Source organism: Crotalus tigris, unplaced genomic scaffold (genome assembly GCF_016545835.1).
Source record: "Crotalus tigris isolate CLP2741 ecotype Arizona unplaced genomic scaffold, ASM1654583v1 scf7180000017550.10884619, whole genome shotgun sequence".
Taxonomy (NCBI): Eukaryota; Metazoa; Chordata; class Lepidosauria; order Squamata; family Viperidae; genus Crotalus; species Crotalus tigris.
Genome location: NW_024096468.1, coordinates 3,770,782 through 3,978,826, shown reverse-complemented (window position 1 = coordinate 3,978,826; position 208,045 = coordinate 3,770,782). Strand labels below are relative to the sequence as shown.

The 208,045-nt window shown below is 37.7% G+C and overlaps 1 protein-coding gene and 1 long non-coding RNA gene across 13 annotated transcripts; one reads left to right on the top strand and one right to left on the bottom strand.

The window, feature by feature from the left end:
* The first annotated feature begins 20,221 nt into the window (after positions 1 to 20,221).
* PLEKHA6 (pleckstrin homology domain containing A6) lies at positions 20,222 to 202,255 on the top strand. 12 transcript variants are annotated; one of them, XM_039340845.1, is made up of 26 exons: positions 20,222 to 20,551; positions 141,394 to 141,474; positions 141,796 to 141,910; positions 142,452 to 142,559; positions 146,902 to 146,974; positions 149,990 to 150,090; positions 153,745 to 153,920; positions 154,295 to 154,789; positions 155,766 to 156,276; positions 157,322 to 157,408; positions 167,188 to 167,268; positions 171,153 to 171,305; positions 171,637 to 171,717; positions 174,429 to 174,578; positions 175,544 to 175,639; positions 178,175 to 178,286; positions 182,207 to 182,346; positions 185,083 to 185,232; positions 186,653 to 186,782; positions 188,458 to 188,555; positions 190,682 to 190,867; positions 191,651 to 191,815; positions 192,317 to 192,450; positions 192,992 to 193,134; positions 197,044 to 197,164; positions 199,949 to 202,255. In XM_039340845.1, exons 3-25 carry the CDS (start codon positions 141,809 to 141,811, stop codon positions 197,154 to 197,156), a joined length of 3,585 nt encoding a protein of 1,194 aa, XP_039196779.1. In that variant the 5' UTR covers positions 20,222 to 20,551; positions 141,394 to 141,474; positions 141,796 to 141,808; the 3' UTR covers positions 197,157 to 197,164; positions 199,949 to 202,255. The 12 variants fall into 12 exon arrangements, with proteins under 12 accessions (XP_039196779.1, XP_039196796.1, XP_039196770.1 ...); XM_039340836.1 differs by lacking the exon at positions 20,222 to 20,551 and adding an exon at positions 69,847 to 69,981; XM_039340768.1 differs by lacking the exon at positions 20,222 to 20,551 and adding an exon at positions 131,285 to 131,456.
* On the bottom strand, positions 69,848 to 80,423 carry LOC120306870. Its single transcript, XR_005556407.1, has 3 exons — positions 75,825 to 80,423; positions 75,431 to 75,519; positions 69,848 to 69,975 (listed from the first exon to the last, which is right to left on the bottom strand). It is a non-coding gene; the product is annotated as an uncharacterized LOC120306870 (long non-coding RNA).
* Positions 202,256 to 208,045: the final 5,790 nt, after the last annotated feature.

The window sequence follows — 208,045 nt, the reverse complement described above, 5'->3', positions numbered from 1 at the left end:
CTAGCCGACAAGGAAAGAAGTCTCCCTGTGCGACTAGTGACGCCACGAACAGGAACCAGAAGCGGCTTTGGTTTTTTCTTGAAGACAATTTCCCTTCTCATCCAAGAAGCTTCTTCAGTTCTGACAGAATGGTGGAGAATGGAAGAACATTCTCATCTTATTATGAGAAATAAAGGCCACACTCCCAAATGGCTGTATCACAGATATTCAAGTGAGATTACAGATCAGTCTAGCCTGGGTGGGACCAGCTTCTAGATATTTCTTAGTTTTCTTCTTACTGATCTTCTGTGCCAAATACTTCTTCCACTATTAAAAAGTTATCTTTCTCTATACAAGCTAGATTACTGAAAGTATAGCAATTTTATTTAGCAATCAATTACTTGGCATTTTAAAATAAAGCTCAACACTCTATATCATTGCAGTCTTACATTTCATTAGTAGCACTTATTTTTGCACAGAAAACATTGAGAGGTTAAGTAACAGTGGTGACTATTCTAAAACAAAATGTTCCTTTTACAATATGGCAATAGCACAATTTTATGAGTTTCATTAGAAAATGGGAAGGTTGTATATTTTGTTTTAAAATGGTTGCTTTTATTTGGAATCCACCTATCTGGCTGGAAAAAATGAAAGAAAAAACACTGAAATGATAAATAGCATTATGAATGCTCTACCTCCTTTTTCAGTAACTTGTGTGGCAATTGACAAAGAAGTAGATGGCAGAATTCCACCCCTTCCAATAAGATAAATCAGTCTTTATGATTAGTATACCCAGATAGGTTCACCCAAGTTGTTATGCCATAAGGAGGTTTGATTTTGCCTAGTCCAGTGGTTCTCAACCTTTTTAATGCTGTGACCTCCCAACTGGTCATAAGTCAAGGACTACCCAACCGGTCGTAAGTTGAGGATTACCCAACCGGTCATAAGTCGAGGACTTTCCCTGCCTGGGAGCTCTGCGCATGTGTGGTGCCGCCCCCTGCGCCGGCCGAGGTGTAGCTGGCAAGGGGCAGCGACGGCGCAGGGCGACCACTGGCTGGGCCACTAGCTGGCCCAGCCCAAGGGAGGTAAAGCACCTGCCGCGCCCCACGCATGCCAGCAATCCTCCCTGCGGCCACCAGCCTCCCACCTCCCATCCCTGGCCCTCTTTTACTTACATTTTTAGTAGTTGCTCAGCAGAGAGGGGTGGAAGCTTCCAGACAGCTCGCCTTCGCTGCAGACAACTTTCAGCACCGTTTGCAGAATGGGACTTTTGGCGGGCTCAGAAGGGCAGAGACAGCCTGGACAATTCCTATTGGCTTTTGAAAGCCAATAGAATTAGACTCTATTCAAGCCAATAGAATAAAAGGGAGTAGCACAGCTAAGGAAAAGGGGGGAAAATGGCAGACTGGGTTGTTTGGTGACTCCCGTGAAATGGTCGTTCAACCCCAAATGGGGTCACGACCCACAGGTTGAGAACTGCTGGCCTAGTCTGTGAAATTTGCAATTGTGATTGGTAAACTACAGTATCTGTGGTTTCAGGACAGCTCATTAAGCCTTTCTTTTGTAATCCAAACTTTAGGATGCACATGATTTGTTAAGGAACAGTGAATCACAGTTTGAAATATCTAGAAAACAGTGGCTGGATAGTAATGAATTTGTTTTTTTCTTAGTGCATTATGCATTCATCATGTCCTTCCTTGTTTTTTCTTAGTGGTTTATGAAGCCAGCATTATGGTTTGTAAATAATGGTTTATGATAGATTGCTATGCAAATCTAGTTTAATAAAACATAAATAAATGCCTAGTTGAATCTTGATCCTTTCTTCTTATACTCCACTCTTCTAAGCTTTCCAGAAAACTTAGCCCTTTTTGATGCTCGGATGTGACCCAAGAGCTTCAAGATATGTCTTCTGACGTAGTTATTTCTTTCTTGGTTGGTATATGGTCCCCACTTGTTTTATATTGAAATTCACATTACCTTTATTGTTAGTTATTTACTAAACAAAAATCTCTTCTTATAAGAGTTTTGAACCAGCTGAGGCAAGAAAACCTCAAATTAATGACTAGTTCTGAATGAGCAGTTCACTAGAGAAAATGTAAAATGAAATTCAACATAAAACATAATACTCAAAAAAGGTACCAGAAATTCAATTCAGCAATTTCTTTTCAGGCAAAAGACAATGAACAAAGAAAAGTACACACTTTAGTTTAAAATAATCTTTACAGATTTGTCCCTCAGCTGAGAAAAAGCTTCTAATAAAGAGTTATTTGGGCTTCAGTTTGTTTTGTCTTCAGGCCACCCTGTCTTCAGATGCTTTACCCTCTCTACTTAATCTCCCATCGCTTGCCAAGGAAAAAAATTAACTCCTTAATGGCTGAAGGTTCCCATTATGAAGCTAAATATTGTATACTGTGTGATCCCAGTTTCAATGCCCAGCTACATTAAGCCTCAATTTCTGGTCTCTGCTTTCGGCATTTCTATCTCTGGATCGTCATAAGCTTCCTGAAGAAACAAGACCCCATTCCTAATTTTCTGAAAATAGTCCAGCAACTTTGGAGATGGCAATGTGGCACATCAATGTTTCATGCAATATTGCTACTATAATTTTCACTGTAATTGTTTCAAGCTGATATATTTAAATCTGTTGTTTTTCAGTACTCACAAGTTTCTAGCAGGAAACAAACTTAACGCAAGTCCATTACTGTATGTTTTAGTAAAAACATCCCATTCAGATTTTGCACGATAAGCTGATATTTATTTACAGTCAGCTGCAGTAGGCCTCAATCGGGGCTGAGATAAAGATCTAAAGCTAGAACCTAGTCTACAGTAATGTACTTGAAGAGTGCTCCCTCATTATTCAAACAACAGGAATTCATATAGTTGTGCACCTTTCAATGTAGTATAGTATTCCCAGTGACTTATACATGAGAAATATCATGAGTTGGAGGAAGGAAGGAATGGGGAAGAAGGAAGAGGAAAGGAAGGAGAAGGAAGGAAAAGGAAGGAAGGAAGGAAGGAAGGAAGGAAGGAAGGAAGGAAGGAAGGAAGGAAGGAAGGAAGGAAGGAAGGAAGGAAGGAAGGACCTAAATTAGAATCAACAACAACCAAAGCCAACAACTAAATAAATCATATGAAATAAAATGATCTGTGAGCCTGTTCTGAAGCATGGAAAGTAATTTGATATGATTTATAGCAGAAAAAAAAAGAATTGAGAAGTGTGGAAAAGTCACATGGAAGCATCCTTCATTTAATGTTGTTCTGCTTATTGTACTGCATTTCTTGCTTAAATAATGAATACGGTTGATAATGAAATTATTTCCACAACAAAGTCTGGAGCAGTTGATAATGCCTCAGCTATGATCTGTCATTAGGTTCAAATTAAAACCCTAATCAAAGCTCATTCTTCATCTCATGTATCTTACTGGACACAACTTAATAGCCAATAGTTTGCCCAATTAAAATAGAATATTTGAGAATTTGGGGGAATTCTTAATTAAAGGGAACTGAACTCTGGTTTGGTCATCTTTGCTTTTTGGGGCAGAGGCTGCTTTTCCTGAATTAAATATGACAAGCTATCTTTTGCCCTTTTGCCCTTCACCAAGAATCGTGAAAAGCTATCATTGATGATGAACAAGCCTTTATGACCTTCTGCATAGACTGAGGAATATGCCTTAAACCCCACCTTTCCTAGTGAATAAGCAGTAATTAAAGACTAGAGTGAGCATGAAAGTGAAATACCTCCTTTCCTCAAGGTGAGAAATGTAGACACCGGGAAGTAGTTAATAAGGAGAAAGAAGTCCAGACAAAACTGCCTTTCTTCTCCCCCAGTTAAGTTGTGGCAATTAGACTGAATGGTAGGCAGCAGAGGAAGTAAATTGCATTCTGGAGACTCCTGCAGAATTTTTTTTTTTCCTCTTTAGCAGCCAGAAGGGATTCTCTGTCTGCCAGCTTTTAAATGAAAGGTCGGCCACCAGGCTTCAAAAGGGTTAACCAGGTGCTGTGTTTTTTTTTTTTTTTCCCCTTCCTCCTGGGCTATTTGCAGTGAAACAGTTTCTGAGGAAAGGCTGACCTACCTGCATTCTGGTAGGACTGGCTCAAGTGGATTTAGTTTTATCTCTGTGCTCCCTTTCTGCCTAAAGCAAGAAGGGGGGAGAGGCGGGTGAAGATCAGTTGAGGAGAGAGATAGTTGTGGCCTCTCCCTCTCCTTTTTGGTGGCATTTGCAGTGGAAGGGACTGATGGCCACTGAGGATATTGACTGGCTTGATCTGCCTGGCAAGTGGACCTATGGAGTTTGCAGGGATGGGAGAATCTTCTTTATCAAGTAGGTTTGGTTTGTGCTTTGTTGCTGCTGTTTTTCTGTAGTTCTTCAGGCTGTGAGGATGATTGTCTGAGCTGGATATTGCTCAACAAACTCTCATATGTTATTTCTTTCAGTCCCTATGCTCTTAGGTTGCTGATAATGAGATATATGTAAAAATATTCTCTAAAAATCCAGGATCTCTTTCCAAAACAGAAGAACTAGATTTAAATCTACCGTGAGGCATGAAGCATTTAGGGAATTTTTATATATGACTTACTTGGAACTAAATTTAATGAACTTGTTTGTATGTGTCCTTAGAGAGACAACCTAAAAGTAGATTTTGTTTTTGTTTATATAATCTGAAATAAAATTTTAATGATAATGGTTCTCCTGTTTTTCTATCCTGCCTTGTTATATTTCTAAGCAACCCTCCCCCACTTTTTTAAAAGTAGTATAAGATTTGTTGTGAAAAGTTCCTTATCTGGTTTGCTGAACCTGCTGTTTCTTATCTACCAAGCTAGTGTCAAATAGTCCTAAACAATGCTATCCAACACATGGCTGAGTAGAAGTAAATTCCACTGATTTCCGTGGGGCTTTGTCCCTGATTGGCTGTAGGAACATAACCTAAGAAACTCAGTTGTGAATCAGGAAATTGCCATTTCAAATCTTGCTTCTGACTCATGAAATGGCTTTATCACTCCCCCCCCCCCCAGCTTCTATTCCTCACATCAGACTTAGAGGGCTTCAACCCTGCTGAATTTTCAAGGGCTATTAAACTTTGCATTTCAAACAGTCTTGGAAATACCTATATTGAATAATGTTCCCTCTTGTAGTGTGGTTTTGATTTATATAGAGTTCTGTATTATTCCTCAATGGAGAAATGCAATTTGATGTTTGATATATATGTATATTTTTAATCTGATCTACAGAATAGGGTATATACAAGCCACCCAGAGTGGAGTGATGGGAAAGATGTACAGGTCAGATAAAAAAACCTTGTTAATTTCCTTAATCATAAGAATATCATGAGCATTTTAAAGTATTGTATAATGACAAAATTATAAATGCTTTCAATAAAGGTTGGTAAGGTAAAGTTTTCCAGTTTCTAATTTTGGCACTTATGTCTTCCTCCCCCCCCCCCCAATACTCCATTTGACTTTCTCTTCCAATTTTCTGTGCCCTAAGAGATAGCTCAACTATCACTGTTTGGATGTCTTTTTCCCCCTTAAAGATACTGTTGGCAGCTCTTCAAACTTTGGGCACTGTTATGTATAGATGGTGCTGTTTTTACTACATAAAGATGCAATTTGGAGAATGAGGTCTCTCTCTCTGTCTCTCTCTCTCTCTCTCTCTCTCTCTCTGTATATCTTCTCTTGATACAAGTACAGGTCTATGATGTAAGTTTCTGGGGAAAGTAGCAAGATTTAAAAGGGGATTATGATATATAGTTGGTATAACCTTTGTTCTGACATCACAATTAGCCATAAGCATACTGGGCTAAGATGGAAGACAATTGTTCTTGATCTTTGAAATTGAAAATGATGTTCCATACATTTTAATATTTTGTTTGGACTTGTTTATAGTGATGAAACAAAATCTACTTGCTGGACACATCCAGGCAGTGGCTATCCTATCCAGAGTGGGCACTTTTCCTGGCCAGGTAAGAAAAAAACCCCTAGTCCCTATAATGCATTCATTATAATAATAGCTGACATTTGCTATTGTGCAGTTTTCCTCACTTGTTGTTCATAATAAAACATTTTTTGACTTGTTTCACTCTGGTGTCATACAGATGTGTTGCTCTTCCGATTCCTTTTCCCCAGCCATCCATGGGTGATTGGAGGACTAAGATGAAGCTCCAGCTTGAGAACAACTGCTGTTGGCTAATGCTCTGGATGAGAACGGCATTCAAAATAATTTCCAAAACTCATGTGTGAATGTCAAGCTGGATTGACCAATATTATTTTGGTGGATACTGGGATGTAATTCTATGTAACAGGGATCTATAATGTTTTCTCTGTTGATGTTCATCCTCCTTCAAATATTATCTCTGGCAGGCCTCATCAGTTACCAGTGAATAGTGAAGAACACCAAGTGATGGGCAAGACCATCTATTCTGTCTGTTTCTGATATCTTTTTTTTTCTTTCCCCTCCATATTTTCCTCACTTCTTTTCCTTGCTTCCTCATCACAAGCCACCAAGGAAACAGATTTCTTTTGTTCAGAAGTCTGAAGTGATTACTAGAACAAAGCTTTTGAAATTGGACTAGGACAAAAGTAACCCTAGTGCTCCAACGTTTATACTATTATCCATAAACTGTTTTTATGTGGTTGTGTTTATATTTATGGGACTTCTGAGATCTATCTAGTGTCCTGGGGAAATTTAATACAACATTCTTTTAGAATATTTGCATAATATTCAGGTTTTTGTTTTGGATGAGGAATATGTACAGATAGTCCTTGACTTAGGGACCATATTTGAGCCCAAAATTCATGTTGCTAAGTGAGATGGCTGTTAAGTGAATTTTGCCTCATATTAGAACCTTTCTTGCTACAGTTGTTAAGTGAATCATTGCAGTTGTGTTGTAACGTGGTTGTTAAGTGAATCTGGCTTCCCCATTGATTTTGCTCATCAGAAAGTCTCAAGAAGGCGATCCTATGACCCCCACGACACTGCACCTGTCATAAATGTGAGTCAGTTGCCAAGCATCTAAATTTTGGTTATGTGACCATGGCGATGTTGCAATGGTCATAAGTGTGAAAAATGGTCATAAGTCACTTTTTCAGTTTCATAGTAACTTTGAACAGTCACTGAATGAACTGTTGTGAGTTGAGGACTACCTGTATGAGGTTTATAGAACCAAGTAGAATTTCTTTCATGATGGTATTTGAAGCGATACTTAAATTATTAAGTTATATTTTGCAAAGAAGTCATCTAGATGTTTAGCCATTTGAAGGCATGTCCATTTTGTCCCAGTTAACCAGCTCCTGCAATCTGCATTCCAGTCAGGGAGTTGAACTGGGGGACTGCAATTGCCACCTCTCAGATGAATACTAAACCTAGAATTTTGTAGATGTTAAATATTTAATAATATAATACCAGAACATTGTGACTAAAAAAAGAATGAACACAGACTAGCAAAAGAGACTATAACAGTACGAAGACAAGTAACCAAAATCATTGTCTTGTTATCCCTTTTAAATAAAAGTTTGATTAAGCACGCTTTTTAGTCTGAGCAGCAGGATATTGCAACTTACTACTCCAGAGTATCACAACATTTTTAAAAAAGTTTAAACTATCAATATTGGATAGTGTCTCACACTTTGAACTTTGCCAGACATTTTATACTATATTTATAAGAATCTGGGATTATAGCAGGCTACACAATAAGGCTGCTCAGCATTTCAGATTAGAATGCAGAAAGATGCTTTGAAAAGGTAGAATACACCTATACCATCCACCTATAGCTCCTTGATTTAGTAGCAGCATGGTCTGACAAAAATATGTTTGGGATTTTAGAGGAGAAATCTAAACTAAATTTTGTTTGCAAGATTGTTCAGTTTTTTTCAGAAATGTATTGGGCAATATCAGCTTTAGTTTTTTTTTAGCATTGAGTGTACTAAGGAAACCTAGATAGCATGTTTAAAATGCACATTCCTTTCACAAATGGAAACAAATGTTTCCATGACCTTTGATATACCTTGCAATGACAAACATTTTAAAGTCGTCTTCAGTGTCTGGAACTAAGTATATTGAGTTCAAGTTATAGGAGCAGATAGATATGAAACAAAGCTGATTGCAAATAAATATTTCTAGTCTCTGTGACGATTCTGAGTGCACAACTTGCAAGTATGGATATGAAGATGAATTCTGCATTCAGTTTTACCACCCTGCTGAAGGAAAGACAAATTGTAAATATAAATTGGAAAACATAATGTTACCATGTGGCCCCCTTTCTCCCTGTGTAACTAATGTTAACTCAATGCTTCTTTTGATTAACTGTCCTTCTTGCATTGGCATCTTCCAGATAAAAACTGGAAATATCTTGAGCTTTCTGGAATTTGCAGTCCCTTAACATTTGGAGTGTAATGGTAGTGGGAATGACAGAAGGAAGACCTGCAGCTTAGCCAGTGTCTGAAGGAGGGGTGGCAGGTAGAGAAAGCATCTCAGAAGGGACCATTCCTAGTTTTCAATAGAATAAATGGGAAGGGAGAGATACTTGTATAATCGCAAAATACTGTTACTGTAACCTTCCAATAAAGTAGTGTTAGTACTCATGCTTGGTGCTTCTTGTCTAGACTATTTTGAAAGGTTGACATAGAGCCAGTTTGCTATCCCAAAAATCAAAATATAGTAAGGAAAAAATAGGGATCTTGCTGTGTAATTCTGAAAGTCAAGCTGTATATATGCTGGAAGGGAAAAAGATGAAGAAGATGAATTTGCTTCAGGTACAATTTCCTGAGAGACGACATTCCAAATAGCAGAAAATCAAGTTTATAATTAGGAAGTTGGAGAGTTGTTAGGAAGGCCTCTTTCATCAAGGAACTCACTTTCCTACCAGGATTCACTCATGGATCTCCAGGCTTGTTCTTGATTGCAGCCCAAAATTTGGTGAGATAGATTAACCTGATTCAGGCAAAGTATATTTACCCATTTTGGATTTCAATTGGCAAATTGTGTGAAAATCGGGGTGGAGTGAAAAACAGATATTGCAGAATCCAAATTCTGCCTGTAGATTACATTTAAAGTGCAGAGATTATAGTTATTCTTACTACTTTTAAAAAAATATTACATTATTTTATTGTTTCATCTATCAAGCTACATTTATAAACTTCTCAAACCAGGAAACAGCTAACCTCCATATTTTCAGAAATAGAAATTTTTTTTCAGAAAGTCTATGTCTCTAGGATGCATGGTAAATTTTAATATATGAAAAACCAGAGAACTGCTTATTTATTTTCATGGTAAACTCCGTATATTCAGCTTAAATTGCAAATATCATAGCTACAATATTTTGATCTAATTTTTGAACGTGTGATTTATTTCCTCATTCTGCTTTCATCTTGCTGAAAGCTTTTGAAGGACTCAGAAGCTTGCAAAGTCCTTTGTCCGTTCCATTTGGTTTGAATAAGCTATTGTCCTTGTATGGGTTTTGCTTCTTTCTTATGTCAAAATCAAAAGGTATTCTTTTTAGAAATAAAACCGAATAATCAGAGTCCTCATGGTGCATCTGAGGTTCCTTCATCTGTGATTGGAGCAGTTTATATGATACACACTGAGCAATCTTTTCTCTCCTCTTTTTTTGTATGTTACAATTGGTGATAAATAAAATGCTTCTTGGTATCAGGTAAGGAAAGGGGGCAGACAATAATATACAGAGGACAAATCAGGCTAGGGGGTGTATTTTCTTGGCATTGTCAAAATGATAAATGATTGTGAATTTGATTAGACTAGTATCTCTAATAAGGTGGGATATTGAACTTGACCAGGCAGCTTTCAAAGCCCCAAGAGATGGGAGATCCTTGAAAGCTAATATTTTCTCTAAAGGATTGATGCACAGAAAAGGCTTGATTTCTTATTTTAAGAAAACCTCTACTGGTGTACTGGGAAAAGGAAATCAAATTCATGTACATCTGCAGGTAGCAACTAAGACTAAACTAGAGCTGCAATTGCATTATTATCTGCCAAAAATACTTGTGCTCTTGGCCTTATGACTAAAATCAATATATATTGCCAATTCTTTTGCCTGAATAATACTTCTTTTGTTAATGTTCTACATACTGTGGATGTTGCCTAGATTTGTTTGTGATGTATTTAGATAAAGTTATCCTCAAACTAATTAAATTGATTATATGTACACTCTTGTAAACAATGTCTGACTCCGATTTAACACACACACACACACACACACACACACATGCACGCACACACCCCTAGGATTTTCTGGTGGTTGTACATCCATATATGAGCCAGGTCTTATCTTGATTAACTGTTCTTTTTCATTGCTTCCTATACAATTTGCAGTTTAGCTCTTACTTTGTAACTGTTGTATAATAATTCATTTTGCGCTCATTGTAATATGCAATTTATTCTGGGAGAATTCTCTTTAAATTTTGTTGTCCATTTTGACTACTTAGCATAAACAGAAAGATATAGTAAAAACATAATTTTCTATAAAACCCATAGAAAAATATTGTTCCTAAAATTTTTGTTTCTAAAATTTTGTTCGTAACAGCTTGGAACAGAAATTTTTCTATTGCTAATAGGTTAATGGTGTCATTGTTTCTTCAGATATGCCCAAAGGCTGGGAAATGGACACCACCTCAATGGGAACTACTTTTTTCATCAAGTAAGTTGCTAATATTTAGAATAAACCAAAATGATAATCGTCTTTATCCAATTATGGGTGAGTTGTTCCTGGGAGTGGGAATTAGGGGAAGTTGTTGCTTGGGAAGGGATTGCACTCAACCTAAAGAAATCAATAACCCAACATTGTAGTTGAAAGCCACAGGGCTTGCTATTGATACGTACATCTATTACTGAGTCATGGGCATATTAGCAAATGTTTTAAATATATTGTAGTTTCAAAATACTACCTTACATACTAAGTATTGTCTAAGCCAGAATCCCCATATATCTCTGTTTCCCCATGGATACTACACTCTTTGCAGATCTAACTTTTTATGGCTCTCAACCAGTATTTCTCAACCTTGGCAAATTGAAGATGTGTGGAATTCAACTTGAATGGTTGAGAAACATTGTTTTTTTAAATGGAAAGCTGGCATTCTGTAAAACTACTCTCCTCCAGTATGATCTGTTTTCCAAAAAAAAAAAAAAAAAAAGTGTTAAAAGTCCAGATGTCTATAACAGCAAAACTAGCTGGAAGCACCTGTTGTGAAGGTATTCTCTATTAAGTAAGAAATTAAAAGAAGCACTTTTAAATATATATGGTAACATTTCTAAAAAGAAATTACAAGACATATCCACATTTAGAAAGTAATGTTTTCTTCTATCCTACCTGAACTATTCAGTAATGTTTATGGATTACATATATAGTTAGCATCAATGTAATTTCATCCTATAATGAAGCTCTATCCCAAAACTACACAAAACAGATTCATACTGTATACATATAACATGTATGGGGACCCTTTATCAAATTGTGGGACGTTTTTAGGATAAAATATTAACCAACATTTCCTTCTTGAAACAATTGAGTATTGAGTCTTGGAACAGGACATACGGTTGTTGAAACTGTATTTGATTTTTATTTTTTTGTTGCCATTAAAACAGTTTGCAGTATTGCACTGAGTGTTGCTTTTTGTTTTTTTATTTTATGTATAAGTGATATTGTACAAGTATTTTTACTGTATACTAAAATTAGTATAGCTAATTTTCATAGCTATAGTTAACATTGGTGTTAAGCACACACAGGATTTCTCAACAGTACATCTATCAGTGATTCATTGTGAAAGACATGTTGCTATATAGACCCCTGATCTAACCTTCTGATACTTAAGATACATCTATAGAAGAGCACCTAACGTTCTGATGCTTGATTATTCTTCTGTGAATGGGTGGTATAGAAAATGAATATTTTGCAGTGGTAAAGTATCGGTATACTGTGTGCTATTGTAACAAGTCTTTTGCTACAAACTGAGATCAGCCTGTAATCTCAAAGCCCAAATCAGGTGACATTTTGTATTAAATAAACGGTAGATGCAATGAACAAAATAGTTTTAATTGTGTTGGATGGAATTGTATCTCTGAATCAAAGCCATACAGCCATTACTGATATGCAGTTATGCTCATGTCGTTCAAGTAGACTATTAACCATTCTATTCCGGAGCACAGATCAAATTACCGATGCTTATGCTTAAGTCCTGTTGGTTTGGTTTGTTCTTTCTCTCTTCCCCCTCTCCTCCCCCTCCCCCCATTACACATCTATGCTCAGGATTCTTAAAGTCTATAATCATCAGAATGAGAAATAAGAATCCACATATAAAGTTGTATTACTATAGACAGCCTGGGAGGAAAGGAAGAAACTCCTCTATTCTATATCTTTTCTTATTAGAACGTTAATTATCACCAATTATATAGCAGTGCAGATCTCAATGGAATCAAAATAATATGAACTTGGATATTTGTTTTTCTCTTCACCATCCCCAATTTGAATTGAAATTAATCATGCAATAGCATGCTTTGGAAGCATACTGTGCCTGTCTCTGTCTCTCTAGATTAATTAGAATTTATATCCATGTCTGCAATCAAGGTCAGACTCTGCCTATAAAAACAAGTTGGTGTAATAAAGGTTGTAGAAGCAGTTGCAACTAAGTTGAATGTCTGTGCCTCTTCCCATAATCCATTTAAATTCTGAACATGCAAACTACATTGTTATCAACCTTATGGCTCCTCAGACTCTGTTTTGTGTGACTTTTTGTCTAATTAAATTATCTTGAAAATCTGAACCCTCAATATTTTTATAATTGTTACCCTAATATCTGTATTGTGGTAACTGAAGTGTGGGTATGCATTGATTTTAATGTAAAGAGTCAACACCAGTTTTGTTGGCCTTTCTATATATTTTCAAAAACCGGTTGATTACAGCTGGTTAGCCAATTTTAATTTAAAATTAAAGTAACCAGATTTTGTTTTTAGCTTTTCATACTTTTAAGTGAAGTCTGCCACTATCTGATACATTATTACTTATTATCTGTTTTCTTCACATACTTAACTATATGACCAGTACTATAAGATTGGAAAATAAAAGGTTGGCTTCCCTTTCCTTGAATTACTCAAATGCTAATTATATCACAATAAGCCATCATTTCTTAAATAAACCATAATGATTGGGTTTGCTCCACTACCTTACAAAGTATGGTTTAAAGCAATAATGACTTATGTTTGTGTAACAAACAAACATCAAGGTGTATTATGTTTCAGTACAACTGTTATATTTTAGTGCATACGAAGTGAAAAAGTCATATCATAGTATGACAATATTGCAATCAGCACTTCTTCTAACCAAATATTGTAGCTTCCAAATTTTAGTTTCCATACATCTCCAATAGCAACTACAGTATTTCAAATTTGAATAACAATATAAACCTAGTATTTTGGTTAAAGAACTATCTAAAACAGATGTAAAGTATGTGTGCTGGCTTGTGGTTTGTATACAGTATTTATATTGTTTTTATAAACCACCTATAAGCAGTGCTGAAGGGAGGTTGAATGCATTTTATAAATATCAATAATCTAAAATATTTATATCCAATTATCTAGCAACTTTCAAACAGTACCAATATTGAAAACTAAATCAAACATAAAAGAAAATGATACATTAGGAATGTGAATTGGTTTTCTCTGAGGTGGTTTTGGGGAGTGGATTGGTCTGTTTATTTAAATTGATTCCAAGAGCAGTTGAGTCTCTTTCTAGCAAACCTATTCATGGTAATATCATGGTATTTAAGCTTGACCTTCACAATTGAATGAGATGCTTAATAGCTAAACTTCCTTCTGCCTTGTTTCCCTCAGCATTGGTGAATGTGTATTAAATTGCAGCAACTTAGGAAATAATTGGCCTTTCACCATCTACTACTTAAGGCTGGCCAAAGATTCAAAATGTCCCATGGAGAGCAAATGCAGTGGCAGGGGATAATATCATATGTTTATACAGTAACTAACATTTGAAATGCTGATCCTTGATTGTGGATTTTGGAAGTAGTTGCAACATACATAAACGCAAAAGTAGGGTTATTGGTATTCATAAGCGAGCTGAGAATATTGTGGGTATTTGGGTAGTATTTCAAACAGCTTATTTAAAGGCTGCACATTTTAAATTGCTGACTAATGGAAACTAACAGGTCAATGTCTAATCTAGTAGTTACCTCTATTAAGCAACCACATCTAAACCTGGAAAAGTGTGCTGCTTAAAAACTGTGAGAAGGAGCAATGTGATTAAGGGCTGTGGACCAAGTTAAAAGTAAATCTGTCTGAATCTTGCAGTCTTCAAAGGAAATTTGAAATTCATTTGATGATGACTTGAGAGAGGCCTTTTTCAGTTGCTATGTCCTTTTTTTAGAAAAACATTCTACAGTAATGAGATCTGCTAAGACACATATTAGATATCCTTCCATTACACACACATGCAACTCTCTCTCTCTCTCTCTCTGTGTGTGTGTGTGTGTGTATATTCAAATTTTTTGTGGCTGACAAAGAGTTAGTGGGACTAGCTGATGAGAGCTAAAGGGCTTGAAATAGATATACTAGTCTCCCACTAACTCTTTGTCAGACACAAAAGTTTTGAATTTACAGTGTTCACAGTATGTGACATCTGCCTGCAAAACATGCTCCTAGATTGGAGTGAAACACAAAACAGACTGATTTATCCTATACTTGGTAGACTGGGTGCTGCGCGCGCGCACACTCACACACACACACACACACACATATATATATTTGTTTTCTGAGGTTTTTGCGGGTGTTTGTATGTAGGTCTTTGGTTATTCAGGTTTTCTCCCACGTCAAATTGGAAGTGTCTTGGCGACGTTTTGACGAAGTCTCATTCATCATCTTCAGGCTGGTGTTTTCGGCTTCGTGTTCCTAGAAGCACGAAGCCAAAAACACCAGCCTGAAGATGACGAATGAGACTTCATCGAAACGTCACCAAGACACTTCCAATTTGACGCAGGAGCTAACCCGAATAACCAAAGACATATATATATACATACATACATACATACATACATACATACATACATATATCCTTAATGACTGTAAAAATCCGAATCCCGGGCATATCTATTTAATAATATACAATCTTCGAACTCTGGGAGGAATATAAATCAGCTGTTTATTGTTAAAAAATTTAAAACAATAAAAGCAACTATTTACAATACTAAAACAAACTTAGCTTTCATTGATCTCTCCACCCCCAACACTTCACTCTGAACATGCTGACAGGGGAATCAGCGAAAGCTAAGTTTGTTTTAGTATTGTAAACAGTTGCTTTTATTGTTTTAAATTTTTTAACAATAAACAGCTGATTTATATTCCTCCCGGAGTTCAAAGATTGTAAATTTTATATATATATATATATATATATATATATATATATATATATATATATATATATAAATATGTAGGTCTTTGGTTGTTCGGGTTCTCTTCCGCGTAAAATTGGAAGTGTCTTGGCGACGTTTCGACGAAGTCCCATTTGTCATCTTCAGGCTAGTGTTTTCAGCTTCGTGCTTCAAGGAACACGAAGCTGAAAACACCAGCCTGAAGATGACGAATGGGACTTCGTCGAAATGTCGCCAAGACACTTCCAATTTTACGCTGGAGAGAACCCGAACAACCAAAGACCTACATACAAACACCCGCGAAAACCTCAGAAAACAAATATATATATAATATAATATAATATAATATAATATAATATAATATAATATAATATATATGGATGCCACTTCCAGAAGTCCATTCTGGGCCTGGACAACAAAAAATTAGTTACCGGTTCTGTCAAACTGATGCAAACTGGCTGAATCCCACCATTGTATACAAACACACACACACAGAGAGAGAGAGAGAGAGAGAGAGAGCAAGACTCTTTCTCTTGTCACGAAAGCATACTTTTTTTACAAAATATCTTGTTCATATTAAACATAACCATTATTTAGAACTGTAATGCTGACTATATATATATATATATATATATATATATATATATATATATACACACCTTTTTACTTTTGATTATTTTAAATTGTATTTCTGCTGACCTTACATTCCTTGAATACTATCTGTTGAACTGCATATGTTAACAAATACATTCCTTTTTGAAAAAAAGATTTGGCCAACCTGCAGTCAGTATTATTTTTCCAAAGTAAGCCCTTTTGTAGCTTTTTGGAATGTTGCTCTCTCAGATTTAAGAGCATGAATTCATAAATTGACCAGGGCAGTTTATAAACACCACATTTGGATCCTATTATCATGGCCTCATGCTCTTGATCTCAAAAACTGATCTCATTTTTTAATTTTGTAATATATACCACATATAATGTTATTTGCCACAAGATGGTGCCAAAGTTCACAACAATTGCAAAATAATTTAGTGGGACTAAATTATTATTTTCTCTGAAATCATTTGGCAAGACAAGTGTTCTTTTAAACAAGTCAGGGTAGCAAAGGCAGTCATACTTTCTTCATAATCAGGGCGTAGTGTTTAGCAATCCTGGAGGAGAAGCCCTATACATCTGTCCATATATCAGATGAGGATGGGCTTAATTCACTTTAGCTTTATTTAATGGCCAGCTTCACTGCAGGAAAGTTAATTCTGATCCTCAGCTTATCTGTTGCCTGGGAAGGGCTTGGCAATGTGGGACACCAGTGAAAGCATTAGGAACAAATTATAAGAGGATTACAGGCTGTTCTACTTTCTGGAGACCCCTCCCAACCCCAAGCCATCTGTAGCATCAGCACTACCCATTCATAAGGAGTAGTCTTAGGGCAAGTAATAAGACCCCAAAGTTTTCTGTAAAGGGAACTGCAGCAGTCCTATATTTTACAGCTTCCGTAAATTAGCATGTTTTGGGAGGTTCCAGGCCAGAAAAGAGACTGCTGCTGAATTTACCCCTAGAGTTGAGCTGAGGGTACATAAGTGAAAGGAATAAAAGACACTTTTAAAAAAAATTTGGAGGGAAAAAGGCAAGATGGATGCCTTGATTAAACTTAGAAAATAGTTAGGGCATATAGTTTACATCTAAAACTTCTGAATCTATCTCCCAAGAGTGTCCCCAAGCATGATTCCCAGCAAGATATTGGAAACCTTCATGAAGCACTTGACCTATTTGAATTTGTGGTTTGACTGCAGTCTAAGATAGTGAACAAATCCAGACACTGTGCCTTATTTATGCTTTGAATATAACCATCAGTTATTTATTCAATTAGCCATGGTTAAGCAAACCATATCATGGTTTGTTATATGAACCTGAGTCTATATATTAGTCTTTTGCAAACTATGGTCTCCTGATACATTGCATTTCAGCTCCCCAGAGTTACGGCAAGTAACTAGCTATGCTAGTGAGAATTCTGAGAATTAATTGTCCAACAAATCTGAATAAAGAGTTGGAGAAGCTGTCTATAATGATTCCACTTAAACTATTTCCCAAAATCCTCATGAATGCAGTGATACCATCAGTAAAAAGAATGTCAAACCTTACCTTACTATTTTCTTCCAAGACTAGAAACCAAAATGACTCTTATTGAAAGGATTAAAATGAACACAGAATCCACAGACTTGTCAGAGCACTGAACAAAGCCTCTGCTATTTTCCTCAACCTTCCTCAGCAATGAGGTACATTACTCTACAGGTATTATGACCTAAATAAATTAAATAACCACATTATTCCTTTGCAGCACAGCCAATTTATAATCATGCTAGCTTGCATCACAACCACAGGTCCAGAGAAAGGAATATTATGTATACCCACAATTCAGTATTATGGATAGATATGGCTTCAAAGGCATACTTCATGTAGCAATTCCTCCTCTCTCTGGGCCCCTAGAAAGAATCTAGCCATGTTGCTATGCTCTACTTCTGAGGCCTTGTTCAGTTCTTCTGATAAGCTCCTTCACATTCAATTTTCCGATGCTTTGTTCTCCCTAGTGAGGATGTTAGACCTACTAGGGAAGATTTCGTGCTCTCTGAGGTAACATCACACTTCTTCATGCATGTTGGTTGCACATTTATCTGAAAATAGCTAATGGGAACCCTTTCCATTCTGGGTTGGGCATAAGATCTTTTATTGACTGTGGCTGTTTCTAAGGGAGCAGCTGTATTCTCAGTTATTTATTTCTACAAAGGGAGTTTGCACTGAAAGAGCATCATAATATGATTGGTAGTGCAGTTAGGTGATTTTGGACTTAAGTGGAAGCAGTAAGAGCTACTGTTTAAATGGAAATGTGTTTTGTGTTGGTTGTTTGAAAATGTATGGTTTTTTTAAGTTGCTGTTAAACTGCAAGAGCTCTACATTTCTAACTGAGAAAAGAATTTGCTGTTATCACTGTGTACAATACCCCTACGTTTCCCTCTCGGTTCAGTCATGGAATAGCTGGTCAGAAGCACCTGATGAACCATGGTAAGTTGCAGTTATGCTAGCCTTAATAATCTGAGATCTATATCTCCATACAGCCACCAGATGTTATTCAGTGATAGCTCTCATTTTGCCTACTTAATATGGTCTATAGAGAAAAATGGTGGGTAATAAACTTCAACAATACCCTTGCTCAGTGGTGTAACAGAAAATGTTTAAGATCATGTGCCATCTCAGTTACTACCACTACATCAAGCTGCTAACTGCCAAACAGCTGTTCAGCATGCTGGGAATTGTCATTCCATTCTCAACTGGATCACAAAATTCCTGAAAATTTAACTGTTACCCTTTGTAAGCTGGCATGACTTGACTTCAACATATCACTGTCCTTGCTTTATTTCATAAAAGGAATTCTGCTTTCTGAATTAACTTTGAGTTCCATATTGCTGTATGTATATTGAGAATACATAGGAATTACTTTTGAATAATCATATAAGGAATGCACGTTAATAATATGGGGAAGCTGGTCTGTGAATCACAATGGATGGGGCTTTGATACAAAACAAGTGACATCACCATAGGAGGTCAGGATTAGTTTTGGTTGTTTTGATTTTTAAATGTGTGTTTGTCTGTGACATATATTGCAATTTTCATGAGTTTCTCACTTTAATGTAGCAGAAAATTATGCTATCATTTTTGAAGAGTGTTACAAAAAGGAAATTGGGGTGACATGTACCCAAAAAACAGTGCTGTGAGATTTCCAATTTATTCTTGACATTAATGGCCTTTTAAAATCCTTTCCAAATTTGTGTCAGAAAATTCAACTAGATGATGTCTTCAGAAAAAGAACATCTCCAATAAAAAAACCAAAAAAAAAAAAAAAAACAAAAACTACTTAACCCTGTGAGGAGTTCTCTGATCATGTCTGTCTTGGATTTTCTAGAATTGGCAGCATTGTAGGAAGAGACACATGCTTGTTTAGGGTAGGCAAAAAATCAGAAAGATTTTGGTACATACTTTTGTGAATGGCAAGCTTATATCTTTAAAAAAAAATGATTAGTCTTAAAAGGTACTACCAGCCTCTTTCAGTTATTTGGAATCACTGGGTAGCTAGTAAGACTGCAGACTATAGTAGAGTATTCTCTACTATATGCAGTAAGCCTGCAGAGTATAGTAGAGAATTCACAGTAGAAAATATTGTCCAGGGAAAGACTAGATATTAACATGCATTCCTTGGTCTCACTCTAATAAACACAAAAACACACACTCCATTCCTAATAATTTCCTTTCAACATATTTCTCTTTTGGGGGTGGGAATAATGAGATCTGTAGTCCAATGTATCTTAGCCTTTGTTAAGAAAGGCTGATCTATGCAGAAAACTTGTTTTGTAGGTGCCCATGAATGCAGCTCATTGCTGCAACCATCTTTATTGGTAGTGTGCAATTAAAGTGTGACTTTTTAATCGAGTGATTCTGCATGTGAACAAATGTAAGAGGAAAAAAGCTTAGCCTCCCCCTCCAAAAAGGGGGAAGAAAAATAGATCCTTGATTAGCCAGATATTGGTAGCCCCAAAGTTCAAAGTAGCATTTATAAGATGTTTGAGTACATAGAGGGAAGGTACATTTGCAATCATATTTGACCCATATCTAAGAAGTGTAGCACACACCAGTCATCTGAACCTGAGAAAGCTCCTGAAGATAGGGTGGGTGATGCTGACAAAGCATCTTTTCCATTTGGGTCAGGAAGAGTTAATTCCACCCTGGTACTATTTACTCCTTGCGCTAAATGTCAGAACGGGCATCACGTGATTTTTAAATCTCCTGAGAGCGCATGGAGCATGCCCAGCTCTGGCTCTTGATGCAGGATGCCAGATTCAGTAGCAGCATAGCATCTTCCCCTTGTCCTACTGAGCTCTGACGATAAATTGGGGAGGGGGAGAACACGGCAATGATTGACTAGCATTGAAGGAGAGGAGCGGACGAGTGAGAAAGAAAGGGAGGGGGAAGAGGGACGGCTGCCATTCTACCAGAGGGAGAGGTGGCGGCGGCGGCGGCAGCAGCAGCAGCAGCAGGAGGAAAAAAAAAAGGCTCTTGGTGGAGTGAGCAGAGGCAGGGGAGGTCATCGCCATGGCTTGGAATCTGCCCACTTGGAGATGAGCCACACAAAGCCACTGCACAGTGAGTGTCTCTGTATCTCCAAGGCATCGAATAGCTGGATGCTTATATTTGTAGAGGCAGCTAGCCAGCCATTGACAGGTGCATTGCTTGAGCTTTTTATGGAGGATGTTGGTGAGAGCCAGGGCAGTGACAAAGAATCTTCAAACGAAAAGCTACTTCTTCCTGCAAAACAGAAGAGGAAGCCTCTAAATGTGGAGGAAGAGATCTGCTTGCATTGTATCCCATCCTTTTTGCTTGCACAGGGTTCTTACTGTGCTGGGCTCTAAATGATGCTGAGCTTGAGTGGCACTGTCACTGGGTAAACGTGCCAGAAAGCATGTGCTGCTCTGAACATGCAGGTAGCTCAGCAGCCTTCATGGCCCAGGGATGTACATGTGCATGTATTTGTGAAAGAGAGAAAATGCTTAGATGTAGCATCATATTCCTGATATTGTAAATTTGTCTCCCGCCCTAATTGGCGGGTAATTAGGGATGGAGATTTGATTTGGTTAAGCAAGTCAGGGATCTCAGCAGTTACCAAAAGAGTTTGCTCACACAAGCAGTCCGGTTGGATTGTCTAGGCTTGTTGCCTAAAGATATCTGTCTACCAAGAGAGAAAGACTAGAAGTGGGAGAGACAAAACAATCCTTCACAAGATATGTGTAGCAGATAGAGGAAGTCAAGCCGCATTGTGTAAAGGTTACAATTGCAATGCTCTGCATGCTGTTCTGTGAATAAGCCCCATTGAATATCATGGGTTTTACTTGTCACTTTTTGGATTGTGTTATAAAGCTTGATTTACGAAACTTTAAAGTTTTCTATTGCTCTAGGTATCTGTTGTGTGCATGTATGCTGTGATATATATGTCTGCATTGGAAGGACTGTCTGATCTTATATGACAAAGGAACAGGAAAGTTGTTGAGTCTTGTGATAACAGAAATCTAGGTAGAATTCAGATCTATTCAGCCATCAAATATGTTCTCAAAAATTAATCCAATAGTCAGTTTTAATTTAGGGGATTATTGAGCACTGCTCAAAATGTGGGTGCGCATATGGTTGTGTATGTATCTACACTATTAGGCATGCATAGGCATCAGCATGAATCTACACTGGTTATAGGCTGTGTTGTGTTGTGTTGCAGAGCAATTGTCCATGCTAGCACAGGCCATCACAGCAATGTGTCTCAATGGAATGTGTCTGGTTTCTTTAATGCTCTCACTAGTCTTTCAGATTAAGATATGGTGGACAAAATGTCAGCACATATTTATGTTATCAGTGTCATTCCATGAGGTTTGTTCATTGCACATTTATGCCTGGTTACAAGGGGACATAGCGTAGTTCTCACATAAAGCAGTGAAACAGGATTTAGAAATGTTTAAATGCTGACTTAATTTGAGTTTAGCTTTCTGGAAAGTATTACTTTTGACCTGATCATTTTTCTTAAGCAGACTGCACTATTAACTATCAGTGCTGCAAGAATCAACAGGAACAGTTGTCACCCAGTAAATTAAGCTGCCGTGAAAACAGGAGTTTCCTTAGCTCCAATTGGCAGCAGTCTGTTTGTGATGCAGAATCCTAGCTCTGGGCTCACTGTCATGAGATCTTAATAACTGGCTCTGCATCTATCTGTAGGAAACAAGAGTTTCTTCTGACCTCTCCAGTGGAGATTGAATAAATCAGTTCAGGCTTCAAAATCTGCAGCTTAAACATAGTACTGTCTGGGTCTAGTGTGAGGTTGAGGCTGAGATCCTTTCCTATAGCTGCTTCTCCCTCTTTTTCTTGCCATTGGCAGGAAAATAAAAACCTGGATTTCCTCTTCACAGAAAGAGCAGAAAACAGATTCAGTTTATGTGTTATTAGAAATCCTGTGCAAAACGAGAACTGGTTGGATGTAGTAGTTAAGGCATCAGGTAGAAACTGGGAGACTGTGAGTTCTAGTCCTATCTTGGACACCAAGCCAGCTGGGTGACCTTGGGCCAGTCACTTTTATCTCAGTCCTAGGAAGTAAGCAATGACAAACCACTTATGAAATCTTGCCAGAAAATTGCAGGAACCAATTCCAAGCATTGGATACAATTGAAGGAAGGGGGGGGGGACAAGGTTACAAAGCCTAATCAACAAGCACATTAAATAGGGATACTGATAAGATGATTTAGCTCTTATGTATTTTTCAACACCCCACTCCTAAAACCATTATATAGAAATCATGTTAATGAATCTTGTATGTATATGTTTATGTAATGGGTTTGGTCACGATGAGGCCATATATGATTGTGTTTGAATTGCGGCTTGTTGAACCACATTTTTGACAGACTGAAAATTTCAACTGTAATAATGCAGTACATAGGTTGGAAAAGTCAAATTGAATCCCCTTATTTTGAACCCACAATAAATTATTTATGCAGTAAAACCCCAAAAATGTGCTCTGATTCATGTGCTTTATCTATAAACATAATTAAGTATTTGACTTTTTCTTTTTTTTACAAAATTTGAGTAAATTTTAATGCTGTTGGTTTGATAGCTCCGGATCTGCAAATATTTTTACGTCTTTGCTAGGTATATTATACATTCCCTATGCATGAATTATAATGTATAATCTAAGCCAGGATCTGTGTGATTGAGATAAATAAAATCAGCTCTCGGGTAACTAGGCAGGAAACCTTTTCTAAGTTAAAAAATAATATTTTTCCAGGGTGACCTAATACAATATAATTTGAGTACGCAGTCTTTTTTTCTTTATAAATCTGTTACATTTGCAGACCTATTTGTAACCATTCGTCTTCTACATTAAAAAATAATCTTTCTCACCCATTGTATAAAATTTCAGAATAGTCTCTTGTAGCTGAGCTTTTTTATGGCTACTAAACTGTAGCAAGCCTTTTCCTCCCCCTCCCCTCCCCCCCTTTTTTTAGTCAAGATGTTGTTCAGCCAGTTGCTTCATTTTGCTGTATCCCAAAAGTCAGCGTTTGGACCTTTGGGGAGTTATATTTTCTGACTGAGCCTTTGGTGATCTTGGGTTAAGATTATATATGTTTTAAGTATACTTAAAATTTCATACTTGAGTTATTTCGGTTCTTTAGGAATTAATTGTCCTATTCCTGTCCATTATTAAGAATATTTTCTCTTTGCTTAAGCCATATTTATTCTTTTCATTAATATTTCAAAAAAGTTTATAATGTAAAAAAAGAAAACCTTAAAGGATAAAAGTTCATGCAAAACTCGCATAGACAAAGTGTATGGCAACATTTCACATAATAAAATCTTTCCTGGGTAAAATGTTCAAATATCTTTTAAATAGGAAGAAAGGAAAACTACTGGAGTTTCTTAAGGAAACAAAATTCACAATTATGGTCCCACACTTGAGAATACAGGAGTGCAGTGGGGACATCTGACATTTTAGAAAGCATGTGGTGGATGCTATCATAAAATGTCTACCATAATCACCTCACAAAAAATCATTTCCACAGAGATCAGTCTGGTAAATTATTACTCACTATCTATTCACCCGCACTAATATCTAGTCTCTTTTTCCTGGCCAGGAGACACATTTCTAAAATAAGTAATACTAAGCTTCACCTAGCCATCATTTACATTATTAAGGAATGCTGGTAAGGCTACTGCAGGTCCAGAAATTTTCTTCAAAATAAAAAATGCCTGGACTAGCGAGGAAATGTCACCAAGCACATTCATATTCTGGGGAAAACATAAGGTTGTAGAGAAGGGCCACTGAAGGTCTGAGGAGAAAAAAAACCAGAAAAGAATCTAGAAATTTTTACTGAATGGGCCTTTTACCCATCCCACAAAAGAATTCACATCTGTAACATTAAGACTCAGTCTTTCTATTTAACTGGCAGGGCAACTTAGTTGCAAACAGCAGGACACAATTTCTGGAGACTCATAAAATTTTTACTATTATGTATGGAAAGAAACTGTTCTGGATTTTTTGTAAAACATATAAAATCATTTCTTTGAAGTAAGCGCAGAAAACTTAACTATGAGTTTTCTTCCAGATACATTTTTTTTGCACAATAAAACAACTCGACTATCATTCTTTATAATTCAGGCATTCTTTTATTAAATTGTATTTCTTGCTTTTTCAGATATGGAAACCATTATTTTTTATCCTCTAAGTTTCCTCATTAGCTAACTTCTTATCTGTGGATTAGTTGCAAAGCTTCTTGCTCATTGCAAAGCATTTGATGGAAGGCTCTTTATAAACTTTCTTTCTACTTTGGGCACTGGCCTGGACTGTTAGTAATGCCTGCTACTGTTCGCTGGTGTGTGTTACTGTGGACACAGATGCTGTTATATAAGAGAAGTCTGACCACCATCACTAATCTATTGAAGAGTTTGACAAACTTCCAAAGAATTTTGTATTTCCAGAACATGTTTTGAAACTACTTTGGCAGAGTATGGTCTTTCCAAACTGTGGCTGTCTAATTCTATTAGGACTGACAGTTCCCAGGACTCTCAGCTAGCTGAAAGTCTTGCCAGTTGGAAATTTGGCCAGTTCCAGTAATCAGAGAGCCATAATTTCTAAATATTGCATGACAATAGTTGAACACAATCATCTGAAAGCACACTGCCCCTTGACTCAGAAAACCTTAAGCTTGTAACTTATCTCTCAGATTTCTGCTATAATTGATACATACCCTCTGTTGGATGGTAGCAAATGCATCTAGAAGTTCATAAAAATAAGCAGAAGCATGTTTTGGTTGAGATTCTTCAAAAGAACCATATAAATAAGATTATACACACAATCTTGAAGTTTTGAAAAGTTGATACAGTAGTAATGCTGATTATTGCATATTGATCTTGATGTTTTATTTCTTTTCTGAAGCAATGCCAATATATATATTGGAAAGGTGAACTGTTTTTTATTCTGATGCACATTTACACAACACATTCACATTTACACACACACACACACACACACAATATTTACATCCTGTATCCCCACAAGCCTTAGATCTGTCAAAACTAATTTTCCCATCTGGAATTTTTCAATGCAAGATATCATTGAAAGGGAAAAATATTGTTTGCCACCAGGTTGCCACCAAGGACTATGGTATATGAATGTTGCTTGTTCCATCCCTCTGAGAACTCTGCCATGCTGGTTTTTTATTTTATTTTTCTCCATTTTATTATACGTTATAGCAAGATTACAAAAGAAAAAAAGAATAGAATAGAATAGACTGCAACAAAGGTAAACAGTGAAACAAACAAAGAAACCCTAAATACATTAACAAACTAAAAAGAATCCTAAAATCCTTTCCTGGTCTCCTAGTCAGGAAAAATCCTAAATAACATAGAAGAAAGGATAACAAAAAAAATAGTAGAAAAATATTAAATAAAAATACTAAGCATCTACAAAATATATTAAATATATAGAAACTAGAGTTACTGCTGTAACTCCTAGAAATCCTCTCTTCTACCTAAGAAAAGTGAATAAGGACAGAGAAAGCTGTGTGACAAATGGCTTTCAAGCAATTGCTGTCCTTATAGAAGAATGCCCGCCAAACTATTTAAGCCCAGTACTGTAATCATACAGTTCAACAAATAAGGTATTTGGGAAAATAGCAGCATTTTGCTAGATGACATGTTCACATGTTTAAGTTCCATATTTCAACTCAAGGATTGTTCCAATATATTCTTGTTCCAAAACTGTCTCCTCATTGGGCTGTAGACCAAACCTATTCTTCTCAGAAACCTTAAAGAAGTCATATGTTGATGGATAGCTCTCTTCTCACAAATATACTTATTTTTAGTGACATATTTTCTACTCAGTTTGTAGAATTTGCACAATGCAATTCTACAAGACTATAATATCCTCCCTTCTTTTTAATGTTTATACGAAGCTGCTGGGGAGCTGGAGAGGTTAATTGAGATATTGAAGTGAGATCATCTGAGCAGTATTTCTGTGTGTCATTTAAGTCAGATAGGACTGATCAGTCAAAATGAATATTCGGAAACAAGCTAGAAAAAGACAAAAAAAAGTTGAAATCAAATGTTAATACAGGACATGCCTGCAGTTGCTTCCTGTAACTACAGCAGGTGCAAATGACATTGTACCAGGCAATCAGTGCATCTGTAGACACTTGTCTTGATGCTTGCTACATTCTCAGAGTTCAACATGACCTGCTGGCAAAGCACAAGCCTCTAACATCATTTTTATTTCTAAGAATATCACAACTCCTTTCATTCTCAGCACGAATAGTTAAGAGAAAGAATAGTTACCCCATATCATATAATTAAGTGTCTATGTATCTACCGGTATATAGGGAATACAGAAGCTGTATGATTAAATAATTGCACAAGGTATACTATCAATTTGTGGCTGATGTAGTTTACCAAAATGGCATCTTCTATTTCTCCTCAGTTAAGTATATTCATGATTTATTTGTTTGAGAGACAAAAGAATAGTTGCCTTGTGTTATTCACACATTGATGTGTTTTATGTAATAAAAGATGCATCTTTTAAATGTTTGAGGACAGTACATAATGGTTTAATGAAATCATTGCTTCTGATTAAGAAAACAAGAACCTATTACAAACTTTTTAAAATCTTTGAAAAGGATCCTGCTTGTGAATTCAGAACAGAATCTGTTGGATATCACTGAGATACCGTAGTTCTGTATTTCTTCTTATTTTGAAACACTGAACATTGAGGTATACATTTTTAAAAATTATGAAACTCAATTTTATTGTTTTGTTTTGTGTACCAATTGCACCTGTTCCTGAACTGGAAGACACTGTGCCAGTTCATTATGTGTTGTTTACCTTATATGTGGTTTACTGCAATGTGATGTATGTGGAACTGCCTTTGAAGACCACTTGAAAGCTTTACCTGTTCTAGAACGCAGCATCTTCAGCAATTATGAGTATGCCATGTAAGTAGTTCTGCTTTGGGAAGTGTCCTGGTTATTGGTAGGCTTCTAAATAAAAATTAAGGTGTTTTCACCTAAAAAGTCCTATATGGCATAGGACCTAGTTATTTGAGGGACTATCTCTCCATTGTTTCTGCCCATCCGGTAATATCAAACATAGTCGTCTTACTATCCTATAATATCAGATATAATTATCTTACTATGGTTCCCATCCATTCAACTAATATCATCTGGTGGGATTAAGGAATCATGACATATATTGTTGTACCTGCCCTCTAGAGCAGGGCTTTTCAACCTTTTCACCCATTGTACCAGTTTTAGGATATGGCAACATCTGAGTAAACCACCAGTCGCCTAGCAAGATGTCAAAAACTTGATGACCAAAAAAAAGGAAAAAAGTGATAAAGTACAGGTAATCCTCGACTTACAACAGTTCACTTAGTGACTCTTAGAAGTTACAATGGCACTGAAAAAAGTGCCCCCCAAGCCACAGCCTAGCAAGATACCTGCCTGCCCGCCCAGCGGCACTCTTCCTCCTGTCCAAAATTTTCATTGTTGTGAGCATTTCTGTTGAAGATTGGCAGCAGGGGTCGGGTGGGGGGTGTTTGGTTTTTATTCCCCCATCTGCTGGGTGGTTGCAGCAGGTTTTGGTCACTTCACATGACCCTGGGACATGGTGACCATGATAAATAAATATGAATCAGTTGCCAAGCATCTGAATGTAAATCACAAGACCCTGGAGATGCTGCAACATTCCAGCTGATCGGCGTTTCTTCTGGGCTCAGCAGAAGCGTCAGGATCAGTGCTGCTTTCCAGCTGATTGGTGCTTCTTAAGAGCTCAGCAGAAGCACCAGGATCAGCGCCAAGCTCCAGGTGAGCCTGGCACTGATCCTGGTGTTTCCACTGAGCTCTGACAGCCCTGCAGCTCCAGCCATCTCTCACTCAGGCTTGTGTGGTGCTGCCTGAGTGAGAGATGGCTGGAGCTCATCCCCCCCCTGCTACCACTTTTCTAGGATGGTTGTGTACCACCTGCCAGGTGCCAATGTACCACAGGTGGTACCTGTACCACTGGTTGAAAAGCCCTGCTCTAGAGCAGCATCCCTCCCAAGAGATTCCAATGGCCCCAATTCTACTTTTTTGTTTGCTTGAGCCTGGTTTTTTTTCCCTAGGCTTTGGGTTAGGGTAGGTTATGAGCAACTTTGGTGAAGTGTCTTAATGTCTTTTCCACCAGTGCAATCATCTTCCTTTTTGGTTTCCTGTTGTTCTATTTCTTTGATTTTCAATTTGTACACCACTTGGATTCACCAAGAAATTGAGTAGTTTTAAAATATGAAAAACATTTAAGGTTATTCAGTTGTAACTATGTAGTAAGGGGCAAGATGATGACACTTTTATGTATTTTTCACTGTTGTATAAGAGAGGGAGAAAATTTCTCTAACATAAAGACAACTGAAAACTTGCTATTTGGGGAGAATGAAATAAAGGCCAGTTAGTGAGATTCCTAAGACTTAAATTTCATAAAAGATTCATTCTGTGGTCCAAATGATGGTGATACAAACAAGAGAGAGAGATATTTCCTAACAGCAAGTTTGATAATAACAAAAGTCCTTTTCAATTTTATTGAGCGAACTGTTTTTTTTTTAATGTATTAGTATCATTTGGTTTATGTGATGTTTTTCACGTTAGGATGATATGTTCATATCATATTTTAGTTTTTACAAGTAGTCCTCTCTTAGTGACTGCCAAGACAGAAGTCATTCATGGTTATAAACAGTAAGGAAAAAATAACTTTACAACCAGTCCTTGCATGTATGATTTTTGCAGTCTATAAAACAAAAGAAAGCTTATGGGAAGATCATAAGCAAGTCACAGTTTCACTTAACAACCAAGCCGATGATCCCAATTGTTTTTATTAAATGAGAAGTACCTGTATATGCAAGCAAACACTTGGTCACAACTGATAGTCTACATGTGATGTACTGTGTAAATAGAGACAGTAATTCTTCTTAAGGTCATAGTTATTTGAATGGAGGTATATCTCCCATGTGCATTGCTGCCCTACATTTCCTACTTTCCTGTTATCAGGGTAAAGTGTTCTGTGCCTTCTAATCACCAAGTTCAGAATTAGATGATGTAGGTGCTGGGCTTTTATCTCCAGACCTGCGCATTCTGCAGCTCAGATCTGATGTCAAGCAACAAGTAATTCTGGCAAACACTTGCCAAATATTATACCTTATGAATTAATCTTCCCTTGTGACTGAGCGATGGTTGTAATCCTTGAATGTTACTGAAAACACATGTCTGTGCAGATTCAAATACACTTTCTCTCATACAGGCACACATGCACATTTGGCTGTCAAAACGGAGTGTATTTCATTTTTTAGATGAGGCAGTTCAGACAGTTGAACTGGGTGATTATTTTTTCGCACATTAGGATCAGAGATAAATTAGATTGCTTCCCATAGTCTACTCTATAACATAGAATAGATAAGACTCTGCGGTTGTTATATTTTAGAAAACCGTATGTTCCTGCATATAGTGTAAACAGAAGATTTACGTACATGTTGGACCTATCTACATTCTGATAACTTATTCAAAGAAATACATGTCATAAAGAGTTGATAAAAAAACAACAAAATAACAAATCTTCCCTGAATGAAGCCCAAAAGAAGAATTTCTACATTTTTCTTTGGAAGATCATTGCCATTAGTTTTTTTTCAAGTGCACAATTTCAATATTGAGATTTCTCACAGTTGTCCATGACCTTTACTTGTTGCTCTCAGATCTATATTAGGTCCCGTTGAACTGTTGTCTATAGAGACTTCAACTTTGTCCCACATCTCTCTAAAGGATAATATAGTTGGTTTTGTTTTCATTGAACAGTTTGCCTAAATTCAGTGCTTGTGATTTGTAAACTATGACATGGCTTATAGTTGTACATGAATCCAGGCAATTGTGACTTATAGGATAAACTTTGATGTAATATTTATGAACTCATTCTTAAAATAGTGAATGCTCTAAGCCAGGGGTGTCAAACTGCCAACCCACGGGCCAGATGTGTCGTGCTGAAATCGCAGCCACCTATTTCCAGCAATGGGAAAAAAGTCACAATACATGATGTGACGTTGTGAGTTTGACACCCCAGCTCTGAGCTAATGTTGCTAAAATATGAAATAAAGGATTTGGGAGCAAGTGACAAGAAATATTATAGCCAGAGGGCTTTGTCATTACAAAAATACAAACCCTACTTGGCTCTGTTGTTAAACAGACTATTTAGTGGACATATATAGAACTTTTAAGCAGTTTCCTAGATGGCCTATTTCTTTCTCCCCTACCCAATATTTAATTCCTTATGCCAACTGTTGTTTGGTTTATTATGCACTTTTCTAAAGGATAATTGGGAGGACCATCTAATCCATAGATGAGAACTGAATTTCCATAGAAACATGTTTTCTATTTCATCCAAATTATGAAAATATATGTTGGGACAGAATCTTTAAAAAAGAACATGGGTTTAAGTCTGCTGGCCTCCTCTGTTCCCCAAGGAATTAATAAAGCAAACATAGCTCTGTATCCTCTAAATAACCCCCCATTCCTCAATTTACTGTGGTTTCTTCTAAAATAGCTTGGCTTACAATTGTTTGGTATGCAGCCCAGGTCCATGCATTTTAGTCAGAGAGTCTGATTGGGATAGTGTTTGCATGTATTGAATGCAGTTCATCACCATGCATGAAGCAGGAGCTTTTGGAGACAGACTTCTGCAGAAGGGTGACCTCAATGTTTTGGGGAAAAAAGTGGATGTATTATTCAGGATAATGCACCAAGGAGGAGCCAGATGAAACTTGTGTGAAATGACTCTGTGCAAGTATTTGCTTTTTAATATGTTCCCATTTTACTGTGGTGGTGATATAGTGATTGAGATTTAGATTGCCTCTAGATTAGAATATCAAAAAGAACTGATCTTTGAATAAAAGACAAGAGTATAACTCTAAGAAAAAAAAAGATCTATATGTCATATGAAAAATACTTTAAATAGCAGTGTTATTATTTGACAGCTTTTCCAAAAGCCCAGCATGTTGAGAAAATGCAAGTGAAAGACATTTAAGTTGGAGTAATTAAAGTTGATGTTCCATTGTGATAAGGTCTGTGATAAAACACTGAAATGTCAGAAAACCAGGACTATCTGAAAGTAATGCTGTATTGAATTATTCAGGTCATACATATAGAATTCTTACAGCAAACTAAAATGGGGCTGAACTGTTTGTGGTTCAGTGTATTATAGAAAACCTAGCCATTATCTTAGCCTGTTGTGTGAATCGGAATCTGTATTAAAGCACAATATGGTATGCTTTTTGGGACACAAAATGTTGTGTGGTAACAATAATTGTCTTTTGTGTAGTTGGAATTAGTAAGTGCATTGTTTTGCTTAGTCAAATTTGCTGTCAAATGTTTGCTTACCCCATTGCCAATCTATTATCTCTGCTCTGAATGACTAAACATAAGTAAGGTAAGCTTTGAAAAAACAATCAGCTGCTAAATCAAGGTAAAGCTTGTCTTAGTATATGGGATTCTCACTGACCCTCCCCCACGGGAGATTATTAGTAACTGAGTCTGATAGTCATTTAAAAGTAAAATGAATCCCTGCTTTGGCCTGAAGCTGTAGGACTACCTACAGAATTTGGAAGGTTGGCATTTTTTGGACACAAATTTAGAAATAACATAATAATATCATGTTTTTATCAAGAAGAAAGGAACAGGAATATTTGGATTGGGGTCAATGAGCCCACGCAGAGATGTATAAAAGAAGTAATTTCAGTGTATGATTTAATAAATTCAGGGACTTTAACAATTCAGCTGAGTCCCTCATCCTTAAGGGAGTAGTAAAATAAGTGATTTTATTGGTTAAAGAAATGAATTTGAATTAATGTGGTTAGAATTTTGGATGGAACTCTGTTTGTCAGGGTAAATGTCTGGGTATTTGATTTTTACCTTATTTATCTACTAGGATGTGACTACAGTTCCCTGTTCAGGCTTAAAGCTGGCTTTGTGATTGGAATGCTGGCACAACCTCTCAGCCCCACTTACTTCATAAGGTTGGTGTGAGGATAAAATGGGAAAAATCTAAACTCTACCTTGAGCTCTTTTGCAGGAAACTTTGGAATTTTAAATAATCAAACAAGTAGGTATGAAATATTTAATGAAATATAAGCAACACTAGGCACTGGAGGGGAAAAAGCAGGGAAGACTTGTATATACTAGCTTGTGACCAGATGTGGAAATAAAAAGAAAGCTTTTCACAGGTTCATGACAAATGGAAGCTCTTTACATATTAGAAAGTTCTAATCTGCAAACCTTTGCAAATGTCAGTATAGGTTAAAATCAAAGATAACTATCACTGGTCCATGAAAGAGGAAGGCAGGGGGGGGGAAATTCACATATTGACAAACTTTTCATTGGAATCTCCAACATGCCAAATGAAAGTGTGCCAGAATTTGCATTAATTTAATCTTGTGGATGGATTTCAGGCAGCTGCTTTTGTTTCATCCCTTTAAGCTCTAGGAAAGCTTTGTGCCTTGACCTCTGGCCTGTCTTCATCCCATCCCCACTCACTCAGCCATCCCTCTCCCCCTGCCTTTCAGTTCCCTGATGGACTCTAATGAGTCTACAGCCCCACCAACAGCCACTTAGAAGGGCATTAATTGTAAGCGCTGGGAAAGCAATAATTAAGAGATAATGAGGAAGCCTTTGTATGAGTCTGAGCATCCTGTGCCCATGTCAGCAAACAAGCTGCGTGGGTGCTGAACACCCAGTTACTCCTCTTTACCGGCTTAGCTTGTTGGCCTCAAATGGAGCTGATGCAATCAGCCAAAACACCCTGGAAGCTTGTCAATGCTCAACAACTAGTTTTGCTATTAGAAGAGTTAAGGGAAGAATTTCTAAGGGTGTGATATTTTTTGTACAGTTTTAGGATATGACCATATTCCCCGAAGCCAATGGTATATGCTTGTTTTCTGACCGACTTCTTTATGCTTATTCTTTTCATCCCACCCTTGCACAACACATTGTGAAAGCAGTTTGAGAAAATAAATGTCAATAAATAAAGAATAAAAAAACTGACTTTACACATTATCTAAATATGTGGCTTGTTTGCGCTGGCTTAGCATGGCTTGTGAATCATGGTTTATGGCTTAGTGTTATATATGAATAGATCACTTTGTACTTTTGTTCAAGACAACATGGTTAAAATAAGGCATGTCGTAGCACAGTATTTGATTCCAACTGCAAAAGTTGATAGATAAGTTCTATTAATGGCACTGAAATAAGTTCAGGAAAGAGGGTGAAGCAACTTTTCATCAATTGTCACCAATAGTTTGCATTTATCATGGTCTCTAATATTTCTTAATCTATCTATCTAGCAGATGTATGTTCTGCCTTTCTGAATTAATAGATTTAATTCTAAATTGTCGTGAGATGGGCAGCTATTTAAATTCAATCAATCAATCAATAGGAAGATCAATTTGCAAAATATACTTCAGATTAGCAGCCACCTTGTTGTTTTTTTAAGGCAAGAGTCTTGGGTTATTTGAAATACTGATAAATAAATTAGGATATAAGATTTAACAGACTCAAGTCGCTTCAAAAGAAGAAGGTATTTTTAAGTGCTTTAAATCCTTTGCATGTGCAGTGCAACAAACTAATAGAATAGCTGACACACTGATGATGAAGTTGATCCTTGTGTGTGAACATGGGATGTCATCAAATAAAAGCCTGTATACGTGCAAGGCAATGTGTGAATAGAAATGATTGGGTAAGCTTTACTCCGCAGAAATGCATGATGGGCTGATTCGCGTTCACCTTCCACTTGGTTAAACCAGGACAGCAAATACAAACCCAGCCACCTTCTCTTCAGCAAAACATTTCTTAACTTATCACATGCCTTTCCACACATTTACAGGCTTTTGCCTTTGCCCTAAAATTCTTGTGCTTAAATTCACAGGGTCTGACTTCTAAAGGAAAGATATTATTAAAAGTGACCTGATGTGTTTATAAGTCTTTTTTTTTTAGTTTCTATTTCTGGTTTCTTAATATGAGAATGGAGTATGTGCTTGGGCTTCTACTAGCAGTTTACAATTATTTTTATCAAGAAATGTACACTCCTACTCTGACATCCACAACTGCTTATAAGTATAAGCACAAAAATATAAAATATGCAAAGCAGGTGGGGAAACAATACACTGTAAAAATAGGGCTTGCAAATAAAAGATTACATTGTGGATGTTCTTAATTCCAGGGAATCAACCAGGGATGCCATCATGTAGAATATTCTATCCTATTTACTTCTTGTCTGGTTTTATATTTATACAAAGAGAGTTATCTACATTTCATAATTACCAAGTACTTTTATGGGACTGTATTGCCATTTTGCTTTCTTTAAGATTCTACTTTCCCTAGTCGACTCTCATTTTGTATACTTCTGTGAACTTGGAAACTTCAACCATGGAGTCCCTCCATGCCTGCTTATACTTATGAGTAGCATATTGGTTCAGTCAGCAACTCATAAGGGATCACACTTTGCTATCACAGTGACGGGGTAATTTGTTTGGTAGTGCTAACTGGTTTCTATACAAGGTCAGCAATTTACAAAATAACAACAGAATAACAGAATTGGAAGGGATCTTGGAGGTCTTCTAGTCCAACCCCCTGCTCAGGCAGGAAACCCTATACCATTTCAGACAAATGGTTATCCAGTCACTTCTTAAAAACTTCCAGTGTTGGAGCATTCACCAGCTTCTGGAGGCACTGATAATAATCCACTGATTAATTGTTCTAACAGTCAGGAAATTTCTCCTTAGTTCTAGGTTGCTTCTCTCCTTGATTAGTTTCCATCCATTGCTTCTTGTCTTGCCTTTAGGTGCTTTGGAGAATAGCTTGACTCCCTCTTCTTTGAGGTATTGGAAGACTGCTATCAGATCACCCCTAGTCCTTCTTTTTATTAAATTTAATCTTTGTCTACTGAAAAGCAACCCCATGACGCAGAATGAGGTTTTGGGAAAGAGATAATACCACCTGGGTTTTTTTTCCCAACAATGCCAATGGTCCTTCAGCCATTTAGCATATGAGAGCTTCAAACTGAATAAAGAAAGGAGCACACATATTGGCCTCACTGCATTCTCTTTCAGATTTCCAGGTATAGGTAGTCCTTGACTTATGGCCATAATTGAGTCCAAAATTTCTATTGCTAAACAAGACAGATACTGAATTTTGCCCCATTTACGATCTTTCTTGCCCACAGTTTTAAGTTAGTAATAGGTTGTTAAGTGAATCTAGCTTTCCCATTGGCTTTACTTGTCAGAAGTTTGCAAAAGATGGTCACATGGCTCTGGAACACTGCAACTGTCATAAATACATGCCAGTTGCCAAGTGTCTGAATTTTGATCATGTGATTATGGGGATGATGCAACAGTTGTGTTAAAACTTAACTTATTTTTTTCTTCATAGTTTTCTATCTGAAATAAGTTTTCTTTATCTGTTGGGCAACATGTAAATATGCAATACTCACCCGCAGCCTAAAACAATATACGGAAGTCCAAAAGAAAAGTATGAACAAGTCATCTAAAAGGACTCAGGTTGTAATATTATCACCTAACTAAGGAATATTGAGATAAGTGTATATCGCATGGCTGAGCATTGATTTGTTGTTTTTTACTTTTAGCAGGAACATCAGAAGCATTTTAGTTAACATGCTCTGTTTATCTAAAGATTTTGATTATGAAGTTATGTGAATGAATATAATATTGACATAAGTTTGAAATCAGGAAGCTTCCTCCTCAGTATCCCTGCAATCTGACGAGATGATAAATCTTGCTCAACATCACCATTTCTTGGTTCCTAACAATGCCCTTGTAATGAATTCAGTGCACAATCCTCCCAACATAATTAAAAGGGATGAGAGAATCTTGTTGGATTGAAGTGAAATCCATTTAGTCTAGAGTGTTTTCTAAGAGGACTGCTGCTGCTTCCCTATTGTTTGTCCCTGGCATCCTGATTATGAAGTGGTAATTCCATTTAACCTATAATGGCTAATAGCTGTGGATCCAATCTCCCCTGAATGTGCCTGTTTTTTTTATAAAACCATCTAAAAGCCATTTTCAGTCCATCTAAAAGCTCTTTGCAAGAGCTTTTAACAAACGTTCTCCTGAGAACCAAACCTTTTATTCAGCCCCACCTTCCTCACTTGCTTTGCTCTCTTATGGGTTATTCCTTGCTCAGACATTCACTAAGTAGCATCAGTACTGTCCAGAGAGGGGACCTCTTGTGGCCGCTTGCATAGGAGACCGTGTAACCTGCTACACCGTGCCACCACCATGAGGCAAGGCAGGTGGGGGAGGAGGGTGGAGCTGCCCCAAGTGCCCCTAGGTGCCCAGAGGGAGACTGGAAGCTTCGTCTGCTTGCAAATTGGACAGTTGGAAACCAAGTGATTCACTCCATTTCCAACTGTCCCATTTAGAAGTAGACAAAACTTCCAGTCTCCATCATTTCTCTGTCCGGGCGAAAAGCTGGACTTACTTGCACTGCTCCAAGGGGCCAGCGGGCTGCGGCTGCTGCAGGACACCATTGGCCCCTGTATACTCACCACCACTTGTGCTGGCCACACCAATCCCTGGGCTTATATTTGGGGCAGGGCTTATATTAGGCCTACCCCCCAAAAAGTCAGGCTAGGGCTTATTTTGGGGAAAACACAGTAATTAGTTATGTGCTGTTTGTAGACATAAAATAAACTTTCAGGTGTTATCAGGGCTCCTTCTGAGGAGTACTGCCTCCTAAGTACAGATAGTCCTCCACTTATGACACAATTGAGCCCCAAATTTCTGTTGAGTGAGACAGCTGTTAAGTGAGTTTTGCCCCATTTTACAACATTTGTAAAAACAGTTGTTGACTGAATCACTGAAGTTGTTAATAACACATTTGTTAAGTGAATTTGGCTTTCCATTATCTTTGCTTATCAGAAGATATCAAAAGGTGATCAAATGACCCCGGGGCACTGCAACATAAATATTAGTCAATTGCCAAGCATCTGAATTTTGATCACATGACCAGGGGGTTGCTGCAATGGTCTTAAGTGTGAAAAATGATCATAAGTCACTTTTTTCAATGCCATTGTAACTTCAAACAATCACTAAATGAACTGTTGTAAATCAAGGACTACCTTAATTTGTCTTAGCTAATAAAAGCTGCCAGAGGGCAACATGTTGAGAGCTCCTAATTTTCCCTGTAATAGAGTGAAGATTCCTCTTGCCTAGCAATTCTTGTTATATTAACTGTAATAAAAAACAAAGCAAGAGGCTAGCAGTGAAATCTTTTAGTAGGACAGCCAGAATGACCAATCTATATATCTTGAAAATTGGACTGCTTTTGGAGTAATCAGTCAAAGCTTGCTTGTAGAAGTTGGAAAAGTTAGAGGGAAATGTAAGTGGGCCACCCATTTGCTTTCTTTCTGAACCTCCCTTTTTTTTCTGGCAATCCTTTTTCTGGGAACTTCATTACAGCTAATAGCATCATATCCAAACCTTTCAAAAGCATTTTTGTGCTGCCCTACAGGTATTTTCACCACTGTTGTGCTTGTAGTGCCATGGATTGCCCACAACCTGATCAGTTTCCTGTCCAGCTTATCATGGGGAGTGCAAAAGTTGGTGGGCAACAGGTCTGCCTCCTGTTTATTATGAGGAAATGAGGAAAAAAGAAATCATGGTTGTACAATTTAAGGAAGTATGGTGAAAATACAGCCAAGCGTGACTTTAGCAGGGAAGAAGAGAGCTGAGGAGCTGAGAAGTGGGATGAGGTAAGAGGTTTTGCCAATGGTTCATCACTCTAACTTGAAGCCAGAAGTTAATCAAGTCAACCACAACCAATCAGTTACCCAAGCCCAGTGGCATCATCGGAGGAATGCAGTACTGCAAAATCAATCTAGATTAGCATAAGTACTACTTATGGAAGGCTCATGGAGGGTCTATTTCCATAATCATGCAGCATAATACATTGTGCTTTCTAGCAGCATGAATTGATTAGTTAAAGAAGACTTTTAAAATTAGTCCAAAGTGCATGAAATGAGGCTGAATCTTCTTACAGTTCCACAGCTACTGGATGCCATATCCTCCACACCGGATGTTTCTAGACGCAATCCTCCTCCTCCTCCTCCTCTGCAATCTTTTGAACAATGCTTTGTTAATAAATACAATCTTATATAAATTCAGTGACAACTTTTCAGATGTTGGCATTCCCATGTGATATCTCATGACATGTCAGAGATTTTAAGAGGTATTTCATGGAGACAGTGATGCCATTTGAGGATCTGGTGCCCCTCATGCACCATGCAGCCCCCACTTATTTTGTTCTAGCATCCAAAGCTTCCTTAGAGATGCTTTGCTGAAGGGCAATTAAAATTAACATCTATGTAATATAAATATCCAAAGTCAGTAGGAAGTGGGTAGCTCTGGAATTTGGTGCACAAATGCTGGAATATTACCAAAATTTATCTTTTGATGCTGCAATGTACAAGTCAAGGAGTGTATCTGGTTATGGCAAACATCTGAAAAATAATAGGAAGATAGTGGAGCAAGTGTTACCTCTCATTGTTCTGGGATATGATTTTTTTTAAAGTATGCTAGCTCTCTCTTGTTGAACTATTCACACTTATGCACAACATAAATTGGTTCTGGTGCCTCTGGTGTCTCACCAATTAATCCAGCTGTCTGGGGATCTGGACCACAGTAGCTCATAGTTTCCTGAATAGTCTGTCATTGCATTTCAGTTCCCTCTGTGATTTTTATTTTTATTTTTCAGCAAGGCAGAGAGCCATCTAGCCTCCTCCTGTAGTATATAATTCTCCTTGATTTATGAATGCTTTGCATTTTTGGTGTGGGTGGAATTCTGGTCTTATCTTGAAAAACAGTAAGATTCCTCTGGTGCCTGGCCTGTAGGGGCTAAATGTTTTTTTTGTTTTTTTTTGAATACTCATATTTTAGTCAGATCACGTGTGATGCTCAAATGCTAAGCACAATTGCATTTATATGCCAACACAGTCATTTTAGATTTGCTGTTATAGTAAAGGGCAGATCTTAGAGCAAAATTCTTTCAGGATTTTCTAGGGTTTATTTAAGCCAATGTGTTGAACTCACACAGAGAAGACCAAGAAGGGCAATCTTTTTCTTTTTATCTCCAACACTTTACTTTCTGATATAATCTTTTTCTTTTCTCCCAAACAAAACATAATACGGAAGGAATTCATAGCTCTTATTAGTGATCTGATCTTGCAGATGTCTTCTGAAATTAAGTTAAGGGTTTTATGAAATAGCTCAGGAGCCACAAATTGACTATGTCTGTGATGACATCTTATTTTGAGAAAAAAACAACAACCCAGACAGCTATCCCTGATGGCTTCACAGATGGTTTGAGAATCAGGTAAGAAGCAATTATTAGCTTCAATAAAAAAAGAATGAGGAGGTGGGGGAGAGAGGAATGATAGTAATATATTCCATTTGTAAATTTCCTGTGATTTCCTTCATTTGTTCCTTTTTGCCATTAAAAAGTAGCAATAGCAGCAACCACAACAAAAACCCCTGTTAAGGTGAAAAAAAGTCTGCATCTTATCTTTTCGTGGATAAATGTATCAACATTTTATCTGATATAACTTTGTCTCCTTAGTCTGTCTTTCATTGAAGTTTAGTATTTTAAGAGCAAATTTTAAAAATAAAATAAAGATAGAGATGGCCCAATAATTCATCCATTTTAGTAAAAGGGGGTGGAGCTCAGTGGAAGGGCATAAGCTTCAGTCATTGGTATTTTGAAGTAGGAAAGATCAACACTGAAAGACAGAAACTAGAAGACGTCTGAAAAAAAAATCCCTTGGATCTTCTTTGTAATCGGGACAAACTCTATCATGACAAATCATAGCTTTTGGACTGGGTTCTTCTATCAAGGCAATTCCAAAATGCCAACTGTTTAAATATGTTTATCTTATGAAGCCTGGTCTGTCTTTTATTACGGTTATTGGTTTTTCTTTTTGGATGGTAAAACTGACACCTTTGGATTAACTAAGATCTAGCATAATTTTATCTGTTTCCTCTTCCTGCTAAACTCCTCAATTCAGTGTCAAAGAAGAAAATAGAAATATATTGTATCTGTTTTTACCTTTATATCTGCACTTGGATAAACTAATCTTGGCTTGAACTCTGATTTTCTATATTGCTAGTAAACTTTAAACCTTATTTCTATAAATTGTAGTTAAAAATAACTAGTTTGGGTTTGGTAGAAAATTGTAGTTAATTGAAAATGGAAATAAGTCAATATTTTGTCCTAACAGCCATGCCATGAGTGGGTTAGGAAAGAGGAAGGAAGTAAAACTATGACTAGATAATCCATTGTTTATTATTACAATTGAATGTCAAATAGGTTTGTGAAATTCTTAACTTTTTGAACTCCAATCTTTTTGTCTGAATACCCGTTGTACATCATTCTTTTCTATCATTTAGTATTGCTCTTAATTATTAACCATGGGAGAGCAGCATTATTAAAATTTGTTAAACTTTTATGGGCTGCAATTTATGGGCATTGTTTATTGTTCAAAATAATTTGGTGACCTTTAATTGCATGTAACTGAAGTTACAAAATACATATTCTGTACTTGTTTCTATCTCAGGGGCGATTGCTAGAACAGCTTGCACATTAAAAGACCTCTGGTCCCCTTGCTTAGAGAAAAGGAATCTTATTTTGCTATCGATTTCAGTCTGTTGCCTCCTTGTTGTAACTGAGCTCTGGTATCAGACATGCTCTTATATCAGCTCTAAGAAGGTAGTTTTGTTAAAGGCTTCTAATGTTTTAATCTTGGGCAAGTTTTCAACTCTTAATTATATTGATTATACGTTTTGTAATCCATCACAAAGCTTCTGATTACCCACCATGTTATTGACATGATTTAGTGACAATGGGGATCAACTGGGCCATCCTTAGTAATGCATGGCACTGAATCTTACATTTGACTGAAAACATCCCCAAGACAAATTTTCTTATGAAATTTTCAAATCCTATCTTGATTGTGATGTTTTCTGTATAACATTGGCTCACTCGTGATCTCTCTGTACCTGAGCAGGTTCAAAAGATATCACAGAGAAAGATTAAATAATGATGTAGCCTACACAGGGAAAAGGCAGCCTATATATACATTTTTTTAAAGGGGCAAATTTGAAGTGTCCTTTTTATGCATCATTTCATTCTAGTGAAGATGTGGATTAAAGTTTCATGGAAAAGCTTGAGCTTGACCAAATGTTTTTTAGAAATGTGCTGAAATGCTGAATAAAATCTTGTTTCTAAACCTATTGATTTTGTTGGGTAGCTTGTTCTTCACTAATCTGCATGGCTCAGATTGAATTTATAGCATGTGTGATGTGACCTTTTCTGTATTGTAGCTTGCATTATTAAAATAGGTTGCAATGCTACATACTTGATGATCAAACAAATCTCTTTGGTTTTGATGAACTGTCAGAAAGCAATCCTGAACAACTGTCCTAGCATCTTTGTCAAGTTTTCATCAAATGTGGTATACGCCTTGTTTTCTTTCTTTATTGAGAACTTTACTTGTACACATAAACATACTTAATAATGTTTATTGGTCTAAATAATACAAAAAATACAAATGCGTGAACTACATTTAAAGCCTAGAACTAGAAAACACCCATTTGATAATGAGTAAGTACTGTACACACAGATACAGATGCCCTTCTCAAATAATAATATTGAAAAGATAGTACAGGATTATAATCCAGAAGGATTTAGGTTTTTCTAGCAGGGTCATCTTCTTTAGAACTGTATGCCTACCTCTCCCTTTATCTTTACTTTTTTTTTCCTATCCAACTGATTGTGTGAATTTGACATTGTGATGGATTAGGTTCACTTTGAAATGTCCTTGATAATGATTGAAGCAGGCATCAGGCTAGCCAAGAGGGGGCAGGGGAGGTGAAGGCTTGCTTTGTCTCAACCCACCAATTAGTTCAATGGAAGTGGAAACTGCAAGAATCATCTGTGATGAAATGAGGGCTCCTGGCCATTATCCCTGCTGACAGCCTGTCCTATTTGATCCATCATTTGGCCTGCTGCTCCTTGAAAGTGAACTGCCAATGTTTTATCTATTTATAGAGACACCTTCATGCTATACAAGGTGTTTCATTTGACTCTAAATTTGGGCATGAAATTTAGCAACAGTCCTGTCAAAGCACAGACTTTGATTAAGCAAACCTGCTAATCTTTTACTGGTTCAGAGATATTTTAGCACATGGTCAGTAAGAAGAGAAATTTGCTGTTGGGATGCTTATTAAGCAGCACCCCTGGGAGCATTAGGTGGTCATCTAAGGCGCAAAATTAAGAAGGGCATCAATTTTTAAGGAAAAAAAAACTAAAAAAAACCCCTTTTGGTACATTTATTAATAAACACTGAAGTGCTAATTTTTTCGTTTGAAGTAAAAGGAAATAATGTTCTTGGCCAGAGCTCAACTCCTTTATTGGTCTGGGCCCTCCTTATCTAGGAGACAGAGGAGATAGCTCAGAAAAATGTTAATATGTCAAAACTATGCTGTATAAGGATGGATGATGTTGAGGTGCCTCTAAGTTCTTCTGTGAGTTATAGTGTCTTGGCTTTAAGAGAGAATCTTACTATGTTGGAGGAAGAAATGTCTTTAAGCCATATTCCTGCATATTTATAGCCTTGCTTTTATCAACACTGTATCTTCTTTGATGGCAACAATGGATCAGGAGTGAGAGGTGTTGGGGGGGGAGAGGGGGGATTAGTTATTTGCTTTGTTTAATGCAGTACTTATGTAAACAAGTGAGTGCTAGCAGAAAGATTTGAAAGAGATTTATAAGTCTATAAATGAAGTGACATTTGGACATATTTGACACATTATAGTATTTGGAAATGGTTCTAGGATCATGCATTGATAGTTAGTTGCATAATTTAGGAGATTAAAGCTATCAAAATATAGGATGTGAAATACTTTTTGGACAATTCAGAACCTGAGGACAAATGGCCAATCATCACTCTTAACAATTTAGTGGGGGGGGGGAAATCCTTAGCATTAGTTGGACTATTCAAGGGATACCAGTTTGTGCAGAAGCATGCTTAGGGAAGCCATATGAGAAAGCCAATGGGATGAAACAGATATCAGAGATTTCATCTGGGTTCAACTTCCTATCAAATTACTAAACTAGTAACCTAAGCTAATTACTGTTTTTCACACTAACCTATTTCTTAGCTCCTCTATCAGAAACTTATGGGACAATCAGGTATAGTAGGACATTCCACCATGTGATAGATGCATATGTTGGTTACATTACTTTATTCACAATTATAAAATATATCTGAGTAGTCAAAATCCCTGTATTTATTAGAAGGTCAAACTTTGACATTTACTTCTCTGGTATTTTATGTGTGAATGTATAAGTGTATGGGAGAGAGAGAGAATTGACTCCTTTACTGAAGAGGATAGCAGAAAAAGATATGTCAAGGACAAAGCAAGAAACAAACAAACGAACAAACAAATCCCACCACGATAAAATAAAGGATTTCTCTTATATTTCTCCCTTAGCACATTTTTTTCATCCATTTGTTATTGTTTGATTTTGCATTCCATTGTTATTTTAGAAAAGATACTTTAAACAAGTACTGTGATGACACACAAAACTCTTGGTGTCCATGGTGAACATTTGTACCTGTTTTGTATACAGAAATTTCATCTATCAAACATTTAAAAGCAATGTTCCGCAACTTATTGAACTGCTGTCCAAAAGTGTTAGACTTTAATTTCATAATGCCCAGTCTTACTCAATTGGTGTAGAAGTTCCAATAAAAGAGAAGATATGTAGTTCAGGATTGTGCTGTGGAGCCCCTAATGTTCTGAGCTTGGTTGTTTGTTTTTAGATGTTTCACTACCCAACTAAGTAACATAATCAATGCAAATAAGGAGTGGTTTAATCTCTGCTTATATACAGTCCCAAGCATTGATAAGTATGTGGCTTTCTCCTTGATATTACTTGATAAAGGTTTTGTTTTCTGCTTGTTTGATTGTTTATCTGGGTGTTGGCTTCTGGAGAGGAAATGTCTGGTCCTTATTTTTCCTTCTTAGCTTTTTTAATTGTCTCTTTTGAATGGTGTGTAAATATGATTTATTTCTATGTGTCTATTGGTGACTTATTTGTCTGAATGTCAAGCTTCTGGAAATTCTCTAGCATTTTTAAATTTAACTTGGTCTAGTATGCTTACAGTTTCCCAGTTGACTATGGTTAGGTTTGCCCATATGTTATGAGCTAAAGGAGTTTTCATTGTAAGTTGTGACTGCTAGTTGCTACATGCATTCTGCTAGTCTTCTGCCTACATAGTGGCTTTTATAGTCCTTAAACCATATGTTGTTTCTGACTACAACTATTGTAGACCTACCATATCTGGGCTGCAGGACTTGGCCTGACCACAGGATGGCAGCAGGATTAGAGCTTGAAGTTTTTATTTGCTATTTTATAGAGAGGTCTTCCTTCCAGGTTTTTATAACTGAGGTCTGGTAACATCAGATTGAGAGAGGCTGTTTAAAGGTACCCTCATGATAAAAAGAGGATGAGAGAGTATATTGTTTCACAAGTGTATCAGTATTCCTTAATAAACTTCCTGGGCTTTCCTTGAATCACAGGTAAAATGAAATGGGCAGGACTTAATTAAGGTAAAATGAAATAGGCAGGGCTCAATCAAATTTAGCAATGAACTTTGGAAATAAAAATGAGACAGCTGGACACAATTAGAAAATCACCCAAAAGCTATCCAGAAGGATGGAATAGTAATGAGAGCCTAGAGATAAAAGTATCAATGATAGTCTGCTTTTGGAAAAGTATTGAAAAGGAAGTTGTGCAAAATGCAGTGGGGTATACCAATGTATTTTTCTCACTAGCACATCGAAACCATCTCACTTCTTTTCATAAACAAAATTCCAAACATTTAACAATTGTGTCTTGCAAGTTTCAGCACCTATACAATAAAGAAAAGAAATTTATAAAGAAGAGACTTCTAATCTTCATTGCAACAAATAGAATAAGTCTTCACCCCCTATAAGGTTACAAACAAATATCTTTTCATCCCAAATCCCATCCTTTATCTATAAGCAAATCCATAAAATATTCATTTTTCAATCCTAGTGTCAGCAGAAAGTCCATAAAGGATTGCTATAACATTGCAAAAAAAGAGAGTCTTATTTAACCTTGATGAAATAAACTAATTTTATATTCCTTTCTTTTATTTCTAACACTTTTAATCTTTAATTCAGTTGGATAATGTTGTAGGATTTGATTTCCCATTCTGAAGGTTGTTGGCTTTGCTTTCAAATAGTTGTTTTCAATTCAACATACCTCTCCCAGAAATCCCTATTCTATTCTTTTTCTAAAAACTTGCTAACTTTTCTCTCCCCCCCCCCTTGTAAACAGACTGGCTCTGTGAATAGGAGAGGTAGGAGTTAAATCTGATTCATATTAGTAGGTCAAACATTTTTTGTAGTTTTATGCTTGAATACAGTACCCTCTTATTTGGGGGTGATACAAAAAATATTATGTGATGAAATGTATGTGTCATCACTTGAAAGTTGTCAAGCTGCACATTAATCAGCCTTTCCAAAAAGGCAGCTAAGGGAATAAAATTATTCCAACCTTTTGGAATAAGGTTTTTAAGAGATGTGAAAAAATGTGACACAGCAGCCTCAACAAGACAATTGTTGGAGTGTCTTGTGGAGACAGAGATTTTTTAAGAGATGTGAAAAAATGTGACATAGCAGTCTCAACAAGACAATTGTTGGGGTGTCTTGTGGAGACAAAGAGTTCTACTTTAATGCTTCCATCAGTTTAATCTGTCATTTCACTATCTTTGTGAAAAGCTACTTTTCGCAAAAATAATGTTTTGAGTGCTCTGCTGTTTTAATATCAAAATTTCTCTGAATTTCAAGAGGCTTTCAAAACAAAGCACCTCACTGAATCTTTGTGCATCTATACGTGTGATAACAGAAGTTGCTGTGTTGACACTCATACTCTCTTGTTGGTGACATCAGTGATGTCATAGTATCTACCCTATGCCTACTGCAATCTCATTAGTAGTCTTTTAACTATCTTGTCATCCAACATTAAGTTATTTCCCTTGTTAGTTTCCTCTTTCTGACATCATTCATTATGGATTTCTATTGCTGGTTCTAATGTGTTTAATGACATTTCCTGAAAATGCTTCTCTACTGTTTTTGTTTCAGTTGTGTCCCTTATTTTCTTATGCTTCTTTTGTGAATTTTGTTTCTTTTTATTTTCTCATTGGTGAAAGATTAGTGTAATATTAGCCAGCTAACAAGGATTACTCAATGTAAAGATTCTATGTCATTAAAATCTACAGGCTGGTAAACTACTACTAAAGGTCTTATAGAATTCTGTACAATGTGTGCCTTTTGGTTTCATCTGGCCAAGTCTTGTGGTTTAAAGACACAATCCCTGTTTTTGTGTCTTAATATAATGCAGCCTGAAATAAAATTATAGTAATCAAGAATTATATTATAGTAAAATATTATAGACTGGATTCTGCTTTACTTTGCAATGGCCAAAATATCTTATATTTTAGAAACCATTGGCTTAGTATTTGGCACATTGTTCTTAAAATTAATACTTATTAATTTTAGATACTAATATAACAAAATGAGTCTAAATCAAAGTAGCCTAGGTTTAGCAGATTTGCTAATCCAGGAATGGATTGAAGGTGTGTCTGCACAATGCCTAACTGGTATATTTACATAGCATTGGTTTTCTCCACTTCCTTTACACATCTATTTGAGAATTGCTTTTGAATGTATACATGACTGCTGAGCTTAGCATGATTGTAGGATTACTTCTTCCAAAAAATGTGGCAAACATTTGCTGTTCAAATTACAGATGTTATACAAGTTGGTAAGAATCAGAGTTTCTACTCAGATCTTGACATTGGATGGTCTATTAAGCAAGCAATATTTGTTTTATTCAGTAATCAATAATTTGTAGCAGACTTTGAGTTCTCCACTGTTGCTCATCAGTAAGGCATGCTTTTTCCTCTCAGTCTCAAGAAATATAGGCATTGGAAATTTATTTATTTATTTAAAATGTTTATGTAGCCATTCATCTTATACCAAACTCTGGGCAGCTCCCATTCGAGAAATGAGACAACAACTAACTGGGCTGTAATCCTTCAGTCCTATTATCATCTACAGCCTAGTAGTTAGTTTACAGCAAAGCAACAGTTCATGTTGTCAGTCTGCAGCAATGGCATGGCAATTCCATTTTTACATCTCTCACTGACTAGAATTTGGAGGCTAAGAACTATTGATAACACTGAAGACTGGGATCATTACCTTATGAAGTGGTGGAGGTTAGATCAGTGTTTCTCAACCTTAGCAACTTTAAGATGTATGGACTTCAACTCCCCAAATTCTCTAGCCAGCTGTGCTGAGTTGGGAATTCTGGGAGTTGAAGTCTTCATGTCTTAAAAGTTGCAAAAGTTGAGAAAACCAAGTTAGATTGATGGATTTGTGGTTATGTACCAATGTCTAGGCCAACCTATATTTGTGGTAAAATGTTTTTAGTTATATAAGATATTGGAGAGGCAGTGGTGTCATTTTAATATTATTTCAGATGTTGTGGCAATTTTTTTTTTGTCCCTGGGTAGGAGGGCTGGGACAAGGAGACACAGAGAGAGAGTTAGGTAAATATCCCTGTAGGGATTTCCTAAAGCAGATCTATTTTTTAGCCCCTTAGCTATGCTAAGTCAGATACATGTGGGAAGATGAAACTGGTTTTGAAACTGCCATACTGCAAACATGTTGGGTTATGTTTACTAGAGATAGAAAGGCATGTTAGCATGATATTTGAGGCTTGGAAAAACTCATTGCACTAAGATTAGCCAAGGAGATAATTTAATTTTAGAACTGTTTCCAACACTAGCTTTAAAAAAAAATCTTATTTACATAGACTATTAAAAGTTATGAAAGACAGTTTTGTGTAATGATTACAGGCACCAGGCTAGAAACTGGGAGACTTATGAGTTCTTAGGCGTGAAGCCAACTGGGTGACTTTCAGTCAGTCAATTTCTCTCAGCAATAAGAAGAAAGTGATGGTAAACTACTTCCAAAAATGCAGCCAAGATTTTCCAGGTATCAAAACTAACTCAAAGCTACCAAAATAGATATTATATTCTTTGAATATTTTAAATTCTACATTTATACATATACACTTAATCAACAATTTAGAGTTAAGCCATTTGATTACATTTAAATGTTATTTTGTCTTCTGAATTTTTAGTTCAGTCAGTTGTGTTCACCATTCTAATGAAACTGCAGTGAATACATTTTTCAGATAAATATTATATTATCTTCACAGTTACATTTCAAATTCGTCATTTGAGATTATCAAGTATGATTTTGCTGCATGCATTAAGAACTGCGGAATGCCAGCAGGAGATTGGCTTTTTTTAATTATAGAAATGGTGTTGTTTTCCCTGAAGTAATATTTAATATTGTTCTCATTATTATTGATTTTCTCTTGTTTTTAAAAGGGATTCATTATTTTGTTGTACATCCCCTAGAGTTGCTTTGGGAATAATGGCAACTTATGCTTTGTATAAAACTGGTGGTTTGGGGAATGTAAGGAATGTAGTACATACTGACATATAGATATACCCATCATACTATTCTCTTTTGGAGCGAGCACTCTTAATACAAATGCAAAACATGAGCAAGGAGTAAAGAATAGTAAACAAAGAAAAGTATAATGTAAAAAGAAAGAAAAAACAATATGTAGCTAAATTTAATTTACACAAGTACCAATCACTACATCTCTTCATACCTTTGTATCTTGCTTGCCTAAGTGCACCATTTCATTGACTGCTTTTTGTTCTTTAAACTTCTCACCTATTTTCTTTTTGAGGATCTCATCAGTTCCATCCAAGACTTCCTCTTGATCCACTCACTCTTCTTTCATATATTTGCTTTGCAGCTCAAATGTTATTCCTTCCCGTTATATGGCTAAACTATTTCTATGTAGTTGTATTGATTACTCACTCTGAAGTTCAGTTCATGTTCATTCAGCATGCATATATTCTTGAACTTATCTCTTCTTATTTTACCATGCATATTTAAGTACCCCATTGCCACTTAGGTTCATACTTCTAGTATACCTTGTTCTCAGTTCTAAGGTGACCAACCGTCCTCCTTTTGGAAGGACAGTCCTCCTTTTTTGAGTTCTGTCCTCCCTTGAAAAGTGTCCTCCTAAATGTCCTCCTTTTCCATATACCGTCCTCCTTTTGGGAGGACAGTCCTCCTTTTGGGAGTTCTGTCCTCTCTCAAAAATGTCCTCCTAAATGTCCTCTTTTTGACGACTAATCTGCAGGGCTTTTGTTTCCTCATAGAATGCTCAGAAGGCGTTCCGGGACCTTTTTTTTAATTTTTTTTCAACTTTTGCATCTACTACCCCTATTGGCTTTCGAAAGCCAATAGGAATTGCTGCTGAGCGCGCCAAAACACCCGGGCGGCAAACTTTGCATGTGCAAGTTGCAGGAACTTGCACCCCTCACTGTTACCCAACTACACGATCTTCTACTTCTTAGTTCCAAAGATAGCTGGAGGAGACTGGAGCAGTAAGTTTCACTTGATCTTCCCTGTTCGGTTCTACGCGGGGATACACAGGGTAGGCGGTGGTGCTGGGGGACGGCTGGGGGGGGTGGCTGCAGGACCAGAGCCGGCGCAGCTGGTGCTTTGCAAGCCGCGGGGCCGGCTCTACGGGGATGGGCAGGGGGGGGCGGTGGTGCTGGGGGTGACTGGGGGGGCGGTGGTGCTGGGGGGCAGCTGGGGGGGCAGCTGCAGGGCTGGAGCTGGTGCGGCTGGTACTTTGCAAGCCACGGGGCCAGCTCTACGGGGATGCGCAGGGTGGATGGTGGTGCTGGGGCAGCACCACCGTCCACCCTGCGTATCCCGGTAGAGCCGGCTCCGTGGCGGGGATGGGCAGGGGCAGCGGTGGTGCTGGGGGGGCAGCTGCAGGGCCGGAGCTGGCGTGGCTGGCGCTTTGCTAGCCGTAGGGCCGGCTCTCCACGGCAGGGCAGCAGTGCTGGCGGGGCGGCTGTGGGCGGGGGCGCGGCGGGCAGTTGACCTTCCATGGGCTGCGCCAGCTGGTGGTCTACGCAGTGCTGACCTGTGCTGCCACCACCTCACCCTGCGCATCTACATGGCCATCCTGGAGCGCCTGGCTCACAACACCTGCCTCCGCCGCCCACCCCTGCGCAGTCCAGCCATGTAGATTTTTGGACAAGTGAGAAATCGAGATTGAATATTGATACTCTAGCTGCAGCAGTTGCCGTAAAATTCAATATGAAGGATATTTCTTGTTCAGATATTTCCAATATATTGTTAGAAGATGATACATTGACAAAAAAAATTCATTCAATTGAAAAGTACTCATTTAAATAATTAATAGGCATGTAAGCATAATTACAATATAAAATGTTATTGTTACAAATGTTTTTTATTATGCATTTATCATATTATAGTGTATTCTGTATTATTGTTGCAATAAATACAATGTTTCTTTTATTTATGATATTTTTTTCTTAAATTTATTCGTGTCCTCCTTTTTGTTGTAAAAAAGTTGGTCACCTTATCAGTTCAGTATATCAAACTGGGCAAAAACATGCTTTGTAATATATAGTCATTTTCATTAAATCAACAGTCACCCTTTGCAACAAATGACTTAATGCCCATTACCTTTTTGTCAGTAGTTGCATGTTTTACAACTTCTCCATACATTTTTAGTAAACATTCCGCCTACATAGTACAGATTAATTTACTTCCTCTATTTTTTGCTGCTTATTTATAACTTGCCTACATTTGTTCAGTTTTTCCTATCAAAAATAATAGCTTGGGTTTTGATAAATTAAGTTTCAGAGCTACAGTCCTTGTTGCCCCATACAGTCTATGTAACATTTACCGCAAAATTATTTGTATATTAATTTAATGTGATATATATGGTTAACGCTAACCCATAGTGTTTCTGGGCAACTTTTGCTTTATGTTAATTGCGAAGTCGTGTCCGACCCATCGCGACCCCATGGACAACGTTCCTCCAGGTCTTCCTGTCCTCTACCATCTTCTTTTGCTTTATGCTTGATTGTAAATGATTCAGAGACTTTTGGATATGGGGTGGTATAAAAATGTTAACAAATAAATAATGAAATATTCATGAACTAGCCACCAGGGTTTGTTTAAGAAACTATGGTTTGGAAGAGCTAGTTTAACATAGTATACAAACCCTGCTTGTATTTTATGAAGAAAAGATTGCATTAATTAATTTCTTGCTGCGTTAAATTGATGCTTCTTCAATACCATGAAGATATCAGTATTAGATAGATGTTTTTTTAGTTGCTATTGTTAAGATAGCATTTGGTCTACAGCAATTGCCACTTTTTTACCACTCCCTTGCCAAATCATGAAGATAGCTGCCATTTGAGATTACTTCTTTGATTACTTTTTACTCATTTCGGTATTGATGAAGCTGTGTCTTTTCTAGTTGGTATTATACATTCTCCACAGAGAAATGGCCTCTTCTTCAAATCTAATTTAGGTCTATTAATTAGATAGACTGAGATTGTATGAAGCTAGAAGTTGTTAATTTATTCAGTACTTGATGCTACATGCACTTGATTTAACATTAATCAAGTGTTCTATTATTTCTTTGTTTGTTTTGCAGGGGATAAAAAAGGCTTATGAAGCTGCACAGAGATATTCACTAAACAGGATTAGGAGAGAATAGTTAATACAGAAGTGCTATTTTTATGAACACATGTCATTTCAAGAATAGTCCTTTGCTTTGCAAAGATTGATTTGTGAATTATCTTAAGTTTATACCTATATCAGGATGTTTTAAGTGTGCATCTGAACAAGGTGATATTCAGTAAGGAGCTAGGATCCTCTAGAATATTCATAAGAACATATAACAACATAAAGTCCACCTTAATCTAGCACTTTGTTTCTCATGATGGCCAAACAGAAGTCTCTGGAATGACCACAAGCAGGAGGTACAGTCATATTCTTCTCTCAGTACTATCTCCTGTAACCAGTGGTAGGATTCAAATATGTGAACAACTGGTTCTCTTGTGGATGCCACTTCTGGATGTCCATTCTGGGACTGGGCAACAAAAAATTAGCTACTGATTCTGCCGAACTGGTGCGAACTGGCTGAATCCCACCACTGCCTGTAACTATTATTTGGAGCCCCACTAGTCTTAACCTAGAAGTAATGTTGAGACCAGTAGCCATTGACTATTCATTATTTATCCAGATTTCTTTTAAAGCCACCCAAGTTAGCATATGTGTTATATGCTATGTTATTATGAATACTTTGGAATGCTAAAATAGATCCATTTGAAGTGTACAGTAACTGTAATTCTGCATATTAGTTCCTAAAATGTTTGTACTAAATTAAAAATGCACTGATACTATTCAAACACACAGAACATGCACAAGTGGTAGCAATCCTTGAATTTATATACATATCCTCTTTTCCTGAGTCAACCGTAAGAAGCATGTTGGAAATTTGTAATCTATTTATATTATTCAATTTGGTTTTAAGTAAGCCAGGGTCAAATGTCACCGTATGAAGAGGAAGAGCACAGATGTCTGAAGATTACTCATACTCGTGCTTTAGTGTCAATTGTAGTTGGGTTTCATCTGAACCAAGCCTACGATGTTGATGCTATCTGTTCAATCATGTCCAATTCTCAGCAATTTTGTGGATAGGCGATCTCACATTTTCTGATCTTTGTATGGCTCTGTCAGCTTTGATGTGTCCATATTTTTGGTGGCCTCATTTCCTTTTATTGCTGACCATTCCGAGTATAAGTGCCTTTTCCAGTGAGTTTGATTGCATGGCATGGCCGAAATAAGTAAGGTGGAATTTTATGATTTTGCCTTCCAGTGCTTTTATACGCTCCACTATTTGCTTGTCATCTTTGCTGTCCAAGGAATGCGCAGATTTAAATGTACTGACAAAGTAGGATTTGTCATTATGTGCAGAAGATAAGGCAAACTTACACTTCTGAATTATTTCTCTTTTCTCTTCTGAACATATGCAAGTAATCTCTCTCTATAACTACTGTTTTGTATGTTGATTGAATATGAAAAGCTGGTATGAATCAAGCTAGCAAATCAATGTCTTAAAATCTGATAAAATGTTTTCTATGATATTGATAAATTATCAATGGCAAAGAGACAAGGGGAGACTATATAAAGTGTTTTAAGTACTAGAAATGCTGAATTATTTCATTTGTCCTTTTAAAACTAGCTGTAAACACTGGTTTAGGCTGGGAAAGATGCCAGTCTTTTCTTGTCAATACTTTCTTTCACTCCCTGCTGGCAGTGACTTTTTTGGGCCCCATTAAGTTTCCTATTCTCACATGTTTTACTTCCTGCCAAGAACATATCCTGTGTTTAGGAGCTATCCAACTCTCAATACCCAAAGCCATGTCCGGTCAGGGATTGGGTGCTCTTGGGGGTGGCTGTGAAGGAAATTTCTTTCTGAATATTCTAAATGTCACTGTAGGCCATTTAAGAGCTGCTCTGCCCAACATATAAATGTTCTGGTAGAATCCAAGCTCTTTAAATGCCATGGGATGTTAAGCTAGTTGTTGAATTTGCTGGAATTTGGCCCAATTTCCATTATCTTGTGCCGATAATTCTGTATGTTTGCAAGTTACATCTAATTAGAAGTTTGCCTGAGGAAGAAGGAAACAATATTGTTTTTGAAAGCTACTTTTCCTTATAGATGGTTTATTTCTTTTTGTTTTGCTTTTTATGGTCTTCTAATATTTGAATGGTGCTTATTCTTATAAAGGCATTTGCCAAAAAACCTATTTTTACACATGAGAACCCTGCTAAATGATAGACAGATTTTATTTCATATTCTCTTTTTACCATCCATTTTAATGCAAATGCTATTGATTATTTTAAAATTATTTATTAATGTTTAAAGGCTTGATTTTAGCAGGGAGAATCAGCAGGTAAATGTTTTTAATAGTGAAATAAATATACTGTCCTTGAGAAATAATTGCACGTGTTCAGAAATAAAGGAGAATTGCTAGGATGGGATTCCCTACCTTTTGCCACCCATAGATATGATGCCATCTGAGTGCTGTAGAAATATGACATTGTTACACAAGCTTTGCTCCTTTTAGATGAAAATATCTTTGCATTAAAAAAGAACAACTAAATATTGAGCACTAATTGCGCTAAATTAGAAAGTCTTTGTAAACACAATTGCAAAATATGGATTTATATCTTTTTCTTCTGCTAGGTATCCATTAATTATGTTTATGGAATGTTAATGACTGCAAGGAAGTTGAACATCAGATAAAGGGAAATTAAATGTTTATAATTGACCCTGCTCTACATAATGAATCCAGGAAAACAGGAGGAGAGAAGGCCAGATCTGCAGGTAAAATTGCATCTGCTTAGTGCTAATAATTATATAGCCTCAAAAGGATGCAAAACATTTTCAGCATCACCATCATCTTTCTCCTCCTCCCCCACAGCAATTGCAGTCATCTAATTTGATGACTGAACATGAAAAAGCAACAATAGAGAAGAAAAAAGTAGAAGAAAGACTAATTAAGATAGAATAGGCTCTGTAATAGTACATATAGTATAGAAGAGATAGTATAGAGATAATTGTAATAGTGATAGTAATAGTATAGATGTAATAGCAATAAAATATAGTATAGAGGCATATAAGAATATAGAAGAAATAGTAATGCAGTGTAGAATATAAGTAATAGGAATATTTACACAGATATTTTTATGCATTGCACCTTACCATTTATAAAAGAAAAACCCTTTGTTTTACAAAATTAAAAGTCTCTCTACTTAGAGGAAGAAATAAATAAACCACTTGGTCCAGTATCCAATGCATTTTTCTCTCTCTTGAATCTGAGTCTAATTGGATAATGGTTTTAAAAAGGATCTTGTGACACCCATTACTTCCAGAATCTTTTGAAACTATTGTTCATTTTGCCAACAGCAGTCATCTTAAGGGATCTCTGGAAATATTTCCAATATTGAATATACCCTTTAAAAAAGCCAGGATTTCTCATTAACTCTCACAGGCAAACTCCTCGCTATGTAGCAATCATATTGGCATTCTTCCTTTGCTTCCCCCAATAAGTTTTATATACATTTCATGGAGCTTTCCAATTCAGATTTTTCTAGTCTCGATGCCCAGCAGAAGTATGGACCAACTCCCTGATGTTGCAGCAGTGGTCAGCCAGTCTGATTGGGAATTCTGTAGGCTGAATTTGCAGGAACTGTCCATCTTTATCATTAAAGGTTTATCAATCAAAATATTCTTATTGAATGTCAACACCACATTCTTGTAACAGGAGATGTGGTGTACACTTAGACTTGAACTAGAGTTCTCATAGTGTTAGAAGTGAACCATACCAATATTTTATTTTCACAAATGTCTTTAAGCAGTACTATATTTATTTCAGTAAAATCAGCTTTGCCCAGTTAGGTATCCTTGAGATATGTTAGAAAATAATGAATTACAACTACAGGAAGACTGTAGTTGACCAAGGGGTAAATCTGGGACTAAACATTATTATACTAATTATAAGAAATGTAAAATCTCTTGTAGCAAAGATAGTAATATTTTCCACATTGGAGCCACAGTGGTTTGCATAAGACTTTCTAGTAATGTGATACCTTTACTGAGGGGAGGGAGCATTTATTTGGGCTTTGGGATTTTTCTGGTGAAGTTTAAGGGTAGGAATCAAAGCATTTTATTGCTTGTGTGACTTGTCAGTCCATTCCTCCTCTTATTATCTTTTTCCTGAAAATTGTACCAATGAATTTCTGCAGCACAGACTCAGCATCTTTGAGGCACAAGTGGGGTACCTGAGAGCTTAGGCAGTCCATTTCTGCTTTATAATACAGGATGTGGAAAATTGAGAATAGCTGTAAATATGAAAACTGAAGAAGAAAAAGACTGAGCATTCAGTAGTTCAGTTTTCTTGTATTTGGCTTATGAGTAGCACATTGTGTTGCAGTTCATCTAAACTGCAATGAATAGCCATGCTGCTTTTTCAACCTAACTCAGCCCTCCCCCTCAGCTTCATTTCTTCTGTCTTCCAGTTTTTTGAGTTCACTAGGAATCTTCTGCCAGTTCTTTATGAGGCAAATTGTTTACTTGGGTATTTTCTTCTTTGGAGTGGTTGGATTGGGAGCACAATGAATTATGTAGAGCTCATGAGCAGAAGGGACTAAGAATGTGGGCAGGAAGCAGCAAGAACTCTGCGGAAGACTAGATGATTGACTAGAAGTCGCTCACAACTCTTGTTTCATTCTTGTCTAGCTGCAAGCTCCCCTTACTTGCTGAGTCATGCCAATGAATTTCAGATAGAACAGATTCCACCTTTTCATCAATCTAAATTGGACCTTCCTTTATGAACTCTGTAGAATTAAAGAATGTGCTAGTGATAAAAATATGCAATGAAGACACACAGGAATGGAAATGTGCAACTTCCCTCAACTTCTCAGAAGAAGGAGTCATTGTGAAATCTCATGTCTCTCTCTCTGACTCAGGACCAATTCACACAGTGCATTAATGGATAGATATAGAAACATTCAACACCTACTGGCTGATTTTATCTATCTAGCAGGTAGAATATATGTTTCCAGGGGAAGATTCAGAGTATAGATGTGTTATTTATTCAGAAGACCACTTTTTAAAATTTCAAACTTGAGGTTAAAAATAGTGTGTAAATTGAAATACTGCAAAACTTCTCAGGATTTATGTGGCTATCTGATTTTCTGAAGACCATGAGCACCAATGAAAGATTACAAATTGAATGTGCTTGGTTCCAGATAAGTGTTTGGGTACAATAAAGCTTGACCAGACTGTAAGGAGAAAAACTGTTCAATTGAAATTACTTCTTCCTCACAGAAATTGCTATCCTACCAACATATTTTACCAGCTCCTTATTCAATAGCTATGCAGTATGTGCTAAAAACCAGCTTCAAATTATTCAAAGGTTAGCAGGAGATGTTTGAAGGTAAGAATTGTCCATGTTCAGAAGCTGTTTTTCCTGAAGGCAAATGTTCTTCAGATCAATAAATTCTTTTTTCAGACAGGCATTTCCATATGTGAACAAAAATAAGTGATGAGAACAAAAATAAATTAAGCAGTGTCTTTATTAGTTTTGAAATCTAAGGTCAGGAAGGTGAGACCTTGCATGCCAATCTGTAACCTTGGCTGAGGGTTTGCAGACAGCTTGCTAAAATCCTTTCTGGCTGAGAGATAAGAGCTGTAAGTCTACTCATTCCAGCTAAAATATTGGCCATGTTTGCAAGAGGCTGGTGGAGACAGACAGCCTTGAGTTCACTTTCAGGCCAATATGTTTTATTTGTTTTCTAAGAATGTCTTAATGAAGTTACCCTCTGTGCTGAGGATAAATAGCTGCCAAGCCTGTGTTCTCACATCACATATTGTTCCAGACCAAAACAATGTTTTTGTACAGCAAATATGAATCAATTATTTATTTGTCATATTTAAATTACCATGCTAATGTAGTATACTAATAATAGATGGAGGTGTCTTTAGTAAGATTTAAACACTGCAATAAAACATGGTTTATTTTGGCAGGAATATGCTACCAGGTTCCTCGGGCTCTTCTCTTCCAGCAAAGGCATAGGAGAAATTTGAGAAATGTTTCTCAAATGTTTTGATTTTTTTATTAGCCAAGCTTGCATTTACCAAGCCAGGATTAAATCTATTATAACATGCATTATGAAAATGACTTGTTATATAAAATGGTTGTATTTATAGCCTATTTTATCTTCAGCAACAAAAGATTCCTTCCTTCCTTCCTTCCTTCCTTCCTTCCTTCCTTCCTTCCTTCCTTCCTTCCTTCCTTCCTTCCGGGCCATGATTGGTTTATAAGAAACATAGTCTTTTTTTTAAAGATAGTCTTAAATAAAATAAACAGGAGGAGCTTTCTGGGCTTCTAGAAATAAACAGTGTGAGAGCCAACCAAACATCTCTTAAAGAGAGATATCACTGGAACACTATTGCACCATTGCTGAGATAAAGCCACTAATTCACAAATATGAATTAGAGAGAAGGGTGAAAAAAAATTCTTAAATATCAGAGTCTCATATAGTGGTTAAGGTATTAGACTGAGACTGGGAAGACTCAGGTTCAAGTCTACTCTCAACCATGGAAACTCTTTGGGTGACTTTAGGACAATCTCACACTCTCAGCCCAGCTTCTCACATTGTTGTTTATGTAGAAAAAAATCAGAAGGGACTGCTTTGAATGCCACTATGAGCTCCTGGAAAAAGATATATGAATCAAATAAATAATCGATAATACATGTGTAAAAAATTAAGACAGAGGTAGGCTTGGGAATGACCCATATCCCTCCTGCTAGACCTGAGATATTTAAGGCTTCAGACTGAAAGACAAAAATATTTTGGAGTGGGCATGCAAGGCACACCTGTCACCATCTCTTGAAAGAAGCTGCACCTTTTCCTAAGTTTGCATTGTAACCACACAGACTCAGGAAGATACCCATCTGGGCCAAGGAGATGCTGTCAGTGTATGGGCCTCCTCTAAAGCATCTTGGCACATCCTGTCTGTCTCCTCAACTCAAATGGGTATTTCTTGGAATCATGCATCTCTTAGGCAAGCCTAGGAAAACTACTTCTTTTTTTTTTTTCAAAAGAAAAAAATAGGTGCAGTATGTCTAAGAAGAGGATCATTTTGTCTTCTGATCTGAAGTGCTACATATCCCTAACCCAGAGTATGGGTGTATACATACATACATACATACATACATACATACATACATATGCAGTGGTACTTCAGTACTCATCATTAATTAGTTCTGGGAAGTGCAATGAGTACCAAAAACGATGAGTACCAAGCAAATATTTTCCATAAGGAATAATATAGTGAGTCAATGAGTTTCAAAGCAGTTGAGTACCAAGGTACCATTCTCTCCCCCCCTCTCTCTTTCTCTTTCTCTGTGGGTGTGGGTGGGTGTGGGTGGGTTGGTGGGTGTGGTGCATGCTTATCAAGTTACTACATTATTCTTTATGGGAAAAATTGTTTGATACTCATCATTTTTGGTACTCATTGGAAAGAGATAGAAAGATAGACAGACAGACAGACAGACAGACAGACAGACAGAGTGATGGGATTCAAATATGTGAACAACCGGTTCTTTGTGTGGATGCTACTTCTGGAAGTCCATTCTGGGCCTGGGTAACAAAAAATTAGCTACCAGTTCTGCCGAAGTGGTGCAAATGGCTGAATCCCACCACTGGATGGATATATAGATAGATAGATAAATAGAGATAGAAATAGAGATATACATAGACACACACACAGACACATATATGGAATATCTTCCACTTTTATCCCCCCCCCCTTAGTATTTTTTCCTGCCATAGAAAATCCAATATAAAAAAGCAGAATAGCTGGCTTTGCATTTTGTACTAAATTATGGTTTACTGAATAAGCCATCATTTGCTGGATACAGAAGCTGAGTGTGGATTTAAAGGATTGGCTCACCAATATGCAGATGGAACTTGCTGTACTTGTCGCTGGCATTAAGGTGAATTGTGACATGTTGAACAGATGTGTAGATGTGATAATGGAAGAGAGCCATAAACAGAGGGTGAGATAAAAGCAGTATGACTTGGCAGTTCATGGATTCTGGAACTGGGCAAGACCTTACCTCTGTATGGACCCCTCTTTTTTCTGTAACCTTGTAAGAGGAGCTATCAACTGAAGCTGAAGTGTAGCTATAACTGATTCACTGCTACAATATCTCCTAGACATACAGTACGTTTCATGGCCCCAATAAGTACGTTCTGGCAACCTCCTGGTGAGATTGTTGCAATGAATCTCATGCAACTGGTACAAAATAGCAAGACTGACAGGCATATAAGTCCATCAACTGCTTGCATGCCAGCAATCGGGCTGCACACACAAGCAAAGCTCCATTCTCTGGATGCAGGCAGTATTCAAAACCACACCCCCTCCAGTTCGCTGAAAAACCTTTCTCCATGGCACCGGTCTCTGGTGCCCAAAAGGTTGGGGACCTGTGCTCTATGCTGCTGGTAGGATCTCAGTGCGGTGCAACTGGGAGAGGTATGATGCCTTCTACCCATGAGCCAAAGTCTTCTCTGATTTGTAGCATACTGACTTTGAAATGCCTTTCCCCAGAGCTTTGTTTTTTCATTCTCTGATGAAGATCAGACCTTTTACTTAGCATTTGGATCTTAACAGGCTAGCTGTGATCTATTGTTGCTTATGAAAATGTGTCCTTTTCTAGTATTGTCACTTATTTCATTCATTGAAACTATGACTTAATTTTATTACTCTTGTATTTTTTTATGTTCTTGATAAATTGTCATTAATCCTGAGATCCTTAGTGTGGGCTATGAATATTTAACAATTGAATAATAGCTGTGTTCTCCCAATACCTTAGCAATAGAGTAGCTATTGATACCTTGTGTGTATCTTACTGAATATACGTGTTTTATTTCTGGTTGCTTTTTGACCAATTGAAACAGGCAGATGTAATCATAAAATATTGGGCTTTGTGGAAGCAAATTGTCAAAAGGGATCCTAGATTCTAAACAGGCTGGTCAGGCCAGGCAAATTGATGGTTTTATTTTTCATTCCAATTCGGAAGTGGCCTCCACCTCTGAAAAAGAATTAAATACACTTTCCAATTAATGTGAACCACATTTTTCTATATATGAAAATGATTATTATAATAACCTGTTTCACAGACAAGATATGCAATAAAACACTTTACTTGCCTACAGAAAAAGCAATTTAATAATTACTGCTTTCTTTCATCTGGGATTCTGAGATTCATCACACTTGTTTCTGGGTGTCAAAATAGCAAAGCAAACGCTCTTATACATCTTTTGTAACTAGGAAGTTCAAAAAGGAATATGGGTATCCAAATCTCAAAATCAGCAAAAAGCACATATTGAGAGTTAATGTGGGGCAGATGGTTTGGAACAATATTGCTACTTTTTTCATTTTGTATATTCACACAAATCTGTAAGGAAGCAGTGGCAATGCACTGTTTAAGAGTAAATCACAAGTGTGACCTTTGCCTAAAAGTAGTTCCTATAAACTATCCACTCATACTGCCTTGCCTATTTTAAATAGATATAAAGTGGACTCTACAAGCAAATGTGGTGCCAAGTCAATTTGTTGCTTGGCACTATAGTTTGTATCTGTTCTCGGACCTTTGAAACCTGGCATTGGCTGATGTAAATTTGTCTATATTGCAGTTTGTTGTCATTCCAGATTTGGGGAGCAGATAAGCTACACACTTAAAAAAACAAACAAACAAACAAAAAACCGCAGGGAAGATTCTGCCAAATGTGTTTAGCTTTTGTACTATGCCAAATACTTGATAGGTTGAGCCAAGCTCTGTACTGTATAAAATATCAAGTCTTCCCCTCAGTGGGAACATTTTGGTTTAGCTGAAACATTTTTCTCTTAGAGGAAGTAAGAGTGAATCCTCCTTACATTGGCAGAAAGAAATGTTGGAGGTGTCCTTGGCTGCTTCCTCAGCCCACATTCCAATCTGGAAATATTTTTGTTTACTTAACCCACAACTACTGTAATTCTGTCAACAGTGGCCAAACAGGTGTGGCGATCATGCTGCAATTATTACAGTAAGATACAAATTCAGTATAAGATGACAGAAACTCTGTAGGAAGCCAATAATGGTCTCATGTTGTGAAAACATTAATTTAATCCCACTACCTCAAATTGGTTTGATTTTAAATTCCAAACTGTGTTGCGTGTATTGCACTATGGAATAATTTATTTAACAATAGCTCAATCAGTAGACAACAATTGCTGGTTCACAGAGTTCATTAATCAGCAGACCATATTATGGAATAACATGATACATGAGCCTAGTGCCAGTCTAGCCTGATCACATAGCTAGTTAGTAGGTCACACTTCACACTAAAGCAAAAGTGCTTTGTTTTAGTATCTTACATAAAGCAGGCCTAGGAATGTAATCAGATTGTTAGGAACTAATTTTCCTCAAATTCAGTGGATCTTTTCTCAATGAATTTTCTTAGGGTGACACTTCAAATACTCATGGATTGTGTTTGTACTGTAGGCTTAATTGAGTTGTGGCAGAGTTAGCATATGGACTTTGTAATTTAACCAGCACTGAGATTAAAAGAGGGTAGCTTTACCACAAATAAATTGGGATTGTAAGGACTGAATTAACTTCATTCTTGATTTCTAAGTATGGCTTTTTCATTGTCTCTTTTGAATGGTATGTTTATGTTGTTTATCTCTGTTTGAGCCATGGTGGTGCAGTGGTTAGAATGCAGTACTGCAGGCTACTTCTGCTGACTGCCGGCTGCCAGCAGTTCAGCAGTTCGAGTCTCTCCGGCTCAAGGTTGACTCAGCCTTCCATCCTTCTGAGGTTAGTAAAATGAAGACCCAGATTGTTCAGGCCAACATACTGAATCTGTAAACCGCTTAGTGAGGGCTGTAAAGCATTGTGGTATAAAAGGATAAGTGCTAATGCTATATGACAGTTGAAGGTTCATTTGTTTTGAGTGCCAGGCTTCCAGGAATTCTCTAGCGTTTTTGGACTTGGCTTGGCCTAGGATACTTATAGTTTCCCAATTAAAACTATGATTAAGTCTGTTCATGTGTTATGAAATTAAGAAGTTTTTCATAAACACCAATTAGCAATCGGAAGACATGATGAATATCATTCAAAAGAGACAATCAAAAAGCCAAAAAGAAAACAAAAATACCAAAATACCACTTCACCAGAAATCAACACCCAGATGAGCAGAGATTAACACCAAGATTAACATCAGACCAACAATCATGAAGCAAATAATACGCCAGTCAAGGAACAACCAGTGCAGACAAACAAGCTAATAGTAAACCACAGCCCAATCAAGGAACCACCAAGACTACTTCCATCAACACTGACAGGGCAAGCCACTAATGTATAAAATGGAGTTCTAATGTGTAAAATGAATTCCACTGCCTATTAGCACTGATATGTTACCTAGTTTTCTGCAAGAAAACAACCAATCTCAGAGAGCACCAAGGACCCCAATCCTGAGCTACAAATATTCTCTTCTATAAATCTTTTAAAGCTATAACAAGATTAGATTTTGTCAGGTTATTGCATTGTGATAAGCTTTAATGTAGTTTGTTAGCCATTGCAGTTTGTTCAAGTAATGATTAAAATAGTAACTTAGCACAATATGCTAAAATGTAACATAGCCTACACCTGCTAGATTTTCTACACAGCTAACAATAACAAAAGCTTTGATAATCCACCGCCCTGAATGTAAGCTTTCCTGCACAATTACAAGCTACCCATATATAAAAAAAAGATATGATGAGGTTTGGGATTGCTTATGTCAACTCTTCAGGAATCCGAACTCTGTATGACAATCACATTTCATATATTTTACTGTACAGTTTGCAGTTCACTGATGTCCAGACTATGCCTGATCCTGATCCTGCCACTGAATTAGCACAAATCAAGTGGTCTATGATAAAAAAAAAAATCCCCACTGTTTCTGACAAAAAATGTATCAAGATTTTTACTCCATAAAATTAAACTCTGGAGATTTCTTTCCAGGTTATCTACTTTAATTTCCATTTCACCATGGAAGACTTGCAGCTTGCAGCAAGAACACATCCAAAAAGTTTTCAGATGAATTAATTTGCCTTTTAGAATAGTGTGATTATGACTGTGATTTCAGACCCATGAAGGAAACAAATTTATTGTTTGTCTGAAAATAAATGTCAAAATAACTTTAACAACATGTGCTTTGAAAACCAACCCTATTTCAAATGATACCAGGGTTTCTCCAGCTGAATAGCTTATAAACAACCATCCAGAATAACAGGAGCAGTGATGATTGACTATTACCAGGCTCCATTTCACATGCTGTGCATAGGGTGCATGATTTTCACCTTACAGAATAGGGAGAGAATATATAGTCAAGAGCCCGTTTGATGCAGTTGCTAAGGCATCAGCTTAGAAACTGGAAACCATGAGTTTTAGCCCTTTGGCATAAAGTTAACTGGGTGACCTTCAGCCAGTCAGCTTTCCTCAGCCTTAGGAAGGAGTCAATGGTAAACCATTTCTGAAAAACCTTGCCCAAAAAAACCTGCAGGGACTTGTTCACACACTCTCCAAAAACTGGGCACGACTGAACAAAAGTAGAAAAAAAAAAACCCAGGGAGAGGTAATATATTGTACCACTTCTGTGTTGGGTAATAATTAGGAAACCTGAGATAAGAAAACTGGATTCAGATTCTGGTCATCCAGGATGCTTATTTGAATAAATCCTCATTTAGACTTAAAACTCAGATTGCACATTTATCTTGTGTGTTTGGGGGGGGGAGGGGGTGCAATGCCTCAGCGGTTAAAGATGTTAAGTTTGTCAGCTAGAAAGCTGACAGCCCAGGTCCAACAACTTACCCAGCGTCGTGCAACTGGGTAAAGTCCTGTTACTTGCCCCAGCTCCTGCCCACTTAGCAGTTCAAAAGTATGCAAATGTGGGTAAATAAATAGGTACCACTTTGGTGGGAAGGTAACAGCGTCCCAGGCACCTTGGCATATAGTCATGCTGGCTACATGACCACAGAAAAAGTCTTCAGATAATGCTGGCTCCTCGGCTAAGAAATGGAGAGGGGCACTGCCCCCTAAAGTTGGAGATGACTGAACAGAGGAAACCTTTACCTTTAGTGTCCCTAGAAATGTATATTTACTACCTTCAACACCTTATTTTAATAAATTACATTAGAGGGAAATGCACGTCTATAGAAAGAGGAATCCTAAGTATGTCTAACTGAACACAAACAGAATTTTTGATGCCAGTGGATAAACAGGAAAATGCCTCCTTCAGACTTTGTCACTCAATCTAGATGGGCTGGAAATTATATGGAAGGACTAGTATGCAGGAACAATTTGATCACTAGAATTAAAATAATTTAGAGATGTCATGAAACTGTGGCTCACGTAAAATAAACATCAGACATTTTTAATTGAATGATGAATTAGATGAAGAAATTGATACAAAATATAAAGTTCTCTTTAAATTTCATGTTCTCACTATTATAGCTGCATGGTTTTAGTAGATGTATATGGCATTCATTTGCCAAAGGGATATCAGTGTCTGATGCTACTGGATCAGTTATCGTACTAGATGATGTGAATTTTCTCACAAATAGAAATTGATGTCATGGAATACAAATATCAGTAATATTTTTTACTGAAACAAACAAAACCTCAAGGGATAAATCTCTCCGCTGTAATTTTGGCACCCAAAATGCAATACAAATACTTGTGCTATAGCATTACACTGAATATATGTAGGAAAGAGGTATATTTCTACATGTATCACAAAGAACCTGCTATTATGAATTGCACTGGCTCTGCTGACTCACTGCCAGGCTTATGTTTGCATAGGATTTTCTTTTAAGTCCCAAGAGAAACATGTGTAAAGGCCTAGCCCACACAGTGCGATCAGCACAGAGGATACAAGCATGTCAGAGGAAACTGTTCAACACTTCATATAAATTTGACTATTATTGCCCCTTCTAGATAATATACTATATTCCAAAACCGAGTGATGAAATATTGCACTTCTGGATTGACATAAATGATTCATAGCTAGGATAAATATTTTCAAAACTGGATATGAAGACCTTAATTACAAGTGGACTTTAAGAAATTCTACCTTGCCTTTGAAAATGTATGTTTACCAGCAACTGTAACTTATGAAATTGAGCATTTTCAACAACACTGCAAACTCTAGTTTTATTTGCTGTCCAAAGCATAGTATAAAGTAGAGCTGGTTAAAATGTCCACAAAACACATACACAGACGTATAGTATATACATTCTATACCTGAAGGTAGATCTAGAGATTAATACATTTCCAAATAAATACTCCAGATTTGTTGGTGCTGGTAGACATACTGTAGTATGAAGTGGATGTAGTAGGAACAGCAGAATACATTTTTACCAATGCAGCATTCTGGGAATAGGAATGTGGAATCAATTCAGAATTGCCCCGTGCACCCAGAGTTTAGATGAGGGGTAGGCAACCTTGGCTCTTTTATGACCCGTGGACTTCAACTCCCAGAATGAGCTATGCTGGCTCAGGAATTCTGGGAGTTGAAGTCCATGAGTCATAAAAGAGCCAAGGTTGCCTACCCCTGGTTTAGACCCTTCCCTACCACTAGCTTGGATCAAAAACCTTTTCTTTGATTAATTCCAGTGAGATATTGTAGATGGAGAGAGGTGTAGTCAAAAATGAGGAGTTCAGTAGCACCTTTTCCATCTAACATATTTTGTTAGAAAACATAAGCTTTTGTGAGCCAAACCTGATACCATCAGACGAGTCTTATGCCTTTTAATAAAATGTATTAGTTAAAAAGGTGCTACAAGACTTCTTTTGTTTTTTGACTTTCAATTAGATGGAAAGTCTGGCAAATCAATGTCTATCACTCCCTGTGCACAATCTTCCTACCAGGTATGATATATCAGGAACTTACTGTTTCCAGAAACTAGAAAGGTTTAGATGATGATGACAATATACTAAATGGTGTGTTTTTATCATATGTGGATTGTATCTTAATCATGCAGAGGTATGTTACATATAGTCCTCAGTTTACAAACCATTCATTTAATGATAGTTCAAAGTTACAGGGGCCTTAGAAAAAATGATTTACTATGTGTACTTACGACAATTGCACCATTCCTGCATTCACATGTGCTTGACAACTGGCTTGCATTTATGAGCAGTTGCAGCATCCTGCAATCACATGATACAATTTGTGACTATTTTTGCCAATTTCTGAGGGGGAAAAAACACCCATTGGAGGAGATAGATTCACTTAATAACCTCATGATTCACTTGATGACTGTGTAATTTCCTTAACAATCTCTCTACAAATTGTCATAAAATTGGATCCAATTTGATTTAGAACTGTAACTTGCAAAATAAATTCCAGCCCCAATTATGGTCATAAGTCAAAGACTACCTGGATTCAGAATATCACGTTGCAGTAACTTTTGCTTTAAAAATTCTGTTACATCCTTTTGAATAAATTTTGGGGTTAATTAATAGAACATTCATGACAAAAAGACATTAGTGCCTCCCAATTCCTTTCTCTGGATCTCAGGCAGTTATATCCTCCACAAAGTCATAAAATCAGGGCTACTTGAGTAACAATATTTTCTGAATTAATTTAATACATTGATTATGTGGCATCAAATTAGAGTCAACTCTTAGCAGCCATATAGATAGATTTTCTCCATGATGCTTTCTCCGTAACCGGTCTTTCAGGTCTTCCAATACTGTACTCATCACCATTGTAACTTAGTCCACCCTCTTCCTATGCTGCCTTTTCATAGTTTAAAGTGTCAGAGGTAATATCATTGCTTGCGCTGTTCTGATCTTTGTATGGCATCTAAATATGTTTTCTTTCATGGCTGCTCTACCAAGTGCTGGTCTGTAGTATATTTCTTGAACTGCTTGTTCTTTTACAATTAATGGTTGATCCTAAAAGGCAGAAGTTATCAACCACTTCAATATCTTTATTGTGAATTCTAAAGATGATTGTTTACCTGTCGTCATTAGCGTGGTTGTCTTAATTTTAATTTTAGCCCCACTGTTTCATGGTGCTCCTTGACTTTTCTTACCATAGCTTACAGATCTTTTGCATGTTTGGCTATCATGGTAGTATCATCAGTTTAGCTCAGGTTATTAATGTTTCTTCCTCCAGTTTTAAAATTATGCTTACCTTTCAACCCAACTTTTTAAAAGATATGTTTAACATAAATGTTAAATAAATAAGAGGAGAATATGCAGCCTTGGCTCACTCAATTTAGCACGTGCCATTTTCTTAATAATTAAGGAAGCAATTCAGTGGTCCAAGGCTAACATCCATGAACAGAAAAAAATGCATCTGATTTTCCTCTCTAAGGCTGGTGAACACAGATGGGTTCTTGAATCCTCTTCCCCATATCTCTTGGTTCACCTGATGGGAAAAGTCAGAAAAGGGAATGGGATATGATTTGAATGGATGGAGGATGAAAGTTTATGTTCCAAGTCTTCTATGATACTTCTGATGAGAAGGATTGCTCCTTCCCACATTTCCACCCTGCAGTTTATTACAAATAGGATGATGGACTTCCTTGGGTGCTGCTGTTAGTACAATCCGGTAGAACAAACGTATTAATTATTCTATCGCATGTTATTAGTTGTGTAAAAAGGCATCTGTTTGACACTGTTGATTGTTTAAGCTCATAGTAAAGTAATCCAATTACTGTTTATCAAATATGTAATTACAGCTGCAGCACTTATTTGGGAGTGACGTTCATTAAATACAGTAAGACTTGCTTCAGACATTATCACCATGAAAAGAGTTTCACAATAAAGCTCCAATCCTCTACATATAGCAGAAAAGCACAGTGAACAACAGGGCTTATTTCTCAAAAGACATGTTGTAGGGTTGCAGCGAGTTGACATGATCAACCTTTTCCTTAAAAAAACCGCTCACATTTTTTAAAGTATACCGCTGAACTAGATTGAAGGTATTTTGCATATCCTCAAAGTTGAAAACTGTTTTTGAAATTAAAAACTAAATTAAAAATGTGTTAAAAAACTTAATCTTATTCATACATGAGATATCTTTCACTTGCTTGTTCCCCACCTCCTGAATCCTCAATCAATTGATTTAAAATCAGTGAATGAAAATCTTCTCCTTTGTACTTCTCCCACACCTTATTTATACAGTCTCTAGAATCACTTTCTGACATATTTTGAAATTCTTCAAATATGTTAAAATATATTACTTAATGTTAGATTTCTGCCCTTTGCCTGAGCATTTAATCAGCTTTCATCATATGGTTTCTATGAATAAGATAGAAATACAGGTTTGTATTTGACGGAGTTCATTATTTACTCTTTGTGAATACTACAGAGCGTTCTTAGTTTGCAGTAGCACAGCTAGAGGGCTGCCTCCTATTATAGTACTAAGGAAACACAGAGGGGTGGTGAGAGAGAGGCGAGTAAATGGGTGTGTGTGTATTTATATATAACTGACCCAACCTGCAGTTTCAGATTTCAGATCTAGCTTATCACCCTGCCAGTTCCTTCCAGCCTTTGGATATTCCTCTGCCTTTTTGCTGACGGATCTGTTAGGGTGAAGAAAGGAGCTGTTACCGCTTCTTTTTTCTCTTTTCCTCTTTCTTTTTTCCTTTAAGTTCTTCGGTGAAAGTTCCCAACTGTCTTTTTCCAGTTTCCACCTTTAAGTCGTCAGTCTTGATAGCAGGAATTTAACAACGAGATCTTGTACTCAAACTACGGAGGGATGCTGCTCACTTTACCTGAAGGTAAAAATATATGTTTCAATGGAGTACTTATGCTAACCTTCTTTCTAGTTTTACAAACATTGTGATAGTCATTTCTCTGGGTTGAGATACAGGACTGGCAGTTTTAATGTGCTTCTAATTAATATTTAAAACAGACCTATCCCCATTGGTATAAAGTCTAGGAATTATGGAGAGCATGGGAAGGGAGGAAGATGACTTCAAATACTTTTGTGTAAGATTATGAGAAATTAAATTACAGATGTGTTAAATTTATGATACATGTGCTTAGGTATGAATCTTAATACACACACACACCCATTTTGTCCAGAACCTTCAATGTTATCTAGGGATAATATTGTTCCAAAATGGAATTTATGCTCAAGTTAGAAGTTAGTATCTGATTTCAAAGCTACAATTCCGTTTTATTCACTGTATAAATGCTATGTACCTTGCATGATATAAATGCCAGGTTGATGCAAATTATAAGATTATATATCTTGGTTTTGCAACACCAGGAACTAATTCCATGTATTGCTTGTACAGTAGCTTGACAATACCTATGCAACCCTTAGTTTGAAAGGGAGTGCCCTGTGATAGAACTAAACCATCAGATGAAAGAAAGAAAGAAAGAAGAGAGAGAGAGAGAGAGAGAGAGAGAGAGAGAGAGAAAGAAAGAAAGAAAGAAAGAAAGAAAGAAAGAAAGAAAGAAAGAAAGAAAGAAAGAGAAAGGAAATGATGTGGTTATTTTAAAGGAATGTATGTGCTGTTGGTTACAGGTGGTCCTCTGGTTACAATAGCAACTGAGACCAGAATTTCTGTTGCCAAGCAATGTGGCTATGTAGTTCAATGTCATACCCTCAGGACAATGTAGGCTTTAAAGAGGGAAGAGATGGGAGTCCCAAGAAAGTGAGAGCCATCATTGAGAGCTGCAGGCAGAGGGGCAAGGGATATTGCAGGCAGGCACTTTAGAATGCAGGTAGGTGCGTGAGGGCCAGAGGGGCTGCTGGAAGATGCTCCAGAGTGTGGGCAGATATGCAAGTGCTGCAGGGGGCTAGGGGGATTCTGTGAACTATGCTCCTAAGCACAGGAGGGCATTGCTGGGGGGGGGAGCACCACGGGCTCTGGAGTGCAAGTGGGCAAAAACACAGCAGAAACTGGAGCAAATTCCAACTTCCTGCTGGCTTCCCCACTAATTTTGCTTGAAGGAAGCCAGCAAGGAACATTTGAAATTGTAATCCTGTGATTGTGGGGGTGTTGTGATGGCTGGAACTCCAAGGCTGTAAGTTCCCCTTGTTCAGTGCCGTTGTAATTTTGAATGGTTGCTGAGGACTTCTTGTTATGTATGAATATATATTTGTCTAAGGACCCTGCTGCCTTCGGGAACATAAAGAATTTTAATTTCAATCAACTCCAAGTCAGAGGTGATGGAAACTGCATAGCATTTTGAGGTGTGGGACACAAATTCTTAATCACTATCTAGTGAGAATCAGAATGAATTTTGGAAGAAACTTTCTGGGGAAAAAAGTTACTCTTAAATGTCATATCACTACTGGTACGATTAGATTGCAATGGGGTTAGATTAAATTAAACTATGATAGTTCACCTGCCTGCTCAAGATTACAGTTATCATGATATCTCATATTTCTCTCTCTCAGCATGTAGAACTTGATAGAATACCAGGGTCTATCTGCATTTCTGTCCATCTGACTGGCATAGGGCCAGGCTGATCAGGAAATAGGTCTCAAAGTTTGTTGCTATGTTCTATAGGTAACTTCTAGTATTTGGAGACAATCTGTTTAATGGTCATATATTGTAGCCGTGTTGATACACAAATTTACACTTTAATCTGAATATACTGTTTGTCAGCTTTAGGAAAAAATGTTAATGATTGGGTTATTTGATAATAAATCTCCAGGCCAAAGTTCAGTGAAAATGGTTCATTTATATGGCATCCTTTTAATCACTTGATTATCTATTATCTATCACATTAAAAAATAATATGGTCAGCTGTGGTGTAGCAGAATATTGGTCTTGAATCTAAACTGACACTCAGCTATGGAATTTAATCGGATTATTGCATCATTCTAGGCCAAATGTGGTTTGTTTGCCTTTGACTTGGTGAATTGTGGAAACACAGACACTGTGGCTTGTAAATGCTAGTTTATAGCTTAGCATATTGAACTAGTAATCAGCATACTTAAATAAATCATGGCTCAGTGCAGTATGTGAGCTCAGTACGGTCAGAGTATTATTTTTGCTGGGGTAAAATTGAAGGTGATGTATTACATATGATCTAAGGAAAAATGGAGAATAAACCTAATACATAAAATATAAAGACAGTTTATAGATTCTGTGTTTGATGCCTCCCAGAATTGATTTGATTCTCAGTTGTCTTGTTCAACTTCTTGTGTCTTACAATGCTTGCAATTCAATTGAAGATATATCCATTAAAAATAAAATTTACAATTAGTGATCCAGTTTCAGGTTTTCATTCTCTGAGAGTGTGGCCTCTCCTGCCCTTGTGGGACTTTATATTTTGTGGAAACAAATAGATGCAATCTTACAAAATGTAAAAACAAGGATCACTTTATACCTGTTCCTATCACCTGCTTATAAGGAAAAACAAGTATAATAACTTGAAGGAGCTAGCACTTCAATATTTCAAAAAATACTAAAATTCTATAAAAATACTAAAATTCTATAAAAATGAATTATTTTTCTATAAGGAAAGTCTTCAAACATTGCCATTTAGTAAGTATTAGTGTAAAAGATTTATGCAATCTAATCAGCTTTTTGGTGTATATTTTGTGATCAATAGTTGTGATTTTTCAAATAATCACATTTGGTCCCTGAATTTGGTCATGCATTATATTTAAGACAGTATTTCAGATTTCAGTGATTCACAATCAGATCTACATCAAAGTTCAGAAAACATTTTACAGTGCATAAGAATGATTGTATCTTTGAATTTCATACTTAAATTCAGAAAAAGTTCTCTCCCTCAAGTTTCAGTTTTCATATTGCATAAGATGCTTGAATATGTGCATGCCAATTCTGCTCAGAAATTTCTATACAATTTGGGGGGTTCTAAATTAATGTACCTGGAATTCATTTTAATAAATATACTGTCTATCTATAAAGACAGCAAATTTGATCCATGAGAAAAAGATCTAAAATCCTCAGATGGATAAAATATTGAAAACAATCCAATGCAAGAGCCCACAACACTGGACAATCTTTTGAGTTTTCTTCAACATAATCCGAAGATAGAAATGATCCTGAGAAAAGTATGTGCTTTGTCATAATAACCACATTGTACCTTTCCATACCACTTGATTGAAGCCTGTTGCATTTGTTGTTCCCATATGAATGCAGAACTACTTTATAATGAGAATACTATGTGAATTGACAGTTGCTGAGAGCTTCTTAGAAGATATAGCTGCAGTGAGAGTAAAGGACATTTACACCAGATTGTACTCCTGATTCTGTGGACTTAATACTTCAAGTAATCTAAGTTTTATTTTTTTTATATTTTTGATAACACCAAACAGGTTGGAATAATAAAAAAAAATGAAAATGTCATAAAAGCATGTTCTTTGCTGTTGTTACTTCATAGGGGGTATTTTGCTATTTCTGTTTTCTAGTTTATTAATAAACCTACATGAAATCAGATATGTCTTTGCAGCCAAGATTTCCAGACTGCTTTTTATAATTTGAACTGAGTATGTCAACAATCCAGGAATACTTCTGTTTTCCCATTTTAAATAAAAGCTAAAACTTTGTTAATTGAGTTAAAAAAAAAAACTGAATAACTCTTAGTTCCTCAGCAGCAGGAACCAATAAATATAGTCTTCCAGGTTTGGAAGTTTTGGCATCTTTCCTTTTTTTTAGATTCACCATGTGTTCAGAAGATGAAGATATTGAGTGAAAATAGTAGTTATCTCACAGATCAACATGTGCCTATTCTTATTTTTAAATAACTATTTTTTTAAAAAAACTTAGAATCACCAGTTACCTTGATATTTGAAAAACTGAAAAGCTATGTCTCTTCTACAGGGCTTTGATTGATATTAATTTATCCAAGCCAAGCAATCCCTCTCATCTTATTTTAAATAAGTCTGGTTCAATTGCAATCACTTCTTTTGCTTTAATTGAGCTTGCAATTACATCTAATTTCCTTTCTGGAAAATGTTTCGTTCCCTGATATGATTACTGATTTTGTAAGCTTCATTAAGCTCCAGCAGTGCCTTACACTGAATATTGAAGAATAAAGGTATTTCAAAAAGAACCTGAATGTTTCACTGCTTGCCTGTCCTGACTGGATAATCAGTATTCTGTTAAAAAGTATCAAAATTCTAGAAGCTGAAAACAATTTCTACAATACCGGCTTCAGAAATTGCATTTTTGTAGGGCGTGCCTATAATATAAACTACAGGGCTTGGCACCTCTCTAAACTGTTTTTTTTATTGACAAAGAGTGGCCGGATATGATACTCTTATTCTGTAAAATCTGACTAATCCTTTATGGCTATTTGTAAACTGCAACTTTGATCGTAGTGGTGATAGTCAACAGAAGCCATTTATTATGGTTACCTAGTTTTTATATTTTATTACTTGGACTAAAGTTGCTGGCATTCACTGGAGGAAAGATGCCCATGACTTTTACCCAATTTCTTTTACCTGATGAATTGCTTGGCTTTTTCCTTCTATAGGAGCATCTTAATAGGGAAGATACATTTCAGGATGTTAAAAGTGGAACTACTGTTCCTTTGCGAACTTCAGTTCAATTTATGCTATGATTGATTCTAACCACAAAATGACACTATGCCCCAGAACTCTTTAGGCCAGCCTTTTCTAACCTGCATCTTTCAAAGGAGTGGATTTAAATTCCCAGACTTCCCCAGGTAGCATAGCCATTGCTGACAAATCTAGAAGCAGAAATTCTCAAATCAGTCGGTTGTCGAATCTGAGAAGGCTACCCTAAGCATGTTTGCAACTTCTTATGGTTTATTATAGATAGTTATATAGCTGTCCAATTGACATGGGAGATAACAATAAAATAAAAACAATTATCATAAAAAACTCATGAAGCAAAATCCAAATAAGCAAACCTTAATCATACTAAGGCTCACCCAATACCCAAGCCCACTGCTTGGGAGAAGAGACTAACAGAAATTTGGTAAAGTTTGGTCATCTGAATCTTAAATATACCATTCCAGAGATGATCAAGGCAATGAATAATAGTGAGCAGGGCCTTCTGGAATAGGAATGGGCATAACTGGCAGACAAGATGAAGCTGTGCAAAGGCTCTTCTACCCATGACTGTCACCTGATTCTTGAGAATTTAGGAGGACCCCCAAATTGCACATCAGTTCTATGTGGAGGAGCTCTGCTCCAATCAGAGCCAAAGATGGTAAGTGCCTACACATAGTGTTTATGTATATGGAGAACCAAAATCAGCTTGGTTTTACCTTGAGCTTGACCTGGATTGGTTCTGCTTCATTCAGACCCTTGCAACCAGACAGTGAGTGAAAAAGTCCTTGCTTTATGTTCATCTGTCCTGCAAAAAAAAATAAAAAAACGTGGGTTAAATTAGCAAAACTCTTCAGTTAACCTAAGTCTCTCTTCTCTTCTTTCTACTTAATGCAGCTTTCAGGATTTCGGTGCCTGAAACAGAAAAAGAAAGGAGAGGAGAGGAAACCTAGAATCTGCCACCAGCTTTTGTTTTTTATTTTGTCTAATCTTAAGGCCAGCTTAAATAATATTGAGCTTCAGGTGACACTGTAGCTCAAATCACTGCAAAAGCAATTCTCATGAGTTTTCCAGTGTGAATAAGAATTAAATTCCTCCCTGTAGAGAACATACTTTATCCCAGAGCAATGAAGAGAGAACTGCAATCAGTGTTGTCTGGCGCCTGCAAAGGCAGTAAAACTTCCTTTGGGAAGGTGGCCTCCACATTGAGCCAGAACAAACAGTGCATCAGGCCTTTATCTCAAGTTGCTCTCAAGATAAGGAAACAGAGTAGCAGTCACTTGCCTCACCCAGCTGCATGTGGGTGTTTTGAGCCCACCCTTTGGCAGCAAGCTATGTGACTTGACTGGCTTGGTTTTGAATCATCACAACACCAATTAAAGGAACAGCAAAGACACAGTTTTGAATTTTTAAAAAAATCACAGGAGAGTTGTTGCTGCTGGTGCCTCCTCCTCTAGCTTCCTTCCTCCTCCAGCTCTGTTGTCATCCAGTGCCTATTGCTAAGAAGCAAATTTACTAACACTCCTTGGGCAGCCAAGCAGGTTGGCTGCTTGCTGAACGCCCTCTTCCTGACTCCAGCCACTTGACATGCCCGCCCTCCTTCGTGTAGCTTTTGATAATGATAATCAGCTAAGGAATGCAGTGCCAGACAGGGAGAGGAATCTGATTGTTTTGCTTGCTTTGGCCACATCTGACCACGAGGATGTGTTTGAAGAGAAAGGTGCTGTAGGGATATCCAAGAGCCAGTAATGAAAACTGACGATTACAGTTATTCATCTTAACAATGACAAGAGTCTCCAGAGGAGGTGACACAATAGCTACCAGGTGGTGTCAGAAGCACCTGTTTTATTTGCACTCAAGAAAGTTTCTCATTTCTCTTTATCCCAATGACTTTTTGAGGTCCACCAGTCAAGTTAATTAATTCATGAGAGCCATTAACCTGTCACTTCTACATTTTAGTCTAGGCAGGTCTTAGTATCAAAATGTTTATCCATATCTAGTAACTATCCCATTACTAGGTGAGAGATTGTTGTGAAAATTACTGCTCAGTAGGCATGTTACTTTCATTTAAGTTTATTGTAAGATAGACACCATTTGTAGCTCCACACCATGATATACCTACAACACCCTTATGGTGTAGGTTAACCTGAACAAAGTTATTGGTTTAGGCTTATCTGATGAAGTTCATGGCTCAGTAGGTTTTGCACCTTGGACTTTGTACCCTAGACTACCAGGCTCACTGCTGCATATTAACTTACCTATAGCTTCTTGGATTAGGCTGTCTTCTCAAACCTGATGCCCTTCAGATTGCCTTGACTACAACTCCATTGTCTACAGTTGGCAGGACTGTGAATTATGTGGGTTGGTATCTGATAAAGAATTCAGGAAGCTTAGTTTTGGGATAATTGCCCTATCAAGTGCAAACACTTCCTTGGCAATCCTTTTTTTTTTTAAGAACCATGCCTCTAGATATAGAATATGCAGTCTGAGTTATGTAGCAGACTTCTGGCACACTGTTAAAAGCCTGCAATAATATAGTTCTGCTTCAGAAGATTGCATTACCTACTATCCTAGTTTTCACTGGAGAAGACGCTACTAATAGAGAAAGCACTACTGGATACATTCTAGAACAGTGATGGCGAACCTTTTAGAGACCGACTGCCCAAACTGTAACCCAAACCCACTTATGTATCATTAGGTGCCAAGTGGGTGTGACCCATTAGGTGGGTGTGGCCCATTTGGTGGGAGTGGCTGCAGGGATCACGGCAGACTGGGTGGGCATGGCTGGGGTGGGCATGGCCACCTCAATGTTGCTCGTGGGGAGAGATGCCTGTGGGGACCAGGCAGGTTTGGGGGAGATCCAGGGGGTCTCTGACGGGTGGTACAGTGGGCAGGAGCTCATCTTGCGGGTGAGGTGAGGCAAGGCAGGGAGCAGGGCAGAGGTGCCATTGCCACAGGACAAAGCAAGGCGAGGCAGGGGCTGAGGCAGCTGCTGCCTGACACCTCGGCCTCCGCACACAGCGAGCGCATGGGGGCCGACTGTGTCCATCAGCAACCACATCCTGCTGGCCCCTTGGTTTTGCCGTGACATGGCTGTTTGCCGCCTCGCGCATTGTACCCAATGCGGCTGCCATGAGGCTGCGGAACAAGCTGGGCAGAGATAAGGAACTGGTGTTGGGCAGGTTTCGGCATGATGCAGCTGTTTGCTGCTTGTGTATTGCGCCCAATGCTGCTGCAATGTGGCTCTGCCAAAAGCAGCCATGGAACAAGTGGGGCAGTTCTGCCTAGAGAGCCACCAAAGCAGCAGGTAGAATGCTGGAGGCTCGGGGAGGGAGGACACTGAAGTGGGAGATCGGGCCATTGGCAAGAGCAATGCGTCTGAGTGGAAAGTTGCCTTGGAACAAGTGGGGCAGGTAAGGAAAAAAATCCTCACTCACCCCAGAAATTGCCTTTCTTTCCTTACCTGAGTTCCAGCCCCGTGCCATTGCTCCTATGCAATCCACTGCCGCCTCGTGCAAGAAAACAAAGGAAGTTTTTTTTGGGGGAGAGGGGAAGGTCAATCAATCAATTCCAACTTTGTGATCTTTCATGAAAGAGTTTTTAGAAAACATAAAGTTGAGATTAAGATTTCAGATATTCAAGGTTTACCATTTGGATGAATATAAAATTTATCACAGATTAATAAATAAATTCCCTGAACTTGCAAGAAAATAGGCTCTATTGAATACAACAGCACCTTTCCAATCAAATATGCATACAATCTTATAATATTTTATCTTATAACTCTAATGCATATTTGGATAGAAATAAACCACACTGAATTTACACCGATTTTGTCTTGATGATATAATATGCATTCTCCTGTATTGGTAAAAAGCATCTATTAATGACAATAATAAAGTAAAGCTAATAAACAGCCTTAGTAATCTTGAGGTGGCTTCTCTATGCCAAGATGAGAAGAAAATTGCTGAGCTATACCTAAGTAATTGGCCATCTCAAGATTACATGTAAATCTAGCTGGGGAATTCTCAGAATTGAAGTCCACACATCATAGAGTTGCTGAGGCTGAGAAACACTGATCTAAATAATAGGCTTGGGTCCGAGCACTTCAAAAGTCCTTGGAGGCATAAAAAGATGTTTAAAGACAAGTTGGAGAAAGATGTTTAAAGACAAGTTGGAAAAAGATGTGGCTCATTATATCAGGATCTTCTAAGGGTTGTGACATGATGATGATAGTTCTGCATGTTCTTACTACACCTGTTTTTCTCCTACATACAGAAATTAAAGGGAACAGGCACAATTAAACCTGGGCTTGGGATGGAGACATTCTGGCTGTGGCCTGTCAGGGGCTACCATCTTTGATGGTAATGTCAGCATCCAGCTTTAGCTGTTGCTGCAAAGCTGTGTTTCTGTTTATGTGTATTGGAGGGTTACATATATGAAAAGTGCTGTCTTTGGTTTGTGGGGAATGTTTGTGTATGCAGTACTGTTAATTCCCAATTTTGCAAATAGATTTAAACTTGGCACTGTATTTATTTTACATTTAATAAAGTCATGTGCATTGTTTTTATCTTTTTAATTTAGGCTTTTCAGTAAACAGTTCAAATTATCCCTGTGCTAGATATAATGAAAAATGCTGCTTCCTAGGTTGATTAAGAAAAAAGTATATAGCCATCCTTCTTACTAAACTGACTGTATCACATAGAGGGTTAAAAACCATTAAAGTGAATAATACAGTTTATCAGAAACAATAAGAAGCAGTGTCAAAAATTACACTTCTAGTTAATAATATCGTAACTAAACAAGCTTTCCAGCCCAAATGCCTACAGGAATATCCAAGTCTTTAAATCCCTGAGGGTGGCTAACAAGGAAAATAATAGCTTCAGAAAGTTCTCTGAATACAAAATTAATACACAAACAAAAATAACTAAACATTTAACATAAAGAAAAGATTTCTTGCAGAAAAAAATTGGCTGTCAGGGATCAATTGTAATTATCAAAATGATTGCATTACCCAAGATGAAGTATCTATTTCAAATGACCCTAATTTCAGAAAAAGACCTTACATGAACAACAAGAAACTATTAGCGAATATATAGAGAGTGGGGAAAAACCTAGAGACAAATTTAAAATTTAACACCACTCCAAAGAAAGAGGTTGCTTTGTCCTTCCAGTTTTCAAACTGTGTTACAGACAAGCTCTTTGTCGTGTTCCACAGAGTAGATAAAATCTCCAAACAGCAAAATATCAGTACAGTATTGGAAGGAATTGATCTAGCTAATGGGCTTCATACATACTTATGTCACAGGGACCTAAAAGAGAATAAAAACCTAAAAGGACACATTATAAGACAAAGCTTAATAAAAGTATGGAACACCATGTGGAAAATAATAAACCCAACCATTTCCCCATTAGGCTCTCTCCTAAATGCTTTTCATGTTGGAGACAATTATGGTAAGGAAAATGTAATTACATATGCAAACATGGTCCGCCCAGACCTTATGAATAGATTACACATACAATAAGGATCAGCAAAGGCTGGAATATATCATGGGTGATTTATTTTCAAATTGCTGGAAGAATAAAAACTGATCTCAAAAATGAGATAGGGACATTAAGAAAAATGACAGAATTTGGGAATAGAATAGAGCTGGAAGGAACCTTGGAAGTCTTCTGTTCAAGAGGAGAACTATACCATCTCAGACAAGTGACTGTCCAGCCTCTTCTTAAAAATCTCCAGTGATGGAGCACCCATGATTTCTGGAGGAAGCTGTTCTACTGGTTGATTGTCCTCACTGTCAGGAAGTTTCTCCTTAATTCCAGATTGCTTCTCTCTTTGATCAGTTTCCAACCATTGTTCCTTGTACTGCCCTCTGGTGCTTTGGTGAATAACATGACCCCCTCTTCTTGGTGGCAGCCCCTCAAATACTGGAATACTGCCGTCATGTCTCCCCTATTTCTTCTTTTCTTTAGACTAGCCAAACCCAAGTCCTGCAGCTGTTCTTCGTATGTTTTAGTCTCCAGGCCTTTAATCATCAGAAGTTGCTCTTCTCTGAATTTTCTCCAAACTCTCAACATCTTTTTTATGATATGGTAACCAGGTGTGGTCTTGCTAAGGTTTTATAAAGTTGTACTAATACTTCGCATCATCTTGATTCTATGCCTCTGTTTATACAGCCCAGGATTGTATTAGCTTTTGGGGCTGCTGCTGCACACTGCTGGCTCATAGTCAAGTGATCGTCCACTAGGACTCCAAGGTCCCTCTCACAGTTACTGTTTTTAAGCCAGGTCTTACCCAATTTGTACTTGTACTTTTGATTTTTCCTGCCTAAATGTAAAACTTTGCTTTTCTCCACACTGAAACTCATTTTGTTGGATAGGGCCCATTATTCAAGTTAGTCAAGATCTTTTTGGATCCTGAGTTTGTCTTTTGAAAATGTTTACACAGAATCAGTATGTATCTATAAACTTCCACTTATATAAAACACAGAGATGGAACATATATGATAAATTGGATGCAAAACTTCAAAGAAACAGTCTCAATACAGCAATGAGAAGAATGTGGAACAAATCTATAAAATTCACTCCTGGTTATGATTTGAAAGGTATAAAATGTTTTACAGATACAAACATATAATTCCATCAATAATTGCCAAAATAAAGAAATCATAGAGCAACAAATGTTGGAAATGCCACAAAACAGAAGAAACATTCTAACCTATGTGGTGAGCATGTTAAAAAACCCCGACGTATTGGAAAGATACACAAAGCTCTATTCAGAGATTTTAGGGAACAAATTTGAAATGAAACTACTTTGATAAATTAGATATAATTCCAGAATATATAATAAACATACCATAAATAAACTTGGCACAATATAATATAGTAGAAATGTTGACATTAAACTCAAATATTTATACTTTTATGTCATAAAAATAATTTAATATACTTTATTTGGAACTAATGCCACATTGAGTAATAATTGCACAACTTCAGTAATTATCTGCTCATTGATAGATATTTTTTGAAAATATATGCTTTAAATAAAATAAAAAGATTATAATAAGATATCATCATAATCATCACCATTAGATAAGCATACATAAAGACAATAAAATTTGTTAATTGGAAAAAAGGAAGGAAGGAAGGAAGGAAGGAAGGAAGGAAGGAAGGGAGGGAGGGAGGAAGGAAGGAAGGAAGGCATCTGAATCTCTCGGGGTATGCTGGTCCAACAATCAAGGAAGGCACAGCACCTAGATCCCGTTAGATCACTACCTAATAGATGGAATCTGGAATATGCCAACCCTGCCATTTCTGATGGGCTGAATAAAGACAACCGGAAGCAGGTAGTTCCATGAGTAACTTCAATGTTGGACTTTATAAGTGATAACCAGTAAATTAAATTGCATCTAGAAGTGAACAGGGAGTCAGAGCAGGCAGTGGAACAGAGACATTAAATGGGCATATTGTTGAATGCCCTCAACTGCCCATGTTTGCTATATGATTGGAAGTAGGTCCTCCTATTCCTAGAGAAATGAAAGCAGTTGGCATATAAGATGAACATATGCAAAGGCTCTTTGAACAAGAGCCATGAATCCAGGACCCCCAGAATTGTACAGCAGCTCTATCTAGGGGGATGCAGCTCCATTCAGAGATATAGTGTCAACCCTGTAAGGTAAACCAAACCAGAAACAGACGCATGTACAGCTAATGCTACTTTTATTAGAACAGCTCTAGCACAGACTCTTGTACTTTCTCTCTCTCTGAAGCCTTGTAAATTGAAGGGATTGTTGGAGAGCAAGCTGAGACATTTTCATAAATGCCTTTCCTAGTATGGGCTCAAGCCTCATTTATCTGATTGTTGCCCTCATAGTAAAATTCCCCTTTGTCTTTCAAGGCCATTCTCTAAACACATTACAAGTGGATTGGGAGGGAGAGTCAAGATCCATAGTTACTGTTTTTTCCAAGATTAAATTCTTTAAACCTCTTTGAAGAAGATGAGTGGTTCAGAAATGTGAAAAATAAATAAATAAACAAACTGAAGCCCTTTCTTTCCCATTCATACCCCCACAGCATTACTTAGTTGGCCTGGGGCAAAGATATATAATTGGCTTTCATCAGTAGTCTGATGATACTTCGCCCTGTGCTAAGCCACACCCAGCAGCTTCATATAAATGTTAAATAGGATTGGATAGACTGTAATTCACGAAGCAGGGACCTGCTCTCTTCCTCCCTATCAACATTGACTGGAACCAGTGCTTGAGAAAGGACAATGCCACTGTAGCACCATGTCTCTCATTCCTAACTCCCGTAGCCAGTACAAAAAGTACCACAACTGAAGAATCACTGAGAAATCTATAATGATGCTCAACACCCCCCCCCCCTCAACAGCTTTCAGTGTTATTTCCTATGGGATCTTGCAGACAATAGATATCTTATTTGTGGAATAATTAAAATAATATTTTAATATATTTATGGCTTTACTTCAGCATCACCATGGGACTATTTACGATGTTAACAAATTAAAATTTGAAATACTGGGATCTATTAAAGCTCCAGTGTTTTATACGTGCAGCTGTTCATTTTCTCCAATCGCTTTCATTGGGATCCAACCAATTGTGTTATAGTTCTAAGTTATTATTTTGAAAATTTGGAAAAAGACAATAGACTCTATTAATTTAGGAGACTGTACAGGATATTAAGTAGTTTGAATCCTTGAAAGAGAGTCTTTTCTCAGTCCATCCACTATCTAAAGCAGGGGTCTGCAACCTTGACAACTTTAAGACTTGTGGACCTCAGCTCCCAGAATTTCTCAGCCAGCTATGCTGGCTGAGGAATTCTGGGAGCTAAAATCCACAAGTCTTAAAGTTGTCAAGGTTGCAGACCCTGATCTCAAGAACATTTGGTTGGGATATGAAAAACAGCCTTCCCAATGTAACTCACTATCAAAGGCTGACATGACTGGGAGACTCCTGTTGACTTTGTATTGCCATGGTTCAGGCTAAATTCAGAAGCTCATGCTTGATTAACTTCCAGCTATGACACTTGTCATCATGGACTGGTGACATGTCCAAGGTCAAAAGCTCCAGCTCCCCACAGAACTTTTTCAGTGAGGCAATGCACTATTAGGGGCACTAAAAGAGGAGTCACCATGGTGATAAGTGGGAGGTGAAAGGTGAAAAGGAAGAAGTTGGTTAGAAAAAAGGACTGGAAGGCCGAAGCCTGGTGCCAGTCTTAGGCTCACTGGGGAGCCCAAACTTTGGAAATCTTTCCTCAGCCAAAGTTTTTGTTTCATGTCCCTTTTCATTTTTTAAAAAATATTCTAATAGATTTTACCATGGCAAACTGTGGCTATTGTTTGGTGTATTACAGCTGGTTTTATTTATTTAAAGAAATTATAATGCCATTTTATTTCATTTTTGTTACAGTTGTTGCTAGGTGCCGTATATTTTGTGTAAAAGGTAGAATATAAACAGACATAAGTACATCTGTTATTAATTTTTATTTCATTTCATATTTTTAGATCATCTTTCAGGTCAAAAATCTGCCTTCACATATATTCCATTAAGCAATCATTTAAAACTGACATAAATATGAAATATTTGAAAACTTGTTCAGTGTGGAGAAAGTAAAGAATAAAATTATACTCTTTGGTCTTGGTTCAAGATGGGCAGAGGCACCCACAGAATAAGCACTTTCATCAAAATAATGAAAAAATCATGTCGTTGCATTGGAAGCCCTGCCCCCTTTGTAGATGCATGTGACATCATGAGACATACGTACCAAAGGGGTGGAGCTTGCATTGTGTCACCTGATGCTGTTTTCATCATTTGCCCTCCCCTTTCGTTCCCCCAGGTAGATACCTCTGAAGATCAGCTAGATTTAGTGTTCTCTGCAACAAGCCTCTGACCTCACCATGAGCACTTCGTTCACAACCCTCAAAAGCCCTGTGCAGATTTCAGAAGCCAAATGAAAATGTTTAACATTTCAGTCTCCTGGAATCCCGACTCTTCCGGGCATAGGGCAGAGAGGATACAATACTCGGTATAAAATCTAGAGAATTTTGTTACAATAATCACAATTGCACAGAAGTGAATGATGCTGTTTCTCAACTTCTGGCACTAGATTTCTGAGCAATTATTTAATCTTCCTCTTGATGTATTTAGCTTTGCCAAATGAAGTGAAAGCAAGGGCGGTGAAATGTCTAACAGCTGGTTAGAATACGATGCTCTGCAAAGGAGCCTTATGAGACCACAAAGCTTCCTTCCCTCCTTCCCTCTAAAATGCTCCCATTTTATTGCCTGAAGCTAGAATAGCCTGTTCTCTGAGATGTATGCATGCACATAGATTACTTCAAGCTCTGGGGCATTTTGAGAACCAGCAAGATGCTAATAAAACAGCTGACAAAGAACAGTAACATTCTGCCAGTTGTTATAAGAAATAGCACTCCTGGGAAATTTAAAATCTGCTGTGTTAACTCATTTGAAATCACCAGGGTAGGTACTTCACTTTCTCCCTAATACAGGGAAATGGGGGGTGGGGAAGCTTGATTTCTTGCTACACTTGATAATTTTCATGGATGTTCCTCAATAACCTTGCATCTCACAATGTCTTGCACTTCTGGATACATGCTCATGGCACTTTAGCAGTGCAAAATCATTTAACAAAGAACTTGCACCAACCAACTCCATGAAGATCAGACCTTGAGTTTCAAAGATATTAGGAAAACTTAAAAGAGTAAAAATAATCTACGCCAATTAAGTGAGATCATGCTTGCAAGCTTACACCAGTATTTATATCTCTGTACTGTATACTGTTTTATTCCTTTGTTTCAAAGGAATATAGGAAACTTGCCATAGAAGCGTTGATCCTAAGAGTTTTATTTGATTTATTCTTTTTTTTAATGAAAGTTTTTTTTATTTTTTCCATATAAACATTATAAAAAAGTATACAATACAATTTTAAGATAAAGTAAACATTATTACGACCTGCACACTCCTCCCAGGCCGCGTCCACCCTGTTTTAAAACATTCCCTACTTCCCTCCTCTTTCTCACCTCCCATCCTACTCTCTTCCCCTCCCCTTCTCCTCTCACTATCCTACTTCCTCTCTACACTTGCCCACCTCTCATTCCTATCAAACCCATGAATGCAGCATAAGGGGAGTGCCCAGGCCGCACCCCTATAAGCAACCGTTATCTATATTACACTTACCCCCCCCACATTTCCTCCCTCCCACCCCCAACCCCCTTCCCTTCACTTCCCAGAGCAGACTACAGGGTTAATAATTAAAAGGATTTATAATAATAAGAAAAAAGAAAAGAAAAAGAAAAAAAAGAAAAAAGAAAAAAAGAAAAAAAATAATAATAAAAAAAGGAAAAAAATATCATACTTAACCTTTAACTCCAATAGCCTATAAGACAATTCTCTGTAATATTTACTATAATATTCATTCATAAAATAAGTGAAACTTTTTAGTTCCATACTTTTTCTGAATATAATCTATCCATCTTCTCCATACAGTGATATATCTTTCTTGTGTATGATCCTTTAAATAGGCAGAAATTTTTGCCATCTCTGCAAAACTAGATACTTTAAATACCCATTCTTCTAAAGTAGGCAAAGAATCTTTCTTCCAATATAAACCTATTAATAACCTTGCGGCAGTTAATAAATTCAACATCAAAATAGTTTCTTTATCATTTAAATCCACAAAGATACCAATAAAAATAGTTGAGGAGTAAACTTTATCTTCCTTCTAAAAATCTTTTGAATGTTCCACCAAATCATAATCCAAAATGCCTTTACCTTTTTACAATTCCACCAAATATGAAAATATGTCGCATCTTTATTGCCACATCTCCAACATTTGGGCTGTATGTTAGGATACATACAAGATAATTTTTTAGGATCTAAATGCCATCTGTAAAACATTTTATAAAAATTTTCTCTCAAATTTTGAGCTTGTGTAAATTTAACATTTATTTGATTTATTCTTAATCAAAGTATACTTTAGAAGAAGGAATAGTCAGTGACAGATTGGATGCTTTGCATGAAAAAAGGTCTCAGCTACAAATCATGGGAAAAACAAATCATTTGAAAGCCTCTGGCAGCAATTTAATACATACTTGCACCCTTACACAAATTCAAGTAAGATTTCGGAGTGATCCGAGAATATTGGAATATGAATGTAGACAGGCCCTTGGAAATGCTGGGCCATTTGATTTTGAACTACAAAGATTATAATCACTACCTTAAATTAAGCCTCTTGTCTTTCTAGTTGATTGCACTTTAACAGCTTGATTCCACAGTGATACCGCTGCCTGCTCTCTTCTTCTATCATCTACAAACCCATTGGAAAAGCAAGGAAGTGCCAGCTGTGACTGCAGCTGTGCTCTGCAGCAAATCCAAATGCTTCTAAAACTTCAAGGAAAGAAATAAAAAGATTCAATTTAATAAATTTAATAAAAGAGGTTGAGGATTCCTGTCTGCTAAAAGCAGGGGTCCCCAACCCCTGGTCTGTGGACTGGCACCAGGCCGTGGCATGCCAGAAACTGGGCTGTGCAAACAAGCAAAGCCCCATAATGCAGGCAGCATGCGAAATCAGACCCCCTCCTGTCTGTGGAAAAACCTCTCTCCACGGAACTGGTCCTTGGGGCCCAAAAGGCTGGGGGTCGCTATGCTAAAGAGAAGGAATAGGAGGGAGAAGAAGGTGAAGAAAGGACAGAGGAGGATATTCCTCTGCTATCACATGACATATCCTAAATAATTTGTCTTTATAAAATTCCTAGGCTTATTTTAGAGTATTTTAGATTTGCATCAATGAAGAATTTTGCATAGCAAAGGAAACTGATTCTCTTCGGAGCATGTGGTAGAGGGAATCTGCCTTGACTAAGCACTTTACAGTGTTTTGAAACCTTTGTTCATTGAACAAGGCTGCTGTCTAAGTGCTCTGCCTCCGCAGAAGCCTGTACTACTTTGCAGGGCCATTGTGCAATCTCCAGCAGCAGCCCTGAGATAAATTGAAAGAGGTTGCAGTTCACATGCAGAAATCTCATTCAGATTTTCCAAGTGCCAGTCAATGCTGAGGAGATGAGCTTTGTAAGAACAAGTAAAAAGAGTCTATGTGATGCCATCTCTGCTAGAAAAAGAGGTGGGCATGCTGTTTTTCCTAAAGAGTTTCAGGGATTGCTTCACTTCATCAGAGTAAAGACAAAAATTCTAAAAAATTTCAGAACCCTAAAATTATAAAACTTGTAACTACATTCAGTTCAGTGCAGAGACTTTCCAAGAGAGATGGATGTTTCCTTTCTCTCATTCAAATTTTAATTGTTTTCTTTTTCTACTGTATACAGTACTGCAGGAACCTTTTAGAACAGGGCTGTCAAACTCAATTTCATTGAGAGCTGCATCAGCATTATGATTGCCCTCAAAAGGCCAGATGGGGATGGCTGGGTGGGGGTGGCCGGGTCACTGTGACTAGGTAAGTGTGGCTAGGTGGGCGTGCCTGAGCCACCGTGACTAGGTGGGCATAGCTGAGTCGCCGTGACCAGGTAAGCATGGCTGGGTCACCATGACTAGGTGGGTGTGACTGGATAGGCGTGGCCAGGTAGATACACTCCTCCAAGGGGGTGCCCAGATGTGCTTACCTCCTCCTTGAGCTGCTGTTGCTGTGCTCATTCTCCTTGGCCAGGTTGTTCATGGTGGGTGCAGGAGGGTGGTACAGCTCATGGGCACCACTCTGAGTGGCTTTCCCTTCAGACTCATGAGTTTCCCTGGTGGGAGGAGAGTGGAGGGGTGGCGGGATGAGGGTATTGTTGGATGGGGCTACTGCTGCTGCCAGTGCCGCTGCCATGGGGGTGAGGTGAGGTGAATGAGGTGCATGAGTTCGGTGTAGATGGGGCAAGACCAAGTGCGGTTTATTTGATGTCCCAGGCTCACATCCTGCTGGCCGTTGCTGCTGGCCTATGAGCAACCAAGGAGCCAATGAGCTGCAGCTGCTGCTGGGCACCGTCAGTCCCTGTACCCTCGCCGTCTCCTGTGCACATGCCCAGGGGAAGCACCTGGCCAGGCTGGGGTGGGCTGGGGCTGAGGCATTGGGATCCACCATTTCCAGAGCAACCCCAGAGGCCAGATCTAAGCACATCAGAGGCCGGATCTGGCCTGCGGGCCTTGAGTTTGACATGTCTGCTTTAGAATCTGCTGTTTTTTAATGAGCTTAGAGTTACAGCCCAACATATTATGACTGGAAGGATCAGGGGAAGATTGTCAGACCAGAATTTGCTGGGCAGGATGAAAGAATAGAACTTGTGACAAGCTGGGGAAAGAAGGTGGAGATTGAAGGATGTGGGTGAAATTACAAAAGGCAAAGGATTTGTTCAAATCTTGCAGGAGGAAAATAAACTCTTAGTAAATTGGGTTTGGCACTGTCCATGAAAGGGTGGCAGCCTCTACGTTTCAGCTGGCACAGGCACAGGAGATGATGACATTAATGAAGAATGTTTCTGGGAGGTAACCAGGTTGAGGATAGGTTCTTTAGGAACAGGAAGCTGTTCATCAGAGCCAAGGAAAGGTAACAGATGGTATGAAGCAGGGTAATTAAAACAATACAACCTGAAAGGATAGTAGCAGAAATGAATTTTGCAATGGGGTGAAATGGCAGAGATACTCAGACTGTTTCATTGGAGCCTTCTAAGAATAGACACGAGCACTTTCAAATCTGAAGACACATCTTGGTCTTGCCATAAAATAAACACTAGACGAGTCATTAGCACTGCAACAGACTCTAGGAAGCCTGGAGATGCAAATAAAATTCAGTTGGAGAGCTGATGAATGAATAATGCTGGGGCATTTAGCTACACAATATGTTTCTGTAGGCAAGTTGCAATCCATCCCACACCTTCCAAAGCTGGAATGTGCCAAGAGATTTTAACTAATTCAATCTCTTGCAGTTGCTTCCTCTGTAATCTGATCTGTAAAATTAAGTTAATGAGTTCCTTCTGTTTCAATAATCTGTGGCTCCAACTGTTACAGTATTATCATGTGATGCTTTTACCATTTTAACATGGAGGATTTGAAATTGGCATTTGCATTTTCAACATCTGTCATTCATATGAAAGGCATAAATATGGGTTAGAATGGGCATTTTGTTTGGCATTTGCTGTTGCATTTTCTCCTCTTCATTAATAGCTCACACATTCTGTTCTGAAAAATGTTTTAGATATTTCTAGTGAAACCACTTCTAGAAATTCGGCAATAATGACTTTGCACTGAAGGCTGCTTCACATACCACTGGCACAAATTTGTCTTTGCCCAGATTAAGAAACATACGGGTGAGTTATTGACTGAGTGCCCTTATTACAATGCATACATCTGTACATATATCACAAATACACCAAAAATGCTTTGCACACATTCTAAACTGATACGGGTTAACTGTTTCATCAGTTTAAATTATAATAAGATTGGCTTGATGGCCTTTCATTTATATTGCAGGATGCAATAGCATTTGTGAAAAGTCTTTACTCTGGTATTTGTCTGAAGCAAGCAAAGCCAAAGTTTTGGCAGCAGTGCATCTGGATTTTAGAGAGCAAAGGCGGATGACGGGAACAATAGCACCCGGATGTTTCAGCAGTATGCATAGCACTTGCTGCTGAGGACAGGGTCAGGTGGTAGAGTATAAAGAACTGAGCTCTGCACTGAGAAGGGAGTAGGAGAACATGGATTCCTGATCCTAAAAAGCAAAGCAGCTGCAAAAATTAATGAAATCAGCTATGGTCCTAGATGGGAAGCCTTTATTTAATGAAGGAGGAGGGCAAATTTAGAAAGAGGATTTCAGTCCTGTTCTCATGTTCAGGTAGTTCTAAAACTCTTTAACAGAATGACTTACATTTCAATTATGGGGAACTTCCCAAATGTGTATGAATTGGAATTGGCAATATTTTCACTTTTTTGATGCAGGTGAAAAAGCCCACAGAATGCAGGGAAAAAAAGTCCACAGAAAAAACAGGAAAATGTCTTGGCAAACTTCCCTCCCTCCCTTCCTCCTCCCCAATATATTTTTGACCGTGGACATTGAAGAAGAGCCTTGAGAATAATTAATTGTGCATGTTACTTCTTCAAAATAAAAAATAAATATACATAAGACAGATACCCTATTGCACGTGTGAACGTTGATTCAAACTTTGTTGACCAACATTAGCCAGGAAGCAGCATGCGTAAATAAATATAAGTAAAACTAACGCATTCTGATTTCACTTTTAAATAAAGGCATAGACAGTTCAAATCCAAAACCAGAAACTGGATTTTAAACAGGGTGAAATGTTACATCCATTAAGCAATATGATAAACATTAAGGGTAGGAAACCTATGTTACAGTAAAACTTTTCCAGCTGAAAGAATGCTTGAATTTGTAATGTTGAACATAATTAGCTTTCCTTGAGGGCAAAGTCTAGACGAGGTTTAGTGTGCAGAGGATCTTGGTTTTTCTTCCTATCCTGAAGAGAGAACAGAATAGAGTCTGAAGTCTCTGTCTCTGAACAGAGTCTCAGAGGTTTTCCTCAATTCTTATTTTCCCCCTAGATCAGGGGTGTCAAACCGCCGGCCTGCAGGCTGGATGCATCATAGTGAAACTGCGCCCACCCCATTGCTGGCAATAGCAAAAAAGTCACAAAACGTTGTGACACATCACATGACGTTGCGAGTTTGACACTCCTGCCCTAGATTATCTAGTTCCTATCCAGGGTATTTGCCCAGTGATCTGTAGTCCCAAAGAAGAGAACACTGCAAAAACATAACCATGCTAGAAAACTGACCTGTGGAGCCAAATGTCTACAGAACAGATAATTGATTTATTTTGTGACTAGGCTGGTAATCTTTGTTTTTTTGTTTTTTTTTTCATGATAGTCTAGGCTGAAATTCCCTCCTCTTGCCCAAATTCCAACACAATCTGTCTCCATAGAGGGGTCTATGATAATTTGCCATGGCCAACTCGCTGTGGGACAACTTGCCATGGCCAACTTGCCCCAGGGCAACTCGTTGTGGGACAAAAGTTATACTAATATCAAAGAAATTATGGAAAAGAATCATTAAAGGATGCAAAAGGAAGAACAGAATGAAATGTAAATGGTAAAAATTAAAATATTTTTAATATATTTTAAATAATTAAATAGACTTGTTAAATTGTCCCGCAGTGAGTTGTCCTATGGTGAGTTGGCCGTGGCGAGTTGGCGGTGGTGAGTTGGCTGTGGCAAGTTGTCCTGTTCTCCCATTAGAGAGAGGGTAGGCCTCCCCAAGAAGCTTCTCGCAATCCAAGTTTTGCATTTTTGTATACAGCCCCAAAGTGCAGGGAGTGTTGTCTAGGAAATCATGCACTGCAACATGCTTCAAAGGTTTCAGGAAATCAGACGACAGCCTCCTATACCAAGTAGATCGACTCTTCTCACAGATCCTGCTTCGCAAAGAGCCAAACTGCTGTCACAGCGTAATCTTGATGAGGATTGCCAAGTGCAGACCGAACAATTTATTTGCAGCCAGTCTGTCCATGTGCAGTGTGTGTGTGTATGTGTGTATCTCAGCATGATATTGAAATATGAAATAACATTTTCAGAAAATACTATATATTTAGCCTAAGCTGCATACAACAGCATTTATCCTCCTTTCAGGAAAAGTGTTGTGCACCATCTGTCAACCTTGGTAACTTTTAAGCCTGCTGGCTAGGGAATTCTGGGAGTTGAAGTCCAAACATCTTAAGGTTGAGAAACATTGGTTTTGAAAATCACTGAGATAATTCTGATGACATAGTTCGTCCTCAAATGTACAAGATAATATAAAACCTTGTTCTATGCTATTATCAGTGTACTAGAAACACGAAAAGTCTAATGTTGCCTGTTTTTCTTGTTTGTGCACACCCTGTTTTTGCTCCAGCCTTTTTTTGCCTAGAAATTTGAGTAACTTTCCCTGTCCTCCCCATGCTGTTTACATTCAACCACACTTTGTCCCTTGGCCTTCCGACCAACTTGTGGCTTGGCAGTGGGCCAGGGGCTATTTTGACACATAAAAGTGGAACTTATGGAATAATGTTTTGATTCCAGCAAAAGACACATGTAAGATTGTAGATGAGAGCAATAACATTTGAATTTTGTGGCACACAGAGGATGACAGCATCCTGCTGTTGCTGTTTCTCCTGCCAGAATGTCCTCTGATGCTTTTAGGTTTTTGCATTTTTCCTTATCCAACTGAAGTCTGATAGGCTGAATGAAATTGCTTGCAAAATCCTCCCACACACTTCTGGTTATACACGCTGATTCTGTTATGGCAGCCTGGCCTGTTATTTCAATGCTGGGATCCTCCCTTTTGTTTACTACAAAGCTCCACATGAATCTTGGCTTGGCAGTTTGATTGTTGACAATTGAATTTTCCTCTAGAAGGTGGTTCTCAGTCATGCCCCTCCTGTCTTTTTTGTCCCTTCCAAAGCCTCATTATACACTCTCAATGTATGTATACATTCATGGCCAGAAATATATGCACAAATAACATTTCCTATTTCAATAGCCCAATAGCGACGCTGGCTGAGGAATTCTGGGAGTTGAAATCCACAAATCATAAAAGGGCCAAGTTTGAAGACACTTGGTCCTTATGAAGCAAATTAAGTCCAGTTCTGTGGCAGGCTTTGGTTTGTTAAGTTAATGTGAGTTTTCCCAGTTCTGCCTGATCAGTGGTACAAACCTCTATGTTGGCACTTTCCTGAAGCTCCCCTTCTTATCCCAAGTTCTATTGATTGGTTTCTTTCTTTCTTTTTTTTTTAATGAAAGTTTTTTATTTTTTCCATATAAACATTATAAAAAAAAGTATACAATACAATTTTAAGATAAAATAAACATTATTACGACCTGCGCACTCCCCCCAGGCTGCGTCGACCCTCTCTTAAAACTTTCCCTACTTCCCTCCTCTTTCTCACCTCCCATCCTACTCTCTTCCCCTCCCCCTCTCCTCTCACTACCCTACTTCCTCTCTACACTTGCCCACGATTGGTTTCTTTCTTGAAGAGTATGCCATTAAGAGTTTAAGGGCAACTCCACCTCCATCTTGTTAAAATGCCAGCTCAGTATTTAAATATTACAGTCAGGTTTATGATGCTATATAGCATTCACCAAAACTAAGCAGTAAAATGCCAAGCGCTGTGAGTTCATGGCTTTATACTGCATCCCATAGGAGATAGGCAAGGGAAAAAAATGAGATTTTGATATAATCATGTTTTATAAATGCTAAAAATAAAATATATATCATCTTAAAACAGATGAGGATGCTTTTGAAGATAAAGACACTATGAAAAAAGTAATAAGAGTCAATGATTCTACTAATGTCACTGAAAAAAAATGCTAAGATGATTCAGGCTTCTGTAACAGATGGAAATTTCTAAATTCTGAGTAGTTATAATTCTCTTTTGTTCTTCATTAATCAATTCTTATTAGATATCCTGGATTCACTTCTGGGGGCTGCAAGTTAGACAAACTGGAATGGGTTGAATAAAGATAATAAAATATAGCAATTTGTAAAAGAAATCATTTTAGGGTATAGCCTAATAGAGGAGCATTGACACACACATATAATAGATATATCAAATACCTAAAGGGATGTTATATAGGAAAGGGTAGAAACCAACCCCAGGGAATATATGTTTATGCTACAAAAGGATAAATTTTGGTTCTGGATGATAGGAACAATTTAACACTGGGACAATAACCTTAAAGGTTAAAGTAGAAACTAAACTACTGCCTATCTATACATTCCTATTTGAGCACAGAGCTGGATTCTGGGACTTGCCTCCAAATCGATGATTCAGGCAATATCCCTTAGAGTCTGTTAAAATATAATCCAATCAAAATAAAAACCCACAAAACAAAAGGGGGAATAACATGCAAGGGATTATCAATTAAAAAAAATATGTTGGCAGCAATAGCTCCTCAACCATGTTGTCCAATCGTTGAATAATGGCAACAGAGCTTGAAGGGAGGAATTGCATTTCATCCAAGCTCCAGTTATGATATGAATGCTGGTGAAGTAGAGGCATGATCTAGAGCAGTAGGGATTATGGTGGCTGGGGAATTCTGGGAATTAAAGTCCACATATCTTAATGTTGCCAAGTTTGAAAAAACACTGCTGTAAAGGGAAGTGATTGGTCTTCTTTTCAGCAGCCTTCCTTAACCTAAACCCCTCCAGATGCAGTGGGACTGTACCTCTTAGAAATCCCTTCTAGAAGTTGCAGGCCTAACATAGCTTCAGGATGGCAGGTTGAAAAATGCTGCTTTACAGCATAAAAGTTATGTTTCCTCCCCTTTTCAAGAAAATAGAACATCTACCATATAGACATCCAAAGGTCTTCAGGAAATGCAGAACCCTTAATTGTGTATTTTCCAAGCTGAGGTGTTGAAATCAAGGGCATTTATCAAAACAACAAAGACGGAATTGAGCTATTGTGATCTACTCCTTTCATATGGGTGTATAACATCACAATACACATAGAAAACCATGCTTCTGTAAAAGGTCCCTTGTCTTACAGGGACATGGTAAGAATACTGTAGATATTTTAGCAGAGATTCTATTGTTTAGACAGGAAATCATTTGACAGTTGGCATTGGTTGTCTCGGAGGCCTATAAATGCATTTATTGGCAACTATGAAGCTGTTTTCATGAAAGAGCTATGGATCTAACCTGTCTTTCTTAATATTTATATGTATCAGCACTTCTGTATTATCATCAATTCTGTGTACCATTCTTTAGACAAGATGGGGTGATCACCATCTTGACTTTTTTTAATGATTCCCTGTGGACCACCCTGGGACATAGCATCTTTGGAATCATTAAAGCAGCTGTATTTTTTTTTTTACAAGTGTTTAATAGAGTATACAGTCACTTTATTTTGTACACGTCTATCTTAGTGTTTCTGCATTTGGTTTTTCTATTCTCATTCCATCTCTATCCCCAGTGTAGATTTTGCTTTATTTTCTCTGCGACAAATCATTAAGGCTTGGTAAAATTTGTTCTGAATTGAAAATAAAAAAAAACTTTTACCCAGCAACATGGAAGTGCTAATGCTACTAGAACAGGCAGGATTCCAGGAAATGTTGACACAATCTGTTCTAGTGACAGACATATTTCTTGGATGTCCATTTTCTGTTCTTAGGTAATTACCTAACAGTTTGATTGGTTGTCGACAGGTGATATTCAACAGCAAGTTTGCACATTTGGTAATCAAGTACTAGATGCCAGTCAACTGAAATATTTTGGCTAGGCACGCATTTGCAATAACGAGAACAGGCAAATGAGCACTGGCAGTTATGTTGTTTGTTTTGCTCACTACCCAGAGATCTGTGGGGTAATCATGCAAACAGACTAATGCTCATTTCAGTGTGATTGTCATACAAGCTGACTTGCCTAAATGAAGCTTTTCATTTATACATTTAATAATTATATTTGGCACAGTGTGTTCTTCTCTAAGACTTCAGGCTAACTTATTTGAAAATAATATAAAAGAAACAATGTCTGTTTTAAACAACATGCCTTAACAACAAACCAGTGATAGCTGTAGCATCAAAAACTTGCCAGACAGAATTGAAAATATAAATTTTAGAACAATTCATTCAAAACTTTAGCTTCCTTGATTCCCCTTTTTACTTCCCTTGGTCCCTGGCAGAATATACCCAGGTTACTTAAAAGCAAAATATATAACAGAATAGAAGTAAATTGGAAGCAATTTTGAGGTCTTCTAATCCAACCCCTACTCAGGCAAGAAACCCTATCATTGTCCAATCTTTCTTAAAAGCCTCCAGTGATGGAGCATCTACAACCTCTGGAGGCAAGCCATTCCACTGTTTAATTGTTCTCACTGTTAGAAAATTTCTCCTTAGTTCTAGGTTGCTTCTCTCCTTGATTAGTTGCCATCCATTGTTTCTTGGAAGATATTCAGTCTTGAATTAGTTTGAATCTGTTCTGGTAAGCTGTTTTTTAATGCTGCAAATATTAAATTACATTCAACTTCCTTATCATTGAACACAAAGGATTCGTATGTGTGAGATGTGTGCATTATTATTGGAAATATAACAGTCCTAAAAGATGTAATTGTATTCTTACAACACGCAAAGTCTAGGCTTGTATCATCTCACTTGAACTCAAAACCTGTTTTGGTCTGCATTCCAGCAATGGGAGTGGTCAGAGCCAAAAGCAGGTACAAGTTGTCTATTTCACTTTTACTTTTGTCCAAGATTTAAAACAGTTGACCTGCTACTAAAGTGCATCAGGCACTTTAATATAAACTTATCCAAACTGAGGATGAGAATCACATTACCACAAGAAAAAGGCTGAAGTAGTCTGCTTATATTTATGTCATTACGAAATCTCAACCAATTACTTCTTTCACCAACACATGAAGAAAATTGTAAATATTTGAGCTGTACACAGGACGCTGTCCTACTTTACAAAAGAAAGGTTCTTATTCAAAAGGCAGCCAAAGAACAATTTCTATTTTAAGGTGTCCTCTATCTGAAGAGTTGTCCAGTGTAAATCCAGTTTAAAAATAAAGAATTATATAAAGGAAAAAAGAGTGCTTCTTATCAACAGTAGCTGGACTGCTACAGAGATTTTGTTATTTTTTGGTAACATAGATTTTCTACAGTGTAAACATTTGTGTCTGTGCATGTAGATTACTACATGCAAACTCCCTCTCCCTCATCAGAAGAGACAGAAACAGCCACTCTAGCCAAATTCCACATTCCATTTGAAATGTAAAGATCATGTTAGAAGCTTTTCCAAGACCCCGTTAATCCTATTTTTTTTCAAAGCACTTACAAAACGTTAGTATTTCATCAAAGGCTTGCTAGCAAAATGGAACATATTTTAATGTGAATAATATATGATGTGCCAATGATACTTCCTTCATTGTTTTTCTATCTTCTTTCTTTCTATCTTTCTTTCTATAAATTGTTAATTTAGCACACTCTCATGAGCAGCAAATTTGTTTTCTATACCTGAAATTCTCCATACTAAGCACGTTTCATAGTATATAGATAGGTAGCAGGCACCTGGCAACTCACCAGCAACTATAAACAGTGTATAGCTAAAGATTTCAGAGATAGTTCCATGCAATTAATGAAAAGCAGCATTCAGATAGGTATCTGTTTGTAAGTCTTTGTATTTAATCTTATGGAACGTAAAGCCGTTAGTATTATGGGAATAAAGCTAAAGTCTTCCTTCAATCAAGTATGATTCTTGGTGACTGCATGATCATTGTGCAATTTTCTTGGCAACAGTATGAACAGTTTGCTACTATTAGCTTTTTTTAGGATTTTCTTTTGTTGTCCCCATGTAGCCTATAATCCTGAAGTTTTCTGGTAGTCTCCCATCCATGAATGTAAGAATCCCCACCCCCACCCCAATCACTAAACCAATAGGTGCTGCCCCTTGCTGTGATAGTATGGGTACATTTTGCAGACAGTTAATGACATGGATCTTTTCACCACAATGAATGTTATTAATCTCAAAATGTCAAAAGACAACATAAATTTAGTTAGTTATGTTTGGAAGATCATAGAATCTTTACAGATTATTTCCAAGGTAGCAAGATAGAGAAAGAATATCTAGACAAGAAATGTTTTCATTATGAGAATTATATATCAAATTTGGCTAAAAGTAGCTAATGCCTACTTTTAGTTGCAATTAAGATAAAATTAACTGTGTTTTTTTCCCATTTCATCCTACTTATTCTCTTCACCTGCTCATTCTTCTAACCCACTTTTCAAAGAGCCACTGTGGAACAGCCTGCTCTGCATGGTTCCTGAAAGATTACAGCGCAGGTTTAGTTTCTTGAAGGAAAAGGGTGTTTGGAAAAATTGAAGAGCATGATCAGACTTTGTGTGATGCAAAGAACAGGTTGTTTTCACAAAGGTTTTAAGTAGCTGGTTTGCAGCCCCAACTCATAAATTGCTATATCAGAGCGAACCTTTAATTTAAAAAGAACAGAGAGTGCTTGCAGTGCAGTGTGCATGACAAAAAAAATTGCAAATCTGCTTTTCCTTACCAAACAGCATTATACACAAGGAGTTAACATGCTTTGGCAGCATAGATGGTAGTTAATGATTGATAGCAAAGATGCCCTAGTGAGTTTGAAGGAAAGCTTATTCCAGCAACAGATATTGTACAGCTACATAAGAACCAGCAATGTTTGGCTAGCTGATTCAGGATTGGAATTCAGAGAAGGTGAGCAAATGTGTGGGTATATAGCAACTGTCAGCAATATAACTCTCAACCAAATACTATTCACAACTTGCTACCCTTCAGACAGAGGCTAGCTAGAGGAATTGGGATTGATGGCCAACACCTCTGGAAGGCACCAAGTTGAGTAGTGGATAGCAATGTTTGTTATGGAGGAAGAAAGAAGTATGGAATGCTTCCTGTCCTATTTATGATAATAGCATTATATTTGATGCTTGCCTGTCTGAATGTATATTGGAAGAAGATCTAGGTGCTTCCTATGGGCAAGAAATGTATTTGGAGAATAATGCCCGAGTGTGTGAACCATGTGAAACATCTCTGTGAAATTCTTCCCCTGCCTTCTTTTAGTTTTGTAAGAGGATCAGTGACCACCCATGCACAGCTGCTTTTCATTGTCTATCTGGCAAACTTGTAAGAGGAAAGAGCTCCAAATTCTTTTGTGGGCCAATTTATAAATCTAAAAAGATAGAGGCTTATGAACATCCATGGTTTTAAAAATGCTGTAGTGTTAAGGATCATGAAGCTTTATTTTCTGCTCCAGTATTAGTCACTGCGAAGGACCTCCTATATCTCTCAGTACAAGTCATTGCACTCTTTGCTGTGTAATAACTGGGGTACTTAAAAAGTCACATACAGCATGGCCCTTATTTCAGCAAAGGAGTTGAAAAAGAATCAGATGCCATTTATATTCAGTTGGTCTCATTTTTTTTGAGATGAGTTTACTATTCAAGACCTTTATAAAAATGGTCAGATTTGAGGAAGCATACCTGTATAACTTTTTCTCCAATGAACCAGGAGGGATGCCCAGAGCTTGATGCTCTTGCCCTCTTGTTTAACATGCATATAATACTGATGGATGAGGTTATCAATTAGTTTGGTCTAAAGTATCTAAGTATGCCGATGATTCCCAATTATATATCTCAACCTTGAGCTTACCAAGTCTTGTCCCAGTGACTGAGATTGGGAGTGCTAGGTACAAGAAGTCAGGAACCAGGATAGAGTTTAAAAGTACTAGAACTTTATTTCATGCTACCTATACACAAGAATCTGAACTACTATCGTGTTTCCCCAAAAGTAAGAACCAGCCCAAAAGTAAGCCCTAGCTTGATTTTGGGGGTGGGCTTAATATAAGTCCTACTCAAAAAGTAAGCCCTAGTTTTGGGGTGAGGCGCACACCTAAAAATCAAGCTAGTGTGGAGGGTAGGGGGGTGAAGCTGCCTCATGCACCCTGCACCTATTTATCTTACCGGTAGGCCTCCCATGCCCCGACACTTGTCAAGCCATGTGGCTTGTCACACCGGTGCCACTGCTTGTGGCAGGAGGTTGCACAGCACTTCGGGCCATTGCTGCTTTTCGCAGCAGGATGCCACATGGTGGTTTGCGCCATTTCTGCTATTTGCAGCAGAACACTGCATAGCTCTTTGGGCCATTTCTGCTGCTTCCTGCACCATGTGGCCTCCTGCCATGAGTAGCAGCAATGACGCAATGCACCACATGGCATCCAGCCGCAAGTGATGGCAAGCGGCCGCAGAAGTCAAGCAGTGGCACAACAGGTGTCGAGGTGTGGGAGGCCTGGCTGTGGTGGTCCTAAGGTAAGACATTTTCCAAAATTAAGACCTAGTACCTCTTTTGGAGGGAAAAAAATATAAGACTGGGTCTTAATTTTGAGGAAACACAGTAACAGCCAAGGCAAACTGGCCCCAGGTAAGAATTAACAGATTTCAAGGGGGACTGACTTAGGTCTCTTATGGAGTTGTAGAGACTCCAAACTAATGATGGATTTGACCCCGTCCTCGGGCTCAGCCTGGTCATCTACACTGAACTTTTCAATGGGAAAGGACTCAGGTTCAACCCTAGAAAGATTAAATGCTATGAAGATTTGGGTTCCTCAGTTCTAGAATTTTCATCTTTAATCTTGGAAAGGGTTGCACTTTCTCATTTGAGATTATAATCCCACATGAGGGTTTTCTTGGACTTGCACTTCCTCTTTGAAGAACTGTACAACTGTGACCAGGAAGGTTTTTACTCAATTCCATCTGATATGCTTTTGAACCAGGAAGCCCTTCAGACAGTCATTCCTACCCTAGTCACATGTGTGGTATTGCAACAATTTTCATGAGGCTGCTTTTGAAGATCATTGTGTTGCCAATTGACTTCCAGATTCAATTCAAGGTGCTAGTTGCCATCTATAAAGCCCTTATGACCTAAGGCCTGAGTACTTGAGGGATCAACTATCTCTGATAGTTTCTGCATATAGCAATAGCACTTACACTTATATACTGCTTCATAGTGCTTTGTAGCACTCTCTAAGCAGCATATTGTTTCCAACAATCTAGGTCCTTATTTTACCAACCTTGGAAGGATGGAAGGCTAAGTCAACCTTGAGCCAGTCAGGATTGAACTGCTGACAGTCAGCAGAATTAGCCTGCAATACTGCATTCTAACCACTGTGCCACTATGGCTCTATCCTCTATGATTGAACAGAGTTGGCATGCTCTGGTTTTCACCCATTGAAATGTCATCTGATGGGACCCAGGAAGGAGGTCTTCATGGTTGTGGGTGCCTACCATCCAGAACAGAGGAACATCCTTCCAGAGATTAACATGGCTCCCAACCTGAGCATGTTTAAACAGTCTTTGAAAAAACAAATTGTTCCCTAGTCTTAGATTAGGGTTGGTTGTTTGCATTTTATATGATTTTACACTCATATAAAGCTGATAAGTGTTTTAGACTCTTCTGGACATGAATTATTTTTTCTTTTAATATTGTTTCCTGCTTTTTAAAATATTGTATGCCACTAGAAGTTTTTATGAAGTGGGCAGCCTTAAATCTGAGAAATAAAATAAATTTAATTTCCAACAAGCCACTTGCATGAATTTACTCTTAGCTTGTCTTGCTAATCCCACATGGTGTTTAACATTAGCACCACATGGTGTTTTACATTGTTCACTAATATTTTGGCCAGCAGAAAGCTCTGGGTATGAAATTATTTAACACCAACTAAATTCTCAACACATTTTGAACACATTTGCTTGGGAGACATTATGGTCTGATTTCTTCTCCCCAGTTATTCTAAATATGACATCAGTTAAATAATTAAAATGAGATAAAATCAGTGCATTGTTCAAGTTTGTACCATATAAATTGTTTTCCCCCCAAAATCTATGTGGAGAACAGAAGTAAATATTAATATTGTCTGTCTGTCCGTCCGTCCGTCCATCCGTCCATCCATCATCCATCCACCCACCCAGACACCTACCCACCCACCTACCTACCTACCTACCTACCTACCTACCTACCTACCTACCTACCTACCCACCTACCATCTATCTTAGTAAATGACTCTGGAAGGGAACTGAAGAGAGCATATGGCAAGAAATGCATTTTTTTCCTCTGCCAGGATATGTACTAATCCCATTTTTCTCCTGCAAATTCAAAGATAAAAAGATCTTAAAATTCCCAGTATCCTAATTTTTTTCCAAATGTTCTAGTCCTTAGAAGTTACCTGGCAAACGTAAGGGTAAGATTTGCTGAAAATGAGAAAAAGAGAATATCTATTTCTTGTTCCAAGTCCCTGTATACATAATTCAATCCACCAAATTTAATCAGATACTGGATTTAATAATAAATAAAATCCATATTATATTTAATTGAGGTTGATGAAGAGGAGGAATGTTATATCATCAAGGGTTTGGAAACATCTCTCAAGTGAAATTCAGCTTGGACCCCTTTTTGCTTTTATGACGTTAGTGATGGCATATTTAGTTTGGTTCAGAGCTATTATATATCTGTTGCTGTTTTAAATTATTATTGTTTTAACCATTGCCTTTTTCAGCTACATTTTATTGTTTTTATCTTATTTTGAATTCATGTAAAGTGCCAGTTGATTACCCAGCGTGTCCTTAGTAAAGGATCCTTTTGTCCTGACAGTGTTCTTTACTTCTAGAGCATCTCAGGCTGTTTCCATAGGCTGCTCAGCTGACATTTGGATTAAAGATGAGGGCCTGGTTTTAAAGGCAACTAGTGCAAATTGTTAGCTGGAAGTTATGTGAGCAGGTAGACGGATCACTGGGCTACAATATTTTCTTCATTTGTAATATGTGTCATATTTAAATTATCACAACTATTTATAAGCATGAAGTTACAAATATCAGTCTATAAAATCAAATATTACACAAATTGGAATTCTCTTTTGACCTCTTCTTACGCAATGCTTTTTTTCTTTTTTTGGGGGGGGGGGGGCAATGTGAAAGCAGCCATTCTGTATTAGGTTGGAGGTAAGATTTCTATGAAGAAATGTGTCTATTAAATTATGGTACGCTTTCTGATTAAATTTTTTTTTTATTGAAAAAGTTTTATTGGCAATTAACAAAAAAAATTTTTTAACCCACGTCCACCCCCCCCACCCCCAACCCCCCACCCCCACTTCCCAGAGCTGAGTACAGGGTTATTACAAACATATTAAATAAAATCTAATTAAATTTAACAAATTATATAATAACTAAATTCATATTTAACCCTTAATTCCCTTTAAACCTTAATATCATAATATTATAAACAAATCCATTTTAAAACAATTATTATAAAGAACCATAATAACAGTAAATAAACTAAATAATTTCCATTATAAAATGCTATTACTAATAATTATCTGATTAAAATTTTATGTCCCCAATTTTTTGTTCATTTCCCCAAATGTTTTCTGGATATTGCTTTTCTCTGTTAATTGTATATGTTTCAGCTCAGGTTATACTGTTCTAAAAGTAGGAGAATATCAGTATCTTTCTGAAACAACTTTGAAACAACAATCTTGCTTTGCTTTTGTTTTTCCACCGACAAAATACATGTGCTTCAGAGCAAACTTCTCAAATTTATATGTTGGAAAAGGGCAGTTTTCTGCAAGAGAATTATTAATTTGTCATTAATGACAGCTGCAGGTTTAAAGTCCCTTATGAATAAAAAGTATCCTCTACCCTAGAATCAGAATAGAGCTGAAATGGACCTACGAGATCTTCTAGTCAACCCCTTGCTCAAGCAGGAGACCCTATACAATTTCAGACAGGTGGCTTTCCATTCTTTTCTTAAAAACCTTCAATGATGAAGCACCTACAACTTTTGAAGGCAAGTTGTTCTACTGGTTAATTGTTCTGTTAGGAAGTTTCTTCCTAACCCCAGGTTGCTTCTCTCTTTGGTTAGTTTCCATCCATTGTTTCTTGTCCTGCCCTTTGGTGCTTTGGAAAATAAGTTGACCCTCCTCTTCTTTGTGGCAGCCCCTCAAATACTGGAATACTGCTACCACTAGTGCTTCTTTTCTCTAGACTAGGCATATCCAATTCCTGCCACCGTTCTTCATATGCTTTTGTCTCCAGGCAAAAATCATCTTAGTTGCTCTTATTTCTACTTTTTCCAAAGTCTCAACATCTTTTTTTGTAGTCTGGTAGCCAAACCTGGATGCAGTATTCCAGGTGTGGTCTTACTAAGGATTTATAAAGCAGTACTAATACTTCACCTGATTTTCATTCTATGCCTCTGTTTATACAATTAAGAATTGTTTTTGGCTGCTGCCACATACTGCTCATCATCCACTAGAACTCCAAGGTCTCTCTCACAGTTACTGTTTTTGAGTCAGGTTTCACCTTCTCTATATTTGTACCTCTGTTTTTTCTTGCCTAAGTGTAAAACTTTGCTTTTTTCCAAATTAAATTTTATGTTGTTGGATAGGGCCCATTGTGCAAGTTCGTCAAGATCTTTTTGGATCTTGAACTTGTCTTTTGGGGATGGTGGCTATTTCCTACCAGCTTAGTGTCATCTGCAGATTTGATGAGTTCTCCTTCTAATCCCTCATCTAAGTCATTTATGAAGATATTGAAGAGTACTGGGCCTAAAATGGAACTTTGTGGTACTCCGCTATTTACTTCCCTCCATATAGATATAGCACCATTAAGGACTACTCATTGAGTATGGTTTGTCAGCCAGTTACAAATCCATCTGATGGTGATGCTGTCTATTCCACATTTTTCTAGCTTACCAAGAAGTAGGTTGCAATCTACTTTGTCGAATATCTTACTGAAGTCTGTATTATATCCATTAAAGGAAAGTGTCTCCTACAATTTTTCAGAAGTCACTGGTTCTTCCAAAGATATCCAGGCTAAATCTGCCACAGTTCTGCACTAGTCATGATGCAGTATGTTCCCTTCAGAGCGACTCGGCTCCATCAGTCACTCTTAAAGAAGGTTTCCTTTGTAGGTTTCCCAAGTCAAATCTAGGATAGATTTCTGCAGACAGTTAGGTGGTATTTCCTGGATCCTGCTGTTTAGATCTGTTTTTCCATTTCCAAAAGAACCTCAAAGCAAAGGATGTAGCATTATTCCAGGCACTGTGGAAAATTAAAGCCCACTAACACTGCACTACTCATTGAGGAAGTGTAGATATCAGGAATTCCCATAAAATATAAATTACTAGATTGGAGAGTCAGCAATTCTTAGACATATAGCCAGTAGAAATATCCATTTGTGAAATCCAGATTTAAAAGAAAGGTCTACTCTTTCCTAATTCTTTCTCCCATCTTCCTGCCCCCACACACATCTGTCCTGGGTATAAAAATGAAAGCTGCATGAAGGAATGTATCTAATCAGGGAGTTCAGGAAGAGGCCACTGTAGTGGGTGAGTAAAGTATGCAAACAGTGATTTTCTACCTCCCTTTTCTGATGATTTTGTAATCCATAAGCAGTGCAGGAATGTAGCTGATATTTCAGTCTGATTTAACACACATTGTTCTTAACTATCTCACTGATGTTCTCATGATCTTGCAACCGACTGAATCTTAATAAATAGCCTGGGGAATGCATGAGCTGAAATTTAGAAAAGGAAAAACACTTTCACTGTAATGATTTGAATCTTCTTCTATTCATGGCAGCAATGCAGGACAGGTTTACTCTGTTGCATCAACAGCTAACATTTTGTATTATTTCTACTGGAGAACTGAAATGATATGCAAATCTTTGTACAACGCCTTCCTTTCCAGAATGATTCTTGTATCAATGAGAAGTTGTTGCACTTCAACTTTACAAATGAATATTGAAACAATTTTCCAACATAAAGAGAAGAATTTGTGGTACAATGCTTAAATGGTTTTGGGTTGCTTATGAAAAAAAAAGTCCTCTGTAAATGGGAAATTTTGGAGACCACCTAGAAGGCTAGAGACTTTCAAAGGAAGCTGAGTGGGTGGCTAACCAACTTCAACCTTCTCAGCTTGTCTTTCAGATACAAGTTCTTGTTGGTTTCAAACATCATATAGTAAACTTTTCACAACCCAAACAGCAGCCTAATATGGTGACAGTGAGAAGCAAATCAAAACAGAAAAAGAATCCTCTCCTGACTGCCAATATATTTTGACCTTGTCAAATAGAATGATTCACCACTGTTATGAATGGAGTAATTAATGTAATTTTCCTGAGGTAAGTTGTCAGTATCAGCCACATCTTCCAATTAGGGAAGGCATCCTTTTTGGATAATGAGGGAAAAATAAATCTAAGAGTTTATAGTATATGGCAAAATTAGTACTAATTAGTAGAAGCTGAATCCAAGGAAACAGCTATATAACAACTGTATAAACTTTGTGCAAGGAAACAATTGTCTGGACAAGCTCTTCATTGACTCCTTCAAAAAGGCTGTGGAAAAACATGGAACAGAACTGAAGATAAACTCTACTTTGAGTCAGACTCAATTCCTGGTGAATTTATAAACCATCATTATAGAAGTGGTTTGCCTTTACTATCTCAAGGGATTTTTTTTCTTTTTTCTTTTCTTCCTAGGGGAAAACGTCTTGCTGTATTCTTGGGATTTGCAACTCTTCTCCCATCCAAGTACTAACCAGAGTTGATGCTGTTTTGCCTTTTCAACTACCCAAAGTACATAGACTGAGGCAGAATGGGACATTGCTCCTTACTATTTCAGTCTATAAAGAAAATTCATTATAGGATAAGGGCTTCTTGAATGTAGCAGTAATAGTCACATTAGCTTCTCTAAAGCCACATTTCCAATAATGATATGCAAATCTTTGTACAACGCCTTCCTTTCCAGAATGATTCTTGTATCAATGAGAAGTTGTTGCACTTCAACTTTACAAATGAATATTGAAACAATTTTCCAACATAAATTTGGGAACAATTGGTCTGTGAAGAAAAAGACAATATAACAAAGAATCCCTGTTCAAACTAATGTCCAATGCTATTATGGAACTCTGATCTCCATCATGCTGCATTGATAGCATCTATTATCACTCCATATTAATAGATGTATTTTTATTTAACCAGAAAATAAATATTTTAAGTCAATGGACATTTTGGATTCAGTTAATAAAAGAAAAACACCTTTCTAGATAGAGAAATACACGTCTCCCAGATACAGTACATTGGACTACAACTTTTACAATCTTTTGCCAGTGGTTTTCTAATGGTAAATTTAAATCCAAAACTACACTGTCATGTCTACTCCTGCCTTGCAACAAATCAGATTGTTGTATCATCTGAAGCTTTACAAAGCTCACAACCATGGGCCGAGGATGGGGGCAGTTTTGAATACAAATGTGCCAATTATACAACTTTAGCTATTGAGACTTACTCAATCTTACAACCTTAAAGCTATTTAGACAGGCTTTCTGAAGCTTTTGTATATATCTATTTACATGTTTTACCGTTTTTCTCAACATCACACCTCATAAGAGTTTCCAAAGAATTTATTACTACCAGGCAAATACTTGGATACACATATAGACAAGTTGAACTGTTTGCTATTAATTTGCTATAGGTAGAAACTCAGGAGAAAGAACATTCACCTATTAGTCAGCTTGAAATTACATAATTCTACATAATTCTACAAACTCAAAGCATACACATGCCTAGGATCATAGTATTCTAAATATAGCCATAGAACAGAAAAACTAAGAATTTAAAATAGCCTTGTTTGCAATGTGGATTGTAAAGGCAATGCTGAATAGTCTGTTAGATTGAAATAGGAATCCTTCCTTCTAAATCTAATCTAATAATATCAAGAAAGCTAAAAAATAAACCCACAACCCTCTTACCTGCAAAGCTTGTGCTGTGTCACTGACCTAAAACTTTCTGTGACATTTTATCTATTTTTAATACAAATACTTAATATTATGATAGGCCTAAACTTAGAAGGAGAACTAGTTTGAGGTAGGGGTTAAGACATCAGATTAGAAACTGGGAGACCATGAGTTCTAGTCCTGCCTTAGGCAGAAATCTCAGCTGGGTGACCTTGGGTTAGTTATTCTCTCTGTCTTAGGAACCACTTCCAAAAAACCTTGCCAAGAAAATTTCTTTGGACTTGTCCAGGCAATCTATCATATGCAATTGAAGAGAAGAAAGAAAGCTTAGAATAGATAAGAGATAAGCTTAGAAGAGGAAATATAAAATAATATTTTTAAAGGAACAATTGTTCATTCAAATGCAGATTTTATCATGATCCATTATACTTAGCCACATTTTCATCAATTGAATGTACAGTCCTAGAAAATGCAGACATTGCTTAGATCCTTCTTATTTGCAATATCTAGTTTACTTGAGGATAATAATTAAATTAATACAATTGGACAATATTGAGGCTGAAGCCAAGCTTGGTACAAAGAGCACAAACTACAACATTATTATTATTATTATTATTTAAAAAAAAGTCAGACCCAACTAAAACAAACAGACAAGTTGGCAAGCCTTCAGAAATACACAAGGCTAAGCAACCTGGTAACATATTAAAATAATTACTCTCTTACTTCTTCCTGTTGCATTCCCTGGTTTTTCAAAGAGTGGATATGAGCCAAAGCTGTCCACATAATAAAAATGGTAATATGATAAGGTACTTTCCTGTACCTTTCTGTCACAAGAAAGAAATTTGATTTGCTTAGAGAGCTATTTTTGTTTTGTTTTGTTTGAAGCAACATTCCCAGGAGGAAGGAGATTAAAATTATGTACCATGTTCTTACCTTCTTCTTTCATTTCAAAAGGAAAGGGTGAACATCCTGCATAGTGTATTCAAACTACTTTGTTACTATTTTTTGTGTTATAATTGTTATTGTATCAAATTCTCCTGCATTCAATTTCCAGGAGGTGTCATTCCATTAAAATCAACCAAAGTAAAATAAGACTGTAGGAACATAGATTGAAGGGATTTTGAGATCTTCAGATCCAGAAGCTGCCCAGATAGAGACAAACAAACAGCAGGCAGGCAGGCAGGCAGGCAGGCAGGCAGGCAGACAGACAGACAGACAGATGAAATAGGCAATATCGTTGTGCAATAATGGCAAATGATGAAGGAAAAGATGTTCTACTTGACTATAATTAGCATGGAATTTGGCAATTGTTTCCATTCTAATGCTTAGTTATCCTAGCAGATGGAAGTTTGAAATTCTGTTGAAGTGTTCAGTATCTAAGACAGACTCCTTCCTTGTAGGACTATGAGCCATGAGATGCTCTGTCAGAACCAGCTTTGGATAATACGTCAGTCAATTTTTGGCAAGTTGCATTTTTTTTCAGGAAAACTACAGTATAATGCTCTGAAAGTTATTTATATTTTAGTCACATCAGGAAATAATCCTGCCATTTTAGGTCATGCTTTTGTTTTTTAAAAATATAAAATATAAATAAGGTTTACTATTTAACTCTCAAATGGGTGGAAGTGTTGACATTTACCATATTGCAATATAGTAAAACTGAAGTTTAAATGGAACTGATAATGTATCATTTCTGATGTGTTAGTATATTCTGTAGGAAAAGTAATTGGATAATAAATATCATATTGTTTTTCATTGGCAAAGATGAATAAAATTAAGTAAATGTAAAACAAAACTGCCTGATATTAGGAATGCATTCTTTAAGGATTAATTACTGATGATAGCTTATGCTTTAGTTGTTTTATTTATTTAATTTAGACTATAACCTGCCCCAATATGAAGCAGAACTCTGGGATGCATGCAACAAATTTTAAAAAAAATCTCTGTCTGTCTGCCTCTCTGTCTCTCTATCTCTGAACTTTATCAAATCTAAAAGTAACACAGAAAGCCAATGTAAAACCTCCAATAAAACCCAACTACTTGGGTTCAAGAATTCTTCCCTCCCTCCTTCCCCACAATAATAATAGGTTGTTGTTGTTGTTGTTTAACAAAAATGTTATTTGAACTCTTGGAATAAGTATGCATCTTTAGTTTGTAGATGTTTATTGGCTGGATCCATCAAATCTATTAGATTTCTTCTAATTTAAATCAGCACAAACATCTAATAAATATTATATATTATATAAATATATTATATACATAAATTATATATTTAGTGAGCCATTCTCACTAAAGCAGGAAAATCAAGGAATCAGCTTTTCAAACGAGCTAGTTCTATAGCAACCTCCTCTCTGACTGTTTCCAGCCTTCATTGTCAAAAGCCCTTGGAAATGGAAGTGGAACACATTGAAAAAGCCGGCTCCTCCTCAGGATTTATGGGTTAGTTAAAATGTACATGAATCCTAACACTGCCATTCCCAGCTTGATTGAGAGAAACGTTTTGAAACTGATAAGTGCTATAGAGAATCTTTGACACAGAATTGTGGCTCCAGCACTGCAATTCATCAGCCCCTGATTTGTTGGATCAACCAGCGTGCCAGGTTGTTTGTTTGTGGAACTCAACAGCAAGGCTAGTGAAAGATGGGCTGTTATATAAAAAGAATACAAGGGCCTTCCCTGGAGGAGGCAGACTGTGGCAACAGGGTCTTGATCCTTCAACAGCGTCCCCTTCCTGGGGATTATGAAATCCTGATTTGGAATGAGAAATCATGCTGCAGCATGTTCTTTTTTTTCCATCTGTCTTGTGAAAACAAAGGGGAAAAAAACAAGGAGACATGAAACATAGTATGAACAAGAAATAGCTTGAATGTTATACACAGAAAATTCATCAATGTTACCAAAAGATACTCAAGCAGAGAGTAATAATGCCTCTTGGAGGAGAGAAGAACCAAACAGCAGGCAATCAGATGCCTTTTTATTATTGAATGTTCGAAGAATATAATAAATCCTTCATCTCCCTCCTTGTGTTCTGCTGATTGCTTCCTCTATCTGCCGTAGACAAAGCCTGCCTTTTGTGCTGTCCACCAGTTTATCAAGCTACAGAGGCAGTCCTGGGGGAAGAGGCTTTTTCTTGTAGGTTTATTCCTTCAATGGGCTGTCCAAGTCTATATTCCTTTGTTCAAGGAGGCAGCAGCTGGGCAGATGTGTTTAGGTTGGGACCAGGTGGAGAGGGGATGCTGTAGCTTCACAAAACTCTCCACAGGTGGAGGATTTTTTCCCTAGAGATTTCATGTGATGAAATAATGGCAGTGGGTTAATTGTTATAGACACCCCAAAAAAGGTAATGAGAATATTAGCTCCAATACTGTATTTCTATAAAGCTTTATTAAATCTAGTGCCTACTCTTTCGGGAGACCTTCTTTACAATGCACCTCAGATTGATTAATTACTTTGTGGGAAATGATAGCAAGGGGCAAAAGCAAATAATTCATGCATATCTCTAAATGTAAAATTATGCCTTTTAAATTATTTTAGTTTGAAAGTGGTTTGGTAACAAAGGATCAGTGTGTAAAAGATCCTGACTATATATTGCTTTATTCTCACTGAATGGCTTATGTTTTAATTATTACCTACCTTGAACAATGGGAATAATAAGGCAGGATAGAAATTTTCATATTTCTTTCTAATGTTTCTTTCCAAAGAGGCCTCTTAAAATTAATTGGCATAATCATCATTAACACATAGTGATACATACAGCAAGGTAAAGTGATATTTGCTTATATTTGTTATATATTACACTTAAGCCAAGGATTAAAACTGGCTAGGGATTCCACTGCAAAAGGAGTATAGAGCTGGAATAAAAGAGCAGGTGAGGATATACTCACAATTTAACCATTTAATTTTAACATATAATTAATATTAATCTTTCTATTTCTATTTACTAAAATATTTTAGTATAAAATTACAAGAGGAAAAACAAAATATATTCATACGAAGGAAGCAAAACACTGTGAACAAAACAGATAAAGAAAAATTGAAATAAACTATCAATTAGTGTAAGCTATACAATTCTAATTACAGCTACATAAAAATTCCTAGGGATCAGTTTGTAAAGCATGAATTGAATATCAATCACATTGAATCATAGTATCCAGTCTTTATGTTGATAGAGAGACAGTTCAAAGGTGAGAGCTAACATAATACATCAAATGAAGCTTTGACACCTGATACACAACATATGATGACATTTTGGCATTTAACCAATATTCTTTGTAAATGCATACATTACAATTACATGCACACCTTACATTGCATATTAAAATGATTAAATCTTAGCTTTCTTCTAAGAGTTCAGTTTATCAAAGTAAAAATATTCAACTAATAAAGAATTAGCAAAATTTGTGACCAAATGTTTGTATTTTGATATCCTGTTGGTTTCCAGAGGGCACATGGGGAGTTTCCCAGATTTCCAGCATTCAGTTTGGTTCAATGCCTGATGGGCCGCTGGCATCAGGAGGTGAACTGAGTAAAGACTCTATTGTCCCTAAGTGACCACTTTCTGGACACTGTTCCTGACTGGTACCTTGATTTAATGAGATCCTCTGGCAATTGAAGCCCCAGAAATTATGCCTGGATCAGAGAAATTTATCATGTAGCCACTGTGACCAATCTGCACAGCACTTTGTCAACAAAAACAACTGAGAAATTCACATGGGCAAAGTCTGCAGGAATGAACGTTTTGCATTTATCTTGTCCTCTCTGGAAATCTGGGGCTCTTTTTGGTCTCTGAGCCCTGAGTAAGTGGATGTAATCTATGTTTTGTGACATGTAGGTTAGCCTCTTAGCCAACTTAACTATTACAAGAAGCAAGTAGAGGAGTGTCCATGTGGATCCATAAGATTGTCAGTCACCCTGAAAGAGTGGATGGGTTTTGATATTGTTGACTGATTGGATAAGAGGCTGAGGATTTGGACATTGTTTTGCAGTGGTTTTGCTCTTTCCTCTCTGGAAGGTTGCAGTCTGTTATAGTTAGGGAACATGGTGGCTTATGTGATTAGGACATTGGGATGACAATCCGCAGGCCCGGTTCGAGATCCGGTTGCTGCCATGTGATGGGGTGAATTCTTGTCATTCACTCCAGCTCTTGCTGACTCAGCAGTTTGAAAGCAGGAGACCGAGTAGATAGATGGGCACCACTTTGGTGGGCAAGTTAACAGGAACATGAAAAAACAGGGCATCCCCCAAACAAGGGTAATGTCACTGTTCAATCCTTTCAAGCCAGAAGTGCTTCGGTGCTCCTAACACGAATGTAGTACTAGTCTCTTACAGTGGGAAGAAAAGTTTAGCCTGGTAGTCTTTCACTTACAGGGGTCAAAGGGGTTGGTCCTCATACACACAGAAAGTCACACTTTTTAACATCTACATGAAACTGATAAGGGAACTCATCTGACAATTTGGGATTTGGGGTTCTTTCTATCCTCCCAGTTTCTGCTTGAACTGGTGGAAGCCAAGGCTATGGGAGTCTTTTAAGGCATTGCCAATACAACTGTCAAGTCCTTCAGTGATTTGTCCACTGGAAACCTACAGGATCTTGTCTTCCAAGCAGACTTTTCCTAGCCTTTTAGATCATGCAGGGAGGAACTCTTTTTTTTTTTTGTCCCATGTGTGCAAATGACAGGAGAACTGAAGCTAAAAAGTGTTGCTTCTCCATAGCAGAGCTGATACTATGGGCAGCTCACCATTGAGATGAGACTAGTCTCCTCCTTGGTGGCTTTTAGGAACTTAATTAAAAACTATGCTTTTTGAAGAGAAAGATTTCTTTAAAAATTACCTGTGCCTTTTGTTGTTCTTATTTTTCTCTTCTATTTTGATTTTATTTGAGGGATTTGGATTTTATATTGTTTATTTCTCTTGTTTCTATTGCAAGGTTGCAACCACTGAGAATTGCAAGATTGAAGCACTATAAAAATCAAATAAATAAAACAACTTTAAGATTTATTACATCTCCAAAATAAGAAGTTTGATAACAATTCTTTATAAGAAATTGACTGAAGATTATAAATGTAAATAATAGATAAATTAACCTTCTCTTAAGACCGTGAGAAACATATTTCTTTAAACTTGAGTCTACTGATTTTGTCATACTGTTCAGTAAACTCCAATTCTCTATTCCATTTTTTTGTATATTGTCTCTATTCAGTGTCAGCTCAAAATGTTGATTAATTTGAATTGTTAGTTTCAAACTAACTTTCTGTAATGCATTCAATCCCACTTGTGATTTTTAAGGCAGCCAGTGTGTCACATCTGAACAAAGGCCTAACTGATACTTTGGCTGAATATATAATCATGCAGCTATTTTTGATAGATTATATTAATTTTGTAACCTTTTGAAAGTAGCATTTATGATTAGTTAATTAAAGATAATTGTTTCTTTCTCAGTCAGATAGAGGTTTGAAATTATTAGTAGATTGCAGTCCATAACCTTGGAAATATACACATACATGTCTCTGTTTGTCTATCTGCCTATGTGTCATTATTGCAAAGGCTCATGACATCAATGTTCAAATTTTAATTGCTTCCCTAATACTGTTAAAAATACATTTAATTGCCTTTAGTATTGCATATACAACCAAATTTCTATTATACTTAGGTCCAAATATTTGCCAAGAATTCAAAAGAGCCAGATAATAGCTTTCCAAATGGACCTATAATAATATCACAATAACATTTGCACTGCAATACAATGAAAAAAAACCACTCAGTGATATAACTGAAAATCATTTTATCCTCACAACAGAATTAACTGAGTAGGTTTGGTTGAGAGTGAATCATTGGCTGAAAGTCATCCAAAAGATTTCCATGACTAAGAAAGGACTTGAAGCTGCATCTCTATAGCCCTGGTCTTAGCTACCTTAGGTAAGCCCCAAAACATTAGGAAATTACTAGAAGCCTGGCATTCTTACAAATTAGCCATCAATAGAAACATAAACAATATTTACATACCATGCAAAAGAGACAATCGACAAACCAAAAAGGGAACAAAAAGGCCAAAACACTAGCAATCAACACCTACCATGTTTCCCCAAAAATAAGACCTATCCTAAAAATAAGTCCTAGCTTGATTTCTATGCATATGCCTAATATAAGTCCTACTCTCAAAATAAGCACTCGTTAAGACCACACCCACTAGTTAAGACCACGCCCACTCATCCCACCATCTGCACAAGGTAGGGTGAGGCATATGCGTAAAAATCAAGCTAGAGCGGAGGTGGCAGGGTAGAGCTTCCCCGAGTGCCCCACACCCGCTTACCTCAGGACCACCACAGCCAGGCCTCGCATCCCCGACACCTGCCTTGCCTCTCAGCAGCAGCACCAACAGCCCCATCCAGCAGGAGCCTGTGTGGCCACCACCAGCCCACTTCTTCTGCAGCCGCTTGCTGTTGCTCGTGCTCGTTGTCCCCAGTCTCTGTTTCACCAACACCCACTAGTTAAGACCACGCCCACTCATCCCACCATCTGCACAAGGTAGGGTGAGGCATATGCGTAAAAATCAAGCTAGAGCGGAGGTGGCAGGGTAGAGCTTCCCCGAGTGCCCCACACCCGCTTACCTCAGGACCACCACAGCCAGGCCTCGCATCCCCGACACCTGCCTTGCCTCTCAGCAGCAGCACCAACAGCCCCATCCAGCAGGAGCCTGTGTGGCCACCACCAGCCCACTTCTTCTGCAGCCGCTTGCTGTTGCTCGTGCTCGTTGTCCCCAGTCTCTGTTTCACCAACAGAGGGCTTCAGAAAAGGTCTCTGCAGCTGAGAACGGAGCTCTGAGTTGATGCGTGTGTCACCTTCTGGCCCCTGTTTCACCAGCAGAGGCCTTTTCCTAAAGGCCTCTGCTGGCAAATGGAGTCTGGGGTGATGTGCACAAGTGGCGGCAAGCGGCTGTAGGAGAAATGAGCCTGCAGCAGTCACCCAGGCTCCTGCTACGAGGCAAAAAATAAACATCCCCCCAAAATAAGACCTAACGCCTCTTTTGCAGGCAAAACATATATAAGACCGGGTCTTATTTTCTGGGAAACAAAGTAGATAAGCATAGATTAACTCCAAGGTTATACCAACAATCAAGAAATAAACAATACCCAAATCAAGGAACTGCCAACAAACTAACAAAGAACCTCCAAAACCACTCCACTAGCACTGACAATAGAATATAAACTGAGAACAAGCCCTACTCCTTACTGGCACTGATGATGTTACCTAGTTGGGTAATGAAATGTCTTCAAGAAAACAACCAAACTCAGAGAGCACTAAAGATCCCTCACCTTAGCAATTTCATACATCAAATTTTTAAAAGAATTTAAGAAGTGCTTCTCAAGGCATTAGGGACAGCATTCACTGATTTCGATTGTAGTGAAAATCACAGCACATTATCATTTATCTTCTGTTTTCTCTAATCTATAGATGCTGAGGATATAGATGCTGACTATCATCAAATTCTTCATTGAAGTTACAATTTACAAACATATAAAGTGTAATCTCAGTCAGTAATTTCACCAGTTTATTCCAGGACAGTTAAGCATTCTGTAAATAAAAGAAAGTTACGTAAATTATTCACTGTCAAGAATCCATAATTTTCTAATATCCCAGGATGGATGATTTTCATACTGTACTTCTTTCAGTAGTGTGCTAAGAGTTCCATCCAGATTCTTCTTCAAACAAATGAACATTTGAGGTTACAATTATTATGTGTTTCCTCTTTGCTTGGGGCAGCTTCACTCTGGCTTTCTGACTGAAGTTATAAAGATCCATTATTTTAAAGTGATAGATTCTTGTCTCATAGGCTCAGTCTGTTGACCAAATTGTTATGGAACCCCTATGTCTGTCTAGATTCCAATCTTTTCACACAGAAATCTTAATCAGTGGCTATCTTCTTATATTTAAATCAAAGAAAATTAAATAGAGCAAGAAACATGAAGATTGAAGCAATTTTTAAAGCCATGCAAGGCACCAGGTGCTTGGAAGGTTTCCAAGCTACAGGTCAAGTTTTAATAAGAGACAGGAAAGGTTTAACCCCTGAGTCACCAGTCAAAGGAATGCCATCAACTTTCCAGCCCCAAATGCATTGCTGTCAGTGAGAGCAATGCAGTTATTAAAGGCTAGTTGTGGTTTAATCAGAGGAGTGCTTTGGATTCTTAAAGAAGACAAGCGAAAGAGGTAAAGATAAGGGTATGAAAACAAAGGAGGAAGCCAAGTCATTAAAATTGGTTTAAATTCCAGCCACCCTGGCCTCTTAGGTTTATAGCAGTCCAAATCCACTGTTCAAAAATATAGGCTAACCTTCTGGATTGTTTTCCCTTGTGTAAAATCCTTCCATTTGGTCCTTCAGTGCTTTGTAATTGGAAGATTTCTGTTATGATCAGATCAAAATCCGTGTGTTTACAAAAATAATAAGAAGAAATTCAGGGTGAAGAATTGGCTCCAGGACTGAGGGATTTCTTAGCAAAGAGTTTTCCATTGGAATTTTCTGTATGTCAGAATGCCTGCCTGCCAACAGCAGTACATCAGTAAGTACTTCCTACCATTTTAATTTTTGCCATGGATAACACTCATCATTGGCTTGTCTCTAGGCCAATTTTCTTTGTATTAACTATGCTAATTATTAGCATTTCAAATACCTTTTCTAGCCTAATCTGGAAGTGCTGGGATTAAATCTGGATTATTATTATTATTTTTTTTGCATACTGTATTATGTCAGGAAAATGGGCAAAAACTGCTAATTGCATAGATGTGCCCTGAGTTTCTTGCTGCCTCACAAAAGAATAACAGAGTTGGAACGGACCTCGGAGGACTTCTAGTCCAAACCTCTGCTCAAGCAGGAAACTCTATCTGCTACTCTCTCATAAAGAGTTAGAATGTATTGTGCTGCAAAAGAACTTTCCCAGTAATTCCAACATTATAGTCATGCTTAAATGAAAAGAAAATATAGTTTTGATATTTAGCCATTGATATGCATGGGAGGACCCCAAATTACTGTGCAATGAAAACTGCATAAGGCCAGGTGTTAGCAACAGAACCCGTGCATGAATCTGATTCATTGGTAGGATTTTATAAGTTAACAATATTAAAAGTGCATGACCCAAAGCCATGTGTTTTGCTTATCACTATTTACAAGACATAATTACTCATTAATAAATACAGACCATTCATTGTTTGCATCAGAAATGTTAGTGGTTTGCTTTCAATCATCTTGGGAAAAACTATCCCCCCCCCAATAGAAATTTGGGTTGACTTTTAGGTGAACCTTTAATCTTAAATGATAGAATTATGATTGCTAGTTAAGTTCCAAATGTCTTTTGAACACTTTTGTAAAACACAGATACAAAAACAGGTAGTGGTAGTAGTCTTTCTCATATGTGACATTGTAGGAAATGAAAATGATGTGCAATTCCTAGAGCAGGATGGTCAATTTGCAGCCCCAATTCTTTTTGGAGCCTCTCACTGACCATGAAAGCTAACACATCCACATGTAATATGCTCTTTGCAGTTTTCAGCCACCCCAAACTTAGCTGCCAAAATGTTATCAACCTAGACTCAAGCTTTACCTTCAATCCTCTGCATCAGATGGAATGCACATTCTGGCGTGATCCTTCTGTGCTTCCCCCCCCCCCAATGGAGACGCTGACCAGTGCTGTGTCATTTGTCTCCTAGGTCAGAGAGCACCAGGAACCAGTTCCATGGAGAGAGGTTTTTTCATGGACCAGAGGGTGCATGGCTTTATGTGCTGCCTGCATTCCACAGATGGGGCTTTGTTTGTTTGTGCAGACTGGTTGCTGGCATGCCGTGGCCCGGTACTGGTCCACGGACCAGGGGTTGAGGACCCCTGTCCTAGGTCACATTTCAAACTCATTCAGCCAGTGGTAGTGAGCTCTGAAAGTATTTGCAAATGAGGGAAAAGCAAAAGAAAATCCTGTTTGGTTTACACTGCACTGGGAAATGGCTTGCAAATCAGTTGTCATGTAGCAGGGAAACCATCAACCATCCAAGAATGCTACCTGCTGACATTGGATCTCTCCAGTACTTTGCAGTTGAGAGTTGCCATGTTCAGCTTCAGGAGAATGAGTCTTTCATCAGACAAAGCTTTCCGGCAGGTAAACACAAGTGAATACTGGGTTGAGGCTGGAACAGAGTTGAAGGAAATATCCCATGCTTTATTTTAATATACTGTACTGTAAGTCTACTGCTGGAATTTTATCTTGGCTTGGGCTCCTCTCCAGAAATAAAGGGAAAGAATGTCTGTGTTTTGGGAATGTCAGAAAACTCCATAATACGGATCTGGCAGCAATTCCACCGGCAAGCCCAGTCAAGAGCAAAGCAAGAATGAAGAAGGGCTTGCACACCAGGTTTTTCTCCCCCCCCCCCACAACACTGTTTTTATTTAACACACACCAGGTTCCACTACTGAAAAAAATTGTTCATTTGGGGGAGGGGGGGGAAGCCTAGTTTTGCAGTTCTTTCTCTTCTTCCAGACAGACTTATCTTGGGTATGCAAAAATCTCAGACTTTACAGCAACAGGGACTGCTTTAAGGAATGGTTTCCATTAGTGTGCATATATACATTAAGCATAGGGGTGTTGACCAGGGTCATTTAACTGCCTCATTCCTAGCTGTCAGAAAAACATATACTTACTCCTTTCTGCCCTCTGTGGGCCACAGGAATATATTATTAAAGCCCAGCAAAATGTGTATAATATGATTAAAGCATTTCATATTCAGAACTCAACGAGACTGTGAGGGTCAAATATTTTAGTAGCAAGAATACAAGCAAATGTACCTATGGCAGATATTTTAGTCCACCAGCTTTTATTTCAAAGGAATGATTTAATATTCAAAATCACAATCTTAAAATTGCCTTAGCATTTAGGACTTTTCGCTGTGCAATAAGTATTTTCTACTTAAGGTCTAATGATAGTTCGCTTTATGGGTGGACATATAGAAGACCTGAGACTTATGCCATTATATGATGGCAGGAAAACAAAAGGTGCTTTTTCTATGGATTTTAAAAATGCAGTTATGTCTAATAGAATAATACAATATTCTTTTGATATTAGATTATCTAATACGCAGGATGCCATTAAACCACAATTTCACTGAAAAACTATTCTTGTTGCTGTCATTCAAAAATGTTTGTAAAAACATTTTTACAAACTGAAATTGAAAGCAGAGATGCAACAATACTTCCCAAAATATGTATTTCTCTATTAGGTAGACATTCAAAATTGTCCTTCCTTCTGTATTAGAATTTTGTTATAGGTGTTTCTTTCAAGATTATTTTTCTTGTATCCCCGGAGATGCGATAATTATATATCAACACAACCATTTCAAGGGTAAATGAAAGCAAATAGCCATACTAGGACAAATGATAGTTAGATGCATTAGTCTTCTCTTATATTCCTGCACAACATCATAGCTTAAATGTTTACCAAGTATTGCTTTCATAATAATTTCTTTTCCAATCAGTTGCACATCATTAGCTTTAATCCACACAATACCACAAAAGCGCTGGGTGAATATATTCAAAACTAAACTGTTGAAATTAATCATCCAGAATGGGAATGATGCTCTGGATGTCTACATTGCAACAGCTGACTTTTAAAAAAAAAGATGTTATCAGATTCAACTAATCCTTGATGTTATTCCTAATTGCCTAATATATGCGTTGGCACTGTGTAGGAATAAGAGCCAGAAGAACAGGAATTGTCCACCTAATGGGATTATCATGATGACTGGCAAAAATCTATTTTAGAGCTTGCCTAAAAACCTGTGCTAGTCCTTACCTGCTTAATACTCCATGCCTCTTCCATTATGTAGAATAGATGTGCTTCTCTTTCTCTCTCTCTTTCTTAAGGCCTTGAGATATTCTCTGAACATATTATTTATGCCATGCTGCCTGTCATGCCTCAGCTTTTCTGTGGTTATGTCCAGGTCTGATACCCTTTGCTTAAAAAGGAACATTACAACTCATCTCTCTCTCATAAGAGAGCTGTTATCTCTATTCTGCATTATTTTTGTCAACTTCTGTGCCTCATACTCTCCCTCTTGTCCTTAAATTGTCAAATAAACTAGACTTTTTTTTTAATCCAAGAGCCTTTGTATCTCGTTGTGGTCCTTGATGACTAAGAATGAAGCTAGCCTCAGGCTAGTCCACTTTTCTCCCATGAACAGAAATATTTGCATGCCAGCCACATAAAAAAGAATTATATAACCAAGGAAAAACACCTGCTACTGACCTGAATATCCCAAATGACTTTTAACTAGAGTTTACTCGTCATTAATTAGTGACCCAGCTCTTTTAGGGTATTTTCAGAAAATACCAAACCACCAAAACTTAGTTTTTAAAAGTGAATGCTCTGGTAGTGCTCTTCTGATTTAATGGCAATTGCCAATGTGTTAACAACAAAATGGAGCCACTGGCTGAGATTTTTAGGGAAGGACAGGCTAGAAATCTCAAGAAAGAGCCGTGTTGGAGAGAGAGGGAGAGACAGAGAAGCAAGAGGTGCAAAGCCCTTCCTTCCAGCCATATAATGAAGCAGGAGCCTATCAAAAGGAAGAAAGAAATGGGTTTTCATAGGATCCAGGCACTTGTTGCCTGCTTCCCAAGCCCCCTTCATACTAAGGTTTTCCAGAATTTTAGATGTGATTTTAAAGAAATGCTTTGGAGTGCCCAAAGTTATAAACACAACACCTGCCTGCAATTCCTTAAAGCAGCCACTTCTTTTCTATGTTGCTGAGTTAAAGATGTCATTATGGTTACTTGTCTCGAAAACCATCAATATATAGCTATGCTTGTTTTTGGCATTAAAGAACTAGGTGTGGGGTTTCCTTTCGAAACAGAGGTGATCATACAGGAGAAAGAGGTAGCATTTTCTTTTCATACATTGAAGTACAAACATTTACCTACAATATCATAGTAAGATGCTTGAAAAACAGCAGTTGAAGCTCATCCCAGAGGGTTCTATATTTTAGAGATAAGAGAGACACACTCCTGGGGAATCAGTTGTTTCTTACTTCTGTTTTAAACTATCCTTGTATATTGGAGGTACAATAATTGCCTTGGGCTACATTATTTGATGTGCCTTGAGAGAGATGTATGTAATGATCAGTAAGGTATCAGGAACAAAAACATATCAAATGGTGTTCTCAGTCCCTGGCATACATTGCTTCTTGAACTTTGCAACTAAAGAAAGGATGAGCTTCAATTATCTAACAGCTGACAAGGGCAGGATAATTAGCAGGGCAGGTGTTGCTCTGAGGCATGTGAACAGGTTTACAGCTTCGTGCCTATGAGTCAGGATGAGTGTCAGACCACAGGCAGATGGTCTAGCTGGGAGTCAATCCAGTTGCAGGCTAATCTCCCTCTTGGCTAACCCTTTGTCCAAGATGTTCTTGTAGGTGAATAAAGCAGAAAGCAAACCCGTACTGAAAACTCTTCCACCAAGCTGATTGACCTTTTCTGCAAAGTATAGTGGGTGGGAAGACACAGCATAAAGAGTTGGCCAGGAATTTCATGAGAAAGGGAAATCAAGAATACTGCACTGGAATAGAAATATGGCCATTGGCACGTGTTAATGCATCAGTTGCTGAGTCAATTAATATTGAACAAAGGAGAGATAAAAATCTGCACTGCCAGGAGTTATCTGGCTCCTATTCTGGCGGCAGGACTCTGCCTGTCTTGCTACCTGGGGTTAGCTGCTCACTCATAACAGAGTTTCTGCCTTTGTTATGTGTCTCTGTCATTCTATCACTAATACGTGTGTCAAATATTTTCCCCAATGGTTCTGCACTTAACTCTTCTTATTTTGCTCCAGTTTCTTTGATGGGATTAGCTGAACTATCAACTAATGCTACTATCACAGGAAAGCTGGCACAACGTACTTTCTGCAGCTAGCATTTTATAAGCTGCTAGGACTCTTAGAAATTTAATTCAAAAGTCTGTTGGAGGGTAGGAAAGAAGTCACATATGGAGAAAAACACAGAGCTAATGAGTGAGGGTACTGCAGTTTGTTACTATGAAAAGATAGTGCAAAGTGTATTTACAAGACTTTATCTTGATAGATGTAGGCATTTCTATCTATAGTGACCTAGCAGAACATAATATAATACATATTGGTACTTAACCAAATGGCTTTGATTATAATACAAATTGCTTGGCTGCCTTTTTCTTCCTCTTCCCGTACTACATTATCTTCAAACTTAGGAATGCTAACAGCTTCTTCTCTTAATTCTCTCTTACCCAGTTATCCAGTGACTGAACCATGTGGAGTTTGCTCTGCCACCATCTAGAGTTCAAGCCTGTATTTTTTTTTTCCCCTGACAGTTCTTTTCTTCAGAGTCCTCTTTGGTTTCAGCTATCTCAGGCACCTTTCTCAATCTTGTCTACCTGTGGATCCTCTGATTACGCCAGCTACTACCTCCTCTGCTCCACCCCGTCTAATCACCTCTCCCGCAAAATCTTGAAGAACCTCCCCACCACTTCCCTTCTGTTTACCTGATTTGGCTTCTTTTATACTTCTTTCTTTTGAATCCTAGGAGCCAGGTGGAAGGGTTTCTAAGAAGTTTTAAACTTTTTTCCTTTCTCTGCAAGTGCTTACGTGCCTAAGCTGGGCAGCTGACTGCAGAGAAAAACTTGCAACTTTAATATAGTAATCTCATGTAACATTTTTTTTAAAAAATTGAAGGATATTCATCCTTCCACAAAATCCATGACTCTAATGTGTGAAAGTTTCTCTGCTATAACATCAAAAGCAGTATAAGTGAATGTCTTATCCTATGTCTGAGCTTGTAAGGTTCTGACTGAAGAACAACAAACTTCAGCTGAACCTTGCAAGTCTGAGTTTCTCTAGACTTTGGGGCCTACTGGTTTATGACTTCTTTGGTGTTGGATGGAACTGCACTGCCCCAGATAGACCCAGAATTTGGGAATCCTCCTAGACTCATGACTCCCATTCAATGAGTTGGTTGCAGCTGTGGTTATCCATGGCCTTTGCACAGCTATGTCTTGTTTGCCAGTTGGTTGGCCCTGCTTACAATCATTCATGTCCTAGTCACTCCAGGTTAGACTACTGCAATGAGCTCTGCGTGCTGTGGTCCTTGAAGAGTGTCTGGAGGCTTTAGCTGGTACATATTGCAGAGGGACAGGCAGTTATGTGCACTTCTAGAACAGCACACATTACATCTCTGGTCTATGACTGTGTTGGTTGTCAATTTGCTTCCAGATCCAATTCAAGTTCTAGTTTGGCATGGGACTGGGCTATCTGAGGGATTGTCTCTCTCTGATTATTTCAGCCTGTCCCATTAGACAAGACAGGTTGCCAGTCCCATCAGCTAGGGATCTACATTTGATGGGTCCCTGAAGACATGCCTTCTCTGCCATGGCACCCACCTTATGGAACATTTTCCCCCCTGAAATTAGATTAACTCCATCCCTTTTGACATGCAGGAAGGCCGTCAAAACTGCATTATGTTATCATACCAGGAAATTGGAGATTTGCTTAGATAGCTCCATTATTGAGGTGGCCATCTTGATCCTCTCTTCTCTTAAGGTCTGTATATATAATTCATTTCTTACTTTAGATTTCTATATTTTTATATCTGCTGTTTTTCTATTTGTGGTTTTATTTAATTGTTGTGTGCCCTTTAGAGTTGCTTTTGGTGAGATGGACAGCTATATAAATTTGATTAATAAATAAAATAATGAAATATACAAAACTTAGAGAAAAGAGCCATGGTGGTGCAGTGATTAGAATGCAGTACTGCAGGCTACTTCTGCTTATTGCCGGCTGTCTACAATTTGGCAGTTCAATTCTCACCAGCTCAAGGTTGACACAGCCTTCCATCCTTCTGAGGTCGGCAAAATGAGGACCCAGATTGTTCGGGCCAACACACTGAATCTGTAAACCGCTTAGTGAGGACTGTGAAGTGGTATATAAGTCTACGTGCTATTACTATTAGAGATAATGGTAACATTATTAAAGGGCTGGGTGTGGAATACCAACAATAGATTTCAGTAGATTCAGGAATACTGCTTGAAGCTTGCTTTGGTCATTCATTCATCACTGTTCTTAATACTGTGGGATAGACAGAAATGGGATTGATAATTGCTGGGCATCATAGCTTTTGGACAGCACACTGGGATGTTTGAAACAGAATGGAGCAAAAGCGAACAATAGTCCAACATCCAAAACGTGCATTTTACACAAATCTGGCCTTAAGTTTTCTGACCTTATTAAATGCTGTTTGGAAATGTTTTTTATAGGGAGATGTTTTTTTCCTTGCAAAAAGAAGAAACAAAAGTCCTCTGTGTTATAGGGTCTTCATTTGGCTGAGAGAAAAGGTCACATTGCAAGAAGATCTGTAATCAGTCAGCCTAGCTAGCTCATGAAGATGAGATTGGAGTGAGGAGCTGTCCCTCTCATATTCTCTCCTTCCCTCTCCCTCCATCCCTCTCTCTCTCTCTCTCTTTCATACACACACACACACACACACACACACACACTTTCTTCCTCACCACACACCTATGCTCTCTGCAAGAGAAAGCAGCTGAGAAGGTAATAAATTCTTTGTGAAGGTGACCTTCTTTTACTTGTCAGTCCTATTTACTTGAAATTTATTCTCAACTCAAACAGGGGCAAAAGAGTCACCTACTCTTTTCACAAATAGTATGCTTCCCAATACATGCCACTCAAATTAAATATCAGAACTGGACAATCATCTACCAGGATGCTTCCATTTGGATTTCTGCATGAAACAGGCATTAGACTCAATAATTTTTATGATCCTTCTGAGGCTGAGAACCCTCTCTGAGCATGGGTGCTCCTGTGGCAGATCAGCCATAGTTTATACCAACATTCTCTCTTAGTAGTACCCTCTTGGTTTTGTATTTGCCTCCTAGGGAAAGCATGAGAAGCAATGTTCCTCTTTCCAAATGTCATAGGAAAAAAATCACATTCCCCCCATTTGATATCCTTGACATATGCTGTATTATGACCCCTCTAATTCCTGACCAGCATAGCCAAAATGGCAGTTGGAAATGCAGGAAAGACTGAGGTTTCCCATGATGAAATTTTTCTATGAACCTGAAGGAAACAGGGGAATGACTTTGGAGAAAGAATCTATTGGGAAATAGGTGGAGAAATATTTGTTATGAAGTGGGAGATATTACAAATAGATTCAAACTATCTCTCTCTCCTCACCCAGAATTCTCAGAGAGAAAGTGAGAAAGCGAGGCAGACTTGCAAGATTGTTGTTATTATCTATTTTAATAAAGTCTGTTTCTAGTTGTCCTGTGAAATGGGTTTGTGCATTCATTTGATGGATTGGGACTTCTGAATGAACCAGTGGGTTACTGGGAAATGTAGGAAGCTACTCTCTGGAACTGAGCTCTTCAGAAATCTAAAAAAGGCAGCTAAAGGTAGAATGTTATCAGATATAGGATGCAAAACTCCAGACTACCACTGGATAACAGCATATTTGCTGCTGGCTAGTGGTTTTCCAGAGTTTTGCAACCCAGATCTGGTAGATAGCTGAAGCAATAATAAAGCTTAAAGATGTAGATCACGGGTGTCCAATCATTTGGCTTGCCTGGACTGCATTGAGTGAAGAGGAATTGTCTTGGGCTGCATATAAAATACATAATATAGTTTTATAATATAAAACCACATAATAATGTTAAAAGTTTAAGATCCTGTGGGTCTGTATCACTAGTGTCCAGGGCTGCATGCAGCCCATAGGTCGCTGGTTGAACATGCCTGATATAGATTATACAGCATCTTTTGAAAGCTACCATTGTTATCAACTTTCCAGGATTGGATAAGTATGTGTTTGAGAGATATTTTCTTCCTGAAAAGTGAGCAGATCGGGTTATAGGTTGCCTCTTACGGTCTTTGTTTTCTAGATTTTGCAGAGTGCCAGTGTAACACACTGTGGAAGGTGAATATAAGAAGGAAAGGGACTTCTTTCATTTAAACTTCCTCAGCCTTGATTGAGCTTCCTATAGCATTTAAATGAGTGATTTCTATGCTACCAACTAGTGGCAGAATTCTCAGTCTCAAAGTCCTGGCTGAAAATATTCCAACTAATGTCGCACCAAGAAGAGACAGAGAAGAGAGAGGCTAAGAAATAAGACAGGTCAGTGGTGAAAGATTAGAAGAGACTTAATTGAAGGAATTTAAAGGGTTATTAATGATACTTAAAAGCAAATCAGAACCTACTCAAGATACGTATGTATGTTTTTCTTACTTATAGTTTATAACTGACAAGATTCGCAGAGCCTTAATGTGGCTTTGACTTGAATAGTAAATAGTCAGTTGTAGTTAATTCATTAAAACATATTTGAGCAGCATATGGCTGAGCATGGGGCAAGAAGCAGGCACTAAGTCTGGATCTCTAAAAGATAAGTTACATAAGTTTTACAGTCAAGCTTTCTTTTGGAGATGCAATTTAGGATATTGAACATCAATCTGCATGGTTTGGTCTTATCCTAATATTGTAACATTTGGGGTTGATATCAGTAGAATTCTTAATGTAACCAGATCAACTTGTGTGTTGAAGATGCATACGTAGTCCATATGTACTATGAACTACATATAACAAGACATCAAGAATTGTGAAATTTTAATGCTTCAGTCAAGCTAAAACTTTTCATAGAATAGCAGTACACAAGGATGAATCTGTATGTGGTTTGAAACAATAGGTTGCTATGTGCTCTGTGTTAAATTTTGAATAAAGGTTTGTTAGTTTCTGAATAAAGGCATAAAAAAGTACACTTTCAAGGAACAGGGTCATTTTTTGATGTTTAGTTTGTTCCAAACATTTTCTTACCTTTTTAACCATTTAAAATTGTTATGATTATATTAAAAGTGTTGTAAATATCTATACCCTAGCCTAGAAAAATTGATAGAATTGGGCAGTGTGTGAGCCTGAGGCTAATTAACATCACAATAAACAAAAGACTACAGTTACAGTATGATCACACAAAAAATGAACATAAACAATAATTTACAAATTACAATGACCATTTTCCCACAACATGCTCAACTAAAGCAAGTGTGCCACTTATGGCCTGAAGTGGTTGCTTGGTTTGGTGACCATTAAGACAGAATGCTAGATTTAGCTAGGTGATTTGTAAACTGTGGTTTACAGTTTAATGTGTTGTATGAACATGAATATTATTGATAATGGCCTTTATCATATGAATATAATAGATTTGTTTTTTAACTATCAAATGGAAACACTGCTCTTGCAATTGATGCATGGTTTTTAACATTGCATACATATGGGTTTGCATTTATTGGTAAGCCATCATCCAATGTGTATGTTTTTGAAGAATTGGAATTAAAGCCTCATGAGATAGGAGCTTTCAATTCTGTCTATTTTCATTAATAATGAAAATAAAATGTATAAATCTTTCTAATTCTCCCCATCTTTCTTCTCAACAGCATGTAATAAGAGGGAAAGATTAGCAATTAAGTCAAACTCTGAAGTATGATAGAGGGGAGGTTTCTGGATACCTCCCATTCTAGTCCTCCACTAGAAGATTTTTGAAGTATTCCAATTAGATCTTTCTTTCTTTCTTTCTTTCTTTCTTTCTTTCTTTCTTTCTTTCTTTCTTTCTTTCTTTCTTTCTTTCTTTCTTTCTTTCTCCACAAGTCACTTTTGGAAGCTATTTCAAAAATCAAACCACACAGCAGCTAACAGAAATAAATATTAATCATCAATACAAACAAGAGATGAGACTCTTTGCACATTCAGGGTCCCAGGCCCAGGCATAAAGTCAGATATTTAGGGGCTTATGAAAGGCCAGCAAAGCCAATCTAATCTCTGGAGGGAAAATATTCCTGAGGGTGGACACTATGGAGGAAAGGCTCAACTTTGGGCTTCAATAGGCAATATTCCTTGGTTGATGGGATTTGAAGTATGCCCATGAGATGGTTAGGAACAACGGGGGAAATGGTCCCATACTAACTTGGTCCCATACTATGAAAGGCTTTGACAACCAGCCCCTTGAACTGCACAGAAGAAACTAATGCAATTCTCGAAGTAATGGCATCGCGTGTGCCATTTACTATCCATGTTACCACATTGTGCATCAGTTAAAGCTTCCAAATGCTCTTCAAGGGCAACCCCTTATAGAGTGTATTATAGTAGACCAGACAAGAGAGTATGAAGGCATGAGTGGCAGTGAGCACAGCCTCTCAGTCCAGTTTTCTTGATATTGGAAAGCACTAATCTTGAAGGCTGTAACAGGATTACTGTATTAGAGAGTTAAACCACTGGGGAAATAAAATGAGTCTTATGTATCCTGGGATGGGTCCTGGAGGGCCACCTGAATACCATCAGCACTGACAAAAATCAATCAGTTGCAAAAGGCAGCGTTACTTGGAATATCTTATATCAGTGGTGGTGAACCTATGGCACCCATGCCAGAGGTGGGACTCAGAGCCCTCTCTGAGGGCACGCATGCCATGCCCCGGAGGTGGCAACTGTCCCTCTTCAACCAGCCACCCGCTAACTCACCAAGGTCCCACGTGGCCAGATGCATCCCAGCATGGCTGATTTCCCTCCCCTCATCCCATCCCTCCTGGACTCGCATGCTCTCCTTTTCCCGGGCATGACCCACTGCATCGCCTCCTCAGCTGTCAGCCAGTTGCCCAGCTCAGAGGCAGCTTCTCTGAACTGCTGGTGGCGAGTTGCGGAGCCCCTGAGTGAGGGGCCGGCAGGCTGTGGCTGCTGACGGACACTGTCAGTTCCCATGTGCTCGCTGGCCTCTGTGTGCGTGGGCTGATGGTGTCAGGCAGCAGTTGCCTCAGCCCCTGCCTCGCCTTGCCCTGTGACAATGGCTCCCCCATCCTGCCTCACCTTGCCTCGTCTCACTCCACAGGGCGAGCCTCCTGCCTACCATTCCACCTGCCAGAGACCCCTTTGATCTCCCCCAACCCTGCCCGGCTCCCACAGGCATCCCTCCCTATGAGCAATGTCAAGGGGACCATGCCCACCTTGGCCAAAGCCACCCAGTCTGCCATGACCACCACAGCCATGTCCACCCAGTGGGCCATGCCCACCTGGCACCTGGTGATAAATAAGTGGGTTTTGAGTTGCAGTTTGGGCACTCAGTCTCTAAAAGGTTCGCCATCACTGTCTTATATAATCAAACAACAATATCTGCCTGTTCTAGGTCCTTGGGAAGGACTTGCTAGGTGGATAAAAATGCCAAATCCTGTTTAATGACTATGGCTGACTATGTGGCCAATCACAATTTATTAAATTTATATTGCCACCTGACTCTCAGTGACTCTGCACATTTACATGTGTATAATTTTAATTTAAGTATATTCAATATTGCCTAATAAATTAACATGAAAAATAGTTTAAGGGGGAAAAAATGACAATTTGACCAAAAACAAAAAGAAAAGCTGTGAAAGAGGGCAGCCTGAAAAAATAAAATGGAGTAGAGAGAGAGGAGAGAGAAATGTATAAAAATTGAAAGAAAAATCTATTATATATTTGTAAATGTATAATTTGTATGGAATCTTTCAGTCTTTATTTTCTTGCTTATGGAAGCCCATGGAACGCCTTGGGTATCCTAAAAGTCTTTATCGCTCCAGGAAATGCCTATGTTTCATTTATTTCATCTTCAATCTTCTAAAAAGCCCTTGTTCCTGAAAGACTGTAGCCAGGTGAAAGCACAATTAATCTGCTGCACCTAATGTGAGTGTGTATTTGTGGATGTGGGTGAATATGTGTATATATTTGTGTGTTAGCATTTGGCTGCATGCCAGTGTCCATATACCCTTCAACTTTCTCTCCTTGGGAGAATCGAGTTTGGAATATTTCCCCCACCCTTCCTACCTTTGCCATGCCTGCCGGCTGCTGCGATTGCTGCATGCAAGGCAGAAAGCATTGTTTGAATGATGAGGCTGGGCTAGGCTAGATAGACCCTGGTGCCTCAAGAGAGGGAGAGAGCAGCTGCCTCTCCTTCTTTCCATCTCTTTCTCTGTGTGTGTCTCTCTCTGTCTCTCTCTCTCTCTCTCTCTCACACACACACACACACATGCACACACACACACACACAGTCTCTTGCCTGCCCAGAAATCAGATCAGAAAAGCAGCGATGAACTGCTTTCTTCCTGAATTCCAGAGAAACAGAGAAGTTGAAGAAGGAGGCAGAGCTGTAGAAAGCACTACATACCTTTGCCAGTGCCAGAGTTTCCAATAGGGCTTATTTCCCAATGCCCTAGAGGAACTAATTATGCACTGGGAGGACTCCCCTTTCCTTTTACCCACCTTCGAGAGACATGGTTTTAAGTGAGAATTGCAGCTGAGATTTACCACCATGCTTAAGTTTCGAGCAGACCGCCGCGTCAGGTAGGACTTGCCTAGTGATGCTCTAAAATGTTGGGGGAAGGGTTGTGGTTCATGGCCTTGCTCTTTCTGCTTTTTTTTGGGGGGGGGGAGTTATATATTTCATATTGTGGCTTTTATAGAACTTCATTTTTGTCAGTGGCTACTGCATTGCAGTGCTCAGGATAGCAGATGGTTTAACTCAGGAGTTTGTGGAACAGGACCAGACAAGGCAACTGCTGCTAAGGAAACATTTAAGAGATTCAGGGGAAGTTGTCTTTCTTGTGCTAGTGCTGAACCCTGAAAGCTGAAAAAAAAGGGGGGGGGATTAGAGGAATGCCAGCAAGAGCTGCAGAAACCACACACAACTACAAAGGATGCTGAAGGAATAAAGACAGACCTTCTTCGGGCTGAATTGATTAAAGGACTCCTCTTCTGTATAAAGACTAAAAGGAAAGCAGATCAGTAACTAAGTACTGTAGAGCCCCAGAGGCAATATCTGTCCATAAATAACAGGATAACTCCAAGAAAGTTAATATCCTCAGAAGCTAGGTAACATATACTCAGATTAAGCCTTTTCCCACCTTACATTCATTAAGAAGTAGGATACAGCTTCAATTGTTATGTTAAAATAAAAAGGGCAGGCAAATTCACGTTGTAGGTATTTTCCAGTGTTGGTAAGAATGGTTAAATTACATGTGAAAGCTCTGGTGCAAAGAGGCAGTAATCTAATACCATGATGACTCTGATTTTTACTCAAGGACTTTCTTCTTGTTTAAGTTTTAATACTGAAAAAAGTGCAGAAAGAGAAACAGGAAGGTCATGGAAAGTAGGGCAAAAGACGAATATGAGTAAATGCAATTTTAGATACCACTTAGAGCACTGTGATGCATGTGAAGAGTTGGATTAAGTAGGAGCCTCTGACTTGACATTTGGCTGGCGGTGGAAGATCCTGTTTAGAGATACAAATCATGTTTTTTTGCTCAGATTCTTGTATTGGGTAAACATTCAACTGATATTATTATAATAAAAAAAGTGTATATCTGTCTTTCTGTGTGAAGCATTCTCTTAGCTTGGCATGTCTCTTCAGTTAGAAGTGATTTGCTACTATTTCAAATTATATTGTCATTCTTACAAATATTGTTGTTCATTTTTTAGTGTTACTGTCTATCTCCAAGTTTCTTACTTGAGTTGATAGGAACAAATAAGCAATAAAATCCTGGAATTCTGTGTATTTTTTTTAAAAGAAAATTCTGCTGAGGCTATTTCATACATTCAGGTGAAATTTCACATAGTTTGGTGATTTAAGCTTAACTTAAAACTTAAACATACTGTTGACCCGATACAGTAACAACACATTCTCTAGTGTTAATGTCATTTACATTGCTTGGGCCTATTTCCAGTTGCCACACAAACATAAAAGTTATACTGATCAACTTATTCAGCAAATTATGCATGGGGAGACAGAAAATATGCAAGATTATATTTGTGAAATTGGTTTGAAAAGTAGTAGAAGTCTAAAAACAGATTATTTGTTTTCCTTAGTAAAGCTGCTTGTTATTTCTTCATCTTCAGTTCCTGAAAGTAAAATGGAGAATACTATCTCCATTAGACTTGGCCTTGGTTCTTATTTGAAGATCTTAATTCTGATGTGGGCATTCTGTCCAACACTTATTGCTACATTGCAAATATCTTTTAATAGTAAGTGAACTGTATATTCCCATGAAAATGCCAAAATAAATAGATCGTATTAAGATACTGAAACCCCTCAGAAAGTAATAGTTAATTTCAGCACTTCTTTTCCTTTTTATTGAAATGTTTTTCAGCATTATCATGCAATTTTTGCTAGAGTTGATGTGCCTGCCCTAGTGTGCATCCTCCCTCTATTCCAACTCCAGCATTGTCAGAAAATTAGAAAATGATATATCTGAAATTTCTCTCTTTTAGTGACACATCTGTTACAACTGGCACATTAGAAACATGTTGAGGAATGAGTTCTTTTTCATTGCCAGTTTATGCAAACCTCCACATTTTCAAGATGAACATCAGGTTCTAGCCATGTATCTATAACATTCTGGGTATCCATAATTCAGCTTTTCTGAAATCTTGAATCCATCTAGGACTGTTCTCATATAATGGCCCATCTCCTGTCTTTCTAGCATAGCTAAAAACAAGGACAGACACTTTAATGGCCCAAAGATTACAGCCATATTTGTATGTCTATTGTTGCTGTCAGATAAGAAATTGATCATAATATGTTTTGCATTTTTCACGAAAAAGTACCCTTACTGGGAGAAATTTTTGGTGTCTGTTATATATGGGATATGTTTTCTGATGGTTGCTTCCATTAATCATTTATAGCTTATGAAGTCAATTTACCACACAATTGCAAGATCATATTCAGTGAAAAAATTTAAATTATAAATGAATTCTCTATCTTGATCCTTCATTATTTTTCAAACGCCACTACAGATAAATATCAAGATAATCCGGAACTAAATTTAAGATATAGAACATGAGCACAATATTGGATTTTGCCAACAGTCAATTTGTTGTTTATCTTCATAAATTTAAAAAGCATTGAACCTATTTCTGAATTCTGCATGGCAGTGTTGTTTTGCTGAGCATTACTCCAGATTTTCAGTTAGGATTACATAAACACATTGTCTATGGAATAAGTAGGCTTTCCAAATATACATCCAATCCTGAAACATGGTTTTTATGCATGGTGCCTATGCATAGCAGCAAAATCAGGCTGAAGAGAGTATAGTCAGAAGTAGTAGTAAGAAAGTTAGTTATGGGTTCAGCAGGCTGATTGCAGGAGGGAGCTCAGAGTGCAAGTCAGTATGGTAAGAAAAGCATCAGGACCCTGGACAGAACTCAGAAATGCTGGCAGCGAAGCTGAAACCAGCAAGCAGGTAGCCCTGGTCAGAAGCCAAGTGAAGGTTGACATAATGCTGCAGAATGATGTGTGATCTTGGCATTGCCTCTTTACAGCAAACCAGCTAGTTAAAGGGACAATGACATGTTCCAAGCATTGTGGCAAGTCTCCTGACATTGGCTAATGTGTCTGGAGTAATGGCAAGCCTCCTTTTGGAGAGGGGATATTCAAAGATGTCATCTGAGAAATAATCCCAAATTGGATTGCAGAGAAGGATGGCAGCTCATTTTCACCAGTCATCAGTGTGTGGGATGTGGATGAAAGTAATCAGCCAGTGAAATTTTCTTTAAGTCTGTAGTCATGAACAGAATACAGAATACAACTTTTTCTAGATTGAGAGCTACATTTAGTTTCTGTTTGTCATGCTGGTGACTGCACTCCAAACATTAGTGAATAGGGATAATATAAAAACTGTTTTCCCATAATATGTGCATTTAATTAGAATTAAATATAGCTTATATGATTACTCTGCTATTTTCAGTCCATTTATCTAAGCCAGTGGTGGCGAACCTATGGCACGGGTGCCAGAGGTGGCACTCAGAGCCCTCTCTGTGGGCACGCGCAACATCGCCCCAGTCCTAGGCCTTCAGCTGGGTTTTATAAAATCTTTTCGCTTTAGGCCTCCACCGCCATGTACAAAAAAAAAAGGTTCAATCAATCAGTCAATTTGAACTTCTCGCGGGAAAAAAAATCTTGCAAAGATGGAATTGATTGATTGAACTTTTTAGTCCTACCCTGTCTGCCATTACCACTGCAGCCACGCCCACCCAATGGGCCACACCCATTCAATGAGCCACACCCACCCGGCACCCGATGATGCATAAGTGGGTTTTGGATTGCAGTTTGGGCACTCGGTCACTAAAAGGTTCGCCATCACTGATCTAAGTTATCAAGATCATTATAAATCTTATTTCTATCTTCTTGGGTGTTACCTTCAAATTTGATAAAGATTTGCTCCATTTCTATGTGAAATGATTTAACACAGCGAACAGATACCTCTCTCCAGTTAAATGAGAACTCTGAGTCTTATATATTTACCTAATTGTTATGTCATCCAATCCACATTTAAATAGCTTACTAATTAAAACATTATGAGTTACCTTATAAAATGCTTGCTGAAATCAATATAGTCTGTAAGATTTATTTGTGATAAATTCTTGCTGATTTCTTATAATTCCTGAACTGTTTTCATGAAATTTATATAATATAGATTACTTTATTATTATTTTATTATTTGCTCTAGAATTTCTGAGGCATTGGTCCCCAGGGTATTGACCCAAACATGAATAACATTAGACTTTGTCCAGTTATCTGGCTTTTCACTAATTGTCCAAGATTTGACAAAGACAACACATACAATTTTGGTGAAGTCATCAGCAAGTTCCTTCATTACCATTGGAACAATTTGTCAGGCCATGCACATGTATTTATTCACAATAAATTAATATTTATGATACTTCTGTGAATCCAAGCTTCAGTTTTCTTTGTTCAGTGTTGCTGGATAGAATACATATTTTCTTGACAGAGTAGACTACATCATTGCTTTTACTCATGAAGTATTAATTCATTAATTTAATTTCATTAAACGTTAAAATATGATATGTGTACCACAGGCAGCAAACTCTGTTGTATGTTTTCTGCATTCTAAGTGGAACTTTTTTTTTTATCTCAAAAAGGAGTCCCATTTGGGAGGGTATTGCTATGTGTGATGTTGATATTCATGGCCTCTTCTCTTCCATTACATATAATAATCAAATTCAAACTGAGGTGAGCTAGTTATAGATGATTGGTCAGTATGTGTTTATAACAAAGTCCAAACAATTCTTCATATCATTAGGCTCACTGTTCTTATGCATATTGACTTATTAAATGCTTCATCTTCCACACATCATCATTTGTTTTATTCTATTAAGCTTTCCCAATCTTTTCCCAAGGATGAACTAACATTGGCATCCTTGCCATGGTTTTTGAGATGGCTTGGGAAATGAAGTTGGGATATATCTAAAATAGGGTTATAGATTTGGATATAATATTCAGGCAAACACTAAATGACAGCAGAACATTTGTGCCTCTTTATTACCATCTAGTAATCATCTGTGTTTTTACAACTCATAAATAGTAGCCTTGTCCAAAAGAGCTGTTGTTTCCTTGGACATGGGGGCAAGAATACATACAAAGACTTGCTTGATCTACCTCTGTACACTATCCCAATGCATAATTGTTGAGGAAATGCCATTTGTTTTCAAAACCCTTCTAGTGCATATAAAAAGCAATTCTGAAAAATCCTGATAAAACAAAGCATGCTACAAAAGTTTTGCTACAATTATATATTATACAATTATATAACCTCTCAGATTTCTGCTGACTTTGCATTTAGGTAAATATTGCTAATTTGGGGGAAAAATGGGGAAAGTGTTGTAGTTGATTTTTTTTACATCAGATTTAATACAATATACAAAGACTGTTTTATAGTAAACATTCCAGTTTCCCTGAATGTAAAGCCACACTTAATAAGAAGGGATAAGGACCAAATATGGAAAGTTTGATTTAAATATGGGGATTTGGTAAGTTCTTCAACCTGAGTTAAAGAAACTCTCTACAGCAAAAGCAAGAGCCATTCTTACCTGGCTAGGTTCTTCCCAAGCTGTTTAACGAGAGGGAATAAATTAGCACAGTCTGAACAAATTGGCCATATTTTTTCTGCATCCAAATTCTGTCATTCTGATCTTATGAACATCCCACAATCCCATGTCTTACAGTTTTGGTTTCTCTCACAAGTATTTCATATTTATTGGGAAGGAAACCCAGACCAAACATTCAGTACAGTGTACATCATTCATACCCAGTATGGCCATTATACTTGGCCATGTGCAATTTCTGGAGTAGTTTACTGCCTATTTTGGGGATCTTCAATGCTCCTTCCATAAAAACATTCATACCAGGCTCTGAGAGAGAACAGAATAAATAAAAGAGGTTGCATAACATGTTGTACACCAGGACAAGAAAGCTAGACATTTGTACTAGTGCCATTCATATGTCAGATTGATCATGCTATATGTTCATTTAATCCATGAAATGGGGTTAAAATTGTAATTTGGTCTGTCACAAGGCATTAAAACTTGTTTATCTTTGTGCGCACGCAGGAAACTACAGCCTGCTTTTTGTAAACATAAAACTAATAAAGCTCAGCAGGCCAAGATAACATAATGTATTCTAATTAAAATCTGCATCCGGAAAGGCACATCACAGAGCACTGATGGCTTGATTTGTTTTGGCTGCTGTAATTTAATAGTTTTGTTTCAGTCAGTATGCCTCAACTATAAAAGTACAATTTTATGTGGAGTAGGTATTATATTGCAGGGATCTCAGCTGAATGCCTTTCTACACATGATATGGATTTAGGCATTATACTGAAATGGGAAAATCCTCAATTGTGCTATTATAGACTCTGCATTCCTTATTTAAAATGTTCCCCAGATTTTTCTTAAAAACAAAAACAACCAGGAAGAGAAATATTCTATATCTGCTTCTTTCATGGATTAACTCAGTGCACATACTATTATTTACTTCCTGTAATATCAGCCTTGTGAGGTAGTCCAGACAAGAAGCAAACCCACAAGTATGAACTCTGTATTTATTGTAAAGTTCCATTAACAGAATGTTGCAGGTCTGAAAGTACAACTCCCTCTCCTATCTCACCTTTACAGTCCGAGAAATTAGGAGGGTTCCCTTCTGAGAGTTTTGCCACAACTCCATTCCTTTTGTAGACTCAGCCACCTCTTGTTTTTATTGTTGCTAAGTCTGTGGCTTTCCTCAAGGTCATTCTCACCTACCATTATAGTTGAAGAAGAGTTTGAGGTGATATGATCCAAAATTTCTCCTGATCATTTGCATGCTATGGTAATAATTTTAAATTGTTGACTCTATACAAGATGCCATGAAATAGCCAGATATCTCTCTGAAATCAGTGGAGCATCAACTTTCTATACTAAAATAGTCTGCTACATATAGTTCCAGAGACGATGGAGAAATGGCATATATAAAAGGCTCTTATTTGTGCATGGGTTGTGATGGGGATAGGAATATATTAAAACTATTTGGAAATTTCAAAATATTGTTTTCAGATCTCTGTCAAGAAATGATGGCCACGATAATCATTAAGGAGCTATCAAAAACAGGTTGCATGGTTTCTAATGTCTCATTAATGAGCTTGCTTAAAACAGCAACACATGACTGTGTTATTATTCTCCTACAACTTTAATATACTATGGACTTACGATATGAAATGATTATGTTTCTAATTAAATCACAGCAGCTATTTAAAAAATGCTTTTATTGTTAGTGGTGATAGATATTTGTGTGTAGCAGCCTTGGGCCTGTAAACAACTTTTAGCTAGGTAAGGCAAAAACTGCTGGATGCCAAAGTCATGATTTGTGTCCATATTGATATATTATGAGTACAGTTTTAGAATAGAATAAAGGTGGAAGGGACCTTGGAGGTCTTCTAGTCCAGCCCCCTGCTCAAGTAGGAGAACCTATATCATCTCAGATAGGTAGATGTCCAGTCTCTTCTTAAAAATCTCCAGTGATGGAACACCCAAATTTCTGGGGGTAAGCTGTTCCACTGGTTGATTGTCCTCACTGTTAGGAAATTTCTCCTTGCTTCTCTATTTGGTCAGTTTCCAACCGTTGTTTCTTGTCCTTCCATCTGGTACTTTGGTGAACAACCTCACCCCCTCTGCCTTGTAGCAGCCCCTCAGATACTGGAACACTGCTGTCATGTTTCCCCTATTTCTTCTTTTCCTTAGACTAGCCAGACCCAAATCCCGTAGCCGTTCTTTGTATGTTTTAGTCTCCAGGCCCCTGTTCATCTTAGTTGCTCTTCTTTGAATTTTTTCCAAACTCTCAACAACTTTTTTGTGATATGGTGACCAAAATTGGCTGCAGTATTCTAGGTGTGATCTTACTAGGGCTTTATAAAACGGTAATAGTATTTCTTATGATCTTGATTCTATGCCTCTGTTTATACAACCCAGGATTTTGTTAGCTTTTGTGGTTGCTGCTGCACATAGACAAGTGATCGTCCACTAGTACTCCAAGGTCCCTCTCACAGTCACTGTTTTTGAGCCAAGTCTCATCCAATCTGTATTTTCTATTTCATTACAGCCATCAGTATAGATGTTGCTTTTGTTAGATCATTATAGCAAAATTTCCACTGAGACTGAAAACTGTATAAGATTATTACTGCGATTGCTTATCTTTTCAAAATTCAGCAGTTTCCAGGAAATGTTCTAAAGGTGCAAATTTTTTTATGGATGAAGAGTAGGCTGGAGGATGTAAAATCATTTCTGATAGGAGTAATGGCTAGGACTTGTCTATACACTGGATTAGTAACTCTAAACAGATCAAGGCAGACTAATTTAAATCACCAAGATGTACTCATAGTCAACTTACTATGGAAGCTACAGTGGAGTAGCATACATCACAACTGACCATACAGCAGTCTAAAATTCTCAGTTCTTTTAGTAGGGAATAATATTTATTAAAAAAAAAGGGTATGAAAAAAATGAGGCCTCCCACCACCAAAAAATGTTCATTTAGTGACCATTCAAAGTTATAGTGATACTGAAAAAAGTAATTTATGACCATTTTTCACACTGAAAAATGGTCATAAATTGAAGCATCCCCATGTCATGTGATCAAAATTCAGATGCTTGGCAACTGAGCCATATTTATGACAGTTGCAGTGTCCCAGAATCATGTGATCCCTTTTTGTGACCTTCTGACAAGCAAAGTCAATGAGGAAGCCAGATTCATTTAACAACCAAGTTACTAATTTAACAACTGCAGTGATTCACTAAACAAGTATGGCAAGAAAGGTTGTAAAATGGGGCAAAACTCACTTAACAAATTTCTCACTTAGCAACATAAATTTGGGGTTCAATTGTGGTTTGTTAGTTGAGGTCTACCTGCATTTCAAAGGGATGGAATAGGCTCAGGGGCTGTGGAACGCTGAGTTTTCTGTAGAAAGAAAAGTTGAAAATATGGAAGGACAGGAATGAAAAGTTCCAGCTGAGCTCTTTACAGCCTGTAGTATTCATAAGGAGAAGCTGGCTTCCCAGAAGAAACTCTGAGGAGATGCACATATAGGTGGGGAGAATGGTCTGTCAGGACATTTTTAATTCCTATCAGTCTCACTTTCTTTCAAAGTAGAAAATTAAAGTCTTTAAGTAGCATCTTTTTGGTATGGATAATATCCATTGGATATGATGCGATTTACCACGGCACATGAAGGCAAATTAGTGAATAGGTGTCTTTGTAATGTGTTAAACAAGTTGATTAAAGACAGAAAAACTGTTTTTGATCCCTATCTGTATTGGGACAGTGTTCTCTATGGCCCTGGCAACAAGAGAGTTTTGTACTGTTGTTTTTCAGAAATAAATCTTCTACATGAGAAACAAATGCAACCCTTCTGGCTTATATAATGGGATTTAAGAATCTTGGCGGTGCTGATACATTGTGGATATTGTTTTAAGACAATTCTGTGTAGATTCAACTCTTACCAGGAATGTGCTTAGGGACGACTAGAAATAAGAAGCAGTGGACAAAGTAAGTTAGGGGGTCATTTCTTTTTAGTGAACCATCAGTTACTGTGATGAAAATAAGCACAGTATGCTTTGCTTGTACAATCCTCCTTGCATTGCCTCCAATATGGAAGACCTTATGTTTGAATCATTTCTGAAGAAAGATGTACAACATTTTGTTGCAAAGTGTGGCAAATGTGATTCTACCATTCTTATTGGCAGAAATCTTGTTACAGGTTCTCCTGATACTATAGTAGTAAGATGAAGGTTTTTGTTATTGTTTTTTTAAAAAAAGAGATGTACATTAGTATTAATCTTGCAACTCCCTTGAAAAATACATATTCTCTCTTAATTAATTATCCACCAAAGGCAAGTTACATTTCCATATGAGCCACATCATTAATGCCTTGTCTATTTCTCTTTGTTTTTTCCCTAGTCATAATGAAAGACGGAACACTTTCCTTCATCCAGTGATTGGCCAGACCCCAGAAGTGAACAATCATTTTGGTTTGCAAAGGTTGGTGGTTTTTAGTGCCTTGCAATATTGGGCATAAAATGGAAGTTCATGAAAGAGGACAGAGAATAAAATTTAAGGATGAAAAATACCAGATGAAAGAAATTTGTTCCAGAAATCTAGCTCAAGAAAAAAAAAGGGGGAGGGCAGGGATTTTCATAAAGGAGATTTGTATTTTATCTGGTTTGATGTATTCTTGGTTTAAATTAATGTTAACCCAAGATCAATATATGGACTTGACGTGGCGTGAAAGTATAAGAAGCAAAGCTAGTTTCTTGGGACTGTTAATAATGTATTTTTTCTCTCCTTCACCTGCAATCTCAGATCTGTCTTTGACATGTCAAGCAAAGCAAGTAGCAAGCGGCCGGCAACAGTCAGTAGTGAATCTTCCAATCACAAAATGGTTTCAGAGGTGCCTCAGGAACGACCAAATGGCAGGGTATGTTTGCTACATCATGCATTGTGGTCTTCCTTATTTTTTTCCTTTTGTGGCTTTGTTCTGATAGGATTGTCCAAATCTTCTGGCTGTCAAGTTGTCCCGTCTGAAAAATAAGGTGCAACTGATCTGCTATTGTGAAATTTAGGGCACTCTATTCTATTTCATAAATATTAGGCATTTTTTTATGCCAAATGTCATAGCCAGCATGTGCCCAAGATTATGAGTTTGATCCACATTTAGTCATGCTTAAAATGGACCCATTAGTACTCAGTCAGACTTAATTCTTCCTTTCAGTGTGCCTGTTCTGATATTTATTTATCAAATGTATACCTCCTTCCAAAGGAGTCTTAAGTGGTTCATAAAAATATAAATCAATTAAAAAGTCAAATTAGAAATAATATAAAGTATATAACAAAAATAAAAACTACAGAATGATGCAAAAACTCAGCAACCATCAGACTTAATATGATAAAGTAGGATTTCATTGTATTACCCACTGCTTGTTTTGCCTTTCCTAACCTTTCTGTTTCATTTCCCAAAGGCATCATCACGTACTTCCAGGAAAGGAATTGCTTTTGGAAAACGTTCTAATTCCATGAAGAGGAATCCCAATGCTGCGGTGACCAAGAATGGTTGGCTCTTCAAGCAGGTAAACCACCTGTCCTTCATTACATCAGGAGATACTCATAGCCCCTAAGCTGTGAGTAAATTTTGAAGGTCCCCAAACCAATTCCTGATTCTGTTGGTAAATTAGATCCCACAATTTAATGCTGTAATTGTTTTGCAAAATGTTTCACACCCACACACATAATTAAATAATTATTTGGGGACTTCTGAGTTCTTTTCTTGACTGTCCAATTTGACAACACAGTTATGATCACCAGTGCATCTTTGGCCCCACCAAACATGACTTTCATCCACTAAAGCTACAGCAAATGCTATTTGGTGTGCTAAAGGTTGCCCATCTTTGTACAAGCTTCTCCTATTTTCTCTCCAACATCACAGTCAGCCTTCATGCTTCAGGACAGTCAAGGAAGTGCTTTTTCACCCATTACTTGCTTTTCCTTACAACTTTATTGAGCAAGAAACTGATTTGAAAGTCGATAGCTTATTTGATCATTCCACCTGTGAGTTCTAGTGCTGCCTTAAGCATGAAAGTCAGCTGGGTGCCTTTGAGCTAGTCACTCTGACTCAGCACCACCCACCTCACAGGATTGTTGTTGTGAGAAAATAGGAGAAAGGAGAAATAAGTGTGTTTACCATCTTTAGTTACCTATGAAGTAATAAAAGCAGGATAAGCCTAATAATAAATAAAATAAAATATATAATAAAATAAAATAATAAAATAAAATAAAGACTTCCAGTTTTGCATGGTAGTGACTGATCATGGGCTTGCAGATTCTCTGCACCCCTGCGGCTAATTTCGCCCTGCCTGGGGACCCTACATTGGGTCTAAATTGCCCTGAAGAGATGACAAAGAAAAAAGAGTGCTCCAGTAATTCTGGAATGGCAGCAGCCATTCCATTCAACTTGGGAAAAGCCTTCTAACCCAACAGGAGAAAGGTTGGCAGTATTTCATCGACCAGCCCAAACTACTAGCAACTGAAGTCCAAAAGCACTAACCAGCACAACTGTGAACAGCGTGCTTGAAACTGGGTGAGGAATTTGATCTTCTCTTTTCTATTCTACATTTAATTTCCTGGAAAAGATCCCCAAGAAGCAAAATGCCTCTGGAAGGAAAGGAGGAGGATTTCCGCCCCACCCTTATACCAACAGAAGCAGCAAATTAATCTTTTTATGGAGGATCAAAATATATGGAAGTGAAATAAATATGAAACCTAAAATTTAAAACTTAAATCTGGATAAATCTAAAATTGTTTGAATGGTTAAGACTCTCATTTTAAACATAATTGTTTATTTTGGAAATTGAAAAACAAATAGTTGCTGATACCTAGTGGTGGATGAAGACTATGGCAGCTATGATTGGCAACCTGGGAAAAGCTAATCTGTGTTTGTGACCTTCAAAGTTTTAACAACAAAGAACAGCTGAGATAAAAAAAGAAACAATAATCTGGGCTGTAGACAAAGAGAGAATGATACATTTCAGGAAAAAAAATCTTTTTTGAACTATTTGGATTACAAAAATCTATTTAATTGGGACTCTAAAGCTATTTGCAGAGAAAAGAAAGGAAGATGAAAAATCAAATTCTTGGCCATCATGGATCAGAGACATGTAGAAAGAACATATCAAGAAAACATAAATACTTCACAGGAGGAGATATATAGTATACTGCAAATAATTCAAACAACAATGACTTTAAACCACAAAGAAATCCAAAATAACTTTGAAAATATAAATCAATCTATTTCTAAGTTAACTCTACAACAAAGAAATTCTCTGAAAACAACAACAAAGAAGGAGCAGATAAAACAGATAAATGAATAAAGAATTGAGAATAAAGACTTAAAGATGGAACTTATCAAAACAAGGAAACATGATTTAACCCTAGTGAGAAAAAAAAATACAAGAATTGGAAAAAACAACTTATCCCTTAAGACTACAAAATAAATCTGAGGACAAGAAAACAGATTGGATAAAATGGACTGTAGAGATGTCAGAAACATCGGAGAGAAAGGAAATGATAAGAGAAGCAGAGAGAAAGTAAAAGAAAAAGATTTTTAACAAACATGGAAAGACAAAAGCCCAGTACAAAGACATTTCACCTGATTTACTTATTATATCTACAGCAATATTTACGAACATACGGAAAAACCTTTTGATTCAGCAAAATACATTGATTAAGAAAGATACTGGGCAAAGCAAAACGACTAAAGTGGAAACCAAGAAAATAGATGATGGGATTTACCAGAGAGACTACTTAAAAAAGAAACGTGTTTGAATATGGTTAAAGAAATAGAAAAGTTTTGGAATATATATGTCATTCTAAGAGGGATGAATTCCCTAAATAATATAGTATGCTTTTTTCCTTTTTTGTTTTCTTTCTTGATATGAGTAATATAAAAAAGCTGAAATGACTTAGATAAAGGAAATGTTTTAGATACTTAAATGTGCTTGAATTTAAGAAAATTATAATGGATAAAATGTTTTGAATAAGAGTTAAAGGACTAGATGACTAGATGTATTAAATGGAATGTTTAAAGATTAAACATATTTTTAATTGTGGTTAAAAAGAATAAGAAATTTAGGAAATAAATATATATTAGCTTAGGAGGGATATATATTTTCAGTAGTATGTTACTTTTTATGTTTCTTTACTCTTGCTCTCCCTTCTTTTTTTTCATTGTTCTATCTATTCCTTAAGAAATGTAAAAGTGTGAGATGGTTCATATGGAAAAATAGAGTTAATTTTTTAAATGTAATTAATTTTTGAGAAAATCTTAACTAGTAAGAATACCTAGAATTTGGTGGGAGAAACAAATTAAAATAAGGACTGTAACAGGATCTATGATAAGGTAACCAGAATGATTGGACAGAAAAGAAATATTATATTGATGTGATTATTATTTTTAGGAATATTGGGAAAAATATATATTTAATTGTTATCTATCAAAACAATAAGAATTCTATTAACTCAATTTTGCAAAAGGGGATATTTTGGGAAAAGAGGAAATAGGATATCAACAGATATCATCCTAGCATCCAAAAACAAAACAAAAACCCCCTCCCATCACTTACAAATATCTGCTCACATGGTAAGGCTTCTAAAATGGCCCAAAAGAAAGGTAACCCTACAATGTCAACTTCCAGGCACCAAGTTCTGTCCTTCCCACCAACACACTCCATAGGCAGTTATCAGCACTGTCCTAAAGCCTAACTGTGGAAACCCAAGAACCTCTCATCCCATTATCTCCTTGTAGATTCCTAGGTGTTTCCCTGTGAAGATTGCCCAACATTTATCAGCATTTATCATAGACTTCCTATTACTGCTTCAAGCCTTATCCCAGTGTGAAGAATCTGTAAAGTACCTAACAGTAGAGCAGTATTTATAATAATTATAATTTCAGTTAGACAATATCAGAAACAGGAGCAGTCTTTCAAGAGGGATCTTTGCATCATCCAATCTGTTTTGTGTCTAAACTCAGTCTTTTGGCCAAAGTGTCAGAGAGAGACTGTTCAGTTGGAAGGAGGAGTCAAGAAAGTAATCAGTCTGGAATCATTACATAACCCCAAAACTAACTTGGAAAAGAAGGCACCATCAAACAAGCCATCAAGAGCTACTGAGTATAACAGAGGAATCCAAAATTTTTGATTACTTCATAACATATTTTTGACAACCATCTGGGTTGCAAAGCCTCACTAACCACGCTTTCCAAATGGATCAAATCATGCATTGGGCTACCCTATGAGACACAGAATAAGGGTGCCCCACAGGACAAATGGGCAACTAATAAGCTCCTGGGAGATGTCGATAGAGTGGGCTTGTGGTTCTCCATGTTCAATTGCATTAAAGCTAAGCAAGAGTATTCCTCTCCCCCCAATATGTGAGGGAAGCTCTGATGTGTTCCACAATAGGGTGCCTTGGCTTCACTGTAGGAAAATGATACATTGAAATTGGATAAGTTACAATATCTAAAGTGGAGAGAGTCCACGTACCTATTACAGGAAGGAGGAAATATTTACAGAAAATTGCACATCACAAACCCCTTATTTCTTCTTTCTCTTTTTGCTGAGATTTCTTTCTGACCTGTCATTCTGAGACTGGGGATCAAAGTATTCCCTCTCACAGGAAGTAACTTTAGAACTAATTTAGACACTGCTTCCACAGCAGGTGGGCAGTATATATTCTATTCTAGAAGATGGATCTTCTTGGTAAATCCAGCATATCAGTTCTTGTCATATACTATCTAGAAATTCTATTACTTTGTCTGACCTTAGCCTGTTATGCCAGTTTCTCAGGATGCTTTTTCAATCTATGCTGTATGTAATATACAGATTATGACATTTATTTGCTTTCAACAACTCTTTACAGGCCAGCTCTGGAGTCAAGCAATGGAATAAGCGCTGGTTTGTATTGGTGGATCGCTGCCTTTTTTACTACAAAGGTATGAGGAGATGCAAGTTTAAAATTAAATATTAAAATTGTATTTAATTTAATTATATTTTAAAATATAAAGATATGAGGAAACTCCCAGATGCCAAACATAGTTGGAAAGCAATGATGCATTCATTTTCTGTAACTCTTATCAAACTAGATTTTCACCTTCATACCCGCTATTGAGGAACAGTATTCCTTTCATAGGAGAGACTAGTTTTGTTTTTTTTTATCTATAAGGGATACAATATTTTCATGGTTTAGGAGAGATAGGAAAGGCAGTATTTCTTCACAAAGTATGTACTTGAGAAATGTCATTCTATACTATGAGATGTAATAATTGCTGCCAACTGGATGGTTGTAAAGGAGACAACCCCACTGCTTTGATGGTAGTTATAGAGGACAGCCTACAATTCTATAGTTAAATAACCCATGGCCCACTGAGTCACTATTTCAGAGATATTTGCTTACTTAAATAGAAAAACAATATGACCATGGGTGGGCAAAAAAGCAGTGGAACAGGAGCAACTTGCAACTTCCTGCTAGCTTCCCCATTGACTTTGCTTGTGGGAAGGTAGCCAGGAACATTGGAAGTTATGATAACAGGACCTCAGTGATGTGACGACTGCAGGACAGCATGGTGACACTGCAGCGGCCACACTTTGCCAGTGCAAGTGGTATGAAGATCCTTGAAATTTCAATCCCACAAAAGTAATGGGCCTGGATGCATTCTTTAAGTTAGCCCACTGGAGGTTCCTTGATTCAAAAATAGTTGCCCTATGATGCACTATTTCTGCCAATTGTGGATTACAAATAGACATACAGGAGAGTTTAAAAGTGTTACTGAATTTATGTCCCAGCTGGCTGCCTGTTACCTAGCTGGCCACTGTGAGGATAGAATGCTGGATGTGATGGTCCTTTGATCTGCTTTAGTAAGATTCTTATGTTTTTGTAATATTGTTTTGTAATAATAAAAATGTACTGTTAACTCTTTCTGACCAAACAATATAATTTTCTAGCAACACATAGGAAGAATTTCTCACATGAATGATGACCCTTCCTTCCTTCCTTCCTTCCTTCCTTCCTTCCTTCCTTCCTTCCTTCCTTCCTTCCTTCCTTCCTTCCTTCCTTCCTTCCCCAGCAAGTCTTTAGCTATTTTACCTAGCAATTAATTTTCCATTTTGCAATACTACAATTGAATGGCTGAATCCATAAGATCAAAGATTCAAGGTGCTAGACTTGCTCTTCCAGAAGTCTCCTGAATCTTCTCACTCTGTCCTCACCTCCACTTTGAGGGAGCTTGATAATTTAGAATCTGTGCTGCCTTTCTGGCAATTAAACGATAAAAATATTTTAAAAGGAAATATTTTTAATAGTGCCACTTGTTCCTATGTTGCACAGGGATGGCAAGAAGTTTCAGCCTTTTCTTCCACCCATCGGAGATAAATTAATCTCACAGGAGATAAGCAAAATAAATAAAATAAAATACCTTTTAAACTTTAAATATAGTATTCAAAATAAAAGCATTCACTTTTGGAGGAGATAAATGCCGCCTGATTAAAAGAAAAATACAAAAGGATTGTGATGCTTGGAGCCAACTACAAAAGGATTCTAGTCTGCTGCAAATAGGAGTGTCTCTTGCAGAGTCTCAATTTACTACTGAGCTCAAGAAAATTATAAATTCGAACAATATCTTCATAGTCTGAAAAATAGGATAAAGGCTGAAATTAGAATTTCTTCACTAATAATAGATATTTTTTGTATGTGGCATGATATTTCTAGTAGTTGGTCTAGGAATTTAATTACCGTATATTCCGGCGTATAGGGCGACCCGGCGTATAAGACAACCCCCGAGTTCGACACCGGGTTGCAAGACGATCGACGCCGAGTCGCAAGACGATCGACGCCAAGTCGCATGCCTAGAAAGTCGTCTTATATGCCGGAAACTACCGGTATTTCCGGCATATAAGACGATCGACGCCAAGTTGCATGCCTAGAAAGTTGTCTTATACGCTGGAAACTACGTTATTTCCAGCATATAAGACGATCGACGCTGAGTCGCATGCCTAGAAAGTCGTCTTATATGCCAGAAACTACCTTATTTCCGGTGTATAAGACGACTCGGCGTATAAGACGACCCCCGAGTTTGGAGGCTGTTTTGACACTCTCAAAAGTCGTCTTATACATCAGAATATACAGTAGTTCTCTAAAACAGATGATTTAGATATTGTTGTTGCCCTTTCACAAACATGGGATTAATTTATTGTATGTCATCAAATAGAAATTAAATATTCTCTGTAATATCCTGTTAGTCGTTCTTTCCTTTGGACTTACTGGAATGATTAAGATCTGACAGTGAAGATGCATGCATGACATTGCAGCACATATATATTTATTTAATTTATACACAACTTTCTACTCTGGCAGATACTCCAATGAAGCAGACTCCATGTCACCCACTACCAATGCAACTCTTTTATTTTTCCATACTCTGCCTGCCAAATTGTGAGCCCACCAATATCAGTATGTCCTGTAACCATTGGTTCCCACAGTCCTGCTGTCTGGGCCTTCTCTCTGGTAGCAGATGGAAAAGATGATGGGCATGAATAATTAACTAGACAGTATTGTGAAGTGTAACTGTAACTGATATGCATACAGGGATATGTGAACGCTTCTTGGTCTGAATTGGAAAGATAAACAAGCATGAATGCATCAGGGCAAGGGGGCATCTTTCATAGGTAGATAAATAGTTAGGCACAGCTTTTCCATCCCACTCCCTCTGTAATGATTGGTTTCAAGTCTTCCTTCCTTCCTTCCTTCCTTCCTTCCTTCCTTCCTTCCTTCCTTCCTGCCTGCCTGCCTGCCTGCCTGCCTGCCTGCCTGCCTGCAAGGAAATTACCCTATGTTCCTGGTTGTTTCTTAGTTCCAAAGGTGATGAAGTAGATGGATGTCCATTTTAACAATTGTTAACTAAGATAAAGGAATATTGTCCAATTCTTTGTCCCTCCCTTCTTCTTTCATGTAGATGAGAAGGAGGAAAACATCTTGGGCAGCATCCCACTTCTCAGTTTTCGAGTGGCAGCTGTACAGCCATCGGATAACATCAGCAGGAAATACACCTTTAAGGTCAGTAAAGAGTGGAAGTGCTCCTAGTATAGTGTTCATGGATGTATAAATATACTTTGTTGTGCTAGTAGAAATGTATCTTAGGCTAACAGCACTACCTGAACTGGACCCAGTAGAAACTTTATTTAGATGGGAAACAGCTTTATATCACACATTTAAAAACGTGTTAGATTCTGAAAGCATACATTTGTACCTGCATGTATGATGTCAATGTACAAGTATACTCTACGAGCTCCTAAATTCTATGAGATTTAGCTCCAAATTCATTCTATCCCCCTTTCATTTGATGGATATTAATTCCTATGAGTCTAAATATAGTCAAATAGATCATGTAATGTTTATTGAATAAATCTGGAGTATTGAAAGATCTTGTGGGGGTAATTAGGAAATATGTGTTCATTTAGGGATATTTGAAGATTGTTTCATATGAAAAAAAAATTGCAATATGTTCTTTCTTTTCTCTCTTCTCCTTATTTTTCTTTTTGTCTATTCACTATCTTTTTTTTTACTTTTTCCTAAGTTGGTATTGCTTTTATGCTGTAAAAAATTCTTAATAAAAATATTTTTTAACAAATCTCTAGTACACTCAATGAAAATTAATTAGATTTAAGTAATTGCACATCTACATATTACATATCCCTTACCTTTTCTCATTGCCATCCTGCCATTATATTGTTCACTAACTCCTTTCTACTCATTGAAACCACTCACTCTTGATGTTTCAAAACTGTGCTCTGTAATATTTGTTCCCTTTTTAATGATGAAGGTTTTGATTGGAAACCATTGATACATTGGTTTTCTTTGTAAATCTTCCTACATGTCTAATAGTGGTATAGAAGAAAAGAATTGTATTTAAAAGGGGTATGGGGACTCCTAATGAAGCTCATAAGCATTTAAACATGCTTTTCAGGACAACTTGGCAGATTTTGAGTGATAGGAATCCAGGAACTCTTTTTCTGGCACAACTTTTCCCACCAAGTTTCACTGATACCATTGCATTAGACAAGATTTCAGAGTCTATAAATATATACCGAATATCTTAGAGAAGAGTATCATATTTCCAGATCATATGAAGCTTATGAAGTAAATTTTAGAATTCAGTAGAAATTATTCTGAAGTAATGTGCCTAGATTTTCAATATTTGTTTGTAAGAAAACAAAAGGAAATGAAAGTACAGTTTTGATCTTCTCCAAACTTCATATTGATGGCAAGATACTCAAAATTTATATTCTGTGCTCACAATTCATGTTCAGAAAAAAATATAATGGTATAATAGACTATTCACATAGACAATCTACATGTGCTAAATAGGTAGATGCACAAATATAATTTTTGACTTCATCCTACATTTTCTAGAAATTTTATTTTACATCATGTCCTATTGCTGCAATAATTGAACCTACATTTTCCTCTCGCACTTTGAGACAACTGGCTGAGGGCTGTTCCATGGGCTGAGATGCAAAGGAATAGTTTTCCCAAGTTCAGTGAAAACCAAGCTGACCATTCAGTTTAAAGCTCAGAAAGCACTAAGTATGAGCCCAATTCTGCTTCAACTACCCATTCACAGTGACCACCTTTCCTCTTGGTGTGCTTTGCCTTGCTGATATTCCTCCCCATTGAATTGCTTATTGGGTGTGGCTGATCTGTTCTCTGTCTTCCCTGTTTTTCTGTGTGAGGATCCCCTGGACAGGAGATCTCTTCTGATTACTGATCTGCAATACATCACCCAGCCACCAAATAGGTAGTGTTTTCCTTCTGTTTCCAAATGCATGCGTGCATGCCAGAAAGGAAAAATGAAGTGCCAATGGTAAAAAGTATCCTGCATGCTTTATTCACCTGCAATCATTCTCTAAGGAAATTGTGGTTGGGGAAATTTTGAATCCCTTTGTCTAATGAAATACCTAGAAGTATTTTTAAACCATAGAGAATACTGGAAACACAGAGCTATGTAAGCAAATCCCACTGAGGATATAGATCTTGAACTCATTACTATTATATGATTTGTACATAAATAAATGTTCATGTTATGGGTTTCACTCAGTGATTTGTGGAAGATAATATCTAGCTCAACAAAGTGAAAATCAAAAAGGCATGTAGTAGTCAATGAGTGGCAATTATTTGTGAGACAAAACTGATGGGAAAATATAAACAAAAATTAAATTATGTTATTCATTCTCTACTGTGAATATTTAATGTACATAATAAAATACATAATATATGAGCCCAATTGTGTTTGTTATATTGATTAATAAGTTTCATTAAAACATCTGGATTTTTTTTCAGGATCATTGAGACACCACAAATGAGCTGGTTAAATTCAGACAAAGTATTTGAACATAGCAAATTCTAGAAATACTTTGATCTAGATTTGTAGCCTCTTAGGATAGTTCTAAATCAAATGTGATTGCTTCTATTACTATTCTTAATATACATTCTTATTCTTTTTGTTTAGTTATTGTAAGAGCTAGTTTAGTTATTAGTTATATTATCAGTTTCAAAAATAATCTTTCCTTTGTGGGTTTTCTATCTGAAAATCTTCAGCTTTTACATATCAAAACTCAGGAATGAAGTACATAAAAGGCTCTGTGTGTGATTTCCTAGACTCTGTTACATTTTAACCTGATGAAGAAATGGTTCATGCTGAGGGAATGGGGGAAAATAAACAGAATATCATGCACTGCACAGCTGAGATCAGTCAATTTTGTCTATGTCCCAAATGCTGAGATAGCATTGCTAGGGAAGGTTGAGTACTCCTGTTAGTGATTTCTCTAAATCAACAACTATGCTGATGTAATCTTATTAAAAGTCTGCAAGGAAATGGAATGTGAGTACTTCTCTATAGACAGTTCCTAGCATTGATATTCAAAGATCACTCTACCACTAAATCTATCCCTCTTTAATTTATCCCTCTGATAAGAAAAAAGGTGGCAGAAATTATGGGATAACACTGAAGTGTTACAGGTGGGAAGATCACTCTATCTGGAATGCTGTAAATGAAGATGTTTAGAAAAAATAGAGAAGTTTGAGAGATCTTTCTTCCTTGCCTGTTTTAGGAAGAGATATTGAATGTCTAGGAACTATTCCTAAAACATTAAATCTATATCATCTGAAGTTTAATGTTGATTTATGTTAACTGTCTCATTATTTTAATTCAGATCAATAAGCATAACAAGCCACTTGGCAGTAGCTTTTGTTCTCCCTACCATAAATTGATTATCAAGGAGTTTCACCAAGATAATCTGAATTGAACCAGTTTTTTGCATGCTGTTCCACTTAAACATTTTAATTTATGCATGTCCTGCAAGGGGAGAGCTTTCATCCAATACCCAAAAGTTTCTACGTAGTGCTGGAGGGCCAGAGGTGATGTCTCTGTGTTAGAATTAGTGGAGCTGGTTTGTGCCAAAATTTTAAAGAGGATAATCTTCCATTTAAAGGATAGTCATAATTACTCTTCTGTTTCAAAGCACTGTCTATTTGAACAAGTTCAAACCTTGTTTAAAGATAAGAGCTGACAATCATGAAATAAAAAATTGGTGAAATTATAATGTTCCTAAGGGAAAGAAGACAAAATTGATTGGTGGTGAGTAAATTCTCTAGACACTCACTGGGATCTTTTTATCTCCCCTTCTCTCTTTATATTCTTTGTTTCTGCAGGTAACTGTATGCTGGATGGAAGAAATGCCACGAAATCACAAGAAGTCATTCTCTCCTCAGGCTGAACATGCTGGCATCCGGACCTATTTCTTCAGTGCTGAGAACAATGAAGAACAAGAATCCTGGATTCAAGCCATGGGCGAGGCTGCTCGGGTTCAAATCCCACCTACTCAAAGGTCAGCTGTTCAAAAGATGGGTGGAAGTGGTTTAGAACTGGTTGTAGACATTTCATCCTGCTGAACACAACGTATAAGGTGTTACATCTATTGTCAAGTTATTTCAGATGAACTTGAAAGATGCTAGCAGCATAGCTAGTAAAATACTAACATATTCATCGTCTCATAAGGCATTACTCAAAAGTCATTCTATAGCTATAAGATTCTTTCTTCAGTGGAATTAGAATAAATATAGCCTTAAGGCAATGTGAATAATGGTAGGTTCATGAGAAGGTTCCATCAATAATTTGCAAGAGGATGATCAGAACCCACAATAATCTGGAATCCTAAACTATGGTAATGAATGCTCTTTTCAACTTGTGGATTCTTCTCAGGCACGAAAAGACTGATTGTGAGAACATTCCTCCTAGCAAAAATCATCATCAGCATCACCAGCGCAGTATTCTTACCAGGGAGCTTGCCAAAGCTGAGTTGGAAGCAAAAACCAGAGGAGAAGGTGATGGACGTGGTTCCGAGAAGATTGAAAGAAAACTAGAACGTGTTGCAAATAAGAAAGAGGCACTGGTGAAAACCAATGGCATTGCCAATCAAGATACACCCTCGGAGCCTGGAAGCCCTTATCCTGAAGCAGCTCGTGTGCCAGTTGGAGTGGAGAGAACCCCACAGCCAAATGGTTGGCAGTATTCATCCCCAACTCGTCCTGGCAGCATGGCCTTTCCACAGCATGATGGCGATACTGTTATCTCTCGTCGGAGCTTTGCACCTCGCACTAATCCAGAAAAGATTGCTCAAAGAAAAAGCTCCATGACCCAGTTGCAACAGTGGGTCAATTTGCGCCGTGGAGTTCCACCACCTGAAGATCTCCATAGGTGAGTTGTTTGAACACAAGACACAAATAAGACATATAAGTTTTTTTTTAAAAAAACTTTTTTTAGAAACAGCTCATTAAATACTAAAAAAGAAGGTATATTGTAGACTTAAATCAGTATCAAAGGTCATGAAAAATGTTGGTATCTTATATGTAGTACCATTCCCTCTTCCCTGAATAATTGCCCCTGACTTTTAATATACGAGGCTGTAACAATTTCAGTTTCTTTTCTGACAAAAAAGCTCATCATCGACTCTCGGTGTCTTGGAATACATTATTTAAAAAATGCACAATTGTTTTGTATTTAGTATTCTTGCACCCAGAAAAGCAGGAAAAGTCTTTGGTATTATGATCATGGAATGAAGTAATTATTATTTTTTAATTATTTTTGTATTTTTTTAAAAAAAAATCTGTTTATCAGCTGCTCCTCTTAGAAAGTTTTCAGAGTACCCTTTAGGAATAAACACATCTAACAATATAAATACCCAGTGAGAGAAAATAAATACTAGCAAAAAAAGCTCAAAGAGATGAATATCTTTCCACTCTTAAGTTTACTTTTTGACATATGGACAATGAACTTCACTGATTTGGGGCAGTTCAGATCCGAATCTACAGATCAGAGTTTTAGCACAAGTACCAAAGCCGCTTTTATCCTAGCTGAACCTTAGAAACTTTTACATGCTATTTATCATAACCTGATACGTGTATGTATACTCTGCTACTCAAGGAGGCAGCTCACATGCAGGAGAGGACACATGGAGTGTTTCACAACTTTAATTATGAAGAGTAAAAAAATTAAGAAACACAAGCAAACAATATAGTGGAACAAATGTAAATTTGCAGCTTCTCCCAGTCTTACACACAGAAATATGCGAAAAATATATCAGTGCTGTTCAGCAGATGGTAGTCTAAGGTAATAGTGATAGAAAATCCTAAAACCAAATGTTTTCCTTTTTTGTTTCTTTTGGGACTTGTAGCCCCAACAGATTCTTCCCAATGTCTCGGAGAGTACCTGATTATTACCCTCCCTATTCACCCCAATACTCGGAGGATTACCAGTACTATCCACCTGGTGTGCGTCCTGACAGTATCTGCTCTATGCCTGCCTATGAACGTGTGAGCCCTCAGTGGGCTGTGGAGGACAAGCGCCACGCCTTCCGCAACAACAGCACATTCCAGCTGAGGGAGTGGAAAGAACAGCCTGGCTATAGCAGGCAAGATGTGCCCATCTGGATCCCAGGCCCCACACCGCAGCCAGTGTACTATGATGAAATGGACGTTGCCTCAGGGTCCCTGCGCAGGATGTCCCTTCAGCCTCGTTCACGATCAGTCCCCCGCTCACCAAGTCAAGGCTCCTACAATAGAACCAGAGTCTACTCTCCAGTAAGGTCACCCAGTGCCCATTTTGAACGAATGCCTTCTCGGAGTGAGGAGATATATGCTGAGCCAACGAGTTACATGATGAGACGCTCTGTCAGTTCCCCAAAGGTAATGTTCCTTTGAAACTTTCCTCCTCCAAATAGCTCTGCCATCTTTCAGTAGATACCCAGCAAAGTGAGGGTGGGGGAGGGGGTATAAATGATTTTAATAACAACCCTATCTCTGTAATTTATGTATTGTTTATGCTGTATAGAGGAGATTACTGGGGAGGGAAGATGTTGTTGAATGTGAAGGAGATTTATTGATCAGTCAGGTCACAAGAGACATCTAATTAAGAATTGGAGCAATGGCAGGAATGAGCAAAGTGTCATTTCTAAGCAATACTTAGAGAAGCTGACCTTAAATAACATTCTCTGTTATCAACTGATTATTCCTCAATCTCAGATATGTTAAGGTTGCTCTAGACCAGAGGTGGGGAACTCTGGCCCCTTTATGACTTGTGGCTGGCTCAGGAATTCTGGGAGTTGAAATCCACAAATCATAAAAGGGCCAGAGTTGCCCTGTACTAGACAGTCAGAAGCAGGAGCATTTCAGCCGGCAAATGCGCTAGCACCATCTGTTCTTAATTCTACATAACTCAGAAATAAATGTAAGGGATTTGAGCTGAGCCCTAATTCAAGTTAAATATAAGGTATAAAGCTCCAGCAGCTGAAATATGGTGCCCAAGTGGCAAGTTAAGGCTGAGGGAAAGTGTCATGTTAGCTGAATTGAGAGGGTAGTAGATTAGACAAGTTTTTGATCTGAGACGAAGTGTTCATCTTTGTGGTTACACCCTGTGGCTTGATAAGTGTGATTTGCAGAACAAATTAGAGAGTGTCAATGGAAGAGAAGAGGGAATCATCCCAGGAACAAAGTAGTATTACAATATAGATTTCAAACTAGCTCTGCTTATAAAACCAACCTTCTTGTCTTGTGTCCAGTCTTCAGTTTCAAGGAGTTTCTATAGATGATCACCACTTTAGTTAATGGACTTTGATATTTTTTTCTTCCAATAGGAAGGTCATTGTTATTACTAGATTGTTAACATAAGAAAAATATCTAGTAATAATACTGTGATATAATTATCTCACACACATTCCTTTTGTTTGCCCAGTATGATTACCTTGGTGATAGAAAGCCTGTTCCTGCAGGAATGTTTCCCTTCAACTATCCAGCATCCCCTACAGTCCATGATAAAATGGTAAGCCACAATACTGTCCATTCTTTCACCAGTGAAAGTGTTTTTATTTCCTAACCCTATTATTTAATTCAGAACTGGAATAATTGTCTTAGCAGCAAAGTTGTTGGTTGGTTATGAGGGTTAGTTATGAGACCAGCCTGGAGGCATCATGACTGTGTGAACAGGTGAAAATTTTAATCATTAGCCTGACTGCTGATGATTGGTTGACCATAGTTTGTATGTATTTTCAAAGAGCAAAGAAGGAATTGAGCATGTGATTTTTAGAGAAGGAAAAAAAATCCTATGCACATACTCAGTCCTCATTTATTCATTCAGTTGACATCAGCGCTGCATTAACATTACCACCCAGGAACAGTTGCAAGGAGAGATAGAATGCAAAGTCCAATATGTATAGAGAGAGTGAAGATGACTTTGATGGACATACCCAAGCTCTGTTACCAAAGTGACAAGGGGCAAAACATTGTCAAAGTCCAGAACTTCCATATAACATTTGGAAATGGCACAAACACCTTCCTAATTCATTGACTGTAAGAGAGAGGAGGAAATGGAATATATCTTAGATATCTCCATCAAAATTATCTTTTGTATTTTAGGAAGGAATGGGCCACCTGTTTAACAATGATTATTGAGATGTATCATTTCTTACTTCTACCTCAAAGTGGAGGAAAAATTGCAATTAAGTCACAGATCGCATAGCAAGCTGCCTGCATGTTGAAGATAACGGCTCCACCAACGGCTTTCATTATATGAGCTGTTTATTCTTGCTGCTCACTTCAACCAAGCATTTGCCTTGTTTTCATGGTTGGTCCAGTCCTATGGGTGATCTCTAGATGGAAAATACTGTTTTATTTCCTGTGACAAATGGCACCTTCCCAATGGCTGAATGCCCATAAAAAAAATTTCTAGGAATGTACTTCTGGTATTGTATATGGGATACCATTCAGGAATCAGGATTGGGAATGCAAAAAGTGAAGAATACTAGTCCTTTTTAATTCTCTGTTGTCATTTTCTCTTATCACAAAAATAATTAGGGAGTCAAAAACAGAAGAGGAAAAATACATGGTAAAATCTCTGTTTCCCCTTATTGGCTAATTTTATATGCTGTTTTTCCTTGGTCATTCTAATTCTCTGTTTGGTTATTCCACTGCGGGGGAGGCTCCATGTGGTGGGGGCAACAAACACTGTGACTGGGACTCTGCCAAATGAAAGTGCCAACTTCATTGCTCCATGCCACGTTTTTTTGACCCTACCTGACACCTGAAAGCAACCAGTAAATCCTGGACTGGATTTAAGGTGCTTGTTGCACGCAGCTTCTTCCCTCACTACCCCTGCCTTTTCACCAGCTATGCTCAAAAGCAGATGCATGCGGCTGAACTAAAAATGCAGTGAGATGAGTGTGGTATCACTAAGCAGGTCAGGAACATTCTTTCTGATCACAGATGCTCTGTTTCCAACCTCAGCCTTTTTTTTCCCCCTCTGACAAGGGCCATATTCTTGTAATGACTCTGAAGCTGCATGACCGCAGTGGATTGTACAGAAGCATGTTGTAGTGGAGCCACACACTTTTTTTCCTGTTGTCCAGTAGATCTGGGCATGATGGGTCAGTTCAGAGTTCATCATATGTAAACACCATTGTACCTGCTGAGCAGAAACAGAGGAAAGAGACATTTGACCACAGCTCTTTGCTTTCAAAGCTACTTCTCTTGTCTTATCTGCAAAGATGTTGATCTTGGCAGCAAATGTAGCCTCAACAGCAAGAGTAGAGGAATTGCTTTTGAGGTCCTGGATTCAATTAACAACACATGTGGACTCAGAAAACTGTCTTTTGAGGGGGAAGGAGTAAAGACCTATGTTGTAATATAACTTGATCAAATGATATGACTTGATAGCCTGCCAAACCCAGGCCATATTAAACAAGATAGAGTGATCTGAATTAGATTAATGTGGCCACTCTGTTAACGCTCAGCCATACAATAAGATGCCAAGCAAGGCTTGGGGACAGAGCATTGATGATAGTTCAGGGCTATCAGGATCTCTGGGAGTCCCTGAAATAAATGTTAGATTATTTCCTGATCTGAGAAGATTGCTGAACAACTATTATCCACTTATCTTCTCTCTTTAAAAGTGCTTGGAAGTCTGTGAATGTTCCCTTTGCTGTATGGGGAAAGCTCTTTGCCTGTCTCTAGTTAAGCTGCACCTAACTGCTTTTGCTTCTTCTTTGTGTTCGTTGTTTTTGTATGTTTGTGTTTCCATTTTGCCGCATGCCTAATGGCTCCTGATAGGATGAACTTTTAGACCTTCAGTTGCAAAGAAACCTAGAGTATTTGGACCAACAGGTAGGCTGAGCTGGCTGTGTTCCTTCCCCCTCTCCCCACTCCACTACTCCCCACACATTCAGCTTTGACCCTGCCAAACCCATCTCCCTCCTGTCCTGTTATCAGACCTGTGTCCTCCTCCCTTTTCTGCTCCTCCTTCCCTTTCCCTAATATCTCTTGATGCTATGCTAGCACTACTGGTTCTCAGTTTGTGTCAGCCTTCCTTGTGTGAGGGCAATAAATAAATATATAAAAATAAATAAATGTTTCATTTTGGGAGACTAAAAAAAATACATTATTTGTCTAGAGATCTGTAGATTTCATATGCTGGAAGACATGTTTCTTTAATGCATACCTGGTTACAGAATGTTTACATAATATTCCAACTAGATTTTCTAGGAGAATTCTGCCGAAACATTCACATGGGTGGAAGAATGTGATGTTCTTGTCAAATATGTAGTTGGGAGGTAGCCAAAGGGTGTACGTGAGTGTTGAGCTTTTCCTTGCATAATCATCTCTTGGAGGGAAGACATTATGAGGAGTGACTCTCACTGAATATTTTTTAAAATATTATTAAGAGAGCATCTTGTCCTCAAGAAGTTGCTGGGGAATTTCTTTTTTCCCTAGATGATGATTTTTAAAATCATCCCCTCGGTTTCTCTGCCCATAAATCTGGTAGAGAATTTCAAAAAGCCATTTTTAAACACCACAGACATTGCTTTGAAATGTTTTTCTCCTTTGAATGAAATGTTGAAAGCCAATTCTTTCTCAGTTGAACTGGTAAAAAAAATGTAGGAAAATTTCTCTATCTTAGTACTTTTACTTTTCATTTGACCTATACATGGATACATTCTTCCTCCCCTCAGAAGATTGGCTTTTTAAAATTTATTATTGTCCTAGGGACACACCTCCCCACTGAGACCAAAGCTAGGTGTTTATTTGGATTTCCTACCTACAAATCTGCCTAGCAAGAGGTATATTTAATGGCAGGGTTTAGCTCTGACCATTGCCCCAATTGTCCTAGAGCTTCCAGTTTAAGACCCTGTGGAAGAAAAATGGTAGAGGAATATCTAACCCAGTCACTGCTAGGGGTCCTTGGTGCTCCCTGAGCTTGGTTTTCTTGAAGATATTTAATTACCAAACTATGTAACATCATCAGTGCAGTGATGATGTTATCTAATTTGATAATGAAATCTTTGTAAGAAAACCATCAAACTCAAAGAGTACTAAGGTCCTCACATTTCAGCCCTAAGCTACAAATATTCTCTTCTGTCGGTACAGTCACTTCTGTCTTTGCTAGTGGGTGCATAAAATCTAGCACTGGCTGTGCTTTCAGTGGTTTCTCTCTGATGCGAATAGCTACAGACGTTGGTTAAAGTTCTCACTCATGCAGCTCAACAAGTATTTCCTGAATGCCTGTTTCTTGAAGCAGTTTATGTTTGGCAGATCCAGGCGGTAAAACTTTCCTTGGATTGTACTGCTGTGGGGAAGAAAGTTCACTTGAGGTCTGAAAGAATATTTAGGAAATCTTGCACCATCTTGAGATGTTTGCATTCTCTTGGGACTAATATTTTGTCTTAGCATTCTGAACTACACAAAGGGAGGGAGGGTTTTGTTTATTCGTATATTTGTTTGTTTTTGCAATATGAACTGTCACAATCTTGGTGTTCACTTTTAATACTGGTTTAACAAATGGATGTATATGTAATAGAAAAAAATGACTTTTCACCCAAAAGCTGAAGTACTACAGTCCAGAATTCTAGCAACCCATTTTATCAAATTAGGAACAAACAGCTGAGGTGCATTAAAAAATCACTTACTCTAGAACAGGCATGTCAAACTTGTGATGTTACATGATGTCGCGCGACGTATTGGAGCTTTTTCGCCATTGCTGGCAGTAGGGTAGGCGCGGCTCTGGTATGATGAAACCGGCCCATGGGCTGGCAGTTTGACATCCCTGCTCTAGAACCTGTAAGCAGTATAGAAGTCTAAACATACAAAGAGAGGACTCTGAATAGACTCTGAATTTTCCTATAATGATACTGTTGAGTTAAAAGACTTTAAAACATGGTGACTGTGAATAATAAGCATAGAAAGTTATTTCCAGGCTGAATCTTTGAGCAGCCATAGATCTCTTCTAATTTTAGAATGACTGCAATTTTGGATACCTGTCAATGTTTGAGGAACAGTGTAAAAATAAGAGGGGGGCTCTTGTAATAAAAGAAAATCCTAGGTTCACCTCCAACCAACCCTGAAAATAAGATGCATACATTTATTTTCATTTACTTCAAAGCAACTGTGAGAGATGTATACTATTTTCTGGATTAACACTGCAACACACACACACAAACACACAAAATGTCAGGAGGATAAATTTCAGTTTCCCCATCCCCTAAACTGTCTCAATAAATATTTGTTTTAAAAAAGAAAGAAAGAAGATTAGAAATCTAATATTGAATGTTCTTTCAAGGAATGAATTTACATTTAACATTTAAATCCAGATTCACTAACATGCACTACCAAAATTTAGGTAACTGTATAGCACAATGATATGCTAATATAAATAACTTTCTGAAAATTTTGAGGTGGTCTGCATGTATTAAGGTAAAGCAAGACTAAAAACAGATTATATAATTGTAAATCATTTGCATATTAGGAAAATATTTATTATTATGCCTGAGCAGGGGGTTGGACTAGATGACCTCCAAGGTCCCTTCCAACTTTACTACTATTACTATATTAAAAATGTTTGCAGAAATGCATATAATGGAGAAAAATATGTAGAAAACCACAATCCAGCAGGTGAAAATCTTTAAAGATGTCTATATATTAAGAAAAATGCACACACATTCCTGTGATATATATATTTTTAAAATTACAATTTAAATGCAGGAGCAGGACATAATAAAGTTAAGAATGTAAATGAACATTACAGATTAAGTGAAAATGAACTTTACAAAGTCACCCATCCTTAGTAATGCCCACCTGGTTCCTTAGAGACACTAATGAATCTAAATTATTTTTATTCCTTCATCTTTCTGTCTCATTGTTGTCATTTATCAGACATTGGATTTTCTACTTGTTCCTACAGCTTCATGCATAACAATTTCTTCATTGCCAATAACCTTAGCTATTGGCAAGAAACATCGATCCTGCATCATTGTACTTCATCTCCCTCAATCAGAATTACTTGAAGAGAGCTCCAAGCATATTGAATGAACTCTAAGCTATATCAGAATCATCATGCAATGCCACAAATAACCCAACTAGAATTAGCTGCTATATTTGTTTGTCTCAACAGGCACTAAGCAAATTGATTTGTACAGTTTGAACTAAAGAACTAAACATGTACAGAGTATGAAATCTAATCCATGCCTTCTCTATCAGGCCATGAACATTCATGTCATATTGTCCTCATACAAATTTCCAATTTAATTAATGACATCATAATACTTAAGGCAAGTTCATAAGTCTTATCTTCAGTGTGATGCTGTTGTCAGGGGAATTTATTCCCCAGTTATTGCCAAGTCCTGCTACAGTTGCCAGTGCCAGGCCACAGCCCAGTGGGAATGGGGCCAGGGAAATGGTGGGCAAGTGTGCATCCCCTCTTCTCCCCATTACCACCACTTCCGCCAGTCCACTGAACTGGAAAGGTTGGAGATCGTTGTCCTATAGCACTGAGTTGTCTCTGGATTCTTCAGCTTTGCAAAGTCTTTAGTCCCAACAGATTTATTAGGACACATGCTTTCGTAAAGTGGATTGGAATATCCTATTTATTAATCTTTCAGTCGCTCAAAATTCTCTGCAGTTTAAATGTAAGCAGCATGAATTGATCAAATATTGCATGCAGAAAATCGAGGCAAATAGAATAAAATACTTAAGATTACATTTCTGTACCCATGTGTATGCTACCAGAATATATGGTACATGTATGAGAAAGGGGTGCTGTGGCCAAGCGATTAAGACACTGGGTTTGTCAACCGAAAGATTTGCAGTTTGGGACCTAGGTCCCACATGACAGAGTGAGCTTCCATTACTTGCCCCAACTCCTGCCAACCTAGCAGTTCCAAAGCATGTAAATAGGCACCATTTCAGTGGGAAGGTAATAGTGTTCTGGGTGCTTTCAGCATATAGTCATGCTGGCCACATGACTATGGAAGCATCTTCAGACACTTCTGACTCTTCAGCTGTGAATTAGAAAAGAGTATCATCCCCTAGAGCAGCGGTTCTCAACCTGTGGGTCGGGACCCCATTTGGGGTCGAATGACCATTTCACGGGGGTCGCCAAACAACGCAGTCTGCCATTTCCCCCCCCCCCTTTTTCCTTAGCTGTGCTACTCCCTTTTATTCTATTGGCTTTTGAAAGCCAATAGAATATACTCTCTTGAATAGAGTCTAATTCTATTGGCTTTCAAAAGCCAATAGGAATTGTTCAGGCTGTCTCTGCCCTGCTGAGCCCGCCAAAAGTCCCATTCTGCTACACTTCGGCTGGCGCAGGGGGCGGCACCACGCATGTGCGGTGCTCCCGGGCAGGGAAAGCCCTCGACTTACAACCAGTTGGGTAGTCCTCGACTAAGGATTGGTTGGGTAGTCCTCGACTTATGACCGGTTGGGGGGTCACAGCATTAAAAAGGTTGAGAACCACTGCCCTAGAGTCAGACATGACTGGCAGGGGAAAGCTGTACCTTTGTATGTATGCAAAGGAACGGGTGAATTCAAATATGGTCACCACATAAAAAGGCTATCTGCCCACATTTAACTTTGGTAACTAATACATCAAGCAGATAATCTAAAGAACTTTCCCTACAACTTAAATTTGAGATTCAGTAGTATTCTCAGCATATTACATGGCGTTAAGGCACAATTGCTGACCAATTCCCTCTGAAAAACACCAGACAAAATCAAAGCCTTTTGAGAAAATGTTGGCAGACAATTTCAGCTAGTAATACAATGGCTGGCTGATACTAGCCTGAAAAATGCCTGCATGAATCAGTGCTGGTTCTAAAACCGATCTCATTGTGGCTTCAGCATCAGAGTCCACCATTATACAATAATTTGGAAGATGTGAGTGCCTAGGTTGGACTGAAACCAAACTACTTGGTTACTATTTATGGTAGTGGCATTCTGCCCTTCTTGTCTTCATTTTTGTTTTCTAAACCTTGCAACTTTGCAAACCCCTTTGAAGTTTTCCATCTTCTTCCACTTTGGACCATAGAAGAAAGATTCTACCATAATCACCTAGTGCATTCTGCTCCCATTTTTTTTGTCATGCCCTGGTGATTTGTTTTTCTAAGTGTGACTGATTCAGAACCTCTGTTTATGTTCCTTGTGAGCATATAGAATATATGATGTAATCCTGTTGACTTTTCTTGAAGAATGAAGATTTATTCAAATATATTCTTAGCTATCCTTGAGGTTTTGTGTAAGCAATGATTGTTTTATTATATAAGGTTTCTTCTATAAAAACCTATATTTAGAAGGAATTAAAAAATGAGAAAGAAACAACCCTACATAAGTATCTCCTCTTCCTCCAGGATCAGTCTAAATAACCTATACTACCATATGCAGTAGGATGTGCACAAATAAAGCTTTCTAAATGAACAAAAATCTGTAGCTCAGGTTTGAACTGTGGATTTCTTGGTACTCTCTGAGCTTGGTTGTTTGCTAAATAACATCATCAGTGAGAGACTTTCTGCATCTCAATGCTCAAGATTTAAATAATCTGTTCTTTTAAAACATTTATTTCTGAGAGGCAATGTAGTAACTAGTCAGGCCTGAATAAAAGTCTACCCATCAATTTAAAGCTGATTTGCATGGTTAAGGAAGCATATGGGCTACTCCCTATTTTGGAGCAGTCTAAGGTTTTTTTCCCAATGGAAAATTGAATAGGCAAAGGGAACTGGAGGTACGATATAGTGCAGGGGTAGTCAACCTTGGCTCTTTTATGGCTCAGGAATTCTGGGAGTTGAAGTCCATGAGTCATAAAAGAGCCAAGGTTGACTACCCCTTATATAGTGCATAAGATTGAGAGAGAGCTAGTCATGATTAGCAGCAGTCTTCCTTTGCTTTTTTTTTCAGAATAGAAGCAAATTATTTCCTATAGCAACACCTGTTTGTTTGTTTGTTTGTTTGTTTGTTTGTTTGAGAAGTAAAATGCTGCTCCCAAAGTAAAATACTGAAGGGTAGAAATGGGAGCTGCATGCATACCATTTGAACAACCCCTTTCCTGTTGAAATTTTCCTTTTGTGCACTATTTCTGTAACATAGTCTTTGCCCACCAAGTTCTTATTAGACCCACAGAGGAAACAGATTGCTCTATAGTTTCCCAAAGACCTTTGACTGAAGCAATTCCATGGGAGAAAGAATTGTTTGTAACTTTCTTCCTTTCTTCATTTTCAAACTGGTAAATGCCTGTTTTGAAGGGGCCAAAAGAAAAAAAAATGTAGTAGATCCAAACATGGATCAACTGTGTTGGTGCTCCAAATAAAATAAAGGAGATGGGTATGGGGAGGGAGAACATACAGCTGTGTATACATAAACACATAGTTTCCCCCAACCCCAGAAAGATAATCTCATATGATTCCCCAAATATAATGTCCTTCATTTTAAACCATAGGATGGTGTACTAGCCCAGTTGCCTAAGCAACTGACTTTGTATGGAAATGGAGAGACTCTGGGAAATACCATGAAAGGTTATCCTGTCAGTGAAGTCTAGTACTTCTACAGCACGGGTGTCAAACTCGATCATGTCACGTGACATATACTGACGTATTGCAATGTTTTTTGCCTTTGCGGAGCCGGGGTAGGCGTGGCCTCTGCATGACGCATCTGGCCCACAGGCCACCAGTTTGACACCTCTGTTCTATAGTAAGAATTCTTGTCAGCTGGAAGAAGCAGGATTAAGTCTTTCTCTCCAACCAGACTCCCCTTCTCCATGACTGCTATTTATATAACTCAATAAAAATGTGCATGTAAATTGCAGCAAAGAATTAAGAGGAGACTGTCCGCAATCTGCCTTGATGAGGTGCTTTCTCTAATAGACGATTGCCTTGAGATGACGAGCTGCCTTGTGGAGGCACATCATTTCACCTCAACAAAGAATTAAGATGGGACCACTCTACCCCAATTGGCCATTCCATTCAGAAGGCATTTATTATCAAGTGAACTGAAGTGGTCATTTCTCCCCGACAAAGGAAAATGCAAGGCTATTTTACTTAACAACTTTTTATTGAAAAGACTATTCAGTTGAAATCTCAAGAAAGTTCACCACCCTTTTGAAGACCTGCATGGCCTTAACAATTATCATAAAATGAGCTTCATTTTGGTACATCAATCTACTATAAGATCTGAGCTACTGATCCAGATATTTCCACATTTATCTTAGGGACGACACAAGTTTAAGCTTGAATGGAAATGACTCTTGTCTCCATTAGTGTCATGACTGTTTTTCCTTATCTGCCACAGATGAGCGAGAGCGAGACTTTGATCAGTATGGTGAACAGAATGGTGGAGAGCTCCTCTCCTAGGGCTCAGCTGTACTTGCAAGTAAGACATCACAGCAGCTCTGCCATCAACCATGACATCCCAGCTGCTTTTGCATGGCAGAACCATCCCAGTATCATTGTTCCATGTCTCACCTCCACAACCATCTGTGAGGTGGCCATTCAATTTTTCATCCCACAATAGCATTTGTTTATAGACTCATCATGGCATCTGTGCCCCCTGGGCCTCCAAGAGAGGAGGCTTTCTTGAAATGGTTTAAATCCACATATTTCTTTTGAGATTTATGAAAGCAACTCTGATAATGCACATCTTGTGCCAGCTCCTTTTCTCTAATGAAATTCTCAATACATGTATGTAGAAGATCTGGAATTACAGCCGATAACCACCATTTAAAAAATCCTTGTCAAGCTATTTTTGCTAGAGGAGAAAACCTGCCAGTTGATTAGGTGTTTGTTTTTTTTTAAATGAAAAAATCTTTGTTATTATATTTACATAAATTCTGGTACTTCTGGAAAGTGGTTAAGCACAGTAACATCTATAATTATATTTACAAGAAGGAGTAAGGTTTTCCACAATAATTTACCCTTCTAATGGTAGAGTTGTCTTAGAGTTGCATAGAGATTCTGTTTTTCTATGGTTGGCATTGTTCATTGTGTATTGAGCAACACAGTCAACAACAGAATAATTAGAGCTACATTCCTCCCAATTACTGACAGCCATCTACCATCAATCTCTGAGTTTGGCTTCAATACTTGTTTTGTCACTTTTAGTACTAAAATATATTTTTATGGGTTTGCACCACTACCTAAGGAAAACAGCAGTGGAACATTGCTTAAAATTGCTGGTTAGGAGGAATATATTTGGAGCAGTCTGAGTTCTGTTCAGTCTGTTTGTTATATGAGAAAGTGAATTATTGTATATTTGGTGAGACATTATTATAATCCCAGGGGCATGATGCCTTGTTTCTGCTAACATATGCATTTTTTCAGAGTAAGAACAATATGGTGAATGGAACTGAAGCAAAGCCATAGGGAAAAGGAGATGGGCACATTTGATCTTTCTCATACCCCTGTTAGGGAGGGCCTTTTTGGTACCTTCTTCCAAGATATGAGGTTTTATGAAGAGGCAGATAGTTCTTCTAGAAGTCTAAATTGGTCTTTGGCTAAAGGTTTTGAAAATAGGTCATGAATCCTTGAGGGCTATATGTTGCTGTTCTCTGATCTACGTGCACTGGAGAACCTGAAAATAGATGTTATTATGTTGCATAACCTTCACAAGAATATGGGAAAATACTACCAACTAAGGCAGGCCTTTTAGTCATTTTATTTATGTAGACAAGCAATGGCTTTTTTCAGATTTCAGTGCATGTGAAATCCTTTGGTAATGATATAAAATGGTATTAAAAGTAGTAAAGAAATATGTCTTAAGATGTTGTAATAGTTAAATAGAAGCATGGTGCATTATTTTTGTGGATTGGGCTTGTCTTCCCAGCAGCCCCTTTTCCATTAGGGAGTACATTCTAATCAGTTCTGCCAAGTATGTGGTAAGGCCAAAGGGACGTGATGGCTCAGTGGTTAAAAATACTGAGCTTATCAGTTGGAAAGCTGATAGTCCAGGTTTGAGACCTGAGTGCTGCATGATGGGATGAGCTCCTGTTACTTGCCCATCTCCTGTCCACCCAACAGTTCTAAGGCATGCAAATGGGAGTAGATAAATAGGCACTACTTTGGTGGGAAGGTAACAATGTTCCATGCACCTCGGCATATAGTTATGCTGGCCACATGACCATGAAAAGTGTCTTTGGACAACATTGACTTCCTCGACTAAAAAAGGAGATGAGCACCACCCTCTAGAGTTGGACTTGACTGAACAAGGGAAAATCGTTTATGTAGTAAGGCCATAATGGAACATAACAACAAACCTGGGTTGTTATGTGTGTATGTGAGAGTTTCCTCTAATTCTGCTTATTGGCCATGAGTGTCCACAGAGAGATGTCAGAATCTAAAAGATGGCAGGTGCAGGGTCACAATCAAAGCCCCAGTACTTTGTACATGCATGGAGATGTTTTAAATCTATGTTCTCCTATCTATGATAACTCCTTTGGAGGATTCCCCAGATACCTCTGTAGCTGTCAGCTTGGGGGAGGATGAATTGATTCCTAGCATGTCAGGAACTGAGTTGATTGATGGCTCTGAACAGTCATCCAGAAGGGTTTTGGCTGAGGCTCCAGCTGGGGAAAGTTTGTGATTGCAGATGACCAGTGAAGAAGAGGAGGAACTGCCTTCTGCACCTGATCTGAGAACACGTAGGCTAGAAAAAAGGCAGGAGCAGAGAAGGTCAGCCAGACTACTCCAGAGGAGAAGGCCACACCCATCTGGATGGGCTGCACTGGAAGCTGGCTATCTATCACAACAGACAGATAAAGGCATTGCTGGGAACATGTTTGTTTTCTGGTTGTCATGATTCCTGCCTCACTCTGGATTGACACCATATTTGGAATTGGAAACTCTGGACTTTTCTTGCCTCATGAGCTATCTTGTGTGTGGATTTAAGTTAGTATGATGGAGTTATTTTGTTTGGGCTACTTTCAACTGCTTTGTGGACTTGAACTGGGACAGTTCTGGGTTTTGGTAAAGGGAATTGCTGGGGAATATTAATAAACTCACTAAACCATGGTTATGTGTATGTGAATGAGTGGGGTAACACACTATTATACTTGTTCATACAACTGGGGATAAGTGCAATTAGCAACTTCATTTTTCCAGAGAGGAAAAAAAAATGTAAAATTTAGGTGTGATTATGAAAGCTCACACCAAAAAGGCTGTGTTAAAAAACCATCTCCTTAATTTTTTGCATTATGTTGTATTGGTTTGCTTATAAATTTAGATCTGGCTATAATGTAAAGCATCTTCAAATTGAAAAATATTACCCAGTTTTTTGCAATTTTGAAATCAGCAATTAAATTTGGAATACAATCCATTTGGTAAACATTTCATTACTGTGATTCAGTACGGGATCTGATATTAAACTAACACTAGTCTTTCTCTGTTCATTAAAAGTTCTTGTTAATCTAACTAAATCTAGCTAAAAGTCAAACTATCCTGATCAATCTGTTTCTAACAATCTATTTATCAGCCATTCACATCATGCAATGTATATCCATAACAGAATTTCTATTAGTCCCACAAACCCCAGCAAACAATCTTCTTGGGATTTTTGTGCTACATTCTTGCTTTGTATATTAACTATGAGATGCATTAAAATCTATGTAGAATAACTATTTTGCACCATAGTAGCTATGATAATTTTAATTTTCTCCCCTTAATCATCCTAAATTCTAGAGGGGCAGCGAGAATGGCCCATATCTTTAATTCTCTTTACACAAATAGATGCAGTAATCATGAAGGTAAACTATGGCTTTATTGCACAATGTGTGTAATTGCCTGATAGTTGCACATCTAACACTTGTAGAGGAGTGTTATGTAGAAGAGCTAATTTCTTCAGAAATCTGACCAGTCATTACATTAAAAAAGCAACACTTTGTTATAAACCCTGACTGTCCTTTCTATGTTGAAAGCAAAAGAGCCATTTTCTTAATATCAGATTTGGAAAAGTTGCTTTCCTTGACAAAGTAGAGGAACTGTTTTTTCAAAGGCAGCAAATAATCTTTGGTTAGATGGGAGGGTATAATTATCATACATGGTAATAATATCCCTTGTTTTCCTTCAGTTTATGTGTTGCTTTTGAGAAAGGCTTCAAGGAAAATCTAATAGTTGTACAATCTGATAATGTATGTGTGCATACCATATGTACATGTAGAAGGTGAAATGATCCACTAAGTAGAGGCAGGCTTGGATTTCCTTAGGGGCTTATTATGACAACATCAAGATAGAGAGAGTAGCAATGACCTGTTTTTATTTTTTCAGGTGTCTCATTTTCCTGACTCATATAGAGAGACGCTGCACACCTACAAGATAAATGAGCAACACACAGATGTAAGAACACCTCTTCCTCACTGTCATCTGCCTACTCAATCCATCTCCCATCCTGTTACCACTGTCTACCCTGCATTCCCTGAGGTTTGTGGGGATTCTTTCTTTCCATTTCACATCTTTAGATAGTCCATCTTTTCTGCTAATAAGACTGCAAAGCTATAAAGGCTCTTGATTATCCTCCATCAAAAATCTTGTGCAATCTCTTTTCTGTTTGTCTCTCTCCTTTCTACTCAATGTCTTCATGCTGATTTAATTGTTTGTACATTCTCTTGCATGGATTTGGAATTCAGGAGTTGAGACCAGGCCTCTGGTGGGATCTAATTGATCGCTATCAAAGCAGCTGAAAGTTTATATTTCTCATTCTTGATATCTGCTACAGACTTCATGTTTTATTTCTTTCTTTTTCACATGGCAGAAGCTTCTAGGAAAACTCTGTGAACAAAACAAGGTGATAAGAGAACAGGAAAGACTGGTACAGCAGCTCCGAGCAGAAAAGGTAATGGACATGAATCACAAAAATAGGGTAGTAGTATAGACAAGCTGCTTTCAACTCCTATGAATGAATCTCATTTCCCAGAAGTTTTCATAGCATGACTAAAAATATTTCATCTTCTAGGCAGTGGTTATATTTAATAGAAGTATTTCCAGTTCCCTGAAGCTAGGAGACTGAAATATTAAAATGTAATTTGATGAAGTATTATAAATATTCTAAATCTCCCAAGACATGAAAATTCTCTGAGTTGATTACAAAACTATAAACCAAACAACAATAATAAAATAAAATAGCAAATGTTAAAGACAAATATTATTTAAATAAGTAGATATAAACCATGATATTTATACAGTGCAGGTGGTAAAAACAAATTCAGCCATCAAATACAGTATAAGCACCAGATGCAATACCCAGGAAAGATATTCTGTAATTAGAAGCCCATAACTGAGTTGCCCTATCCCATCTCTCAAAACTACTTGCCTGGCTTCAATTTGGCAGGGATACCTTAAAGTAACCAGAATGCTCAGAGTAATACCTATGGGAAGAGAGGTGTGCCTATAAGTATCTGGCCCCAAGCCATTCAAATCTTTAAAGAGTAATATCAGCTATTTGACTTGCTGATGAAGCACTGATTTCTTGTGTCTGAATTGAACAGTCCCAGTTAATTTCCTGGCAGCTCTGTATTAGAATAACTAAAGTTTCCATCTTCAAAGGAACCATGCAAAACACATTATAATAATTTAATCAAAAGTTTACCAGAGCATGTAACATTGAGCATTGGCTATCTATTTCAAAGGAGGGTGGTTTTATGAGGTGATAAAACTACCACTGAGTTTTGAGAACACTCCAAACTGCTTTCCTGAACTCTCACAAGGGGTGTAACCCATACTGGAACAAAAAATCGCAAGCACCCCAAATAATATTTCTGATCTCAATCTGGACTGAGCTTCTTTTCTTGATTTTCATCCAGGCAATTATTCAGTGTTTCAAAACATTTCGTATGTCAACTGTGTTAAATGAAAAATGTCATCTGTGTAATGATAATAGTTCAGCTAATATACCAAATAATTTTCCACAGCAGTTTTGTGTAAATTGAAATAATATGAAATATGAAGTAATTGCAATATGACAAAACAGTAATTCTCTGGAATAGGCTGAACCTGTCTTAGTCAGATGGCTAATTCTGATGGATACCATGGTTGATAGTGCTAAAAACTGTGAAGTCCAAGGAAAGCAACAGGATTGGTGTTCCTTCTGTTTTTTCTCAACCAAAGTCACTCCCAAGGTGACCAAGACAGTCTTTGTCACAAAATCCAGGTGAATGCAGAACATCAGTGTTTTTCCCTGGAGTTGTTTGATAAGCAATGATTCAAACACCTTTCCAAAGAAATGGAGTCTGGCAACTGTCTGTACACTTCTGAGTTAAGTTTCTTTAGCAGGGGCTGATAACTGCCTCTTTCAAAGATAACTGTTAAAACACATCCAAGGTCTTTGGGTCTTTAGGCACAAGTACTTAGATTCATTACAACTAAATGAGACACTACTCTGAACATCTCAATTAATATAACTGAGAAGTGACCAATTTCAACTTACAAATTTTTCACAGCAAATTCTTTTAGGATCAGCGTATATAATAAAATGCCCAGAAGTACAAATACATTAGCATTTTGCTAGTCCCACCATATTGGATCAGGTTGTACAGAGGTAACTGCCTCAGTTAGATGCCGAAAAATATCAGAACTATTTTTCTAAATTGCCTGATTTCTGCCCTCCAGCTAATCTGCTGCCTTATTGCCAGGGTTGAAGCAGCTTCAGTTATCAGTTCATGTGACTTTGGGACATGGAATTGGAAGAGGCCTTGGGGATTACATTGGCTTGGCTCTAATATAAATTTTATTGCAGAAATATTGTTTATAGACCCTTAAATTCTCAGGGCTTTATAAACTACTGTTTTCTCCTTCAGAGCCTGATTAAAGCCATGTTTCTGCTTAAGAAAAAGTCCTTATCCAAGAAATTTATAAAGGTCAACTCTATTTTTCTCATAAATTTACTAGCTTTCCATCCTAAAACATGAGAAAAGTTCAATTAAATTTAATGATTTTCAAAATAATAGAAATAGGAATAAATCCATGGACATACATTTTAGAAACAATGAAAGGGAGACTGCAAAGCTTAGAAGCAGTACGAATATACATGCAGGCAGTCCTTGACTTATGACCACATCTGAACCAAAATTTCTATTGATAATCAAGACAATTATTGAGTATTGCCCCATTGTACAATCTTTCTTGCCATAGTTGTTAAATGAATCACTGCTGTTAAGTTAGTAACACAGTTGCTAAGTGAATCTGGCTTCCCCATGGACTTTGCTCATCAGAAAATTGCAAAAGGTGATCATATGAGCCTGGAACATTGCCACTGTCATAAATACATGCCAGTTGCCAAGTATCCGAATTTTGATCGTGTGACCATGGATACGCTGCAATGGTCGTAAGTGTGAAAAATGGTCATAAGTCACTTTTTTCAATGCTTTGTAACTTCAAACAGTCACTAAATATGTAGAAGTAAGTTGAGGACTATTTGTACTCTAGTCCAGAAAGAGACTCTTAACTAGAAAACACAACCAATTTCAAATCTTTAAGTCCTGAATTTGCTTCTGGATTACCTGCCCTTATTAACAAACCTGTATTTTCTTATGCTCATTTCATCACCAGGAGAGTCTAGAGAGTGCACTGATGGGGACACACCAGGAACTAGAGATGTTTGGGAGTCAGCCAGCCTACCCTGAAAAACTGCTGCACAAGAAGGAATCTCTTCAGAATCAATTGATCAATATTCGGGTGGAACTATCCCAAGCCAGCACGGTAATCTAAGAAGTTTCCTTAGTCACCAAGAAATCCCAAACACCTAGAAACCTTCAGGGACTTAGTACTATCTAAGGTAGCATTTCGCAACCTTAACCATTTAAGATGTGTGGGCCTCAACTCTGGAATTTCCCATTACACATGTTAAAATGCCAAGGTTGAAAAACACTGATCTAAGGGAAAGGGTTATGCGTCTGTTAATCATTAGCTTTGATTATCCCATCATTCAATATCATTCACAGCTATACCAAATGGAAGTGCACAAATGGAATAGTTGAGCTTCTGGTCATATTTAGCTGGCATGGAGATTACTAGAGGCTTTGGCTTCTCAGCTTTGCAGTCTTCACTGCTTCTCCAGCAGCATTAGCTGTTGTGAAAACCAGGTGCTTCCAGCTGAGCTTGAATGGGCAGTCTGTTCTCCTTGCTTTGCCAATGCTAGTGTTGCCAGGAAATGCTAGAATCAAAAAGAATAATGTTTTGATGGTTTAGCATTGTGCAATACATTTCTTCAATCTTTTATTCTTTTATTGCCTTTTTCTTTTATATAAAAAGGGGAGAGGGAAGAAAGGAGGCCATAAAGCCCTCTTCAACACAAGAGTAAGTTGCAAAAATCACATTTAGAGGTCAGAACATCCAAAGTGTATGTCATCAATTTGGTCTCTCCAAAACTATACTCAGAGAATAGGGTCTATGTTTTCAGTATGCCAAAAAACAAACAAACCCTAACCTAAAGAAACAAGCAAAATGCTAGCCTTGCTTCCCTACCCCTGAAGACTTATAATGAGTCTTTAAAAAAGCAAATGTTTTTCGGAATGGAAATCTTTGTCTCTTCTGTGAAGTTTTGAAGGCTGTGATCCAAACAGATGGTTGAACAGTTAGTGTTCTTATGCCAATTAGTTTTTCTGCACTACAGGGATCTAGCCAGACATTCGTATCTTGATGAGACTGTTTGCAAATCCCCACAGGCACTGGCCAACAGCACTATGGAATATGAGAATCTGGAAGCTGAGGTATCAGCCTTGCATGATGATTTATGGGAACAGCTGAACTTGGACATCCAGGTGAGAGAATGAATCCATCTGCATCAGATGGATTGCAGGCAAATCCACCAATCAAGGATACAATGCTCAGCATGCTGAGTTGCTAGAATACGTTGGAAATAAGTGCAAATCCTACCCAAATTTAAGGAAATCATTCACCCAGTTTTTCGGTCTACTAAGTTAAGAAAATTTTCAGTTGATTAACTGTGCCTAACAAAAGTTATAATATTATATACTTGGAGAGCCCAAGCTGAGAAAAGTTGTCTAAGCGGCTCAGAATTTGTACTTATGTACAAATAAACACAAACTTATGTTTATAAAAACATTGTGTCATGTCTGCCAGATAGATGTTTAATCCAAGCTTGCTTTCCTGGTATTTGACATTCTGATGACCTCAATGGAGGACAGGAGCTGTTCTGTCTCATGGTGGAAAAAATTGCTTGTGGACATAGAAAGGGCAGGCAACATTTTGAGTTCTAATTGGATGGATGATCTGCTTATCCCATCTCTGTGTTTAAATTATAATAAATCAACTCTAATAAGATATTAGGCAATGAATCAGTATTATACAGACCCACACTGCCAGAATTGCAATTGCTTCAAAGAATGTGGCCACAGTTGTAAAAACCGGAATGCAGTGTATTGTCTGCATTATATTTACTGTACTCTACACATTTGTGCCAATAGGAAGCTAACTTTTGAAGCACTCTCCAATTTAGAGATAAGATTTATCTACAATCTGGAGGCTTGATAAAATCATGTTCACACACCCACGGTTTCCTGCATGAACAATTTCATGTGAGACACTATACCTTTCTTTACTTGGGGATTACATAGCCTGTTCAGAGACTTCAAAACTAGAGACTGACTTGCCAAGAGCTGATGAAGCCAAGTTTCCTCAGGAGAAAATGGGCTTAATCTACAGGAAAGATCACACAGAGATTGGGCAAGGATGCACAACTGAAATAATTTAAATGATTACTTTTGTTTATTTTTAATTAGCAGACATAGATCACCAAGATAATTGTGGAAAAGTATTTTTGTGGTAACTTTTGTAACATAATTGTTTCATCCTTTTATAAAGGAAGCAAACAACTTTTCCCCAGCCCTTTTTTCTTCTCTGTACTCTTTTCTTTCACTGCTGGTCTATACCTCAGTCTCTCATCCATTCTTCTCAACACGTAGCTGTCCTTCCTTTGATTTCTATTTTTTTTTCTTTCCATTCTGTCTCTTACCTTTGCAATCACTCCTCCTCGTTATTTTATGAAGACTCACCTATCAAAGGCATGAATATAACAAATTACCAGTATATTGTATTAAAAGGCATCTTTGAAGGGGACATTTTTTTTTGTAGAAAAGTTAAATAAAGAGATTGCTTATTCCTTTATTACCTATACTTTTTCTTGCTGAATTTCCCTTTCTTACAAGATACCTTTTCTATTGCAGAATTCTAATAGCAGATGCAGATAAGCCTAGGGGAAACACAATTTATAGACTTCCCTAACTGAAGATCCTCTGGATATGTGAACTTTAATTCTCAGAAATCCCCAGTTCTGAAACCTTTAAAAAAGAGAAACAAAACCAAAAGCAGATACTTTTGATGATGCAATTGCAATTCAACTGTAAGATCAAACACATCTATTCCACAGTGCAGAGAATTCTGAAATCACTGCAGACGATAGGGACATTGGTGCACAGACCCAGAGTCAGTCAATATAAGTAGTTGTTCCTTCCCTCCTTCCTTCCTTCCTTCCTTCCTTCCTTCCTTCCTTCCTTCCTTCCTTCCTTCCTTCCTTCCTTCCTTCCAACATTTTATAGAAAAATGGCATGATAAAGTTGCATATGTTTGTTTTTATGACTTTCCTTTTAAAATATATTACTTTTTATTAGGTGTGATCCAAAAGTTTTCACTTTAAAAGAGTTTTGTTCAAGTTCGAAAGGATCCTTCCAATTGTATTGTCTGCTTTGAACCTGCAGCAGCTCTCTTGAGTTTAAAACAACTGAGTTTGAAATCAGCTTGAAATCAGGCTGATTGGAGCCAAGGACATATCCAGAGTGATCAGAATAGCATCAGGATAGCTGTTTCAGATTCAAAATAGATCATTTCAATTCACAACATTTTGAATTTGAAACATTTTGCTATCACCATTTTCTTCATGGATTGTTGCTTATTCTTAAGTAAGTGTGTTCAATATCAAAAGAGCAGAACCAAAAGCTTGGTATTCTGTTATCATGATGAGGCTATGCTTTAAATAGATTTTAAAGGAAACATTTCATACAGGAAGTATTTTTCTTTCTTTAGTTATATTTCTGTTTTTGTTGTTGTTGTTTCTTGCTCTACTTTATCTACTTTCCATTATAGTAGTTAACAGGTATTAAGTGATAGCCTGATGAGAGAGACAAGAAAACAAATATACATATCACAACTAATATTATACTCACGGTTGCCTAAAAATTATCCTTCCCTCTGCCCACAATTAAGTATAGGAAATTAATTACTAACATTAGTATTTAGTTTAATTAAATGTGGATTTGTTTCTCTCCTCTGTCTTTCAGAATGAAATGCTCAACAGGCAAATCCAGAAAGAGATTTGGCGAATCCAGGATGTGATGGAGGGACTCAAAAAGAACAACCCCTCCCGGGGCACAGACACCGCAAAACACCGAGGTGAGGGCCACTTCTTCAATTGATTTTTACTTCTTAATGAGCCATTAGTAGCACTGTGGTTAGAATGCAGGATTGCAGGCTAATTCTGCTGACTACCAGCAGTTCGATTCTGCCTGGCTCAAGGTTGGCTCAGCCTTCCTTCCTTCCAAGATTGGTAAAATGAGGACCCAGATTGTTGAGGGCAATAGACTGACTCTGCAAACCGCTTAGGGAAGGCTGTAAAACACTATGAAGCATTATATAAGTCTAAGTGCTATTGCTATTGGTAACCTGATACAATGTTCAATTAATATCTGAGTGTTAAATATCTGAGTGTTAATTATCTGCCACTGCTATTGTGAAACGAACATCCATTTTCTGCTACCTAAAATGCTCACTAGTGTCAGTTGGTTGCTGTTCCAATCAGTGTAGAATTACCATTTGTTTCACTTTCCTGCTGCATCCTTGAACCTTTGCTAAAAATGTCATAAAATCAGGTGGGTCATGTGATGACCGACTTAATACCCACAATAACACAAGTGTAATTTTAACAGAAAAACAGAATGAGTTGGAACACCCACAGCTTCTGTTCCACTGATTAGTTGTTATGTCAGAAAATTTCTTCTTTGAGCTGAATTACTATCCCAAGTCAAGGACTACCTTATATTTCATTTCAACAAGCATTCTTCAATCTTTAATATTGAAATATTTTGGACTCCAGTATTCAATTTCTATAATGCCCAGTCAGAACAGTCTATGGCTCATTAATATAATAAATCACCCCGTAACAATGACCCAGATAGATCAGGACGATGCACAGGATTACTTTAGTAATAACAATGGACGAGTGGGGGATTTTGGAGAAAGTAAAGACACCTACAGAGATGACAGTTATGCAAATGTGGATGGGGGGGAAAGAGAAGGGGGGGACATAAACCATCTAAAAGCTCTGAGCGAGAAAAAGAAAAAGATGAGGGGAACATCCAAGGGGACAGGGAGGGCACTCCATCTAACCCAAAATCCAACGAAGGGAAGATTAATGACATCATACAGATGGATAAGTGGTGAAAAAGAAAAAGAGCACCGGAGTACAATTTACTCAATCAGGTCCGCTGACGAGATCGAAGAGCCGGACACAGACCCTGGCTGACCTATAAAGGGACTTCCTCACTTCCTAGCATTTTAAGCCCTGATAATGCTGGCAGGTGCCAGCGAAAGCTTGGCGTTTTTAATTAAACTTTTTATAGTTTTAACTTCCCTGGTGTTCACTTTTATTTTAATATGGATATACCCAGGGTTCATATTTTTAACGTTATCAGCCACACATACATACATGCATATATACATACATACATACATACATGCATATAACTGCTCTGATACTCATTCATACATACATACATACATACATACATACATACATACATACATACATACATATATATAACTGCTCTGACACTCCTCTTAATGACATTGGTTTAATCCCTTTATTTTTGTGCCATTTCTGTTCAACTAGTTCACCTAAAACCACTTGATAGTCTTATCCTTCATAAATTGGTTAACAATTTTAAACCAGCTTCTTTGCATACAGCAACTATCATCTCATCTTGCGGCAATAAATTCCATCAATTAAAGATGTGTTGAGGGAAGGAATTATTTTTTATTGTCAGTCCTGAACTGGGTGCACTTCAAATAACGTTTGAAACTTATTTCTCACTATTTCCATGCTAGGCATCATTTTGTAAACTTTGTCCTCCTCTACCCCAAGCTGCCTCTTTTTAAAACTAAGAAGCTCTGAACACATTAATTATATTTTAAAGAGAAGGTCTCTAATCCATTTGAATATCCTTTTCTGTACTTTTTCCAATGTGTCTTATCTACTTAAAATGAAGTCAGCATCAAAGCATTTTAGACTGAGTTGTATATGCCCTTCTGCTTTATGATCAAGCTTTAGATCTCTCCTTCCCTGCCCCCCATCCCTGCCCCTGTGACTTCCATCTCCCAGAAATAATGACAGCCTACTAAATGGTGATGTCGATATTATTCCAAACCTGAGTATCTGCTTTTACCTTAATACTCAGCATGAAATGTTTTTTTCAGCTGTAGCTGAAAAGTTCCAGTTTCTAGCCTGATGCTGTTTAAGTGCAGGGAAGCAGTTCCCTATCTGTGGTGCTCAAAGTTTTCTGGAGTGGAGAAGCATAGAAGTCTCATAAATAAATGACAAATAAGTTAACTAGCTAACTAATAAATGTGGCCTTTTTTTTTGATCAACCAATCCATAACAAATAGAATAACTACAGTGGTGATAACAGGATTAAACTAATGGATACAAGCCCAAGAGTCTATGTATTCAAAGCTACATGTGCTTTCAAAAATCTTGTTCTGACTTTCTTTATCTCTAGAGCTAGAGAGACCTAACAAGAAAGATATTATATATGGGAGTAAGGAGTACTTAAAAGACACAAGTAGAGGTACTGGAGCTGAGAAACTATCCATTCTGCCCACAATCCTCTCTACATCAAGTACTCTTTTCTTATCCATGAGCCTGACATCAACATAGAGTTTACTACCCTCATTGCTAATCCACAGTGTCTCTGTTCTGACTTGTAGAAAGAGGACAGCTGTAATTGGCAATGGTTTTTACATATGACCAGACTGTAGGGCCTAACCTTCTATGAAAACTAGTCCTCTTTTCACTGGGCATTTTGTCACATGTAGGGTCACTTGCCCAGGTGGTAAGAGACAGCAGGCGAAGGGATCTGAATAACCTGAATAGCTGAGAGATTGGAGGTTGTGTGACCTTTCTTTCTCTCTGCTGCTGCTGCTTCTTGGTACAATCCATTATTCCTGTCAGACTGTCCTTGAACACCAGATTAACACTCACCCATTAAAAAGCCCATCTGTGTCCAAAAGCAGTACAAACATTAGCTGATAGGTTTCTAGGGGGATTGTATGAGCTATTCTTTCTCTGCCACTTCACCCTATCTGTCAGTTGTTCAAGCTGCTTTTGAGTTTGGATTTACTACTCTCCCAGTAGAGAGCTAAACCCAGAGGGGAATTGTTCCATGAAGCAGTCACACTGCAGCCCCCTTCATCTATCCTCGTCAGCTGTTATTCAGGTTGATTTATTGGCTGAGAGACCTGGCATGTACAAGGAAGAGCTTTGTTTGAAATAATTGGAAGAACTGGACTCTCTCATTGTTCAAACAGAATGGCCCTGGAGGAAAATGCCCAGGACCAGGATAAAGCGGTATAGCTGTATCAGTCTAAGGTTGTCAATATGTGCCAGACTAGTTGTCCCCCATCGCTTATGCCATCTGATGGTATCATTGATAATATAACAGAATAACAGTGTTGGAAGGGATCTTGGATGTCTTCTAGTCATATGGATTGGTGAAGTGCTTCAGAATGTGTCTTTGGTAAAACTGATGCAGTTTGTTGACTGCCTAATAGGGAAAACAACCTTTAACACTGAAACATCCCATCAGGATGACTTAAAACTTTTTGGAATATGGGTCAAGGTTGGGATGTAAGGGGCAATGTAAGGGGGCAATAAAAGAAAACAGTGGTTACTAGAGCATATTTTAACCAGATTTAGGTACTTTAGACCAGTGTTTCCCAATCACAACTATTTTATGATGTGTGGACATCAGCTCCCAAAACTCCCCAGTCAGAATTCTGGGAGTTGAAGTTCACACATCTTAAAGTATTTGAGCTTAAGAAACACACTTTAGGCAGTAGAAAATAATGTTATATGCTTTCTTATTTCCTATATGTACAGTATATTGAGCCTCATCCCTTTTTCTAAAAGCCCTCTTTCTCCTTTTAGTAAAAAAGATTCTCTGTTCTGTTTAATACACTCCAGTTATCTCCAACTCATCATCATATGTCCCTTTCCTGCAGTTCATTAATGCTTTACTATCTGTTCCCCTTTCTTGCAGTGGCCCTTGGCCCATCAGGAACTTACAGCTCCAACAGTCCAGCCAGTCCTTTGAGCTCAGCTAGCCTCACAAGCCCCTTGAGCCCTTTCTCTCTTGTGTCTGGATCCCAGAGCTCCCCTACCAAGCAAGGCAGCAATGAGGTGAGCAAATCTCTCATCAATTAGAATGGCTAAAGGCAAGGGTCCCCAACCGCTGGTCCGTGGACCAGTACCAGGCCACAGCATGCCAGCAACTGGTCTGCACAAACAAATGGGATACAGGCAGCGCACAAAACCATGCACACTCCGGTCCGTGGAAAAATCTTTCTCCACAGAACCGGTTCCTGGTGCCCAAAAGGTTGGGGACCTCTGGCTAAAGGTGCTGGAAAATTGAAGCAGCCAGAAGATGGTCCCTGATGTTTTTGTTTTAAAGGTTATTATTCCACCAGTAGGTGGAGATGTACACCAGATGTACACCTTCTTCTGACATGGAACGGATGGACAAATTCCTCCAATGACCATAGTATAAATCTAAACATTACATTATTGGCTTACAATGCTTGAATAATTTCAGAGAACCAGCCAGTTAAAGGTTGGGAAATTGGCCCCAAATCCTTGAAAACCTGTAGTTTGTTACTGAAAATCTAAAGAACAAATTCCTGGTAGCTGGCACTTGGTGCACCAGTTTACCTATAAAAGTTCTGTATGTAATTGAGTTTAATTGTTATTTATTCATTTGCTTTAAATTTGGTTTTTTACATTTTCCAGCAACTGAAAGTAAATAGACCAGAGATTGATCATTATAGAAAATAGTCTCTTTCTTTGTTCTATTCAATTTTATTTTATAAAAAGTAGCCTTTTAGCAATTAAAATAATGAGCTGATGTTTTCCCATAAAGCAAGGCTCCCTGTCTCTTATTTCTTTATGCTTGTGCAGTTGGCAAAAAACTAATGATGCATCTGAGTAACACCTGGGATAAAAAAAAAATCTGAAATGCACCTCTGTTCAGAGCACAGTCTACAGACTCATCCTTACACCTGCTGGATGAAGCATATTGGTGCTTTCCCAACCATTTTTGAGGGCCACGTCTTCATGACCTTGCCTCCATCTCACCATCAGTCTTGAACTGTTTTTAACTGTTTGGAAGTAATGTTTTTTTTCCTTTTCCCCCTGAAAATCTTGAGTACCTCAAGGACAAGCCATGATACAATCAGGGACAGCAGTCTTTGCAGCTCCAATTGGCTGGGTGAATCTGCTATGGAAACAGCCTTTACCTCTCTAATTGTAGCCATGGCACCTCTTGACCCATTTTGTCGTTGGCTATGACAGAGAATAGGACCAAGCTTTGACTGGCTTTTTTTTCATTACAAAATTAACTATTTGGTGTGTATGTGTTTGTGTGGAGGAGAAATAATAAATTAGGCAGACTGTGTGAGATACACAAATACACATATATGGGCATACGCTCTGTGAAAGGGGATAGGAAGAGAGAAGAGACACTTTCTTGGGCCAAACATAATTCAGGATGTTATTGGTTTCAGGAGGGGGAAAGCAGAGAAAGACTCAAGAGACATAATAGAACTGAGAACTGTTTGGGCTGCTTCTATTTTGCATTTTAAATAAGCTATTCTGAACATTCAGGCAGACTTTTGTGGAGGTGTGTTATTTGACATAGATATCCATCTTCTGTTTCTCTGATAGGATTGTCAATCTCTCAGGAGAATTATAATTCTATGGAACAAGCTCATAGAAGGTGTCATCTAGAGGTTCTTTGGGAAACTGATATTTCTATCAGAAGAAGCACCCAATAAATGCTAAGAATTCAAGCCAAATAAATTCCACTGTTCTGTTTTAGAAAGACCACCTAAATATCTTGGCAATGAGTGCTTCAGAACTCAAAATCTGGAATGATTTAGTTGCATGATATTAGCAGCACAGTAATGTATGCTACTAATTTTGTATATTCCTTAGACAGTAACAAGTTCATGCTTGCCCATTATAAGCAAACACTTAAGTCATTGGATTGAGCCAAAAGATGAGGAGAGTCAGATAGCCTACTTCTTCATCAATAAAAAAATTATGCAGAAATTGATAGATCAATGTGCTCAACCTCAAAAGCTTTTAAAATGTGTGGATTTTAACTCCCAGAATTTTCCCAGATAGCATGCTGGCTGGAGGAATTCTAGGAATTGAAGCCCACACATCTTAAAGCTGCTGAGGTTGAGTACCACTGTGATAGGACCCTGTTTTTTTCCTTTTTATTAGACTAATAATACATCAGAACAAGCCAAATGTTTTTAGTTAAATTTCAAGGTTCAGTGGAAACAACTCATTAAGCTATTCCTCTCATCAAAATCAAACTCCTACCCTGAAACAATCATCAACCCTAGTTCCACTCATGTGCTACCCCTTATATTTGTGTGGAGCATCACTTTCTATGTTGCCGTGACCTCGGTGTTTATGAATCAACGGGAGGTCTTTTAAGTCTTCATCAGCCATGTCTTGAGACACTAGCTTGCATTGTCTGATGAAGCAGCAGATTGTGCTGACATTCTAAAATATTTGTATTTTGAAAAATGTGTCTTAGACGGGATGCATATTTTGAAATGGCAGATATTTGTTGAAGCAAGTGAAAGTAAAGTCATCGTATCATGTACATTATTTATCAAGTGATGCCTGACTAGCAGTAGTATTCTCTGGATTGGTACTGGGTTGGTCACCAAGGAAAAAGGCTGTTCATTTTGACTCCTGAGTTTTTGGTGCTCAGATGCAGGTGCCTATCCTGGTTTAACATCTGTCCTTATATGTATCTGTGTCTCACTAATTCTCTTTTCCTTCTCATTCTCACAGTTTCTTTGCTCTTACTCCTAATGCTTCTTGATTTCCTCTCCACTCCAGGAGCCTGGTCCACCTCGACCTCCCCTCCCCAAATCATATGTGCCCTTGGAGTCTCCTCCGACTATCCCTCCACTTCCTTCTGAAAGCCGTCTCTGGCCATATCCTAACTCCCCTTCCTGGCAGGAAAGCAGCGAGGCGAAGAGGGGACAGGTATCAAAATGGAGTCTGAGATCTAGCGGCAGAGTCTATCCTTTGCTACTTTCACCAGGCAATGCGGCCAGAGAGAGGGTGGGCGAGGGAACCCTATGTCTAACAGTAATCTTTCTTGCTCATGTATGTTGTGTCTTTAAGCTTATAATGGATAAAGGTAGTTCCACATGAAGCACTTTTTCTATAAGTAGATTAAGTCCGGATATGAAAATTATTTAGCAAAGAGTTGGCCTTTTTGAGAATGCAAACCATTGTTTTATTATGTAATCATGGATGAAGATAGGTAGGTTTTCAAAACAGACATGGTAAGCTAGAAACACAAAGTGGGGAGGAGGGAGAAATTAAACCACATTATCAGAGAATTTGCTGTATTGGGACACCTCTATCCCACATCTGCAGCAGAGAAAGGAGGTTGCATGTTTTTGAAAAAATTCAAAGATCTGGAAGCAGCAAGCACTATAAAAGCAGTTTGGTCTAGTGGTTAAGGTCTTTCCTAGTCATGAAAGCCAGCTGGGTGATCTTAGGCCAGTCACTCTCTTTCAGCCCAGCTCATCTCACAGGGTTTTTGTGGTGGGAAAAATAGGAGAAAGCTGAGTGTGATATGTCTGCCACTTTGAGTTATTTCTAAAAATAATAAAAGCAGGAGATAGACAGACAGACAGACAATCTTCCTCCACCAACCAATATCACACAAAAATCTAAGTTATTGCAGCAAAAAATGAGCTGAGGCATGGCTATACGAAGTCTAAAACCCTTTGTTTCCTCAATTAAGCCCCTGTGAAAGTTATAGAAATGGTACTGAAATGAAGCAGAAGAAAATGAAGTATCCAAGACAGTGAATCTTTTCCTCACAGTATTCCTCTTCTCCAAGTAGTTGCTATTTTTGTTTTCTAATTAAGGGCAATATAATTTCATCAAATATCCTCTTCTGGTGTGCTTTCTAGTTTCCATTTATAGAAGTAGAGAACAGGTGGCAGTTTATCTCATGAGCTTTATTCTCCAATGTATATCCAGCTGGACATTTCTAATTCCTAGGGGAATCTACTAGGAATAGAAATCCTTGCCTTTCCTGGATATTTTACCTTGAACAAAAAACATGCTAATGAAGTAAGCATTTGCCCCATCTTTTCTTCACCTGACTGGTTTTTCATCATTTGAACTGTTTTGGAACAGAGAAGAAAAAAAATCTACAGAGATGCTTCGGATTCTTTTTTCAATACACTCAATATATTCTTGTTGCCTATTTTTTTCTTCTCTGTTCTAACTCTATATTAACCATCTATAATCAGAACTATGAGCTGGGTGACCATTTAAATTCCTTAAACAAAAACAAGAAAATCTTCAGGACAGTAACAGCTGTCGATAGCAGTTGTCTTCTGCAAGACCAGACACTTTCTAAGGAAATACGTTTTCCCCACAGTCAAAGTCCAGCTTTGAGCAGACCAAGAAGGACCATCACCGGGCATCAGCCTCACATTCAACAATGGAGGCTGGTCTCTTGCAGCCAAGACAGGACCAAGATTCTGACAAGCAGGTGGCACTCAACAAAGGTACCTATACATTGCATTTTATTAAGAGAATCCATTTGTTTGCTGATATTATCTTCTTTGCCAGCTCCAAAAGTCATGCTGGCTTCTAATGGTGGGAATTGTAGTCTGGTGTTTAAAAAAAGAGTATAGATTGGGAATAACTGGTATAAAGTTTGTATCTCTCAAATTCAGGAAAGATAGATTTTAAGAAACATATATATATAGTAGTGATGGCGAACCTTTTAGAGATTGAGTGCCCAAACTGCAACCCAAAACCCACTTACGTATCATCAGGTGCCGGGTGGGTGTGGCCCATTGGGTGGGCGTGGCTGCGGTAGTAACGGCAGACTGGATGGGACTAAAAAGTTCAATCAATCAATTTCAACTTTGCGAGATCTTACTTTTTCCTGTGAGAAGTTGAAATTGATTGATTGAAACTTTTTTTTTTTTTTGCAAATGGTGGAGGTTAAAGTGAAAAGGTTTTATAAAACCCAGCTGAAGGCTTAGGACTGGGGCGATGTTGCGCGTGCCCACACAGAGGGCTCTGCGTGCCATCTGTGGCATGCATGCCATAGGTTCGCCACCATGGATATATAGGAATACATTACAATAAGCAAAGCCTTTTATCCCCAAATTCCTTTGTTCAGAGCAATATAATATGTCGCTATACAATATAATATGTCACTATACAAAATCAGTATACAGTATCACATAGAGACAGATTGAGTTCATACAAATGTCAATCCTAGCATGCTGTATGAGCCTAGACATTCCTAACCCATGATTTATATCTTAACTATCAATCCATCCATTTTGGCTTGTTAAGCAATAGATGCTAAAACAAATCCAGATTCCAATAGGTGAACCCATCAATAGACATTCACAGTGGGGAAAAAATTGCTGCTCAATGGTGATTGTCTTAACAAGCTTATAGGCCGGCTCAGTGAGTTTGGTCTCATTCAGCAAGGTTTTTCTGAAATGATTTTAGCAAGAAAGTAGTTCTTGCTCCTTTCTTGTCCTAAATAACTGTTTACATTATCTGCCCTAAGTAAGTATTTGGATTACCTGTCACAAGGATAGATGGGTGGATGGGTGGGTGAGTGGATGGATGGGTAGACAGGTGGGTGGGTGGGTGGGTGGACAGACAGATGGACAGACAGATGGATCCATCCATCCATCCATCTCTATCATCTGTCCCATTTATTTGGTGGTGGCCACCCATCTATTATACGTTTGTGTGGCTAATAATGAATTAAGACCAACACACACACACACACACACACAAACAAACAAACAAACAAATAAAACAATCAATGGAGCAGAAATTATAATAACATTCAGTAATATTCCAGAGTCCAAATTAATTTTCCCATTTTACAATAGATAATGAGCAAATGATAACAGGGAAACCAACCAACAGAGCTTTGCTAACACAGGAGTTGGGGCAGAATGAGGCTGGAGCCCAGGCAATGTGGGACAATGCTGCTCTGGAGCATCCTAAGTTTTTATTCTAATTGTTGGGGAGGTGTCTGTTTTTACTGTTTGTGAGCCACCCATAGTTCTGGTTACAATATGAGTAGGTGTAAAAGTCATTTAAAATAAATGCTTTCTATTTATACTGTATATTGCCATTGCCAAAATCTTCCCGCTTCTTGTTAATATCTTTGTTTTTCTTTACCTCCTGGATTTCCACCAGTTGGTATTGTTCCTCCAAGAACTAAGTCACCTATGGATGATGAGAACACACCAACATCAGGTGTGGTGAGGAGGAGTGCCAATGGGCGGGATTCCCAGGTGAGGATGAATTCTGCCATCATTTCAATATTCTGTTAATTCATTTTTAATAATATTAATTACTCTGCAGGAAATAGTGCTGAACAATACAATATATAAAAACCAACAATGCAATTATACAACAAATCAGAAAACAATGTGATCAAGTGACCAATGAAAAGAAATATCAAATGAAAATTTTAAAAAATCAGTCCAAAAATTAAACAGCCCTCTAACTAAAAGTTATAATTAGATTTTTTTTTTTTTAAAAAAAAAAACCTCTTAAATAATGTAGCAACAAAATTCTACTGTAAATTAAAAGTCTATTTCCTATGGGAATGAAAACGTCTTTCTTGGTACCAAAAGGGGAACAATGTTTATACAAAGGTATTATGTAAGGCAGAATTTCCCAGCCCTGGCAACTTTAAGACATGTGGACTTCAGCTCCCAGAATTCTGGGATATGAAGTCTACATATCTTAAAGCTGCCAAGGTTGGGAAACCCTGACATAAGGAAAAGTTAACCATTGAGAAGCAAGCTACGGAGATCAGCAGAAGTATCAGCATCCTAACTGATGTCAGTGTCCTCATCACTTATAGATGATGATGTCTGTATGATAAGGCTCAAATTTCTCCACTTTGACAGTGAAAGATTATATTCTTCCTACTTTATTGACAGTTCAGTGAATTGGGAGGAATGTGATAACAGTTAATCCAGGATTGCTAGAAAGAATGAGTTAAATGTGTGACCAGAAAGCCTCTAGTTTCATCCTTAGCCACTAGTCAAAATCAACTAAATCAACAAAGAAGAGGGAGTCAAGCTATTCTCCAAAGCACCTGAAGGCAGAACAAGAAGCAATAGATGGAAACTAATCAAGGAGAGAAGCAACCTAGAACTAAGAAGAAATTTCCTGACAGTTAAAACAATTAATCAGTGGAACAGCTTGCCTCCAGAAGTTGTGAATGTTCCAACACTGGAAGTTTTTAAGAAGAGACTGGATAACCATTTGTCTGAAATGGTATAGGGTTTCCTGCCTGAGCAGGGGTTGGACTAGAAGACCTCCAAGGTCCCTTCCAATTGTTGTTGTTGTTGTTATTGTTGTTGTTGTTATTATTATTATTATTATTATTATCTTTCGTTACTGGAACACAATTGTATTGAGATCTCAGGAAGGTTTCCTATATGAACAGTTTTACCTGAACACTCAGAAGTATTTTTGCTCTGCCCTACAAGGGTCTTCACCATAAACATCCCCACAATAATCACCACAACCTATGAAGCAAATAGCACTCCCTCCAGGTGATCAACAGGAGATGCAAAACCCAGCCTCCAGCCAGCACCTGCCCTGTGTTCTTATAATTGTATCACTGCATTTATTTTCATAGAAAAACAATGACTCCATTTGAAAATCAGGATGAAATGATTAACACCATGACTTCAACTCAGTGGAGAAAACAGCCAGCTTCAAAATGCCCAGTGAAAGGGCATGAAGGCACTTCTGGGAGATGGGAGAACTGAGGACCCAGGGTGGGATGAGGTGGGGGCTCCAGCCAATGAGAAATTGCTATCCTGATACTGAGAAGTTAGCAACAAATCTACTTTGTGGAATTTCCTCTTGGATTGACAAAAATGGGAAGCTCTTGGACACAGCATTTATCTTTTCTTCTTCTTACAATGTTTGCATTGTAAGCTAAATTAGTACTTTATTTTTTCTCCCCAAAAACACAGTTGTCTTAAACTCATAAATATTGTATTGTATTATTAGATTTATATCACATTCATATCTTATATCAAAATGATTTGATATAATCATGTCATACAGAAAAAAATCCTGTATTATTCTAGTTTCAAAATTTTGCAAACTTCTTACTGCATTTGCTATCATGCTCAAACACACTTTGCCAAACTCCTCTTTTCATAAACTGTTTTATTAACAACTAGTCATCTTTTGGTTCAGAACCTGGACTGCTATCTACTGGAAGATTTCCCATCTCCTAACAAAAATGTTAACAACATAAGGACCCTGTTGTTAATCAGAATATTTTCTATCCTGAATCTGCTCTCAGAAAAAAATAAACCAAGATTTTGATGAAACAAAAAGCCTCTGGGGCCATTAGTAACCACCAGGGTCCTATTTTCTCCCTTAGGCCAGGCCAAAGAGTGCTGTGTTTTCCAATGAGATGAAAGCAAAGATGAGTGTCGAGGAACAAATTGATCGCATGAAACGCCATCAAAGCAGTTCTATGAAGGAAAAGAGACGGAGCTTGCAACTTCCAGCCAATCAGCAACAGACAGATAGCCTTCTCTCAAAAGCACCTGCCTCTTATAAAGTGGTAATACATTTATTTTATTAGTGAAAATTAATCTCCATCTCATAAACCACTCAGATCTACTTCAATATTAGAATTTTCCTGAGAAAAAAATTGGTCAAACGCTGTTTCATATGGATGTTCTGCAGGTATTGAAGTTAAGAACTGGGCTGAATGATAGACAGTCAAATATTCTTAAACTTTGCAACAATTACTAGGAGGCAGTAATTTAGCCTTATTCCTACAAACTGAGTCTGCGGTGGTAAACCTATATATTAATTGTGCAGGTCCAAACCGGAGTTGGAAACTCACATGACTGAATCTCTGTTACATTCCACCCCTATCCCCATGAAAAAAAAATTCTGCACAGTAAATTATGCTAGTCTAAAATTTTATTTCTGACTTTTTTTGTTCTTTCTGTAACTAAATTTGTTAATGATCTAGTATAGAAGAATAGTTATGGGAGATTCAGCCAGTGCAACTCTTAAGTTGATCAAGTGATCTGCCAAGCTAGAAATAATACTGACGATGAATGAAGGCAACTATACATGTTCCAGGATAATGTCCCAGGATCCAATCTGGGTCGGTCACTGGGACTAGAGTTTTAATTTTCCAAGCTTTCAGACTTGTGCTGGAATTCATCCTCAATGAACTTCTCTCTCATATATTCTGGTGAGAGAGAAGTTCCCTAAGAATGGACTCCAGCATGAGTCCAAAAGCTCAGAAGACTAACCTCAGGTCTCAGTGGTCAACCCAGATTGGATCCTGCAATACTGACAATATCTTAAGTGGTCTATTTTGCGCTAGGTTCGCAGGCATCGCAGTATCCATGAAGTGGATATATCTGACCTGGAGGCAGCATTACGCTCTGAAGATTCTGGCAGGATGTATGAAAGCCCCCGAGATGAGATTGCTCGCCTGCGCAAAATGGAGTTGGAGCCAGAACATTATAATGTGGACATTAGCAAAGAGGTGAAATATATGATCAATCTGAATCTCAGCAAACTGCCTTTTCTCAATAATGTACCCTGAGATCTAGTTGCCTTCTCTGAAACTCAAAGGGTCTGTGTGGTTGGAGCAATATGAGCTGAGAGTTTCAATAGTTTGTTAAGGATACAGGATAGGCCCAATGAAAAGTCATGCAGGTGTGGGAGAGGAACTAAGAATTCTGAACTTTGTATTTATGAAATGCCTGGAATATTTGATTTTAAGACAGACTGGAGAGTTTCAGAGCACACATGTTTTAAGCATGATCTGAAGTGTATATTCTGGAATGTATAATATAGTGATTAAGGTTGGATACTAGAAGTAGGGTAGACTAGACTAGACTAGACTAGACTAGACTAGACTAGACTAGACTAGACTAGACTAGACTAACCTAGAAGTAGTGTAGGATACGATAGGGTAGAATATACTACCAAGTGAAACATTTAACAAGTCCATTGCCACTTATTGGCTGTTTTTGTTACTCAGCTTTCCACTCCAGATAAAGTCCTCATCCCGGAAAGGTATATTGAGCTGGAACCTGATACTCCACTGAGCCCTGAGGAGATGAAGGAGAAACAAAAGAAAGTGGAAAGGATAAAGACACTTATTGCTAAATCCAGGTGCAGTGCTACTTCACACATTTTGACTTTCCCATGTGCCATTTGGTCACTGAGCTTGAATTTTTATTTCATTTTGGAATAACATTTCATTTTGGAGGCTATATATTTATCCTTACTGTTTATTAACAGCACTGTCCACTAGTCTCTTAATATTCAGAAGCTACTAATGTTGTATAAGTTTCATTCTGTTTTCTTCTTTCTCTTTGGTGCCTTGTCTGGACATCTGGTCTTGCTGGATATACCTATTAGCAATTCCAATCTATAGTAGATAGGAAAAATAACTTATCTAAATATTTATGGCCTCAAAATTCCCTCACTAGAAAATGAACAAAAATATTAATTTTGCAAAGGAAGAGTGATTGTGTTTACAGTCTTAAAGATAACTTTAAAAATGGCCATTTGTGTTTTATAGAAAATGTTAAAAATTATATTAAACAAATAGGATGTTTCACATCTGTTTCCATCTTCTTTTATTAACTTTGTAGCTTTGAGTGTTGGGCGTGCCTTCTGGCTGAAATAACTTGAATGTTTTCTCTTGCAGCATGCAAAACGTCATCCCCCTCAGTGAGGGAGAAATGGACGTGGCCCAGGACTCAGAGGCTCAGTTACAGGAGCAGGAAAAACGAATTGAGATTTCCTGCGCTTTAGCTACAGAAGCCTCCCGAAGAGGCCGCATGCTGTCTGGTAAGATGGAATGCTTTGCAGCATTATCAAAAGATTAGGCAATGGAGCATCACAGTCCCAATAAGAGCAAAGCTTTTCCTTCCATTGATGAACTTGGCCAGATATTGTTGCTTAAGCATTTAAGTGTTGTGGTATTGGACATTATGTCTATGGAGATTCCCAGTCTTCCAGGTCATAGTTATCCCAAAGATGTATCTTTGGGATATTGGACATTATAGTAAAACAAATGAACTAGAGATCTAGCCTCCAAAATAAGTTGAATTTGACAGTCTAAGTGATGAAAATTAATCAAATAATTTAAATGGTTTGTCTAAATTCATTAAAATTATTTATAAAAGTTAGAAAATTGTCATAAGAAGCCAACTGTGCTGTTGTACTGTTTTAATATTTTTTTTTAAGTCAATGAGTCAAGAGGCATTTTTCCATCACTGATACCAATTTCCAGAAAATGTAAACAAATGAATTAGTCTGATTTGTTAAATGACATATATGGTAGTAAGCCTTTGACTGAATGGCAATGTCTTCTCCTCTAATTTGTAACTCCAAAGAAAAGCAGCTCCAACTACTTACGCCTTCTTACAATAGGTCAGCAGCAGGCAACTTCTCTATAGAGACCTGAACATTTTTAAGACTTATTTTAAAGGTTAAAGGAAACACTGGTGGCATTGAATATGGAATAATGTGTTATTTTATTTTATTTGCAGTGGGAATAAGGATTTTTTTTTAAAAAAAAAATAGAATCTGTGTGTTAAGCCACCCATGGATAAATTAAAAAATTGCCACCAGATATTGTCAATATGAGGCATAGTGAGTTGTACTCATGAGAATTATATGTAGCCCATTAACCACACACTTGTCTGTCTTAAGGTGAATTGAATACACTACATTGCTGCCAATTTTGCAGCCTGTCAGTATCTAGACTGCAGAAATGAGGGTGCTGGATGAGTTTGCTCCCTAGCCATTCCTCCTCCCTCATTGAGTTTACTGAGGAGCTGCAGGCAATGCAGATGGTAAATGGGATGCCGAGAGCAATGGGGTGAGGGTGGGGAGAATAAATGAAACCAGTCATTGTGCCATTTTGGGAGTACATCATCGTAATAAGAGTGGAGAAACATGATCCCATCTTGTCTTACCTTTATTGCATCTGCACATTAACATCTGGCAACTCTGTTCACCGTTACTTTTAGGGGAAGAGAAGGTAAAGATCTTACTAAAGATCTATGATATATTTGCAATTTCCTTTGCTAAATAAAAATCGCTTACATTTAATGTGAGCTGGATTTTACATACCAATATGACTTGGGTGAAATCTTTGTGAAATTATCTGGGATCTTTTGAATTCGCAGAAACTAAGGATATGAATAGGGCTCTCTATGGAATGAGGTCCATCACCTGTAAGCTTGATCTATGCACCACATGGCTTATATGTGCATCTGGTTGGGGCATGGAGTAGCTAGATTTAAGAGGTATTAAAACATCTTTAAGTTATATTGTACCACTGCCTTCAAGGAAGCAATAGTGCATCCCCGCCTGAAGAGGCCATTTCTCAATTTTAAACAATTGGCCAATCTCTATCTATCCTAACATGGATAGCATTTCTGCAAGTCAGGTCAGTTAATTGTTCCAACATTGACTGTGAATAGGATCAACCCCTCTCTAAAGTGGTAGGTCTGAAATCGAAGAGGGTTCCTAGACTCTCGGCTCCTTTTTAAAGGAGCAGTGAGGCTATGGCCAGTTGTCTCACTTCAGCTGACGCACAAAATTATGGTTCTTTTTTGGACCACAAGGACCTCCCATCAGTGACTTGTGCTTTCTTCATCTCAGCAATAGTCTCCTGAAATGCACTTAAAGAAGCCCCAGAAGCATCAAGTGGTCCAAAATGTAGCAGATTCCACAACTTCCAGAAGCAGATTTATGAATGTAATATCTGTGCCACAGTAACTTCTTTGGTTATTGATTTGCTTTCTGAGTCTGTTCAAAGTGCTATTGATTATTTTTAAAGCTGTACATGGCTTGGCATCCAGTATCTGCAGAACCATTTTCACCATCAGATTTGGCCCACCCTGTGGGGACTATATTCTGAAGGTTGCCACCCTACATGAAATGAGGGATGTAGGAGTTGTGATCATGCCTTCTCCATGGCTGCCTCAACACTTTGGACTACCTTCTGCATTATATAGGACAGTTTTCTTGCCCCAATGTGAGGACACTCAGTAATCATTTCCACTAGGTATGCACAAATGCACAAATGTGTTAAAGCTCTCTGAATAGCAGTGCAGCACAGGATCATTCCAGGTTTATAGCGAAGTACAATGTGAGGGCAGCAAGATTGAGGGCAGCATAATTTCCTGATGGCTCAGATGGGAAGAGAGTATGACAAAGTGAGGATATGGCAATAACCAATTGTGCACTTCATCCAAAGGAGTCATTTTTCAAACTCCTCCTGCTCTGCCTCAATTGTATTCCTATACCAAAAGGACCAGTCATCTCTGAAGGTAGCACTTGTTTGAAGAGGCTAGAGAGCTATCCAACTTACCTTGAGTGCAGGAATTATAAACTGAAAGCTTTGGGAAGGACAGTAACAGTTACCCCTGTCAATCTTGAATATGCATATATTTAAAATATATCCACTACTATGGTACACATCTTGGCAAAAGGCATTTAGGACAGTCAGCTACTCAAATACGCTTGCTCTGCATTATTGCATTGAAACATTGCCCTGGTGGTATATTCTACCTTCTACAGTTCACTGGAAAGTTATTTTTTCTTAAACTGCTGCACATTGCTACGGAAGAAGCTGTTGTGTAATTACTGTAGTTCCCTTATAATCAGACTTGTGCCAAAACATGGAATTCTTCTTATTCAAACTGTATTTGAATATATAATTAAATTACTGCACATTTTGGGAGACTCCAAAAATATGTTACTTTCCATGAATATTAATACTTAATGCACTTTACTAAATTGGCGTTGACAGAATTTAATTTAGTTTTCTTCATATAACTGGATATGGTCTGTAACCTCTCCAGCTGGGAAATGGTTGGGATTCTAAACATTATTGTCCCAACACACCATATATTTAGAGGGAGCCAAGCTGGAAAAGGCTGACCTTGTGGCTTGTATTATACAGAGTAATTATTGTGAGTTTATTTATTTATTTATTTATTTATTTATGAGACTTATATACCGCTTTAAGTGCAAGCACTCTCAAAGCGGTGTACACCAGTAAGCAATGTATATATATATTTACATTGCCCCCAACAATCTGGGTCCTCATTTTACCTACCCCGGAAGGATGGAAGGCTGAGTCAACCTTGAGCCGGTGAGATTTGAACCACTGACCTGCTGAACACAGTCAGCTAAAGTGGCCTGCAGTACTGCACTCTAACTGCTGCGCCACCTCTGCCCAGAGTTTGATCTCTGTTTATTCCGCAGATAGATATGGTGGCCCAGAATCTCAGTTAGAATTTTGGGAGAGAACTTAGAGCCTCAGAGTGAATGGAACCTCATCATTCATATGGGATTTGGGGAATTACTTTTGTTTTTAGAGTTTATAAATTAGTTTTCTGATGTTTCTCACTACAAAATGAAAGTGGGAAATGGGACCTTCTGTTTTAGCAATCATGGTCAAAGGGCTATCCACCAGGAACATGGGACTGCACACCGCCCAGCTTTACTCCATAGTTTAACATAAGCAATACTCATGGGACTTATTTGTAGATAATATAGTGCAGTCATTTTCTACTGCTCTGTGATTTTTGTTATTGTCTTTCTTTTTCCTTCTCTTTTAATGCATGTTTGCTCAATGGATGGTATTTCTTTGCCTTTGTTTTCTCCCCCCTTCCCCCACCCCGCGCTGTCTGAAGCACCGTATATTATTCAGGCTGTATCTCCATTTCTTATTTTCAGCTCAATGTGCTACCCCGAGCCCTCCCACTTCCCCAGCTTCCCTGACTCCACCAACCAAGTCCCTCTCGTCTGACTCATCCCAGGGCACCGACAGTCATTTTATGCGTGTCTGAACCTTAAAGTAAGCACTTTTTGTCTTATGCTTCCATCTCATTCGTGTGTATCTGTGAAGAAAAGAAGTGGTAAGCTTCTTTTTCAACAGAGTTTCATATTTTCACTAAGCCCACCCATCCACCAATCTCATTAAACTAACCCTTTCTTCTTTGCCACATAAACCCACTCTCCTCCTATGGAATGCTTGAAAAATGCCACACACCCTTTTCTGGATTTACTAGGACAAAGTAGCCTAATTTCATCAGTTGTTTCACTTACATCAATTTAGAGCAACCTTACAGCAAGTATTCTAAACTGAACAAAGTGCTGTAACTTAGAGAATATTAGCTGTTGCCAAGAAGCCCTGCTTTGCATCTCATTTCAATCATAAGCTCTCTAGGAGTTGCAGTGTCAGGATGGGCAGTTACTTCGTGAGCTAATATATTCCTCTCTTTTTATTCCCAGCCTTGTTAGATTCTTGAGGGTTAAAGTTGGGTGAAAGATGCACATAATGACATTATATCTAATGGAGGTGTTCAAAAACAATAAAGAGGTCCTTCAGTTCATTTAAAAGTACAAGCACAGCACTTCGGTGCTTCACTGGCTGAACTCAACCTGTTAAAACAGCTTCATCTTTAATATGATTCTCAAAGCATCCACATCAGTTTTCAGTTCCATGCAGAAGCTTAAAGAAAGGCACACAACTTTAAAGAGATGCTGGGCTCGAGCACCCAAATGTTTCAAAGCAAGTTTTATGAATCATTTTGAAAGCATGCACAATCCAGGTGTCATGTCTGAACCTATGGTTGCAAATCCAGTTCCCTGTCTGAATTATGGCAATGCTACTACCAGTATAGAGACTTTATTTTATTTATTTATCAACTTATATGGCTACCCGTTTTGACATATTGTCACCCGGAAGTGACAACATGTCAAAAACAATCAAATTAAAAAAGTTTTAAAATGCATAAAACATACAAGAGATTAGATCAGCAAGGGACCCACCTCAAGATTTCACCAGTCCCCTGAGACTCCAAGGGCAGATGACATAGCCAGACATTGTGGGATTACAAAGCTAATATACTTTTTTTACAAACAGAATCTATTCACAAAGATGATTAAGAATAGTATATCTAATCTGAAAAAAGTACATTCAAAGGAGAAACTAGAGGAAGAAAAAGGTCCATTGTTAATCTTCCCAGAACTGTTGTCCATGTTTCTGTTTGCATTTGTGAACATCTCTCATCAAGTTCTAGTTTAAACTGCGTTCCATTCAAATGTATCTTGTCTTTACATTTCATGGATTCTCCAATCAAATCTGTTACTTATGAGGTATTTTTCTGATCATGCATTAGATATAATATGGCCAAAGTATCCCATAATAATCAATTTTCAGAATTCCAGTTTTGCCATCCCAGCTGTCAAATACCATTTTCAGTTCAGAGACCTTCCTATGACTGCTCTGAAAATTTGCTTTTGGGACATGTTGTAGAAAGCCAAAAAATGTTGCAAGAAGCAGCAGAAAGTTATCTAGGTGTCTCTTATTATAAATTTGGGGAAAGTGACCATCAAAATCATTCTTAGTCAAAACTAGTATTTGCCATCTTGTTATGATTTTTCTAGTATTTTCAAAATGTGTGTGTGTGTGTATCAGCACACATATGCCAAACTGCCATATTTTGGACAATATACATTAGCTACAAAAAAATAAGCTGTTTTTGTTAGTTGATCTAAACTGTTCGTGACAGTTATTTCTGTCTTTGTTCATCTTTGGAAACTGAATTGAAAGATGGGGCTACTACTGATGTATTTTTTATGTCCGAAGTCCATCATTTAAGCTGTGACTTTATGCACATATAGCCATCCTGACAACCATAAGAGGGATATTTCAAGTATGAGTTCACAGGATAATACTGTCAGTCCAGCTATCTTCTTTGATTGGTAATGTGGAAGACAGTCCAAAAATTATTAGGTTACTGTGTTTTTAAAGACCTTGAGGATTAAGTTGGGGTGACAATGCTGGAATGTCAACTTAAAAACAGACTTTGGCCCTTACAACTCCAGTTCCATTGAAGAGATAACAGGAGTTTAATTTCCAGTCCTTTTCCCAAGGGCCAGTAAACATTTCTATTGCGGTCAGAATAGTAAGGACAGAATACTGCTCTAGTGATTCTTCTCTGTCACAAAACTTTAAACAGAGATATAACCAATTGAGATGAGTAAACTGAGGTAGGCTTTGGAGGGTAGGTTTCTGCCCTGGCATTTTCTACCATATTTATTTTTAAAGGTTCAGGGAAACTAAAAGATTATCCTCAGTAACCACCAAAAGGAATTCACTGGAAAAAAATGCAGTTCCCATTCTTTTCCCCATCAGTTTTTCCAAGGAAAGGACAAGTGCTTGTTTGCCAGCTTTAGCATTCATCACAGAGGTGATCCCAAGCTTTGTTCAGGCCTCTGGACCATTAAAAGTATTATTCTCACCTCTCCACTTAACTGCTAGACTTCTGTCTTCTGGTTAATATGACTGATTTGGGAGTGACACTGGCAGAGTGGAAGAGATGTAACCAGCAGTGGTGGCAGTACTTCCTTTAAACGCTGCCTTATTCCTTCTGTGCCATGCTACTGTTCTACTGGGGCACCAAACTTGAGCTACCAATCTGGACTGACAAAGCTGAGTGACCATTTAACATGTTATCAGATTCTTTACCTATGTGTCCCAAAGTACTTTAGCTATATTTATACTGCTGTCAGCAGGTTTCATCTTCATCTTTTTTTTTTTTAATCTCTTCTCTTCTTCCTCTGTTCTCCCCAGCACAAGCCCTGGCTGCTGTGAATGCTGTGAAGTTCCATGGAGCCACATTTTAACACATGAATTTGTCCTCTCAACTCTACTGCTTAATAATGTACATAACCATTCCCATGGTTTGCCAACTATCTCCTGCGGTTGAGCTGCAGAAACATTCAGGAAGGAAAACTGCCTCTGAAGAAAAGAAGTGTGCTTTGTCTTTGCTCTGTTCTCCTCCCACTGCTGCCAAAGTTTGTATCAAAACCTCTCAGATGCCTGATCTATAAAAGCAATTAAAGAAGCAGCATCCAGGAGAAGTTCCATTCTGCGAGATGGCTTCTTCCTCCTGCAGGAGGCATCAAGACAAAGGACGGGTGGCTAAAGGTCAGCAGAAGCATCAAATAATTTGAACTGAAAAACAAAAGCTGGTGACAGCAGGGGAATGTTCAATTTCCTGTCCTTAGGTAGCCATTTCCTAAATTTCTAACCTCCTTCATTACTTGTTTTTATTTTACTTTTTTTTTTTTACTTTGAGAGAGGAGAAGTATATAAAGAATAGATTGTCATGGCAGCCAGAGACTTTATAACCATTTTATTGAATTGAACGACGTATTTTTCCTCCTCACACTTTGTTCCCATCTGCCAATCTGATTGGCTCTAGAAACTTTAATCTATGGAATTAAGCAACCCATGCATGGTCATGCTGCTTATACTTATATCTACCCACTCACAAGAAGAAAAAGGAGGAAGCATCACTGAACCTTGTGGATATGGCAGATAAAGAAAACAGAAGGCTGTCAGTGTGGAGGGAAAAAAACCAGAAGCAGCTTTGAAATCTGCTAATTCTTAGGAATCTTGTAATGGCTGTGATATGCTGAAGAGTTCCCCCCCCTCACTTTTCCTAAGTTTATGAGAAAGATGGAATAGGAAGTATGTGCAATGTACGTGGACATGTAATAGAAGTGTGGATGAAAGATACAAAGGGGAAGGATGGCCATAAAAGAGTTCAGTTTGATGGGATAAACCACTTTGTGTGTTTTAAGTTTACTGTGACTCAGAAGTGGGACTGGCAGGTGACATATTTATTCTCATATCAGAACCAATTCAAAATAGTGCCACTCAACTCTTGGTTCTCCAGGATATATGTTGGAGCCAGAAAGAAAGTATATGCTATGAAGATTTCGGCATAAAGAAACTAATGAAATAGTAAGTCTGCAAGATAAATGGAAATGTGTCTGAACTTAACTAAAGCAAGTATGAGCTGATTCCATAGTATGTATAAATCAATTCTCTCCTATGTATCATTGGAAGGAGAAAGTGAGGCTTTTTCAATTTCTGCCATTTGTAGCATTTCTCTCAACTTTAGAATAATAGAGAAACGTTTACTTTGAAGTAGAATTCTCTCACTATCTCACACAGTGCATTTCATTCATCTCTGTCCAAGCTAGAGCTATAATAACAATGGCTTATGATCATGAACTTTCAGAGGAACTAAGCTCATATGTCAAGAGTACAAGACCTTTGCTGTATTTGCTTCTATCAGCATCTGAAAGTTGGCAGCTTTCCCAAATGAGTTCTCAGTTTTTTCTAAACAAGTTGTGAAAATAATTCAGAAGGACAGGACAGGGGAGAGTTACTGTACAAAAAAAGGACTTAGGAAATTTATTCTTGTGAAGTACAGTAAGTACCAAGTTGTCCTAACCTATATTAAGCTAGATCAAAGATATAATGTGGACTTTTCCTCGCTGCAGTTGTACACTCAAAGATTTATACATGGTAAATCCTGAACTGAATACCACTTAAAGCTAAGATGATCTTACTTGTTTAGAAATACAGTAATCAGACTTTGCATTAAACCTTGTAACACTTCATAATCAGAATCCCTTACTGCTGAACTTGGGCACGGACAGGACCTGTCACCCAATGTAGTGCTTTTGAAAACAATCTGCCTTATTAATAGATGAATCAAAATATAAGTGGATGATCACGTGGCTCATAGATTTATTTCAAAGGCTATCAATTGATCATGCCCAATATAAAGCCAACTAGAGTCGATTTTATGGAAGCAAATAAAATTGTTCTAGATCAGAATACAAAAAAAACCAGCTAGCTTCTTTATAATCCAGACCTAGATATTCAATGAGTTCACTGCCATGTTTTCAAAAATTCTGCATTTCTTCCCCATCCCCCAATATTTTGCTTCTTTGCAAGTACAGATAGTCCTCGACCTATGGCCACAATTAAACCCAAAATTTATGTTGCTACATTTGTTAAAGTGAGTTTTGCCCCATTTACAACCTTTCTTGCCACAATTGCTAAGTAAATCACTTCAGTTGTTAAATTAGTAACTTGGTTGTTAAGTAAAACTGGCTTCCCCATTGACTTTGCTTGTCAGAAGGTTGTAAAAGGGGATCACGTGATCCTGGGACATTGCAACTCTCATAAATATGAGTCAGTTGCCAATTGTCTGTATTTTGACCCCAGGCCATGGGGATGCTGCAGTGGTCGTTAAGTGTGAAAAATGATCATAAGTTACTTTTTTCAGTGACGTTGTAAAAGGAGAAGGAAACACAATAAAAAAAAATCACACAGCAGTAGAAAATGGCTGTACTACAATACCTACAAATAGATCCCATGAATACAGGTAGTCGTCGACTTATGTCCACAATTGATCCCCAAATTTCTGTTGCTAAATGAGACATTTGTTAAGTGAGTTTTGCCTCATCTTATAACCTTTCTTGCCAAAGTTGTTGCAGTTCTTAAGTTAGCAATATGGTTGTTAAGTGAATCTGATTTCCCTACTGACTTTGTCAGAAGATTGCAAAAGAGGTTCACATGACCTTGGGATACTGCAACCATCATAAATATGAATCAGTTGTCAAGTGTCTGAATTTGGATCACGTGACCCATGGGGCTGCTGCAATTCTTTATCATGATGCATGAAAAACTAGTTTGGATCCCAGCTGAAACAGAAAACACTCGCTTTGAGCAGCACTGTTCCTTATGTTCAAACTTCTTCAAATAGTCTTGAAAATTCTCACAATTTTCCCAGGCTAGCAAGAAGTCTAATTCTTTAATGAATTTTTAGGGATAACTTTAATATCCAAGTACCTACTTTAATCAATAGATGACATACATTATCAATGCATATACGTCTTTCAAATTCAAGTTTAAATAGGCATGAAATGTGATTTGCCTTGATTTTTTTTTTTTTTGGTATAACAAAATGAATTAATACTCTAATTTAAAGAGCAGAAGGTTTGCAGGAAGCATCTCCATAGCATACAGAGAAGTGATGCCAGGGAGAAATCATTTAGGAAGAGTGAACTAGAACGGAGAGAATTCAGTACTTATAATATGCACCTTACTGTGTATCCTTTTCCCAACATATATATATGATTTGGGCAACTCCCACGTTTCAAAAGTTAGAGCTGTCCCCTTCAACTTCCCTGGAAAAGACAATGGCAAACCGCTTCTGTTGTCAAGAAGACTGCAGGTGTGCAGAGTCACCAGAATTTAAACTTAGGGATATCAAGTCTAGTTTGATCCCAAGAGAATAGAGTTCTGTTTACAAAATGAAAAGAGCTAACTTCAGTATTACCAAATGATTCTTGGTCACCCCTGTTTGTGGTAAGGATAGAGTTCTAAAGTAATAGTGCATGGTGGAATTTGGCTGGCTCAGCAAAATCTCTTAGCATCTGTTTTGATAACTTGCTGATCCATTCTAATCCATGTATGTTAGATTGAAAAACATGGAGAGACTAGGCATATTAGTCCATTAGGAGGAATATTTCTCAGGCCCACACATAGTAAAAGACTTAAGCTTCAAAATTTACCTATGCTTTTGGGGAGTAAATTCCATTGAAATAAGTATGGCTTATTTCTATTAGGCTTTAATCCTTAATGTATTTATAGTAAGGCTTTCTATCCACGTTGGAGTTTCTAAACATCCATACATATGATACTTATATATTATTCTGTTGAAATGAATGTTCAGAAAATAGAAAGTTAACTGAACAATATCTCTGGAAGAGTTCTGATATTGTTGTTTTTAAGAATTTGTCTAAGAATCTATCTTCATGTGTATTAAAAGGAATTAATGACTCAGCACCCAGAATCATCCTTCTGATCTAAGAGCTTAAGTGATAAATATTCCCATCTCTTGCTATGTGGAATCTAGCTTTATCGGGTCCTCTATCCTGCTGCTTGCTGCAAAAGAAGCACTGCCTTGGCATGTCTAAGAGTTCAGCTTCATCCATATTTACAAGTGAAACTTTCTATCTCCCTGTCCAACAAAGATGCTGTCTCTTTTTTATTATTTAAACGAACCTGTTGGCAATACGTAAATCAGAGAATCAGAGTTTTAGATCCTTCTCCTTTAGCAATACTGTTGACATTCCACATTGATGAAGATGATGATGAAAGTATTTCATTCTGCTCTTGCAGTAGCTTCTGTTAGCCCTTCATGATCCTCTACATGCCTTAATATGTGTTTTTAAAAATTATACCGTGATATATGTGTGTGTACATTTATATATATTTTATATATATATTATATATATAATATATGGGTTTTTTTCCTCTTCTCCCTATACTAATTTCTTTTGGGCCTACTTTCTCTGTATACAGGGCTGCTGAAGCCTGTTTTGCCACTGAGTTTCTGAAATACAGACACTGGGTGGTGTATCAAAATAATTAAAGAAAGAAATTTTAAAAGGCATATTTAAATAAATATATATTTTTCTGCTTTTTATTAAAAGCAAATTTATTTAAAATGAATGAAAGCTGTCTGTAAGGGAGTGGTGCATTTATTTCCTTGTTACTAGGTAAGCTCGTGTTTTCTACACCAGGGCCTAAGCCTCAGTTGATGCAACTTGGCAATAGTTTATATGGAACTAGCAAAGCTGAGTTAACTTAACCCTGGTGAAGTTCTGGCTTGAAAGATATGTTGTCAGATGAATTATAGAACTGTAGCATATCAGGGACCGCAAAGATTGTCTCGCTGGTATACAGCTATCCCACTGGGATCCTTTGCAATAGAGGTGGCTTTGAAATGTTGATGCCACTTACTTTTTACCTCCCTTTTGTTCAGATTTGTTCATTTTGGTGTCGCTAGCAGAGAGAAATCCCTGCAAGACAATTGTTTTATTTTCCTCTCGTCAGTCACAATTGCTCTCTAAGCTGCTGTATTTACCTCCACATGTCCAATCTAGTGGGAGAAAGGTACATTTTTCAGTCGGTACATTTTTCCTATCTGTGATTGACCCATTCCAAATGCTAGTAGCTTAGTAGAGAGATGAAGTAAGAGCTGAGGAAAGGTCTTAGTTAGCCTATGTGAAGGATTATCTATTTAGATTTGTCCCTCTCTTAATTTAGAGAGTGGCTCCTTATTCTACCTCTTTTGAAGACTCAGAGGTAGTGGTCCTACTTGTGCAGCTGCTTGATAAACATAGCAACCATCTCGAAAGAATATCATTCCACCAATATTTTTGGGCAGGGGTCCCCAGCCTGTGGGCCATGGCCCACTACTGGTCCAGGGCCTACTCACAACCGGGACAAGTGAGTGGCTGGCTGGTGTTGGCGTGTGCTTGGGGCTCCATTTGTGCGAGCGCTTGGAGCATCACTCGCATGAGTGTCACGGGTGCTTTGACCCCACTCGCACAAGCAGTGGGTGCTCATGCACTCTCCTGCCCCTCCCATAAAACTATCCTCTCTTTCCCCCCTTCCCCCCTCGGGGCCATCAACCCGAAAAGGTTGGGGATCTCTGTTTTAGGGCAATGTAAAGATGGTGTTACATTTTGGAATCTCAGCTGAACTGATTTTTTTCTGTCAAGGAAGTGCAAATCCCTTCTCAAATCACCTTTTCTCCTTTCCTACATATAAAACAGGCACTTTTTTTTGCTATTATGGAAAGCATTAAAATGACATAAATAACATCAAAAAGCATTCTCTTACCCTTCTCAAGCACTCTGTTCAATTCATAGCAAGGTAGGATTGTAACTGATTGTTGCCAATGTCATCACTTTAAGCATTCTGAGGCTTTTAATCAATATTTCTCAACCTTGGTAACTTGTAGATGTGTGAAGTTCAACTTTCAGAATTTCCCAGCCAGCAGAGCTGGCTTTCCCATAATTGGCTAGAGAATTCCGGGAGCTGAAGTCCATGTGTCTTTCAGCTGCCAAGGCTGAGAAACATTGCTCTAAGTTCTCAGCAGAGCACATTTAGGTCACAGTTTTGCAGTATTGTAGAACTCTGTTTTTAACATGTTTTATTTTTTGCGTACATGTGCATGTGTGTTCCTTTCTAATAAAATGTTCATATACCAGCAGCACCTGCAACCAATAAATACTACATTATTTATGCACATTATTTGGAAAGAAAAAAAAACTTGTGTTAGATGTTAAAATTATCAAAGAAGCAATGTGATGTTGATGTCTTTCTTTTTCTTTCTTTTTGTATAAAAGTGACCTTAGATTATAACAATTATAAAAATTAGCTGTTCTGTGATTGAAAACAATATGTTGGTGACTTGGGGGTTCTTCACACCAGACCAAGGGATAATCTTTCCATAATTAAATCCACAGTGGCTTACTTAATATTCTTTCCTGCAACATTTGTTCTAGGTGTAGTTACTTTAAAAGGTCCTCCCGCTCAAAACAAAAAAAATTAATAATACCAACACGTGCAAGAAAAACAAAACAAAATAAATGCATTTGTACCTTGCAAGTTTGTATAAAGCAAATAAATAAAAAATGGATGGTTTATAACTAGACTGTGTCTGCTTCTCTTTTTTTAATATGTAAGACCTAGGAAAAGGCGGGTTAGAAAGGTATACTGTACACAGTTGTCCTCAGAGTGTACTTTCTCTATATTTCTATATATTTCAGCTGAATATGTACAGCTACATTTATTTATTATTGAATTACTTTTCACTCACTGCAGTTGAGGGACTCTTGGAGGCTTATATCTCCATGGTGCAGTTGCTAACGATAAAGAATAAACTGTCCCCCCCAAATAAACCACCAATAAAGTCATAAAATGAGCAAGAAGGAATATAAATCATGGATTTTCATCTCTTAATGATATGCCAGTAAATACATATATAGTTGCACTCACAATAAATCCTATCAGTATTCAAGGATGAGAGCCTCCTTGAGTACCATAGCTAAATGTAGAAGCCATACTTTATCTGTTATAAAGGAAATGAGGCTCTGAAGCTAAAGTACTATGGATGATGAAACTATTATCATCCTATAGTACAGTTTTTACTAAAATATATCTAATAATAATATATGAAATTAATACAAGAAACCATTTTAGAAACAATTATGACTATACATTTCATGTATATAATGTTCTGCATGAGTCATTTGTTTTCCTGCATTAGCTATTTAGTAAGTATTAATATGATGCATCTTCTTTCCTATAAAAATATGTTCTGTGACTCACACGTAGATGATGTAGATGTCTCTGGTCATTTAATTAGTTGTATAATGATGCTTTGTGCTGATTGCCTGGTCAAGAACTGAAACTTATTTTTTTATAACAATATATCTGTGTACTAAAAGGAAATGCTTCTGAAATACATTGGAGAGGGAAAAAATGTATTTATATAGGAGAAAAATAGCAAAATGCTAACCTGAAACAATTTCTATCAGATAATCAGAATCTCAATAGCCCATCTTGTTCCCTAGTTTTTAAAAAAAGGCTTTTTCTGGTGTTTACTTTTCCGTTTTTTTGAGGTCTCTCTTCCTAAAATATGCATTTGCAACTGCTATCTAGCAATTTATCATTCATTGGATTGTACATTTAATTTTTATTTTTTAATAAAAGAAGTAATGATTCACAAAAAGTTAGACAAAAGAAAATATAGATTTGTATTAAAGTGGCACATACTACTTATGGGTATAGACTCACATTTAGAAATTGAAATTCTACTTAAATATCCTGTGAGTCATATCACAACAGGGACTAATTGGTTGTTACTCTGTATCTCGGGTTTTGATTTCTCTTTCTTAAGGCTGGTTGGTTGATTATGTGTCCCACCATTATTATTTTACAAATAACTCAAGTTGTGAACAAATCCAACCCACCTTCCTCCTCCTATTTTTCCCCACAACAACC

Bases quoted from the DNA above. Each gene is read 5' to 3' on its own strand.
- PLEKHA6 (XM_039340768.1), top strand. From the start codon at position 131,425: ATGCTTAAGTTTCGAGCAGACCGCCGCGTCAG. The intron at 153,921-154,294 runs GTCAGCTGTTCA...GATTCTTCTCAG, and splicing joins CAAATCCCACCTACTCAAAG to GCACGAAAAGACTGATTGTG. The intron at 171,718-174,428 runs GTAATGGACATG...TTTCATCACCAG, and splicing joins AGCAGCTCCGAGCAGAAAAG to GAGAGTCTAGAGAGTGCACT.